This window comes from Chrysemys picta, chromosome 17 (genome assembly GCF_011386835.1).
Source record: "Chrysemys picta bellii isolate R12L10 chromosome 17, ASM1138683v2, whole genome shotgun sequence".
Lineage (NCBI taxonomy): Eukaryota > Metazoa > Chordata > Testudines > Emydidae > Chrysemys > Chrysemys picta.
This window is the reverse complement of record NC_088807.1, coordinates 5,545,223-5,827,927: the sequence shown is the minus strand read 5'-3', so window position 1 is coordinate 5,827,927 and position 282,705 is coordinate 5,545,223. Positions and strand designations below refer to the sequence as shown.

General features: G+C 53.9%; 5 protein-coding genes and 2 long non-coding RNA genes across 11 annotated transcripts; 5 read left to right on the top strand and 2 right to left on the bottom strand.

Annotated features, from left to right (window-relative positions):
• Nucleotides 1-637: 637 nt before the first annotated feature.
• On the bottom strand, nucleotides 638-27,036 carry MEIOSIN (meiosis initiator). Its single transcript, XM_065571474.1, has 14 exons — nucleotides 26,926-27,036; nucleotides 25,833-25,915; nucleotides 22,502-22,592; nucleotides 21,292-21,391; nucleotides 19,532-19,684; nucleotides 16,623-16,862; nucleotides 16,080-16,203; nucleotides 15,238-15,338; nucleotides 14,366-14,518; nucleotides 12,109-12,185; nucleotides 10,973-11,134; nucleotides 10,352-10,587; nucleotides 2,765-2,854; nucleotides 638-1,415 (listed from the first exon to the last, which is right to left on the bottom strand). Exons 2-14 carry the CDS (start codon nucleotides 25,913-25,915, stop codon nucleotides 1,217-1,219), a joined length of 1,809 nt encoding a protein of 602 aa, XP_065427546.1. The 5' UTR covers nucleotides 26,926-27,036; the 3' UTR covers nucleotides 638-1,216.
• A 5,254-nt stretch (nucleotides 27,037-32,290) lies between these two features.
• On the top strand, nucleotides 32,291-39,201 carry LOC101950165 (adenosine receptor A1-like). Its single transcript, XM_005283773.4, has 2 exons — nucleotides 32,291-32,556; nucleotides 37,354-39,201. The coding sequence occupies exons 1-2, from the start codon at nucleotides 32,517-32,519 to the stop codon at nucleotides 38,502-38,504; spliced, it is 1,191 nt and encodes a 396-aa protein (XP_005283830.2). The 5' UTR covers nucleotides 32,291-32,516; the 3' UTR covers nucleotides 38,505-39,201.
• A 5,447-nt stretch (nucleotides 39,202-44,648) lies between these two features.
• Nucleotides 44,649-48,255, bottom strand: SNRPD2 (small nuclear ribonucleoprotein D2 polypeptide). Of its 2 annotated transcripts, none has more exons than XM_005283751.5 (3): nucleotides 48,097-48,255; nucleotides 46,573-46,752; nucleotides 44,649-46,067 (listed from the first exon to the last, which is right to left on the bottom strand). In XM_005283751.5, coding segments are annotated over exons 1-3 (357 nt in total). In that variant the 5' UTR covers nucleotides 48,099-48,255; the 3' UTR covers nucleotides 44,649-45,892. The 2 variants fall into 2 exon arrangements, with proteins under 2 accessions (XP_005283808.1, XP_042715199.1); XM_042859265.2 differs by lacking the exon at nucleotides 48,097-48,255 and adding an exon at nucleotides 47,355-47,583.
• A 31,932-nt stretch (nucleotides 48,256-80,187) lies between these two features.
• HIF3A (hypoxia inducible factor 3 subunit alpha) lies at nucleotides 80,188-102,391 on the top strand. Of its 3 annotated transcripts, none has more exons than XM_065571021.1 (15): nucleotides 80,188-80,326; nucleotides 89,595-89,788; nucleotides 90,249-90,385; nucleotides 90,725-90,809; nucleotides 91,204-91,313; nucleotides 92,008-92,219; nucleotides 92,719-92,825; nucleotides 93,398-93,545; nucleotides 94,187-94,347; nucleotides 95,237-95,469; nucleotides 95,999-96,076; nucleotides 96,354-96,736; nucleotides 97,056-97,167; nucleotides 97,434-97,530; nucleotides 98,075-102,391. In XM_065571021.1, exons 1-15 carry the CDS (start codon nucleotides 80,298-80,300, stop codon nucleotides 98,224-98,226), a joined length of 2,238 nt encoding a protein of 745 aa, XP_065427093.1. In that variant the 5' UTR covers nucleotides 80,188-80,297; the 3' UTR covers nucleotides 98,227-102,391. The 3 variants fall into 3 exon arrangements, with proteins under 3 accessions (XP_065427093.1, XP_065427092.1, XP_065427094.1); XM_065571020.1 differs by lacking the exon at nucleotides 80,188-80,326 and adding an exon at nucleotides 81,858-82,075; XM_065571022.1 differs by lacking the exon at nucleotides 80,188-80,326 and adding an exon at nucleotides 82,945-83,095.
• A 9,404-nt stretch (nucleotides 102,392-111,795) lies between these two features.
• PPP5C (protein phosphatase 5 catalytic subunit) lies at nucleotides 111,796-156,598 on the top strand. The gene is made up of 13 exons (XM_008174010.4): nucleotides 111,796-112,024; nucleotides 126,395-126,636; nucleotides 127,402-127,549; nucleotides 131,527-131,648; nucleotides 132,069-132,134; nucleotides 134,667-134,765; nucleotides 136,017-136,122; nucleotides 138,404-138,546; nucleotides 139,516-139,603; nucleotides 148,879-148,919; nucleotides 149,640-149,818; nucleotides 151,021-151,102; nucleotides 154,334-156,598. Exons 1-13 carry the CDS (start codon nucleotides 111,904-111,906, stop codon nucleotides 154,394-154,396), a joined length of 1,500 nt encoding a protein of 499 aa, XP_008172232.1. The 5' UTR covers nucleotides 111,796-111,903; the 3' UTR covers nucleotides 154,397-156,598.
• Nucleotides 156,599-175,934: 19,336 nt separating this feature from the next.
• LOC103306540 (uncharacterized) lies at nucleotides 175,935-188,827 on the top strand. Its single transcript, XR_010593413.1, has 3 exons — nucleotides 175,935-176,903; nucleotides 177,734-177,804; nucleotides 182,606-188,827. It is a non-coding gene; the product is annotated as an uncharacterized LOC103306540 (long non-coding RNA).
• Nucleotides 188,828-188,976: 149 nt separating this feature from the next.
• On the top strand, nucleotides 188,977-193,757 carry LOC135976244 (uncharacterized). 2 transcript variants are annotated; one of them, XR_010593412.1, is made up of 4 exons: nucleotides 188,977-189,304; nucleotides 189,972-190,231; nucleotides 191,781-191,903; nucleotides 192,643-193,757. It is a non-coding gene; the product is annotated as an uncharacterized LOC135976244 (long non-coding RNA). The 2 variants fall into 2 exon arrangements; XR_010593411.1 differs by lacking the exon at nucleotides 188,977-189,304 and having other exon boundaries at nucleotides 189,311-190,231.
• The last annotated feature ends 88,948 nt before the right edge of the window (nucleotides 193,758-282,705 follow it).

Genomic DNA, 282,705 nt, shown 5'->3' with positions numbered 1-282,705 from the left:
GCCGCCATGGCATTAGCTGCTCAGTGCTCGGATGGGAGCCGGCCAAGGCAGACCCAGGCTGGAGCGGTGATCCAGTCGATGCTGCTAGGGAGCGCTGAGGTGCGAGCGAGAGCCGGAGCCCTCCTGGTCACTGGCAGATCCCGCAGGCAGGAGCGTGAGCCCCGTTCTAGCGGCCGAGGCCCCAAGGTTCAAAGGACTGATTTCAATAGGAGTCAGGCATCAGGAACCGGGGCATGGGGCGGTCAGGCCTAGCGGTCACAGCAGGAGCTGTGAAATGGACCCAAGGCTCAGAGCCAGAAGCCGGAGCCAAGAATCCAAAGCAGGGTTCCCGGAGCGGGTTTTCCAGGTTTCCTTCACAGCCATAAGAGCTAGAGACTCACGGGAGATTCTGGAAGGCAACTAAGCAGCGTGAGTGCACCCTCCAACCAGTCCATCACGTGTCCCCAGAGCGCCCCACACTCTGGGAAACCCTTATCTAAAATATCCCCTCCTGATAGCTCATCTTCCGGAGGCAGAGATCTACCCCTGAGCAGCCCAACCACCACCCCTGCTGCTCTTCCTGCTTTGAATAAACCGCGAGGAGAGGCGAATGGGGCTGCCCCGGGGGGGGTCTGTGAACTCGGACCGGAGCCAGAAAACCCACAAAGGAGCTTTATTCTAAAACCAATAAATAAATAAATACATACATACAACAGCTGTCAATCAAACTATTCCAGCAACGAACAGAATCCAATACAAGTCTGGCCTGAATCGGTGGAGGATGGTTTTCTTTTTTTTTAGGGGGGGGGGGGGGTTCCTCCAATCCTTCACTTAACCATGGCTACCCCTGTGCCCAAGCAACCCTCCCTTAGCTGATTGGACAGGGCAGTTTGGAACTGATCTACGGCCAGCCCGGGGTCGGTGCTCTCTGACTGGCACAGCGGCGTGTAGTTATGGCGGAAAACTATCAGAATAAATAGGGTTTTAATTAAAAACATGAGCTGCCCCTCCACACCCGCACACAATTTCTCCTTGCCAGAGCTAAACAAGAGGCCGGTCTACAAACCCCACAGCCTGGTCTCCCAATGGCAACACGCACGGTGTAGCCCGTGCCCATTCCAAGCACCCTTGTTCATTTCGATGGAACAACAGGCGTCTCCAAAGGAAAGGAGAGATGCCACATGAGGGGATGGGGGCCCCAGCACGCCGGGTGGGAGGGGCCCTGTGTTGCCGTCCGTCACACCGATTCCAGGGCTGGGTGTTGGAGCGAGCGGGGCGCGGCTGGCGGTCCCAGGTCCCGGGAGCCGAGGGATTTCTCGGCCAGCAGCAGATGAAACGGTTTAGGGGCCTCCATCTCCTCCTCCTCCTCTCCCCCGCTGGAGAAGTCCTGCTTCACGATGCGGTTGTTCAGCCTGCTGAACCGCCGGGCCTTGACGCTGGAAGAAAGAGGTGAAATCCAACCGGACGGCTCTCTGCGCCCGTTCCCTCTATGGGCTCGTCACCGTCCGTCCCATGGGCAGTTGGCAAATGAACCGCCCGGCCTGATCAATTGCCCTGAGCCTAGAGAGGTTGATAAAACTCTTCCTGTATAGCCCCGGCTACCCCAGGATGGGACAGCCACGCGCCTCGGACAGTCAGCAGGTGTAATTCAGTGGATAATAAAGGGCATTTGTGGTTGGGAGCCAGGACTCCTGGGTTCTAAACCCACCTATGGGGTGGGTGACGTAGCAAGGGGGGGTTGGGAGCCAGGACTCCTGGGTTCTAATCCCACCTACGGGGTGGGTGACGTAGCAAGGGGGGGTTGGGAGCCAGGACTCCTGGGTTCTAACCCCACCTATGGGGTGGGTGATGTAGCAAGCGGGGTTGGGAGTCAGGACTCCTGGGTTCTATCGCCAGCTCTAGGAGGGGAGTGGTGTCCGGTTAGAGCAGGGGGGCTGGGATTCCCCACCAGCTGAGAGGGGATTATAGTACTTATCTACGTCCCACTTAGACTTAGCTGGTGCTATGGAATCCAATTCTAACCATTGTAGGCTCTCTGCTCATCAACATCGCCTTGGGGACTGGGGATGGAATCAGAAGCTTTTCACGTCTAGGTCCCTGGTGTGAACCCACCAGGCCAGCGGTGGCTGGATCTCACTCTATTGGCTCCTATGTGTAACGAGTTAGGGGGATCTCAACTTCTAGTGGACAACTGTCCAAGTGGCAAAATCTGCTCCCCTAGGAGCCCCTGAGGTGACCCCTGTGTGGCAGGACTAAGGCAGACTTTAGGGGCAATGGGGTCCACTGGAAGGTCCCTGGACTGGGACCCAGGTAACCTGGGTTCTAAGCTTGGCTCTGCCATTGGCTTGCTGGGTGACTGGAGGCAAATCACTGCCCCTCCCTGAGACGCTGTCTCCCCTCTCATTGCTGTCCGGTCAGGCTGCAAGCTCTTCAGGGCAGGGGATGCTTAACTCTGTGAAGTGCCCGGTGCGACGGGACCCCAATCTCGGTCACTGTGTGTCTGGGCAGCGCCCGGCCCGACGGGGCCCTGATCTCGGTCACTGTGCATCTGGGCAGTACCCGGCGCCATGGGGCCCCAATCTCAGTTATTGTGTCTGGGCAGCGCCCGGTGCGACAGGGCCCTGATCTCGGTTGAGGCCTATAGATGCTGGTGTAATACAAAGAGCAGCTGCAACATTGGGCCGGAACAGCACGTGGTGGAAGTTGGCACCTTCCCCGGCAGATCTCCCCCCACACCAGACCGACTCCCACGGCTCTGATGGGGTTCTCCGAATGCCAGCCTTACCAGTACGGCCTCCGCTCCTGCTTCGTCATGGTGCGCCACAGCTGTGCCAGCTCCCTGGTGGCTGCGGTGGATGCCATCCCCGGGCAGGCGCTGAGGGGAGAGAGCACCAGGAACTGAGTTCTCCCAGAACCGGCGTGAAGCAGCACACGTCTGCCTGGCCTACCAGAGCAGGTTGCCGAGGCAATGCCCAGCAGCTGTATACACATGCCACCCGCCTTGCCTTCTCCATGGACACAGAATTTAACAAACATCCAGGGGAGCGAAACCCAAACACCTGCTCTTTCCAGCTGGTTGCTATGGACCACGGCTGCGTGCCGAGCTCTGGCAGGTCAGTCCCGCCACACCGGCACTAAAAACTCCAGCCTGGGATTGTGCCAAGGGGAAAGGAGTGGCTGAAAGGGCGTAAGGCCTGAAGGGACCGTTCTGACCATTCCAGCCGGCGCTTTGCGCTCTGAGTTGGCTCGAGTTAGAGCAGATCTTTTAGAAAGATGTCCCACCTGATGTAAAGACTCCGACCCTGGGCCGGTTGGTGCAGCGGTTAATTCTGAATTTCTCTCACTTCAGCGCCTATCTGTTAGATCTCGCTCTGCCTTTGTCCACTGGGTTAAGCAGCCCCTTGCTTGTAGCCATCTCCTCCCCACAGAGGGGCTGACAGACCGGGATCAAGGTCAACGGGGTAAACTAAACCGATCGAGCTCCTCTCGCTCTGAGGCAGGTTTCCTAGACCGTGGCTCATTCCCGCAGCTCTTCGCTCAACCCTCCCCAATCTGTCAGCATCCTGGTGGACGTGGGAACGCCAGAACTGGCCCCAGCATCCCTCTAACAGTCTCCCTGCCCTATACAGAGGTAACTGCCCTCCGCCCCTGTTTCTAGGCTATATTCCCCTGCTTGTATAGCGAAGGACTGCGTTAGCTGCTGCATTGCACTAGTACTCTGTGGTCTGTCTGTCTCCATCAGGTGTCTCTGGTCTGATACTTGGCGTGTCAGCTCTTTGGGGCAGGGACTGTCTTTGTGTTCTGTGTTTGTACAGCGCCTGGCACAACAAGGGCCTGGTTTGTCACTCGGATGCCTAGGTGCTACCGTAATACACCTAATAGCAACAAACAATGTACAGCGCTGGGCATAATGGGGTTCTGGCCCATGACTGGGGCCCCTAGGCGTTACCGTAATAGAAATAAGAAGTAGCAGTAAGAACCCGTAGCTTACCTTCCCTGAGTCCTGTTGAAGCCAGTGAAACCTAGAGCACACGCTCAAAAAAGACGGTTACTCACCGTTGTAACTGTTGTTCTTCGAGATGTGTTGCTCATATCCATTCCATTAGGTGTGTGCGCGCCGCGTGCACGATCGTCGGAAGATTTTTACCCTAGCAACACCGGCGGGTCGGCTGTGGAGCCCCCTAGAGTGGCGCCTTCATGGCGCTGAATATATACCCCAGCCGACCCGGCGCCCCCTCAGTTCCTTCTTGCCGGCTACTCCGACAGTGGGGACGGAGGGCGGGTTTGGAATGGATATGAGCAACACATCTCGAAGAACAACAGTTACAACGGTGAGTAACCGTCTTTTCTTCTTCGAGTGCTTGCTCATATCCATTCCATTAGGTGACTCCCAAGCCCAACTTAGGTGGTGGGGTCGGAGTGAGACATTGCTGTGTGCAAAACCGCTGATCCGAAGGCAGCATCGTCCCTGGACTGCTGCACTAGTGCATAGTGTTCTGTAAACGTGTGGACTGACGACCAAACCGCAGCTCTACAAATGTCCTGGATCGGAACTTGCGCCAGGAAAGCCGTCGAGGAAGCTTGGGCCCTCGTGGAGTGAGCGGTGAGGTGTGGTGCTGAGACACCTGCCAGGTCGTAGCAAGTCCGGATGCAAGACGTAATCCAGGAGGATAGGCGTTGTGATGAGACCGGTGAGCCTTTCATTCGGTCGGCCACTGCAACGAAGAGTTGCGTCGTCTTTCTAAAGTGCCTTGTGCGGTCAATATAGAAGGCCAGGGCCCTGCGTACGTCCAGAGAATGCAAACGTTGATCCTGGTGAGTAGCATGTGGTTTAGGGTGAAAGACCGGGAGAAATATATCCTGGTTGATATGAAATGGAGAAACCACCTTAGGGAGAAAGGCAGGATGTGGGCGGAGCTGCACTTTATCCTTATGGAAAACTGTGTAAGGGGGCTCGGATGTAAGCGCCCTGAGTTCAGAAACGCGCCTTGCTGAGGTGATGGCTACGAGGAAGGCTGTCTTCCAGGATAGGTACAAAAGTGAACAGGTGGCCAGTGGCTCGAATGGATGACCTGTGAGCTTGGAAAGAACCAGGTTGAGGTCCCACGTCGGAACGGGCTGACGTTGTTGTGGGTACATCCGGTCTAAGCCCTTGAGGAATCTAACGACCATCGGGTTAGAGAATACCGAGGATGCGAGTTCCCCTGGATGAAAGGCCGATATAGCGGCCAGGTGAACTCTAATTGAAGATATCGCCAACCCTTGCTGTTTTAGGGAGAGGAGATATTCCAAAATGAGAGGAATAGGTGCGTGCAACGGGGACGTGGCTCGCTGTTCGCACCAACAGGAGAATCGCTTCCACTTGGCCAAGTAAGTGGTCCGTGTTGAGGGCTTCCTACTGCTCAGCAGAATCTGTTGGACAGAGTGCGAGCATTGCTGCTCTGCCTGGGTGAACCATGGAGCAGCCACGCCGTGAGGTGGAGTGATTGCAGGTCGGGGTGACGCAGCCGGCCGTGGTTCTGCGTGATGAGATCCGGATACAACGGAAGCGGGATCGGTGTCTGAACCGAGAGTTCCAACAGCGTGGTGTACCAATGTTGTCTCGGCCATGCTGGAGCGACCAGAATTACCTGTGCCTGGTCTCTGCGCAATTTGAGCAGTACCTTGTGGACCAGAGGAAACGGAGGGAAGGCGTAAAACAGGTGGTCTTTCCAGGGAAGGAGAAACGCATCCGAGAGGGAGCCCGGAGCTCGACCTTGCAGGGAGCAGAACAGGTGGCACTTCCTGTTGTCTCGGGATGCAAACAGGTCTATCTGGGGAAACCCCCACCTCTGGAAGATGGAATGTATGATGTCCGGACGGATAGACCACTCGTGCGTCTGGAAGGACCTGCTGAGTCGATCCGCTAGAGTGTTCTGGACTCCAGGGAGGAACGATGCCGTGAGATGGATTGAGTGGGCGATGCAGAAGTCCCACAGGCGAATGGCCTCTTGGCATAGAATTGACGAGTGTGCCCCTCCTTGCTTGTTGATGTAGAACATGGCCGTGGTGTTGTCGATGAGAACTAACACACAGCGACCACGTAGGAGGTTGAGAAATGCCTGACACGCCAGGCGCACCGCCATCAGTTCCCGAACATTGATGTGTAGGGCTAGCTGGGGTGCAGTCCACAGGCCCTGGGTATGGTGTTCGTTGAGATGGGCGCCCCAACCCAGGGATGAAGCGTCTGTGACCAGGTGCAGAGAGGGTTGTGGGGCGTGAAACGGCATCCCTTCGCAAACCACATTGTGATCTAGCCACCATGTGAGGGAGGTCAGGACCGAATTCGGGATTGTGACCACCATATTCAGGCTGTCCCGATGTGGGCGGTATATTGATGACACCCAGGTCTGTAGTGGGCGAAGCCGAAGTCTGGCATGCCTGGTTACGTACGTGCAGGAAGCCATGTGACCCAGCAGGGTAAGGCACGACCTCACCGTGGTAGTTGGGAAGGCCTTGAGTCCTTGAATGAGGCTCGTGATGGTGCCAAAGCGGTTGTCTGGCAGGATGGCTTGTGCACGTCTGGAGTCTAGAACCGCACCGATGAATTCTATTCTCTGGGTAGGTTCTAGAGTGGATTTGTCCTTGTTGAGTAGGATACCCAACCTGTTGAATGTGTGCACTATTATGTGGACGTGATCGCGAACTTGTTCTTTGGTGCGACCGCGTACCAGCCAGTCGTCTAGGTACGGGAACACCTGTATCCCTTGCCGACGAAGGTACGCTGCCACGACAGCCATACATTTCGTGAACACCCGTGGGGCCGAGGATAGGCCGAAGGGAAGGACTGCAAATTGGTAGTGCACCCTGTTTACCACGAATCGCAGGAAGCGTCTGTGAGGCGTGTAAATAGCAATGTGAAAGTATGCGTCTTTCATGTCGAGGGCGGCGAACCAGTCTCCAGGATCGAGGGAAGGGATAATGGCCCCCAGAGAGACCATGCGGAACTTCAACTTTACTACGAATTTGTTGAGTCCGCGCAAGTCCAAGATGGGTCGCAGACCTCCTTTGGACTTGGGAATGAGGAAGTAACGGGAATAGAATCCCCTGCCCCTTAATTCCACTGGAACCTCCTCTATGGCCCCCATAGCGAGGAGCGTAGAAACTTCCTGTATAAGAAGTTGCTCGTGAGAAGGGTCCCTGAAGAGGGACGGGGAAGGGGGGGAGGAGGGGGGAAATGAAGAAAACTGGATAGCGTATCCCCTCTCCACCGTGCGGAGGACCCAACGGTCCGAAGTTATAAGGGACCAAGCACGGTGGAAGTGGGAGAGGCGATCCCGAAAGGAGGGGGCTGGATCCTGGGGGATGACTGGGGCGCCGTCCTCGACCGCACCTTCAAAAGTTCTGCCTGGGGCCTGAAGGTGGTCTAGGTGGCCCCTGGTTCTGGCCGGGTTGAGGGCCGGTCCACCTTCTTCTACCACCTCGCCCTCGCCTCCGGGCCGAGTCCTGTCTCTGACGAGGCGGGGGGGGGGTAGAAGCGCTGAGGCTGTGGCCTAAATGGCCTGCGCTGGGGGCCCACAACATGCATCCCCAGGGAGCGCATGATTGTTCTCGAGTCCTTGAGGCTCTGCAGGCGAGAGTCCGTCTTATCTGAGAACAATCCATGACCCTCAAAAGGCAGATCTTGTAGGGTTTGCTGCAGCTCCGGAGGCAAACCCGAAACCTGAAGCCAGGAGATCCTGCGCATAGCGATACCCGAAGCCAGGGTCCTCGCCGCTGAGTCTGCAATGTCCAAGGAGGCCTGCAAGGAGGTCCGAGCCACCTTCTTGCCCTCCTCTACCATGGCTCCAAACTCTTCCCTGGACTCTTGGGGAATCAACTCCTTAAACTTCCCCATAGAGTTCCAGGAGTTGAAATTGTAGCGGCTCAGTAGCGCCTGTTGGTTCGCCGCTCTAAGTTGTAGCCCTCCGGCTGAGTAAACCTTACGGCCAAACAGATCGAGCCGCTTAGCCTCTTTTGATTTAGGCGCTGCAGCCTGCTGGCCGTGGCGCTCTCGTGCATTCACTGATTCCACCACCAGTGAACACGGTTGGGGGTGGGTATACAAGTACCCATAGTCCTTAGACGGGACAAAGTATTTTCTTTCCACCCCTCTCGCTGTGGGTGGAATGGAGGCAGGAGTTTGCCATATCGTATCCGCATTCGTTTGGATCGTGCGGATCAGAGGTAACGCCACCCTCGATGGGGCATCTGCTCCAAGGATATTCACGATCGGGTCGTGCACCTCCACTATCTCCTCCGCCTGCAGGTCCATATTACGGGCCATCCTACGCAGGAGATCCTGGTGAGCCCGAAGATCTATCGGAGGGGGACCCGTACATGAAGTGCCCGCCACTGCCTCATCCGGAGAGGAGGAAGAGGATGCCTCCGGTGGCACTGGATCCAAGGGGGGGTCCTGATCCCCCTGCTCTTGGGCCGGGGCATCACCTGCACTTGGGTCCATGGTGTCAGGTGGCGTGGACACGGAAGCCTCCATGCCTCCTGGCGGAGGCCGAGAGATGGTGGATTCTGGGGCCCTTCTGACCGAGTGACCCGAGCGAGAGGTCGATGGTATTGGAGCCCCTTGCTCCTGGTGGTACGCCCACGGGGTCCAAAACGACCAGTGAGATGGTCCATGAGAGTGGTCCTCTGCCATCTCCTGCCAATGGCCCAAGTTTCGTTCCTCGGCTTGCCCTTGAGGGGGGTATGCCGATCTCGACAGGTCCTCCGAGGAGCGAGACACCGATCTTGACGGCCATGGCGGTGCCGAGAGCGTCGAGACGATCCCCGTGGGCTGCGGTGCCGCACGGTGCCGGTCCGGAGATGATCTATCTCTGTGCGGTGCCGGCGATCGGTGCCGGGACCGCGACCGGTGCCGATGACCTCGTCGGTGCCGGGAGTCGGATCTGGACCTCGACGAGGACCTGGAGTATGCCCGGTGCCGGGAGCGGCCCCTCGACGTCGAGCGTCGACCGTAGCGGTGCCGAGAACTACGTCTGGATGTCGAACGGTGCCGACGATCATATCGGTGCCGAGACGTAGAGCGGCGCCGCGAAGAAGATCTTGGCCGCGAGTACGACCGGTGCCGAGACGATATTCGGTGCCGGGACTGCGAGCGGCGTGGGGACCTGCTTCGGGACCTGGATCGGTGCCGAGGTTCCAGCCCTTGTGATGGAGGGCGCATCAAGGCAGGTTTCCCTCTCGACTGGACCGGGCGAGTCAACGGTGCAGTCGGTGCCGGTTGTTGAGGCGGTGCCGGCTCCGTGAGAGCTATTAAGTCTCTCGCCGCCGCGAAGGTCTCTGGCGTCGACGGGAGACACTGTATCACCGCCGGCCTCGGTGGAGATGCTATTTGCACCGGACTCAACGGCCTCGGCGCCGGAGTCGACGGTGCTGGAGGCACCTGTTTTCGTTGCTCCACCGGCGGACGCGGCTCTACCCCCGGCACTGGGGGAGCCGGCGTCTTCGGCACGGACGTCCCCGTCTTATGGGCTTTTTTATGCCCTGGGGATAATGACCGGCGCCGAGGCACTTGCTGTGCTTGCGGTGCCGACGAGGTCCGGTGCCGGGGAGGCTTGTCTGACGCCACTCGCGTGGTCGTCATAGCCGGTGCCGCCGGGGCACTGCGCACCGAGGTGCTAGGCGCCGGAGCCTGGCCCGTAGAAGGAGTGTCCGGGCTAAGTGCCGCCTCCATCAGGAGTTGCCTGAGCCGAAAGTCCCGCTCCTTCTTGGTCCTTGGTTTGAAGGCCTTACAGATCTTGCAATTATCTGTTTGGTGGGACTCTCCCAGGCACTTCAAACAGGAGTCGTGCGGGTCGCTCGTGGGCATAGGCTTAGCGCAGGAGGCGCACTGCTTGAAGCCGGGAGCGTTGGGCATGAGCCCGGCCCCGCGGCCGGGGGAGAAAGGGGGAGACGACCCCCTTAATCCCCTGAACTACAATAACAACTAGAACAACTTTAAAACTATTTAACTATTTAACTAGAACTACAACTATAACTATAACTGCGAATGACTAACTAAGCTAGGGAGAGTGGAGAACAGCTAAGCAGCGCTCCACAGTTCCAACGACCATCAGGGGCGGTAAGAAGGAACTGAGGGGGCGCCGGGTCGGCTGGGGTATATATTCAGCGCCATGAAGGCGCCACTCTAGGGGGCTCCACAGCCGACCCGCCGGTGTTGCTAGGGTAAAAATCTTCCGACGATCGTGCACGCGGCGCGCACACACCTAATGGAATGGATATGAGCAAGCACTCGAAGAAGAATTAATGGTCATGCTTTGTGGGGCCTGGACACACGGCCAGCCGGGCCAAGCGCCTCTCTCCATCCCGTGACATAGCGCCCCCTCCTGCTTACCGGATGTACTGCTTGCGGTTCAGCCGGCAGAACATGATGAAACCATTGACGCATTTCTTCTTCAGCTGCAAGGGGGACCGGGACCTGCTGGAGGCCTCCGGCTGCCGCCCGCCTTCCTCCTTCTTCCTCTTCCGGCCGGCAGCAGGCAGCGGCTTCGTCCGCTTGTAAGGGATCCAGGTGCTGTCGCTGTTCTCGTCGCTGGAGGACACGGAGCGAGCCGGTCCGGGGCTGGAACCCTGGGGGGCAGAGAGAGGGGTGGTGGTGGTGGGCAAACACGCAGGCAGGCCCCTGAGATTGGGACACGGTGGAAAGGAAGTGGCATGAGCCCCACTGGGGGATGTGTGCCGAAATCTCCTAAGCAACTGTGGAAGGCTCAGCCTTGGAGTGGAAGAGAGAAAACACCCAAGCGGGCTCCGCTTCCAGCCAGATCAGAGGCTCGGTGTCTCATCCAGTCCTTATACAGCCACTATGTACATCTGCCCTTTCCCATTCTGTTACCCTAAGATTGCAAGATTTCAACTCCTGCCCCCACAAACCCACCTTCTCCCCACTTTCACAGTCTACAGGGCAGCACCATGACCCCGGCTTCCTTCCCTCCCACCCCCCACTGCATCCTCTCACCTCCTGGAGGAGCTGCCCGCTCCACACCCCCATGAACTCCGTCACTCCCGAGCTGGGGCTGGAGTCGGTTTTACTCGCCTCGCTGTAGGAGAGGTAGCAATGGTCCAGCGAGAAGGCGGACTGGAAGAGATTGCGGGCGTTCAGCGGAGTGTCCGGAAGCGTCTGATGAGGGTCGAGGTGTGAAGGATGAGGGGGCGGGGGGAGGGGAGAAGAACACGGCAAACGAAAAGTTAAGGCTGAAATGTTCAAAAGGGATCCGGGAGCCTGATTCCCATTACAATGCCCGGGCTGTCCACAGGCATGTGGGAAAAGGTCGGCCTGCGTCCATAAGCCTTGACTGGCCCGTCTAATCCTCCCAGGCCTGGGCTGTTCAATCTTCAGCGAGGAATACAGCAGGCTTCACCCGCCCCGCCCCGGACGCATCCCATTCTACGGGCAAGCCCTTCTCCAATGCTCCCCCGCAGTCTCTGCTTACAGGGCTGGATTGCAAACGCCTTGGGGCAGCAAGTCTGGCTTTAGTATGGGTACGGAGAGGGCCCAGCCCAAGCGGGGTCTCCAGTGCAAATAACGAAGGGGGATGAGAACCTCGCAGTTCCAGACCCCAGCGGCAGGGCAAAGCTCCCCGCAATCACCTCCACCAGCACGCCCCATGGAGGGAGTCACACGACTCATTCGACCCTTGGCCTCTCTCTCTACAACTGCCCCCATGGAGGCCCAAGTAACCCCAGCTGCGATGGTGGTGGTGGGGATAGCGCCCGTGCCACTGTGTGGCCACTACACAAAGGCCACCCACAGCCAGCAGGTAAGAGCAACCTAGTGGACAGAGCCTTGGACAGGGGCTCGGGAGAGCTGGGCTCTATTTCCGGCCCTGCTGGGTGACCTGGGACAAGTCATTTCCCTGCTCTGTGCCTCAGTTTCCCCATCTGGAACACGGGGATAATGGTTCCAGCCCTCCTTTGTGCAGCACTTTGAGACCTACTGCCGCTAAGGGCCGTTATTATTATCATCCACATCCGAGCCTGACTTTATAGCACCAGAGGAGGCTGTGTGACAATATGCAGCCGGGAGGCGGGTTCTGCCTGCTAACAAGGAGAGGGACCAACGGGGGACTCAGGAAGGGGCTCCCCCCTGCCTACCTTTCTCAGCAGGGTCCCAGCCAGGCTGTCAGAGGAACCAGCCGAGTCTGGGCTCAGACACATGTCCTCAAACAAACCTGCCGAAGAACGAGACGTACCCCTTCTAAACAAGTAACATCAGAGCAGACCTCCCATGGCCTTCCCCGGCAAGGACCCCGGCCAGGAAAGAGGGGAGCCCCCCCGCCAAAGGCCACGTTGCAGGGTAGCAATGGTTTTAATGATTTCCTCTTGCCACATGCCCTTCTCAGCACACACACCAGCCAGTCGCTAAGGGTCCGTCTACACGGCAAGCGGAGGTGGGAGTGCCGCACATATAGACGTCCCTGGGGCTAGCTCTGAACTTGCTGGCTCCAATAAAGGCAGCGGTGAAGCCGTGCCTGGGAGGCTGGGTATGTACTTGAGCGACTAGTCTGAGCTGCTGTGGGATTCCCGGCTATCGCCGTCCGAGCCAGCTAGAGCAAAGCGAGCGCAGGGATGTCTGCATGGGCTGCAGCCCGCCCCATGACTGCACTGCAGATAGACCCTCTGTAGCTCATTAGCCTAGGGATGAAACACTTAGGGTGTGAGAGGGCCAGCGTTCAAATTTTGGTGGAGGATGGGACAACGGGGGGAGAGGAGAGAGAAATCTCTGGCCCAGGTCAGACTGGATGCTAAAAAGGGTCCTTTTCCCCTTGCCACTGTCTCCAGGATCCCACACGGCCCACCGCAGAGAGGATCAGACACTTGGGATGGAAGCTACCACAACCTGCCCTTGGCTGCAGCGGGACTCCACCTGCAGGGGCTGTCTCTCTCTTTCTGACCCAGCCCGGGGGGCAACCAAAACCAAAGCAGGGAACGAGCCAGGAGCCAAAATCTGAACCGACTAGCTGTGCAGTCTCGAGTTTGGGACCTGATTTCCAGCATCTCGGGTGCCGGCCAGCTCTGCAGGGATGCTCAGCTCAAGGGACAACAAAAGGCCAGTTAAGTTCGTGGAGAAGAATTTCTGTCAGTCTCCGATAAACCCACACCAGCACCAGCAGCAGAGCCCGCTGCACAGAACAGCCTGGGTGCTCGGTGCAGCGTCCCCGGGGCTCAGGGGATAAGGCAGCAGCATCTCTCTAAAGCAGTGGCTCTCAAACTTACCTGTTCAGGCCCCCGTTCTCTGTATCGATAGTCGTTTACATGTCCCCCACCCCCACACAACTACATATGCCGTCACCCAGCTCTGAAGGCAGAGGGGAGAGCAGGGGCTGCTGGCCGGGCACCCAGCTCCGAAGGCAGAGCGGAGAGCAGCGGCTGCTGGCCGGGAACCCAGCTCCGAAGGCAGAGCGGAGAGCAGCGGCTGCTGGCCGGGAACCCAGCTCTGAAGGCAGCACCACACCAGCAGCAGCACACAAGGGTGGCAATGTGAAAAGTGATATTCATCAATATCACTTTCCACAGCAGACTTAGTGCCCTATTGCCACCCTTACTTCTGTTGTGCTGCTGCCACCCTGGGGCTGACAGCCAGAGCCTCGCCACCTGCAGATGAGGGATTTGGTGGAGGGAAAGGAGAGAGCCTCAGCGGCAGGGCTCCCGCCGTCACCTTTATCCCCACCTCCCCAGTGTGCATGGCACAAGCCCCAGCCACCCAGGGCTGACCGCCAGAGCTCTTCCAAAAAAAGCACACAGCTCGCACATCCCTTGACACATTCCCACGCCTCCCTTCGGAGGCTTGCCCCACAGTTTGAGAACCATTGCTCTAGGGGCATCTTCCCACTGGAAAGTGCAGTCTGGGACTTCCCTTGCACTGTAGCGCTGTCCACTCAGGGCATAACTGCGCAGTAAGCGGGTGCACTGCAGACTCACACCCTAGCTTGCGACACAGTAACTCGCCACGTAGACGTGGCCAACCAGCTCCTTCGGCTGAAATCGTACAGGGCCAGTCCCTGCAGCCGAACCTCTGCTGAAGCCTGTGGCAGCTGGAAGGACTGCGTAGGGCGTCTGACCCAAGGGGGCCCCGATCTCGCTTTTGGCACTTCTCAGGGAGAGCGTGACTGGCGGTGCGGGAATCCAACCCCCCACGCGGTCCCCACTTGGCATCCCAACGACACCCCCACACACTGCAATGACAGCTGTCCTTTCCAAGGCACGCTGCGCAGCTCTCACTCGCTCCCCGCCTCTCTTCCGCGCCACGGTTCGTCGCTCGCCTGCCGGGAATCACCACGGTACCGCGACCGATCCTGGCAAGCCCCTCAGACCCCTCCGGCCGCAAGGAGGGACGCGGACACCCCTTTACCTTGGGACAGCTCCTCTGGCCCCCCCTGCAGAACGTGCCCGGGAAGCAGCCGTCCAGGAGAGGAGAATAGCGAGGGGCTCAAGCCCAGATCCTTGCTGGCCCAACAAGCCCCAATTTGGCCTCCGCTCCCGGGAGAGCACAAGAGCAAGCTCTCTGCGAACCAAAACATAATTTACATAGAAATCTCACTGGTTCCGTTTCCGCTACCCACTGTCCCCATTCCCCATAATCTGCCAGGAGAACCTGGACTGCTCCACAGCAGCACAGCTGGAGACTTCCGGGAAATGGACTAACTTGGACCACTAAGATGCTGCTGGATTTATTATTTAAAGGACGCTTGTTAACTTCCTCTACCACTTGTCAGCTGGGACCTACAATCTCTGCCCCCACTCCCCCGCCCCGATAATCAGAGGTTATGTTCTCACTTATTTAGCCCCTTTAATAACTGATGCCCTGCATGACCTCTGCAGGTTCAGGGTTTTCTCCCCAGGTTATGCAAATAACGAATGTCGAATTTTGTTATGTGCTACTTCCATCTTGTGCCTGTGTTTCCATGCGTTGTGTTTCCTTGTGTGTTTGTATTTGATATAAAAACAAAAAAGTTTTAAAAGGACGCATGCAGCTGATATGTCCATATCCCGTCTCCCAGCTGTCTGTAAATGAACACACTGTGCTGTTAGACCGGGGGACCGTTCAAGTCTGAAAGAGCTGATGAGGGCGGTCTCCCGGAGCCTGGACACACAGATGCTTGGTGCCCAACACAACCGCCTTGGCGGGTGCTACTTAGCTACATGAAGAGCAGCGATCCGGGGCAGCCTAAGGGGCCTTTGCCATCTCTGCATGCTACGGCCCTAGACTACAGCAGTACTCACCATGGGAACTACACACAGGGGACTGGGTTGAGAGCCAAGGACCAGCATCCAGCCCATCTTCCTCTTCCTCCCCGCAGGAATAATACTGCACCAGCTCCTGCCTGGAAGAGCAGTTTAGAGATGGCCTTGGATTGCAGCTCTGTCTCCCCTCTCCCAGAGTCCCCGACAGAACTGCTCTGCGCTGCTGGCCACAAGGGGCTGGACCAAACACGTGCTGCTTTAAGAGCAACTCCTAGTGTCCTAGGGGGCAGCTGTGCAGTGGGGTAGGGCGTACCCCAGCTTCCTGGAGATTTTCAGCTGCAGCCTCCCGCCCAAGGAGGGTCGGAACTAGGGAGACCTGCTCTGGGCACTATGGCTGAACCTCTTTGAGAAGTGCCGGCCAGGAGCAAGCCTCTCCTTCTGGCTGTCGGCCGGCTAGAGCCGAGCCAGCAGGCAGGCGGCAGAGAACCCACCTGTCCGCGAGACCCAGCCTCGCCTTCCGCCAGGTACGGCCACGGGAACCTTTGCCAAGCACGCTGGGGACGCTGTAGGGAGTGGGGCAGCATCAGGCTAGTCCAGGCTAAGTCTCTCCCAGCACGGGGCACTGTGGGGAGCAGGGGAGGGCCACTGGCTGGGGGCGGAGCTCCCAGCTACTCCAGTCCCAGCCTCCCCCAGCAGGGGGCACTGTGGGGAGCGGGGCAGAAGAGCTGGCTGTGGAGGGAGCCCCCAGCAGTAATCTGGAGTCAGGGTTTGAAAACGCTGCACACTGGCTGGATAGCGGCTCCAGGTGCAAATTGGCAGAGCCGCGTTGAAGTCACCAGAGCCGCAAGTTTCCATGGTCAAGCTCCCCCACCAGCTCTTACCCCAGCAACGCAAGGTCCGGCCCATCGTACCGACGCTGCTCCCGGTAACTCAGCTGAGCCTCGCAGGTAGAGCAGATGTCCTCCTCCTCCTGGCTCTCCTCTCGGTCACACCCTACACACCAATCTGCAAACGCACATGCACGCTTTGGTCCTGCTCCACCCAGACGCCGCGTCCCCCAGCAGTGGAGACTCAAGGTTACAACGGATCCAGCCCTGGTGATGGACGCTACGGCCGTGGCTTCTTATAGGAACGGGGCCAGATGCTCCATGGGTGGAAATGGGCAGTGGGGAAACATCAGCTCACAGCAGCTGGGGATCTGGTGCATCATCTCTGCTAACGAGGGCCTAGATTTCACCCGCACCCTGTGTTGCCACGGACGCCGGTGCACAGTGAGGGCTGACGCTCCCCAGAGCCCCGTGCACATTGAGCGTGGCAGGGGTGAGACACTCCCTTGCCCCGAGTGACGGGCGAGCTCCCATCGGCTCCCGTCTCACACCCACTCCCGCAGGAGGCGCCCGGCAAAGGATGGAGAGGGACCGCACCTGCTGCACAGCTGGGAACGCCGCCTTCAGCCCTGTCCAGGAAGGCGCTGCCTGTGGGCCGGCGAGACCCCAGTGCTGGGTCCCTTCGGCTGAACTGAAACGGAAGCTGCTTCGTACCAGGAGAAAGCACGGCCCCTTCGCCTGCCGCGTGCAGATCCACCTCCGTGCGCCGCCCAGGCTGCCAGGGTGATTCCGCCAGGCTCAGGCTCCGACGCATCTCCTTGTTCGCCCCCCGCCGCTCTGTGAAGGCAAAGGGCACAGTAATCTAGGCGGGGCCGTGTGTTGCCTAGGACACGGGGCCAGGTGAACCCTGAGCTGCATCGCCACACGGTACAGCTCCGGCACGAGGGACATTTCATCTGCCCTGGGCACCCGTCAGCTCCAAGCTCAGCTTGTGAGCACCCCCCTTCCCTGAGAGCGCCAAGGTAACACCACTGCGCCGCACGCCACCCCAGGCTCACGGACATCAGCTCAGCAAGCTTCATAGATTACCGGGAGCGAGGGAAATGCTAACAGGCCAGCTGGAGAAACTGACACACGGAGAGATTAAGGGACATGCCCACAGTCACAGAGCAAGTTAGTGGCAGAACTTGGACCAGAACCCAAGAGTCCTGCCTTCCACTACCATGCTCCAACCACTAGACCCCACTCCCCTCCCAGAGCTTGGGGGGTGGCGGGGTCCTGGCTCCCAGCCCCCTGCTCTAACCACTAGACCCCACTCTCCTCCCAGAGCTTGGGGGGTGGCAGGGTCCTGGCTCCCAGCCCCCTGCTCTAACCACTGGACCCCACTCTCCTCCCAGAGCTTGGGGGATGGTGGGGTCTGGCTCCCAGCCCCCTGCTCTAACCACTAGACCCCACTCTCCTCCCAGAGCTGGGGAGATAACCCTGGAGCCCTGGTCCCAGCCCCCTTGCTCTAACCACTAGACCCCACTCTCCTCCCAGAGCTTGGGGGTGGTGGGGTCCTGGCTCCCAGCCCCCTGCTCTAACCACTAGACCCCACTCTCCTCCCAGAGCTGGGGAGAGAACCCCGGAGTCCTGGCTCCCAGCCCCCTTGCTCCAACCACTAGATCCCCTCTCTTCCCAGAGCTGGGGGGAGAACCCCAGAGCCCTGGTCCCAGCCCCCTGCTCTAACCACTAGACCCCACTCTCCTTTCAGAGCTGGGGAGAGAACCCCAGAGTCTGGGCTCCCAGCCCTCCCCCTACTCTAAGCCACACTAATTATTTCCCTACATCAGCCCTTTGCTGGGTCAAGCAACCCAAAGACCCAGCGACACCATTCCATGGCAAGAAACCCAGGAGGTGAGCTGGGATCCTGACCCTTACGGGGGTGACACATGCAGGGGACGGGGGGAGGATGGGGCGGGAGAGTTTTGCACAACTGTAACAGCAGCCCCGGATAGCCACACTCACCGATTGACGCTCTGGAGGTAACCTCAGATCTGTGACACCGAGGCTGTGTCTACAACGCAGCTGGGGGGCGTTCTTCCCACCTCACGCAGACGTACACATGCTAGCTCCGCTCGAGGCAGCGTGCTAAAAACAGCCATCTGGCTACCAGGGCACAGGCGTGGGCTAGCTGCCTGAGGACCACCTGGTCCAAGATCCTAGGGGAGCACACCGGCTTGAGCAGAGCTAGCATGTGTGTCATGGAATCAGAGAAATGTCCAATTGAGAGCTCATCGAGCCCAGACCAAGGAAACCTAGACCAGCCCTGACAGGGGTTTGTCCAGCCTCTTCTTAAAATCCTCTCTGGACGGGGATCCCACAGCCTCCCTGGGAAGCCTGTTCCAGGGCTGAACTCCCCTGAGAGTTGGAAAGCTTCCCCTCATCTCTCATCTAAATCTCCCTCGCTGCAGATTAAGCCTGCTGCTTCTTGTCCAACCTTCAGTGGACACGGAGAACAATCGATCCCTGTCCTCTGTATACCAGCCCTTAACGAATTTGACCACTGTTCTCAGGGCCCCCTCAGGCTTCTTTTCTCAAGACTAAACGTGCCCAGTTTTTTTTAACCTTTCCTCCTAGGTCAGGTTTTCGAAATCTTGGATCGTTTTAGTCTCTCTCCTTTGGACTCTCTCCAATCTGTCCACATCTTTCCTACAGTGCAGCCCCCAGAACTGGACCCAGCGCTCCAGCGGAGGCCTCACAGTGGCGGAGCAGGACAGTTACCTCCTGTGACGTACATCCGACACGCCTGTTAATACGCCCAGAACGGTATTAGCCTGGTTAGCCGCCGGACCACATCGCTGACTCAGATTCCATTGGTGATCCATTATGACCACGGATCCTTTACCACAGTCCGACCGCCTAGCCAGTTGGTCCCCGTTTGGTAGCTGTGTGCTTCCTAAGTGCAGCACGTTGCACTTGTTTTTATTGAATCTCATCTTGTCGCATTCCGAGTGATGCTCTAATTTGTCAAGCTCGTTTTGAATTCTAATCCTGTCCCCCAAACTGCTTGCGACCCCGCCCGCCCGCGCCAGCTTGGTGTCGTCCGCAAATTTTATAAGCATCCTCTCCTCTCCGTTACCCAAGTCCATAATGAAAATACTGAATAGCAGCGTGCTGTGTACATCTACCCGGGCTGCGAATGACACCTCCCAGCTGCAGTGTGGATGTACCCCGAGTGCTGTAGGGCCTTCCTAGGGGGAAATGGCCAGTGACTTTCCAGCTGGGGGTCTGGTGCGCCGCCCTGCCCAAGGCAAGGGGTCAGGATGTTCAAAATGAAGGCAAAAGCCAGGGTTGGCCAAAGCAAAGCAAAGAGGGGGGTCCAGCCACTGGAGAAGAGCTGCCCCTCCTAAGAAATTTCCCCTTGGTTGTCCCAATGCAGCAGAGATGGGCTGTCCCACAGGAAAGAGGGGGAAGGAGCGATTGCTCTGCAGAGCGAGACTAGGGGGAATGGCTGTTGTCCCAACCTGATCTGCGGGATCGCTTTCCTTTGCGGGGTTTCTTGCCAACGTTCAGGAGCTTGGCTCTCCTCCTCCGCGGGGTGACGGGCGGAGTGCCGTCTCCGCACCCTCGCTGACAGGCGGACATCTCCGCACATGTGGATGCGCCCGCTCCAAATTCTGTAGGATGAGGGGAGAGCAGAGCAGGTCAGAACTCCCCCAATCCAGCAACCACTTCAGCTCACAAGGATCCCGGGACAAATGCAGCTTCCGACGATCCCTCATCTTGTGTAGATGTACACGTTAGTCCTGCTCAAGCTAGGGCAGGGGCTCTCAACCTTTCCAACCTACTGTCCCCCTTTCAGGAGTCTGATGTGTCTTGCATATCTCCAAGTTTCACCTCACTTAAAAACAACTCGCTTACGAAATCAGACATCAAAATACAAGTGCCCCAGCCACACTGTTACTGAACATTTGCTGACATTGTACTTACTTTTCAGTGTATACTGCGGCATTTCTCAAACTGGGGTCGGCGGGCCCTGCTGATCAACTCCTCCCCCTCCCTCCCAGCGCCTGCTGCATGCCGGGGAACAGCTGTTCAGCGTCGTGCTGGAGGCGCTGGGAGGGAGGGCGAGGAGCGGGGACGGGGTGCGCTCGGGGCAGGGGGCAGAAAGAGGCGGGGAAGAGGTGGAGCGGGGGCAGGAAGAGGTGGGGTGGGGACCTTGGGGGAAGGGATGGAGTGGGGGCGGGGCCTGGTCTTGGGAGTCCGCGAAAATCTTTTACATGAAAATGGGTGTCTTTGGGTTGCTAAAGTTTGAGAACGGCTGGTGTACAGTATACAGAGCAATATAAACAAGCCATCGTCTGTATAAAATTGTAGTTGGTACTGACGTTGCTAGCGTTTTTATGTAGCCTGTTGTAAAACTAGGCAAATATCTAGATAAGTTGATGTTCCACCTGGAAGACGTCTGTGTACCCCCAGGGGTTCGTGTGCCCCTGATTGAGAACCACTGAGCTACTTCACTAAGAGCAGCAGTGTGGCCGGACGGCACGGCATAGGTTGCCACCCGAGTACAGACCTTGAGATTCGGACGGGGCCGAGCGAGCGGCCAGCCCGTCCCAGCACCCACAATGCCGTGGCCACGCTGCTATTTTTGGGCTGTTAGCTGGAGCGGCACTAGCCCGTACGTCTCTCTGAGCTGGGAATTACACCTCCCAGCTGAAGCGCGGATGAACCCAGAGTCAGGGGAGCCTGTCACAGCCACAGTGCCCTCGGAGAGCGGGTCTGGAGACGGAACCGATCCCTCCTGGGGCAGCCGCGCGAATGCGACACCAGTACAGCAGCATTCAAAAGTCACCACCCTGTGCAGCCGTTTGGTGGCTCAGGTGAACCGAGTGGCGAGGTGGCCCATTCCAGATCTCGCCTCACAAACGGCCCCTTGGATCACCGTTTCAGTGGAAAGGCCAAGGACTGAATGGGTCACAGAGACCCAGGGCAAGGTCAAGAGTGGTGGCTCCCTGTCCAGGGGAATTCTTATCACCTTCCAATGGGCTTCTCAAAGCTCCAGTTGGTTTGCGTTACAATATTTTCTGTGTTTATCTCCTACTCGGAAGCCCCCCATCGTCCCTCTGGCTGAGCAATGCACGTACGGCAGATCTCCTCTCTGGGTTATCCCACATCCCTGCTGCGACCCGTGTCCCTACACCGTCCCTTGGCTTCCCTCCACGCAACAGCTCACGTCCCTTGCTCTCTCCCCCGTCTCCCTTCACTGCCCGCAATCCCTTACCTTCTTTCTCCCCATGCCGGAGCTGGAGTAAGGTCCTGGCAGTGCTGATGCTCGCCTGCAGATGCTCAATGTAGCGGAGGACGCGCAACAGGATTTCCTTCTGTTTCAAAGGGAACACACACTCAGGGAAAGGTGTTGTACTCGCAAGGAGCGTTGGTGGATGCAACACCTGTGGCACAATTCTGCGGCAAGACGTAAATTCTACCAACAAAATCCACAGCCATTAACGTCTCTGGCCCTCCACAGCCGGAGAATGGCTGGGAACCTTCTCCGATGCTTACTCGGTAATTATGAGTTACACCTTCTAGTGTGTGTGTGTGTGTGCACCTGCGTAAGACACCCCCGTCTGCAAAACAAGACCATGAGGGGGGCTGGTTGGCTCACGGGATGGGACATGGAGCCGTTTGCCTCTAGACTGCCCAGTTCCCACTCAACTCAATTCACTGGTGACCCAAACAAGGTGCCACGGGACGGCTGCTGTGTGAATTAAGTTGCTCTTCTGCCCAGTTCAATGAGGGTAAGTATCCACATCACAAAGGGTTGGAACGAGCTGGAAGACTCAGCAGAGAAACCAAGGACTGTCATCAAGCTCCCGTTTCGTCCTTAATGGTGGGTCCCCCCAGAACAGAACTGAGGCAGGTAAGCAAGGCGTGAGTGTGGGGCCAAGTGTCCCCTGCAAATGTCTGGGCCGCAGATGTTGGGCGGATACAGAACGTCAGCCTCCAAGGCTGCAAATCCAACAGACCCATCCACAAAACGTTTGCTTTTTAAAAACCCCACAAGGACGACTTCAGTGAGGAAATTCTTCTCCTTGGTTTATTCTGGGATGGGGTTGGCAGCCTGCATCTAAGACCCAGCGTCTAAAGGCTCATCTGCAGGGGAAATTCACCGGAATAGCAATTCCAGAATAGTTCCCCCTGTGGACATTGTATTCCAGAATAATTAGCGTGCTTCTTCTGGAATAAGATCGCATAAGATCACCCAGCGGTTTGTTCCCTTCAAGAAGCCTAGAGGTTTAGCAGCAGCCAGGCTCAAAGCCTCTCTTCCTCCAATAGACCGAAGATCTCAGAGCGGGGCTGGCTTCCATCCCGCCTCACCTACGCTTTCCCTGCGTCACATTATTTCTTTAACATGCTCCCTTGCCTCCCTCTGGAACGTTACACTTGGGGAAGCAGCCGACGGGGCAGCAGCCCGCTCCGGCCGGCAGTACCTTGGTCAGCTTTTTGTAGCTGGTATGCAGAGGAACGGGTAGCATCTGAGTCAGCTCTCGGAGCGTGTTGGTGTAGTTACCACGTCTCTTTCTGTTCAGGGACAAAAGAAGGTCAAACAGTCGCTTCCGAGCCCGCTGGCAAAAAAGCCCTTTCTGGTAATGCTCCCCTCTGACGAACTGCAAAGCTCGCTTAGCTACATAGCCGAGTGACACAGGCGTAGCTCAGGGATGAGGCAGGAAACTGCAGCCGAATGGCCTGCTCACACCAGCACGTTTTCACACACTGTAGTAACAGCTGCCCCAGCCCAGATCCTCAAAGGTATATAGAGTTAGGCCCCTACATATTTTTGTGGAACTGGGCCTGGGTACTATCATTCAACTGGCAGATATAAACTTATGCAGGCAACTTTGACCATGGCATTTCCTGACTGCTGAGCACTTACTACTTTCAGGCTTCACACCAACTGGGTAGCCGTCAATAGAGGTCGCACAGGCAGTCGAACAAGCACTGGACTGGCACTCAGAAGTCCCGGGTTCTAGTCCTGGCTTGGCCACGGACCTGCTGTGTGAACGTGCGCCACACCCGTCACTTCCCTATGCCTCAGTTTCCTCCTCTGTAAAATGGGGATAATGAGACTGGCCTCCTTTGTAAAGCGCTTTGAGACCTACTGCCGGAAAGAGTCCCGTACACCCATACAGCTTATTCCCCTTCTCTCACAGGAATCAGTAGAAACACATTTATACCGAAATCACTGCATTCATGCTAGGAGCGTCCCGATTTAACTAGTCCAGCACAGTTCAAGCAACACAACTTTTGTGTGGAGACGAGGCCTCACGGACTGGCCCTCTCACTGAAACACGCGAGTTCTGGTGAGGATGCACAAGAAGGAACTGTATCCATCTAGCTCCCTCCTGGCTATGCCTTCACTGTGAAAAGAGGGGAGTTTTTTCATGGAGTCCGCTATCTTTGTAAACTCCTAGTGGAGACAAGGCACGGGGAGTCTTTACCTTGATGTAGCTAGTTGAGATCAACCCTATGTCCCCCACCTGAAGTTGACCTCAACTGGCTACCCCCAGGTAAAAACTACATGAGGTCAGACTAGTTGATCACAATGGTCCCGTCTAAACTAGGAGTTTATAAAGAGATTCCTAGATTCCAAGGCCAGAAGGGACCACTGTGACCCCCTGTATAACACAGGTCAGAGAATGTCTCCAAAGTAATTCCTATAGCAGATCTTGCCAAAAAAAAACAACCCATCCAATTGCCAGTTATGGAGAATCCACCACGGCCCTTGGTAAATTATTCACATGATTAATTGCGCTCACTGTTAAAAATTTAAACCTTATTTCCAGGCTGAATGTGTCTAGCTTCAACTCCCAGCCATTGGATCAGGATAGACCTTTGTCTGCTAGACTGAAGAGCCCATTATTAAATATTCGTTCACCACGTAGGTATTTATAGACTCTAATCAAGTCATCCCTTCACCTTCTCTTTGTTAAGCTAAATAGGCTGGAAACCTGCCTTATAGTGATAGACTCAAAGAGCTCAGCTTTTCTTCATTCTTGCAGCCTGACCCCTCTCCAATTTATCCACATCCTTCTTGAATTGTGGGCACCAGAACTGGACAGAATATTCCAGCAGCTGGTGCCAAATATAGAGGTAAAAATAATCTCTTTGCTCCTACTCGAGAGTCCCCTGTTTATACACCCCAGGATCGTATTAGCCCTTTTGGCCACAGCATTGCACTGAGAGCTCATGTCCAGCTGATTATCCATCACAACCCGCAAATCTTTTTCACAGTCACTGCTTCCCTGTGACTTTCGGGGTCCCCAGACGCTTCCCAGGACAGAGCCCCACGTCTTGTAAGTATGGGCTGCATTCTTTGTTCAAGTTAGACAGCTAAGTTGATGGAAGAACATCCTTCTTTTTGCTGGTTTCAGAGTAGCAGCCGTGTTAGTCTGTATCCGCAAAAAGAACAGGAGTACTTGTGGCACCTTAGAGACTAACAAATTTATTAGAGCATAAGCTTTCGTGGACTACAGCCCACTTCTTGGGCTGTAGTCCACGAAAGCTTATGCTCTAATAAATTTGTTAGTCTCTAAGGTGCCACAAATGCTTCTTTTTGCTGTGACAACACGGCTGGGTTGGGTCTGCAGGGCTATCTGTAGTAAAAACCTATTTCCGCCACGAAACCTGCATTGCTTTGTCTATATTCAGAGTTCCACCTGCTTAACAAAAGGTGCAAGTTTTAATAGATTTTTGTTAAATCAGTTCAAAACCCTGTGCGGACACTCTAAATTGGATTTAGATTTAGCTTGATTCCTTACCAAGGTAAGCGAAATTGGTATAAGCCTGGTTATAATTGAATGTAGAGCATCCACACAGGGTGCAACAGTGGTTGAAGCCATTTTTTTTTTAAGCAATTGAAAGTGAACTCAGTGCAACTATGACTATATTATTATTAATTATTTGTAGTACCACCGCACCCCGGAGCTGTACAGAAAAAGACAGTCCCTGCCCCAAGCCAAGGGTCAACAGATGGAGCCAGACAGACGGACGGGAAGTATAAGGAAACGAGACAATGCCGGTCAGCACGACAGGCAGTGGGCTCGGCACACCAGCAGCACTTTCAGATAGGAATCACAGAAAGGAGCGTTTTGAGGTGGGTTTTGAAGGAGGCGGCTTTGCAGATGTTTACAGGGAGCTCCTCCCAAGTGTGAAGGGCAGCAAAGGAGGAAGCACAAATATGCTTGTTGAAAAGTTTCCCTGGTAGGTGACGGAGGCTGGCGCCATGGGCCCGCTGGAGGAGGAAGTTAACAACTCGATAGCAAAGAAGAGATGTTAGGTCAGGTGGGGATGGGCCACGAAGGGCATGGAAGGTGAAGACCTGCTATAATGCCCATCACTGTACTCCAGCCAGCTGACGGGGAGCAGGGGCCTTTTTTTGTAGGCTAGCCCCTTTCCCTGGCGCACTGATCTCCTGATACATATTGACAATCTGGACAATCCATCCTAACAACGCTTTGTCTCTAGGAATGATAGAGCTGCTCAGAGAAATCACGCTGCATGTATCCCGGGGGGAGCGCGAAAGCTATTTAACGCCACACAGCACAATAACACAGCACTTTAGGACAGGAAGTGAAGGCAACCCCCTGAACTTTGTTCCCAGTTGCCAAGGGCAAAGCAGCTACAAAACGCTCTATTCTGGGACCGCTCTGCACCGGCATAAGTGACTTGGCATGTCAAGAAGGTGTTTTGAATAGGGGCAGGGGAAATCTGGTCTCTGGCCTGAAAGGGATAAGCCCTAACTGCCCTGCCCCACGTCCTCACCCGTCTCCGATGGTTCGTGGCTGGCAGCTGCTGCGGCCAGGACGCGGCTCCCAAGGGCCAGCACGCCCGACCTGACCCCACATCTGCAATGGAGAATAAAGGGAAAAAGAAGGGGAATTCCAATCGATCCCGGACCAGGAACGAGATGGGGAAACGGGGAGCCCACGTGTCGTCCCCTACCCCACTGGACAGAGGGTGGGATGAGACGGGGGTGCAGTAAAAGGGGGTATGTCATCAGCTGCAAGAATCAGGGACAGATACACAGGAGAGGGGAAGAGAACTGAGCTGAGAGCAGGGGTGGAGAAGATATGACCAATACCAGCCTGCGAGGCTCAGGAACATAGAGGGGGGCAAATATCACCTGCTCCTTTCGGGGAGGAGCAAATATTGCCCACCATGCAATAGGGAGGGGGGCTGTAATGCTGACATTAGCATGGAGGAGGGAGGCAGCTGTTATTAGACCCAGTGCCGGGGGGGGGGGGGAGAGACAGGCCCAATCCCCTGCGATGGGGGGGAGCTCTGAGAGGCAAATGGGGGAAGATCTCAGGGGAGTGGTAAGCCTGGGACACATGATTGGGTGCCAGGAGGGGGCTGTGGGCAGTCAAGAGGCTATGGGGGGGTGCTCCCAGGAATGGGGGAGCCAAAGGCAATGGAGGGGGGGCCCTGGGAGTGATGGGGAGGAGTCAGGGGGAGGCACCCTGGGGGGTGATGGGAGACCAATGGGGGAGAGCGGGCTCCTTGGCGGGGTAACAGGGGCAATGGAGAAGAGGGGCTCCCTGGTGGGCTGATAGGGGAGGAGGTGCAGGGGGGGGGGAGCTGTGGGCGGGGGGGAGGGAGAACCAGAGGCAATGTCAGAAGGGGGGGGCTCTCTGAGGGGGAGCGCTGGGGCAGGGGGAGGAGGGGGGCTCCCTGGGGCTGAAGTGGGAGGGGGGCACAGCAGGGGGGAGGGTCTGGGGGTGCCGGGGGAGGGGGCAGTGGGGGGGCGATAGAGGAGGAGGACCCTGGAGCAGTGGGGGGCGATGGGGAGGGGGTGATGAGGGAGGGGGGACCCCGGGGCGGGGAAGCCGTGGGGGCGGGGGAATTGGCTCCCTACCCCACCCCCCCAGCACCTTTCCCGGGCGGGCCGCGAGCTCCCGGGGGCGGGGCGGGGCGCGAGGACGAGCCGGGCCCGGGTTCCAAGGCGGGAGGGAAGCGCGGAGGGGGCGGGGCCCGCGCGGACAGAGGGGGCGGGGCTAGTGCGGAGTGGGCGGGGCGTGGGTTAGGTCAATGCTGAGGTTGGGGCAAAACCTGGGGGGAGGAGAGGGGGTTGGGACAGAGGCTGGGGGGCAGGAGAGGGGCCTGGGGGGTAGGAGAGAGGGCTGGGACAGAGGCTGGGGGGCAGGAGAGGGGCCTGGGGCCTGGATTGGGGGGCAGGAGAGGGGGCTGGGGCAGAGGCTGAGGGGCAGGAGAGGGGACTAGGGCCTGGATTGGGGGGCAGGAGAGGGGGTTGGGGCAGAGTCTGGGGGGCAGGAGAGGGGGCTGGGGTGAGGACTGGGTGGCAGGAGATGGGGTTGGGCTGAGGGCCAGGAGAGGGAGCTGGAACTGTTGCATGAGGCAGGCATAGCTCTTCTCTTCCCCCCACAAGGAGCTAAGAGGGGTTTTGGGGTGTGAGGGCAGGAAGAATCCAGCTGCTCAGGGCAGTTCTGTTCCCCTCTTCTTCCTTGCAACACCAGGATGCAACACTAGGGTGCGGGTTGACTAACCCCGTGACCTGCAGGAAAAGCAGCTGTGGGGGGAGAATTGATGTGGGGCTTTGGGGGGATGTAATTAATTGCTGGGCTGGGGGAAGGGCAGATGTGGGGCTGGGGGGACAATGACACAGAACTCATTCATTGGAATTTGGGGCTGTGGGGAGAAGCTGGAAGCTCCCTGCCGTCAGGCAGCTGGCCCAGACTGGCATCACTCGCGGCCTTTCTGGGAGTTGGCCGCACCGAGGTGGGGAGGGGGTCCAGCGATGGACTGGCAGGCCGAAGCACCACAGTCTAGTCTTTGAAAAAAAATCTCTTGACTCCTGATCTTTGAAGTTGTAGGGCTGGTGGTAGCGTGAGTAAAGTAGGGGCCAAACCAAAACATCTGGGGAAAAAAGCAGTTTATGTTGCACTGAAACTGATCCCCCCCCCCCCACACACACACACATCTTTTGTCACTGAAACAAACAAAAAAACCCATTTTTGTTCAACCTGAAACTAATTTTTTCAGGTTTTCGTTTTGGGTGTTTCCCCCTCTACCTCCCCCCCTCTTATCTGTAAGTTAGCTAAAATTTCTAAACGAAATACTTTCCAAACAAAAAGGTTTCCATTTCATTTTTAAAAGCCATTTCATTTCAAACGGCCAAAACAAACCTTTATTATTCTCTCTGTATCCGTTTGTTTTTCATCAAGCCCCCATGTGCGTTCAAACTGTGCTCAACTTGGTCCAGCCTCAGCGCAGGTACCTGGACTAGATTCCTTCCGGCCTGCCATTTCTCCGATTCTCTGCCTTCGACAGTCTGTGTTTGTGTGAGTTTTTTTACCATTTCAGTGAGCTCACTACAACATAAAGATTTAAAGCTCCTGTGAAACTAGACATTTCTGAAAGCTCAGCCTGAACTATGGAGTCTCTGTGATACGGATCTATCTAAAAGAGGGAGGCGGGGAAAGAGATTGCAGATTCCTTCTTTTATTCATCTCTGTTGCTGTGGTTGTGGGAAAACACCCAGCTGTGGGAGCCGCGGCTTATCTGGTTTGCTTTTCGTGGGGAGGAAAATACATGCAGGGGTAAGTCCTGGCAGTGGGATATGGGGCACTTCAACCAATGCCCTGAACAGCCACAAGCGTTTGGGATGTCCAGACCAGCGGTTCTCAAACTGGGGGTCCCGACCCAAAAGAGGATCACGAGACTATTATAGGGGGGGGTCGCAAGAGAGGTGGCCTCTGGCTCTGAAGGCAGCGCAGAAGAAAGGGTAGCATGGTATGGAGAGGGGGTCATCACAGCCTGAAATATTTTCAAAGGGGGTTCCAGCAAAAAAAGTTTGAGAACCCCTGTCCTAGACCTCCTTTCTGGGGGTGTTACATTACAAGCCAGATGCGCAGGAGTTGAAAATGGGGTCAGATCCCCAGCGGGTGTAAACAAGCGTTGTTCCATCAAAATTGGATCATCTTTTCATTATGTGTTTGTACAGGGCCTAGCACAATGGGGGCCTCGACCCCCAATCTGGCACCCCTAGGGGCTAGCGCAGTACAAACAGCAACCACAACAGTTATCTTTAAACACCCTTTGGAAATGTCCCCTACTCCAGTGTATATTAGTTTTATTAAGTACATATTTATTTAGTAACGGGAGGCATTAAGAACTCAATCGCTGGAGGTTTTTCAGAACTGAAAAGAGCTGGCAGGAGGAAAGGAACAACGGCCGGAGCTCATCCAGGCCGGTGTAAATCCGGATTAACTCCACTGAAGCCACAGGGGCTACAAGCAGCGTGAGGATCGGATCAGGAGCCGGGCCCGAATCTCTGGTTCACCCCCACACCACGCACTTGCTCTCAAGCCCGTTCATTTACCCTGTGTACTCAGGGCCGGAGTTTTCAGTTGACGCCGCTTAAATGTTTTAGAGCTTATGAGGTTTAATGAGGCATCTCCTTGATAAAAGCGGCTAACAATGGCCTTGATCAGAGAGAGATTGGAAAATTGTTCACCAGCCGTGCACCCAGATAAGAGGGCTATGGGCGGCTTTGCCAGAGTAAACAGTTGGCTCTATCTTGAAAAAAAAGCGATTTGCTGATTTTTCCTTTCTGCGGCTCAACAGGGGATTCGTGCCATTCAGAGCCCTCCTTTCTGCCCGAGAAATAGGCACCGGTCTAATTGGTATTTTAAAACCAGTTTAGTGAACTGGTGCAAACTCTTATATCAGCTGTGGGGACAGAAGCTCTAACCATCTGGATACCTTAGGCTCTCGCCTGGTTCTCCAGGGTATCTTAGCACCTTACAATCTGTGGTGTGTTTCTCCTCACCGATACGCTTGTGAGGTAGGGTCCTGCTATTATCCCCCTTGTGCAGATGGGGAAACTGAGGCACAGAGGGGCTAAGTGACTCACCCAGGAAATCTGCGGCATGGCAGGGAACTGACCCATGCTAGCACCCCACACCCCATCCTCCTGCTCTGGTGAGGCCAGTTTAGCTCAAGTTGGGAGGTTGCATCGGGTGAGCTAAACGGGTGGCTTCACCTGGCAAAAAGGTGTGTGCTTCTGGTGACATCATAGTGGCTAACGTGGCGTACCTTCCTAATGTGTAAGCATGAGTCAGCAAGTCCAGAAAAACCCCGTTCCCCTCGTTACCCTGCCCTGCTAACCCGTGTATAAATGGTCACAGTTCAGGGCGACTGCACCTGTACTCCCCCTCCAGCAAGCGCACACCCCACTCTAGACCCCCAGCTTCCCAACTGTCACCTCTCCTGGGCGGAGACCCGTGTTTCTCTCCCTCTTCACCGGGGTCTTTCCCAGCTGCACAGCGCCCTGCCTAACCTGTGAGTTCCCCAGGCCCGCCTGCTTAATGCTGCCTGCTTTACTGGTCTGCTCAGAGCGTAACCAGTGCAACTGCCCCAGTGATGCTACGGCCCCGCCTTTTCTAAGCAAGCACATTGATTCCTAAGGTAAAAGCGTTACATATTAAAACCCATCAATGGACCTACACACACGCTAATAGGCTTACCAGAGATTTCCCTCCACCCCTCCTGCCCTGATACCACCAATGGCTCTGGCCGGTGATCATGGCTTCCACTCCAAATAAGTCCCTTCATCAGTTACTCCTTTCCACTGTTTGGCTTTGAACTATCCTCACATCACAGGGGATCAGCAGACAAAAGATGTCCCACCCCACCCCGGGTGATGCTTCATGGGCTGAGTCCTTAGATAGGGATTTGCAATCCCCTCCTGCCACCAATTTCCCCTTCACAGGTATTGTCCCAGAAGAGCATTCCTCTCTTCTGCATCGTCACTTGAAGCTCACAATGCTTCCCAGAGACTGCGCGAATCCCATGTTCCTCCAAGACATTCCATTCACCGTACACATTTGCATTTTTAATCTAACGAACCCCTAAAATACGTTACTCGGTAAGAACGTAACATAAGACCAAAGACCATCAGACCAAAAGTCCATCTAGCCCAGCATCCTGTCTTCCAACAGTGGCCAATACCAGGTGCCTCAGAGGGAATGAACAGAACAGGTCACCATCAAGTGATTCCTCCCCTGCCGCCCAATCCTAGCTTCTGGTAAACAGAAGTAGGGACACCATCTCTGTCCATCTTGACTAACAGCCATTGATGGACCTATCTTCCATGAACTTATCTAGTTCTTTTTTGAACCCTGTTATGGTCTTGGCCTTCACAACATCCTCTGGCAAAGAGTTCCACAGGTTGACTGTGCGTTTTGTGAAGTACTTCCTTCTGTTGATTTTAAATCTGCTGCCTATTAATTTAATTTGGTGACCCCTAGTTCTTGTGTTATGAGAAGGAGTAAATAACACTTCCTTATTTATTTTCTCCACATCAGTCATGATTTTATAGACCCCCCTTAACGTCATTCAATATGGTTTGTCCAGGAAGTTGCCCTAATGGTCCCAAACCCACAAAGTGCGGGGTCCACATTAGGAAATTACCTCATGTTAATTTCCTCAGCGGTAAGATCCCACACTTTTTCTCCTAGGGTGGACACACCCTTTGTGTGTAGACGCTCTCCATCGGTTTCAATCTGGTTTTCATCAGTTTTGCCTGGTAAGTGAAGTTGAGTCTACCCAGGGAAATTGTCCTGGTTTAATTTAAGGTGTGACCTAGCTAAACCAGAGCACAAGCCAACGCAGAGGGCCTTATTTCAGTACAAGGCCCGGTCTACACTAGTTTGACCAGCCAAATCTTCCTTCTCTTGCATCCGTCCACATTTGATTTTGAGTCTTGCAGATAAAAGTGGCCCTAGCATAGCTGGGAATCAAGCCCACCTTCCTGAGCCCTGGTTCAGTTGCATGCTCAGCCGCCCTCCCCCTGGAGGGGAGTTCTGCCCCCTCCCCAAATTGCAGCCAGATCTTCTCAGGGTCCAGCCCCTCATGGAGGACAGCGGCCCTGGGAGATGGAGAAGTGACAAAGGGGAGGAAGCGATGGTGGAAACCGTGGGGTGGTGGGGAGAATGCCCCATCGCCCCCGGTAACCCCCTGCCCCTAAAATCCATGGTTGGAGGGGGGCTGTAGCCACACTTCCTGTGTGTCACACCTTTATTCAGGGGGTCACCTGCCCCAAGGACTTTGCTCCCCCGTATGACCCTGATGAAGAGCATCTTTGAACCCTCTTGGATGCTGCATCAGTAGGAATCAAGGGGGAGGGGTAACGGCCTTGGCCCCCCCGGCCCCGCCCAGCAGCCTCTCTGTCTGTTTCCTTTCAGCGCCACCAACAAACATCCCCTCCCCCTTTGTCCACCCAGTTCCTTCTCCCGCTGGGGAAAGCACCTGCCTTGATAGGCCCGGCTGCTTATCAGATCCAATCCTTGCAAACACCTGGTGTGGGAGGCTGCGGAGGACCGAGCTGCGCCGGGCTCTGATGGGCCAGGGACGGCTGGCTGCTGGCGAGACGGGGCTTGGGGACATGCCGGCCACCAGCTGACCCCACGAGAGCCCTCTGGACCGATGCCCTGCGGGAGCAGAGATGGGCATGCAGCCTCCACAGGTGAGTCCTTCGCCTTTGCCACAGCGACTCGTGGCTGTAACATAGATCCATAGAGTTTGTGGCGAGACAGGGCCAGCAGATCACCCCGGTTGGTCTTCTGTGTATCCCAGGCTATTAAATTCACCCAGCTACCCCTGTACTCAGCCCAGTAACTTGGGTTAGGCAAAAACATCCCAGCAGGCAAAACCGTGGTGTATCACAGGCAAAGTGCGGGAGAGACCGGGGTTCTCCCCGATGTCCTTGCCCTGGGAGGGGACTGATGAGGAGAGATCTGCCCAGATGCCCCATGCTGCAGAGGAAATCAGAACAAACTTCCCGCTCCTTGGCTGTGATCAACAACCCGCTTGTCACTTTCCTGTCCTGCTCCGGAAACAGCCCCTCGCCTCTCCAAAGCACTCCGGCCGCAGAGCCAGATTCTGAGTCCCATTCCCGCGGGCTCTGGTGGAGTTCCTCCTCTAAGTGACGAGAGGGGTGGGGGGAAGGAGCCAGGCCAAATTCACACAGCGGGGCAGGCACAGAACCCAGGCGTCCTGAGTCTCCAGCCAGTGCCTCACCCACTAGTGTGCCAACCCCTCTTTTAAAGGGATTTTATACCGAGCTAGAGCGATTCACGCTGCCATTAAAAAAAATCACCCAGGAGCCGAAGCATTTGTGGATGGCATTTCAGCTCTCTGAAAAGCCGGGGGCCTATTCTGATCTGTTGCAGGGGAGTAACAACAAGACTGCCACCTCAAATGACACACAAATATGAGTTGGGTCCTCAAAAGCCTGACGGCATCTTAAAAACCACGATATTATTTTAAAATGGATTTGGGGGCTTTGCACCACAAACACGGTGGCTGGACCCAGTCATTATTTTTACAATTGAAGCTGAGAGCCTCCGGCCGCCCCTGGATTCCAGCAGCCGGGGCTTTCAGAGAAACCCCGACTATCACAAGACTCGCGCTGACTTTGTCACAGCTGGCAACACAAAGTCAATGGAATCACTCCGGGTTTACACCAAGATTGGCAGCAGAATCTGGCTCTCTCTAGAGCTCTGCTTGTCCACTAGATGGCCTCCCACCTTGTGTCCTGGTTGACACCCCTCTCCGTGATCTAGCAGGCTTTGCACAGGTGAAAATGATCGTAGAAATGGCAAGACAGCAGAGGACTGGGCCCACTAGACACAATAAATATCGTTGCCCCTTTCTGTCCCGAGCGGCTAGCCAAAGTCCAGGGCCCTGGGGACGTTCCAGAGAGAAGTAGACACTGATGGAGTCTGGTATTTTCTTTGACGCACCCTTGTTCATTGTCCAGGAATGTACAAAGCCCTGTGGCTCTGAACACAGACGGCACCAAGACCAAAAGGAGCAGTCTCTTAGCTTACAGCCCCCCCCCCCGGCCGCCTCCCCCGAGCCTCTTTAGCCAACCCCAGGCCCAGAGTTCTCTCTGTGTCTTTTTCCAGGGCCACGCGGCGCTTACGGTCTCCTGCTTGGCTTTCTTGCCTCTCCCTCTCCGTCCTTGTCTGCTCTCCGTTTCTCTGCGATCTTGCTTCACCCACCCTCACCGGGTCACAATGCCTGGTTGAACCCTCTGCCCACATGGGGCTAGTTTTTATGAGGCTTTGTTTTGGGCGTGGGCCCCTTGACTGTCTCTGACATAGAGGATTCATTCAGGCATCGGTTTGCATTTAACCCATGGTGAGGTCTCACCCGGCTCATAGCAGTAATAACTCCCAGTTCTTATCCTCGCTGGATCTCAGCGTGCTTAACAAATGGGGAAACTGAGGCACAGAGCGGGGGAAGACCAAAGTCACCTGTCAGGCCAGCAGCAGAGCCAGAAATAAAAGTCACGTCTCCTGAGCCCCAGTCCAGTGCTCTATCCGCTAGGCCTAGGTAACTTCATCACAGAGGTGAAAGAAAAACGGGGAAAGCATATAGCAATGTTGAAATTTACCTGACTGGGAGGGACACCTGCTTCCTTAGGCTCCATGCTGGCCCTGTGCTGTTGATAACTAGAGGGGTGGAAATTGCGGGAGCTGCCAGTCCCCTTCACTGGGCCTAAATCCACCCTCAAATGTAAAAGGCACGTCTGCTTCTGCCCCATACAATCCCAGCCTCCTTGGGCCACATGTGGCCCTGGGAAATGTTCAGAACAGAACCCCAGAGGTCTTGGATTCCAAGGGGGTGGTGGTGGTGGTGGTGGTGGTGGTGGGGGGGGGGTTAGGTGTCTTATCTGCAAGGATCTGGGCCTGGGTTCTAGACTCTAAAGCCAGCAGGGCCCTTCATGATCACCCACCCTCGTCTCCTGCATATCCCAGGCCAGAAACACCACTCTGCCCAGACCTGGTGGCTGAGCCAGGGCCAGAGCTGTCCCTTGGGTATGGCAAATCGGGGCGACCGCTCCAGGCCCCGCGCTTTGGGGGGACCCCAGGCTGGTGCGATTGGCCAGTGCCCGAGACCCCGGGCGTGTGGGGCAGCAGCCGGGACACTGGGCGTGGGGCAGCAGCCAAGACCCCCGGTGCGTGGGGCCGGCAGCCAACACTCCGGGCATGGGGCTGGCAGCTGGGAGCTTCGGGCGGGGCACCCCCCGCACCCTGTGCCTATGGCGGGGCTGATTTGCCCCGGGCCCCGCCTAGGGACGGCCCTGGCCAGAGCAGAGCTTAGAGGGAACACTCTGAGGTCTGGTCTGCACACAAATGTTCTGTTCCTGCTTGCTTGCTGCGTGCTTAAAGCAAGTATCCGCCTGCTTAAAGATTAGGTCTGTTTGGGGGACTGGGGCTGTGCCAAGCGGCCTGCTAGGCTAGGCTGAGAGCTGCCGACCGAGGCTGTAGCCTGCCTCCCTAACGCTTGGCACGGGGCTGTGACATACGAGGTAGAATCCAGACTAGGGAGTAGCTGGGTCACTCCTGTCCTCTAACTTGGGTGCCCTTTAAAGCCCCTGTCCTCTAAGCCCCTTGGGTGCTTCGTTGCTGTATCCTCCAGCCTGGATTGCTCACAAAGAACCTCCCAGCTATGTGCGCTTTTGCTGGGTGACCCCAACACACTCCCAGCCTTAGATTTCCCCGCAGAAATATCTGTCCTGTACTGCCCAGCCCTCCCCTGGACAATGCAAATTATACAAAGTCTGTTGTTGCTTTAATAGAAATAATACGCACGCAACTTGCCACCCCAAATGAAGTTGCCCAGATACTTTCGTTCAAACACACGGGATTAGATCAAACAGTGAAATGAGTTTATTAACTACAGAGAGAGAGGTTTGAAGTGAGAACCAGTAATGAGCCAGAAATGGTTACAAGAAAAGTAAAGATAAAATGCAACCAATGCTTAATTTAACAAACTCTGCTAAATTCAAAGGAAAGATTTCTCACCACATGCTTTCAATAGTTTTACTGACTAAACTTCTTAGGTCAGGACCCCTTCTCCCCAGAATCCAAAGAATGCTTCTTATTGCTTCAGATGCCATGAACGCGAAGGGCAGAGAGAGGGGGGTAGGGGGTGTCTTGGGGTGTCAGTCACTCTCAAAAAACCTTTCCAGCGGAGATTCAGGAGAGACAGCGTCTATTAGGAAGGATGTTCCCTGCTGCTTTTTCCTCACTTGTTTAAGCACCCTTTGCTTCCCTTCCTGCTTGATGACTTTGTTTACTGCTTAAATGCAAACTAAGCAGAGCCCATATTCCTTTGATCAGGAAAAAGGGGTAAACACAGACGATATAAAAATTACTCAAGATAGTTAAGTTCAAAAGCAGACCACAAAGAGTTACAAAAGGACCTCACAAAACTGGGTGACTGGGCAACAAAATGGCAGATGCATCGCTCAATTCAAGGTGTCTTTCAGGGCAGCCCTGGGGATCTCTGGCTTCCTTAGGATCTCTGGCCCTTTGGAGTTCAAAATATTCCTGTGGCTTTGTTTGATTTCCTTCCTTCAGCTTCCAAGCTCACAGATGGAGCTTCCTGGCACATAGCATTTCTCAGGTGCCGGAAAGGGCCATTAACCAATCATTTGTATTGCAGTAATCTTTGATGGCCCATCTGCTTTCGATAGTCCCTCTGGAAAGGAAGGCGGGGGGTGGGGTGGGGGACGATTCCTGTGGCTGGGTTCACAAGTTCAGAGCGAACCTTTTCAAAGTGATAAAGCAAAACGGGCATTCCACGTGGGATTAATGCCTTACGCTCCGACCCCTGTCTGCCTTGCACACCAGGAATCTGCCCCCCCCCCCACCACTTGCCCTGTGCTTTCACCTGGGTCCAACCTCTCCCTGGGTCAGAGATTCCAAGGCCAGGAGAGGCCATTGTGACCATCTAGGCTGACCCGCTGGATGACCCAGGCCGTAGGGTGGCGCTAGATTCATTCCCGGTTGAGCCCGAGCAGATCTTATTGAAAAACAGCCCGTCTTGATTGAGAAAACTGCCAGGGACGGAGAATCCACCCCAGCCCTCGGTGAGCTGCTCCCCTCCCTGCTATTGGAATTAGTGGCCGTATGAGCTATGACGCTGGGCATATGGAAATACCTAGCGTGCGCGGGCACGCGGCCCCTCGATAGCCACTGAACGCTGGGAGGATTCCTCCCGTGTCCCTCTGATTCCAACAGAACAGGGCCAGGTCCCAGTGTCTTAGCCCTCAGGAGCAGGGGAACTGGGCATTCTCGGGGTCTCTCCCCCAGATCACAGGGGCCCACCAGATCCTCCGGTCTGACCTGCAGATCACAGGCCACTGACCCCCTCCCAGCTGCCCCCTCACCAAACAGATGAGCAGACCGTAGTTCAACCCCCTGGAGCGGGTTGGCCGTACGCTGAGCTCTGGTTTCCCTCCGTGCAGCGGTGCCGACGGAGCGTGGAGATGCGGGAGCGCTGACAGCCCAGCGAGGCGCCTGGATTAACATGGCCAGCATCCCACCTGCCACGAACGCCTTCCCCAACTCGTCCTTCCCGCCCATCCCCTCCACACCCTGCCCGGGGGCGTCGAACGGGAGCTCACCCAGCCTGGACGTGCCCTACTTCCTGACGGAGACCGCCACGGCGGTGCTGTCCGTCGCGGGCAACCTCTTCATCTGCACGGTCATCCTGCGCGACAGGAAACTGCGCGCCGTGGTGACCAACTACTTCCTGGTCTCGCTGGCGGCGGCCGACGTCCTGGTGGGGGCCGTGGCCATCCCCTGCGCCCAGATGGCGGACGCGGGGCTGCCGCGGGGCCACCCGACTCTGTGCTTGCTAATGCTTTGCACACTGCTGATCTTCACGCAGGCCTCGGTCCTCGGCCTGTTGGCCATCGCGGTGGAGCGGTATATCTCCATCCTCAAGCCCTTCCAGTATCCGTCCCTCATGAGCCCCCAGAACTCGCTCCTGGTCATCCTGGGCAGCTGGGTGCTGGCCACCTTCACTGGGGCGCTACCCCTCATGGGCTGGCATAAACCCTTCCCGCCCGACGGCCAGTGCAGCTTCAATGCCTTCATCGAGGACACCTACGAGGTCTATTTCAACTTCGTGGCCTGCATGCTGGTGCCGCTGGCCGCCATGCTGGTCCTCTACGGCCGCATCTTCCTGGAGGCCAAGCGGCAGATCCGCAAGGTGGCCGAGCGGGAGGTGGACGTGAGCCGGCACGCCCGGCGCCGCCGCGTCCTGCACCAGGAGCTGAGGCTGGCCACCTCGCTCTTTATCGTCCTCTTCTGCTTCGCCCTCTGCTGGCTACCCCTCCACGTCATCAACACCCTCCGGCTCGTCTGCCCCGGCTGCCCCGTCCCCAGCCCGTTGGTGCTGGCGACCATCGTCCTGTCCCACGCCAACTCCGCCATCAACCCCGTGGTGTACGTCTTCCGCATGCGCTCCTTCCGCCAGGCCTTCACGGCCGCCTTCTCCTGCGCCTGGCACCCCCTGCCCGCCTCCGCCCCGGGCAAGTTCTCCGCCTCCGGTCTCATGCCGTCCAATAGGCTAGAGCTGGCCAGCCGCAACAGCCCTCTGCCAGGGAAGTGACGTGGGTTGATGGCCCACGGAATTGCCCCCCCCCCCGGGACCCTCTTTTATACCTAGAGGGTCTAGTAAGACTGTCACCGCTCCCTAGGGGGAGTATGACACCCAGCCTTGCGGCCCACCCCGGGCTAGGGACAGGGCAGATGGAAGAAGAACCCAGGAGTCCTGGCTCCCAGCCCCCTCCCTTTAACCCACTAGACCAGCGGTTCTCAAACTGTGGGTTGCGACCCTCTTTGAATGGGGTCGCCAGGGCTGGCTTAGACTTGCTGGGGCCCGGAGCCGAAGCCGAAGCTCGAGGGCTTCAGCCCTGGGCTGCAGGGTTCAGGTCGCAGGCCCCCTGCCTGGGGCTAAAGCCCTTGAGCTTCAACTTTGGCCCCCCTTCCCAGAGCGGTGGGGCTTGGGCTTTGGCCCCCCCAACCCGGAGCAGTGGGGCTCGGGCAGGCTCAGGCTTCGGTCCCCCCATCCTGGGGTCGTGAAGTAATTTTTGTTGTCAGAAGGGGGTCACGGTGCAGTGAAGTTTGAGAACCCCCGCACTAGACCATGGGTGGCGGGTATAAGAGGCCTGAGGGGTGGGGGCTAAGCTTCCCCCAAAGAGGACGCGGTGCGCCTCCCTCTGGAGGCACGCCAGCCCGCCCCCTATGGAGTGCCGCCGCTGAAAAGGCTCCCATGCTCCACTCTGAGGCCCCGCCCCCACTGGGCCTCTTCTCCCCTGGGCCCCGCCCACACTGCTCCTCTTCCCCCTGAGGTTCCGCCCTCACTCCGTCTCTTCCCCATGGCCCCGCCCACGCTGCTCCTCTTCCCGCCCCCACTCCGCCTCTTCCCCCATGGCCCCGCCCATGCTGCTCCTCTTCCCGCCCCCGCTCCGCCTCTTCCCCCCGAGGTCCCGCCCTCACTCTGTCTCTTCCCCTAAGGACCCCCAGGGCCATGCCTCTTTGCCCCATCCCCCGAGGGTGGAGGGTCCTCAGGGGAGGGGGCCAAGCGGGAGCAGAACTTGCAGTGGAGCCTCAGGGGGAGGAGGCCAAGCCGGGCTGAGCCTCGGAGCAGAGCTGGGTCATGGTCCAGTCGCCAGTGCCCCCCCACCCCACTTTTAGGGAGTATCCCATGCTTATGCCCCGCCTCCCCAATGTGGGAGTCACATGCCAATCATGCACTAGACCCCACACCCCATACAGAGCCAGGGCTAGAACCCAGGAGTCCTGGCTCCCAGCCCCCTGCTCTAACCACTAGATCCCACTCCCCTCCCAGAGCCAGGGATAGAACCCAGGAGTCCTGGCTCCCATCCCCCCCTGCTCTAACCACTAGATCCCACTCCCCTCCCAGAGCCAGGGATAGAACCCAGGAGTCCTGGCTCCCATCCCCCCTGCTCTAACCACTAGATACCACTCCCCTCCCAGAGCCAGGGATAGAACCCAGGAGTCCTGGCTCCCATCCCCCCTGCTCTAACCACTAGATCCCACTCCCCTCCCAGAGCCAGGGATAGAACCCAGGAGTCCTGGCTCCCATCCCCCCCTGCTCTAACCACTAGATCCCACTCCCCTCCCAGAGCCAGGGATAGAACCCAGGAGTCCTGGCTCCCATCCCCCCTGCTCTAACCACTAGATACCACTCCCCTCCCAGAGCCAGGGATAGAACCCAGGAGTCCTGGCTCCCATCCTCCCTGCTCTAACCACTAGATCCCACTCTCCTCCCAGTGCCAGTGGTAGAACCCAGGAGTCCTGGCTCCTAGCCCCCCCTGCTCTAACCACTGAGCCACTCCAGGAGAGAGCCACATATGTTTTGAAAAGTCCACATCCAGTAGCAACACGCCCCGCTCCCCCCCCCCCGGTTTCTTCTTTCAGTCTGGGTTTGGACAGGGTTGGTTTGACGGCCATTCCCTGAGGCGGGGGCCACCCCCACCCCACGCCCTCGGGCCAGCGCAGGAGAACCCAAGAGGGAACTGGCCCAGCCTGTGACCTCAGCCCCAGGCAGGAGAAGAGCAGCGAGGGAAGCAGCAGCAACAGGCCCGCTGGGTTTGCCGGGTGATGCAGGCGAGGTCAAGGAGCCAGGGGTGGGATTTCTCCTCTCAGGGCTCCGGCTAGTTGCGGCTAGATCAGTTCAGACTTTCAGCTCTCCTTTCAATCAGCCCTGCGGGACCCTCGGCCCAGGCCGGTTCGGGCAGCGTCACCAGCCGTTCCTGGATCATCTCATTAAAGGCATCTCCCTGCTGAATTCAATGCTGTGCCATCCTTCAGGAGGGGGGCGGGTATTGGGATGGGCATGCAGGCAGGAGTCCTGGGAATGGTTCAGAGCGGGGAAGGGGTGTGTGTGAATGCGCCCGTCCGTGGGGCAGTGCCGGGCAGTGTATTCATTTTGGTGCACCAGGGACTCCCCCCGCACCCCACCCCATAGCATGCCTGCAGTGCTGCTCTTTTCCCAGCAGTGGGCGCTGTGACACCACAGCTGTATTAGGCACAGCTGACCCCAGCCGGCAGAGACCCCTGGGCCCACAGACCCCCATCCGCACAACTCCGGGGGGGGCCAGGCCGTGGGGACCCAGTTGCCTCGCATCCCAGATCTGGGTGGACACCAGAGCTCGGGGAGGGGACGGAGTGAGCCTGGTCCCAGATCCCAGCCTGGCAGCCCTATCCGTGCCAGCGCTGTGCCCCCAGCCTCTCTGGCATGGGCTCCCCACAGGCGTTGGGCTGGATCCTGCTAGGGGCAGCCTAGAGCCTTGCAGACGGAGCACACAGGGTCCCGGCTTCCACCCACACCAGGCCTTGCTCCGCAGCCTTTCCTAGCGAGGGCACTTCGCGGGGCGGCCCGGGCCCCCTCCTGTGGCCGTGGGAGGGGCTGGATTGTGGGGGAGAGGGCTGAGATAGATGGGCAGAGGGAGGAATGGGGTGTGGAGGGGAACACCGAGGGCTGGGGGGAAGGAAGAGATGGGGGCAGTAGAGGGGATGGGGGGAGAGCTGAAGGAAGGTGCAGCGCTGCCGTTGCAGGGGTGGGCACATTCACACACGTGCTGTCCTCCATGAAATGGGTGGTTTCCTGGGTCATACACCCTGGCAGAGGCCAAGCTTGGAGGGGCTGTTGGCAGCCAGCGCGGGCCAGTCTCCCCAAACCAGGCAGGGGACGTACATCCCCGACGGTGCCCAGATCACACCCGGGGCTCCCCGCTCAGCCGGTTCCCCAGCTCCCAGCAGGAGTGCGCAAGGGGCACCCACGGAGCCTAGCACAACACCAGCCAGCGGCCAGGTTTGCATCTCACGGGCTTGTGCATGGGGGGCGGGGAATGGGGGGGGGCAGCAGGGGGGACGGGCAGCGGGGAACCCAGCCCCTCTGACAAACCCTGCAGCTCCCTGGGATTGCAGCAGGTGAGTGATCTGGGCAATGAGTTTAGCCCACCTCGGAAACCCCCTCCCTCCTCACTCCCAGCCATTCCCCAGGCAGCACATCTGTGCAGGGGTGGAGAGCCAGGCCGCTGCAAATCAGCAGGGGGCGCTCTCCCCTCGCAGTCAGTGCTGGCCCCAGCGCAGTGTTAGGGGGTGCTGTGCTCCAGGGAGTGGGGCGGGGTGCCCCTCCCTTGAATGGTGGCATTTCACTGCTAGGTGAGTCATTCCTATGTTTGCACCTGGCACACGGGCCCTGCTCTGGGACTGGTGCCCCCAGGCCATCCTACCACGCAAATAACCCGCTGCCACACCCCACCCTAGAGGTGGCTGCATTGTAGTGCTGGGTGCAGGTCCATTGAAAGACATTTAGGGCCCTGGTACATCATGTTCGCTGGGGCCCCACCCCACCTCCTCCCGTGTCACCCCAGTTACAGACATTTTGGGACCCCCATGCTCAGGAAGGCCGGTACAATAGGCCCCCTTTCATCTCATCAGCCTTGATTGGGCGAGGGATCCTGTATAAACAGCTCTGCACCCCCACCCCAGAGGTGGCCGCATCTCAGCCCCCCTGGGACAATCCTGTCTGTGCTGCAGTTCCCAGGACCTAGCTCTGCCTCTCTGCCACGTGCCGGGGTGAGAGGAACCGGCTCGATACGGCGGCTCGGGTTCGGCGCAGGCGGCGGCTTGGATTTCGCCTCGTCAGGTGCTTTTCCTTCACCTCCCCCAGAGGCAGCGCCAGGAGGGAAGGGGATGATTTGGTCCGGAGGAGGCGCAGCAGCGAAGGGCCGGGGTGGCTGAGCCAACATGGCCTTATCACAATGAGATTCCGACACCGGAGCCGGGCCAGAGCTCGGGATCAAACCCTCTCCCCCAGGGATCCTGGCCAGGCCGAGCTGCCGCCTGATGGCCCTGCAATGCGGGCCGGTGACCCCCCTCCATCCATCTCGCCACTGCAGCATTGCATCCCTTCCCCGCTCTGGGTCCCCCCCACTGCTGCCTCTTGTGCCAGGATCTGGGGAGAGGCAGGCCTGAGGGGGTTGGTCTGTCCAGGCCACCAGGCAGGAATCCAGTCCCCCATTCCCTAGGCGTTAACAGCCCAGAATCTTTCAGCGGGGCTGGGAAGTGACCCCACACCCCCAGGGGCAGGAAGGCTCCAGCTCTGACCCACCCCAGCTCCCAGGGAGGCGCTGGTGCCCAGCTAGCACCGGACAAGTCCCCAAGGGTGCCACAAGCCAGGGTGCTGGCAGAAGAGTGGGCCTGGCTGTTTCCCTGCCCGGGCTGGGTCAGACCTGCCAGGCAAGGAGGTGTCGGGTACAATGTGGAGCCAGCGTCGGCCAGCACCGGGTGTGGTGTGTCGGGTCTGACGTAGATAGATGCTCCCTCTGCCCCATGCCCACGTTGTTGCCCCTTCCTACCAGCCCAGGCCCCCCGGTACCATCTCTCCTCCTGAGCCCCTCGCCCCAGCTGAGCAGCTGTCCTGCCGAACGGCCCATCCGTCCCTTGATCAATAATTCATCCCCCCCCCCCCGGCAGTAACCGATCCGGCCCGGCGGCTGCGCGGCGGGAAAGGGGCTGTCCTGTGAGAGAGCAACACAAAGTCACTTTGAGAGCGGAGCAGAGCGCGGGGGCCCCGGGGGGGTCGGGTTTCACTGGCTGAGGAGCAGCTGGGCCCAGGGGTGAGCTCATGCTGAGACAGCGCCGAGGAAGAGATGCCCACAGATCCAGCAGCGCTGCCGGCACCGACCCACGGCGGCTCCGTGCACAAAGGAATAGCGCGGGGCTGGCTGGCTCAGGGGGGCAGGGAACGGGACCTTCCCCCTCTAGCCCAGAGGGTCTCAACCTCTTTCTGAGGCCCCCCGAACAGGCGATAACAGCACCGCAGCCCGCCTGGGCCCAGCAAGGGTTTTCAGCACAACTAGTAGCCGAAGAGCTGTATTCAATGGCTAGCTAGTTACACCCCCTGCCTAGAACACACAAAAGGAGAATACAGGGACAAAAATAAACCCCAAGCCAGGGCTTATGCCTGGTTTATTTCGGGGGGCCCTCTGAAACCTGCTTGCGGCCCAGCCCCCCAGCTGAGAACCGCTGCTCTGGTGCCCATCCTGCCCTAGGGGTGGGGAATGGGGCCTTTCCCCTCTGGGGACGCTGGCTGCGATCTGGCCCCAGGGGGGGTGGTCTGGCTGGCACTGGGGGTGGGGGGGGAAGAGGGGGATTTGGACCTTTCCAGATTATTCTCCCATTCAAAGTCCCCCCCACCCCACCGGCAGGGCCCATCAGTTGCTCCCCCAGCTGCCATGCGGTGGCCCCCGTAAAGGAATTGGGAGGTCTCCCTCCCCCCTCCGAGAGTCAGCTGTTCCCGTCCCAACAGACTCTCAGTGGCTGCCCCCTCCTCCCAACCCTGGCTGGAGCAGGGGGTGTTGACAGCGCAGGGCGAATCGGCCCAGCCTGACGCTGCTGCTCGGTTGACAGACAGAGGCCATCAGGCCGCAGGGCCCTCGAGCCAGTGCCTGGGCCCAGCCCCGCATCCAGCCACAGCTTTGTAAAGTCCCCGCAGCCTGCCTTGCCCACGGATCGCCCATCCTTGTGGCATCTGGCCCCCTTCGGCTCCTCCCACAGAGACCAGCTCTGGGGAGGGGAAGAGCCAGAGCCGCAGGGCAGGGAAGAATGTAGCTCCCCGGGCTCCTGCTGACTCTCAACCCACGGGAGAAGCCAAGATCCACCCCACGTCACCGGCCGCGCCACCTCTCCGCCCCAAAGCAGGCAAGAGACAGCCGGAGAAATCGAGCTGGTTTATTACAAAAGACCCTGGTGTGACCCCTTTGCTGCAAGGAGAGGAGCTGCCCTCGAGGCTGGGGCTACAACTTACAAGACCCCACTAGCTTGGATGCCGCTGGAGGATCAGGACCAGGGGAGCTGTCGACACCAGGGATTTCTGCACCGATGAGCTGTGGGATTGTACCGGGTATGACTTACCCCCACAGCCCAGGCAACGTCTGGAGGTTCAAAGTGAGGGGGAAGAGGCTACTTGGTCCCTGTCTCACTTTATAGCTGAGCAGAGCAGTAAGGACTGACCCTTCGCGCCCCGCTGGACTCAAGCCAAGGCTGATGCTACGCTGAAGCTGTCTACACTAGGAGCTGAGCGGTGTTTCAAACCACATTCGCTACCTCGACTTCCCTGGCGCATCGCTCAGCTGGAGAGCGGGACCCGAACTCAAGTACAACTGCTGCGCATCTGGGGAAGTGGAGGTTCAAGAGGGGCAGTAGTCACACGCACCTGGTGCCTCTCTGCGGGGCGTTTGCAGTAGGGTAGCTCTGCAGTGTGGAAATCCCCAGGGTAGCCGGCCCCCCACCCAAATCAGACGACTACAGCAGAGAAGACACCTTTGAAGAGCCGTTCAGAGACAATTCTGCTGAGAGGTCCCCCCCTTCTGTTAGGCTGAGATTCCCGGTGCTTCTCTTTGTACCCAGCTCCTTTAGGAAACCTCAGTGCTCCCCATTCCTAGCAACCGAGCCCGAGAGCAGGCCCGTCGGGGGGCCTACAAGCTAAAGAGCCTCTCACCTCTATGCAGCCGAGTCTGCAGCACCCAGCAGCAAGGCTACGGGTGGGCACCGAGATCCTGGGTAAATCCAGAGAAGCAGCGACAGGGCACTGGCTCCTTTCAGCTTTGGGCAGGTGGGTGACGGGCGTGGGGAGCCACCAGCCGGGGATGGACTTGCAGCAGCTGGGGTCTCCTGACCAGTTCTGCTCCCAGAAACCCCCTTCCAATCCCATGGGAAGGTGGGAGGTGGAGGCAGCAACGGGGCGGGCGGGGGAGCTGTGCCCAGCCCTCGGCGCTCTAAGGGCTAATAAGGGAGGTACAGGCGACACCTGGGGAGAGCTCAGCAGAGCTGTTTCTGAACAGGACGGTCTTCACAAACGATGCAGCCAGCAGGCTTCATCCAGAAGGGCTGGAGGCAGGTTCCCCGCTCAGCCTGGCTCTGGGTCACGCCAGGGCGAGGCTGGGGCCTTGGGACAGTTCTCTATTTGCCGGCGATGAGGGGGTTCCTCAGCACCACAATGACCGAGTCCCCCCGCAGGAACATCTTGGAGATGTAGCGATCCTTGTTGACGGGCTTGGATTTCTTCTTGCCCTTGCCGCTCTTGGGCACCTCCGTCCACATCTCCTTGACGTTCTCCAGCACCATGTTACAGTGCCTGGAGGGGGAGAGGGGATCAGTGACTCAGGGACACAGCAGTGGAGCTGGGAGGAACCACTGACGACCTAGACCCCATGGCCGGAGAGGAAGCTGCTCATTCCAGCCTCTGACCTGGCATTCCCTCTGCTAAGCCGGTCCCGCTGAGCTCATTCTTGCTGGAATCAACGACTTAGTGCAGCAGTCGGGTTCTACCAAGGAGGTGGTGGAAAAACTGTAGGTCCTTCCACGTTCCCTCCCAGACCTGGAAATACATCCCGGCAGTCCTGCCACTCAGTGCCCCCGCCATGCCACTAACCACTCGGTCACCCTCCCACAGCAGGGAAAAGAACCCAGGAACTCTGGCTCCCAGCGCACTGGACAACATCCCACCCGCTCTGTACTGTGAAACGGGTGGGGGATCCTTCTACTCTTGCTGGGGAACGGGGCAGGCATAAACCGCAGCCCCCTGGGGCCCGGCTGTGAAGGAAGGGTATTTTAAGTGTATGGGGGGGAGGAAACCGCACCTGTCAAAGGCCTTGACACGTCCCAACAGCTTCTTGTTGTTGCGACAGTTGATCAGCACCTGGGTGTTGTTCTTGACCGACTGGGTGAGGACGGACAGGGGCCCCGTGTTGAACTCCTCCTCCTCCCGCTTCTGCAGCTCCTCAGGGGTCATCTCGCTCTTGGGTTTGTTTAAGAGGCTCCTGCAGGCGCAGAAGGGGAAGACACGGCATTCATGGAGCCTCTGCCACTCCCTCCTCCTCCTCCTGCCACCCCATCTGGGGTGTCCCAGCAGGGCAAAGGGCCCATCTCTCGGGCTGCCTTGTCCCTGACACCCCACGGCGACACGGCACTACCAGCTGGGTGATTCAGTCCTCGCTTCCCCATAAGCCCCCCACCTCTAGGTACCTCTACACAGCAGTAGTGGTGTGATTCCCAGCTCGCCTGGATGTACAGGCGCTAGGGTCTGCTTGAGCTAGTGTTTGTGGCGGATTGGGCCTGCTGTCCCAGTATCTGCCGAGGGTCTCTGACAGGCTCGTTCTCGGTGCAGCTAGGCATTTCGGGCCGAGCTAGCGGGGGTATGGCTAGACGAGTGGGACTCACACTCCCAGCTGCAGTGGAGAGGTACGCTAAGGCTCGCTCTAGAGCCTGTAAAGCTACCCGGCGGGAACGTGTCCATTTCGACGACATTTCATTTCGAGCAAAACGTACCAGAGCGTTTCCGTCAGGCCCAGGGCTCTATTTCAACCTGCCCGGAGTGTTTGGCGTTTTCCTTTCAAAACCCCAGCTTAGAAAGGATACAAACCAAACAAAGTCCTAGTCCAACGCCTCGATTTCACGTCACCGGAAAATGTCAGAAGCTCAGTTTGGCGGCAGCTGGGAACGGGACCATTTCAAAGGGTCGCTATTTCCCGCAGCACAGAGATGCCTGGAGGGGATCCGCTCTACCGCTGCCCTGGGGTCTGGTCTGCGGGGGCCACGCTGCCCTTCGGCAGGGACCCCTCAACTGTCTCAGCGAGAGCGGGCGGCATGTGCTGAAGGGGGGAGGGAAGAGACGATATGGGGGGGGGGGACTAGCCCCCTCCCCCAGGCTCTCTCATCTTCCAGTCAGGAGTGGGGTGAATCAAACCTCCCCTTTCTGCTGAGAGTCCCCCCACGCTCCCTTCCCCAGATCCCCAGCAGCCTCTCTTCTCAGGACGGGGCATCTCCCACCCCAGAGCCCGGGCAGGGAGCCCCCTGGGTCAATGCCCTGCTACGGAGGGGAGATGAACACGCGATCCCCAGGCCAGGGGGCTCCCCCCATAGACGGGGGGGGGCGGTTAGGGGGCAGGGGGCCCAGGCGCTCCATGCCTCTGCCCGTCGCGTCCGGGGGGCGCTGGTGAATGGATGGAGGAAAACGGAGCAGACGCCATCTGCCCCCCCAGCTCTGCCCCCCCGCCCCTCCCCCACCGCAGTTCTGCCCCCCGCCCCTCCCCCCCCGCAGCTGCCCCCCAGCTCTGCCCCCCCGCCCCTCCCCCCCAGCTCTGCCCCCCCCCGTCCCTCCTCACATGCCGCCGCCGCTCCCGCTCTCACACACGCGCCGCCAAGAATCTCGCGCCGCTGCCGCTGCTGCTGCCGGGACTTTCCGCTTCCGGGTGACGGGGGAGGACGCGTGCGTCCTGCCCCGCCGAGGCCGCACTTCCGGCTTCCGAGCGACCGCGCGCCTCCGGCTACGGGGCGGCCGGAGGGACCAGAGAGCGCGGAGCGCGAAGCTGGCCGCTGCTGCCCTGGGGCTCCGCCCGGCGGCAAGCAGGAGAGGGCGGGGCCAGAGTCAATGGGGCGGGGCCAGACCCAAAGGGGGCGGGGCCTCAGCCCATGGGCAGAACCAGGCGGTGGCCCCCTACGGGGGCGGAGTTTTCCGCTGGGACAAAGTGACCCAGGCTGGTCCCAGCAAAGGGGGCAGGGGGAGCCCCATGACCTCGTAACACAAGAACTAGGGGGTCTCCCAATGACATCAATAGGCAGCAGGTTGAAACCAAACAGAAGGAAGTATTTCTTCACCCAGCGCACAGTCAACCTGTGGAACTCACTGCCAGGGGATACCGTGAAAGCCAAAAGTATGACTGGGCTCAAAAAAGAACTCGATAAGTTCCTGAAGAATAGGTCCATCGATGGCTAATAGCCAGGATGCTCAGGGACACAATCCCATGCTCTGGGTGTCCCTAAACCTCTGACTGCCAGAAGTTGGGAATGGGCAGCAGGGGATGGATCACTCAATAATTGCCCTGCTCTGGTCATTCCCTCTGGGGCACCTGGCACCAGCCACTGTGGGAAGACAGGATACTGGGCTAGATGGACCTTTGGTCTGACCTAATATGGCCATTCTTGTGTAACCAGTGACTTGAAAATAAATTAAGCAGTGGGAAAATTGAGTAGCCAGTGTCAGGCGATGGGTACCGCGGGGGACGATCTGAGGGGACTTGGCCGCACCTAGTGCTAACCTGCAAGGCAAAGCCAGGGCTGGCCTAGGGGAAGACTGAATAGCAGGCTATACTGATGCAAGCCATGTGGATACCAGTGCAGGATCAGGGACTGGTTAAGCCACGTGGATCCCATGCAGGATAGGGGACAGGATCAAGCCCCAGCGATCTAACTCCATAGCCCTGCTGTGGATAGTCCAGCCCCATAGCATTGCGGCGGGCAGATAGCCTGGGGATGGGGGACAGGATCAGGCCGTAGCAGCCCAGCCCCATAGATTTGGGATTCGGGCTGCTGTCCGTCTCATCTTTTCTGTCTCCTCCTATGGGATCCCCTGTCCCACTGTGGTGTGTCGGGGGGCAAGGACATGGGGTCTCCCTGGCCTGGCAGAGCCAGGAGCTTCACGGAACACATTTAAGCTCCTAAATGTCAACAGGCAACTCTGCAGACAGCTGCCCGGGCCTATGTTTAATCAACAGCGGCCTCTGGTTACAGCCAGCTGCCTGCCCGTCTCGCCTGGTCATCTGGCTCCCTGCGCGCCCCAAGCGGCTCCAGGGCGGTTTGGATTGGCGCCCTGGGCACTGGGCGGGTGCAGGGAGTGGGGTGGGCGCCAGGGCCAAGTGTGCTTAGATTTCCCACTCGCTTCTCCTATCCTGCCACTGCCCAGTTGGGACACGGACAAGAACCAGATAGATAGATAGATGATTAGATTAGATAGATGGGGGTGTGTATGGGGATAGATAGATAGATAGATAGATAGATAGATAGATAGATAGATAGATAGATAGATAGATAGATAGATAGAGGGGGTGTATGGGGATAGATAGATAGATAGAGGGGGTGTACGGTGATAGATTAGATAGATAGATAGATAGATAGATAGATAGATAGATAGATAGATAGATAGATAGATAGAAGGGGTGTATGGAGATAGATAGATAGATAGATAGATAGATAGATAGATAGATAGATAGATAGATGGGGTGTATGGGGATAGATAGATAGATAGATAGATAGATAGATAGATAGATAGATAGATAGATAGATAGAGGGGGTGTACGGTGATAGATAGATAGAGGGGGTGTATGGGGATAGATAGATAGATTAGATAGATGGGTGTGTATGGGGATAGATAGATAGATAGATAGATAGATAGATAGATAGATAGATAGATTAGATGGGGTGTATGGGGATAGATAGATATATAGATTAGATAGATGGGTGTGTATGGAGATAGATTAGATTAGATTCAATATTAACAAACCTAGTAAAACTCCCTGTAAATGTCCGACTTCTCTTTCCAAGTTTCTCCTTTGTGAAAATGCCCCTTTTGTGCCCCCAAAGCCGGTGACGAGCCATGTCCTGATCCGGTGCCCGACCCTGCGAGGGTCTTGCGCCCTCGGTACCTGGCTGGGTCGAGCACCATACGGCTCTTCGCTTGTTCGCAGTCAGCTGCTCCCACACGGCGAGGGGCCAGCCCCTCCAGTGTTGCCAATTTCCCCCGCTGTGTCCCAGCTGTTGGATTGGGGGTGATTTGCACCAGCGGAGAATTGGGCCCCAAGAGGGTTCAGGCCTGGGGAGAGCTCTCTGTTAGCTGCCCTCTGAGAGTCTGTCTGTCCCTCCATACATGAGAAGGGAGAGTATGGCTGAAGATTGGGCACCAGCCCTAGCCGGATGGAGGGAGGAAGAGGCAGAGGACGAGGAAGCACTTAGCCCCAGTTAGAAAGTTGTGAGTTCAATCCTTGAGGGGGCCACTTAGGGATCTGTGGCAAAAATCAGTACTTGGTCCTGCTAGGGAAGGCAGGGGGCTGGACTCAATGATCTTTCAGGGTCCCTTCCAGTTCCATGAGATAGGTATATCTCCATATATAGAGCGGGGGCTGATTTTTCTGACATGGCCTGCTGGAACTGGGCTGGGACCACCAAACTCTTCACGCCCAGGGGACGCCCGGCAGCCTGTCCGTTCTAGGGCCGATTTTCGCTCTGAAATCCACACTTGGCCTCAGATTGTCTTGAAAATTGCTGTGTGTCACGGGGAGCCCTGGGGAAGATGACTGGTCCAAATTTGAGGTCACTTGAGCAAAAGGTTCCTGAGATACAGCCCCCCCTCTTAAAAAAAATCATGACAGCAAAACTGTACAATTCTCATAATGTTATTTTGCCTCGGATCCTCCCCAAACTCATCTCAGCCAGTGGGCTTGATCTCAGTGTCTCACACCCATGGCCCCTTTGGGGAAGCAATACTGAAAATATTAGGGTAAATGGGTCTCACTTGTGGCTGGAGTCTGAGATACATGGGGGGGGGCAGCAGGCTTTGGTCTGTGCTGGGCTCGGGGGATGGGGGTGGAGATACAATCTGTAGGCGACATTCCTGGCTTTCTTCTGCCTGGAGCCATGCCCCCTCCTGGCCCCGCTTGCACATTTATAGTGGGTTATGTATACATGGTTAATAGCTAATAATAAAATAACAGCGGTTGTGAAAATCCCTCCAGTCCCTTTGTGACATGCACCTGGCAACAGGCCTGTTTGCTGAAGGCAAGAAGAGGTCAGCAAGGTAAACAGCTGCTGTGCCCCACCCCAGAGGTGGCTGCATCTCAGTGTTGGGTGAGTGATCCTTGCATAAACTGACACGCCATGCCCAGATGTGGCTGGTCTCGGCACTGGGTGAGTGATCCCTGTCTAAACAGTTGACACATCCCATCACAGAGGCAGCTGCATCTCAGCCCTAGGTGAGTGATCCCTGTCTAAACAGCTGTCGTGTCCACCCCAGATGTGGCTGCATCTCAGCGATTCCCACACGCACGGTGTGTCAAGTGCTTTGGAGTTAAACGCGCCGGTGAAACGTGAGAAATTATTATTTATTAACAAGCTCAGGATCTCACTTTGACAGGTCCCACCCGGCCTGTCATTCCATTCACAGCTCTGGCAGACAGCTCACATGCTAACGCCGCGGCTCAGGTTCCCGTCTCCTGGCGGGACCGGATATCAGAGACCCTTAAAGAGGCAGCAAAGAGCAATTAATCTTGGTAAATGGAGAGCAGCCCCCCGGGGGATCATTGTTAACAAATGATTTGTCAGGTTGGTCCTGCACTGCTCAGATACTGTGAAATAATCAAGGATAATAAATAACACAATAAAAAATCACCGCTCCTAGGCCAAATCAGGAGCTCTGGTTTGTATTCAAGTTAAAGATGGGTTTATTCCCACATGGGGTAGAGGGCCCTAAGAATTAGATCCTGAATCAAGGGGAAAGGTCCTGTGTCCCATTCCCCGTTCCCCTGAGCCAGCCAGTCCCACCACGCTGGGGCCAGATTGCAACCCAAAAAATAACAGTTGGGAACAAAAAACAAAAGGCCAGATTCTGAGATAGTGGAAATCAGGATAATCCCATTCACTCCAATGGCGCTACACCAATTTTCATCAACTGGGGATCTACTGATTTCGGTTGAGCTGGGTATATTTAAACCCGCTTGGGATCTGGCCCACACGGACTCCAACTGAGTGGCGGATGATTTACCCCAGCTGGGGAGGCGGCTGTGTGTTTAGAACCTGACCTAAGAAAGAAGCAACGTCTTTAAAAACATTTTCATCGTCCGATGGTTTTCCCTCGACCCAGGCTGTGGCTGATTGCCACAAGAAAGAGAAGCGGAAAGGTTTGCTCTGGTTTTATTGTTGTAAACATTCACAAAAGGGACGTCGGTATTCAGGGGACACTGCAAAACATTTTCAGAAAGTGGTTGAAATCTTAAAAATATATATTTTAAAACACCATTTCAAACTCAACACCAAGGATATAGGCGCCTCAAGCCTTTTTTTTTTTTCTTTTTTTGCCCTGTAACATTGAGACCAAAAATGTATAGTTTTAAAAGGATGCCATCAACGTATTAAAAAAAATCACGCTTTTTTTTTTTCTTTTCGGAGCAGGTTTAGTTACTAATGTCACAACCAAAAGCCAAGATCTCTGATTGATTAGAGAAGGGGGGGAAACGTTCTGTTTTTCAGTTTGTTTGCTCCACGCCTTGTCTGGCTTATCAATTCATGGCCGTACCTTGCATAGTTAGTCAATTTCACCCATGTGCGTCTTGTACAGCAACAAAACATAAAACAAAACAAACCCAGGAAAACGTTATTTTAAACCCGCAAAAATGGGCAGGGGGCAGAAATAGGACCTGGAATGACATTTAAGTCATTGCCTGAGAATGATCAGCAGCCTGGAAAAAAAAACAAAAAACCCTCTGCTATGAGGACAGTTAAAAAAGATTGTGATTGTTACCTTAGAAAGGAGACACGTGAGAAGGGATATGATAAGCCTATAAGATAATGAAAGCTCTCAAAAAGGGAGAAATGAAGCTTCTGTTCTTACAACAACACAAGGATAAGAGGGACATTCCACTTAATTAAAAGGTTGAAAATTCAGATCAGAGCAACAGGGCTGCCCAGAGGATTCAGGGGGCCCGGGGCAAAGCAATTTTGGGGGCCCCTTCCTTTAAAAAATACTATAGAATACTATATTCTCGTGAGGGCCCCTATGGGGCCCGGGACTTGGGGAAAATTGCCCCACTTGTCCCCCCCCCGGGCAGCCCTGCAGAGCAAAGGAAAGACTTGTGCACACAGCGTGCGATTAGACTGGGGAACTCACTGTCACTAGAAGCTGCGGAAGCCAAGCATTTTGCAAGATTCATAGAGGGACTGGACATTTCTACGGATAACAAGGACACCCGGCGTTAGAACAGTCAGCACTAAGAAGGGAGATAAAACCTCCTGCTTCGGGGTTTAAGCCAATCTCTAACCATTAGGAATCAGGAGGAGACGTTCACTGGAGACAGATTACTCCAGGTCTGCTGCTGCAGGGTGCTTATGCCTTCTTCTGAAGCAGCCGCTGTGGGAGATGTGATATCGGGCTAGATGGACCCTGGCTCTGATCCTGTCTGGCAATCCCGACCTTTCTGTGTCCGAAACTGACTAGATTCCCAAGCTCATGGTCTTCCCTTTAAACCGCCTGTCCTGTCCTGTGGAACCCCTGGAAGGGGGAAGTCATGCACAGCTCTTGCAACTGCAGAGGGAGGAGATGAATGCGTTTTAACAGATTTCACCTTGTGGGCAATGTTTTTGGAGCTCCCATGCTGCGACTGGACCCCTGGGGGAGCAGGGTCCCGATCCTGCAATGGGTTTGACCCCTGGGTGGGTGCAGGGATCCTCCTGCAGAGAACTTGCTCTATGACTGGGGCCCTAAGGGGCCGTAAGTTGTGCTGGCTATAGCGCCGAGGGATAGATCCTGCTCCACTGACGGCAATGGGAAAGCTCCCACAGACCTCAGTGGCACAGGATTGGGCCCATAATCCTTATTCATGTCGTTGATTTCAGTGGGCGAGGGACTGGGCCCAAATATGGGGCTAACATTTATTAGATTTAAAAACAAAAAACTCCCGCAATACACCCAATTCTGCCGCTTGAACAAGTGTGTAAACGGGCCAGGTTGTGTGAATGTATGTCGCTTCATTGTCTCTGAGGGAGGAAACTGATTTGCACCATCTGGGGATCTGTCCCTAGAGATACAACACACAAACACGACCCTATTCTCACAGAGCTCAATGGGAGTTTTGTCACCTACTTCAGGAAAGCAAGACTGGACCCTATATTATGATCTTATGCCGGTAGGACACTAAGACGACACATTTTTCAAACCTCCCAGGTAAGAAACAACAATCTGATCTTCCCCTGAGAAATTATTCTCGAGATTTTCTTCGGTGCATTCTCAAAAATAGAACCTTAGCATTTAAAAACAATGCATGACTCAAGCCCTCATCCTCCAGTGCTTAAAGGATCGGGGCTTTACATGATATATTTAAAATAAAAACAACCCTGAAGTTTAATGGATCTGAACTTTTCCAGATCTGGCTGGATTCTGCCTCCAAATCTCCCTTCTAACAAGAAAGGGCTTTGATGTTGTTATTTTGCAAAGCACCTTTCTAAGTTTGGAGCAAAACGTTAAGCGACTGTTGCAAAATATGTACAATTTCTTTCCCCCCGTGACACACATATTTTGGATGCACCGCAGAAAAAATTAACAAAATGCTTTTTTCGCTCCACGGGGACGGTATTTTGGTTGAGGAAAAAGTCTCTTTTTAAACAAAAGATACAACATTTTGGTTTAGGTTTGCAACATCTGCAAAATCAAGAAGCAGAGGGCTCGATCCTGAAAACAAACTATGCATGTGAGTAACTCTCCTAAACCCCAAGAGGCTCTTCATGGTAACAAATGTACTCACACAAGTAAGATTTTAGCAGGGGGGGTCGCTTGTCCTTTCCATGAATCTCAATCTAATTTCTTTTCCAAATCAGTAAAACCTTTTAAAGTCTCTGGAGCGGATTCTCAGCTGTTTTCGATAGGCCCAGTTCCTTCAGTGACCCTACACCGACTGACACTAGCTGGGAGTCTGGTCCTTTTGTTATTTTTTTTTAAGCTATAAACACGTTTCCTGAAAGTTGGAAAAAAATGTGTTTGAGTAAAAAAAAAATCTTGTTGTTTAAAGTGAATTCTTTTTAAAGCTTGGATACCACATTCTGGGAATCACATTAGCTATTCGGTTCTATTGAGAGTCTCATGCCATTTTGCTCCGTTGCTTTGCCTTCTTTGTTTGCAGATCAATCTGATATTCTTTAACGATTACAAATAAGCCCCCAAAACCTCAACCGCCAACTGGTTCAAAACTAGCCTGCCCTGTTAATTTCCGATCCCTTGTCACTAAGACCCCCCCCAAAACGTGGTCGTTTCTCCAAAAAAGAAGGCTCGTCTAGGACTTGATTCTGCTCTCAGCCGCAGACCGACCACTGCTTTTAATACTGGATCAATCCCTTCACCGAAGAATAGTTGGGATATGTAAAAGCAGTGGGACTGATTCCCTGGTTACTCACAAATCAGGACTACCTGTGTGGGCAGACAGTGGAGTCACACTAAGCACCAACGAGATGAGAATCTGGTTTTATTAGCTAGATAGTCTGCATAGATGTGATGTCTTTAAACAACCATGACACCAGATAGAAATAAGGCTGATCATTAATATGTAATAATAATTCAGGTGATCATTAAATAATAAGAATAATAAATACTAATGTGATTGTTCATAAATAGTAATAATTTAGGCGAGTGACCCTGAAAGTCTTATTCTGTCCAAACTCCCCTTGAGAAAGGCAGAATGAAGCAAAATGGACTTTTCTAGTCCTGCAGGGGTAACTCGATTTCACTGAGATCTGTGGGACACGCGTAAACTTTCTCATGTGTGTTAAGTGTCTGCAAGACTGGGGCTTTCTGTGGTTTTCTCTTTAATACTGAACACTTTTAAATAAATACTTTTACCAAAAGGGTCCTAAAAAAAGTGCATGCATATCCCCCGTTGCAACCCCCCCCCCCCACCTCAGGATTTCCTCTTAAAACACAATCCAATAATGCAAAGAATTGTATTCCCTTTAAACAATATCACGGGCAATTATTTCTGCAGTCCTTAGATATGAAAGAGACAAGATGATATCAGGCCAGATGCCCACCTTGTGAAAACTGCCGTCGCTTCACTGAAGTCTAATCTGCACCAGGTTCAGGATTCTGGCCCCGAGGCAGTCTGGCGGGGTTTTTTTTGGAAAATTCAAAGCGTAATATAGAAATGAAAGCAACTGAACCGCTACAAGAGTCAGGAAGGAACATGCAAAACTTAGCCAACTGCTGCTGATTAAAAACATTCCTAGCAACAAGACCAGGGGGGAAATCAGGAGCTGGGGGAGAATTTTCCAACGGCTCCGAAGTGCTTTAGGGGCTTTTGACAATTTTACCCCGATCCTCAGCTGGTGTAGATCAGCATTGCTCTGTTGAAGTCACTGGTGATTTACATGGAGGGGGCTCGGGTCATTCAAAATATTAGCAAGCAGTAGGAAGATCTAGGGGCCAGATCTTCAGCTGGTGGAAATCAGTTCACGACGGGAGTCGCACCAACGGAAGATCTGTCCCTGTTTTGCACTGTTGTCTCAGACGGTTCCTAAGTGCCCAGGAGAGCAGGTGGAAATTGACCCAGCGCGGGATAGAAACGAATCCACCAGAACTGACCCTTGGTGGCCGGACGCCATTGGGTGCTCTAAACGCAAACCAGGGCCAAATGCCTCCTGCGCGGGCTTGGATCTAGCAGAGGGCGGGCGCGTTCAGGGCAGAGCCGGGTTAAAGGGAGAGCCCTGATTCAGAGAGGCCAAGTAGCCTGGGAACAGAGAGGCCCCGGCTGGGGCAGGCTGCGGTCTCTGGGCCAAGATGTAGCTGGCCTGTCCCGCCAGGAGATTGAAGGAGTTGAGGGTGCTGGGTGCCGAGAAGCCGCAGGACATGGAGGAGGCCACGGCGACTTGCTGGCGATGTCCCCCGTATGGGACGTCCCCTCCCCCAAAGAGCCCGTCGGCCCCGGGGCAGAAGGCCGAGGAGTAGGAGCCGGGGTAGGAAGCGTAGCCGGCGGTCGGGGCGGGCTGCTGGGGCAGGGCCAGGAAGGGAGGCAGTGGCCAGTAGAGCGAGCCGGTGAAGGCCACCCCGGCCCCTCGGCGAAAGGCCACCTTGGCCCGCCCGGCGGGCGCCCTCCTCCGCAGCTTGCCTGTGGTGCCGCCGATGAAGACGTCCTCGCTGGACGGGTGGAGCGTCCAGTAGCTGCCCTTGCCCGGGTCGTCGTAGTGCCGCGGCACCTTCACGAAGCACTTGTTGAGGCTCAGGTTGTGGCGGATGGAGTTCTGCCAGCCCTGCCGGTTCTCCCGGTAGTAGGGGAAGTTGCGCATGATGAACTCATAGATGCCGTTGAGGGTCAGCCGCCGGCCGGGGCTCTGCCGGATGGCCATCATGATCAGGGCGTTGTAGCTGAAGGGGGGCTTGTCGTGCCGCTTCCCCGGCGCCTCCCCCCTTCCCTTCTCCGGCTCGCCTCCTTCTGCTGCTGCTGCGCTCCCGTCTTCCCCGGCCCCCCCATGGCTGCTGGCCACAGCAGGATCCGTCTCGGCGGCCCCTCCGGGAGGCTGCCCTGGCCTGTCACTCAGCGCCACGTCTTGGAGGAGGCTCGTGATGCTGAAGGAAGACTTCAGGGTGAAGCTGGCTCCGGTTAACCCTTCCATCACCGCGGGATGGCTTCCTAGGTCCCCGGCAGCACCCCGTGGCCAAGGGGCCCATCCAGCCAGCCCAGCCTTCAGCCAGAGACTTTCCCTTGACGCTTGGTCATTATAACCCCGGGCTCCCTCTCCGCCCGGCCAACCGGGGGCTTGCTGGCTTGCCGCTGAGCCAATCGCGCTCGGCAGATTATACTAGCCCTGCCCCCCATCTCTTGTCCCCTGAACCATCCTCACCAGCAGAATGGGCCTGATTCTCACATCGCTGGCACCGGCCTGACTGGTGACTGCTGGGGTGGATCCGGAGTTTGCTCGGTGCAATAGGGTTACACCTGATTTGCACCGAGAGGCGAATCGGCCCCACTGATTCCAATGGAGTCCCCCTGGATTTACACCATCTGGGGAATCAGGCACCGTCGGCCTACGGCGAAATCTCACCCCGACCCAAGGAACGGAGCCGCGGTCAGAAAAAACAGAGCTGACTTTCCCCTTCTGATCCATGTCAAATATTAAATATATTCCCCCTTCCAGCAGACTTTTCTGGCTAGGTCACATGGGAGAGATTGGTTCAACAATCCACTCTGCTTAAAACAGAATGAATAATTAATTGGCCGTAATTTGACTCAGATCTCGTATGGATTTGAGACGTGGCTGCGAAATAGAACTTCGGCCTCAGAAATCGCTGTGTGTTTGGATTGAATTGTCCGATGATCGGAGGGGCAGGGGCAGGGCGTTTCTGGGAGGAATATGCTTCAAAAGGAAATCAAATCAAATCGTTCCTTCCCCCTGCCCCGCGAAGTGAGGCCCGTGTGCCTTTCGATATGGATAATTGCTGATTTTTGACCATTTGAAAATAATTCCCTTTCATTCGAGATCTGACTTTCCACGTGAAATTTTTCGAACTAGGTGAAGGAGGCTTTTAAATATATAATAATCATAAAAAAGTTTCCATCTACTACCCAGCTCTGCTCATATTACAGGTCGCTTTACAAACAAACAGGACTGTCATGGCACTGAAAAATACGCAAATCACCAGTTATTTCTAGGGATTCATTTAAATTCCCGGACTTTATTAGCTGCACTAAGGTCAGAGTCCGTGATGACAGCTGCAATTGATTTCAATAAAGCAGGATTGATCCCAGCCCCAAACAAACGGTTTTTATATTTTAGGGAAATCTTTGCCCATATGAAGTTATTGGCATTTTGCCATTGATTTTAGCGGGGTCCGAATTTCACTCTATTTACAGCCCTATCCTGCTATTAATGGGTATGTTGACTTAATAACAAACCGACACGATGGAGCCCTGTAAAATGGTTTCATATCAGTAAGCCTCTTGCGTTGCAAATTGCATTTAAAAGTAAAATATCGGGTCCTTTTACAATCTCTGACGTGTCGTTTTTTGAAACTCACAGTTTTTGTAGAATGACACCTTCTTTTTTCGGAGAGGAAACTAAAACAGAAACGAAACCAAACCTGCCACCCGAGAAGCAGGCTGAAAGCAGAGAGAAATTCTGAAGTTCTCTCTTTTTCGAGATTTTTTTCATTGAGAAGGAAATACCTTTGGCATCAAAAAGCGTACACGGGAAACAAGACCTGGGAACAGTTTGTTTGGCGTGGATGATTTGAAAGTTTGATTTTGGTGGGCAACAAGATCAGATCATTTGGGGGGGGAAGAATACACGGAAAGGAAGAAAGAACGGGTAGATTGTTGGAAAGAAATTCAGAATTAATTTTGCACTGACTTTCCCTTTGGTAATAACAATAATGAAGATGCATACTTAGCTCTTATACGGAAAGCAACACAGAAGAAATGCAAACTGGTCGCTCAAGATAAAGCGGACTGATTTTTCAGACCCACATGATAAGTGACCAAGCCCTACTGATGTTCAGACGGGTGCGTTCTAAGCTACTCTCGTGGGGCGTTCTCTCTCCGAGGGAAACTTGTTTCTGTTTTCATGTGGTTGCTCCGTTTGACTTGTAAAAGCAACTTCCGGCAATTCGTTAGCGGCTGTATATTTACAAGGCTGGCCCTTGCTGTTTAAGGGGGCACCGAACTGGGGCTTGACGGCACCAGATAACAGGCCTTTGAGGTACCTTTGAAATAACGTCCTCTTAGTCCCATGCTAGTGCTTTGAGTGTGTTGCTGTTTATAGCAGAGTGTGGACAGCGCGGGGAGATTATACGGCTTGTGTGTCACATACACAAATAGATATTGTTGCTCGCTCCTTGTACGTACGTCCCTGTGTGTACACATTTGTGTAGGGCGCAGAGACACACACGCACATACTCTTTACGGGCCTTCGAAATATACACAATGTACACACAATTTACCCAGACACACAAATACGCCAATTATATGTACACACACTTACGACGGGGGGCACTCTATGCCAAAAAATTAAAAATTCTGCGCAAACAAATTGAAAATTCTGCGCACGGTAATTTACAATTCTGAAAATTTTGTCAAAATAACACTATATCATCATGCCACTTTCAATTATTTTGGTAATTTATTTCAAAATACCTGTCAGCAAGTATGTCTGTAACAATACAGACACACAAAAATTCACCCAGGAGTAGAGAGTTAAAGAAACCCCATACGACAAACCAATTCCTGTTTCTCTGCTCCCTTACCCTCCCCAGAGGCCAGCCGGGGGGGGCCAGACACTCACAAGCCCTCTCCCTGGAGCCCACCTGCGGGGGCCCTCCCCAGCCAATACACCCGAACCCCCTCCCTCCCAGAGCCCAGCCAGGGGCTACCCCAGCCCAAATACCCGCACCCCCGCAGAGACCAGATGCAGGGACCCCCCTTGCCCAGTCACTCGCGCCTAGGGTGACCAGATGCCACAGATTAAATATCGGGCCGCGGGGGAGGGGGGCAGAGAAGAAAAAAGCCGGCGGCGGAGAGGGAAAAAAAAAACAAAAACGGCCGGAGCACCCCCCAGCCGAGCCGCGCTCCGGGCCCTTCCTGCAGCTCCCTGCCCAGCCGTTCCCGGGCTCCGTCGCCCCGGCCCCGCAGCAGGGGCTGCTCCGCTCCACCCCGCCAGGGCTGGGACACTCGCCCCCGCAGCCCCGGACAGCCCCTCTCCAGCCGCGGGGAGCTCGGGGACCTGGGCAGGGGGCGAACCAGGTAGCCGGGCCCGGCCCCTCCCGGCAGGAGCGTGTCCGCCTCCGACCCACCGCACTGCCCCGCGGGCTGCAGGGCTGGAGCAGCCTCCGCACTGCACTCCCGGCCCCGGGCCCTGAAGGCGGCGGTGAAGCCAAGCGGCTTGCCCTGGTGACCCTAAGTGAGCCTAGGGGGCGAGAGTCCCTCCAGGACGTCAAAATTGCTTGTTTGTCCAGTGTCCCGACCGCACATCGGTCGGGACGCGGGACAAACAAGCCAATATCGGGACAGTCCCGATAAAATCGGGACATCTGGTCACCCTACTCGCGCCCCCCCCCCTCCGCTCAGGGATCCAGAGGGAGAAACAGCCTAATGCTCCGTCCCAGGCTTGCATGGAGTTCCCTGCCTGCCTCCCTCTCCTTCCCTCAGGGCATGCTGGGAACTGCAGCTGCCAGAAACCCTCTAGCTCCCTCTCCGCCCCCCACCCTCCCCACGCTAGCAGCGTCTTCTATGTGCGAGCTGGGCTCTGCTGGGTCCAGTGACTCCTAGTGGCGGCTAGCAGCACTGCAGCCTATTTCTGTAGGGGAAAGGAAATTCTGTGCAGACAATGTTAATTTCTGCAAAATTCTGCATTGCGCAGTGGCGCAGAATTCCCCCAGGAGTAACACACAATAACGCTCTTTATAGCTCTGCATTTGTTGCTACCTAGTGTGTTGTTTGTGGGTATTGTGGTCAGTGTATGGTTTGTGTTTTGTGCACTTATCAAGAACAATTTATGTGTGTACTGTGTGTGGGTGTGTATTGCACACAGCATGTGTGTATTGTGTACAGTGTGAATTGTGTATTTGTGACTTACAGTGTATTGTGTGTGCTGTGAACAGTGGGTGTTGTGTTGTTTATATAGTGTATGCATTGTGCTTTGTATAGAGTATGTTCTGTATGGTGTCTTGATTTGTATATAGTGTGGATTGTGTGTGTGCGTTGCACACAGCATGTGTATTGTGTCTGTGTACTGCACACAGTGTGTGCATTGTGCGTATATTGTATTGCACACTGCATGTGTGTATTTTGTGTGTGTGGACTGCACGCAGCATGTGTGCATATTGTGAGTTACTGTATATAGTGTATGCTGTGTGTTGTGTACACAGCGTGTGCAGTGTGTGTGTTGTATAGTGTCAGGTTGGTGGGCAGAGTGTGTTGCACGCAGAGCGTGTGCAGCTTGTGGGTGCAGGGACACAGGGGTACCCAGGGGCAGTACAGGGAGCGGTTCCCCCATGTGGGGACGGGGACAGACAGCTCCCCCGGGCCAGTGCCTGGATCCCACCTCCCTGCGCCCGCGCTGGCGACGGCACCCATCTGACTGCAGGGGCTGAAGCCGGATACGCTTGTGTGTAGACAAGGGCTGAGCCCTGCCCCTCATTGCCCTCATAATCCCCTCCCCCTTCCCCTATCCCTGCCCCCAGAGCCCTCCCCCTATCCCCCATCCCTGCCCCCAGAACCCCCAACCACTCCCCCATCCCTGATCCCAGAGCCCCCAGAGCCCCCTAACCCCATCCCTGCCCCCAGAACCCCCAACCACTCCCCCATCCCTGATCCCAGAGCCCCCAGAGCCCCCTAACCCCATCCCTGATCCCAGAGCCCCCTAGCCCCTCCCTTATCCCTTCCCCCAAAGCCTCCAACCCTATCCCCATCCCTGCCCCCCATAGCCTCCTAACCCCTCCCCATCTCTGCCCCTATAGACCCCCCTTCACGCTCCCCCTCCCAGAGCCCCTGCTCCTCACCAATCCTTCCCATCCTTTCCCACCATCCCTGCCCCTCCCTCTCCACTCCCCTCCCTCCTACCTCCTACCTCCATCTCTGCTCCCCCATAATCCCCCGGCCTGCCCCCCCAATCCATCCCATCTCCTCCTTTCCCTATCCCTACCCCCATAGCCACCTGCCCCTCCCCAATCGTTCTGATCCCTGCCTACCCCTGTCCCTGCCCCCCCCCCAACCTCCCAACTCCCCTCCCTCCCCGGAGCCCGCTTGGTACATCCCCTGCTGCTGACACTCCTGCCCTGCCCCCTGGCACCTCCGTGCCTGCCGCTGCCTCCTGCCCCCCCCTCGCCCTGTCTCTCAGCAGCCTCACAGCTGATCCCTCCAGCCTGCCCACCCCAGCCCCTCCCCAGGCCGGCTTCATTTCCCTCCAGCATTTTTTGTTGCAGCTACAAGCCCTTGTGCCCCCACATACACACACACCGGGTGCACTGCCACCTCCCTTCCCTTCACACTGGGCCCAGGCCCCCCCAAGCCGTCAGGGCTGGACAGAGGCCGGCTGTCGGGAGCCAACCCTGACTACAGAGTTTTCCAGAGAGGGGCTGTCCCGGTGCTGCAGGGAGGGGCCCCCCAGCCAGAAACGCCCCCCCCATCTCTGGGGTGCTGAGCCAGGATCCTACCAACCCAACTCACTGCTCAGCTCCCCCCGGCTTCTCTTTAACCCCTAGGATTGAGCCCTCGACTGCATCTGGTTCTGTCTGTCCCCTTCCTGCAAACACGGCGCGTGCTGGTTGTGGAGGGCCACCTTGTAAAGAAAGGGGTGTGCTTAATGTGGGGTCAGACACGGGGGGGGGGCAGGCTTGAGTTCCACCCCCACCTGCCCTATAGGCTCCCGCTGCTAAGAGGCGTTTAGAACACCCCCGTTTTGCAGTGTAGACGTCCTACGAATCCCGCGTTTCATGGCACCGTCCCTCTTTGACTCCCCAGAACTCCTTGGGGCTGGCTGGGTTGGGCTCCCCGCTCCGGACATTGCAATTAGGACTGCTGGCGGAGGGGGGATGTATGGCTGCCCAGGTTTGGCCCCGGCACCCCCACCCGGGGGACAGCAAGGCCAAAAGTGAGCGGGCAGTGGGCAGCCAGCGGTTCCCCTCCTGCCCACTGCAGTGGGGCTGGCTCCAGCACCAGTGCCCAGGTGCTGGCTGGGGAGTTGCGGTCAGGGCCCGCACGGGGGAGCTGGCTGGGAGAGGGGGGCGGAGAGCCTTGGAGGAGTGCCCACTTAAGCCACTGGAAGTGTTGGGAGGGATGTGTTGGGGAGGAGGGGTTAGAAGTTGCTCCCTAAGATTCTGAATCCTTCTTCCGCCATGACTGATTGGGACTGATGAGCCGTGACGGCGTAAGGGGCCCAATCAGCTAGATACTCAATTTTTAAAAAATGAAAATGGAGATTCTCGGGTAATCCCGTGACTCCAAGAGCTGGGGCTTTACGAGAAGACCGAGTTAGGAAACCCTCATGATTTTTAAGCCAACCTCAAGGTTTGAAGGGGATGCGAGTCATGGTTTTTGACCTCGTTGGGTTGGTAAGACTGCAAATGTGTTAAGTTGGCCCAGCTTCATTGGTACATAGATTTTAGGGCCAGAAGGGACCACTGGATCAGCTAGTTGACTCCCTTCTAGCCTCCGCTCGCACCATCACCCAAACACCCCTCTGTTGAGCCCCATCATGAGCTTGCAAAGGCCTTAAAAGCAACTCAATGGCAATGCGAGAACGTTTGAATGCCGCATCCGAACTTGCGGGGGAGTGTTCTAGACAGCAGCGGGCCACACACAGAGGTGGCTAATGGGAGTTTTGGAGGGAGTTGGGAACAGGAGGCTGGGAGCTTTTTCTTCTAGGGGCAGCACTATGTGTGATATCAAGATGGTCAGCAATGGAACAATGGTGGGGACCTGCAGCAGATGTACCGTGTTCTCTCTCCTCCATGCCCAGGAAATCTCTTTCCTCTTCAGGAAGTGCAAGTGGGGGGCTGTTCTGGAGGCAGAGATTCTTGGATTGGAGAGGCAAGTTGAGACGCTACTGTGAATGCGAGAAGCTGAGGAGTTCCTAGACAGCCAGGCTCAGGCAATCCCAGTGCCCCAGGTTCAAGGAAGAACCACCAAGGAATTGGAGCGAGAGGGAGTCGCCAAAGAGGCCTGGGAACTTGTGACCCCCCAGAGGCAGGAGATCACAGTGCCACCCGACATGGCTGAATATAGATGTGGATGGGCAGAGAAGAGGACCAGGAGGAATTCCATAGAGCTAGAAGTTTCAAAATCGATACCAAATCCTCAACAGGGAAACTATGGACAATTCCTCTCAAGATCCAGCAGGGCCAAGGGAATGGAGAGAGGTACGGGACACATGTGTGGATGGCAGCTCGGCCCAACCTGTAAGAAAATCAAGCTCACCTTCCAAGAGTTCTCCAACCGTCCAAGGTAGTCGGACGGCCCTCGTTGGAGATTCTGCACTCAGAAGAACATTCTGCAAGGGACAGGCTGACAACAGGGGAATGTGCTGCCCGCCCAGAGCGGAGACACGAAACGTCGCTCTAAGATTGGATAGGCTCTGAAGTTGATGGGCAAGGATCCCTTGGTGCTGGGTCATATCGGCATTAGTAACGCTCCATCACGGGATCTCTCACAGAGAGTGGGTGACTTCTGGGAACTCGGAAGTGTGCTGAAGGAGAACGTCCCAGCGATCCTCTCTGAGAAACTTCCGGTCCTTCAAGCAAAGGAAGAGAGACGGCAGAAGATTCTGGAAGGGAGCCGTGGGCTAAGGGAGTGGGGTAGGATGGAGGATTTGGGTTTTGTGGAACGTTGGTTCTATGGGGAGAGGGGGCTGGAGAGTTGCGATAGCAGAAGCAGAACCAATCTCCTTGGGGACAGGCTGGCTAGAATAGTGCGGAGGGGGTTAAACTAGTAACAAGAGGGTAGAAAGGGGGACGATCTGGGCACTCAGATGGCACAAAATCGAGATGTTGAGAACAAAATTATTCCAGGAAGCAAAGGACACCGAGAGAAGAAATTCTTGAATGGCTGATACACGAACGGGAGGAGCCTGGAATTGCTCATTGAGGAGCATACGTTTGCTCTAGTTGGTATTACTAGATGGGATGATTCGCAGGGGCTGAAATGTTCAAATCAATGGTTATAGCCCATTTAGGAAGGATCAAGAGGGCACAGGGGAGGGACACTGTCAAAAATGGCCTTCCCTGTTTCCGAGTCACTGGTAACTCGGAAGACAATGATGTTGAATGCTCAATGTCCTAACAGAGAAAGCACAAGATGGGGTATTAGTTGGTGTCTGCTACAGACCACTACAGTACGCTAGGAGACCAGATGACCGGCTCCTTATGCGCCTCACTCTAACGTCCGGGGGGGAGAGGGGGGAATCTGTGTGATCATAGGGGACTTCAATCTGAGTGACACATGCTGGAGGTCTCCTGCTTTTAGACTGACAGCAAGTGTGAAAAATCAGGACAGAGGTTGTGTGTGGGGGGTGGGGGTGGGGTAATAGGAGCCTTTATAAGAAAAAGGCCCAAATATCGGGACTGTCCCTATAAAATCAGGACATCTGGTCACCCTACCTGCTGCCCGTACTAACCCCCCTTGGAATTTCTAAATGTTAGAGATGGCAATTTCCTAACTCAAGGAGCTCCCACCTGGGTGGTTCACAAACCGTCGTCCAGCATGCAAGCCCCACCCGGAGGGTCTGTGTGGAATTGCAGCCTGCCAGCCACGTGCTGGCTCTCACCAGCCTGGGTTATACTGCAGGGTGACCCCAACGCACCCCTAGTCTCAGATTCCCACCCAGAAACGTGTGTCCTGCACTGCTCAGCCCTCTCCTGGACCGTACCAAATATTTGAAATGCATTATTCCTTAAAAGGAATATACCAGTTTATCTCAAATACTTATCCAGATGTTTCAATGTGAACACACAGGATTAGATCAAACAAGTTGATTAACTACAAAGAGATTGATTGTAAGTGAGTACAAGTAACGAGGCAAAAAAAAATCAGAAATGGTTACAAGAAAAATAAAGATAAAAAGTGCCTAAGTTAAACTGTATCAGAATCAAGCAAAGTTTCTCACCACATGCTTTCAGACGTCTTACTGTCCAGACTCCATAGGTCAGGACCCCTCGCTCAGAGTCCAACGAATGCTTCCTTTGTCTTCTTCAGGTGCAGTGAATGCACTGGACAAGGAGAGAGAGAGGGGTCCCTGGGGCTGTTTGTCCCTTTTTTAACATTTCAGAGCCCCTCTTGAAAAACATTTCCAGCGGGGCACTAGGAGACAAAGTTCTCCTAGTGCCCCGCTGGAAATGTGGAAGGAGGTTCCCTGCCGGCTTTTTCTCACCTGTTTGAACTTCCTTTGATTCCCTCCCTGCTTGATGGCTCTGTTTACTGCTTAAACGCTAATTAAGCAGAGCACACGTTCCTTTGTTTAGGACCTGACAAGAAGCCTGGGAAACAAGCAGGAAGTCCTGGCACAATCAAGGAACTATGATGTGATTGGAATAACAGAAACTTGGTAGAGCAGTTCACGTGACTGGAGCACTGTCATAGATGGGTATAAATTGTTCAGGAAGGACAGGTACGGGAGGAAAGGTGCAGTAGCGTAGCTAGCGGGGTGCAGGGGAAGCAGCCGCTTCCGCTCAGCACATTTTCCAAATGTGGTGCCTGCCAGGCCGGCGCTGGGGGCAGCACGGCCGGAAGAGCCATGGGGGGGGGGTGGCGAGGGGGCTGGCTCCTCGGCCATCGCGCCCCACGCTCAGCGCGGCCCCAACATCACCGCAGCCACCTCCTGCGGCGGCTCAGGGCTTGGCGGCCAAGCGCTCCCCGCCCCTTGCTAATGCGGCAGCAGCACCATCTCCCGGCAGCGGCTCATGGCCCAGTGAAATATTCCATGGCCCCCGCATCCCATCTCGGTGGGCGGGGGGAGGCGAAAGGGCCCCTGCGCCTTTAAGGCCGCCTGGCTGGCGAGCCCCGCGTGGAGCGCACCGAGCACCGGGAGCGGGGCGAGCTTGTGGATCTGGGCTGGCGTTTACCCTGAACAGTGACGGGAGGGTCAGGGCCCAGCCCGGCCCGGCCCAGCAGCGCCATGGAGTGAGGCTCGGCCAGCGACTCACGAGCCGGAGCCGGGATCCGCCCGCGGCGGGGGCCGGGATCGGCCGGGGACACAGCTCGGCCCGTCCTACCCCCCCAGCAGGGACACGCACACACACACACACAGAGCTGGGCTCACACACCCACGCGGGATCCTCCACAGCCATGCTCCTGGTTTTCTCATGTGCACAATGCTCCTGCCTGGCCCGGCGGCGCAGGACGGAAGGTGAGCGGCGGGGGTCTGGGGCCTTGCACTGGGGGGGTCCGGGTGAGGGGCTCCCCGGGGCCGGGCCCGCAGGGCAGGGGCGCAGACCGCACTGTCTGGATGGGGGGCCCTGGTGCGGTGCAGGAGCCTGGAGCCCGGGGCGGGGGGGACGGGACCCCGCGGGTGGGACCGGGCGGTGCAGAGCGGGCTGGGCAGGAGAGACTCTCCCGGGACCACGGGGGAATGGGGGGTATCCCCACCCCCGGGAAGCCCGCAGGAGTCCTGAGCCGGGCCCCAGGGTTAATCTGGGGGAGCCAAAGGGGTGTGGCCAGAGGAGGAGCCAAAGGGGGGTGTGGCCAGAGGAGGAGCCAAAGGGGGCGCCTTTTTTATGTTTGCTCCCCCTACACTTAGAAGCTGGCTACGCCACTGGAAAGGTGGAGGAGTTGCATTGTGGGTAAGAGAGTGGTACGATTGCTCAGAGCTCCAGTATGAAACTGGAAAAAAGCCTGTTGAGAGTCTTTGGGTTAAGTTTAGAGGCGAGAGCAACAAGGGTGATGTCGTGGTGGGCGTGTTCTATAGACCATCGGATCAAGACGATGAGGTAGACGAGGCTTTCTTCGGACAACTAACTGCAGTTTCCAGATCACAGGCCCTGGTTCTCATGGGGGACCATGGACTTCAGAAAAGCAGACTTAGATTCCCTTAGGGAACTGATGGGCGGGATCCCCAGCGAAGCTAATATGAGGGGGCAAGGAGTCCAGGAGAGCTGGCTGGATTTTAAAGAAGCCTTATTGAGGTTGCAGGAACAAACCATCCCGATGTGCAGAAAAAATAGCGAATATGGCAGGCGACCAGCTTGGCTTAACAGCGAAATCTTCTGTGAGCTTAAACTCAAAAAGGAAGCTTACAAGAAGTGGAAACTTGGACAGATGACTGGGGAGGAGTATAAAAATATTGCTAGAGCATACAGGGGTGTAATCAGAAAGGCCAAGGCACAACTGGAGTTTCAGCTAGCAAGGGATGTTAAGATAACAAGAAGGGTTTCTACAGGTACGTTAGCAACAAGAAGGTGGCCAGGGAAAGTGTGGGCCCCTTACTGAATGGGGGAGGCAGCCTAGTGACAGATGAAGTGGAAAAAGCTGAAGTATTCAATGCTTTTTTGCCTCTGTCTTCACAGACAAGGTCAGCTCCCAGACTGCTGCACTGGGCAACACAGCATGGGGAGGAGGTGAGCAGCCTTCAGTGATGAAAGAACAGGTTAAGGACCATTTAGAAAAGCTGGACATACACAAGTCCATAGGTCCAGATCGAATGCATCCAAGGATGCTGAGGGAGTTGGCTAATGTGATTGCAGAGCCATTGGCCATTATCTTTGAAAATTTGTGGCAATCAGGGGAGGTCCTGGACGATTGGAAAAAGGCTAATGTAGTGCCCATCTTTAAAAAAGGGAAGAAGAAGAATCCGGGGAACTACAGACCGGTCAGCCTCACTTCAGTCCCCGGCAAAATCACGGAGCAGGTTCTCAAGGAATCCATTTTGAAGAACCTGGAGGAGAGGAAGGTGATCAGGAACAGTCAGCATGGATTCACCAAGGGCAAGTCATACCTGACCAACCTGATTGCCATCTATGATGAGATAACTGGCACTGTGGATGAGGGGAAAGCAGTGGACGTGTTATTCCTTGACTTTAGCAAAGCTTTTGATACGGTCTCCCACAGTATTCTTGCCAGCAAGTTAAAGAAGTATGGGCTGGATGAATGGACTATATGGTGGATAGAAAGCTGGCTAGATTGTCGGGCTTAACAGGTAGTGATCAACGCTTGATGTCTAGTTGGCAGACGGTATCAAGCAGAGTGCCCCAGGGGTCAGTCCTGGGGCCAGTTTTGTTCAACATCTTCATTAATGATCTGGATGATGGGATGGATTGCACCCTCAGCAAGTTCGCAGATGACACTAAACTGGGGGGAGAGGTAGATACGCTGGAGGGCAGGGATATGGTCCAGAGTGACCTAGTGTTGTACTTAAAGTACTGCACAGGATCTTTTCAGGGGGAATAAGACAAAACGCCACATTTATTAGTAATACATGTATTCATTAACACTGTATTATATGCATATAATATATTACACTTACACTCACACACACACACACAAACACACTCCGTCTTGTTGTTACCAATTAGTTGCTCCCCTTAACTTCACTGGCCAGGTGAGTTAGATGGGGGAGGGGGTGGAGCCGGGCTTCTGTCGATCCAGATCGATGCTCCCATGTTGACAAGACGAGACCCGGGGTCCACCTCACTTTTATAGCAGCTTTCCTCTTATGCAAATCTATACCAGATTCAAACTCTGTGTCTGTGTCCATTGGTCCTTTGTGCTGCTTTCTTTTGAGTGTTGTCCCAATGCTGCAAAGAGGGTGTTTCCAAAAGAAGGTGCTCGCTTCTAACCCCCGAGGCCGTCGGTATGTCTGCTTGTCTTTAATGAGCCCACTTGACACGTTTTATTGTCCTTGGGTCTGGCTCCCAGCCCCTCTCCAACAGTTGAGGCTGTCTGGAAGTGCTGCCTTCCATGCCTTCCTCATTCACACCTCATTCATTCAACAGGGCAATTGATTAAGAGGGGGGGGGGGAGAGCTCTTGTTCTACTGCTAGCAAAAAGAAATTTTTCTTCTATCTTATTCTATCCTTAGGGGCTATAATATTATACCAAGGGCAATGCAAAGTTTCTAAATGAGGCTTTGATACAAAGTTCCATGAAAACAGAGGTCACACGTGGGTAGACCCACCACAAGGTTATATGAAGAGGCACAATGTAAAGTCATATGAAAATTATCAGAGATTTATCCACACTAGACAAATTGGAGGATTGGGCCAAAAGAAACCTGATGAGGTTCAACAAGGACAAGTGCAGAGTCCTGCACTTAGGACAGAAGAATCCCATGAACCGCTACAGGCTGGGGACCGATTGGCTAAGCAGCAGTTCTGCAGAAAAGGACCTGGGGATTACAGTGGACGAGAAGCTGGATATGAGTCAGCAGTGTGCCCTTGTTGCCAAGACGGCCAACGGCATATTGGGCTGTATTACTAGGAGCATTGCCAGCCGATCGAGGGAAGTGATTATTCCCCTCTATTCGGCACTGGTGAGGCGACACCTGAGTATTGCATCCAGTTTTGGTCCCCCCCACTACAGAAGGGATGTGGACAAATTGGAGAGAGTCCAGCGGCGGGCAACGAAAATGATCAAGGGCCTGGGGCACATGACTTACGCAGAGAGGCTGAGAGAACTGGGCTTGTTTAGTCTGCAGAAGAGAAGAGTGAAGGGGGATTTGATAGCTGCTTTCAACTACCTGAAGGGGGGTTCCAAAGAGGATGGAGCTCGGCTGTTCTCAGTGGTGGCAGATGACAGAACAAGGAGCAATGGTCTCAAGTTGCCGTGGGGGAGGTCTAGTTTGGATATTAGGAAACACTATTTCACTATGAGGGTGGTGAAGCACTGGAATGGGTTCCCTAGGAAGGTGGTGGAATCTCCATCCTTAGAGGTCCAGCTTGACAAAGTCCTGGCTGGGATGATTTAGTTGGTGTTGGTCCTGCTTTGAGCAGGGGATTGGACTAGATGACCTCCTGAGGTCTCTTCCAACCCTAATATTCTATGATTCTATGATTCTATGACCTGTCTGGCCAGGGCTGTGGGGTTTGGAACATATGTTAATAGCACCATTCAGGGGAATCTTATAACTTCACATACAATATTGCCACACATATTTTACCAGGACAACATTGTTCAGCAGATTATGGGTTTTCAGATGGTACCTTACAAGGCATACTTTGCACAAAGATTATTACAATAGTGTGTAGGGTGTGAATACAGGGATGTGTTCTGTCATACTATTGTCTGAACTGATCAAGAGGAACTGACCCCTGAACTAAAAATTAGTTTTAACTTAGGTACAAGTGATCATGACTTGATTGCATTTATAATATGCATGCACAATAAAGTCCAGATCAGTATTATATACTTTTGGTGCTTTCATAGGGCCAGTTTCACAAAGCTGAAAACGATCATGAGCCAAATTAGCTGGGAGGAAGAATTTAATCAGAAAAATTTGAATGATAATTGGGAATCATTTCAGAAGACCTTACTAAATGGCCAAAAAGCCACACTCTAGGAAGAAGGCTGTGATGGTTACAAAACCAACCTGGTTTAGAGGGGAAGTGAAGGCAACTGTAAAAAATATAAATATAAATAACAAATGGAATAAAAGGGAAGTTGATAATAGTGCATATAAATCAGAAGTTTGAAATTGTAAAAAATTGATAAGGGAAGCCAAGGGACATAAGGCGAACTCTATGGCCAGCAGAGTTAAGGACAATAAGAAGGAGGTTTTTTTAATACATTAGGAACAAAAAGAATCCTGACAATGGTATTGGTCCATTACTAGATCGAAACGGTAGAATTATCAATAATAATGCAGAAAAGGCAGAAGTGTTCAATAAATGTCTTCATTCGGGGAAAAACAGATATAGTCTCATCATATGGCAACGATACCACTCTTTCCATTCCATTAGTATCTCTTCAGGATGTTAAACAGAAACTACTAAAGTTGGACATGTTAAAATAAACAGGCCCAGATAACTTGCATCCAAGAGTTTTAAAAGAGCTGCCTCACGAGTTCGCTGGACCGTTACTGGTGATTTTCAATAAGTCTTGCAGCACCAGGGAAATTCCAGAAGACTGGAAGAAAGCTAGTGTTGTGCGAAGTGTACATGGGATGACCCGGGGAATTATAGGTCTATCATCCTGACAAACATTGATCCTGAGCAAGATAATGGAGCGGCTGAGGCGGGACTTGATTACGCAAGAATTAAAGGAGGGTGATGTAATTAATGCCAATCATCTTGGGTTTATGGAAAACAGCTCCTGTCAAACTAACTTGATATCTTTTTTTGATGCGATTACAAGTTTGGTGGAGAAAGGTAACAGCGTCGATGTAATATACTCAGGCTTCTGTAAGGCGTTTGATGTGGTACCGCATGGTATTTTGATTTAAAAACCAGAACGATTTAAAGTGACCATGGCAAACATTAAATAGATTACGAACGGGCTATCCGACAGGTCTCGGAATGTACCGGTACGCGGAAAATCAACATCGAGCGGGTCTGTCTCTGTCTTTGCAGAGGACACAGAAATTGGGGGAGTGGTAAATAAGGAAGAGGACGATCTGGATCGCTGGGGAAGCCGGGCACAAGCAAACACGTAAACGGGCACCTCTAGGAACAGAGAATGTCGGCTGCACTTACAGGCCGGGACCGTCTCCTGGGAAGCAGAGACTCTGAAAAAGATTTGGTGGGGGAGGGAGGCGGCTAATCAGCTAAGCATGAGCTCCCACTGCCACTCTGTGGCCACAAGGGCTAATGCCATCCTGGGATGTTGTAACCAGATTAGCTGCCACCCTGCGTTCCCCCCCGCATGGCAGGGTTGCCCCAGCCCTGCGCTTTCTTCTCCCTTTTCCAGGCCCTTTGGCAGAGACTTGCCCCCTCACTTGGCTCATCCCATCACAACCCCCTTCTCGGGGTCTGGGTTGATTCAGAGAAATTAACGTCAGAAGTAAAACTCAAAGCTCCCCGCCCCCTCCATCTCCCCAGGGCAGGTCTCTTAGACGTCTTTTGAGCTGTTTTTTATGAGGTGACCCGCTCTGGGGTTGGGCTTGCGGTTGCCCTGTTTGGTGCCGACACCCTTGCAGACGTCCCAGAATCAGCTCCCCCATCGGGGCTCCCTTATATCAAGAATTGGCTGGTTAAGGGCCCAAACCTGTCCCTGGGCCAAGTGCCTCTAGTTGGCTCCTGTAGGACTCCTGAACCAGGGTTCAAGACTCCTGCAGGCGGCTCCCTCGCTCCTTTGCTCTCTCACCGATGTATAAACGGGGAGCAGGAGCAGAGAGGTGATTTTCTCTCTGTATTTGGCCCGGCTGGGATCCTGTGTCCAGTTCTGGTGGCCACAATTCAAGAAGGATGTTGATCAATTGGGGAGGGGTCAGAGAAGAGCCACGAGAATGATTAAAGGATTGGAAAACCAGCCTTGTAGCGAGAGACTCAAGGAGCTCAGTCTAATTAGCCTAGCAAAGAGAAGGTGAAGGGGTGACTTGATCCCCGTCTATCAGTACACACACGAGGAACATTCAGTCTCGCAGCGACAGGTGTCACATGATCCAGTGGCTGGAAGTTGAAGCTAGACAAAATCAGGCAGGAACTAAGGCGTACGTATTTAACGGTGAGAGTCATTACCCATTAGAACAAGTTACACAGGGTTGTAGTGGATTCTCCATCACTGACATTGTTTAAATCAAGATGGGATGTTTTCATAAGAACATAAGAACGGCCATACTAGGTCAGACCAAGGGTCCATCTAGCCCGGTGTCCTGTCTCTGACAATGGCTGGTGCCAGCTGCTTCAGGGGGAATCAGCAGAAGAGGACAATTACTGAGTGATCCATCCCCTGTTGTCCAGTCTCAGCTTCTGGTAGTCAGAGGTTTAAGGACACCCAGAGCATGGGGTTGTGTCCCTGGACATCTTGGCTAACAGCCACTGATGGACCTATTCATCTTCACAACATCCCCTGGCAAGGAGTTCCACAGGTTGACTGTGCGTTGGGTGAAGAAATATTTCCTTATGTTTGCTTTAAACCAGCTGCCTCATTGGGTGACCCCTGGTTCTTGTGTTATGGAAAGGGGTAAATAACACTTCCCACTTTCACTTTCTCCACACCAGTCATGATTTTATAGACCTCTATCATATCCCCCTTAGTCATCTCTTTCCAAAACTGAAGAGTGCCGGTCTTTTTAATCTTTCCTCATACAGAAGCTGTTCGATATCACTCGTCATTTTTGTTGCCCTTCTCTGTACCTTTGCCAATTCTAATATATCTTTTTTGAGATGGGGTGACCAGAACTCCGGTTAGTATTCAAGATGTGGGTGTGCATGATTTATATAGTGGCATTATGATATTTACTGTCTTATTATCTATCCCTTTCCTAATGGTTCCTAACATTGTGTTCGTTTATTTGATTTTGTTGACTGCCGCTGCGTATCGAGAAGATGTTTTCAGAGAACTGTCCATGATGACGCCAAGATCTCTTTTTTGAGGGGTAACAGCTAATTTAGACCCCCTCATTTTATATGTAGGGTTGGGATTATGGTTTCCAATGTGCATCACTTTGCATTGATCAACAGTGAATTTCATCTGCCATTTTGTTGCCCAGTCACCCAGTTTTGTGAGCTCCCTTTGTAACTCTTCGCAGTCTGCCTAGGACTTAACTCTCTTGAGTAATTTTGTATCATTTACCAACTTTGCCACCTCACTGTTTACCCCCTTTTCCACATCATTTCTGAATATGTTGACCAGCCCTGGTCCCCCCTTGGGGAACCCACTATTTACCTCTCTCCACTGTGAAAACTGACCATTCATTCCTACCTTTTGTTTCCCATCTTTTAATCAGTTACTGATCCAGGAGAGGCCCTTCCCTCTTATCCCATGATTGCTTGCTTTGCTTAAGAGCCTTTGGTGAGGGACCTTGTCAAAAGTTTCTGAAAGTCCAAGTACAGTATATCCACTGGGTCACCTTTGCCCTCATGCGTGCCGACCCCCTCAAAGCATTCTAATAGATGGGTGATGCATGATTTTCCTTTACAAAACAGTCTTACCTAAGTGATCTGCTCTAGGGATTACGTTGGGGCAGGTCTCTGGCCTGGGCTATCTGGCAGGTCAGACTAGATGACCACACTGGTCCTGCTGGCCTTGGAATCTATGAGCCCTTTTGATTTAGGGGAAAATCAGGGAAGGGGGCAAAAGAGGGCCCCCCGGGGCCCCACCCTCTGGTAGCAGAGGTAGCAGCTTTGGCTCTGCAACTGTGTCGCCATCAACACCTTCCCGTACAACAATCCGACCCCTCAGCGCTGCTCTCCCTCCCAATGGAGCTTAACAATGTGGACATGCTGAAAGACAAAAGAAAGGAAAATGGGAGGGAATGGGGGGCACAGAGAGCCCCTGGCAGGGGGAGGGGGAATGGGGGGCACACAGAGCCCCTGGCAGATGGGAGGAGGAATGTGGGGCACACAGAGCCCCTGGCAGGAGGAAGGGGGAATGGGGGGCACACAGAGCCCCTGGCAAGGGGGAGGGGGAATGGGGGGCACACAGAGCCCCTGGCAGGGGGAGGGGGAAGGCACACAGAGCCCCTGACAGGGGAGAGGGAGAATGGGGGGCACACAGAGCCCCTGGCAGGGGGGAGGGAGAATGGGGGCACACAGAGCCCCTGGCAGGGGGGAGGAGGAATGGGGGGCACACAGAGCCCCTGGCAGGGGGGAGGAGGAATGGGGGGCACACAGAGCCCCTGGCAGGGGGAGGGGGAAGGCACACAGAGCCCCTGACAGGGGAGAGGGAGAATGGGGGGCACACAGAGCCCCTGGCAAGGGGGAGGGGGAATGGGGGCACACAGAACCCCTGGCAGGAGGGAGGGGGAATGGGAGGCACACAGAGCCCCTGGCATAGGGGAGGGGGAATGAGGGGCACACAGAGCCCCTGGCAAGGGGAATGGGGGGCACACAGAACCTCTGGCAGGGGGGAGGGAGAATGGGGGCACACCGAGCCCCTGGCAGGGGGGAGGAGGAATGGGGGGCACACAGAGCCCCTGGCAAGGGGAATGGGGGGCACACAGAGCCCCTGGCATAGGAGAGGGGGAATGAGGGGGGCTCTGTGTGCGGGTGGGCTGACTCTTTAGCTCAAGCAGAACAGCTTGTGTTGTCAGCGCTGGAGGCACTGGTTCGATCCCCGGGACTGGGGTGAAGGCCTGGGGCCCCTCTCGCATAGACCCAGCTGGAGAGATGAGCTTTAAGGGCTTTGCAGACAGCTTGGCCGCTCCAGCAAAGACTCCACCCCCCCGGGCCGGACTCCCCCCACCCTGAAGTCGGGGTCTGGTTCTCCAGTCTCAGGGTGTGCCCGTCTCCTGCTGGTCAGGCCCTGCTCTGGAGCAAAGGCCGGTAGCTGCTGCAGGGCTGGCATGAGCCAGCCCCAAGGCCTCGGGCAGGGGGAGGAGGGGAAATGCCCTGTCCCCCTGCCCCCCTCTGGGGTCCCCCAGAAAAGAGGGGGAGCAGTGTGGACATGCTGCTGGTGTGCACCTGGGGTGCTTGCCTCACCCCGGTATCTCCAGGGGGACGATGGCTCAACCCCCCCTCCAGTCCCTGGCAGCTTGGTCCACTCCCTGCTCAATGGGGGCTTCTTTCGACCACCCCCTTCCCTCAGAGTAAAGGGGTGTGTGGCAATGTGGCGCTGCCCCCTGCTGGGCACAGCGGGATGATCGGTCTCCCAGTTAATGCCGTAGTCATAGGAGTAGGACTGGGTCCCTTGAGGACCTGAACAGCCACGGGAGGGGGGAGGCCTCAGAGAGGGAAACTGAGGCACGAGACAGGGAAGTGGCTTATCCTAAAGTCATCTAGCGAGTTAGTGGCTTAGGTGTCAACGGCTCTGTGCCTTGGTCCTACTGCCCTCTGCGAGCTGGAGAGAGAACCCAGGAGTCCTGACTCCCAGCCCCACCCTGCTCTCATCACTAGATCCCAAAATCGTCTTTAATGGGGCCAAGATTTCACCCTCTGTGTCACTTTCCCAATGCAACTCCTCTAGGTCATGCACAGAGCTGACGCTGCGAACTGGGGGGCGGCGGATTCCTGGGGGTTCCGGGTGCAACCCAGAGAGTTTGGTAGCTGCAGCGCTCTGTGACTTAGCACCTGCCCGGCTCAGCATCCGGTGCTGCCGCTGACTTGGGAGATATAGGCTCCATCCCTTCCCCGTCATGAGCCTCATAGCCCCCCTGGCTGTGACTGACCCATGGGGGGGTTATTCCCAGCTGCAAGAGGGCTGGGAGCCAGGACTCCCGGGTTCTATCCCCTGCTCTGGGAGGGGAGTTTGGCTCTCGTGTCCACATGCAATGACGAGAGGGGAACAGGGTTAGACCCCGGCTCCATCGCTGTCCCCACTGCAGGGCCGCGCCATGCACCATGTGTGCACACGTCATGGGAACATGGTTACAACATGTGTCAGTCTCCTCTGCGTTGCATGATTCAACCATGTTGGGGATGACACACACACTTGTCATGGTGCTCTGGTTTTCGGGTTCCCGTGTGTTAGCTTGGGGGACACGGCCCTGACACCTCTCTGTCTCGTGGGTAGGACGACGTTGAAGTGCATGGGGACCGTGTCAGGGGCCACGTGCCCACACATACTTCCAGGGATGTGGTTAGCCTTGGCTGTGCGGATCACATTTTAAAGGGGGATTTTGCTTGACCCAGCTCCCCCGACCCTGAAAGGATTCTACTGTAGCCAGGAACTTCCTGGGTCAATCTGGTCTCAATTGACACTGGTGTAACTCCAGAGTGATCCCCACTAGAGTCACTCCAGATTTACGCCTGGGTCACCGCAAGAAGGATCAGGCTCCAGCTCCACTGATGTTAATGGGATCAGAGTGTATTTCCCAATCGGGTCAGAACTGGTTCTGAATTGCACTGGAGCCAGTCTGGATTGACACCAGGAAACAGATCAGGATTCAGCCCTAAACCTACTGCAGTGAGGCCATGACTCCCTCCTCTTTGCGGAAGTCACTCCAGATTTAACTCAATGTAACGGATCAGAATCTGGTTCTGACTGTTTGGGGCCCCGATCTTGGCGGGTCCCATGATACTGCTAGAATAAACATGATTAATAATAATAACGAAGGGTTGTCTACCCGGGGAGCTAATCCAGAACCACTCTGTGTGTACAATCTTGTTCCTGCCTTGTTCTGGTTTAGCATAATTGACTTTGGCTACATCTACACTACAGGGGGGAGTCGATTTAAGATACGCAAATTCAGCTACGTGAATAGCGTAGCTGAATTCGACGTATCGCAGCCGACTTACCCCGCTGTGAGGACGGCGGCAAAATCGACCTCTGCGGCTTCCCGTCAACGGCGCTTACTCCCACCTCCGCTGGTGGAGTAAGAGCGTCGATTCGGGGATTGATTGTCGCCTCCCGACGGGACGCGATAAATCGATCCCCGAGAGGTCGATTTCTACCCGCCGATTCAGGCGGGTAGTGTAGACCCAGCCTTTGGAAGTGGATTCAGATAAACCAGAAAAGGGCACCCCTAATCTGGAATAAGAGCATCCACATATGGAGTTATTCAGGAATAGCTATTCCCCTTTAAATACACACCCTACCTTAATCCGAATTAACTTTTAAGTGTAGACAAACCCTAACTGCAGCCAGGGGAGGACTCCAGATTGGGAGAGCTGAGATCAGAGTCTGGCCTGACCCTGTTGCAGTCAGGGGGTAATTCCGGATTGACCCCGGGGTGAGCTGAGATCAGAATCTGACCCTGTTAAACCCCATTGCAGTCAGGGGGTAACTCCAGATTGAGTTCTCCCAGTTTCCCAGGGGAGCTGAGATCAGAATCTGGCCCTGCTCCCATTGTAGTTGGGGGTGACTCTGGATTAACCAGGGGTGGGGAGGGGGCCGAGATCAGAATCTGGCCCTGCCCCCATTGCAGTTGGGGGTGACTCCGGATTGACTCCAGGAGAGCTGAGAGCAGGATCTGGCCCTGCCCCCATTGCAGTCGGGGGTCACTCCGGATTGGCTCGGGGCCGATTCGTGGCCCGCAGCTCCCGGCGGCGGCCGCGGAGGGGCTCTCGTGGCCAGCCATCTGCCAGCCGCGGGGGGGAGCGGGTGGCCCCGGAGTGACACCCCCGCCGCCCAATCCCCTCGCGCAGCAGCACAAAGGCCCTGCGAGTGTGCAAGGGCTGCACGGCGGGGAGGGGGCCCCGAGCTGGGGGGGGGAGCCAATGGCACGGCTGGGGGAGGGGCGGCGGAGGGGGTGTAGCTTGCAGGGGAGTGGGTTTCGCTGGAGTTGGTGGGGGAGGACGGAGCAGTGCAAAGGGACGCGCCGCGGAGCCATGGAGAGCAGCAGCCTCCAGTGTGCAAGGTACCGGGGGGCGGCGCGGGGGGGGCACCCGCTGCCCAGGCACGCCGGGGTTAACCCATGAGGCGCCTGCGGCGGGGCGATCTGGGGGCCCGGGGCCTAGTGGGGGGGGGGTGCACGGGCTGCAGCCGGGCTGCGCTGGCTCGATACAGCCCCTGCCGCCCCCCCCCCCCCCCCAGCCCGGGGGTCTTGGGAACTGCCGAGTCAGCAAGATCCCAAGCAGGGGCGTATTTAGTATGGGGCACGGGGGGGCAGTCCCCCCTGGATTTTTCATAGGTCTCTATGCCCCCCCCCCAGGTATGCAGAGATAAGATAATCACCTGTAATGTTCAGGAGGCTGCACACAACTCCCTCCCCTCCCCCAGGAATTTGTCTGAAATGACCCCCCGCTTTGCAATGTCCCCCCCCCGCCCCCTCCCCAGTTTTGTTTGGAGTGGGGCAGTAGTCACAAGCGCCCCCTTCCCCGGCTTGCATTGAGTTCTCTGGCTGCTTTCGGGAGGGGGGGGGGGAGGGAAGGTTGGGGGGGGCGAGTCTTTGCAGACATGGTCGATTGCGGGTGGGGGAGGGGCGATGACTTGATAATGCCAAAGTTTGGCTCCTTGTGACGTCAGCGGGTGAATTTCCCCCGGGGGAGTGTATGGGGAGGGGAGGGGTTTAGGGGGGTTATAGTTGTTTGTGTGTGTGTGGGGGGGGGAGGCGGCAGGGATGCACCCAGCTACAGCTGTGACAGGGCTGATCTGCTAATATGGGGAGGGGGGGGGAGAATGGGCTGGAAGACCTCCCCCCCCATCTCATCTCCAGGGCTAAGCTCACCAGTTTCTGTAGCCAGGGCATGAGGAGGGAGTGGGTGTGAACAGATTCCCCCCAACATACACACTCTCCTTCTTTGCAATCTTGCCCTGAGCGTCTCCCTGAGCTGCCCCCACTGGAGTAATGGGGATTTGGGGTGCTGTGCGCGGAGGGGTGGGGGGGGGGGAAAGAGCAATGCAGCCCGCTCCGCCCTCCCCGAGAGCCACGGGGACAGGTGTCTGATCACAGCAGGGACCTCTCTGGTGCCAGGCGGGGGCTGGGTCTAGACAGGACCTGGGGCTGAGTTTTGCTAGTTTTTTAAACCCTGCTGGTTTCCAGGCAGCGCCCTGTGGGTTGGGGCTGAAATCTACCTGAGCTGTGCTGGACGTCCGAGTCCGATTCCTTCATAGACGGGGGAGTTTGGACCCAGATCAGAGCTTTCCCTAGAGCTGGGGGTGGTGGTGGTGGGGGAAGCTGGTGCTGGAAGGCGTTAGGTGGGGAGTTTGGCCTTGAATGGACACTCCCTTGAGCAAAGGTGCGGCTAACCTCCCTGAGGTTGATCCCAACCAGGCAATGGCTCTGGGAGCTTTACTGTCCCCGGGTTCTTGCACCCCGCCCATCACCGTCCCGTCCGAGTACTTGGATCAGAACCGCCGGGGGTGGGGCAGGTGGGTTGGGTCTCGGGGGCTGGGTGTCTGGTTTCCTCTCTGTTATAGGAACGGGGCCAGAGGGTGTGAGGTTGGTGTGAGGATCGGAGCTTTCCCTGGACCTCTGGTGCGGGGATCGCGTCCCGGGACTGTCTCCGCTGCTTACGGAGATGAGAGCGGGTCTGGGGCTCGAGTGGGGGGCGGCCAGCCCCGAAGTTTGCCTTCCAGCCGCCCCGCCGTTTAACGAGCAAAGTTATCCAAGGGCGGCTGTCGGGCCGGAGGTGCTGGGCTGTGCTGGGAGCGGGCTGAGTGCCAGGTGGGTGTGTCAGGCTGTTGTTTCTTTGGGATCGGAGGCCGCCGTCAAAGTTTTTCCTGGCCCGTTGGGGTAAAGGGGGCCTTGATGCCAATGGAGCAGGGCCGGTCTACACCAGCTGGGGGTCTGGCCCCTGCTGGTGGCTCTGTAACCCTTGCCAGTGTTCGGGGCACACAAGAAACCCCTGCCCCGCCTGGTGTGGGGGATGACTGTAGCTGTAGCAGTAATCCAGAAGCCCTGCATGCCGATCTCCTCCGTGCTGCCCCCTCTTGGCCGGGGTGGGGATCGCTGCCTCCCCAGCCCCTCGCCGGTCCCTGCAGCCTGCGGGCCTGCGACAGAGATTTCCCAGCCCTGGGACTGAAGGTCGGGGTGGCACGCTTTGCCCAAACTGCACTTGGGTATCCCACCCCCTGCTCCTGCGGCTGGCACACTTGTCTGCCCCCAGGATGCTCCTCCGTCCGTCTCTGCACAGCGCCCCCTCGTGGCTGGGAGATATTTCCTTGGTGCCCTCTTCTCCCCCCCCCCCCCCCCCCCCCGGCCGTATGGTTGGCACAGGGGGCGCTCCTTGCCCGCAGTGCTCTCCTGGGTCGCTGTGGCACTCCCAGAACTGGGCATGTATCCCTGGGGCATGGCTCCCTCCTCCCCTCGAGGGTGCCCCTGCCTGGCACCAAGCCTGGTCCAGCCCAGACAGCTAATTCTTTCACTCCTGGGTTCCTCCCCAGCGTAACGCGGCCGTCCGGCTGCCCGCGGGTGCTTCATAGGGGGGAGGGGGGGGCGCGCAGGGGGAGCGCGCCACGTGTGTGTGTGTACATCACATGTTCCAGCCCGGTGCCAAGCCGTGACGTTGGGGGGGGGAGGAGCTGCGCCCTCTGGTGCCATACGGAGCAGCCAAGTCCTGTTGATCGGGGCGGCGCTGATCCGAGGCTGGTGGCGGAGGTTGGCGGGAGGTGCTGGCATTCGGGGCCGGCGGGGCGACTCGGTGGGATGTTGGCATGGCAGCCAGGCGGAAGCGGCACCTGTGGGGTGAGTCAGCACCCCTCGCGTATCTCACCAGCATCTTCCTTCCTTCTCCTCCCTCCTGTCTTCCTTTTCCCACCCATCCTCTGCCTTTTCTCCTCTGTCCTCTCTGTCTCACTCACGCGCTCTCTCCTGTCCCCGCTACCCCACTCACGGCCCTCTGGAGGCCCCCCGCGTCGCTGTTTAGCTGCGTCCCACCCCGGCGTCGGCGGGCATCTTTCTGCCACCTGAGCTGGGCTTGTGCTGCTGCCCCGGCTGGACTGAAGCAGGTGGCGTTCTCTGAGCCCAGCTCGGTCGGGGGGTGGCTGGGAGGGGGCAGGGCACGATCCGGCGGGAAGCTGGGAGCCGCGTAGCAAGGATGATCAAGAAGCAAGTTCAGAGGGGTGATCTCCCGCTGCCCCCGGCACACATCTGGGCTGCTGCGGACTGAGCTACGGGCACCGTGCGTGAGGTCCTGCTCCCCTCACCTATTGCTGTGCCCAATTCCAGCCTGGGAAGCCATCCAGATGGCGTGTCACTCGAGAGGCACCTTATTCTTCTGGGCCTTTTCTCTGCTTGGCAGCGTAGGTGGGTGAGTGAAGTCTAGTGGTTAGAGCAGGGGGAACTGGGTGTCAGGATTCCTGGGTTCTCTCCCCAGCTCTGGGAGGGGAGTGGGGTCTAGTGGTTAGAGCAGGGGGGATCTGGGTTCTATTCCCGACTCTGGGACTTTGGGCCAGTTCCCATCCCCTGTCTGTGCCGCTGTTCCCACCTTTGCAGAACCTCCGGCTTCCTAGCGGAAAGGTTAACGGGATCGTGTTGCTGTGGGCGCGCAGGCCTCTGTCTGCGGGAGTGACCAGCAGGGGGCAGGATTGGGGGTGGAGGTATTGCCGCTCGGACCAGCTGCTCAGCTTGCAGGTGTCTGCTTCTGTCCTTAAAATAGAAGAGGAAATTGCAGGGAGTCGCCCCAGCATGGGCTGGTGTCCATCTGCTGGGGTGTGTGTGTGTATCTTGTTCATCCAGCTCTTTGTGACCTTCTGATGGAAGGTGCTTTTCCTGATTCAGTGTCATCTTACAGCTGGGGAATCAGAAGTGGGAGGGAACACCCCCGAGATCACCCAGTGAGGGATAGAACCCCTGAGTCCTGACTCCCAGCCTCCTCTACTCTAACCACTAGACCCTACTCTCTTATCTGGGGATAGAGCCCAGGAGTCCAGCCTCCTAGCCCTGTATTTATCGCCAAGGCCATCTCTACAGTCCTGAGCCCAGAGAGCTGGAGATCTGGGTGTAACGGGCACTAAGACGTGCCCATGGTTGTTTTGGGTCCCTTTTCCGCATGAATCCCCGAGTCCTGTCCTCTCTTGACCCCCTCTCTGATCCCACAGCTGGAGGGCGGGCGACGTTTCCATGAACTGACGCCTCCAACTTCCAGCATGGCGCCCGGGGCTTGGCATCTAAGCCAGCCGGCCGGGCACAGCTCCCAGCTGGACCTGGGGGCAGGGAGTTCGGTGGGGGCCAGTGAGGTTGGCAGGTGGGAGCCACGGAGGAAGGTGGGGAGGTCACTTGTGGGTGGGGCGCTGGGTCAGCAGCCCGGATTCCTGCTTCCCTTGCCGCCCTGCCCAGTTCTGTCCCTGGAGCCCAGCAGGGGTGCGGGGGAAGTCACTTGGGGTGAGGAGGGGGGGGTCTCTGGGAGGTTACATGGCTCCTGCTCCCCCCCCAGTTCTGTCCCTGGTTACCCTGGGTTACTCTCCTGCCAGTTTGTCTCCCCTCCCCCCACTTCTGTCCCATGTCTGAGCCCAGCCCCCCTCCACACCCTGTCCTCTATGTCCCACACCGGGTCCCCTCCCCCTGCTCAATGTGTGCCCCATAACCCAGCAGGGAGGAGGTGCGGGGGCTCCCTCCAGCTCAGCAACGGGGCATGACCCCCCCCCCCCCCCATCCCCGGACGGGCAAACTCCCTCGCCCTGTCTGGTCCCTGCCCCCAAATCCCCCTGTCGCTGCCTTCGCCCACCCTCCTCCTTGGAGCGGGGCCGTGGTTCAGGGAGAGCTGGTGGGGGAGGGCAAAGGGGGGCTCGGGCCCAGCCGTGACGCCCTACGGCAGCACCCTGTTCCCGGCCAAAATTAGCCGGGCCCTGGGAGCAGCAGACAGGAAAAGGCCTGGCCTGGCCGCTGCCTCCCCCTCCCCTCGCCCGGCTCACGTAGGCCCAGCCCGGAGAGGGGCCTCTGGGCCGCCTGCCAAGGGCAGTGCGGGGGGGGGCAAGCGGGGGCTAGCACTCCTCCAGCCCCCCCTCCCGCATCGGTGCACTCTGGATGGCCGGAGCCCTGCCCCTCCAGGGAAGGGGTTAACGACCCCCCCGGAGTACGACACCTCCCCCCCCCCCTCACTCAGGCAACCCCCCCCCCCTTCCCAGGATTAGCTCAGCTCTGCCCAGCCACATTTCCCTAGCGGAGGGCTTCCCATGGGTACAGGGCACCCCCCGACTATGGGGGGAGCTGTGACATGGGCGGGGCTTGCCCAAGGTCACAGAGCGGAAAGAACCCAGGAGTCCTGACTCCCAGCCCCCTCCCTGCTGTAATCACTAGATCTCACTCCCGCCTTATCTGAGATCGAGGTGGGGCAGCCCTGCGCTGAACAGTGAATGTCTGGGTGGCAAATTCCAAGTTGAGTTGCTTTTAAATGAAAACAACAGCTAGAGAGCCAGCGATGGGGAGGGGAAAGGAAAAGGTATCCAGGGGGCCGTGAGCTGGGTTTGGGATCCAGAAGGCGCCGACTCTGGTTCTGTTCAGGATGCGGCTCAGTTCTGGTTAGTTTGGCTTTGATCTGGTTTTGATCTGGATCTGTTTCTGGGTCTGGTTTGGCTCCGATCTTGTTTTGAGCTGGGTCTGGTTCTGTCCCGGCTCAGTTCGTTCATTCCCACGCAGTGTTCTTGGCTCCGTCTGCTGGGCCGTGGAATCGTGCCGAGGAAAGGTTGTGTTGCCTGCCAGTGTCGGCCGGCCGGCCCTCCCGCTCCCGGCAGCGCCAGGATGCAGCAACGTGGCCCGTGGCCATCCAGACCCGTGCTGTTGGCTCGGCACCCGTGCACGGGCTGCGCGGGGCTGGGCGTGGCACGGGATCGGATGGGAAACCCAGGACAGATGCTCTGTCGGCTGTGTGACGTGGGATTGGTCATTCAGTAGGGGGTGCTCTCCCAATGCAGCCAGTGCAGTGCTAGGGGGCGCTGTGCTGCAGGGAGTGGGGAGGGAGCTCGGTAGGGGGGCGCTTTCCCCTCACTGTCAGTGCTGGCCTCAGTGCCCCAGCACGGGCTCTTCCTCTCCTGAGCACGTTGTTGCGAAGTTACAGCTACCAAGCCCCAGCCCAGAGCTGGCTGCATTTCAGTGTTGGGTGAGGGATCCCTGTACCAACCAGTCCTTAAAACGCTGGGTGTACCACTGCACAGTTGTGTGTCATAAGTCCCGTACTGCTCCCAGCTGATAGGGATTCTCCATTCTCATTTGGAGCAGGGGAAAAGGGTCTGTCCCTTGCTGTGGCTGCAGTTGATGTGCCCTTTGCCAGGGCGGGCGGGGGCTTCTTCCTCCCCCTCCCACTGGCTCTCTCACTACCTAGGGCACCACCTCCCTCCTTCCACCCGTGCCGGTGGGGGGGGGTCTCCCCACCCTTCCCTGCTGCCCCCAACCCTTTTTGGTGCAGGGGAGGGGGCTGGGCAGGTGCGGAGGGCGATTGAGGGCAGGGAAGGGGGTGGTACCAGTCCCTTGCTGGATGAGGGGGGCAGTGGGGCTTCACGCACCTTAGCCCTTGGGAGGCCTCAGGTACAGGGCCCCCTCCCCGCCCCCACTGCACTGCACCCCCTCAGGTGGGGCAGCGGGGACAGAACATTCCCAGCCCTGAGGGGCTGGGAGCTTCAGACTTTTTGCCCACTCAGGGGTAGATGTAGGGGGGTAGGGGGTAGGTGAAAGGGGGTCCTGGAGACCCCCACTCCCAGGCATTTCTAAGAGGCCAAGCAGGCTCGGCGAGGGGACCCCTGCCCAGGGGTATATTGTTTGGAGGGGAGGTGGGCTAGGGAATAGGCTGGAGGGGCCAATCCCACCCCAGGGGGTGGCTGTAGACTGTAAGGGGAGGGGAGGATGTTGCCCCGGAGGGGGGGTGATCCTGCCTGGGAGGGTGGGGCTGGTTGGAAGGGACCTGCTGGGGTTGGAGGGAGGGTTGGTTAGCAGAGTGGCTGGGCTGGAGGCTGACAGCTTCCCCCCTCCCTCCCCCCCAGCCCTTCCCGCTGCTCCAGGCAGCCAGGCCTGGCACCCAGCCCGGTGTGCAGAACACGGTGTCCTGGACAGGCTGCCAAGTGCACGTGCGGACACGGCGCGCGGGGAGGGGGGGGGGAGGAGTGGACTAGAGGGGAGGGGAGGGGAGCTCTCCTATGGGGGATGGGGAACTGTGATTTAGGGAGTCTGTGCTGTGGGGGGGGAGGGAGGAGGCGTGATTTGAAGGGGTCTGTGCTGTGGGGGGGAGGGAAGCATGATTTTGAGATCTGGGTGCCCTCGGGGGCAGGTGTGCTCTTATTGGGAGTGAAGGACCTATGGAGGGAGGCGTGGGGCCGAGGTGCTGTATTTCATGGGCAGATGGTGGAGAAGTGGGTTAACTCACCCAAGGAAGATTCCCACACTGGGTGCCGGGCAGGGCACTGCTCTGGGGAAGCTCACCGCTCCGGGTCCCACACTGGGTGCCAAGCAGGGCACTGCTCCGGGGAAGCTCACCACTCCAGCCCATGCTGAGAAGCAAAGCTGCTAGCTGAGCCCTGGCCTGCAGTGAGGGTGTGAAATCAAGGGGTGCACACGTTTTGGGGGGGGGGGGTAATCCTGGCCTCTGAGCTGTCTGTTCCCTGGGGCTGGGCCACCTGCTGTCACGTGCTTGGTGAGGTAACTCACAGCTGTCAGAATATAACATGGAGCGGGGGAGGGAATGTTCCCTCCCCCACACAAGCTTCATCTGGGGCAGGTGTCGGGGCACTGCTGTGAAGTAGCTCTCAGCCACACATCTCAATTCCCCCCCCCTCCCCTTGCATACACTTGCTCTGGGACAGGCATCAGGGCACTGCTGTGAGGAAACTCGCAGCCACGCTTTCCTCCCCACCCCCTCTCCTGCAACACGCCCCGCAGTACCTGTCGGACAGAGAACTCTGCAACTCGGGGCATGAGTAAGTGGCTCCCCCCGATGGCACTGGAGCATCCCCAGCTGGGGGCTAGCTTTTGCCCCCCGCCTCCGGTGCCAGGTTCCCATCTCCGCCCACAGCTGGCCCCGAGCCCCACTCCCGCGGTACGTCGCTGGCGGCTAAGACGTGGATACCTCTGGCAAAGCCCCACGTTCTCCCCGGGCGCCCGGCTCCCAGGGTGGGGTGGGAAGTGGGCAAAGGGCCAAGGACAGAGGCAGAACAGGCTGTTCTCTCACGGCTGAGGGGGAGGGGGCGGGCTCGGCAGCTGGGCCTGGCGGATGGTGGGAGGGTCTGGCCGGAGGAGGGCGAGCCAGGCTGGAGGGGGGTGCCAGGCTGGAGTTGCGCCTGTGACGCCGGGGGCGCAGAGACGGGGGATGGTTTGGGTAGGAGCTGGGGATATTGGGGGGTGCTGGGGTGGGGAACGGGCAGGGGGCACTGGGATATTGGGGGGCTGCTGGGGTGGGGAGCAGGCAGGGGGCACTGGGATATTGTATGTGTGAGGGGGTGGGGGGGAATGGTCCTAGTCTCTTTCCTATGCATAGTTGGCTTAGACTCCCCTCCCCTCATCACACACTGCCCCCCTCCCCTCGAGGTTCCCCCACATCCCCCTTTGCCCCCTCCCCCGGTCCCCACCCCTAATATTAACGGTCTGTTGGGACCCCATGCGGGACCTGGCTCTGAGCAACCCTGCAGCTGCTGGGGGGTGGTGTCTGTTGGGGGTTTTCTGGTTGCGGGGGGCTCTGGGGGGTGTCCCTGTGCAGGGGGCTGCCCTGGCCCCCTGCTCTGTCCCCCCTCCCCCACAGGGATATCCCGAGGGGCCCTGGGAGAAGCTGGTGAACGGGGCTTGGGGTGACCCTGTTTGGCTGAGTACAATCAGGGGAGGCCATGTCTGGCGTGGGTGGGTCGGGGGGCTAGTGGGGTCAGACCATGGAGCCTTCCTGCCCCTCCCAAAATCAAACCAGTCAGCAGTACAGCTGGAAATAGAACCCAGGAGTCCTGCGCCCAGCCCTCTGCTCTAACCACTAGACTCCCCTCCCAGAGCTGGGGATAGAACCCAGGAGTTCTGGGTGCTAGCCCCTCTGCTCTAACCACTGGACCCCACTCCCCTCCCAGAGCCAGGGAGAGAGCCCAGGAGTCCTGGTGCTCAGCCCCCTGCTTTAACCACTAGACCCCACTCCCCTCCCAGAGCCGGGGATAGAACTCGGGTGTCAGGCTTCGCTCTGGGGCCTGTTCTGTGTGTGCCAGAGGGGGGAACGAGCGTCCCCCCGGAGCAGGTGCCCTGACCTGGCGCTGTGTCTCGTCCCCCCCCCCCCCCCCCCCGGCAGCCGGTCTACAACAGAGCTCCGCAAAGAGAAGTCGCGGGACGCGGCGCGATGCCGGCGGAGCAAGGAGACGGAAGTGTTCTACCAGCTGGCCCACACCCTGCCCTTCGCCCGGGGGGTCAGCGCCCACCTGGACAAGGCCTCCATCATGCGCCTCACCATCAGCTACCTCCGGATGCACAAACTCATCACCTCGGGTGAGGCCCCCTCCCCACCTTTGGGTGCCAGGACATTCCCGGCTCCCCGCCGGCGCTCGGACGCGGGCGAGGGGCGGCACCAGCTCTGCCTGCTCCCAGCAGCTGGGTGGGCCCAATGGGATGGCAGGCTTCAGGGTGCCGGTGGGGTTGGGGTCAGGAAGGGGATCTGGCCCCCTCCAGGCATTGTAGGGGAGACTCGGCTGGCGCGGAGGCATCTGGGATTGACCATTGCTGGGCACGGGCTGGAGGGACCCATGGGTTTGAGCTGGTGGGGGGGAAGTGAGAGAGATACCAGGCTGGATGGGCCCCTGATGGAGGGCACCAGGGGTCTCATCACTGGGGGAGGGTTGTGGGGCAGACTGGAACCGGCCCCTCCCCCCGTTAGAGCCCTGCGCTCCCCCCCCCCCCGGCTGCCCCGGGGCGGGGGGCCCGCCCTGACCCCTGTGCTTGTGGCCGGCAGAGGAGTGGCGCGGGCAGCCGGAGCAGGTGGACGCCTGTTACCTGAAGGCGCTGGACGGTTTTGTCATGGTGCTGACGGAGGAGGGCGACATGGCGTATCTGTCGGAGAATGTCAGCAAGCACTTGGGGCTGACCCAGGTGAGTGGGGTGTGTGTGTGTGTGGGGGGGGGTGTGTGGGTACACCCCCTGCTGGCAGGGAGCAGGGCTGGGGGCTCCATCCCCGGCCCCACTCTGGGATCCCCTCCACGGCCGCCACTGGGAATGGGAAAGGAGTGTGTGTATGTGTGTGGGGGGTTGCTTTGCGGGGGGGGAGTGTTAATCCATCAGCTGGTCGCCCTGCTCGGGTAGGCAGGGACCAGGGGCCTGAGGGGGAAGCACTGAGTGTGTAGCCGGGATGGGGTGGGGGGGGGCGCAGGTCTGGCATAGGGTGACCCCCCCCCCCCAACACTGGTTGTGATTTCCCCTCCCCCCACCCAGTTGGAGCTGATTGGACACAGCATCTTCGATTTCATCCACCCCTGTGACCAGGAGGAGCTGCAGGATGTGCTGAGCCCCCGGCAGGGTGAGTGCCCCCCCCCCCCCGGCAGGGTGAGTGCCCCCCCAGGCTTCCCCGCCTCTCTTCAGGATCCCCCCCACAGGGTGAGAGCTCCCCTCAATCCCCTGTGCAAGGTGAGTGTCCCCATGTCAGTGACCTCCCCCCATTATCCCATACGCACCCTGTCCAATCAGCCCCCCCCATCCTGGAGCCCCAGTCACCAAGATCTGACTTCTCACCCCCACTGCCACACGCAGCCCCTGTAACCGCCCCCCCACTCACCCCACTCTTGTGATTACCCTCCCCCCAACTCCACAGCCTCCACTGCTCCCCCCTGCCCCCCAATCGCCCCCCCCCCCCATGGGCACCAGCCTCCCCTCCTGCCACCACCTGATGCTGCCCTGCCCTCTCCCCGCCGCAGGCTTCTCTAAGAAGAAGGAGGTGAAGACCGAGCGCAGCTTCTCCCTGCGCATGAAGAGCACATTGACCAGCAGGGGGCGCACTGTCAACCTCAAGTCAGCCACCTGGAAGGTGAGGGGTGCGGGGAAGGTGGCTGGAACCGGGAGGGGTCTAGAACAGCTGCAGGAGGGGTCTAGAACAGCTGCAGGAGGGGGAGATGGAACTGGGTTCTGGAGCAGTCCCCATAGAATTCTGCTCTAGAACGGGAGTGGAAGGGTTGCTATGGAAACAGTATTGGAGTGGCCGTGAAAACAGGGTTCTAGGGCAGTACCAGGGTGTTACGGAAATGGGGTTCTAGAACAAGGTGGGCGGTCGGCATGGATATGTGGTTCTGGGTCAGTGGTCGGTCACTATGGAAACAGGGTTCCAGAACAACTGTAGGTAGGTTGCTGTAGAAATGGGGTTCTAGAGCCGCACTAGGGTGAGATGAGAATGGGGGCTGAGGAGGTTGGCCTGGATACAGGCTTCTGGAACATTGGGGGATGGGCCACTATGGAAACAGGGTTCTGGAACAGCTGCGGGTGGGTTGCCGTGGAAAGGGTTTTAGAAGAGAAACCGGGGTTGCTATGACAACAGGGTTCTAGAGCAGCAGCGGAGGAGTTGCTGGGGAACGATGGTTTTGGAACAGTGGTGGGCGGGTTCCCATGGAGACGGGATTCTAGACCCCCTCCAGCGTGGTGTCCCAAGGCGGAGCCTTGTGAGAGCTGTGGGTGGAGTCTGGAGCAAGAGGGCTCTGATTGGTCACCCCTCCCCCCCCCCCCCCCAGGTGCTGCATTGTGCCGGCCACATGCGGTCCTACACGCCTGCGCGGGAGGGCCTGGAGGAGGCGGAGGGGGGGTATGCGGAGCCCCCCCTGCGCTGCCTGGTGCTGATCTGCGAGGCCATCCCCCACCCCGCCAACATCGAGACCCCCCTGGACAGCAGCACTTTCCTCAGCCAGCACAGCATGGACATGAAATTCACCTACTGTGATGAGAGGTGAGGGGGCGTGGCCGCTGGGGGCCCCGCCCCCACCACTTCCCCTGCCCCACCCCCACGAGGGCACAGTTCCGCCCCTGAGCCACCCCCACTGCTTCCCCCTCCCCCACCTTGCTCTCCTGGGGGGAGGGAGTTCTTCCCTGGGGTCCCCTCTCTTCACCCCATGCTGCTCTTTGGCCCTCCCAAGGGTCCCCTCTGCTCCTCTCTGTCCGTTCTCTCCCCCACAGGGCCCCCTCCTTTCTCCCCCTCGCAGCCCCCCACTCCGAGTTCCCCTTCCCCCAGTACTCTGATGCTGCAATGGCTCTGGGGGTGACGGCTGTTCCAGGGTACTGGGGCACCACCCCTGTGTTGGGGGAACCCCTGGCGTGATGTTGCGGGCGGGGGATTACTCAGAGCTGCGTGGGATCCAGCTGGGGTGGCGGGAGGAGGTTGATACGAGAGTGGGGGAGGAGTGTCTCCCTGACTGGACTCCCCCCTGCCCCCCCGGTCTCCCGGGTAGGATCGCGGAGGTGGCGGGGTACACGCCCGACGAGCTGCTGGGCTGCTCCATCTACGAGTACATCCACGCCCTGGACTCCGACGCTGTCAGCAAGAGCGTCCACACCCGTAAGTGACTCCCAGCCTCCCCCTCCCCTGCAGTGGAAGAGAGAGCCCCGGATCCCCCTGCTCGAAAAGTCCCCCTCCCCCGCTGCAGCTAAAGGAGACTCCCCATTAGCGACGAGCAGTACTGGGGCTATGACACATGGCGGAGCAGTTCCCATTGCATCCAGCAGGGGGCGAAAGCGCACCTCCTAGCCAGCGCGTTGCAGTATATGGGAGAAGATGTGCCAGATCCGACCAGTGGCCCTCTAGCTTGGGGCACACCCCCCTCAGTCAGACCACGGCCCATCCAGCCTGGTATCCCCCGCCCAGTCAGTGCGAGAGCCTCCTTCCCTACAGCCCCCGCCTCTCGCCATCCATCTGACCATGCCGTCTCTCTCAGTCCGTCTGTCCATCCTCTCTCTCTTTTTCTGTGTTCGTCCTATCCCGCCTGTACTCTCCGTCTCTCCTGTCCCGTCTCTTCCGTCCCGTCCCATCCTGTCTCATCCCTTTTCTCTCTGTCCCGTCTCTCTCTCCGTCTGTGTCTCTGTCCAGTCTCTCCCCGCGGGCGGCTCTGACCCCTCCGCTCCTCCCCGCAGTGCTGAGCAAAGGGCAGGCAGTGACGGGCCAGTACCGTTTCCTGGCCAAGAGCGGGGGCTACCTGTGGGCCCAGACCCAGGCCACCGTTATCTCCAACAGCAAGAACTCCCAGCCCGAGAGCGTCGTCTGCGTCCACTTCGTCCTCAGGTGGGAGGGGCCGGGATGTCGGGGAGGAGGAGGGGCCCGTCTGTTGGGTGGGGTTGTGTCCCGGGGCCCCCCAGAGACGTGCAGCAGCTCCGAGGAGAGCAGGGTCATGGCCCACCCGGCACCTGGCCACTCTTGCTCTGTGTGGCCCCCGCTGGCTCGGCCCAGGGTCAGGGGGGAGGAACTGACCCTGGGATGGAGGGGCTTAGGGGCTGACCCCAGGGACCAGCTGGGCTCAGCTCAGCTGGGGAGGTTGATTCAGGAACCAGCTCGGGAGTGGGGGGGCGCTCGACTCAGCTGGGATGGGGGTGACCCTGACCCTGCTCTGTCCGTATCCCCTGGTTGTGCTGGTAGGAGCTGAGCTGTAACAAACCTGCGGTTACCAGGGGCTTCCTGGCCATCCTGTGGCTGGTGCTTTGTGACCACTCGGCCTCCCCCAGACAGAACCCAGATTGCCTTGCACAGCAGAGCTGAAGGAGAATCCCCATCAGCTGCCGGCAGTATAGGGGCTATGACACACAGCAGCGTGCCCCTGACTGCGTCCTGCAGCACTGGAACTGGTGTGAGCTGCTGGACCCTGATACCTTTGCCTTCCCCTCCTCACTTCTCCTCCCCCCCCCCCCCGCACCTCTTTTCCTTTACAGCCAGGTGGAGGAGACGGGTGTGGTTCTGTCGCTGGAGCAGACCGAACGCCAGGGTGAGGGGCGGCGCCTGCCCCCGGAGCCTGACCCTGCCCGCCAGGCCAACGGGAGCCCTGAGGAACTGGAGCCAGACACCGGGGAGACCATCCTCAACCTCAGCTTCGGTACGGAGCATGGGGAACGGGAGTCGTGGACACTGGGAAGGGGAGCAGTCTGGCTCCAGTTAGTGCCTGAGGGGAGTGGGGTATGGGGTGGGTGTGCTGGGTCTCTGGGATGCCGGGGGAGTGAGCCATGTGGAGTGGTGGGGGTTGGGGGGTTGGTCAGGTATGGGACAAGGTCAGTGGGGTTTCTGGCAGTAGAGATAGGGTGCAGGGCGAGGTGTTGGGGGGTGTGTGTGGGGGTGGCAGAGGTGGGGCATGAGGCAGGGCGTTGGGGGCCAGTGGGGGCAAGGCGGCAGAGATGGGCAGGGGGGTATGGGGCAGGGTGTCGGGATTTAGTGGGGGTGGGGCAGGGCGTCAAGCGGCGGTGGGGTGCGAGGTGGGAGTCCGGTAAGGAGCCTGCTGTGGGGCATGGTGCGTGGTGTTTGGGGGTCTCCGGGTGCCGGTGCAGGGTGGAGGGGGCTGGGGAGCATGAGGGCCGGTGGAGGTGGGGCGCGGGGCAGGGTGTTGGGAGCGGTGAGGATGGGGTGACAGATATGGGGCATGGTGCAGGGTTTTTAGGGGTCTCCGGGTGTCAGGGGGAGTGAGGGCCGGCAGATGTGGGGCCCGGGGCAGGGTGTTGGGGGCCGTGAGGGCGGAGTGACAGAGGTGGGGTGCAGGGCAGGGTATCTGGGAGGTGAGGGTGGGATGACAGATGTGGGGCGGTGAGGGTGGGGTGACAGATATGGGGCACGGTGCAGGGTTTTTAGGAGTCTCCGGGTGCTGGGGGAGTGAGGGCCGGCAGATGTGGGGTGCGGTGCAGGGTGTTTGGGGGAGGCCGGGCCGGGAGCCGGGAGGGGCACCGCTCAGAGAGCGGGCTGTCCCGGTCGCCCGGCTGACCCTCCGCTCCCCCCAGAGCGGCGTGGCCCCCGGCTCCTGGCCTTCCTGCGCCCGGCCCACGTGAGCGAGGTGGAGCTGCAGCGTGACCCGCGCCGGTTCTGCAGCCCCGACCTGCAGCGGCTGCTGGGGCCCATCTTCGACCCGCCCGGAGCCCGCGCCAACGGGGAGGGGGCCCCGCGGACACGGTCCTCCCCCCGCCCCCCCGAGGCCGGCCTGCCACCCCAGGACTCTGCCAAGAGCGCCGCCCCGGTAAGGAGCCTGCTGTGGGGCAACAAGGGGGCTGGGCTAGTGTGGGGGAAAATGGGGGGCTCACGAATGGGGGGAGGGGCTGCTTCACATCGGGGGGCAGAGGATGTGTCTGGGGCCAGTGAGGGGAAATGGGGGGCAGTGGCTGTGCTTCTAGGGGGCAGCGGGGGTGATGGGGGTGGGGTTTGCAGGGATGGGGGGTGACGGGGACAACAAGGGGCAAAGGGGACAGTAGGGGGACTGTGTCAGTGGGGGACTAGGAGGGGAAGTGGGGAGCAGGGCTGCATCATGGGAGATTGGGGGGCAGCCTGCTGTGTCCATGGGGGCTGCATCACTGGGGTGCAGTGAGCTGTGTCCATAGGGGGAGGGGTGGAAAGGGGGCAGAGGCCGGAATGGGGGTGGGGGGAGGGGCTGGGGGAGTGCAGGATGGGAACCGGGGTTGCACTATCGGGGGCCAGGTGCCGTGAAGCGGGGGGGCTCCCAGTTGGCCCGTGCTCCCAGCCCTCCAGCCCTGTTCCCCTTCTCTCCCCAGGCCGAGCTGCTCTTTGACATGGAGAACGTGCAGAAGCTCTTCGCCTCCACCCAGGAGGCCGTGGAGACGGCGCTGCAGGTACTGGGGGGGGAGGCAGTGACCCCTATTGCCGGGGACTTTGTCCCCCTGGGGCTCCCAGCCCCTGCTCCCGCACCCCCCAGGCAGACAGTTCCCCAGCTGGACACAGCCAGGCAGTCGCCGCTGAGATTCAAACCCAGTTACTGACTCCTGGATCCACGCGTGATCCCACCCCAGTCCTTATATAAGCAGCCCCTGGGCCTTGCCCCAGAGGTGGCTGCATCTTGGTGCTGGGTAAGGGTTCCATGCCGCTGCTAATACCGCGCTCCCGCTGCAGGATTACGAAGCGCTCGACCTGGAGATGCTGGCTCCGTACATCTCGATGGATGACGATTTTCAGCTCAGCAGCACCGACCAGCCCCCCTGGCTGGCCGAGAAGCGAGGTGATCCTGCTGCGGCCAGGGGAACAGGCCCCCCGCCACCGCCTGCCTCGCCCCCACCGCGTCCTCGCTCCAGCAGCTTCCATGGGGTGTCTGCCCGCGAACCCGACCTGCCCTGCCTGCCCCGCTGGGGCAGTGAGACCAGCCTGAGCCAGCCCCGGTCCCTCCAGCCCCCAGAGGAGGAGCCCATGGAGCTGGAAGGGCCTGGGTCACCACCGACAGCGCCCCCAGGAGGCAACCGCAGGGATCACCCAGCCTCACACCTGGGGGCTAGGAAGAGGTGAGAGGGTGGGGAAAAGGGGACAGGGTGGGGCAGGAACCACAGGGGCCATGAACCTGGTATCCCCCTGTCTCTGCCACCCCAGATTATATCCATGTTGCCTGGCACGCCCCCATCCAAATTTTAACTGTAGTAAATTCCTGCAGCAGGGAGTCCCACAGGTAAATTCGTTGCGGCCGTTGGTCCCTGTGAGGTTTGTCTGCCTTGTAGCTGCCCTGCCCTGGGTCCCCCTTGTTCCTGCGCCAGGAGTGAGGTGGGCAGGGAGGGCCTGTCTGGCCAGCTCCTTACGTGCCCCACTTCCCCCCCCCATACCCTCCAGGGCCTTGGAGCTGAACCTGGAGGAGGAAGGGGCCGACTTCCTGGAGGCGGCGCCCCTGAAGCGTGCCCATGGCTCCGAGCCTGATGGCTTCCTGCTGCCCTCCCTCAACCTGGTACGTCTGGCGCCCTGGCACCGACAACTGGTCTGAGAGATTCAGGGATGTGGGGGGCAGGCCAGGGGTATCAAGGAAAGGGTGGGGGAAGGGGTCAGGTTGGGGTGCTTGGAAGGGGGCCTGGTGGGGGAATGGGAAGGGAGGGGGTAGATTGGGGTTAGGCTGGGTGGGGGGAAGCCTGAGGGAATTGGGGAGATGGGGCTTGGTGATTCCCCCATCCTCTCAGCTGCACTACTCTTTTTTCCCCCCCCCCTCCGCCCCGCCAGGGTTTCCTGCTGAGTGTGGAGGAGGGGCTGGACGCCGGGGTTCCCCGGGGCGGCATGGTGCTAGGGCGGAAGCTGCTGGCCCTGGAGGAACCAATGGGTGAGTGCTGCACGGCGTGGGGGCGGGGCTCAGTCTGCGTCACGGTGGGGGAGGCTGGGGCATCCCTGGGGGGCAGGGCAGTGGATCTGACCATCCACAGCCCATCTTGTCCCCCCAGGAGGCACCTCGCTGCAGATTCTGCCCCGGGATGGGTTTCCTTCCTGAGCCCCCACCGGGGAGCCACTCCTGCCCCGATGTGGGAGGGGAGGGACCTGCTGCCCTAGCTAAGGTCGCAGCAGACACTGCTCTCAGCGGGGACCAGCCTGGCCCCCTGCCTCTGGGGCTATGGGAGAATCAACCGTAACAATACAGGGCATACACAGGCGAGCAATTCTGGTTGCATCCAGCAGAGGGCAGCAGCACACTTACTGGCTCGCTCCTTGCACTCCTTGGCTGGCACGCTTTGTTTCGCCTGCCTTGTTAACCAGTGGAACTCCCTGCCACATGAGATTAATTCCCCGCTCTTTTTTTTTTTTTTTTTTCTGTCCTCTCCTAACCACCCCCATCCCCTTATCTTTCACACCCTGCACCTCGCCCCCTCCAGCCCTACTGGGTGACATGCTGCCCTTCATGGTAGATGGTCCAGCGCTCTCCCAGCTGGCCCTATACGACGGTGAGGATGAGGCCTTGGAGCAGAGTGGCGGGCACTTCCAGCTGGGCGAGGAGCTCCTGGGGGAGCTGGACCAGGCCACCTGATGGGTCGGGCTCCCGCCCGACGCTCCCACTCCGCAGATGGGACAAACGGAACCAAACCTGACCCCAGTCCGTTCCGGGGGGAGGCACCTGCCTCTCCCCGCCATCCCCCCACCAGCAACACTCACCTGCTCGCCTTCCCCTCCGGGGCCCAGAGAATGCTACCTACCTCAGCCCTGCCCCCCCAACCGGGCATTCTGTTCCTTAGGCCTCCCCCGCCCCCTGAAATATTGGGGTGCGTCAGGGAGGGGAGCTCACCAGCCCTGCCCTGGGGGGTGGGGAGGGGCGAGGCGAATCTCCCTTTAATGCTGGCCGCCCCTTAATGGTGCTGGGGGAAATCTGCCCCCTAGGGGTGACGCTGGGGATTGCAATAGAAGCCAACCAAATGGGGGAGGGAGCAGTCCGTCCCCCCCGCTTCCCCCGGGCTCTGGAGCCGTGTCTGGATCAGAGAGCCAGGCTGTTGTGCTGGCTGGATCTTGGCCCCAATTGGGGTGGATCCCGATAGCCAGGGGATGTTGACGGGGCTGGTGATGGGGTACGGACAGTCCCCCTCGTCTTTCCTGCTCAGGGCAGGGTGCAGGGTGGGGTCCCTTCCCCCAGTGCGGTTGGGGGGAGTCGAGATTGGCTCTCCCTATGTTCTGCTCACCTCACCGGACCAGCCGTCTTTCCCTGCCCTAACTGGGACCACCCTGGGGGATTGGGGCTGCTTATATTCCCCCTCCCCTCCTTCCCCCCCGGTCCTTACCCAGAATCCTCCTGGTGCCTCTTGCCGCATTTACCTCAGCAATGCCGTCTCCTGTTGCCCCCCGTGGGGGGAGGGAGCACAATGGGGGGCCCAAGGGACAACACCCCATCAATCGCCAACTGGCAGCTATTTTCCCCCTGGCACAATTTGGCCCTAGGACCCCAAATCTCTCAATTTTTTTTTTTTTTTTTTTTTTTTTTGTGGCCAAAACGGTGGCTTTGGTAGCCGCAGTGCAAATGCTGCAGAGGCCAATTAAGCAGGGACACGCTCTCTTTTTCCCCCCGCCCCCGGTCTTTCGGCCACTCGGGATTGTGTTTTCCAAACCAGTTGCCCCGTCTGAGCCTCATGGCCCCGAATGGTCCTTTTCCAGCTGGCGGCTCCCACAGTCTAGCCACAGCCCCCTCGCTCTGCCTAAGAGGGGACCCCCTTTTCCGGGGGGATCCTGGAATGGGGGCAATCCATCCTGCACCCGGTGCGTTCCTTTGGCTGTCCAGGATGTTCTGGCAAAGGGGAGGGGGTGTTATTTCATAGGGGGGACAGAGAATTCTCTTTTCAAATGGGTTATTTTTAAGCTTTGTTTCTGGTTGATTTGGGAGCAAGGGAATCTCCAGCCACCCTTTAGGGTCAGAGTCCAGCCTCGGGTCCAATTCTGCTCACGCTGACGCCAGAAGGGAGAGCAGCGCCAGCCGAGCGCCTCCACCCTGCGGATACCACGTGCCCCGGAGCGGTGCCAGCTCCCCGTCCCCCTGCACCGCACGCTGCCAGCTCACGATGGCTCGTGCTCACTGCCGCTCGGCACCGGGTTCCGCACGAGCGGGGTGGGTGATGGTGAACCGGGCGTGGCGGGGGGAGGGGCTGCAGGATCGGGACAGAATCGGGTCTGCAAAGTCGAGTACGTTGAGAGATGAAGGACGTAGGCAGGGGAAATTTTCTTGTTCCGCTCCCGGTGAAATCCCACAGCAGGGTTTCAAACCCGCTCTGGACCCCCTTCCCACCGCGTTTCTTTCCTTCCCCTACCCCCATCTTTCCTTCCACTCGGCCGGGGCAAGACCTGACTCCCCTGCCCGCTTTGGACAATTTTTTCAGTCACAATGGGATGTTTTCCTAAAAGCTCTGCTCTCGTTCAAACAGGTCCGAATTGATCAGACTAGACCAGTGGTTTTCAACCCGTGGTCCGCACGCCCCTGGGGGTCCGCAGCCTGAGTCCCAGAGGGGTCTGCACCTCCATTTGAAATGGTTTAAGAGTCCATCACAGGTTGGAAATCACGGGGCCAGCCCCGTCCAGCCTTACGAATATGTCAGGGTTGTGTTTTTACTGGTAGCGTTCTACTAGTCCAATCTCGAATGTGGATGCAATTACACCTGGATTAAGTTAAATCCGTGAAGCGTGTTCCCCTTCCTATACAGGAATAAGCTATCCTGGGTCTACTGAGCCCACCCTAGGGGGCATTGTAATGTGTTAATTACCCCGGTACTGTTAAGGCAGGGTAATTATTGTGTGACATAACCCTCTGTTTTCCCACCTAATCACTTCTCCAGCCCTTGGGTCACCAGGGGGGAAAAATTGAACTAGATGGATATTTAAAATCCGTTTTCACTGTCCCCTTTTCAAAGCCACTTAGCGGGAAAGTTTCACCATGATTTGAATTCTTTGAACAAAAGTTGGGGGGAACGAAAGTTTGGGGGGGGGTTATTGTTTTTTTTTTTTTTTTTTCCCCTTTACCAAACCAAGATGTGGGGACTTGCTTCTTGTTTGGTATTAAATTGGATTTACAGGAATGGTGGCAGCGGTGGGACAGGGGATGACGCTTCCACCCTGGTTCCTTGTGCCATCGCTTGTGTTAGTGCAGAGCCTACGCGCCTCGCTGGGCACCGGGGTTGATGGTTGCACAAGGCGCGATTCAAGCCCCGTTTTTTTTCCTTAATGGCAGTGGGTTTTGTTTTTCTTTCCCCCCAGATGTTCCCTTTAAGCAATCATGGCCATGCCTCCTCTACCTCCCCCTTCCTACCGTATTTCCCTGCGGGGCTGCCCCCCCGCCGTTATCTTTCCCGATGCCAGTTGCCGGGAAGTAGGGTTGCCAGTTTTGATCGGATGTGTTCCTGGAGGTTTGATCACTTGACATAATCTTTAATTAAAGATTCATCTTGAATTCCTGGAGACCCCAGGCCAATCCCAGACAGTTGGCAACCTTAGCGGGAAGTGGGGTGAGGAAGGGGAAAGAGGGGGGCTGAGCCGAGCCCCGCATGGGGCGCCATGTTTCAACGCCGACTGTTAATTGCGTTGCGAACGCAACACACCCACCCACACACGCGCACAATCTGTAGACGGGCTCCGCCCACCCAGGCAGCTGTTCAGAGCCGCACATGGCCACACGCACAGACCGACGGCCTTCTCCGAGCCCGGAGAAGGACGCGCCCAGGGCTGGGGGTGGGGGCAGGGCCATGCGCCCCTTTCTCCGGCCGCGGCCCTGCCCCGCCCTCCCGGCGCCGGCGTTTTTGGTTTTGTTTCGTTGATTTCATTTTCCGAGACTGTGGTGCTCTCTTTTTCTTCTTGTCGTTCGTTATTATTGTAGGGTTAGCGTTTTCCTTGTTGTCGGGTTGTTACGCGCACACGCCCTCCCCCAAGCCTGGCGCCCCCCCCAGCCAGCCCCACCGTTGGGGGGTGTCTGATGCCCCCGTCCCACCCACCTCTCTTCCGATGGGGTGTGAACCCTCTGATGGCTCCCCCATTAGCAACCTGCCTGGTACATGGCAATGGGGTTCCAAGTTAGCCCCCCATATCCCTGGGGTGTTTACCTTACCCCATGGCAGCTACTCCACACTGGGGCAACCCTCTTTTAGGAGCACCCCATTTTTAATTAGGGGGGGATTAGAAATACTGTGACTTGGATCCCCTCTTTCCCTCCTGTAATATGGGGGGGGAATCTGGGGGAGATGGTGGAGTAGGGGGATACCCCAGTAGAACTTGGAGCCCCCCCACATCGTTTTGCCTTAGAGCTGAGCAATTTCTTCAGGGGGGGGGCGGCTCTTGACCTTGTGTATCTTGGCTCCTCGCAGCCCCACCCCAACCTTTGCCTCCCCCCTCTGAGCCAGGAAGCCCAGGGTCTGACACCCTGGAGCTGGGGTCAGGTCTGATTCGGATCTTGCTGACACCTTGGGACACTGAAGTCTATGGGTGTTAATCAGGAGTGACTCCAGTTGGGTGCTGGCCGATCAGGATCGGGTCGCTCAGAGGAGGGATTTCTGGCGAAGGAGGTGAGGGGGGCAGCCCCGTGGGGGTTGGCGGGCGCCAGGCTTTGGGGCGTGGGTATTTTTTCTATCGTCTCCTCTCCCCGTGTGCGTCCGGTTTCTTTTGGGGCCGGACTCCTCCGGCTCCCTCTGGACCTATCACTGTTGTGAGACATAAACACGTCTGGTAACAAACCTCGGCTCGCCTTGTCATTGGCTGCAGGGACCAAGCCAGACGGGGACTCTGACCTGGGGGTGAGGAGAACCCCTCTGTGCCAAGCCCACCAGGAAAGGGGAGCTCTAGGAGCCTACAGGCTGAGGCTGCTAGACACTTCGGTGTTCTGGGTTGGCTTTCTTACAAAATCAGTCCAGTGAGAACTTGGCACCTGGAGGTAGTTCGTTTCTCTGGCTCTAACCACTAGATACCACTCCCCTCCCAGAGCTGGGGAGAGAACCCAGGCGTCCTGGCTCCCAGCATCCACTGCTCTAACCACTCGATCCCAGTCCCAGAGCTGGGGATAGAACCCAGGAGTCCTGGCCTCCAGCCACCCCCCCCACCCCCACTCTAACCACTAGACCCCACTCCCCTCCCAGAGCTGGGGAGAGAACCCAGGAGTCCTGGCCTCCAGCCACCCCCCGCCCCCGCTCTAACCACTAGACCCCACTCCCCTCCCAGAGCTGGGGAGAGAACCCAGGAGTCCTGGCTCCCAGCCCCCTGCTCTAACTCACCAACAGTCTGACAGAAGCCCTAGTCTGGACAAAGCCCCTCAGAGGTGGGGGGGAAGATGAGCAGGGTGGGGGGAGGGGGCATGTGCGGGGTGGGAGTCAGCTGTGCGGTCTCTGGGTCAATGCACCCCCTGAGCAGCTGGTGCAGTGCGGGCGCGTAGCCAGGGGGCACGGGGGGAACCTGGAACTGGCTGCCTATGCCTGCCAAAGTGGTGCCGGCAGGGGCCACCCCGCTCCTTCTCCCAAAGGGCCAGAGGGTGGGGCCGCAGCCCTGCCCCCTTAACATAGAGCCCCCTGGTATCCCATGGGCTCCGTGGCCCAGCTGGCCAGAGATGAGAAGCTGGCTGGAGCTGCATGGGTGCAGTCTTACCCCAGGGGCGAGGGACACGGTACTAATAGGGGGCACTGGGGGGAGGTATGGTGAAGGGCCAGCAAAGCTCAGACCCCCCCCCCCCCCTAGCTAGGGCTCTGCCTTCCCGGCGGGGCAGCCTTCAGCGCCCCTTAGAGCATGGCATGGTGAGGAATGGGACATTGCGGCCCCGTCGGGCACACGGTGACCGAGATCAGGACCCCCTCGGGCCGGGCGCTGCCCAGACACACAGTGACCGAGATCAGGACCCCCTCGGGCCGGGCGCTGCCCAGACACAGTGACCGAGATCAGGACCCCCTCGGGCCGGGCACTGCCCAGACACAGCGACCGAGATCAGGGCCCCGTCGCGGCGGGCGCTGCCCAGACACAGTGACCGAGATCAGGGCCCCATCGGGCCGGGCGCTGCCCAGACACACAGTGACCGAGATCAGGGCCCCGTCAGGCCGGGCGCTGCCCAGACGCACAGTGACCGAGATCAGGGCCCCGTCGGGCCGGGCGCTGCCCAGACACACAGTGACCGAGATCAGGGCCCCGTCACGCCAGGCGCTGCCCAGACACACAGTGACCGAGATCAGGGCCCCGTCGGGCCGGGCGCTGCCCAGACGCACAGTGACCGAGATCAGGGCTCCGTCGCGCCGGGCACTGCCCAGACACACAGTGACCGAGATCAGGGCCCCGTCACACCAGGCGCTGCCCAGACACACAGTGACCGAGATCAGGGCCCCGTCACGCCAGGCGCTGCCCAGACACACAGTGACCGAGATCAGGGCCCCGTCGGGCCGGGCGCTGCCCAGACACACAGCGACCGAGATCAGGGTCCCGTCGGGCCGGGCGCTGCCCAGACACACAGCGACCGAGATCAGGGCCCCGTCGGGCCGGGCGCTGCCCAGACACACAGCGACCGAGATCAGGGTCCCGTCGGGCCGGGCGCTGCCCAGACACACAGCGACCGAGATCAGGGCCCCGTCGGGCCGGGCGCTGCCCAGACACACAGCGACCGAGATCAGGGCCCCGTCGGGCCGGGCGCTGCCCAGACACACAGTGACCGAGATCAGGGCCCCGTCGGGCCGGGCGCTGCCCAGACACACAGTGACCGAGATCAGGGCCCCGTCGGGCCGGGCGCTGCCCAGACACACAGTGACCGAGATCAGGGTCCCGTCGGGCCGGGCGCTGCCCAGACACACAGTGACCGAGATCGGGGCCCCGTCAGGCCGGGCGCTGCCCAGACACACAGTGACAGAGATCAGGGCCCCGGCCTGCCAGAGCTACAAGAGCCAGCTGGAGCTGGAGCCATCCCATCAACTTCCCGGCCACCAGAGGCATCAGCGCACTGCACAGGGGGGTCCCGGTCCCGGCAGCTGCTCAGCGTGTCCCTATGGGGTAGAGCGGTGTTAGCCCGGGGATGGGGCAGAGTCCAGGTGCTAAACAGAGTGACGGGCACCCCCAGCACTGCATTGGGCGAGTGAGGGGAGAGCGCCCCCTACTGAACCCCAGCCCCGCTCGTTGCAGCACAGTGCCCCCTAGTGCTGCATTGGGGTCAGTGCTGACAGCAAGAGAGCGCCCCCCACCCCACTCCTTGCAGTACAGTGCCCCCTAGTGCTGCACGGGGGCATTGGAGCCAGCCCTGAGTGCAAGGGGAGAGCGCCCCCTGCTGGTTCAGTGCAAAGCATTCCTTGGGCTTTTCCATAACACTGGCCTAGTTGCCAGCCCAAAGCTCAAGGCTGAACCACCTGGCATCCCTGAGCTACCCGCCTCCACCTGTCTCTGGACAGACAGACAGATAGACTGGCCCTCTAGTGGACGGTCCTTTTGCCATGGGGCTGACTTCTGTCCCTGTTCTCCCCTCCCGCGCATAGGCTGCTCCATCCAACGCAGGTGGGGTGGGAAGGGCAGCAGGCAGGTGGAAGTGACCCTGCTCCCAAGGGCACCCGGGGCGGGGGACGACAGGGACCAGGGGGGGTGAGTTCTTTGCTGCTCTCCCCGCTGGGGCTGGGCCCAGCCCTCGTTGCTCTTCCCACGCCCCACAGGAGCTCTCAGCCGCTGGCTGCACAGGCCAGGGGGAATAGCTGGGTCAGCAGCAGACGTCAGAGCAGCGGGCAGAGATGGGAGCGGTTCTGCCTCCAGCATCACTCTGGAATGTACACACAGGGCTACACACACACCCAGATACACACAGACCCTAGATACATACACACACAAACAGAGCTACCCAGATATCTAGTGACACACCCAGAGAGAAACACAGACACAGCGATACAGACAGAGCTACACAGATATCTAGACACAAATACAGAGATACACAAACACAGCAATACACAGAGCTACACAGATATCTAGACACAAATACAGAGATACACAAACACAGCAATACACAGAGCTACACACAGACAGATATCTAGACACACATGGATACTCAGACACATACACACTGATTCACAGATATCTAAACACACAGAGATACACACAGATGGATACACACATAGCTACAAAAATATCTAGATTTACACACTAAGATACACACAGACACAGATATCTAGACACTCATGGATACGCAGACATACACGCGGACACAGCTATACAGCTGTTTAGAGACGCACACCCAGATACACACAAAAAGGACACACACACACACACACAATGGAGGAGCAGTAGAAGCTCCACACTTCCAAGACTGCAACTGACTTTCCCTTACAAGCCTGATAATTTCCCCTCGCTAAAATGCACAAAGCCCCCAAACCAACACCCTCCCCGCCCCACTCCGGTCGGCAGGTTCACTGCAGGGATAAGGGAGGACGTGCAATGGCTCCGACAGGGGCCTCCCGACCCGGGTCCCCAGCTGTCGCTGCGGTAGAAGCCGGCTAACTTGGCCTTTTTTGCCCCTCTGTTGCAAACTAATAACAGAAAGAAGGGGTCAAACCCGCGTCCTCGGCCCCCTCCCAGCTGGGAGCCAGCACCCAAGAGCTGCTCTAGGAGGGTACAAGTGAAGCTACAAGCCAGTCGCCTTTTCTTTAGCCACTTCACTACGGACATCTGGCGTGGTCTGTTGTAGACATGTACCCATGGTCACAGGCATGTGCTCTGCCACACACGCTCACACACACATGCTCTATCACACAACTCTCTCAGCGTACATGATCACACCCACACGTGCTCAATCACGCACCTGTTGTATCTCACACACAGACATGAGCACACTCCATCACACAGACACACAAACTGTCACACACAATCAGACCCCATCACAGACACGCAAGCTGTCACTCAGAATCAGACCCCATCACACAGACACACAAGCTGTCACACACAATCAGACCCACGCTCTTTCGTGCACAATCGCACATGCACACGCTCGATCACGCACCTGCTGTAACTCACACACATACACGAGCACACTCCATCACACAGACGCACAAGCTGTCACACACAATCAGACCCCATCACAGACACGCAAGCTGTCACTCAGAATCAGACCCCATCACACAGACACACAAGCTGTCTCACACAATCAGACCCACGCTCTTTCGTGCACAATCGCACATGCACACGCTCGATCACGCACCTGTTGTATCTCACACACATACACGAGCACACTCCATCACACAGACACACAAACTGTCACACACAATCAGACCCACGCTCTTTCGTGCACAATCGCACATGCACACGCTCGATCACGCACCTGTTGTATCTCACACACATACACGAGCACACTCCATCACACAGACACACAAGCTGTCACACACAATCAGACCCCATCACAGACACACACGCTGTCACACACAATCAGACCCCATCACAGACACACAAGCTGTCACACACAATCAGACCCACGCTCTTTCATGCACAATCGCACATGCACACGCTCGATCACGCACCCGTTGTATCTCACACACATACACGAGTACACTCCATCACACAGACACACAAGCTGTCACACACAATCACACCCACGCTCTTTCACGCACAATCACATGCATACTTTCTCACACGCACATACACACAAACCGCCTCCCATGATCACACTCACACTCCATCACACCCATGCTCACACTCTGCCCTGCATGCATCAGGCACAGACGCCCTCTGGTGGAAGTGGCTTCTACTGGACCCTACAGAAGGGCTGAGCCCTGGCTGGCGGACACTTAGCAGCACCTGGTGTTCAAATCCAGCAACAGCCACTGAAAACGCCTCTCCTCCCGCCCCCCATCTCTCTCCCTGTACCAATTCTTTCCTTTCACCCCCTAGCGCTGGCTTTTCCAAGTGGGTTCGTACAAACGCACCCGTCTCCAGGCCCTGGTTCTGGCCCGGGACGGAACGCTGTGGGGCCAGGACAGGTGGGATGCTGCGCTGACATCCCGTCACAGGGCAGAGGTGCTCGCGTGGCTGGGGGTAGGGGAGCAGGGAGGGGTTGTGTTGAGGACACCGGGAACAACGGGGGGCCCAGGGCAGAGTAGAGCCCGCCTAGCCTGCAGGGGAGTCTGTGCGCAGCATCAGGAAAGCGCGGTGCAGTGGTGCAAGCACCCGGACTCCTGGGTTCCAATCACAGCTCTGAGACAGACTCATGCTAGGTCCCACCCCCCTGCCAAGCCCTAGTGCCCCATTCCCTGTTTCCCAGAATCCCCCAGGGCCCTGCCTGTTCCCAGCGCCCCATTCCCTGTTACCCAGAATCCCCCAGAGCCCTGTCCGTCCCCAGCACCCCATTCCGTTACCCAGAATCCCCCAGGGCCCTGCCCATCCCCAGTGCCCCATTCACTGTTTCCCAGAATCCCCCAGGGCCCTGTCCATCCCCAGCGCCCCATTCCCTGTTACCCAGAATCCTCCAGGGCCCTATTCCCGGTTACCCAGAATCCCCCAGGGCCCTGCCCGTCCCCAGCGCTGAATTCTCTTTCTCTGGGGTTGAGGTCAGAGTCAGAGTCACTATCCAGGATCCAGATCTAAGGGTCGAACCGGAGGGCAAGAACTGGAGCGAGCAGGGTAGCCGGCAACCAGGGGTTCAAGGCAGGGGCAGGACAGAGGCCAGGCTGGGTGCAAGGCCGGGGCAGCAGCAACCCGGTCACACAGGAGTGGGCACAGGGGTGGACAGGAGCATTAAGAAGCCACCAAGAGGCTGCTGGCTTAAGAGCCAGCCTGCTGGCTGCTTGTGGCCAATCTGGTGGCGTGGCCAATCAGGCAGCCTGCTGCTGGCCAGCTGCGCTGATGAGGCTACCTGGGGACTAGCTCTGCGGCGGGCCCTGATGCCCGACAAACACCAACACAACTCAAGCGAATGATCTTCAACAGAGACCACACCCTGCGTTTGCTGATAGCGCAGCATTCCAACTGGGGATCTTATTCCACACGGAGTACTTCCCCTTTACTGGCTGTTTATTTTCCAAGCGGTAGCCAATTTGCGGTTTCCATTCAACGTGGCACGCATCGTTTTCAGATTCGGCACGTTCGCATTACGAAAGAAACCGTGCTTACCAGCTCCTCCCCAGAACTGCTTTCTGTTCCCTGAACAGCAGTGCCGCTGGGAATCTGGCCCCGTCTACACTAGAAACGTATATTGGGATAGCTATGTCCCTCAGGGGGATGAAAAATCCACACTCGAGAGATGCAGCTATACCGACCGAACCCCGGGAGCAGACAGCACTAACCTAGCTACCGCCTCTCGGGGAGGTGGATTACTTACGCTGATTGGGAGAACCCCTCCCATTGGCACAGGGGCTACCACGACACAGCTGTACTAGGAGTGGTGGAAGCTTCCTAAAAGTGGGGGGCCACTGGTGCCCGAACCGAGGCCCAGCCCATAGGCGCTGACTCTGTGGGTGCTCCAGGGGTGGAGCACCCACAGGGAAAAATTGGTGGGTGCTCTGCACCCACCGGCAGCTCCCCGCCCCGCCCCAGCTCACCTCCGCCTCCACCTCCTCCCCTGAGCGTGCCGCCACGTTCTGCTTCTCTCCCCTCCCTCCCAGCGCTTGCGCCGCGAAACAGCTGTTTCTCGCAGCAAGCGCTGGGAGGGATAGCTCAGTGGTTTGAGCATTGGCCTGCTAAACCCAGGGTTGTGAATTCAATCCTTGAGGGGGCCACTTAGGGATCTGGGGCAAAATCAGTACTTGGTCCTGCTAGTGAAGGCAGGGGGCTGGACTCAATGACCTTTCAAGGTCCCTTCCAGTTCTAGGAGGTAGGATATCTCCATATTTTTCTTTTCTTTTCTTTTCAAGAGGCAGTGATTTGGGGAGGGGTCCAATAGGGGCAGAGTCAGGGCAGGGCAGGGCAGGGCAGGGGGTGGGGGGGCACAAGCTCCCACCGGCACCAAGGAAAGTTGGCGCCCGTGGCCCTGCCCCATGCACCGCCCCTTCTCCCAAGGCCCTGCTCTTCTCCCCGAGCCCCCGCCCTCATGCTGCCCATTCCCCCAATGCCCCGCCACCCTTTCTCTCCAAGGCCCCGCCCTCACGCTGCCTCTTCCCCCAAAGACCCGCCCCCGTTCCGCCTCTCCCCCCCAAACCCCACCCTCTGCTTGCTCCTCTCCACTCCGTCCCCCTTGTTGCTTGCCCTTTACACTGACACTGCATCGACCTTTTATTACGTTGCCCCTGGAGGTGGAGTTATTAAGTCAGTGTGGCGGGGTAGTTACATCGGCGGGAGCAAAATTTTAGTGTAGACACTTCCCTAGTTAGGTCAACTAAAGCTGCCTTGCGTCGACCTAATTCTGTAGCGTAGACCAGACCTCTACCCTCAAACGAGCATAAAGGCCCCTAGCTCTGTGCACGGTTTTCAGGATGCATGAGCCACAGAGAAGTTAATGAGGAGCAGCTGCCAGACCCACTGGCCCTGCACCCCTCTCTTGGGCCCTCGCACAGCATGACCATGGCTAACCACCAGTTCTGGGTTCTCAGCTCCCTAGATGGTTCCCAAATGACCCATGCTGTTGAAAACGCTCCCCTTGGAGAACTTCCTGGGGAGGTGGGTCAAGATGCAGGTTTACCCTGAGCACCTAATGATTGGGTGGGTCTAGATCAGGGGTCAGCAACCTTTCAGAAGTGGTGTGCCGAGTCTTCATTTATTCACTCTAATTTAAGGTTTCCCGTGCCAGTAATACATTTTAAGGTTTTTAGAAAGTCTCTTTCTATAAATCTATAATATAGAACTAAACTATTGTTGTATATAAAGTAAACAAGTTTTTAAAATGTTTAAGAAGCTTCATTTAAAATTAAATTAAAATGCAGAGCCCCCCGACCGGTAGCCAGGACCCAGGCAGTGTCAGTGCCACTGAAAATCAGCTCGCGTGCCGCCTTTGGCACGTGTGCCATAGGTTGCCTACCCCTGGTCTAGATGATCATGGAAATAGCCTAACGTCTGTGTTCAGAGCCCCAGGGGCAGCTCCAGTGATATTTGGCAGTGTGGCCTAGCACGTTGAGCACTGGACTGAGACTCAGGGCACTTGGATTCTGTCCCTGGCTCCACTGATGGGTGATCCTGGGTGAATCACTTCCTCGCTCTGTGCCTCAGTTTCCCCATATGTAAAATAGGGATGATGATACTGACCTCCTCTGCAAAGTGCTTTGAGATGTACCCGTGAAAAGCACTAGATAAGAGCTGGGGATGATATTATTATTACTCCACAATAGATGCTGTGGGGGAATCATCCCGTGCATCAGATGGGGGCTTGCAGTATTCAGCACGGCCACACGTCCTCAGCAGAGCTCTCAGGTTGGGAGGCTCATTCAGGGGACGACAGCCCCAAGCCCCACTCTGCATCAGCTCAGAGCCCATGGCACTCATCAAAGCCAGGTGCTTTGGGATGGGGCCGCACGCTGGATCTCTCTGCACCTGCTGAGGTCCTGTGGCCCATGCGTCCCATGATGGGACTCGGTGAGAGCGGACACCTCCCATGTTGGCTCAGAGATTTTCCTTTGGTGCCGCCCAGTCATAACCATGCCATGTCTTGGCCTAAGCCCTCAATGCCGCCCAATCACACCTCCTCCCCCGGGTGCTGCCCAATCATGCCCCCTTGGTGCCATCCAATCATGTGCCCCCATGATGCCGCCCAATCACGCCTCCTCCCCCGGGTGCTACCCAATCATGCCCACCCCAGAGCCATCCAATCATGTGCCCCCATGATGCCACGCATTCATGCCTCCTCCCCTGGATGCTGCCCAATCATGCCCACCCCAGTGCCATCCAATCATGTGCCCCCATGATGCCACCCATTCATGCCTCCTCCCCCGGGTGCCACCCAATCATGCCCCCCCTGGTGCCATCCAATCATATTCCCCCATGATGCCGCCCAATCACGCCTCCTCCCCCGGATGCTGCCCAATTATGCCCCTCCCCCGGCCCAGGTGATGCCCAATCACGTCCCACCGGGCGCTGCCCAATGGAGCCTTGGGGCATGGCCACTCTAGCCCCCCTTCCCTGGACTCTATGGTGCGGAGTCGCCCTTCCCTCGCTCCCCCGCCTCTCTATGGCCGAGCTCCGAGCCCCGCCCCCTCGCCGTCAGAGGGTCCCGGCGCCTCAGCGCGCGTGCGCGCGTTTGCGACACCCCCTTCCCCTCGCGTTGCTGTTTGCGGCAGCGCTCGGCGGGGCGGTTGGGTGCGCGCGGTTGCCAGGGTCGCTTTACGGCCCGGCGATGGCGGAGGGAGAGCGGGCGGAGCAGAACGGCGGCCTCGGGCGGCCCCCCCGGGAGGGGGAGGCGGGGGCGCTGGAGCGGGCGGAGGCCCTCAAGAGCCAGGCCAACGAGTACTTCAAAGGTAGCGGAGCTGCCAGATAAGGAGCTATTGGGGGAGCCGGGAGGGGCTGCCAGATATGGAGCCAATGGCGGGGGAAAGCCGGCGGGGGGGCTGCCAGATGTGGAGCCATTGGTGGGAGCCGGGGGGGAGGGGCTGCCAGATATGGAGCCATTGGCGGGAAGCGGGGGCTGCCAGATGGGGAGCCATTGGCGGGAGCCGGTGGGGGGGGGGGGGAAGGGCTGCCAGATATGGAGCCATAAAGCAGAGTCATAGCGGGGAGGGGCTGTCTGATATGGAACCATTGGGGGAGGGGCTGCCAGATGTGGAGCCAATGGGGGAAGCGGAGGGGGGAAGGGGCTGCCAGATATGGAGCCAATGGAGACGAAAGCCGGCGGGGGGGGGGGGGGGCTGCCAGATGGGGAGCCATTGGGGCAGTCGGGCTGCCAGATGGGGAGCCATTGGGGCAGTCGGGCTGCCAGATGGGGAGCCATAGGGGAGAGTCCTAGCGGGGAGGGGGCTGGCACCCAGGGAGCCATTGTAGGGCGGGGTTAGGGAAGGGGCAGCTAAATGGGGAACCAAGGGGCGAGTGGGAGGGATGACGGTGGGCAGGGCCTGCCAGCTGTGGGGGAGGGGCTACCAGAGAGAGAGTCCTCTGTGGGGAGCAGAGAAGATGGTAGGTCGCCTGAGGCAGCCTAGTTTAGTGGCTAGAGAAGGGGAGTGGGACTCGGGGCTCCTGCGTTCAAGTCATGGATTTCAAGGCCAGCAGGGACCAGATCATCTAGTCTGACCCCTCGTACAGCAGAGGCCAGAGAACTGCCCCAGATAATTCCCAGAGCGGGTCTCCTAGAAACCTGGCATTGGCCACCGTCGGACGACAGGATACGGGCCTAGATGGACCTTTGGTCTGACCCAGTGTGGCTGTTCTTATGTAAACCCATCCCGTCTTGATTTAAACATGGTTGGTGATGGAGAATCCACCATGACCCGTGGTAACTTGTTCCAAAGGTGGTTTACCCTCACCGTTAAAAATGCATGCCTTATGTGGGATGGATGGAAGTGGGAGGCTTGTGGGGTCTAGTCATTAGAGCAGGGGATTGACTCCTGGTTTGTGTTCCTGGCTCTGCCAATGGTGTGTGGGGTGACCATGAGCAGGATGCATCCTGCTCAGCGTTTCAGTTTCCCTATGTGTAAAATGGGGATAATGATACTGCTCTGCTCTGTACAGTGTTCTGAGATCTGCTGGAGAAGAGCTCAGGATTATCACCATGGCTATTATTTGTAGTTACGTGCAGGGCAGAGGCCTCATGCCAGCGGTGGAAGCACACTGCCCTACACGCTCCGCTCCGTTCGCAGGGGTGCCAACAGAAAGGGCATTATGGTTTCAGAGCGAATGCTTTCCCCTTCTCTTGCTCTTTATCCAGGATCTCCAAGCAGTTTGCAAGGATTTGTTAATTCGCCGCTACATCCCCCTGGGCCTCCTAATTTCACAGCTGGGGAAACTGAGCCATGGGGCGGGGGAGGTGACTTGTTCAGGGTCACCCAGGCAGTCTGTAGCAGAGTTGAGAGTAGAACCCAGGAGTTCTGGCTCCAAGTTCCCTCTTCTAACTGCTGATGTCTGCTCTACACGGGAAAGCTTTATGGGTATAATTATTGTGACTCGGGAAGTGATTTTTATTTTCTAACTGAAATAGTTACACCAGTGCAAGCCCTAATGTAGAAGCAGTTACACCAGGATCACTTAGGAGAATAAACTATACTGGTCTACGCACATTTATACTGATGTAAGTGTGTCCACCCAATAGGGTTGTGCTGTTGTAACTGTGCTGGCACACTTAAAGTGATTCAACTTTGATGTGTAGATGTTCCCTGATACCCATCACTGGGGTATTAAATCAGAGTAAGAGAGGCTGAGCTAGCAAAGGGCCTCAGGATGTGTGGGTGGGGTGGGGGGGAAGGTGTTCAGCTGAAGTGACTAGCATAACGATCTGATCTGTTGATGGGGTTAGTGTTAGAGGAGACGTTGGTGTGTCAGAGGGTTTGTTTACATATGGCGCTATTCTGGAATAACTCCATGGTTGAATCAGTTTAAAATAAAACCAGTGAAAACCTTGTGTGTGGACACTCTTATTTCCATTTAAACCAGGCTTATTTCAGTTGATCTTAAATTGGTTAAGAATCAGTTTAAATTAACCAAAAGTAAGCCCCTCTTAAATCAAACATCCACATGGCAGATTAAAACTTATATCTGGTTTAAAATCAGATATAAGTTAAAGCAGTGCAACATTTTTGTGTAGACAAATCCTTATTCCAGAATAAGACCATCCATATGCACAGTTATTCTTTTAAATTCACATCCTACCTTATTCCAAAGTATCTTATGTAGGCAAGTTTTTATTCTGGAATAAGAGTGCCTTTTTCCAAATTAGCTTAGTCTGTTTTGGAAATGGATTAAGCCAAACCGGAGCAAGGCCCTCTTGTTCTTGGATAAGAGCGTGCACACGTGGAGTTATTCCTGAATGGCTGTTCTGCTTTAAATTCACACCCTACCTAATTCCAGAGTGACTTTCATGTGTAGACAAGTCCTGAGGTGAGGTGAGGGCAGTACCATCTGATGCATCAGAGGGCATATTCTCTCAGGGGAGGATTTGTGGAGCTGAGCTTAATAGTGAGTGAGATGAAATAAATTATTGGAGGAAGCGACTGGCGGGAGAGGGAAGACATTGCGGATGGGCGTCACAAATAGGGCACTGGTTCCTATAGGTTCCCACCTTGTGGCTTGGTTCTGAATGCTTCAGAAGCCGCCTGTCCTGTTTCTTTGGCATAAACAGGAAGAGACTGGCTGTGCCCTGCCAGCTGGGAGCCGCCTGAAGAAATACTTTAACTCGATTGTTGCTTTGCTTAACTTCCCTCTTTCTGTATTTGGAGGGGTTAATGTCCAGTCTGAGAGCAAACACGGCCCTCTTGGAATAGGCCATGTGTGTGAGCTCTTTAAGGCCACTTGTCCTTAGCCCTGAATTTCTGTCCATGGGAGTGTGTGGCTGGCCTTGTGCTAAAGAGACCCCATCTCCTCAGCTTTGAGAGCTTTTCAGCAGGAGATAGCCTCCTTTCTTCCTTGCTCTTCGTCAGCCATTTCTCTATCACTGTAACCCTCCTCTCTGCAGGCAGCCCTTCAGGGGGAGACTGGAAGTCATTTCCCCAACCCCAGGTACCGCTCTTACCTCTAGATATGATCTCTCCGGGGCAGGATGGAGGACTATGAGGAAGTCTGTGCTTCCCATCCTGGAACTTAAACAAACCCTGTCACCGCCACTGACTCTAGGAACAGTGGATATGCCAAACGGGATCAGACCTAATGGGGGGTAGTTCCAGTTTCCCATCTCTCCCCAGTGCTCAGTACCAGCTGCTTCAGAGGAAGATGCAATGGTGGAATTAACTGATCAGAGCAGAAGGTTCTTCCCCATCAGTCAGCGATTTGGCTCTTGCTGATAACATTTCTAAAAAATGCTTTGACTTGTGTCTAACCAACGTATGGAGAGCAGCAATAGAGAAGTATATCTATCTAGAAGCGATCACCTGGCTTAGCGTCTGGTGAGATCACGTGATCAGGTATGTCTTTACTAGAAGTGAAGCCCCTAAACTGCACACACAAAGTTCCACGCGTTGTGACTGGTCCCCTTGAGTTCCGTGGAGTTGCTCTAATGGTCGAAGTTAAACGTGTGTAGAGGAAGGATGGCCCAGTGATCGTGGCACTCTAGTTTAGGACTGTAGAGACGCAGGCCTAGTTCTCTGTGCTGCCACAGTCTCCCTGTGTAACCTTGGAAAGTCACTTTGCCTCTCCGGGCTTTGCCGCATTGGGGTGTTGTGGGAGTATGTACACTAAGTATTGGGAAACGCTTTGAGATCTAGGGATAAAAAGTGCTGTACAAGAGAGAGGTATTATAGAATCATAGAATATTAGGATTGGAAGAGACCTCAGGAGGTCATCTAGTCCAATCCCCTGCTCAAAGTAGGACCAACACCAACTAAATCATCCCAGCCAGGGCTTTGTCAAGCCGGGCCTTAAAAACCTCTAAGGTTGGAGATTCCACCACCTCCCTGGGTAACCCATTCCAGTGCTTCACCACCCTCCTAGTGGAATAGTGTTTCCTAATATCCAACCTAGACCTCCCCCACTGCAACTTGAGACCATTGCTCCTTGTTCTGTCATCTGCCACCACTGAGAACAGACAAGCTCTATCCTCTTTGGAACCCCCCCTTCAGGTAGTTGAAGTCTGCTATCAAATCCCCCCTCATTCTTCTCTTCTGCAGACTTAATAACCCCAGTTCCCTCAGCTTCTCCTCATAAGTCATGTGCCCCAGCCCCCTAATCATTTTCGTTGCCCTCCGCTTGTCTCTCTCCAGTTTGTCCACATCCCTTCTGTAGTGGGGGAACCAAAACTGGACACAATACTCCAAGTGTGGCCTCACCAGTGCCAAATAGAGGGGAATAATCACTTCCCTCAATCTGCTGGCAATGCTCCTAGTAATACAGCCCAATGTGCTGTTGGCCTTCTTGGCAACAAGGGCACACTGCTGACTCATATCCAGCTTCTTGTCCACTGTAATCCCCAGGACCTTTTCTGCAGAACTGCTGCTTAGCCAGTCGGTCCCCAGCCTGTAGTGGTTCATGGGATTCTTCCTTCCTAAGTACAGGACTCTGCACATGTCCTTGTTGAACCTCATCCAATTTCTTTTGGCCCAATCCTCCAATTTGTCATTCTGGACCCTATCCCTACCCTCCAGTATATCTACCTCTCCCCCCAGCTTAGTGTCATCTGCGAACTTGCTGAGGGTGCAATTCATCCCATCATCCAGATCACTAATAAAGATGTTGAACAAAACCGGCCCCAGGACCGACCCCTGGGGCACTCCACTTGATACCGGCTGCCAACTAGACATCGAGCCATTGATCACTACCCGTTGAGCCCGACAATCTAGCCAGCTTTCTATCCACCTTATAGTCCATTCATCCAAGCCATGCTTCTTTAATTTGCTGGCAAGAACACTGTGGGAGACCGTATCAAAAGCTTTGCTAAAGTCATCTTATCCAAGTTCCTATTTTTGGTTTGATAAAACTTCTGGTTTGTGACTTGCAATGAATCGGCCACTAGGGGGCTTCCTTCACAGCCCTTTAAAATATACGGTATTAATGTCTGGAGGCGTCAGTGCTAAGAGGGTGTCAATAAGATTGCAGTGATTTCAGAGAAAAGCAAACAAACGGTCAAGGGGCTGGACGGGAACGGATTTATAGGGAAAGGCCGAGAGAGGGAAACTTGCCTAGTTTGGCCAAATGACCACAGGTGGGGGGACGTGGTACATAATGACCTAGTCGCATTCATGGCAGAGAACGTTACTGCGATACAAGGGGATGAAGCAAAGCAAGGGGTGAGTATCAGGGAGAAGTTTCCTGGATAACAGGATCTCAACCCCAGGAAAGGATGGAAATTGTATCGGAACGGGACAAAGCCCTGGAGGAATCGCCATAGTGAAGGGACGGTCTGGGCCGGAGTGCCATGCTGGATTTAGTGCGATGTGGTAGCTTGTGCCCTTCCCTGATTTCAGTGACCTCTGTGTTGACCAGTGACCTCATTTAAAAGGTGATGGGTGGGGAGGCGGGGGTGCCCAGGCTGGGCATCTGTCCATGCCAGCTTGCTCCATGTAGAATGGGGTGCCAGCCAGCAAGCGAGTGTTCCAAATACAGCAGCTGCTGTGTCCTGTGGGAAAGCAGCAGTCAGCCAGGGCTCTGCTGGGAGAGGAGGAGCTGGGTGCCTAGTCCTCAGCAAGGGACACAACCTCCAGACTTTGTGTCCAAGGCCTGGTCTACACCGGGGTGGATTGATCTAAGATACGCAACTTCAGCTACGAGAATAGCGTAGCTGAAGTCAACGTATCTTAGATCGACTTAGACTGACTGACTTCGCGTCCTCGCGGCGCAGGATCGACGGCTGCCGCTCCCCCGTCGACTCCGCTTCCGCCTCTCGCAGCGGTGGAGTTCCAGATTCGATGGGGAGCGCGTGCGGGGATCGATTTATCGTGTCTAGACGAGACGCGATAAATCAATCCCCGATAGATTGATCACTACCCGCCAATCCGGCGGGTAGTGTAGACGTACCCCAACTCTGGGGTGTCCAGGCTCTGCAGGGTATTTTGGGGGGCTGTTTGGTGACTTCAGCCTGATCTCTCTGGGAGGAAGCGCTCAGCGTGCGAGGGGCTCTGTGTGTTGTCAGTTGGCGAACGTGTGAGTTTTCTTCGTAGGCTGTCCCAGCGATAGTCGGTTCAGCAGACCTCAACAGTGCTATCCAGAAAGCCCACAGGCTCGGGTTGGTGGCAGAAAGGCTCGGCTAAGTTTATTGTCTCCAAAGCACGTGATCAGCGTCCCATATGCTGCACAGGTGCACTGCATGTATGCTTGTGACAAGGTACCAGCAAGTTCAACGTCAAGTCATCCCTTAAGCCAGTACAAAGAATCAAGGGGTGGTACCTCGATATTTATGGGATGAAACAAACAGCTTCTTCCATACCACCTTCCGTGCTTCCTGACATCTGCTTATTACCTCCCCTTGTACCTTGCTGCTGATGTCTCCCAATGCACAAACCAAATCCTTGACCAATTCTTTCTGTACCAGTCAAGGCCAGCCATTTTTTGTACTGTTAATGTCAATAGTCGCGTAGCATTCACACAGCTACCACCCATTATTCTTTGTGCAGCCAGACTGGTTGATTTCAGAACCTATTTCTGACACCAGGTGGATAAAAATCAATGATTTTTTAAAAAGTAAACAATCAGATTTTTTAATTTAAATAGAATTTTTTCATAAAATGCTTTTTGAGGAAAGAACCTATCTAAAGATAGTTTTAATTAAGATACATTATAGCTCAAAGATATCTCATCATGGAATAGGGATTATAAAATCTAATTCTATAGTATGAGACAATATATTCATGTCATGTTTAAGAAAAGTTTTGTAAATGAGTTCCAATAGTTCATGGATTAGGGAACCAATTTTATGGAGTTCCAGGGGCTTCTGTATAGGTTATTTAGGTTAATCTTTCTATCTACCCAATGGGACGCAGTGCTCAGTCTAGAAGATACCCTCAGAGATGCTTAGTTTTGCAGTTCTCAAACTGTGGATTTGTGTTTCCAGAGATAACATGATTGTTAACCGCAAAAATGTTTTTAAATAAATAAATAATATGGAGATGAGAAATAAGAGACCTCAACCCTATTGTCCCTCTGCAGATTTATGTACACAGAGTCAATCCCTTACCCCTCTCTAAAAGTGTAAAGTTTCAAAAAGTTCAATGAACAGAAGATTGTTGGGGGCGGAATAGATCTGGACAAGGAGAAGAAGTCTGGAGATAAATGTGAGAAGGGAGGGACAGGCAATAGAAACAAAAGTGAAACTGAGCAGCATATTCCAGAAGTCTTGAGGGCTTTCTGAGTGTAGTCTTCATTGATTTGAGATCTACCATACCATTCTCTCACTAGAAGGGAAAACCTATAATGGCAGCAGGCCATATAAAAGAGACCCAGTTTGGGAATATTTTAATGAAGTTCCTCTACCGGTTAAGAATATGTATTAAGGTTACAACACCCAACAAGAATGCACTTTTATGTAGAAATCCATGATTAAATCGAGTTCTCCTGACTAGTGATTTAAATCATAATTTAAATCAATTTGATTTAAATCAAATCCACCCTGGCACACTACAATAGGGTTGCACATAAGTGTTGTTTACTAAGGTTCCTACACTGTTGGCGTAAGATACCTTTACTGGAGCTTGGGTCCACCTTGGGACAGCCATCATAATTTGAATATTTTTACTCTTCTTACTACTGTCTAGAAAACAAATTGTAAGAAATCTAGGGTAATATTCTTTATTTCCTGCTCCTGTATCTGTTTTATAAAAGCGGTGCCATTTAATACGCGGGGCCATTTTTGTAGCCTTATATGTAACAACCCTTGTTTGATTATTTCAGTTACCCTATCTCCATAGGTTACCCAAGCCACTGCCAATAAAACATCATTATTTTCCAAACTATTGATTATTTACTTCTGGGGAAATTTTGCGTCACTGCACGCGTGCAGAATTCATGGTCCCCGCATATTTCTTTGCTTCCCCGCAGAAAAATGACTTCTGACGGGGAAGCAAAGGGAAGCTGCAAGAGTGGTCATGCGCTCCCTGCCCAGCAGTGCAGGCAGGTTGGTTTGGGCACTCAGAGCAGCCGGCAGAAATGTAAATCACCACTAGGCGAGGAGGGGAGGCTGGGCAGTCGTGTGTGAGAGAGAGACACTGTCCCTCTCGCTTGCTATTGCGGCATGGGCATGCTCGGCATGGAAGGGCAGGGCTTTGGGGATGGTTCTGAAGAGGTATGCGTGGGGTGGGCAGGCTCTGTTCCCTCAGGCAGAGCAGAATGTAGCAGCCTGCCCGCTTAGTGAATTGTTCCCATTGTTCTTAGTGAATTCCCCCAGGAGTATAAAACGGGTGTAAAAATTTCAAGAGTCCTTTACATTGCCAGAGTATGGCCTTTTAAATGCTTGTGGTGCTTTAGTGATTAGAACTGGTCTACATTTTTGGGCTGAAAAAAATTCCTATCAAAATGTGCTCCATGAACTGTTTGCTGCTGATCTTTTTGGAGATGGCCAATAGCCAATATAAAGGGTGAGTTTGAGTCACCAGCCCACACTTGCTCTTCAGTTTCCTGTGATGTAACACTGAGCATACGGCTGCATTTATTTGTTGGCTAATAACTAGAAGTAAAGGGTCAATACTAGCTACATTACTATTAGACAGAGGGGGGTTGGAAATTTCTGCCAATGCTCCCCACTCCCATTCTCCATGTATTGTACTATAGTTTAAGTAAATTACCATAATAATTGAAACCAGCTTGATTATATTGCGTTCCTTTGACAAAAAAATTGCAGAATTTTAAAATGTGTGCAGAATTTTTATTTTTTTGGTGCAGAATTTTTAATTTTTGGCACAGAATTCATCCAGGCGTAAGTCATTGAAAGGATAGTGGCGTTGAGGTATTCAAACCCGGGAGCAATGAAATGTATGTTATCGATGGTTATTGCGTGTTGATAAAGCAACAGGTGAATACGTCGCCCAGTTTTCACTGCCTTTCCTACCCCATTGATGATGCTGTTCATTTTTAGATGTAGGTTTTCAATATCTCCTGTCTTCCATACAGACAGGCTGAGGCTTGAACCTCCCCACATTGCGTCTGTGACACGTCTTTTTTCCCATCCTTGTCGCTTCATGAAAGGATTTTGAAAACCTTTCCAATGTTGTATCTGTACCCTAATCTCTGTATTAAACCAGTCGTATTGGTGGATGTGCATAGCCATACCGGTGAAATTATAATTTGAGTGGCACATCCATCCATCCATCCCACATTTTCCACCAGGAACTCAGTGGTAGGATGTAGGAAGATGCCCAATTCCGGCCACGGTTGCAAATGTGGGCATTTCATTGATGGAGCAGGGATAGTGGTAGACTAAGTTGCGGGGATAAGATCGGTACCACGGTCGGACAGGTCCGTAATACCCTCACATGGTAAATATATTTGCTAATACCTGGAGACGTTACTCAAATTCCTGTGTATAAAGCCTCATCTTCCAACTGGAGATAATACAAATGGATGCACTGCACTTATCCTCTACGTTGATAAAAGTTACTCTGTCTGTCAAGGCCCTGTATGTTTTAATGATTCTTTCCACATGGTTCGTGACTGGGTTGACGGCTTTAAAATAAAATTAACTGCTACATCAGCATTCTCACGTGGGTATGATTTAATATTAGACGGCAAAGTAAGGTTATCCCGTACTATTGCTGTAATTGGACGTTCCACTCTTTGATGTGTTGTGAGACTTGTTCCCTCTCCTGAATTCCGGTTTCCTTTTCCTTAGCTTGTGGGAATTCCTGTACAATGGGGCTGTTAATTGCAGGTGTGTCAGTGTTTTCTGTAACAGCTGAGTCAGTGTTGGGAGCTAAAGTACGGGTAACTGCTAGGGATGTAAATAGGGTTTAAAAATAGTAACAGTTTAACCTGTTAAAATTCTATCGGTTAAACATTAACTGTTAAGGAGTTCACATAGGCAGGAAACTAGGGGTGCGGAGGGGTGTGCTGCAGCACCCCCACGGCTTACGCGGGGCTCCACTGCTGCCCACACCCGGCATCTCAGCTTCCGCCCCGGGCCCAGGCTCCCCGCTAACGCCCCGCGCCCGGAACTCTGCTGCCGGCAGGGGCACGGGGCTCTGCTGCCGGCCCCTCAGCCACTCTTTGATGATGTAGCCTGACTACAGCCTTCCTTCTGTTTCACATATTACATTTAGAACCGTTCCTGCAGGATTATTTGAAATTTCTACCCAAATTCTCTGGTCACGGAACGTGTCTGGTTTAGTCTTTGGGTGTTAGCCAGTCCCTCTGCATGTTGGATCACTACCATTACACTCAGAAGTCCTCGTATCCAGATTAATTTCATGACCTGTGAAAACAAAAACAATCACTTCTTGTTTTTTTTTTTTTTTTTAAAGCAGCTTAATTGTATGTATTGTAAACCTTATTTGATTGAGGTACATTTGAAAGCGCAAAAGCCATTTTCCTGCCAGCACTCCACATCCAATTCAAACAAAATTTCATCTTCTGTCATGGGATTTCCAAAAACAAACAAACTAGGATTTGGTTGGATATAGGCCCGGCACTTGTCCATCCAACCTTTGGACCCAGCATCTAGAGTGTTTTCTTTCCTTCCTGTTCCATTTTCCATATTGTTGTGTATCTATTATTTCACCAAATAGTTAGTACCTTGTCTATTTTCCACCATATTCATGCTTTTCCAGTTAACTTGTCTGACAGGATAAGGCCTACTTAATTCAACGGTTGCCATTTGATTCCAAGCTACTTGTGTTAATGCCTGGGGTGCCGATACGGCCCATAGGCCCAAATTTAATAAAACATACAGTTTAAGCCCTGAACTCTTTGAACTGCATGGCGTGTTTCCACTGAGGTTGGTTCTCTCTTTTGACCAGGTACAGTGATGGTCCCAGTTTATTTATAGTCTGATGTGGACTGGGCCATTCCATTTCTTTTTGGGTGGTGGGACAGTTTTAACCATTAGTTAGTCCCTAATTGCCACTATTTTCAGGAAAGGCTTGATTCACTTTTTGCTGGTGCTGCGGCTGACCCCTGGACCGGGCCCAGTCAATATTTAAAACTATTCGTCCAGGTTTTTGTGGCCGATGCTGCTATGGCTTCCCAATCTGGGGGATATAATAGATTTTCTGATGCAGGCATAGGCCTTCCAAACAGTATTTTATGTGGCCTAAGCCCAGTCGTATGGTTTGGACGACTACGGATTCTCATGGGCACCCATGGGAGATCCAGATCCCAATTTGTGCCTACTTCATCACGTACCGTAGATAACTCAATTTTAAGAGATTTATTTATTCTTTCTACTTGTCCTCTGGCCTGAGGGTGTTATGGGATATGCAATGGTAAGGGAATACCAGTCCGAGCTCCCATGCTTTGGTACACGTCCAATAAATGCTGGCCCATTATTGGAATCGACACTGTGAGGTAAACCCCATCTAGGAAATACTTCTCTCATTAAGGCTTTGCGGTGAGATTGCTACCTTCCTTTCTTGTGGGGAATGCCTCCACCCACTTACTGAAATGATCCACAATGACAAACAAAAATCAGTTCTTCCTAGATGTTATAGGCAGTGGCCCTACAAAATCCACCCGCAGGCTTCAGAACAGCCCTTTCGAAGCCTGATGCATTAGCTCACCTCTTCTTTTTCGTTGTGCAGGATCTTGTTTTGCACATGTTAAGCAGCGGTGTGTATGCATTTCCATGTCTTCCCTTATCCTTGGCCACCAGCCTATAGCCTCTTCTAACTTGGGGTGTCCCCCTCCAAGAGAGTCACATATCCAGATCACCGATAAATGTCGTCGTTGCTGTGGAATTACTAAAACCCAGTCATTCGCTCTCTGGATTGGCCAAGAGTAAATTCTTTTTTATTTATTGTAACCCCGTGCCGCTTTGAAGGGCATTCTGAAATCCATTGCTTGATAAGTCATCTTGCATTTTCTGCAGCGTCCATGTTCCTTCCTGATTTTCTCTACTTCTCTTTTGTTCTTCCCTTGCCCGAGCAGGGGTGGTTACAGCTACAGGGGTGGTTTCACACAAAGTATCCTCAATTGCTGCTGCTTTGGCTAATCTATCTGCTTGTTCGTTTTCCCCACTGCAGTGGCCCCCTTTTTTTTAATGTGACTTTATTTTAACTCTTCTGACTTTCCTTTTTTAATAGCTAATTGCCAGGTTCTCTAATCTTTGCCATAGTGGCTTGTGTTTAATCTCAGGCCCGTCCGTTCCTGTACAGTTTGTAGAACTCTACCAGGGAAGGTAGATTGTCACACCTTTGTACACGTACTCCGAATTGGTCCCAATAATGACTTTACAGATGCTCCCCGACGTATGCAAGCGTTCCGTTCCGGAACGCCTTGCGTAACTCGAATTTTGCATAAGTCGGAAACGTATACCTGACCATTACGCCAAAACAAACAAACAAACAAAACCTTCCTATTTCTAGGTTATGGAACATTTTCCGTAAGTGCGGATTTGCGTAAGTCGGGTTTGCGTAACCTGGGGGGCATCTGTAGTTTGTTTTCCTTTCATTAGTTTTCACACTTCTCTGAGTGCAGCTTACGTTGAAAGGTGCAATTCCCCGTGATGTTCCTACATCACAGGATGGTTTTGAGTTACCTGAGTAATCATTTGAGTAATGTTATTCTCAAACCCAAATGTATGGGTACTTAAAGAGCCCAGTAGTGTTCGAAAAAGCAACGGCTCCTCCTCCAAATGGATTCCCACCTCTTGCAGCAACTGGGAACGTTTGTGTCTCCGCAACAGAAATTCATTACAATTTTGGAATGGTTCCCACTAAAGCAGTTGGCTCATTAATCTTTAATGCATCAAGTTGAAGTGTGAGTCCACTGGACAGACTCCAGGCCACGTTTCCCCACTGTCCTTTTTGAACGCGTGTTCGCTTTGCACATCTACGTACGTGTGAGTTTTCACTGCATGCTGTCCCATCTCTGCACAGATGGTTGGTTCAGCAGACCTCAGTAGTACTACCCAGAAAGCCCACTGGCTCGGTTCGGTGGCAGAAAGGCTCGGCCAAGTTTATTGTCTCCAAAGCACGTGATCAGCGTCCCATACGCTGCACGGGTGCACTCGTGACAAGGTACCAGCACGTTCAACGTCAAGTTGTCCCCTAAGCCAGCACGAAGAATCGGGGGTGGTATGTTGATATTGGTACGGTGAACAAACATCTTACGTACCACCTTCTGTGCTTCCTGACATCGGTTACCTCCCCTTGTACCTTGCTGCTGATGTCTCGGACAAAACATCCCGGTTCATCACTTCTGTCAAACCATCTTATATTGTGCTCGATTAGGGTGGACCTGGGTGAGTCTTCTCTTCTGGGATGTGTTTACATGAACACCCAGTGCCTAGTCCTTAGGAGCACCTGGGTCTCAGCCCCACTAGCCGGGCCTTTGCCAAGTTCGTGTGCCGCATGGTGAACTTGTAAGCAAGTGTCTGTTCGATGACAGGGCCTGACGTTGGCTCCTAGCATGGCCTGGCTTTGCTGACAGTGGTTCAGGCGTCAGGTTTTGCCCCAGACCCCATGCTCCAGGCTCTCTCGCTCTACTCCACTGTACTTCAGAACGCCTCTCTGAGGGGGCTGGGGGTGGACGAAGGCTTTATAGGCTCTGCCTTCCTCTCTGGGCCTGAGATGTAGCACTGTGGGGCTGGGCCAATCCCAACATGCTCTGCTTCAGGGTGGGGAGGGGCCCCCGGCCACGTTCTGGCAAAATCGCCGGGGGACGGCTTGAGTTCTGGAGAGGTGCAGGGGAGCCCTGGGTGCCCGAGGGCTGTTGTGAACGCTGGATGGACCCGTAGGTGCCACCTTTACAGTGGGGAGGCACTGCAGGAGTGGAAAAGGGGCCCTGTAGGCTTGCCAGGGCTGGGGCAGGCAGGCTCACCCCCTCTGGAAGTCCTGGCTGGCACCGCTGGGGAGGTAGCTGGCAGTGCCCTGGGGAGAGTGCCCTGCACTGTCACTGCTGAGGTGGGGGAACTTCAGTTCTGCTGACTCGTGCCCTCGATCCTGTCTGGCGCGTCAGAGAGAGCTCGGGGACAGCCCAGGGCTGTAGGCCGCCTCCTGCTGCTGTTGCTGCCCCTGAATGGATCTGTTACCCCCGCGAAATGCTCCTGGGTCCCCCGGTGCTGCTCGGTCCCGGTCATCCCGCTGACGCCCCGTCTCTGCTCTGCTCCCCCCCAGGCAAGGACTACGAGAACGCTGTGAAGTATTACAGCGAGGCCATCGACCTGAACCCCTCCAATGCCATCTACTACGGCAACCGCAGCCTGGCCTACCTGCGGACAGAGTGCTATGGCTACGCGCTCTCCGACGCCACCAAGGCCATCGAGCTGGACAAGAAGTACATCAAAGGCTACTATCGGCGGGCGACCAGCAACATGGCCCTGGGCAAGTTCAAGGCCGCCCTGCGTGACTATGAGACGGTGAGTGCGAGCCGGGGAGCTCTGCTGGGAACCCAGCGTCAGCGCCGCGGTCCCCTCCGGCATTGCAACGCTCTGCCTCGAGTTCTGCCTTTGCCAACACCTGGTCGGTAACGTCACTTGGGTGTAGCTGAGAGCAGAGCTAGCCGTGGAGGGCGTCTGCACCCAGGAGGGTGATGGGTCGAAACGGGGTGGGGGACAGGTAGGACTGGGATGAACTGAACAAAGGGATCTTTAGCCCCTGTCCTGGGGAATGTTTCCCATCAGTCAGGCAGGCTAGACTGAACTGTCTCTCCGGGGAAAGGGAGAGGTCCCATCGTTTGGGACACACAGGTGTGGTGATGTCCAGAAAAATAGCCCCCTAACTTCTGCCCCATGTGTGTCCAGGTCCCGCCTGCTCATGGTTCCCCCAGCAGCGTTATAGTGCCACTAGGTGGGGTGCAGGCCCACCTCCCTCAAACAATAATGACGGTGCCTTTTAAGGGGGTCACCATGTTTTCAGTGGGTGAGACTAAGCGGTGTGCCCAGCACTACAGAGCTAGGGGAACCCAGGAGTCCTGACTCCCAGCCTGCCCTGCTCTAAGCACTAGGCCCCAATCCCCGCCCAGAGCTGGGGATAGGACCCAGGAGTCCTGCCTCCCAGCCTAATGCCAAGTCTCACACTTCCCCGGGCCTCTACTTGTCATACCCTTTTGTCTGCCTTTCCCTCCATTTCTACCTCCTACCTGACGCTGACCTGTAATGGACTCTGTGCTTTCCCCCTTCCAGGTGGTGAAGGTGAAGCCAAACGACAAAGACGCCAAGATGAAGTATCAGGAGTGCAACAAGATCGTGAAGCAGAAGGCATTTGAGCGCGCCATTGCCAGCGACGAGCACAAGCGATCTGTGGTCGACTCCCTGGACATAGAGAGCATGAGTGAGTTGGGCTGTGGGGCTCCGGGCCTGGCTTCTCTGGTCACGTGGATTCCAGGGGTGCTGGGGGAGAACTGGCTAAGTTGGGGGAGGGGCAGTTACCACGATCTCCCGGAGCAGCGCTGGGGCACAGCGGGCTAATGGAACCCTTGGATGTTGAAACGGGGATAGTGAGTAGGGGCCGGGAGGGGCTTTTCCCTCTGTACCCGGCCTTGGCGAGCCGACGCTGGATCCTGCGTCCAAGCTCTGGTGCCTGCATTTTAAAAAAGGATGTCGCAGAATTGTCGAGGGTGCAGAAAAGAGCCAGGAAATGAAGGGCTCTGATGTCTGCGAAGAAAGGCAGAAAAGGGACCAATGGCTGGCAGGTGAAGCCGGAGAAATTCCAGCTGGAAATCAGAGCCAAATGCTTACCAGTGCGGGTGACTAACCACTGGAACAAACAGCTCAGAGAAGTGGTGGGTTCTCCAGGCCTTGATGTCTCCCAGTCCAGCCCGTCTGCCTTGCTGAAAGACACCTCAGTCCCACACAAGTGATTAGGCTCGGTACAGGGGAAATACTCCAGCATGCGCTGTACAGGAAGTCAGAGGAGACTATGATCTGGTCTTGCTTCCTATTGCATGGATATCTTGCCATAAGTGCCTCGTGAATGATGCATGTCTCATGAACGCAGCTACCAAAAGGTGTGGCTCTGGGCCTAATATAATAGCTAGTTGGCCTCTGTGTCGCCTCTGCTCTGTGTAGTTTTAATCTGGGCTCTCACGCCGCGATCACCCGCACCACACCTTGTGTGTGTGATCGGCTTGAGACTGCAAGGACGTTGCTGGAGAGGAATATGTGTGTATGATTCCGAGAAAGCCGGATCCCATGTGCCTCTGGCATCCTTACAGAGAATTGGGGCAGGTTCAGGGTGGTGTTACCCTGACCACAAAGGCTGCTGATTCATGACTAAAACCCAGGATTGGAAGCTGGAAAATCCTGGTTGCTTTTGAATCTATCTATACAGTAACATGTGCTAGGGATCAGCGCCCCCGTTCTGCCAGGCAGTGCACGTACACAGTGAGTCAGTCCTTGCCTATGATAGTTTGCAGTCTGAACAGATGAGGCGAGGGAAAAAGGAACAATCGCTATCCCTGTTTTACAGATGAAGAGCTGAGACCCAGAAAGATTAGGGATAAATCTTTCAAAAGTGCCTTAATTCCATTTGTAAAACATCCAAAGTCATGGAGACTTGGGTGCCTCAGAGCCTTAGGACAGGTTTTCAAGGGATTTAGGCACCTAAAGAGGCAGATTGGCACCTAGTGGGATTTTCAGAGGCACCTAAGCAGGTGAAATCAATGGGGGTTTTGGCACCTCACCTGCCCAGGCACCATGGAAAATCCCACCTTAGTTAAGCACCTAGCTGCATCTTTAGGCTCCTAAACATCTTTGAAAACCCAGCCCTGAGGGACTGAGCCACCCAACTCCTGTTGATTTAATGAAAACCTGCGTAGTCACTTCTGAAAACTCTTGCCCCAGACCACACAGCGAGTTCATGGCGGAGGCAGGAATTAAACTCAGCTCTGCCAAGTCCCAATCAGGGGCTGTAACCCTCTCCCCCGTTCTCCTGCGAGTATCAGAAGGGCCCGTGGCAGGGACGCAGGCTTCCCGACTCTGGAAACCAGACTCAACTGGTAGCCCCTCGGAGTGAGTGCCGTGCCGAGCTTGTAAAAAGGGGTTCTGCCAGAAGAGCATTGTGGGCTGTTTTCTGTCAGCGACTTCGATCAAATTTGCTTCATTTATAAGAGCAAAAGGCTCCCTCTTCCCCTTGATGTTTCAGATGTCTCAGGAAGAGGCCCAGGTAGTCTGGTGGCTCGGGGAACCAGGCTCTAGGATCAAAGCCATCTATTTCACACACCACGCAGGTGAGGTGGCTTGGCTTTGCTCTCTCTCCCCCCCCCCCCCTTTTTTTTTTTTTTTTGGATGAATCACCCAAATCATTTTTCCTCGTAACCTCCTGGCTTCTGGGCTATTTACAGACATTCTGGGGTCTTAGATTTGTCAGCCTGGTCCTGTGTCAACCCAATCAGTCGGCATGGCAAGAGAGGAATGTGTGTCCTTTTCCAACCAGAGAGCGCCAGATTTATACAATCCGTGACTTGACAGTGTCCTTCATAGGGTGTGTTTGGGGGAACTGCGAAGGCTGTGGTGTATTGGCTGTGGAGGGGGGTGTCCGGCTGGAGGAGTAGAAGATACAAACTCCGGGTGCCTTTGGGGGGTCTACTGAGAGCTAGGGTACAGCTGAGAGTAGGGGGACGCTAAGGTGGCTTTAAGCCACTTTTATGCCCTCCCAATATTGGGGTGCTTCAGGGGCTGGAAAGGCCCCACCGGCATATCTTAGATAGTCCTGGGGGCCTGTCTAAGTCACAGCACTATAGGTTGTGTCCTGACCCCAACACCCCCTTATGCCAGCGCTTCCGAAAGGGTCCTCTGCTGACAGCTGTCTTCCACAGTGCCTGCACCGGGGAGAATCCTGGCCTGGCTGGATCTGGTGGGGTTTAGGCCCCTTTACACCACTTTGGCTCTTCTGCGTAAAGGGGCTGGAGCCCCGCTGATGGTTTCACCCCTTTTCACTTCTTTGCTTTCAAGGGTGTGTCTGCGGTAGATAGTAGATGTGTTGTCATGTATTGCAGGGCAGACGGCTGGCCGGGAGCCACTGGATTAGCTCTGGTTGATTGGGGCTCTTCACTTCCAATTTTTTGGTTCTCTGAGTCAGACCTGACTCCACAAACTGCGGTTAACTTCCCTCACCCATAAGTGAACTTTGTCGTGCAGGACGATAAAAGTCACTGCTCGTGTAAATCGAACACACGCTGTTGGGAATTGGACCAGCATTCCTGTCTTGCTGAGCTGAGGGAATGGGGTGGGTTCCAAGGTGCTACAGTCATACAAATAATAATATGGGGAAAGGCCAATAAGTAACTAGGCAGCAGCGGTTGGGAAAAGCTGAGCCGTTTAAGCAGTGATCCCAGAGTGTCTATAAATAGCCCTCCAGCTGGAAAAATTACAAGGAAACATGATTTTCTGACTCCAGCATCAGAGCAAAACATCACCTAGGCCAGATTTTTCTGAAGAGCTCATGCGATTGGGTGCTGAGATCTCTTGAAATTCTGACCCTTTGGGGGCACAGATTCCTCAACTTTGTTGCCGGGAGGGATTGTTAGGTCTGATCTACTGTATAACACCCATCCCACTACCCCTGTGCCGAGTCCCTTAACATATGATGGGCTTAGTGTCTCTTCCGGAAAGGTCTTGACCTCAAGCCGTCGAGAGATGGAGAATCCACCCCTTCTCTCTGGAGTTGGTTCCAGTGGTTAACTGCCCTTGTTGTTCAACGTTCGGGAAGAGGAGCACTTACAAATTCCGAGTGCCGGCCCCTTTACCGAGCAAATGGCTACAGGACCATCCGCCCCCGTGTTGATTTCAGCTCAGCAGAGCTTTGTGCTTGTGGTAGGAATCAGTTCTTCCTACCTGAGAGCAGCTCCTGTGTCCAAAACATGCACCTAATCCGCTTCTCTGCCTGTCCCAGCTCAGTCTCCTCTACCAGGCTCCCCTGGACAATTCATGGAGGGTTTTTGATCAGTGGCTTGTCCCTCTGTCAGGTGAATGTCTTTGGTTCCAGGGCCTGTTTGAGCCGATGGGGCTTCATCCCATGATGTGTCGAGCGCCCTCTGGAGTGGGAATCAAGGGGACTCCGCCTCTGGCAGGATCAGTCCCCTGACGACATTGCCTTTGGCAGCTTCGGCTCTTAAGCACTTGGAGCTGATGCACGAAGGAGTGGATTCCTGTGCAGCTGGGGATGTGTAGGGTGCAGCTGGGTGGAAGCGGGCAGCCCGTGGAAGCAGCGGAGGCGGGTGGGGCAGTGCCCGCAGGGCTCTGGATTATTGGGTGCCATCCTGTCGCTAACGAGTGATTCTGCTCTCCTCCCGTCTCCGCGTCTGCCAGCCATCGAGGACGAGTACAGTGGCCCCAAGTTGGACAACGGGAAGGTGACGCTAGCGTTCATGAAGGAGTTAATGCAGTGGTACAAGGATCAAAAGAAACTCCACAGAAAATGTGCCTATCAGGTAATTGCCCGCCCGCCCTGCCATAGGGCGGGAGGCTCATGCGTGGAATCCTTCGCCTCCTCTTCAGGAGGAGCTGGCATCCTCTTTCCCGGCTGTGGGTGACAAAGACTGCCGCGGCAGGCCGACAGGAGTCCAGGGTGTAAAATGGAGCCAGCCAGTGTCACCCTGTAACATAGAGGGAGCCACAAAGACTACACGTCCCAGCATGCAGTGCTTCCGAGTCATCGAGATGGCACATTGCATGCTGGGAGCTGAACTGTCCATCCTGCGTGTCAGGCCCCTTGTTTACAAGGCCAGGGACTCGCCCAGCAAGACGCTGGGAAAGGGCGGGAGACAGGGCTATCTCCTGTGTATCTGGAGATAGGGCTGTGTCTGTTCATTTCCTGCCCTTGCTAACTCTTCCCTTTTCCCCTTGGGCAGATCTTGGTGCAGGTGAAGGAGGTGCTTGTCAAACTTCCCACACTAGTAGAAACCACGTTGAAAGAGGTGGGTATCCTTCTCTGCAGCCTGGGGGTGGCAGGTCCTGGGATGTGCATTGTATAACCGGGGGGTGGGTTCGGATCCCAAACCCGCAGTGCTGAGTGAGCAGAAGCTCCGGTGGCTTCATACCCCACCCCCACAGGCTGCTTGGGGGCCAAAACACCTGTGGTGTAACTTGAGCCACGGCCTGCCTGCACTGCCTATGAGCAGCTCTTCAATCCATGCCATGTCTCCTCCCACATCTGACCTCACCTCCCTTGGCGCTTGCCCGGCTAACCTGTATGGGGCCCTGGAGCAGTGGAGATCCATCCCTGGCCGGCTAAGCCGCTTCTTGCTGCAGCATGGGGCAGTGGAGTGGGAGGGGGAAAGGTGTCCAACCCTGATCTGAGAGCATTTGCAGCTGGCTGAACAGCTGTTTAACAGCTTTCGGGATTGCAGTGGGAGGCTCTGACCTGTCTGTCCTTTGATCCACCCATTGCTGTTGTAACCAGGGTCAGAGCCCACAAAGGGGCGGGGTTGTTTGAAATAGGCCATGGTCTTCCCCTTGAGTTGCATACTTCCTGCCTTGCCCCAGCAGGGTGATGCCGTTATCGTTGATTCAGATGCATGTGATTCCAACCTCCCTCCCTAAATTCCTGGATGCAGTATAGTTGTAGCTGTGTTGGTCCCAGGATATTAGAGAGATGAGGTGGTCCAATAAAAGCTATTACCTCACCCGCCTTGTCTCCCTAAATTCCTGCTGGTCAAACTGGACCCAGTCTTCTCCTTGTGTCTTCAATGCGTGCAGTGTTATTGTGCCCTGTTAATCAGCTGCCATGTCCAACCCCAGAGGTGGTTGCATTTCACCACTGATGTATTAATTTAGATGGAGCATATGGGCCCAACGAGTCAAAAGCGTTAACCTGGCCCTGCAACTGTCCAACATTAAACAGAATTAAACAAGGTGTGGGGACTGCAGTCTGCTTAGCATCACGGCAAGCGCATTATTAAACGTCATTTTAATCTTTTATTCAAGATACAGAAAAACAGGTTGAAATGTAAAATAGTAAGTCGAGCTTTCATTTTAACAGCATCCCTTGTTCCCCTTCCCTTTAGCTGGACATATTTTAGAAAGAAACTCCCCGTCTCTGCCAGTCTTTTAGACGGCATTACAGATGGTAGTTACTGTACCTTTTGGGGAAAAGAGACAAAGTTAGTTGAGATGCGCTTGAGCGGCCGCTGTTAAAGTCTGAAAGAGGAGAGGAGACCAGAAAGCAGCTTCTGTCTGCGGTTAACTTTCACTTGCAGCCTCGCTGCTGGAAAAACTCAAGCCCAGCCCCTGGTCTGATCAGCCACTCTGAGACCTTGCAAACTCGTACCAGCATCGGGCTGTTTAGGGCCTTACTCTGGGCTGCCTCTTTCTGGTCCCAGGCTTACAGCAGTGTTGGCCGGCTAAGCCAGACTCATTAGACAGAAGGAAAATGGAGAGAGACAGGAAAGAGAAGAAATAAGGTAGGGAAGGGAAAGGGCACATTGGAAGAAGGAGACAAAGTCCCAGGTAGTATTCAGGATTTAGCCGGAACTGCTGGAGGTGACATCTGGCTTCCTCTCTCTGACCCGGTCTGGTCTCGGGATTGGGATGACGACGTTCCAGGGTCCCAGGAGATGGTGGGCGTAGCAGTCATGATAGTGAAGCATCTGTCTGAGTCAGCCAGCCTCACGGTTTCATAGATTCCAAGGCCAGAAGGGACCATTGCGGTCATCTAGTCCGACCTCCTGCATAACCCCGGCCAGCGAGCTTCCCCACAGTCATTCTTAGAGCAGATCCTTTGGGAAACCAGCCGTTCTGGATTTAAAACTTATCGGTGATGGAGAATCCACCATGAGTCTTGGTAAATTGTTCCCATGGCTGCTAGCTTTCTCCTCCCCTGAAGTCTGTTTTGGAGGACCCCGGAAGGGTGTGATGGCTGGAATAGCCCATCCTCTCATTATTTTGTCCGCCGTTCAGCCTGTTTTCCGACACGCCAATTTTGGTTCGTTGATTTCCAGTCCCACGCTTGTTTCCCAGGCATGATCTTAACACAGTCGTTGAATTATATCAGTAGGCCTTTGGGTTTAGACTGATTCAGTCTTTTTGTCTCCCTTTGGCACCTTTTCCCATCAACAGTCATCGTTATAGGTTATTAAACATATACTCACTTTTTAGAATTGAGCTTGCAATTAGGGTAAATTTATAGGCCTAATGATTAGAACAGTGAGCAATCCCTGTTTAAACACCTGCCACACCCCCTCCAGAGGTGGATGGGGAAGCGATCACTGGATGAACAGCTGCCACGCTCCACCCCAGACGTGATTGAGTTTCTGTGCTGGGTGAGGGATCCCAGTATAAACAGCTGCCGCGTCCCACCTCAGAGGTGGCTGTGTCTCCACGGTGGGCTGAAGCCACTTTTGCAAAGTGCTTTGGGATCCTGCAGGGCGAGAGGAGCTCTGTCTGGCTTGAGTTTTACTTTTCTTCTGTCTCCTTTTCCTCTTCTCCTCTCTCGGCCTCTCTTCTTCCAGACAGAGAAGGTCACCGTGTGTGGAGACACCCACGGGCAGTATTACGACTTGCTGAATATATTTGAACTGAATGGGCTGCCGTCTGAAACGAACCCATATGTATCCTTGGCTGGTTCCCCCTTTGATCCAGCATGTGACGTGTGCGGATGGAGGCGCTCTCTAAGAACAGGAGGTGACAGGGCTAGGAGACAGACCTGGGTTCTGTTCCAGCGTTGGGATGTATTGCTTCCCCTTCCTGTGCCTCGGTTTCCCCATTTGTACTGTGCGGGAAACGGTCCTGATCGGCATAGAGGTCATACTCCCATAGTGACCCATTCCTGACTGCCGTGCTGGGGCGGGTGGCTCCTTTGTCGAGCTTGACAACCGAGCACGAGTCCTGAGTCGGAGGGCTTCGGGAATGAGTTCAAACTACATCTTGGTGGTGCTGGGCTAAATTCTTTCTAAGCTGCGCAGTCGCTCAGCAGCCTATTAAGTGCCACGCAGGTGCCCAGGGCTGCGGCAGGGAGAGATGCCTCTCCCCCAGCCCCGGACCTGCTGTGGTGGGGAGAGACACCTCTTCCCGCTGGCCCCAGCCCAGCCCCGGATCCCCCACGGCCGGGGGAGAGGCGCCCTGACCCCAGCTCAGCCCCGGACCTGCTGCAGAAGAGGCACCTCTCCCCGCCAGCCCAGGTGCTGCTGTGGGGAGAGAGAGCTGGGGGAGTCCTCTCTCCCCACTGTAGCCCCGGGGCAGCCTGCACCCCAAACTCCTCATTCCCAGGCCCACCCCAGAGTCCACACCCCCCAGCCGGAGGCCCCAGTGCCCCAGCCTTGAGGCCCCTCCCACACTCCGAACCCCTTGGCCCCACCCCCACCACATGTATTGTGACGTGTCACACACCACCTCCATATTGGTGCACTTAACAAAATTCATTCCGCATACGCGTGGGAAAAATTAGAGGGAATGCTGGTGCTGGGGTGTGCTGGGATGCCTCTGAGATGCTTTCCGGGGAGAGAAGCTGCGGGGGGGGGTCACCCACCATCTGTCAGGCCTTTGGGTGGGACTGGGAAAGAGGCTTCAGAAAAACATCACTGGGGAGAGGAAAGGCGCAGAAAGGGTGGGAAGGAAGGCCGGCCCAGTGGCTAGGGCTTGGAGACCAGTGTTTAAGTGCCTGTGTGATCTTGAGCCAATCCGTTAGCCTCTCCTTGCTTTGGTTCTGTAAAATGGCAATTCCCAGGGTTGCTTGCTCCAGTACCGTGTGTGTGTGCGTGGTTGTGTTGTGGGGGGCACACGAGTACCTAAGGTGGATCGCAGTGTTCTTCATCCCAGAGTGACGCCTGGGCCCTTTTTCCTGAGCGCAGCCCCCTTGGCAGATATTCAATGGGGATTTCGTTGACCGCGGCTCCTTCTCCGTGGAAGTGATATTAACACTGTTCGGTTTTAAGCTGCTGTATCCGGATCATTTCCACTTACTCCGTGGTAAGTGCAGTCCCATCCCACCTTGGGGGGGAGGGGGTGGGGGGGTGGGAGAGGGGGAATAAGCCACTGGAGAGCTCTGCTTTGTACTCAAGTCGGGGCAAGAACTCCCCAAACTGTCCCCTCCGCTGACTGTTTTCCTGGTGCTTCCCCAGCCTGCAGCTGAGACCCAGAGTTGGAGTTCCCTTTCTTAGCAAAACTGGCTTCTCCAAATCCCCCTGCTGTCTCTGGGATTCCCCAGCTGGAGAGGATCATAGGGATCATCATGGAAATGCAGAATTTCCTGGATGCTCTGGCTTTCGCTCCTTTCCTCTCCTTTCCCAGCTATCTCGCGCCCTTTCAGTTGGTCTCTGGCTCGGAGACTGTGACCCACCCATTGATATTATTTCATGGCTGTATCTAAGCCTGCGTATCTGAAAAGACCTGGGTGAATCCCTCCCCTAAAGCTAACTCAGCCAAACCAGAAAATTCACCAGCCCAATCGCAAAGTCTGCTTTGAGTTAAACCCACCCAAATTGACGCCCCCGTCCACAAGAGAACCAAGTTCCTCAGGGCGATCACGCCTGTCTAGCAGCTATCACCACTCCCGCTGGGCAGCAATATTAACCTCTTCCGTGCCAGGAACGAGAGAAAGGTGTCGCCACTCACACCCTTCCGCGTGCTTGAGAAGTTGAGCTTTGCCAACCAGCCCAGGCGCTGGGTGACTTTTGCGAGGGGAGCGGTTACCCCAGCTAGAGGCCCTCCACTGAGCAGCAGCTGCGAGAGCCCCATTTAAGGCCTGCCAGTCCCAGAGTGCTTTGTTTTCATGGATCACTTCCTGCAAGGCCAGAGGGGCCCACTGTGATCATCCTGTCGAGCTACGCTACGCAACTCCAGCTGCGTGAATAACGTACCTTAGGTCGAGTTACCGCGGGGGTCTAACTGCGGGGGGAGAGGGGAGTCGACGGGAGAAAACTTCCCGTCAACTTACCTTACTCTTCTCGTCGGGGGTAGAGCACAGGGATCGACTGGAGAGTGATCTGCAGTCGATTTGGCGGGTCTTTACTAGACCCGCTAAATCGACCGCCGGTGGATCAATCTCAGAGTGGATCCCTGCCGTAGTGTAGACCTGCCCTTGGAAAAGCCATCAGTCTTGATTTTAAAATGGCCACTGATGGAGAATCCAGACCAGCCCTTGATAAACTGGTGCAATTGGCTGATTCTCTTCACTGTGAAAAATTAAAAATCCTTATTTCTAGTCGGAATTTGTCTCGCTTCAACTCCCAGCCGTTGGCTCTTCTTAGACCTTTGTCTGTTAGATCGAAGAGCCCGTGATCCCATATGTGTTCCCGATGTGGGTACTTACAGATTGTGATCAAGTCACCCCTTCACCTTCTCTTTCAGCTAAACAGATGAAGGTGTGGGAGTTGCTTTCCAATCCTGGTTGATCACTGTACGAACACAGGAAAGCATCCCAGCTCACAAGCCAGTTGGGGCTCAGTAGAGCCTCCAGAGAGGAAGGAAGGATGGCCCAGTGGTTAGGGCACAAGCCTAGCTGTTGGCAGAGTTGGGTTCAAGTCCCCAGCTCTGCCACAGACTCCCTGTGTGACCTGGGGCAAGTCCCCTAGTCTTTCTGCGCCTCCATTTCCCCATCTCTCAAATGGGGATATTCGTCCTGCCTGGCCTCACCGCAGAGCTGGGAGGATAAATGCATTAAGGATTAAGAGGTGCTCGGATACTGGAATGTGGGAGGCCAGGTTAAAAGCCACTGCTTGAATTTCACTCAGAAATGCATGAGGGAGCCAGGTAGCGCAGGGTTAACGAGGTGACCCCCCACATCCCGCTCCAGTGGGCGCAGCTCGAATAGCTAAGCTGTCCTAGAAATTGTTCGGGGGCAATTCTCTGGCTTGTGCTATGCAGGAGTCAGACTAGATGCTCTTGCCTGGCCTTGGCATCAGTAAACCTCTAAAGCAGTAAAACTCGCCCTCTCCCGCTTGTTACTGCTGGCTGTAAGCAGCCCATTTGCGAAGCCTGGGAACGGCAGAGCTGTCAGATCAGCCCAGTGACCCGGGGGCTTCCTGGGGGATCAGCCACGCTGACCTTTACTAATGCATTAAACCTTTCACTGCTGTTCTGGCGGCTCCGTGCTGCAGTGAACTGCTCAGACTCCCTGGGGAGGGGGCGACAGCCAGTCTTGGCTGTCTGTCGGCCGGAGCTGGGCGGCTCTCCTCTCTCCAGCTGGTCCCCCATTGGTTGGTTGATTTTTGTTTTTTTTTCCTCCTTCCCCCATCTCTTTGGCCCCCAGGGAATCACGAGACGGACAACATGAACCAGATCTACGGGTTTGAGGGGGAGGTGAAAGCCAAATACACAGCCCAGATGTTTGCGCTTTTCAGCGAGGTCTTTGAGTGGCTGCCCCTGGCGCAATGCATCAATGGCAAAGTGTTGGTGAGAGCAGAACGCAGCACCTCGGGGGGGCACGTGTCCGGACCGGCAGTGGGCATGGAGAGTAGCCCAAGGCCCTGTGTGTAATCCTGGGCACCTCCATGGCTTGGATGTACCTGTAGCCCAGGGGTGGGCAAACTATGGCTTGGGGGTCGAATCCGTCCCTCCAGATTGAATTTGGCCCTCGAGCTCCCGCCGGGGAGTGGGGTCCAGGGCTTGTCCCGCTCCATGCAGCTTCCGGGAGCAGCGGCATGTCCCCCCTCCGGTTCCTATGCGTAGGGGCAGCCAGAGGGCCCTGCATGCTGCCCCCGTCCTAAGCGCTGCCCCCACAGCTCCCATTGGCTGGGAACTGTGGCCAATGGGAGCTGCAGGGGTGGCGCCTGCAGACAGGGCAGCGCGCAGAGCCGCCTGGCCACGCCTCTGCATAGGAGCCAGAGGGGGTACATGCCGCTGCTTCTGGGAGCTGCTTGATGTAAGCACTGCCCGGAGCCTGCACCCCTGACACCCTCCCATGCCCCTACCCGAGCCCTGATCCCCTTCTCGCCCTCTCAACCCCTCAGTCCCAGCCCGGAGTACCCTCCTGCACCCTGAACTCCTCATTTTTGGCCCCACCCCAGAGCCCACACCCCCAGACGGAGCTCTCACCCCCTCCCAACCCCCAGTTTTGTGGGCATTCATGGCCCACCATGCAATTTCCATACCTAGATGTGTCCCTCGGGCCAAAAAGTTTGCCCACCCCTGCTGTAGCCCCTCCGTTACCTCTCTCGGAGCTGGTCTGGGAGGACACTGAGCGTGTTAAACCCCGGTCAGAGCAGGGTTCCGACGTGCCCCGTTGCCATGTACTCCCCTTCCCAGCTGTTCGTGCCCCCCTCCCATTGGGGCGTGTGGAAGCTTAAGGCCAGTTCGTCGCTAGGGCCTGACCTATCTGAGTGCCCTCTCCCCGCCCCTGACCTGTGCTCTGCTCCCTGCCAGATAATGCACGGCGGGCTCTTCAGCGAAGATGGGGTCACGTTGGACGACATCCGGAAGATCGAGAGGAATCGTCAGCCTCCGGATTCAGGTCAGGACAGGAAGGCGCGCCATGCGCGGGGTGGGGTGTTGTCTCTGGCCGGGCCTTTCCCACTGCTAGAGGTTGCACTGGTGGGGTGGGACGGTCCCTTGGGTGCACAGATCCTGGCCCATGGGGAGAGACGGGGAGACCTCTTGGCTGTACAGCAGAGTCGTCAGCAGCCGCCTGCCTTTGTGAAGCACCCGTCCCTGTAGTACGTGGGCACCTCCGCTGGTGCTAATCCGTGTCGCCTCAGTGACTACAATGGCTCTGTGCTGGTTTACATCAGTGGGGAGCTGGCCCGCATAACGCTCTGGGGCTGGGCATGACCTTACCCCTGTTCCCAGCTCGGCCATCTCGCACCAGATCCTCCTCCCTTGCTGCTTTTGACACCCCATGGGACCGGGCTTCAAGAATTCCAGGCTTATCCGAGGCGTGCTGGTGTCAGGTGATGCAGCGAAGTGTGGAAACCACTGAGGGATCCCCTGGATCGGTTACCTTGGTAAATCTGGAGGCAGTAACATGGGCCGTTTAAAGAGGCAGGACTGAGGAATGTAAAGGAATTACGTTTTGGCCAGATAACATGGCCCCCTTCCAAGGGAGCTGAGGGAAACCTGGCAGCTGGGGTCTTTGAAACAAGGCTAAATAAGATGACTCTGCACTGAATGGAAAGTGATCACATGTGTTGCGGACTTTGCATTGCTCATTTCCACGAGGGACTGCTTGGCTTGCAGAGTGGAGCATTTTCCTTTGGAAACTGGAGGGAGTTAATGTTCAGCTCTGTAGTCGTGCGCTGGGCCAAACTGATCGCTGCTGTCAACCCACCAGCTTGGGTAAAGTCACCCGGGGCTGCCTCCAGGCCACGGTGCTTGTGACGTGCCCTGCGTGGGAGTCCAGAGGGCGATACGGTTTCAGCTGGATAGAAACGTCAGAGAAAAGTGTCAGGGAGCCGGTATCGTAGATTTATGCCGCATGTAGGGTGACCAGATCACAGGGATGAAATATCGGGACGCGGGGGGGGGGGGGGGGGGAGCAAAAAAAAATGGCGGCGGAGCAAAAAAAAAAAACAGTTTCGCAGGGGCGGGGGGCATTAGCGTGCTGCCCGCCCCAGGGCAAAAGCTGGCCCCGATGCAGAAGGGGCTAGGGATAAAGAGGGCAGGGGCCAGGGGGGGGACAAGAAGCAAAGTCCGGGGCTGGCCGCGGCGCGGGCGTGCAAGGGGCCAGGGCTGGCACAGCCGAGCCACAGCAGCGGCCGGTCACCTGAGGGGCTCCAGACTGGGCAACGGGCAGGAGCCAGGGCTTTTCCCAGCCCTGCAGAGCCTCCTGCCCCCCAGCCCGCCGTGGGCACATGCGGCGCGTCCCGCCGCCGGCAGGGAGCCCCGCGCCTCTCCCGCTCGGCTGCGCTCCAGCGGCTCCTTCCAGGCGGGGCGAGCCGCTGGAGCGCAGCCAAGCAAGAGAGGCGCGGGGCTCCCTGGCAGCGGCGGGGAAGTTTATGGGGACTCCGGCTGGCCCCTCGCCCCTGTCCGCCGGCCTCCCTGCCTGGGACAAGTCTCGCCCCCGCAGCCTCTCTTCGCCGCGTGTCTCCGGCGGCCCACGCTGCCCACCCGGGCCAGAGCCAGCCCCGGCTGCTGCCTCCACAGCAGCGGCCGGTCTCCTGAGGGGCTCCCCGGGGCTCCAGGCTGGGCAACGGGCAGGAGCCAGGGCTTTTCCCAGCCCTGCAGAGCCTCCCGCTCCCCAGCCCGCCGTGGGCACATGCGGCGCGTCCCGCCGCCGGCAGGGAGCCCCGCGCCTCTCCCGCTCGGCTGCGCTCCAGCGGCTCCTTCCCGGCGGGGCCGCGGCAACTTTCCTTTCCCCTCCCAGGCTCCTAGTAGTTGCCCGACCCTCCTCCTAACCTCCTCCCTCCATGGAGAGATCCAATGGGGGAAGGAGGGGGCGGAGTCGGGGTTGGGGGGGCGTGAGCGCCGGAGCGGAGGGCAAATTTGCTTTTTTGTCTAGTGTCCCGACCGAACATCGGTCGGGACGCGGGACAAAGAAGGAAATATCGGGACTGTCCCGATAAAATCGGGATGTCTGGTCACCCTAGCCGCATGCTGTAATATGTTTCATCCCACCCCCAGCTAAGGAGAGCCAGGCCCTGTCAGTGCTTGGATGGGAGACCAAGGGAAAGGGAGTCCTGCCATGCTGCAGGAAGTGGGGCTGGTGGTAGGTAACCTTGCCTGTAAGTCAATACAGGAGCAGTGCTCCAGGAGGCGCCGTATTGCAGGAAGTGGGGCTGGGTGCTAGGTAACTTCCCCTGTAAGTCAAAACAGGAGCAATGCTCTAGGGGGCGCCATGCTGCAGGAAGTGGGGCTGGCTGCTTGGTAACTTCCCCTGTAAATCAATACAGGAGCAGTGCTCTGGGGGCGTCATGCTGCAGGAAGTGGGGCTGGTACATAGCTGCCCTGAGTCAATACAGCACCAGCGCTCTAGGGGGCACTGTACTGCAGGAAATGCTGTTTTAAGGACAAAACAAACCAGTTACTGCTTTCCCCAAACTTTGTTAACTTTTCCTTCGAGTGTGAGGCCCACTTTAAAAGCACGTTCGGGGTCCCACTTGGCTCCTTCACCCCCCTGTAGTTTCACCGCCTGCCACATCTTACGTTTAGCCTGAAAAGGCCTCAATGCCCAGCCTGTCTCTAAAGCACTACAACTCTCTGTGATCCTAAGTACCGGGGAGTCACTCCGCCTCGTTCAGGTTTTTGTCTCGCCCTCATCACCCCACAATATTTACCATATTTATCCTCATAACCCTCCAAAGAGGCAGGGCAGTGCTGTAATCCCGTTTTACAGATGGCAATAAGGTGCGTAGACCAGTCTGTGGCAGAGCAGTGAATTGGCCACGTAGCCCAAGTACTTACAAGGTTAGTGCTCTAACCGCTGGGCCCTGTTCTGTGTACACCCCCGAAGCATCTGGCATCGGCCACTGTCAGAAGACTGGGCTAAATGGACCATTGGTCTGACCCACTATGGCCGTTCTTATGTACCAGGAGAGGTGAAGTGACTTGGGAAATCTTCTGTTCTTCATTGGGAAACCAAAAAGCTTTTGTTTTTTTGATGAAATCCCAATATTTTTTGGGGGGGGAATGAACATGAGTGGCCATATTGGGGCACACCAGTGGTCTGTCTAGCCCAGTACCCTCTCTTCCGACAGTAGCTGGTGCTAGATGAACACAACCAGGGCAATTATATTGCATTCCATCCCCTGTCATCCAGTCCTAGCTTCTGGCAGTCAGAAGTTTAGGGACAGCTGGAGCATGGGGTTGCGTCCCTGGACATCTTGGCTAATAGCCATTGATAGACCAATCCTCCAGGAACTTACCTCTCTTTTTTTTTTTTTTTTGAACCCAGTTATACATTTGGCCCTCACAACATCCCCTGGCAATGAGTTCCACATGTTGACTGTGATTTATGTAAAGTATTTCCTTATGTTTGTTTTAAACCAGCTGCCTATTAATTTCATTGAGTGACCCTGATTGTTATGTTATGTGAAGGGATAAGTAACACTTCCTTATTCATTTTCTCCACACTAGTCATGATTTTATAGACCTCTCCCTATTCCCCCCCTTAGTTGTCTCTTTTCCAAGCTGAACAATCCCAGGCTTTTTAATCTCTCCTCATTTGGAAGCTGTTCCATCCCCCTCATCATTTTGCCAATTCTAATAAAGCTTTTTCGAGATGGGGTGACCAGAACTGCGGGCAGTATTCTCGGTGTGATCGTACCATGGATTTATAGAGTGGTATTATAATATTTACTGTCTTACTATCTACCCCTTTCCTGGTGGTTCTCAACATTCTGTTTGCTTTTTTGACTGCTACTGCATGTTGAGCAGATGTTTTCCGGGAACTAATCACAGTGATTCCAAGATCTCTTTTCTTGCATGATAACAGTTAATACATCATTTTGTATGAATAGTTGGGATTATTATTTTTTTCAATGTGCATTACTTTGCATTTATCAACATTGCATTTCATCTGCCATTTTTTCCCGGTCACCCAGTTTGGTGAGATCCCTTTTGTAACTCTTCATGGCCTGCTTTGGACTTGACTATCTTGAATACCTTAGTATCCTCTGCAAACTTTCCCCACCTCAATATTTACCCCCTTTTCCAGATTATGTATGAATATGTTGAACAGCACTGGTCCCATACAGATCTTTGGGAGACATTGCTGTTTACCTCTCTTTATTCCTACTCTTTGGTTCCTGTCTTTTAACCAGTTACTGATCAATGAAAGGCCCTTCCCTCTTCTCCCAAGACTGCTTACTTTGCTTAAGAACCTCTGAGGAGGGACCTTGTCAAAGGCTTTCTAAAAGTCCAAGTACATTATATCCACTCTATCAGCCTTGTCCATATGCTTGTTGCCACCCTCAAAGAATTCTCATAGATTGAGGCGTGATTTCCCTTTGCAAAAGTCATGCTGACACTTCCTCAACATATTGTGTTCATTTGTGTGTCTCATAATTCTGCTCTTTACTATAGTTTCAACCAATTTGCCTGAAAATTAGGAAATTTGTCTTGAAGTCAGGCTTACTGGCCTGTAATTGCCAGGATTGCTTCTGGAGCCTTGTTAAAAAATGGGCATTACATTAGCTCCCCTTCAGTCACCTGGTACAGAGGCTGATGTAAGCAATAGGTTACATACCACACTTAGTAATTCTGCCATTTCATAGTTGAGTTCCTTCAGAAGTTGGTGAATACCACCTGGTCCTGGTGACGTATTACTGATTAATTTATCAATTTGTTCCAAAACCTCCTCTATCGACACCTCCATCTAGGACAGTTGCTCAGATTTGTCACCTAAAAAGCATGTCTCAGTTGTGGGAAACTCCCTCAAATCCTCTGTGGTGAAGACCAATGCAAAGGATCCATCTAGCGTCTCTGCAGTGGCCTTGTCTTCCATGAGTGCTCCTTGAGCATCGTAATTGTCCAGTGGCCCCACTCATTGTTCGGCCCACTTCTTTGCTTCTGATGTACTTAAAAAACAAACAAAAAAACCCTTCCTGCTAGTTTTTGTGCCTTTTGCTAGTTGCTCTTCAAATTCTGTCTTGGCCGGCCTAATTATACGTTTGTACTTGACTTGCCGGAGTTTATGCTCCTTTCTATTTTTCTCACTAGGATTTGACTTCCAAAAAGAATGCCCTTTTGCTTCTAATGGCCATTTTACTCTGCTGTTTAGCCATAATGGCCTTTGGTTTTTTGCTCCTTTTACAGTTCGTATGTATGGATGGATGGATTGATTGTTTACATTTAGTTAGAGCCTCTGTTAGGATGTTTTTAAATAGTTTCGTTGCAGCTTGCAGGCATTTTTCTCTCTCAATGTCCATTTAACTAACTTTCCCATTTTTGTTTAGTTCCCCTTTTTGAAGTTAAATGCTACGCGAGATGTGGGGTTTTTGGTATTTCCCCCCTAGAAGGATGTTCATGTAATAATTTTATGGTTGCTGATACTGGATGGTTCCGCTAACTTTTTGGATTTTGTGCTCTGTTTAGGACTAAATCAGGAATTGCCTCTCCCCTTGTGGGTTCTGGGACTAGCTGCTCCAAGAAGCCGTCATTAACGGCATCTAGATATTTTAACGCAGCATCTTGTCCTGAATTTACATGTACCCAGTCCGTATGGGGATTATTGGAATCCCCCCTTATTTGTTGGTTTTGGACCTTCTCTAATCTTCCCCGAGCATTTCCCCATCACCATCCTGGTCAGGTGGTTGGTGTATATTCCTGAAGCGATGCTCTTATTGTTCAAGCGTGGAACTTCTGTCTGTAGAGATTCCGTGCCACAGTCTGATTCACTGAAGATTTTTACTATGTTGGACTCTGCTTCCTTTCACATACAGTGCCACTCTCCCACCAGCGCGACTTACTTCATTATTCCTATGTATTTTGTACCCAGGTATGACTGTGTCCCATTGGTTATCATTGTTCCACCAAGTCTAGATGACCTCCTGAGGTCCCTTCTAACCCTGATTTTCTAAGTTTCTGTGGTTCCTATTCTAGCAATATCCTCATTTAATGCCACCCCTTAGTTCACCCATCTTAGGGCTAGTCTACAATACCTGCCCGGATCGGTGGGTAGAAATTGATCTCTCGGGGATCGATTTATCGCGTCTCAGCTAGACGGATAAATCGATCCCCGAATCGACGCGCATATGCCCACCTCGTCAGGAGGAGTAAGCGCCGTCGACGGGGGAGCCGGGGCGGTCGATTTGCCGCCGTCCTCACAGCGGGGTAAGTCGAATAGGATACGTCGCATTCAGCTACGCTATTCGCGTAGCTGAATTTGCGTATCTTAAATCGACCCCCCCCCCCCCCCCCCCCCCAGTGTAGACCTAGCCTTAGTGTTTAGACTTCTAGCACAGGTATACAATTACTTATAAAATTTGTTAGTATATAATTGTCTGCCTTCCTCTGATGTAATTGAATGGGACTCTCTTTCGTTTGATTGTTTCTCTTCAGCTCCTACCTGTACTTTACCAACTTCCACCCTCTCCTCTTTACTAGGACGCAGAGCAATGCTTCTCAACTGGGGGTACATAGGGGTCTTCCAGGGGTTACGTCAACTCATGTAGATATTTGCCTAGTTTTACAACAGGCTACATTAAAAGCACTAGCGAAGTCAATGCAAACTAAAGTTTCGTACAGACAATGACTTGTTTAGACTGCTTTATATACTATTATGCGGTAATGTAACGTGCGTATCCGCACTGTATTAGACGTGCGTTTTATGTCACTGAGGCATTCAAGCACGTTAACGAGGCTGCAGTTGTCATGGTGTGGATGTAAAAGTGCCTAGATTTTTTTAAAATGAGGAGCTGGAAGTGGCGACGGTGAAAACTGTAGGAAATTGAAAATGACGGGAAAAACCCCATGTTTCGTCTGCGGAGAAACTATCCAATAACAGTCTGAAGCCGGTGCATTTGCAGTGACATTTGAAGATCCGCCCTGTGCATGCGGGTAAGCCAGTAGAATTTTTTCAAAGAAAGCTTTCTGAGGTCCAGACTTGCCAGCTTAAAATGAAAAAAGCTTCAACTGCTTTTACAGATGCACTCAAAGCTTCATCTGCGGTCTCCCTTCTTGTCGCAAAATCAAAGAAGATGTACACAATTGCAGGAAATCTGATTCTGCTTGCCGCCGTGGCGCCATGCTTGATTTTAAAAAAAGCAGCCGATACGCTCCAGGAAGCACCCTGATGAAATGACACCATGTGCTGTAGAAGTGAAGAAATGGCTGGGGATATCGTCTCTCAGCTTATAGGGAAACTTAAAATGGCAAAAACATTTGCTCTTCAGCTTGATGAGTCCACGGATATCAGTGGAGAAGCTTACGTTCGATACCGGAAACCACTGATATCAATGAGCACATACTGTTTTGCGAAAGGATAAAGGACAACTCCATGGGCGGCAGCAAGTATCAGAGGCCAGGGGAGGCTACGCCTCCTCTAACCCAGGCTGTGGCCCCACCCATGCTCTGCCCCGAGGTCCCACCCACGCTCCCCCTCTCCCCTGAAGCCGGTAGGGGCTCAGCTCCAGCTGGCAGCCGGGAGCTCGGGGCTCAAACCAGGTGGTGGCCCAGAGCCACCAGGGGCTGCTTAGGCTGGCCGGGGGTCGGGCCAGTGCTTGGGCGGGTCGGCCGGGGCTACTCCTGCCATGGGGGGGAGGGACTTGGGGCTTCAGCGGGCCAGGGGGAGCAGGGCCTCAGGCAAAAGGGGCAAGGCTGGGGGGGCTAGCTTCCCCAAAAGGAGGCAGGGGTGTTCACACACCATCCAGGGCCCGCTCAACTGGAGAGGACATGTTTAACTGACTTTTTTTTTTTCTGAACACGATTTGAGTTGGAATTTGTTCAGATTCATCTGCCCTAACGGGGCTGCTGCATTGACCCGGAGAGTGAACGGACTTAATAGCTGGGATCAGAACAGAAAACCCTTCCTTGCAGCGCCTGCACTGTGCCATCTACTTGCTTCAAAAGAGATGAGTTCTGAGCTGCATGAAGTTTTAAATGAGTCTGCCAAAACTGTCAACTTTCTCCGGTCCAGGCCGCTCCGTGCTCGCCTGTTTCCCGTTCTTTGCGAAGAGGTGGAGTCCGAACATCAGCAACTGGCTTTCAAGAGGGAAAGTACTGAACAGAGTGTTTGAATTACGCACGGAAGCTCTCGTGTTTCTTTCTGATCGTTCATCCCCTCTTGCTTCTGTCTTTGACAACACGTGTGGTTAGCTCAACTTGCCCGCCTCACAGATATATTTAGCAAGCGGAATGGTCTAAATTTGTCCACGCTAGGCCGTTCAACACAACTCCGCTCAGGTCGGTAAAAAACCCATTCATTTTGTCAGATGTTCGCTCTCTGCCAGCCTGCAAGAATATCTTCTTGAGCTATCGTCAGACCGGGGTCTGCGAATGATGTTAATGACTCCACACTCGCCCAGTTCTGGTGTTTAGTGCAGAGGGAGAACACTGACCTCGGGAGCCAGGCGTTGGATGGTCTGTTACCTTCCGGGTTAACATATCAGTGAAGTCTCGTGTTCTGCTCTGACTGCCAGCAAGCTGAAGAGCAGGAGGACACTCAGGGTGGAGAAAAACCTAATTGCTGGTGTTGCTCCGCCACCTCCCGGAGTGACCAGGCTCACGAGTGGAAACCAGGCTCAGGTAGCGCGTTGGAAATGAAAGTACCGTATTCGTAGTCCAGTCGCCTTCGTTTATCACTCGATAGTAAAAATGAGAACGTCGGCAGTTGTTCAGTAACTGTGCGCTGGGACACCTGTGTATTTCGGTGTCGGATTTTGTAAGCGAGTAGTTTGTAAGTGAGGGGAAACTTGGGGTACGCGAGACAAACCAGACTCCTGAACAGGGTTCGAAAATGTGGAAAGGTTGAGAACCATTGATACAGAGTGTCCACTTTAATAAATCCTTCCCTAAAGGTGGGGGAGGTCTGGGCTGGAGGGGCCCAGGGGGCTGAGCTGGGGAGGGTGGGGGGAGAGGGTCTGGGCTGGAGGGGCCCAGGGGGCTGAGCCGGGGGTGGGTCTGGGCTGGAGGGGCCCAGGGGGCTGAGCCGGGGGTGGGTCTGGGCTGGAGGGGCCCAGGGGGCTGAGCTGGGGAGGGCGGGGGGAGGGTCTGGGCTGGAGGGACCCAGGGGACAGGGCGGGGGGAGGAAGGCTCACTCAATCATAGACGCTAGCTGGTGTAGGATTGGCGCGAGGGTGGCGCTCCCCCAGCACGCCCTGCGTGGAGTGACATGTGCTCTCTCCTCGTTGGCAGGTCCCATGTGCGACTTGCTCTGGTCCGACCCGCAGCCTCAGGTGAGTGCCAGTGAAATGCCCCGCACCACGGGCGTGCGGCTAGTTCAGCTCCCGGTGCGGGCTCTGCGCCGAGCCACTGTCCTCTGCCCCCCCCCATCTGCCGATCACAGGCCGAGCGGGTCACTGCTCAGGGTGGAGGGTCCGGTGGGCTAACTCAGAGCGGCCTCTGCTGGCCCTCACCAGCATGGGGCATCCAGGGAGCTGTGTGGGGCCTGGCAGCTGATGCTGGTTCTCCACCCCAGCTGACCGCTCACTGCAGGGGGAGGGAGGGACCATCTGCTTCTCTGCTTGTTGCTTGCCCAGGGTCAGTCCCACCCTCTGACAGTGGCTGGGGTGGGTAAGTTTAGTGGGCTCAGAGGCGTGGCAGGGGCTTGCCCGTCTCCACTAGCACAAGCTCGTTTGCTGTGAGGCTGAGGGCCGTGGACACTGACTCCCCTTCGCCCCCTAGAGGTTTATCAGTGCGGGGATGACTAGGAGATTGCCCAGGGCTGTCTGTAGCACCTAGCGCCAGCCCAAACCTCTGGCAGGTAGGAGGGAGTTAAGCGGCATCTGGGAGGTCGGAAAGGAGGCTGAGAGCCGGTGGGGGCGCCCACACTGCATTGTGAGCCTGCGTCTGTGGGATCTCTGCTCCCCACCCCACGTGCAGACCCCTCCCCCCGCTCAGCCGCGTCTGGACATGTTCAGTGACTCCGACGGGATCCCCTCCCCCCGCCTTTCCAGAACGGCCGGTCGGTCAGCAAGCGCGGCGTGAGCTGTCAGTTCGGGCCCGACGTCACCAAAAGCTTCCTGGAGCGGAACCAGCTCGATTACATCATCCGGAGCCACGAGGTCAAGCCCGAGGGCTACGAGGTGACGCACGAGGGCAAGTGCATCACCGTCTTCTCGGCACCCAACTACTGGTGAGTGCTCCGGGCCGTGCCCTGCGGACCCCTGGGTGGCCACGTCATGAAGTGAGCAGGGAGCGTCTCTGTTTCCTCCAGGGCCTGGCCTGTATGGGCCCCTGCTGCTTGTCCAGCCTGCTGCATTCAGCTCGTGAAGTCTCAACCCCAGGGATCATTGCTCCCACCCTCCCTCTCCCCGTCCGCTGAGATGCAGCCACCTCTGAGGTGGAACATGGCCACTGCTTGTACAGGGATGGCTCACCTGCTGCTGAGATGCAGCCACCTCTGGGGCGTGGCAGTTGTTTATCAGCAATAACACAACACTCTACAAGGTTAGGGCAGGACGTAAAGAAGCCTATGGCTGGGGGAATTTGCTAGATTTTCCCACGAAGCCGAGTTTTGTGCTCCAGTGAGAAGTGCTGTCGATTCTTAACGACCCCCAGGAGGTCAGGATCTCATGCGTCAATCTTGTCCACGCTTCCTACACCCCCTAGCACCACTGGCCAGCACTGAGCATGAGGGGAGAGCTGAGTCCCTGCCCCCTGCAGTACAGCGCCCTCTAACACCGCACTGGGGCATTGCGGCCAGCAGGGAGCGCACCCCTTGCTGAGCCTTCTGCCCCACTCCCTCCCGGCAGTTTCTGGCTTTCTCCGGGAGGTCTCAAGTCATGGAACGGTACTGACCTAGCCCAGCTTCCAGGGTGAAATTCAGTGGGCTCTTTTCTGGGCAGGAGCAAAGCCAGCTTAATTAGCGTCTGCATTTCCCACCTCCCCCCCCCCGGGGAGGGCGGATTGCCTGGGAAAGGGGAGCAGTGCAGCCAGCAAGCAACCAACAGACTGTGCGCACATGTTGTAAATGGCAGCGTTACCTAGTAGTTAGAGCTGGGAGGGAAGTGTGGTCTAGGGGTTAGAGCAGGGGAGGCAGACTCAAGGGTGCTATCCCCGACTCAGCAAGTGCTTGGGCACGGTACTGCTCTGTGCCTCGGTTTCCCCATCTGTCGAATGGGGGTCCTAGCCCTGAGGGTTCAATGGAAATGCTGAGCACTGCTCGCCCTACTCCTGAAGCAGATGCAGCAGCCAGTTGTTTTCTCCCACACAGCAGCATAATCAGGGGTGGTCCGGGCCCGCTGGGTAAAGGTCAGGGAGGTCTCTGTGGGCGGGGGGTGGGATTCCCCTTTCCTTTGCTGGATGTGACCAGCCCTCTGTGCGTTCTCTCCCCAGCGACCAGATGGGGAATAAAGGTTCATACATCCACCTGCGGGGGTCGGACCTGCGCCCCGAATTCCACCAGTTCACAGCCGTGGTGAGTGATTGGCTTGTCCGCTCGGGGCCTCCGGGCACTGACTGCACCCGCCCCTGTGGGCCTGCCCACCTGGGGCAACCCCCTCCGGCCGTCGCGCTGCCCAGGGGCGCGGTTCGTTGGCACTGCCTGGTTCCGTGGCTAGGCCGACAATCTCAGTCCTTCCCCTGCTCCTGCCGCCTGCCTCTTGGGGTTCCCTGCCCGTCCAGACCCAGCTCCGAGCAACCAGACCTATTGTGAACTCTCTGAGCTTGTTCTGGCCTCTAGGATGTGCTTGTTCTGTCCCGCACCACCCAGCGGGGAGGCCCCTTGTGCCGGGCACGTGGGGGATGTTTCTGCCCCCCTCAAAGGCCTATAGGGAAGATCAGGCTTGTGCTCAGAGCACATGGCGCCGTTGCTGTTTTCTGCCCCCCAGGGCCCATAGGGGGCAGAGAGCGTGAGTTAATTACAGCAGCTTCAGGGGCCCAGAATATGGCCGCCCCCTGTCCCTCTCCCCATTGACAGGGGAGCTGGGAATGGGGCCCAATGTCACTGGAACGAGGCCGGATCCTGGAAAAACGTGCCCACCATGTGCCCCTCCGAATCTCCCAGCCGATGGAGTCCGCCTCCGGTGGATGCTTTGGACACAGGCCGATCAGCAGCCAGGCACCAGCTGCTCGGGAGCTGCAGTGTTAACCCTCCGCCCTGGGAGGAGGAATTGCGCTGAAGTTTCATCAGCCCTTGGCTGTGAGGGGATGTTTACCCTTCTCCCATCTCTGCTCCTCGCTGCCTAGATACCACGAAGTCATCTGCACTGGGGTGGGGTCCCCTCATCCCAGACAGAGGATCTCTGGGCTTGAGGGAGTTTTCCAGCCCCGCTGGCGAGAGGCCAGCAATCATGTGCTATGGGGGGAGTCAGCCATTGGCAACAAGGCTCCTGAGGGGAATGAACCATGGGAGACAAAGGCTGGGAAGCTATTTAACCCCTCCTGTGGGGCAGGGGGGTCTGAGGGGTCTTAAAGGGACAGGGCCCGATTCTCAGAATAGCTGGGCAGCCTCTGCCCCAGCAAAGGGAAGGGGAGAGACAAGTGTCCCGTAACTTGGGGGGGGGGAACAGGCCCTCCGGGGTTATGTTTGCCAAGGTGCCTAGTGCTTCAAGGCCCAATTTGAGACTCCGAAAGGGTCTGATTTCGAGAAGGGGCAGGAGCCCTGGCTAAAGGAGATGGGCAGTTCTGGGTGAAAAACGCAGTTTCAGGTGGAGCGAAACTGTCTGTGAATTGAGGTCAAATGTGGTTAATAGTTTCAGCTGAAAAGAATAACAGGTAAAAAACATTCCAGAAAAATTGAATAGATTAGGCCTGGTCTACACGGGGTGGGGTGGGGGGTGGTGGTGTGTGTGTGTGTGTGTGTGTGTGTGGATCTAAGTTACGCGACTTCAGCTACGTGGATAACTGCCTGCATCAACTCTGCCTGCCCCTCTGGGGGCGGCTGAGTACAGGAGTCGACGGGAGAGCACTTGGGGCTCGATTTATCGTGTCTAAACTAGATGCGATAAATCGACCCCCGCTGGATCGTTCGCTGCCCGCCGATCCGGGGGGTAGTGTAGACTTAGAGTGAAAACATCCATTAACCCACCAGAAAACGGACCCTTTAGTTCTACCCAAAATGGAATCCCCTCCTCCCCCGTTTTTCGTTTTGGTCAACCTGAACGGAAGTGGTTTTGGATTTTTTTGGTTCAGCCGCTGAACGGGAAAATCAATTTGTCACCAGCTCTAATCCCCAGTCGAGGGTCGTGATCCACATGTCTGTGGTGGCGCCCCATGTTACGTTTTTACCAGCTGCGTGGACAATTCTTTTCCCCCCAGTGCCTCCTGACACCCTGCCTGGGCATTGGGATCTGCCCCACGCCCCCTGGCTCTGCACTGGGGCCTTGGTGAGCCCCTGTAATAATTAATTTACCACCCACCTGGAGCATCTGAGCAGGGCCGGCTCTAGGCACCAGCCCTCCAAGCATGTGCTTGGGCGGCACTCCGGCTCTTTTTTTTTTTTTCCTTCGGGCGCTGGGAGCCGGCCCTGAGTGGAGGTGAGCTGCAGCGGTGGGGGGCGTGGGGAGGGCCGCAGGAAGTAACCCCGGGGGGGGGGGGGGGGCGCAGAGGAACTACTCCCCCTCAGCTCACCTCTGCTCCACTGCCGCCTGCTCCCCTGAGCGTGCCACCACTCCGCTTCTCCCCCCACCCCAGCTTGCGCGAATCAGCTGTTTTGTGGCAAGCCTGGGAGGGAGGGGGGAGAAGCGGAGCGGCGGCGGCGCGCACAGGGGAGCAGGCAGAGCGGTGGGGGGGGCGCGGGGAGGGTTGCAGGAAGTAACCCGGGGGGGGGGGGGGGGCAGAGGAACCACTCCTCCCCCCCCCCCAGCTCACCTCCACCTCCTCCTCCCCCGAGCGCGCCGCCGCTCCGCTTCTCCCCTCTCCCTCCTGGAGGGAGGGGTAGGAGGGGAAATGCGGCGTGCCAGGGGGAGGAGGCGGGGCCGGGGATTTGGGGAAGGAGTTGGAATGGGGTGGGGAAGGGGCAGAGTTGGGGCGGGACCAGGGAGCACAGGAAATTTTTTTTCTTGGGGTGGCAAAAAACTTGGAGCGGGCCCTGCGTCTGAGATCCCAAAGTGCTTAATGGCTCAGCGTGTGTGCGTCACAGTCACTTCCCCCCGCGCAGAAGCACAGCTGTGAAGCACAGAAGTTTGCCAACAGCTGTCAGCAAAACCACCCCCGTTCAGGGCTGAAAGTGAACAGAAACCCTGGGCCTGACATAGGGACACTGAACATATTTCTCCAATTAGAATTTATCTGGGAAGAGGCAAATGCCCCAGCTCGGGTGTGGAGGGGAGATCCCATTTCACCTCTGACAACCACAAGCAATCAAGACCTTGATATTATCTATTACCCCCAAAAACACGCCCTGCAGCACAGCGCCCCCTACTGCTGCTCCAGGAGATTGGGGCCAGCATTGACTGCCAGGGGAGAGCGCCCCCCACCCTGCTCCCTGGAGCATGGCGCCCCTTAGTGCCACACTGGGACATTGCTTGAGAGAGGACAGCGCCCCCTAGCCAGCACCTTGATTACCATCGCAGTCTCCCCACAGCCTGTTGGTTTGTGCTCCTGCTCCCCGGAGTGGGCGGGGGGCTCTGCAGATACCACGGGAGGGGGGACAGTGCTGCCCCCAGAGCCCCGCCGGGCCCTAACCTGGCTGCCTCTTCTCTTTCAGCCTCACCCGAACGTCAAACCGATGGCCTACGCCAACACTCTCCTCCAGCTGGGGATGATGTAACCTCCCCGGTCACCACCGCCCCCGCCTGGAGGCCCCCCATGCTAGGCAGAGACGGCCCCTCGGCCTTTTTACTTTCTTCTGCCATCAGCCCAGGCTGCCCAGGCGCCGGAGCGTCCATCACGAGGGCGGGGCGGGGGGGTTGCCGTGGTTCTCTTCCCCCCACGCCGAGCCCATTTGTAGTGTTGCCGTGAGCTGGCGCCGCACAGCCGAGAGGCAGGAGTATTTTTTTTTAATATATTGGAAAGATTGTATTTATTCCCAGGGCTCGCTCAGACTCCGGCCTGGAGCAGAGAGGCCGCTGGACCTAAGCCGGCTCTGTCTGCGGCCCGATCTCTCCCGGCAGACGGTATTGGCTTGCAGGGTGGAGCACGGAGGCCTCCCCTCCCTTCCCCAAGTGCTCTGGCTTTGAGGCGTGTCTCTGACGGGTGGTCTTTGGGCTTGGGGGTTTCAGGAGAGGCGAGGGGGCTAGGTGGGCTCAGAGGTTAGGATCAGGGGACGAGCAGCAGCAAGGTGTCGGCGTGGGGGGGTCCCATCCATAGTCATCCTCTCCCTCTGCATCAGAAACCCAGGGTGGACAGGCAGGGCTCTACTTTCACCAGCTTCGGAGGCACTCACTGGCTCAGCTCGGGGGGGGGGGGTGAGAGCTCGGCCCAGTAGGGATCAAAGATCACATCCTTGGAGGCAGTCTGTGCTCGGTGGATCTGGGCCCGGGATCCCCAGCTGCCAGTCTGACAAGAGCTCTCTAATACTAAGACCTGGGCCCTGGGACCCCTGGTTGCTGGGATCTGGGTCCCGGGACCCCTGGCTATCAGTCTCACAGGACCTCTCTAATACTGATATCTGGGGCTGGAACCCCTGGCTGCTGGGATCTGAGTCCCAGGACCCCCAGCTGCCAGTCTGACGAGGTCTCTAATACCGAGACCTGGGCTCCGGGACCCCTGGTTGCTGGGATCTGGGCCCCGGGACCCCTGGCTGCTGATTGCTGTTATCTGGGGCCGGAACCCCTGGCTGCTGTGATCTGGGTCCCAGGACCCCCGGCTGCCAGGATGAGTCCCAGGACCCACAGCTGCTAGTCTGACGAGGTCTCTAATACCGAGACCTGAGCCCCGGGACCTCTGGCTGCTGGGATCTGGGCCCCAGGACCCCTGGCTGCCAGTCTTTCAGGAGCTCTCAAATACCGGGATCTGGCTCCCAGGCCCCCTAGTTGCTGGGATCTGGGCCTGGGATCCCTGGCTACCAGTCTTACAGGACTTCTCTAATACTGGGTTCTGGGTCCCAGGACCCCCAGCTGCTGGGATCTGGATCCAGGACCCCCAGCTGCCAGTCTCCCAGGAGCGCTCTCACCCCAGAGTGCCCCTCTTCTAGGTCCCGTGTGAGCTCTCTGATCTGAGGCATGTAGCTCCCTGCTCCAGAGGACAGGGGCAGCATACGCCCCTCCCTCCCCGTGAGACATTCCTCCTCCCCAGGCGTCTGCCTCCAGCCCGCCACAACAAAGAAGTAAGGTTAAGACTGTCAGTTTGTTTAGGAAAAGCCGGGGACGGGTCACAAGCAATAAACAAAAATTCTCAGAAGCCTGTGACCTGTCCCTGGCTTTCGCTCAACAGAGCTGTGACAAAATGCGGCTGACGGGTGGGATGAGAACCCGAGCCCTGCTGCAGGGGAGGTAAGGGCGGGAGGTCTGTGGCGGGCTGCCTCCCCCCACCATGGTGGCTCAGAGCTCCAGGGGGCCCCCTGCTGGCTGACAGCTGAAGTCCCACCGCCCAAGGGCTGAAGCAGAAAATGTCACGGAGGTCTCAGGAAGTCCTGGAACCCGTGCCCTAATCTTAGCCTTACAAATAAGCAATAGGTGTGTGGGTGTTGGGCTGGCAGAGGCCCAGCCTCCAACTCAGGCCGGGAGTGTGTGGGTGTGTGTGTGTGTAGCAGGGGCAGTGGGGGCAGCAGACTGGATTTCTCGGGGTGCTTTACCTCACTTGCCCACCCCCACCTTTGCCCCCTTCTCTGAGCCTGGGGAGCGTTGGGCATCTCCTCGAGGAAGAGCGACCGGCCTATTGTGCCACATGCAGATGCGACCAAAGCACTTGGGTGTCGTCGTGCGCACCACCGGATCCAGGAGCCCGCCCCCCACCGCCACCTCTCGAGCTATTTTACTGTCTGTAATTAAAGATGTTAAAATAAAGTAATTATTATAAGCCTTGCGGGCTAGCTGGCCACTCCCGTGTCCTGGCCTGCCCGTGCCGTGAGAGGCTGTAGCGCCCCCTCCTGGTCTGCCAGCTCTGCGGCGGGAGAGCGAGGGAAGCTGCACCCCTGGGGGCTTACGCAATCAGCCGCCAGTGCTAGCGGCTGGCGGGGACAAAGAAAATGTATGGCAGGCTTGAGCTCCGGGTGGGATCTCCCACTGGGCAGATGGTGGGAGCAGCGTCGTCCCGAACCACACATGGAGCTGAAGCATCAACTCAACCTTTAGCCTGTGCTGGCCCTGAGCCTTGCGAACTGTGCTTTGTGTTTTCTGGCCGGAGATTTCGGGGCAGCCTCCTCTCTGTTTTACAGCTAGAGAAACTGAGGCACGGAGACGGGAAAGGAGTGCGCCTGCGGCCTCCCACGCAGAGACAGAGCTGGGAAGGGAACGCAGTCAGTCCCAGTGCTGTGCTCTAACCATTGCACGATGCTGCTTCCATCTGCTCCTTGAACTAACGCTTTGTCCCATTCCCGAGGGCCTCTCGAGTGCTCCTCAGACCTTGCCAAGTCCTCCCCCCCGAGTGGGACTGGCCTGGGCTGCCAAAGGCCCCCATCTACCCAGGGAAATTGACCCGCTACTGATCACACACCTGCTGCTGGCATTCGTGTTGGTGGAGGGGCTTGGAGACAATAGAACAGGATGCATAAGGGCCTCTGAAGAGACTCTAGCTGGGCTCTCGGTCGGCGTTGGCAAAAAAATTTGGCTAAAACTACTTTTTAGTGAAAAATTTAAATTTTGTCCACGTGAAATGTGGCGTTTGCCCCAACCCTCATTTTTTCCCCAACTTTTCAATTGGTCGAAAAATTTCATTTTTGGTTTGACTCCAAATGATTCCCCCCCCCCCCACTCCCCTTGAGTTTTTGAAATTGCCAGTGGACTGGAAAAAAAATCTGTTGTTTGCCCAGCTCTAGACTTACTGGCCTGATCGCCCAGATCCATACTCGGGTGCTGCCCTGAAAATGGCCTTTGCATTTAGTTCCTCAGCATATCTGCTTCAGAAAACAGCTTCAGAACCCCTCGTCCACAACAAACATGGCCACCTCACCCTCTAACCTTGTCCCCACCTAGCTCCTGGCTTCAGAACCCCATGCCCACAACAAACATGGCTGCCTCACCCTCTAACCTTCTCCCCACCTTGCTCCTGGCTTCAGAACCCCATGCCCACAACAAACATGGCCACCTCACCCTCTAACCTGCCTCTTGGGTATCTCCTGCTGGGCAGGTGGGGGAGTCTTAGTTCCTCCTCTCCACCCCCCGCCCCCGACTCTTTCCTTTGGTTGTAGTTAATCACATCCACCAAAAGTGACACTAAAAGAACTGTATCAAGCTTGCAAAGACAAGCACACAGCTGTTACCAAGCACTAGGTTTAAGGATGTCCCCATAACCTTAATGCTGCCCCACCTTGTGTGCATCACTGGGAGCAGTCTTTAAATTTATGGAGATATCCCATCTCCTAGAACTGGAAGGGACCTTGAAAGGTCATCAAGTCCAGCCCCCTGCCTTCACTAGCAGGACCAAGTACTGATTTTGTCCCAGGTCCCTAAGTGGCCCCCTTAAGGATTGAACTCACAACCCTGGGTTTAGCAGGCCAATGCTCAAACCACTGAGCTATCCCCCTCCCTTTATCACATGCTGTTTTAAAGGCAGCGTGGCCTAGTGGCCTGAGACTCAAGAACTCAGGGTTCTATTCCAGAGTCTGCCATTGGCTGACTTTGGGCAAGCCACTCCCCCTCAGTTTCCTCATAGTGTTATTTTTTTCCATTGAAAATAGCTGAGTTTGCGGTATCTGTTTTAAATTGAAAAACATGTTGGTTTTTGGCTGCTGCAAAAGAACATTTTGGGGGTTTGAGAAGCTTGTTCAAAAAATAATATTTGTTTCTCTTGACCTTTTTCAGGGTGGGTGGATGGGGATAAGTGCCGCTGCCTCTTAACCCCATAGCAGCCACGGTCCAGTCTAACGAGCGATTCGAGGTTTGTTTCCTGTAAATTTCCTTGGCTTTTAGCCATTTGTCCGGGCTTTGATTAGGCTCTTGTTAAGCTAGGAAGTCCCCCGAGCTTATCAAAGTCCCCATGGTCTATGAATGAGGTTGGCTGAACCAATTTGACTCTGCCTACGCGAGTGACGCACATACAGAGATACCGCCCCGGGTCTGTTGGCACGCGTCAGGGTTGAGATCACAGTCAAGCTACGAACCAGGCTCTGCTGGTCACGCTTTTCCACTCGCTCTGTCCCTGGGGCGCGTGAAGCCATCAAGAAACACAGTGCGGCCTGGTCACTCTGCGCAATGTGCAGCCAGGAGAGAACGAGCCGTGAGAGGAGGCGGCTGGTGCGCAGGATGCCTGGGTTCCCATCCTGGGGCTGGACGGGAATGGAGACTAGTGGTTAGAGGAGAGGACCGGTGTTCAGGACATCTGGGATCTATTCCTTTCCCTGATGCTGTAGTCCGTTATTTATTCTTAATTTTGTGTTAGAACCGAGGAGCCAGCCCCCATTGTGCCAGGTGATGTACAAAGACAGCAGAAAGATGGCCCGAGAGTGGACTAGCTAAGTTATAGTAGCACTATATAAGTTATAGTATGAAGGGTTATTTTTTGCAGATGGGTATGGGACAGCCTCCATCTGCGGAGAGATTTAAAAGCCTGGGACCGTTCAGCTTGGAAAAAAAGCCGACAAAGAGGGGATAGGCCAGAGGTCTATAGAATCATGATCGGTGTAGAGAAAGTAACTAGGGAAGGGTTATTTACCCCTTCACATCACACAAGAACCAGGGGCCACCCAATGACATCAATTGGCAGCAGGTTTAAACCGAACAGAAGGAAGTATTTCTTCACCCAGCGCACATCCAACCTGTGGAACTCGCTGCCAGGGGATACTGTGAAAGCCAAAAGTATAACTGGGTTCAAAAAAGAACTGGATAAGTTCCTGGAGGACGGGTCCATCAATGGCTATTAGCCAAGATGCTCAGGGATGCAGCCCCTTGCTCTGGGTGTCCCTAAACTGCTGACTGCCAGAAGCTCGGATGGGATGACAGGGGATGGATCACTTGATAATTTCTGTGCTCTGTTCATTCCCTCTGAAGTATCTGGCAGTGGCCCTTGTCGGAAGACAGGACACTGGGCTAGATGGACCATTGGTCTGACTCCAGTGTCATGGGGTGCTCTATTCATCACTGGCTAGCGCCTCTCCCTGGCTGTCCTGGGGATTAGCTCTGCCAGGTGCTACGCCCCTTCCCACAGTTCGCCCGTCATCGCGTCGTCTCTCTGCAGCCCCTCGCTCAGTCCAGGAACCACAGCTGCCTCTTTATGACTCAGCCCTCCGGCTCGATCACGGCCGTGGTTTCCCCTTCCGGGGTCCTTCACGTTCTCTGTCGCTCCCACAGTAACCCAGGCAGTCTTCCCGTTCGCTAGCCCGCCAGTGCCACTTCCCCGGAGGCGGGTAGGGGAACCCGGACCCCTCAACACAGCAGTTCTGGGCTGTAGTCTCTCTGCCCTCCCTGCTCCTTCCCCAGACTGCTTCCCGCCACTCCTTAATCCCCCCGCTTTCTCTGGGTGTACCCCCTCCAACTTCCAATGCCCAGGGAGTGGCTTCCCATTCCCAGCACTGCAGCCCCTGTCTGTTGCCAGCTTCCTTTCTTTATAGGCCCTGCCTGTTCCTGCCCAGGTGGTCCTGTTTGCAATCTACTCCCTGGCTTTTCCCTGCAGCCTGTGGAGTTAATAGGCCTACCTGGCCACCTTCCTGTCCTGTGTGGGGTGAACACCCCCTCACAAACCCTCCCGCTCAAGACTGCAACTCTTGAGTGGGAAGGTACCTTCTCCCCCAGAACTGTCGTAGCTGGGCCCACAAAGTCGTCCTGTTCGTGCTCCAGGTCTCCTACCATGAGAACCAACTTGCCCTTCTCCTCCACAGCATCTCTGAATTTCTCCCTCTTTGAGATCAACCGATTCTGAGGGCTAGGGGTTACTCCGAATATCTAAAAATCAGGCCCCTTTAGGGGGTTTTCGGTTGGGCCTCCGAAATCATCAGCCCTTTTAGAAAAATATAACCCTAAATGTGTCCGCGGCACCGTCAGCGCATGAAAGTGAAAGGACGTCATGACTGACAGAAGCCAGTTCCTGAGAACTGAAGAGGGCTTTACATGCGGTCGCAGCACATGGGCTATTGCATCCACGTGCCTTGATAAGCAGCCCCAGATGCATATGGGAGCTGGGAATTTGGTTAGTCGTGGCTCAGGAGAAGGGCTTCCCCCAGGTGCGTACCAGACCTGGCAAAGCGCGTTCAACACATTCCCGGATTGCTGCTGACCCAAGAGGGTGTGACACACTTCCAAACAAAGGGGCAAGACCATGAGCGCTGCTTTACAGGTGGGGAAAGGATTCGGCCATGGCCACAAACCAAGCCAGGAATAGAACCCAGGAGTCCTGATTCACCCTCCCCTCGCTCTACACCACTTGACCCCACTCCCCTTCTAGCCCAAAACTGGGATCTGGAAAAACCCATATGTCTGAAAACCAATTCTTTGCTCTAACCCAGGGGTGGGCAAACTACAGCCAAGGGGCCACATCTGGTCCTCCAGACATTTGAATTCGGCCTCGAGCTCCCGCCGGGGAGTGGGGTCCGGTGCTTGTCCCGCTCCGTGCGGCTTCCGGAAGCAGCGGCATGTCCCCCCTCCGGCTCCTATGCGTAGGGGCAGCCTGGGGGCACTGCATGCTGCCCCTGTCCCAAGTGCTGCCCCCGCAGCTCCCATTGGCTGGGAACTGTGGCCAATGGGAGCTGCAGGGGTGGTGCCTGCGGACAGGGCAGCGCGCAGAGCCGCTTGGCCGCACCTCTGCATAGGATCTGGAGGGGGGACATGCTGCTGCTTCTGGGAGCTGCTTGAGGTAAGCACCGCCCGAAGCACCCTGACACCCTGACACCCTCCTGTGCCCCAACCCCCTGCCCCAGCCCTGATCCTCTCCTGCCCTCTAAACCCCTCAGTCCCAGCCTGGAGCCCCCTCCTGCACCCTGAACTCCTCATTTCTGGCCCCACCCCAGATCCCACAGCCACAGATGGAGCCCTCACCCCCTCCCGCACCCCAACCCCCAATTTTGTGGGCATTCATGGCCTGCCATACAATTTCCATACCCAGATGTGGCCCTCGGGCCAAAAAGTTTGGCCACCCCTGTTCGAACCGCTAGACCCCACAGCATTGCTGCTCTGCCCCGTGGTTGTTTGATAAAATACACACGTACAAACTGGTAGGAACCCATGGAAGGCATCGGCGTGACTTCCTGGAAATCACTAGAGATGCACAAGCTGTGCCCGCTGCGAAGCGGATCGTCTGGCTCGGTCTGTCTGCTCCCGGGTGGGGCCGGGCCCGCCAAACCCAGACCGTTCCCTGCGGCTGGAGTGACGCAGCCCTGGTGTCGGAGATGCTGGGAGTAAATCCAGAGGCAGCGTCTGGCTGCAGGAGGCAGAGCGCCCGGTGGCTTGGAGCGGCGTTGCTGGCACAGACCCTGGCCTTAACGGGACCCAGCTGGGATCCTGTGTTAAAGCAGAAGCCGTAAGGCCAGCAGCTGAAAGGAGGGAGAGGACCCTGCCCGCTCCTGAGCAGAGTGGGTTCTTTTGACATGTCCCTCTTTACTCCTGGCATCACCAGCCCCCCCCCCGGTGCCAAAGGCAGGGGCGTTAGAATCAGAAGTGGGCCCCCCTGAGCGGTCACGTGTCCCACACGCGCTGACCCCCTCTGTGGAGCAGCTGCTCCAGGTGGAAGGAGCGACGAGAGGCAGTGCCGTCCTGCGGCTGGCGCTCAGGAGCTGTCGGTTCAAGGCTGAGCTCTACCACGGACGCCTTGTGCGGCCCAGGCACGTCCCTCCCCTTCTCCGAGCTTCATTCACCCAGCGGGGAAATGGGGAGAGGGTTTCTGTCTTGCCTGTTGACTTGGACTGGAAGCTCTTTGGGCCGGGACTGGCTCACATCCTGGGTCAGCGGGGCCCTGGCCTCGGGCGGGAGCCCCGTGCCCAGTCCAGTGCCCTGGCCTCAGGGTGCACTCACTGCTAGTGGCGCCTCCTACTGGCCATCCCGGGGATTAGCTCTGGCCAGCCATTGTGCCCCCCGCCCCTCCGGCAGGATCTGTCCCACTCTCACTCCAGGAACCGCAGCCTCCTCTTCAGGACTCAGCCCTCCGGCCAGGTCACCCTACGTCCTCCCCCTTGCCAGGGAAGCCGTAACAAAGGTTGTCCAGGCCTCCCAGGCAGTCTGCTGTCCTCTGCCTGGCTTGTGCCACGTCCCAGGTGGCTGGGAGGGGCACCCAGGCCCGTCCTCCACTCCGGGTTCCAGCTCAGGGTCTGCACTGCTAGTCCCCTGAGCCTTCTCCTACCTGCCTGGGTTTGCCAGCCTCCCAACTCCCTCCTCCCAGGGACGTCCCTGCAGCCCACCTCCCTGCAGCTGCCTTCTGTTGCCAGCTACCTGGCTTTATACAGGCCCCACCTGTTCCTGCCCAGCTGAGCCTGCTTCCAATTGGCTCCTCCTCCAGGTGCAGCCCGTGGAGCTAATTGGTTGGCCTGAATCTTAACCCCTTCCAGTCCTGTGTGGGGTGCACACCCCACCACAGGGCCTTGATCTCGGACAGGGTCCCTGGCACAATGGGGGCCCTGAGCAGGGCCTCGGAATAGGGCGGGAGGGGGCCCTGCCCCTCCCAGTTTTTGAAAGTGGATGAGCCTGTCATGTCCACTTTTCACCATGGGCCCCACCCCGCTCCTGCTCCTCCTCTCCACCCCAAAATCCCCCCCCCCCGGGTCCCCCACGGCTAGGCCGGCAGCAGGAGCCAGGCTTGGGAGCCCAGGCAGCTGTGGGGAGCCGCAGACCCTCCACCTGCCCAGGGCGGGGGTCCGTAGGGCAGGGACACGGGCCGGGGGCTGCTCTCGGGCCCCCCCACCCTGAGCAGGTAGAGGATCCGCCGCTCCTGGCCTGCTCCGGCTTCCGGCTTGGCAGGGCTTGGGCGGAAGAGGAGCGGGCACCCCCACTTTAGGGAAGGCTCCACCTCCCCTGGCCTTGATCTTGGTTGGGGTCTGTGCAGCGCCGGGAACAATAATATGGATTTCCTCCTCAGCTGAAGTGGTGCCGAAATCCACTGCGCTGGAGAGGAAGATCCGCTCCTCCCTTGGGGGGATGATGAAAACCGGCCGCTTGGCACCCCTTTCGTTCGCCACTTTCCCGAGCCGGCCAGATGTTTGCTATTCCAGCTGCAGCAAGGAGGGAAGTGACTTCCCATAAAGGAGGAAGGGAGGGGGAAAAACCCCAACCTGTTCTGAGTGGGGGGAAAGCAAAGCAAAGCGAGAAAGCAACAAAACCCTGGGAACATTCCTGCTTTTGCCGCCGCCCTAAATTTAACCCACCAGCCGCCCCTTACAATGACAGCATAGTCTTCCCCTTCAGCCTGTCATCAGCCCCTCAGCACCCAGCGCTCGCGTGAGAGTATTTGGTGCTCTTTTGATTTCCAGAGGATTGTCTCGGGCTCCCCATGGCCTATGTCCCTGCCCGCCCCCCCCCGCCTCCTCCCACTGTTCCCTGCCTGCCTTCCCGGAGGTATTCTCAAGCAAGAAGTCAGCTGCTATTGTTATGGTATATTAGCCTGTGGGAATCCACCATGTGCTGCACAGACAGACAGAGCGAGGGCACCAAAGGGCAGGAGGGGGAAATGAAAGGGACTCATGGCGGGTCACTTTACGGGCTGAGCCAGAACCATTCTCCGTATCAAGTGCCTGCTGCGGGATGCTGCCTCTGGGGTGAGGCCCAGCGGCGCTTTATCACCCAGGTTCACTAGCCCCTGCGTGGGATTTCGGCAGCCGTTGAACTCCCAGCATAGCAGGTCTGCTGCCGAAGCTAAAGGAGCGGCTCCCATCGCCGGTGGCAGCAGTAGGCTGTTATCCTCTAGCGGGCCAGCTACGAGATGGGGCGGTGGATACAACCGCACCCTGTGCTCCACACGGGGCATGGAGAGACATCAGTCTGGGCACCAGGCATGGCCCAATACGAAAGCCTACCATGATGATGTTCTAAGATGTTCAGGGTAAGAGATCACAGGCGGTGGGGATAATAGGCCAGGGAAGGTGCAGCCACCGGCGGACACCAGGACCGTGGTGGCCCCGCCTCTTCCCCTCCCTGCTCCGCCCCTTCCCCGAGGCCCCCACCGCCTGCTGCTGCCTGGCAAGTCTTCTTCTACTCCACCCCGACCTCCCAAGGTCCCCACCGCTCGCAGCATCCCTCCTCACTCTCCACCCCCCACGGGAGGGTGGGGGATGTCTCGCAGCGAGAGGAGGGTCTGGCGGGGGAGCGAGGAGGGATGCAGTGAGCCAGTGGCGAACGGCAGGCTGGGGGGGGTCTCGCCACGGGCTAGGTGGGGAGGAGGAACACTGCAACCGGGCAGGGGGGCTGAGCAGGGAGGAGGCCAGGCGGGGGTGCATGGAGTGTGGCTGGGGCTGAGGGCGGAAGAGGCGGGACAGGGAGCTTACCTCCCCCATGGGAAAGCTTCACCCACTGCCCATGTAAGAGATTGAAGTCCAGAACCTCCATGGTAGCATTCGCTCAAATGCTCCCAGTTCCACACGCAGGGCCAGTTAGACAGGCAGAGATGCAGGGTCTCGATGCGTGGATGAGACCATGGTGTAGGGAGGAGGGGTTTAGATTTATTAGGAACTGGGGGAACCTTTTAAGAAAGGAGGAGCCTATACAGGAAGGATGGGCTCCACCTCAACCAAAATGGAACCAGATTGTTGGCACATAAAATTAAAAAGGTCGTAGAACAGTTTTTAAACTAAGGGCGGGGGAAAGCCAACAGCGACATCCCTTAGGGGAGGATCTATTAATGGAGATTCTCTATGTCCTAGTAAGAAGGAGAGGATGGAAGATGATAAAATATGGGTAGGATCTGATGAGAAACAGTCAAATGAAAAAGAGGTCCATTTAATTACATCACGTAATGGGAGACAGCTAAAAAGCAGGGTGGATTTGATTTAAATCACTAGTCAGGAAGACTCGATTTAATCATGGATTTCTACATAAAAGTGCATTCTTGTTGGTTGTTATAACCTTAATACATATTCTTCACAACTCAGAGATAGATGTAGGTTTCATTTTTAGAAGGTACACACTATAGATTTTTAGAACAGTGATTTATTTCGAAAACTTTTCAGATTAGTTTTACAGCTATATCAGAAAATGAATGATGGTTTGGTTATTTCATTTACCAAAGGTAATTGGAGCAGATATTTATGAAGTCATTGGGAGGTGAACTATCTCCAATTCAACAGGTTAATCATTAATATTTGGAGGATTTTCTTGCCATGCTGGATTAGGAGGAGAACATCACCAGACAGACATTTAAATTGTTTTATTTAACTAAAACAACAACATTAAGTATTCTGGCTTTTTTTTCAACAGCAAACAGACAATATTTTAACAAACCAAGCATATGTCCCTCGCTTCTCACATTTATCTCCAGACTTCTTCTCCTAATCCAGATCTATTCCGCCCCCAACACTCTTCGATTCATTGAACTTTTTGAAACTTTGCACTTTTAGAGAGAGGAAAGGGATTGACTCTGTGTACGCAAATTTGCAGAGGAACAATAGGTCTGTTATTTCTCATCTCTCTATATTATTTATTTAAAAACATTTTTGCGGTTAACAAGCATGTTATCTCTGGAAACACAAATCCACCATTTGAGAACTGCAAAACTAAGCATCTCTGATGGTATCTTCTAGACTGAGCACTGCGTCCCATTGGGTAGATAGAAAGATTAACCTAAATAATCTATACAGAAGCCCCTGGAACCCCATAAGTTTGGGTCCCTAATCCATGAACTATTGGAACTCATGTACAAAACTTTTCTTAAACATGACATGAATATATTGTCTCATACTATAGAATTAGAATTTATAATCCCTATTCCTATATCTTTGAGCTATAATGGATCTTAATTACGGAACCACACTTCTGAAGGACAACGAAGCCATCAATTCTCGTTGGAAAGAACGTTTTGACGATCTCCTTAACCGTAATTCTATGGTTGTAGATGAAGTTCTTGAGCAAATCCCTCAACGACCATTTAGGGATGAGCTCGGAGACCCTCCCAGTTTGTATGAGGTACACGATGCCACCATGCAGATGAAGAACAACAAGGCAGCAGGTCTAGATGGGATCCCCGCTGAAATCTTCAAAAACGGTGGACCAGAGCTAATTCACCAGCTTTACCTGCTTATCCTTAAAATCTGGATAAAGGAGGAGATACCTGGTGAAATGAGGGATGCCTTGATGGTCACCCTCTTCAAGAAAGGGGATAAAGTGGATTGTGGAAATTATCATGGTATCTCCCTCCTAGCCACTGCAGGCAAAGTTCTAGCACGGATCCTTGCAACTCGCCTTCTGCCCCATCAGAAGAAATTTTACCGGAGTCACAGAGTGGTTTCTGACCATGTCGTTGAACTGCAGATATGATCTTCACAGCACAGCAGCTGCAAGAAAAGTGTCAGGAGCAAAACCGACCGCTGTACATGGCTTTTATTGATCTAACTAAAGATTTTGACTCAGTGAATCGCCGTGCCCTCTGGACTGTACTCTCTAAGATTGGATGTCCTGATAAATACATCAATGTCCTAAAATTGCTTCATGCTAACATGAAAGTGACTGTTCTGAGCAGCACTGGCTCCCAGAGCGAACCTTTCAAAGTACAAACAGGAGTCAAACACAGCTGTATCATCGCTCCAACCATGTTTGCGGTTTTTATTGCTGTCATTCGTTACCTAGTTGCTGGGAAGTTTACAGCTGGCGTTGAAATCACTCACAGAATGGATGGACAGTTTTTCAGGCTGAAAGCCAAGAGTAACATTTTCACAACCTCTATTGTGGAACTTCAGTACGCTGAGGACAACGCAATCTTTGCCCACTCTGGGAAAGAGCTTCACACTATCTTGAATGCGTTTGCCAATGCTTACGCAGGGCCTGGTCTCACTCTTAATATCGAGAAGACTAAAGTGCTCTATCAGCCCTCTTCAAATGAGGTATTACATGCCCCAGCTATCAAAATCAATGGAGTGGCACTGAAGAATGTTGATCATTTCCTCTACCTTGGAGGGGGGAGGGTTAGCTCAGTGGTTTGAGCATTAGCCTGCTAAACCCAGGGTTGTGAGTTCAATCCTTAAGGGGGCCATTTAGGGATCTGGGGCAAAAATCCATCTGGGGGCTGGTCCTGCTTTGAGCAGGGGGTTGGACTAGATGACCTCTTGAGGTCCCTTCCAACCCTGATATTCTCTGAAGTCATCTTTCATCCATTCTGCATTGATGCAGAAATTCAACATCACCTGAGCTGTGCCAGTGAAGCCTTTTCTCATTTACAGCACAGGGTCTTTGAAGATCACGACATTTAAACAGACACCAAGCTTCTTGTTTATCAAGCCGTTATTCTCCCAACACTGTTGTATGGGTCTGAAACTTGGACAACCCATAGACACCACTTGAAAGTCCTTGAGAGGTACCATCAACGCTGCCTTCGTAAGATTCTGAAGATCAAAGGGGAAGACAGGCACACCAATATTAGTGTTCTGGAAGAGGCAAAGACCACCAGTATCGAGGCAATGATTCCATTGGACTGGGTCACATTGTCCAGATGCCAGATCATCGCCTCCCAAAACAGGTCCTGTTCTCTCAGCTGAAAGAGGGGTACCATCACATGGGTGGACAACGGAAGCGTTATAAGGACTTGCTTAAGGACAACCTAAAAAAATGTAATATTGACGTTGATCCTTGGGAGACACTTGCCCAGGATTGCTTAAAATGGAGTGAAGTCCTACGTGATGGTCCCCTGCATTTTGAACTTGCTCGCTGACAAGACAAAGAGGACAGGAGGAAGGAGAGACTGGTCTCCAGTCATGGTCAACAGCTTCCCGCTGAGCCTGAAAACATCTGCTCTCGTTGTAATAGAACTTGTGGTTCAAGGATTGGTCTTATTAGCCACCTGAGGACCCATAACTCCCATGGAAGATGATCATACTTGATAACGAGTGATCGCCCATCATCATCATAATTAAAACTATCTTTAGATAGGTTTTTTCCTCAAAAAGCATTTTATCAAAAAAAAAATCCGATTTCAATAAAAAAAATCAGATTTTTTTTATTTTTATTTTTTTTAAATCATTGATTTTTATCCACCCTGCGAAAAAGTGACAAGTGCTTCTAGACCAATGCTAGAAGTCTAAATAATAAGATGGGCAAACTAGAGTGCCCCGTATTAAATGAGGACAGTGCTTAATAGGCGTCACAGAAACTTGGTGGAATGAGGATAATCAATGGGACACAGTAATACCAGGGTACAAAATATATCGGAAGGACAGACCAGGTCGTGCTGGTGGGGGAGTGGCACTGTATGTGAAAGAAAGCGTAGAATCAAAGGAAGCGAAAATCTTAAATGACCCAAACTGTACCAAAGAATCTCTATGCATAGTACATAAGAACATAAGAACATAAGAAAGGTCGTACCAGGTCAGACCAAAGGTCCATCTAGCCCAGTATCCTGTCTACTGACAGTGGCCAATGCCAGGTGCCCCAGAGGGAGTGAACCTAACAGGCAATGATCAAGTGGTCTCTCTCCTGCCATCCATCTCCACCCTCTGACAGACAGAGGCTAGGGACACCATTCCTTACCCGTCCTGGCTAATAGCCATTAATGGACTTAACCACCATGAATTTATCCAGTTCTCTTTTAAACTCTGTTATAGTCCTAGCCTTCACAACCTCCTCAGGCAAGGAGTTCCACAAGTTGACTGTGCCCTGCGTGAAGAAGAACTTCCTTTTATTTGTTTTAAACCTGCTGCCTATTAATTTCATTTGATGACCCCTAGTTCTTGTATTATGGGAATAAGTAAATAACTTTTCCTTATCCACTTTCTCCACATCACTCATGATGTAATAGTAATTCCATCATGTAATTCCATTCTCTAACAATAAGAATATAGCAGTAGGGATATATTACTGACCACCTGACCAGGATGGTGATAGTGACTGTGAAATGCTCAGGGAGATTAGAGAGGCTATAAAAATAAAAAACTTATTAATAATGGTGGATTTCAACTATCCCCATATTAACTGGGCACATGTCACCCCAGGACAGGATGCTAGACACCATTAATGACGGCTTCTTGGAGCAGCTGGTCCTGGAGCCCACAAGAGGAGAAGCAATTCCTGATGTAGTCCTAAGTGGAGCACAGGATCTGGTCCAAGAGGTGAATATAGCTAGTAATAGTAACCATAACATAATAAAATCTAACATTCCTGTGGTGGGGAAAACACCACAGCGGCCCAACACAGTAGCATTTAATTTCAGAAAGGGGAACTGCACAAAAACGAGGACGTTACTTAAACAGAAATTAAAGGTACACTGCCAAAAGTGAAATCCCTGCAAGCTGCGTCGAAACTTTCTAAAGACATCATCATAAAGGCGAATACCCCAACTGTATTTATACCCCAAATTAAAAAAAAAAAACATCGTAAGAGAACCAAAAAAGTGCCACCGTGCTCAAACAGCAGAGTAAAGGAAGCAGTTAGAGGCAAAAAGGCATCCTTTAATAAGTGGAAGTTAAATCCTAGGGTACGTCTTCACTTACCGGAGGGTCCGGCGGCAGGCAATCGATGTTCTGGGATCGATTTATCGCGTCTGGTTAAGACGCGATAAATCGATCCCAGATCGATCCCGGAAGTGCTCGCCGTCGACGCCGGTACTCCAGCTCGCCGAGAGGAGTACGCGGCATCGACGGGGGAGCCTCCCTGCCGCGTCTGGACCCGCGGTAAGTTCGGACTAAGGTACTTCGAATTCAGCTACGTTATTAACGTACCTTAGTCCGAAGTGGGGGCTTAGTGGGGACCAGGCCTAAGTGAGGAAAATAGAAAGGAGCATAAACTCTGGCAAGCGAAATGTAAAAATATAATTAGGAAGGCCAGAAACGAATGTGAAGAACAGCTAGCCAAAGACTCCAAAAGTAACGGCGAAACAGTTTGAAGTACATCAGAAGCAGGAAGGCTGCTAAACAACCAGTGGGGCCACTGGACGATCGAGATGGTTAAGAAGCACTCAGGGAAGACAAGGCCATTGCTGAAAACCCGAATTCTGTGCATCAGTCTTCACGGCCGAGGATGTGAGGGAGATTCCCACATCTGAGCCCGTTCTTTTCAGGTGACAAATCTGAGGAACTGTCCCAGATTGAGGAGGTTTGGGAACAAATTGGTAAACTAAACAGTAATAAGTCACCAGGACTGGGTGGGATTCACCCAAGAGTTCTGAGGGAACTCAGATATGAAATTGCAGAACTACTAACTGTAGTCTGTAACCTATCATTTACATCAGCTTCTGTACCAGATGACTGGAGGGTAGCTAATGTGATGCCAATTTTTAAAAAGGGCTCCAGAGGTGATTCCGGCAATTACAGGCCATTAAGCCTGACTTCAGTACCAGGCAAACTGGTTGAAACTATAGTATAAAGAAAAGAATTATTAGACACATAGATGAACAGAATTTGTTAGGGAAGAGTCAACATGGCTTTTTATAAAGGGAAATCATGCCTCACCAATCTACTAGAATTCTCTGAGGGGGTCAACAAGCATTTGGACAAGGGGGCTCCAGTGGATATAGTGTACTTAGATTTTCAGAAAGCCTGTGACAAGGTTGCTCCCCAAAGGCTCGTAAGCAGTCATGGGATAAGAGGGAAGGTTCTCTCATGGATTGGTAACTGGTTAAAAGATAGGAAACAAAGGGTGGGTATAAATGGTCAGTTTTCAGAATGGAGAGAGGTAAATAGTGGTGTCCCCCTGGGTCTGTCCTGGGACCAGTCCTATTCAACATATTCATAAATGAGCTGGAAAAATGGGTAAACAATGAGGTGGCAAAATTTGCAGATGATACAAAACTACTCAAGATAGTTAAGTCCCAGGCAGACTGCGAAGAGCTACAAAAGGATCTCACAAACCTGGGTGACTGGGCAACAAAATGGCCCATGAAATTCAATCTTGATAAATGCGAAGTAATGCACATTGGAAAACACAATCCCAACTCTACATATAAAATGATGGGGTCTAAATTAGCTGTCACCACTCCAGAAAGAGATCTTGGCGTCATTGTGGAGAGTTCTCTGAAAACTTCCACTCAATGTGCAGTGACAGTCAAAAAAGTGAAGAGAATGTTGGGAATCATTAGGAAAGGGATAAATAATAAGACAGAAAATATCATATTGCTTCTATATAAATCCATGGTATGCCCCCATCTTGAATACTACATGCAGTTCTGGTCGCCCCATCTTAAAAAATATATATCGGAATTGGAAAAGTTACAGAAAAGGGCAACAAAAATGATGAAGGGTATGGAATAGCTTCCATATGAGGATTGATTAATAAGACTGGTACCTTTCAGCTTGGAAAAGAGACGGCTAAGGGAAGATATGATTGAGGTCTATAAAATCATGACTGGTGTGGAGAACATAAACAAGGAAATGTTATTTACTCCTTCTCATAACACAGGAACTAGGGGTCACCAGATGAAATTAATTAAAACAAACAAAAGGAAGTATTTATTTACACAACATGGAGTCAACCTGTGGAACTCCTTGACAGAGGATGTTGTGAAGGCCAAGACTATAACAGGGTTCCATAAAGAACTAGATAAGTTCATGGAGGTTAGGTCCATCAGTAGCTATTAGCTAGGATGGGCAGGGATGCAAAACCTTGCTCTGAAGTGTCTCTAGCCCAGGGGTGGGCAAACTATGGCCCGCGGCCCGCATCCAGCCCGTCAGACCTTTTAGTCCAGCCCTTGAGCTCCCGCCAGGGAGCAGGGTCAGGGGCTTGACCTACTCCACAAGTGCTGTGGCTCTGCGTGGCTCCTGGAAGCAGTGGCATGTCCCCCCTCTGGTTCATACACATGGGGCAGCAAGGGGGCTCCACACGCTGCCCCTGCCCCAAGCACCGGCTCTGCAGCTCCCATTGGCCAGGAACCATGGCCAATGGGAGCTGCAGCGGTGATGCCTGTGGACGGGGCAGCACGCAGAGCTGCCTGGCCACACCTCTGCATAGGAGAGCTATGCCGCTGCTTCTGGGAGCTGCTCGAGGTAAGTGCCGCCTGGAGCATGCACCCCTGACCTCCTCCTGCACCCTAACCCCCTGTCCCAGCCCTGATCCCCCTCCCATCCTCCAAACCCCTCGATCCCAACCTGGAGCACCCTCCTGCAACCCAAACCCCTCATCCCTGGCCCCACCCCAGAGCCTGCACCCCCAGCCGCAGCCCTCACCCCCTCTCTCATCCCAACCCCCAATTTTGTGAGCATTCATGGCCCGCCATACAATTTCCGTACCCAGATGTGGCCCTCGGGCCAAAAAGTTTGCCCATCCCTGCCCTATCCTCTCTTTGCCAGAAGCTGGGAATGGGTGACAGGCAGCAGTGTAGGTAGGGCAGTCCCCTCCAGTATGCAGTACCGGCAAGAAATGTTTAGCAGGTACGGAGTACCGGAAAGACTTGGGGCTAGCCTGCCCCTCCCTCTGGAGGGCGTGGGTCTGCGCTCTGCTCCTTAAAGGAGCAGAACACGGCTAGGAAGGACATTCATTTTTTAAATGTCTTTAGCAGCACAATATATATGCTAACAAACTTAAACAAAGGCTTTGGTCGGGAGTCCTCGAGAGGGGAACGGTGGGGGGGTGGAAGCTGTTTAAAGAGTGTTTTTGATTCTGTTTCTCCCCATTGGTCTGAATTATCCATGATATCCATCTTGCATCACATCAAGTCCAGCTCAGTAGAGGAATGCCTCTGCTTGCACTGACCAGAGGATGTTTGGATTCTGATGTCAGCCCAGTTCTGCAGCCTGATGGGAATTCTGTGTTGTCCCCAGTGTACATAGAATTCATCTTTGCAGCCAAACTAATCTAACATACATTTTGTTAACTGGAACTGGAGCAGCAAAACAAAGAAAAGAAATGCCTCGTTTTCCAGCATTGTGGGTGAGAGAACTATAAGTGAAGGTTATAATGCCACACACACTGACGGCCTTAAACCTCAGGCATCTGCCAAGAACTTTGCTGAAAATATGTTCCTCATCTTAACAACGGAGCTAAGACTTATCACACAGCTGCCCACCTTTATTCGAATGACGCTCCTTCTGAGCTGACAGCTGAGGCATGGTCAGTTTCATCGAGAACAATTTCCAGACTTGGAACCTAATCCCATAAACCCGTAATGATTTGATCAATCCCGTTGAAGACAATGGGACTATTTGCATGAGTATGTACTACTTTTGCGGATTGGTAAGAGTTTCAGGGATCTGTTCCGGTCTTATAAAGGAAGTGGAATCTCCCATTGAAATGCAATGTTTGGGTGCAATATCATAATGCAGTTTAGGATACAGTTCTACTTAAAATTTGTCTTTGAATAAGTCAGACATATGCTGAAATGACTCCTCGCCCAACTCCCATATTCCATATAAACAGACTGAATACTACTTACATGGAGGGAAAGTGAGTAGTTAAGCATGTTGATGTTTGTATATGCAAAGGGGGGTGTAAGGAGGGGACAGGGAGGGTCACGTGGGGAGGTCACGTGCTGCCCCTTGTGTCCCTCCCATGAGTGCAGTACCAGCAAGAAATGATTTCCACTTGCACCACTGGCAACAGGGGATGGATCACTTGATGGTCACCTGTTCTGGTCATTCTCTCTGGGGCACCTGGCATTGGCCACTGTCGGAAGACAGGACACTGGGCTGGATGGACTTTTGGTCTGATCTAGTACGGCCGTTCTTATTTTCTCACGAGGCATTTTAAGGATACCGATCAATGTAGCACCCTTGCCCATCCCCGGAGGAGGGCGCTGAGGCCTTGTCTAGAGTAGCTATTCCGAAATAGTCACCCCACCCCGCCCTGGACACCTTTATCTCAGAATAGCTCCAGCATTTTAAATTCCCTCCCTCCCTCATGCCAGGACACCTCCCCCCTGCAGATGAGCTTTTCCACCCAAACCGGGCCAGGTGGGGGAAAGGGCGTGTGAGAATCTCACCTTTCACAGCAGGGGAGCTGAGCTGCAGAAACGATGATTTCCCGAGCTGGGGTCAATATCCCCTCGTGAGCTGTGAAAGCAATAGAAATGTACAGTGCCTGGCACAGTGGGGTCCTGGTCTTCCTGGGAAATACAGATACAAATAATAATAATGAAGAGCCAGGTTCTGGGATCTGGGCTGAAGGGACATGCCCAAAGGTTATGTGGTGGGTGGCAGAGACACAAAGGGAAAACGAGTCATCGGCATTCCAGGCCGGGGCCTTAATCGCAAGACCCACCCCCGCTCTGCTAGCAAGCTCCTTTGATCTGAGTGTGGCGCCGTCCGGTTCCAAGAGACCCAGATGTCCTTCAGAGCAGGCTCCCCTCTGCTGGCAAAGCCCCGAGTGCAGCGGGATGTAATCCCACTCACCTCTTCCCGGAGGGGGGCAGAGCCTGGGATGCTCTTCCCAGACCCGACGGAAGGAAGGGCAGGCTTGTGGTTAAGGCACCGGCTGCAGACTTGAGGAGCCTGAGTTCATTTCCCAGCTCCGCAACTTACTCATTGACTGCCTTTGGGCAAGTGGTTAATTTAATGGAAGTGATGTAATCTAGAACATAACTCTCCTGGCTCAGAGTAGTGGTCCATCTAGCCCAGTATCCTGTCTTCCAGCAGTGGTTGGTGCCAAATGTGTCAAAGGAAATTAACAGAAGAGGGTGATTATCAAGTGATCCACCCCCTGTTGTCCACTCCCAGGTTCGGCCAGTTTGAGGTTTAGGGACACCCAGAGCAGGGGTTGTGTCCCTGACCATCTTGGCTAATAGCCACTGATGGACTTGTCCTCCAGAAACTGATCCAGTTCTTTTTTGAATCCAGTTATACTTTTGGCCTTCACAGCATCCCTTGGCAATGAGTTTCACAGGTTTACAATTCGTTGAGTGAAGAAGTATTTCCTTCTGTTTGTTTCAAACCAGCTGCCTGTTAATTTCATTGAGTAACCCCTGATTCTTATGTTATGTGAAGGGGTAAATAACACTTCCTTATTCGTTTTCTCCACCCCAGTCATGATTTTATAGACCTCTCTCATATCCCCCCTTAGTCGTCTCTTTTCCAAGCTGAACAGTCCCCATCTTTTTAAGGTCTCTGCATGTGGAAGCTGTTTCATCATTTTTGGTGCCCATCTCTGTACCTTTTCCAATTCTAATATAGCCTTTTCCAGATGGGGTGACCAGAACTGCCTGAAGTATTCAAAGTGCGGGCATGCCATGGATTTATCTAGTGGCAATATGATATTTACTGTCTTATTATCTGTCCCTTTCCATTTGTTCGCTTTTGTGACTGCTGCGGCATGTTGAGTGGATGTTTTCAGAGAACTATCCACAGTGACTCCAAGATCTTTCTTGGGTGGTAGCAGCTAATTTAGACCCCATCATTTCGTATGCAGAGCTGGGATTATGGTTTCCCCTGTGTGCATTACTTTGCATTTATCGGCACTGAATTTCATCTCAAGCAGGCACCTGGCAAGCAAACAAGCACCCAGCAACACCCCCACGGCCATGTAACAGCTCCTCCTTCACCAGGTGGGCTCCCTGGCAACCCCCCCATTTGCTGCTCCCGGGCCGTAACGGCGTGCCTTCTGGCCGTAGAAACTTATGCTATGTCTATAGCAGTGAAATTAGTACCCAGGGGCAACATAAGAGAAAAGGATCTCAAAAGAACAAGAGGCTTAAACACACGTCTGTATTTAGGAGCACCTAATTTCAGGAGACACGCTAGCAGGCATCTGTGTCTGTCTGTCTTGTCTGTGTCCCCGAGGACAGATTTCCCACCCTCGCTCTAACTAGAGCCAGGAGACTAACGGACCGATCGGTTCATTGGCTGCTAGTCTGAAAAATCCGGGGGAAAAAATTCATTTGAGGCTCAACTGCAGAACGGAATTTTTCAGCTCATAGACTCCTCGTGCATGGCTGGGTTGTGGGCGGCCAGCCATCACCGTCAGAGCCAGAGACCACAGTCGCAAATCAGGACACTGGCACGTCAGAAGCAGGAGGCAAACTGAATATCGGGAGCTACAATCAGAAGCCAGGCGTCCAACCAGTCTTGGATGCCAGGAAATCAAGGAGCAGGGTGGAGCCCAGTTTATTCGTACAGCTTCCAGCACATCTGCTGGCATCAGTCAGGCGGGATTCCACCAACCGAGGGTGCCAGCGGCTAGGGGCAGCAGGCTGGTGGCTGGCAGGTGGGTGCTCCTATGAACGTTGTGGGGCTGGGTTTGTGCCCCGGGAGTCATGACACATGGGCTTTAAGGTCCCACGGGACCATCCCGATTAAGGCTGCGGGTTTGTTATGCAGGGTTGCTGAAGTCACGGATTCTGTGACACTTCCGCAGCTGCAGCGGCCGGCGCAGCTGACCCCAGGCCCCCCCCAGCAGCTAAGTTTTAGTCAGGGGGATTTATAGTACAAATCATGGACAGGTTCCGGGCCGTGAATTTTCGTGTATTGCCCATGACCTCTCCGTGACTTTTCCTAAAAATACCCGTGACTAAATCATGACCTCGTGCAGCGCTTCCCAAATGTGGTCACTGGGGCGGGCCACTGGCCAGGGGTATTTCTTGCTGCTTTTTGCAACTCTCGGTCTTGTACGGAGATGTAAGAAGGGACTGTTGGCCACTCTAGAAAGAGCAATCAGAGGGGGGGGCACCTTGGTCCAGTCGAGGGGGCAGCAGAGGGTCGCCCCTTCTCCCTGAGACCCCGCCCTCATACCGCCCCCTTCTCCCTGAGACCCCAACTCCGCCCCGCCTCTTCCCCTCAAGACCCCCACCCCTCGCTCCTCTCCACTCCTTCCCTCCATCGCTCGCCCTTACCGCCTGTAAAAAGTGGGAGGGGCCATGTCACCCCCCCCCCCCCCGTTCCAGCGCCCCTGGTTTGGGGGGAGGGGTTTATTTACATTTTTGATTAAAAAAAAAAACAAATAAAGCAGAAGGAAATTTCTAACCAAAAAAATGAAAACATTTTGATTGTTTCGGATTCTTCCCCCTCTCCTCTCCCCCCCCCCCCCCCCCCCCCCAGAACAAGCTGGCAAAACTGACCTGAAATTGGCATCTCGGGATCTGCATTTTATCATCACAACCACATTTCAGGTGACATTTTTTTTCTCGCAGCTCTAAACCTCTGGCCAGAGGTGCTTGGGGCGGCCAAGGGAGAGGGGCGGCAGAAATGCTGGAGCCGGCCCTGTCCTTAAGACACAAAGAAAGGGGCCCCTGGCTGAAGATGGCAAAGAGGGGGGGAGGGGTTCTCCCTGAGCCCCCAAACTCCCTGGCCGATGTTGCATTCCGGCCGGAATGCAACTGCATTATCGGAACCATCTGGCCCTTGTCCTGCGTCATCTCTGGCTCTGTTGCTCACGGCGCTTGCGAAGGGAATGGGGTTACACAAGAAGCGGTTGGGGTTGGCTGGTGGTAGCCGTGGTTGTTTACTAGAATGCAGCTCTTTTCGTCTGGAAGTGGCCTGGTTTCCTATCAGTGACTCGCGGGGAGGGTGGGGTGCTCTTAAAAGAGGCCAGATGAAGCTGAGAACAGCTGTTGGGTCCCGTCCGCTGGCGAGCGACCTAGGAGCTGCTGCTGGAATCTGGATCCCACCTCAGGGTCAGAATGGTGAGATATAGCACGTATGTGGTCCGAGGCAGGAGGAATGGCCCATGCTGACCACAGAGCCTCAGTTGGTAGCTGGGGAAACTGAGTCATGCACAGTTGACAAGGTCACCCATCAGGGCCAGGAATAGAGCCCAGAGCTCCTGATTCCCAGCCCCTCCACTCTAACCCGTTAGACCCCACTCCTCTCCCAGAGGTGGGCATACCAGAGGAGCCTGGCTTCGATCGCCCCTGTTCTAACCACTAGACCCCACTCCCCTCCCAGAGCTGGAGACAGAACCCAGGAGGGGGTGGGCCTGACTGACACCAACACAAGTTAAGAAACCTAACGGCATTTTCTACACCAAACCGACCCCAGTGCTCCCTGCTAGCTCGCCCCCCATTGCCCCGCTGCCACCCAGTGCCAACCTCACTGCACTACCCGAGCCCCGAGGTGCTGTGCCCACGGGGCACCGGAGAGCCCCCGAGGGCCCCGTTAGTGGCTGGCAGTGATCCTGGATGCCGAGCAGCGGGCTGACTCGGCAAAACTGTCCAGCTGTGCGTCACATGGCCAGGCTGCACCGCACAACGTTCACACACACGTCAACACACTCCTCCTGCAGTGCGACCCACGTGCCCAACACACACCAGTCCTGCTTCTACACACACACACACACACAGCCCCGATTCTCACTTGGTCTCTCTCTCTCTCTCTCTCACACACACACACACACACACACACACACACACACACACACACAGCCCCGATTCTCACCTGGTCTCTCTCTCTCTCTCACACACACACAGCCCCGATTCTCCCTATCTCTCTCTCTTTCTCTCTCTCTCTCTCTCACACACACACACTTTTCCTCTGCTTTCACACACACATGCACAAACAACCCTAATTCTCCGTGTCTCTCTCATTCACACACACACACACACAGCCCCGATTCTCCACTGCTCTCTCTCGCTCTCTTTCTTTCTCGCTCTCTCTCTCTCTCTCTCACACACACACACACACACACACACAAGCCCTGATTCTCCCCTGGTCACACACACACACACACACACACACACACACACACACACAAGCCCCGATTCTCCCCTGGTCACACACACAAACACATACACACACACACAGCCCAGATTCTCCTTTGTGCTCTCTCTCGCTCTCTCTCTCTCTCTCTCTCTCACACACGCACACACACGATTTTCCTCTGCTTTCACACACACACATGCACACAGAACCCTAATTCTCCGTGTCTCTCTCTCTCTTATTCACACACACACACACACACACACACACACACACACACACACACACAAGCCCCGATTCTCCCCTGGTCACACACACAAACACACACAACCCAGATTCTCCCTTGCGCTCTCTCTCTCTCTCTCACACACACACACAATTGTCCTCTGCTTTCACACACACACATGCACACAGAACCCTAATTCTCTGTGTCTCTCTCTCTCTCTCTCTCATTCACACACACACACACACACACACACACACACACACACACACACACACACACACAGCCCCATTCTCCCCTGGTCTCTCTCTCTCTCTCTCTCTCTCTCTCTCACACACACACACACACATAAGCCCCGATTCTTCCCTGGTCACACACACACACACACACACACAATTTTCCTCTGCTTTCACACACACACATGCACCCAGAACCCCAATTCTCTGTGTGTGTCTCTCTCTCTCATTCACACACACACACACACACACACACACACACACACACACACACACACAGCCCCATTCTCCCCTGGTCTCTCTCTCTCTCTCTCTCTCTCTCACACACACACACAAGCCATGATTCTCCCCTGGTCTCTCTCTCTCTCTCTCTCTCTCTCTCTCTCTCTCTCTCTCACACACACACACACAATTTTCCTCTGCTTTCACACACACATGTGCACACACAACCCTAATTCTCCATGTCTCTTTCTGTCTCTCATTCACACACAAAAACACACACACACACAGCCCCGAATCTCCACTGCTCGCTCTCTCTCTCTCTCTCTCTCTCTCTCTCTCATACACACATACACACACACACAGCCCCGATTCTCCCCTGGTCTCACACACACACATACAGCCAGGAGTCTCCCCAGTCTCACACACACACACACTCCTGCCCACTCATGCCTCTCACCTTGGTATGGAAATGCCATGAGCGGGCAGGATTGTGTGTGGGGAGAGACCAGGAGAATCAGGGCTCTGTGTGTGTGTTTGTGTGTGTGACCGGGGAGACTCCTGGCTGTGTGTGTGTTCCCTCCCAATTGCTCCTCTCCACAGAACCCGTCCCCGCACCCGTCTCCCGCCCACGCCCTGCGCACGGGCTCCATCGAGGGCTGCACGATTCAGGCCAGATCTCACTTTCAAGCCCCCAGCCCTAGAGCTGGAGGCTGTGTGTGTGTGGGGGGGGGCGGTGCAAGCCCTGAACTGGACAGCCCGGCCCCTCGCTGACACGAGAACCAGGAGTTGCTGTCGCCGGTTTGCACGCTCAGCGCCTGGTCTGTGCCCAGTCTCTGGGGGTTAGCCCCCTCCGCATGCTGGACCCGAGGCAGCCACGTTGTCCCACCAGGGCAGGCCACGTGGGCTCCACGACTTGGAGATGGGGCCTTTGGGCTGCATCCGCCCTTGTTTCTCTCTACAGCTCTCTGCAGCTAGCGGAGTCAGTCCCCGGAGGGGATGTCCACACCCAGCCGCAGCAAGTCTCCGAGCCTGGTTCTCCAGACTTGGGCTTGTGGGGCACATGCTCTGGGGCTGTATAATTGCAGTGGAGCCGGGGCTCTGAGATCCCACGAGGCAGGAGGGTCCCAGAGCCCAGGCTCCAGCCCAGGCCCGAAAGTCCACCCTGCAATTTCATAGCCCCGCAGCCCAAGCCCGAGTCAGCTGATTCGGGCCAGCTGTGGGTGTGTGATCGCTTTGTAAACGTACCCACAGTGGCTACATGCCCTAAACACCTAGTCCTGATCTCCCATGTCCCAGGGAGTAAATCCATTGCCCCCCGCCCCAAGGGATAGCGATACCAAGGGGTCAGGCACAGAGTCAGACAGACAGTTCATAAAAATAGTACAGCAAACGTCTCCTTTTTGTTACAGGTAGTGCACCCACTAGGTCTGATACTCAGGACTGCTGGCTTGGCCACGGGGTGACCTTGGGCAAGTCACGTCCTGCCTCAGTTTCCCCATGTATCAAATGGGGGGTGATGGTACCAATCTCCTTTGTACAGCACGTTGAGATCTGTGGCTGAAAAGCACTAGATAAGAGCGTGTTATTATTAAGATGTTCTCCGTAGAGACTCACCCTCTCCCCATCCCTTTGGTGGGTAACAATCCGGATTGGCTGTGGTTTTGGGCTTGCCTGTGAGACGTTACCACTCCCAGCCTGTGGCACAAGCCCGCCCCCCACACGCGCTGTAGGTGGCCCACTCCTTGGGGTGGCTTCCTTAACCCTGCAAGCAGCACAGCAGCGTGGCCCCAGCCTTCTCCCCTCAACCTACGGCCCTGGATCTGGGCAGTCCAACAATCCCAGCGGGAGTCTGGCTACTGAATGTCCTAGGGGCTGGGAAAGGCACAGACGAAGCCCTGGCCTGTTAGCAAGTTCCCAGATGTCCAAAGCTTTCGTAGCCACCCCTATTTCCTGGATAACTTTTTGACCCCCCCACAACCGTCCAGCCGGAATCTTGCAGCTGGGGTTTCCAGTCTAGCCAGAATCTTTGTAGCTTCTGTCACACTGAAGATTTTATGTCTGCCGGCGAGTCGCCGTATGGGAAGCCACCTGATGTCTCTTGAGAAGTCTCGAGCTCATGATTTCATTTCTCTTGGCCAGCTCTTCTTGCTTTCAGCCGGCACCTCCACTATCTGCTCCTCTCATTGTCCACCTTGGCCCTGGGGTCCTTTCCCGAGTCATGGAGCTCCAGGATAGAGTCCCCCGTTTTATCAGGGGGACTGCGATGGGGTGTCCACCTCACACACACACACAGGACTGGAAGGGGTTAAGATGGCCAGACGGGCCAATTAACACCACAGGCTGCATCTGGAGAAGGAGACAGCCAGGAATTGACTGGAAACAGACTCCACTGGAGGAGCCTAGGGGAAGCTGGCAACAGAAGAGTCTGGAGGGATGCGTGGGGTGTCTGGGCCTGGAGGCAAGTAGCCTACAGTTACTCCCTGGGAAGAGGGATTGGGGCTTGGCAGGCCCGGAGAAAGGGGAGAGCCAGAGAGGTAGACAAGGCATGGGGCCCTCTCCCTGGCAGCCAAGGTTTGACCTACTCTACGTTGTCAGTTGTCTCCGGGTGCCGGCCCAGCAGACCTCAATAGCCTCGGTTGGGCGGTGAAGGTGCTTGGCCGACGAAGCACAGTTCGAGGACTCAGGTACGCCAACGCATCTGTGCCCATGACTATGGTACCAGCTCCGTCCGCAGCTGCCCCCTCGCCGCTGGACAAAGGTGTCCCTCCCATGACTTCTCCTTGTACCCGTTGCTACAAACACGTCCCGTATTACACTCCTGAGGTTAGTTTCCAACCCGAGGCCTTGTCCCAAACCTCCCAGTGCACCGTCCTGTCCTCCCATCCTGGTCTGACTTGGGGTCCTGTGTCCCGGTGCCATCTCCCAGGAGTGTTTGTACTGCACCTCTGTGCCGGGAGGAACACCCAGGGTCTAGTCCTTAGGAGCTCCTGGCTCTCAGCCCCGCTAGCCGGGCCTTTGCCAAGTTCATGTGCCAGACGGTGAACTTCTAAGCAAGCGTCTGCTCTAGACAGCGCCTGATGTTGGCTCCTAGCATGGCCTGGCTTTGCTGTCTTGCCCCAGGCCCCGTGCTCCAGGCTCTCTCTCCACTACCTCTACACCTCACTGCTTTTCCCCTGAGCCTTGCCCACCTCTCTGGCGCTTCCCGCAGTGAGTCCGCCCAGGCGGGGCTCCTGGGGAAGCCAGAAGGCCCTGCACCCCAGTTCTGCAATCAGATGTGACTCTCAGCCAGCCGGTAAAATGGAAGGTTTATTATCAGAGGGGTAGCCATGTTAGTCTGTATCCGCAAAAACAACGAGGAGTCCGGTGGCACCTTAAAGACGAACAGATTTATTTGGGCATCAGCTTTCTTGGGGAAAAGACCCACTTCAGATGCATGGAGTGAAAATTACAGCTGCAGGCATTATATACTGACACATGAAGAGAAGGGAGTTACCTCACAAGTGGAGAACCAGGGTTGACAAGGCCAATTCAGTCAGGGCGGACGTGGTCTACTGCCAATAATTGATGAGGAGGTGTCAATCCCAAGAGAGGGAAAATTGCTTTTGTAGTGAGCCAGCCACTCCCAGCCCCTATTCAAGCCCAAATTGATGGTGTTAAGTTTGCAAATGAATTGTAGCTCTGCAGTTTCTCTTTGCAGTCTGTTTTTGAAGTTTTTTGTTGTTGAAGACTGGCTACTTTTAAATCTGTTATAGAATGTCCAGGGAGATTGAACTGTTCTCCTACTGGCTTTTGTATGTTACCATTCCTGATGTCTGATTTGTGTCCATTTATTCTTTTATGTAGAGACTGTCCGGTTTGGCCAATGTACATGGCAGGGGGGCATTGTTGGCACATGATGGCATATATAACAGTAGTAGATGTGCAGGTGAATGAGCCTCTGATGGTGTGGCTGATGTGGTTGGATCCTCTGATGCTGTTGCTAGAGTAGATATGGGGACTGAGTAGACAACAGGGTTTGTTACAGGGATAGGTTCCTGGGTTAGTGTTTCTGTGGTGTGGTGTGTAGTTGCTGGTGAGTATTTGCTTCAGATTTGGGGGATGTATGTAAGCGAGGACTGGCCTGCCTCCCAAGGTCTGTGAGAGTGAGGGATCATTTTCCAGGATAGGTTGTAGATCGTGGATAATGCGCTGGAGAGATTTTAGCTGGGCGGTAAAACTGATGGCCAGTGGTGTTCTGTTATTTTCCTTGTTGGGCCTGTCCTGTAGTAGATGACTTCTGGGTACCTGTCTCGCTCTGTCAATCTGTTTCCTCACTTCCCCAGGTGGCTATTGTAGTTTTAAGAATGCTTGATAAAGATCTTGTAGGTGTTTGTCTCTGTCTGAGGGATTGGAGCAAATGCGGTTATATCTTAGGGCTTGGTGGTAGACAATGGATCGTGTGATGTGTCCTGGATGGAAGCTGGAGGCATGTAGGTAAGTATAGCGGTCAGTAGGTTTCCAGTATAGGGTGGTGTTATGTGAGCATCACTTATTTGCACTTTAGTGTCCAGGAAGTGGGTCTCTTGTGTGGACTGGTCCAAGCTGAGGTTGATGGTGGGGTGGAAATTGTTGAAATCCAGGTGGAATTCTTCAAGGACCTCCTTCCCGTGGGTCTATACAATGAAGATGTCCTCAAAGTAGCGCAAGTAGAGGAGGGGCACTAGGGGACGAGAGCTGAGGAAGGGTTGTTCTAAGTCAGCCATAAAAATGTTGGCACACTGTGGGGCCATGCGGGTACCCATAGCAGTGCCGCTGACTTGAAGGTATAAGTTGTCCCCAAATCTGAAGTGGTTGTGGGTGACGACAAAGTCACAAAGCTCAGCCACCAGGTGTGCCGTGGCCTCATCAGGGATACTGTTCCTGACAGCTTGTAGTCCATCTTCGTGTGGAACATTGGTGTGAAGAGCTTCTACATCCATGGTGGCCAGGCTGGTGTTTTCAGGAAGATCACCAATGCATTGTAGTTTCCTCAGGAAGTCGGTGGTGTTTCGAAGATAGCTGGGAGTGCTGGTAGCGTAGGGTCTGAGGAGAGAGTCCAAATAGCCAGATAATCCTGCTGTCAGAGTGCCAATGCCTGAGACGATGGGGCATCCAGGGTTTCCAGGTTTGTGGATCTTGGGTAGCAGATAGAATACCCCTGGTCGGGGCTCTAGGGATGTGTCTGTGTCGATTTGTTCCTGTGCTATAGCAGAGTTTCTTGAGCAGATGGTGTAGTTTCTTTTGGTACCCCTCAGAAGGTTTATTAGTTGACAGGAACACGCCGTAGAACAGAACTTGATAGCACAGAAATCAGTGACTTTCAGCCAAGTCCATCTTGGGAAGTCCTGGGCCAGGCGGCATGGACTCCCCCTCTTCCAGTCCCCCCAAGCAGACTGCCAGCGACCCGACCTCAGACACCCCCGTTGCTCCTCCCCCTTGTCTTTGTCTCGTTTCCTGGGCAAAGAGGTACCCGGTCATCACCTGGTTGCGTCCCCCTCCTGGGTCTCAGGTTACAAAGGGCCCCAGTCATACCATCCATGCAGACAGTTGGAGCAGCCTCACCCGCCCCAGAGGTCTCAGCCAAAATCACACCCCCCCTCTTCCCACCACCGGGGTATTGGTGCAGCACACAGGGAAACTGAGGCACCCACATGATTCATGCAAAACAGTAAAACTCAAACAGTAAGACTCACATACAACATAGCAAGGGAAAATCCCCACTTTCTCACAACTGGGGAGGGGGGGGAACAGAGTGTAGAGGAATCCGGTGTGGTATTTTGGGGAGGTGATGGAAATTCATCTGCAAATTCCAGGAAGAATCATGGGTGGTTCAGAGCTAGTGGGAGCCGAAGAATGCACTGCAGAATTGGGAGAATGTCAGCTGAGTGCCAGAGGAACGTTCCCCACATTGGCTCCAGATTTTCCCAGGGGAAGGCCGCCCCCACTGTAAACAGCGTCTCATGCACTGCCTTCCCCCGGGAAAATCTGGAGCAAATGTACAGTACTGCAGAGAGCAATCCCAGACAGGGGCAGGAGCAAGATGGCTTAACAGGACTTTTCCACTGCTGCATCACAGGGCTTTGTAATGCTAAGAGCAGCCAAGCTTTTCAACAGGCAGCTTGTGAGGTTGGGTGTATCCAGTCTACACAGGTCTCCCTGCTTGGGCTGCCTGAAAAGGGCCTGATTCCCAGAGTGGCGGGTGCTCAGCGCTTCTGGAACATCAGGTGTCTTCAGCTGGGGGCCCCAAACACAACCAGGCGCTGGCTGGTGTTCCTCTGAGATGGTCACCCAGAGGGGAAACAGTCTCAGATGTTTCTGCCGCGACAGTAGGACACCAGCAGCCATGAGCTAAAAAGCAGAAAGTCCCATCCTCACATTCTTCCTAAATTCCATTAAAACAATGAGGAATCGGCCTGTTTAGAAGGCGCCTGTCCTAACAGGGCCCACCATCACCAGACAAAGAAGCAGACGCAGGTGCCAACTCTGTGGGTGCACCGGCAGCCCTGCAGATCAACTCCTCCCCCAGTGCCATCTGCCCGCCAGTGGTCAGCTGTTCAGCGGTGGGCAGGAGGCGCTGGGGCAGGGCCTGGGGCGGAGCAGAGCGGGGGGTCGAGCCTCCCCCCCGGTGAACTGGGGAAGTTGACGCCTCTGGAAACAGATGCTTAAAGAAAACATTGTTTGACGGCATTCCGTCTGGCAAGGAATCACTTATCAACAGTGTGAATGTGAAATCTCTCCTTCTTTATGGTCCCTACTTCGCTGTTGTTGATCTGTATGGTTTCCGTCTGGTTTTTTTCCATTGTTTGTCGGTTGCATAAATCATTTTGCCAGATTTAAATAAACTAAGGGAGTGAGGTAGGATTGGTTAAAGAATTGTTTCACAAGATGTTAGGATTGGTCAAAGAATGATTTCGTAATATTTTAGGGAAATGATTGGTTCAGGGAGAGCTGAGCGGGACTCGAGTTTCACTATATAAACTGGGGTCCAAGAAGGAGACCAGCTGGGAAAGAAAGGAAAAGAAAAAAAAAAAGAAGAAGAAGGAAAGACCTGGAAGATGATGAAGAGAAAAACTCATCTCCAAGACACAGCCCAAGATCAGAACAGCTAGAATCCTCTGCATGACCATGACCAGAAACCAGATGAGCCCAACCTTGCCTGGCCAACAAGGAAAGTCCACCTGTGTGCTGGAGTTGGGTGAGCATTGTATGCTTAGCGTGTGGTGATTGTTAATAAATAGAGGTTAAGGAAATTACTGTGTAAGGTTCTTTCACTGGGAAAAGGCCCTGCCAACCCACAGAAGAGTATGCCCTGAGCCCTAGGAACTGGGTACACCTCGAGGTGCCTAAATTAATCGGGGTACGCCTTGAGCCCACGGAAGGGTAAAGGTGGGGTGTCCCAGCGTGTGCGGGTAACAGCAGGTGTCCACGCCCAAGTCTTGCAGGTGGGTTGATCCTGGCTCTAATGTTGACTTTGGGCCATAGGTCATTAGGCAAACGTCTGGAGAAGTGTTACCGGTGAGGAGCAAAGACCGGGGAGGTTGTAAGTGCCCAGTGAGCCACCAGTTCTTCCCCCCGGCTTTGAAGGAGCTCCCGTGATGATGTCTCCAAGGCTGGTTTGGTGGGGCTGGAAATGGCTGGGGAAGTCCTGGCTTCATGCCCTCCATGTGTCCTGTGGGGCTCAATCGCTCCCTCTCTCTTGGCTTTGGTTGCCCTGTCTCTGACGTGGTGATGATGGCCTCTTCTCTGCTTAGATTCCTTTTCCACGCCTGTCATGGGTTATGTGAGGCAGCCACCCCACAGTCAGGGAACAGGTTCCGTCAGGGAACAGGTGCTATTCACCCTCACGCTAGCCTTGGAGGGGTTAATATAGGCAAGAGAGGCCAATTAGCCAAAGGCTGCACCTGGTGGGGAGCTAGGACGCACGACAAGGTCAGCAACTGCAGGACGAGGCATCAGACCATGTGGCGAACTAATTCCCAGGTGGGTCAGTAGGAGGCGCCGGAGCGGGACGAGGCCACGCCTCTGTGACAAGGTGGGAATGCCCCTGGGAAGAGAAGGTGAAGACAGCCCAGCCAAGAGGTCAGATCACAGCATTGGCGTGTCCCACCCTGGAGGGAGGCTGGCAGCTCCCCAGCCAGACCAGATAAGGTGTAGCGCTCACCTCCCCATCCCACGAGTCAAGACAGAAGCCAGGAAAACAGCCCGAAGCGGAACAGCTCACCGGCTTGCCTAGCATTCTTGTCGTGGTTTGTCGGGCTCCCAGCGGAGCGGTAGCTAAGCACCTCGCAAGCACTAATGGTTTATTCTTGTGACGCCCACGTGAGTGGGGAGAATACCCTGTCTGTCCCCCACCCTCTGTCATCAGATCTGTTTGTGCGTGTTTTGGGGCAGGGACTGTCTCCGACTGTGGGTCTGGGCAGCGCCCGGCACGACAGTGCCCTGATCCCGGTTGGAGTCTGGGTAGCCCCTGGCACGGTCAGGACCTGGGCAGTGCTCAGCACAGTTGGACCCCAATCTCAGTTGGGTCTGGACAGTGCTTGGCACAATGGGGCCTTGATCTCAGCCAGGGTCTGTGCAGCACCCCCATGGTGGGGGCCCTGATTCAGCCAGGGTCTGGGCACCGCCAGGCAAGACAGGGCCCTGATGTTGGTCGGGGTCTGGGCAGCGCCTGGCACAAATGCAGCCCCGGTTTCGGTTGGGGTCTGGGCAGCGCCCGGCTCTGTGGGGCCCCGATCTCGGTCGGGGTCTGGGCAGCGCCCGGCTCTGTGGGACCCTGATCTCGGTTGGGGTCTGGGCAGCGCCCGGCTCTGTGGGGCCCTGATCTCGGTCGGGGTTCGGGCAGTGCCCGGCTCTGTGGGACCCTGATCTCGGTCGGGGTCTGGGCAGCACCCGGCTCTGTGGGACCCTGATCTCGGTCGGGGTCTGGGCAGCGCCCAGCTCTGTGGGACCCTGATCTCAGCTGAGCCCTCTGGCTGTCATCACGCTATGGAAAAGGAACGGCCCCTATCCCCGGCTTGTTCCGTATGGCACTGCGGTTCTTGGCTGGGCTCCAGCGCATTCCAGAGGCGGCTGGAGCAGATGGAGTCAGCTTCGTGCGTGCTGCAGGAAACCGTAGAAACCAGCCAGCTTGCCGGCCCACGCGGCAGTCTAGAGACACCCAGCCTGTGGCAGGATGAGAGGCCAGACGGTGTTAACCGGGGACATGCTGCAGACAACGTTCGGACTTGGAGCCGCCTGCGAGCGACGTGGCCGGCCTGGGCTGTACCTGCTCCATGGGTAAATAGAGGCTTCTGGGCTAGCAGCTCTCTGCCGTTTGGGGTGAAAGCTAAGGTGGTAGTTTGGACCTGCAAAGCCCCAAGTGACTTGGGCTCTCCCTGAGAGACAGCCTCTCCCTCTGGGCCATCCTGCCAGGCTGGGGTCAGGGGGTTAATGAGCCGGGGTCCCGTGGCGGGAGATGCTGCCGGCCGGGTGTTCTCCATGCAGAACAGCTTGATTTTACTGCCCTTTGTGATGAAGTGGGACTGTTCTTAATGTTTCCTCTGAATACTGTGTGGGTGCCTCAGTTTCCCCTATGCATTTCTTAAGTCTCTAGGTGGTGGGGAAAGGCCAGTGTGCATAAATCACTGACACTCTGTCTCCCTGGCAACAAATGGCCAGGGCCCCTTCCCCCCCTGCAAGGAAATAGCTAAAGGTGAACAAAGAGATCAGGTGACCTCCTGGCCCAGGAAAGAGACAAAGCCGGGAGAAGGAGGGGCTGGAGGGGGTTTGAGAGTTGGAGCTACCTGGGGACGAGGAGTGAGGGCAGACGTGGGTGTCTGGCTCTCTGAACCCTATAATGGACCCAGCCGAGGGAGGGGTCCCGTTCACCGCGGTACCTACAAGCTCTGTTTTGGACCGTGTTCCTGTCATCTAATAAACCTCTGTTTTACTGGCTGGCTGAGAGTCACGTCTGACTGCGAAGTGGGGGGTGCAGAACCCTTTGGCTTCCCCAGGACCCCGCCGGGGCGGACTCGCTGTTGGAAACGCACGGAGGGGCATATGCTGAATGTTCCCAGGAGAGACCCAGGAGATGAAGCCGTGTGAGCTTCTTGCCCTGAAGACAGTCTGCTCCGAGGGAGAGGAGGCTCCCCAAAGTCCTGACTGGCTTTGTGGGGAGCAGTTCCAGAGCATCGCCCGGGGACTCCGTGACACCCTCCAAAACAGGTTTTAAGGCCCTTTGTCTCCCTAATCTACCCCTCACCCTTGCCCCTAAGCCCCAGGCCCTGACCCCCCTCATCCACCCACCCACCAGCCCCAGGGCCTCTCACACCCCAGCACTCCTCTGGCGGCTCTCCATCCCAGCAGCCGTGCTGGGTCAACCCGGGGCTGGCGACAGACAGGATGTCCTGCAGCCCCCAGGGCTTGCGGGAGGGAAGGCAGGATGCCCCGTGGGGTCCTGTGTGGTGGGCAGGGGGTCTCCCCGGGCTGGGATGGACGGGGGGAGTGTATCCCCAGGCTGGAGGGTGGGAGATGAGTGGCCCAGGATACCTGCCTGAGTACCAGCAGCCCCACTCGGTGCATGAGCCCCTCATCCCCTTCTCCGCTGCTCCCTGTGCACAGCTGGAGCGGGCAGACCCACTCCAGACCGGAGCTGGGGGGGGGGGGGGCGGGGGGAACACTGGGGGCTGGGAGCAGCAGCAGCCGCTGGCTAAGCTGGGGACTCAAATCTCCCAGCCGGGTAGGAAAGGAGGAGGAGCTGGGGGCAGACTGAGCCTTGGCTCCTGGTGTGGGCGGGAGCGCGTCCCCTGGCGGGTGAGGACAGCGCGGGTGGGGGAGGCGGGTATATCACCGGCTGACCGGCCCTTTAAGGGGAGAGGGTCCCAGCTCCTCCCATGACTGTTCGGCTGCCTCCCAGCTGTGGTCATGGGTAGGGTTACCATATTTTGAGTGTCCAAAAAGAGGACACTCCATGGGGCCCCGGCCCCGCCCTGCCTCGCCCATGCCCCCGCCCCAACTCCACCCCTTTCCCAAAGTCCCCGCCCCAACTCCGCCCCCTCCCCTGCTTCCCGCGAACATTTGATTCATTTGGGGGGAGGAGGCGCGGCCCAGTCTGGACCCCACAACTGAGTGGCTCCCTCCGGTGGCCGGCCCCGGCCCCAGTGTCTCCAGCCTGGCTCGGCTCCTGGGGTGCCGGCCCCGGGCCAGCCCCCGGGCCAGCACCCCCGGCCCCCGGCCCAGCACCCCCGGCCCTGCACTCCTGGGGCCAGCCCCCGGCCGAGCATCCCCAGCCCAGCACTGCTGTCCCCGGCCCGGCCCCCGGCCCAGCACCCCCGGCCCCGGCCTGGGCCCCGGCCCAGCACTGCCGGCCCCGCCCCGGCCCAGCACCCCCAGCTCCGCACCGCCTGGCCCGGCCCCCGGCCCCGCACCCCCGGGCCAGCCCCCGGCCGAGCACCCCCGGCCCGGCCCCCAGCCCAGCACCCAGCGGCGCCATCCCCTCCCTATTTTCTCGGACATGTTCGGCTTTTTGGGATTTCCCCCCGGATGGGGATTTGAGGCCCAAAAAGCCGGACATGTCCGGGAAAATCCGGACGTATGGTAACCCTAGTCGTGGGGCTAGGGCTCGGGGATGGCTTGAAAGCACCCGGCCCTTATGCAAGCCAAAGAGAACTCAGCTGAGCTGCGAGGGGCTTGCAGGAGTCCCGGACGGGCGGGAAGTGCCTCTGGGAACTGCAGACGAAATTGCTGATTTTGACTTTTTTTGCTCACTGTTCAGTTCCCCCGGCGCATCGTGCTCGGCGGCAAGGGCATGGCAGCAGACTGGCCCGGCCCGGCTTCTCCCGGGCTGGAGAGGCAGCTGGCGGCAGCCAACTTACACTCCTTTTCCCGTGCCGATGTGGTGAGGATTGCTTATTAGGTGTATTACGGTAGCGCCTAGGAACCCAGGCCATGGCCCAGCAACCCATTGTGCTAGGCCCTGTACATTTTTATTGCTCTTAGGTGTATTACAGTAGCGCCCCAGGACCTAGGGTGACCAGATGTCCCGATTTTATAGGAACGGTCCCGATATTTGGGGCTTTTTTAAATATGGGCTCCTGTTACCCCCCACTCCCGTCCCGATTTTTCACACTTGCTGTCTGATCACCCTACCAGCATCCCAGGCCACAGGCGTCGACTTCTGCTCGCGCCGGCGGGTGCTCGAGCCCCCCTTGCCCCAACTCCACCCCTGCCCTGCCCTGTCCCGCCCCTTCCCCAAAGTCCCCACCCTAACTCCGCCCCCTCCGCGCCCCTATTCCGACTCCTTCCCTAAATCCCCGTCCCAGCCCCGCCTCTTCCCCGCCTCCTCCCCTGAGCGTGCCACGTTCCCTCTCCTCCCCCTCCCTCCTGGAGTTTGCTATGCGGCCAAACAGCTGTTTGGTGTTGGCAAGCGCTGGGAGGTAGGTGGAGGAGCAGGGACGCAGCGCGCTCACAGGTGGAGGCGGAGGAGGTGGGGCACGGGGGAGTGTGGCTGCCAGTGGGCGCAGAGCACTCACTAATTTTCCCCCATGGGTGCTCCAGCCCCAGAGCACCCACGGGGTCGGCGCCGATGCCCCAGGCGTGGGCCCCACTGGATAACTGAGCCTGCGTATTTATTCCAGTTGTGAGCTCAGCTGTAAAAAGCATGAGGACATTCCTAAGAAGTCCCAATAATTTACAATCACAAAAGCTGGTGGGAAGAGGCACGCCAAGGAGACAGCAAACCGGAAATAGCCGGCACAAAACAGCTTCCGATAGAACTCCGGGACTGGGTTAAGTCCGTGCCCGACGACCAAGAAAATGTAAATTCGGAAGCCAATGAACCAAAATTGGTGGATCAGAAATTCTGCCAGTTGCCTCTCCACTCCCAGCCGAAGCCATGCCGTGCCAGTCTGCTGCGGTGCCCTTGCCTGATTGGTGGACAAAATAATGAGGGGAGGGGCTATTAAACAAAAAGACTTTGTGGGCACAATACGGAAGCACAGACGGATGCTACTGGAGTGAGCGTCACCATGGAGTTCGAAGGGACTGCCAAGGTCATCTAGTCTAAGATGCAGGATTTGTTGTGTCTAAACCATCCAAGACAGCCTCTTTTGAAAGTCTCCAGTGAAGGAGCTTCCGCTGCCTCCCTAGGCATCTATTCCATTCTCCTACTGCTCTTACAGCGAGGGAGTTTTTCCCTGAGATTTCATCTACATCGGCTGGGCTGTCGTTTGAACCCACTGCCCCTTGTCCTGCCCTCGGTGGCAGGGGAGAACAACTTTTCTCCATCTTTTTTATGGCAGCCTTTCAAATATTTGAAGACCATCACAGCGGCCGCCCCCCTACTGTTTCCTGGGATGCTGGACTTTCGTCACCCTAAATCTATGTTCCGAGCAGACTGGGCCAGAGAGAGGGACCCAGCTGACACCGTGACCTCTGCTGGCGCCAGCTGAATCCTCAACCCCGTCCAAGTGACTCACAAGGTGGGTGAAGTAATATCTTTTATTGGACCAACAGAAGATATGACCTCACCCACTCTGTTTCTCTCTCATCCTGGAACCAACAAGGTATATATAACAAGACTCCAAACCATCTAAGAAACTGTCAAAGAAGGGAGTTTTTCCTTCTAAAACTCTCTCCTGCTAAGGGGAACTAGGGATGTTGTTAAAACGAAAGCCTTATTTAATACCTGACATTGCAAATGCTGTCTCTGGTTTTCCTTCTTTTCTTTATCTTTAATAAAAGGTTACAAGAATTTTGAATGGTGTGTTTGCCATGGGACGAAGCAGGCTGACGTCTCTGTATACCAAACGCCAAACCTTGTTGGACACTGTTTAATGTTGGACAGTGACTGGGTTGTGTTGATACCTTTGGCCCATATATTCCCTCTAAATTAATAGAACGGTGCTGTACGTTTTCGTTGCTGATAGGTAGGGCCCAGGGTTTTTGCAGCAATGAAAACAAAGTCATTTCAGATTTTCAAAGCTGTATATTTTGGAAATATCAGATATGCATTATATTAATACAGAAAATACACAGATCGACAAACCCGAGCAAGATGTAACCCTTTACAGCACCAGACTGCAGTAGCCTGCATTACAATGTTTACCGACACTTTTGAAATGGTTTTTGACATCCGAAACGGTCAGTTTTAGAACATAACAAATGTATTAAGTGATCATCTTCATCGCTATCAACACAAAACAACATTCTTGCCGCGCAAGACTATGCAATTAAAATAATCTAACAGCACAGGGAAATTTGGCATAATTACATTTCTGCTTAAAGTAAACCAACGTTCTATTGTATATCGCCTGCATCAGCATACAAATATTCATTGACACGCTTAGGGAACATTACAAGTACATCGTCACGCTTTCCAATGACATGGCGGGGTTAGCCCTTGTCCAAATTTGGAGAAACCACGTTCAGCGTCAACCGAATTGCATGGGATTGCCAAAAGACCACGAGCAGTCTGGCTAGGTTTTGGCAAATGTTTGTCCGTGCTTTTACCAAAACCTGGAGAGAGAAATGTCATTGGGACGAGGAAGTTCATTTACAATGCTCCACTCACCCACAGGTACAAAGCGCAGCAGTGAAATACTCCATTCCCAGTCACTGCAGTTGTGGGAGAATACACAAACTTGCTTGAGATCGCGGATTCTCACGTCGTGGGCAACCTATGCTGGCCGTTTGTCTGTATTTATGTACCCGGCATTTTCTCTGCACGGCTTTGAAAATCTTGAGCCTTGGGATTGTGCAGTGCATGCCGTCCTTTGAACGGAAGCATTGCCGGCAAATCAGATGCAAGGTTGTACACTGCTCTTGATAATGCCGACTGTGATTCAAACGTAAGTAGTGTCTGAACAAGTGGAGTTGGATAAATTAAATTTGCCACAAGCGATTAGCTCTGCAATAAAACATGTAGCGCCTCTAAAACGGCGGTCGTGTCCTCCACGTCGATTTCCTGAGCAACGAACCCCTTGTCGTACTCCACACAATGGTTGTGATAGTCTACGGCTTTCAACCAAGTATTCCACCTTGTTGCAGCTGGTTCCCGAGGTAGTGTCGAGCTTTCAACTCTTTGGTCCATAAGGTAGTCTCTAAAGCGAGCAGGTCTGAGTGGAGGGTTTATTAGAGCACACAGACCATCCACTTCTGTATAGAAACGGTGCCTGGTAAAGCTGTAACACGTGCCCAGAAGGTCACAGAAATGCATTGGTTAAAATGCCACTTTGAACGACGTCCACAGGGATTTTGCATTACCTGCCACATAAGCCCCTGCATTTGACAAGTCAATGTCATCTTGTACCAGGGTCTTTGTAACAGCTCGTGCAACTAGGGAGCAGTTAACACGTCCTAACTCCACTGTTTCGACGAGCTTGGCAGCAGCTGGGCAACCGTCTGAAACCTGCATGCGCTGTGTTCGAATATTTGCAACGTGCCCGTGTAGGCTGTCTGTGTAGTCATCCAGAATTACGGCTACTGTCTGATCCTTCTGTTCGGCGCTGGTTTTGTTCAAAGATGGGCGGGGGCGGGCAGGGAAGATGGACTCGCTTGTGGGATACAGCCCCCGTTTCATTTAGGAATTCTCGCATTTGGGGATGGTCCGTTTTTTTCTAATGGGATGTTTGCACGGCCACCGGCCTCCACCCGATCTCGTGCTATCTTTTCCCTGTATGTCTGGTTTTCCTTTTGCCGTGTATGCACACCAGTCATTGTGAGCTGGGGCTTTGCTGCTGTCACGGCGCCTTTCCTGTGGTTGCCTGTGCGGTCCTTTTTCACACCGTCAAGCCCTTGGTTGCAAAACGGTACAAAATAACATCCCTCCGCCCACATGGAGCACATCTTTGCTGAATTCTTTAACTCTCCCCTCGGGCTGAACCATTCTAGGCATTGCTAGGAAGCGGCTTTGAAGAGCCGAAGCACGAGGTGAAAAACAGGAAGGAATCGGTTTGCAGGAGGGTTGGGGAGAGGCTCTAGCTGTGGGGGAACTTCACTGAGCCTGCAAGCAGCTGGGCCAAGGTCCAGCTGTGTGTGGGAGCGAGATGTGAGGCGGGCGCCTCGAGCCAGTGGTGTACTAGTGGGAAGGCCAAGAGACAGCTGTGTGCAGGGGAAGGGAGACAGATGTGTGGAAGTAAAGCAAAAATTCTATTTTTCTCCAACAGATGCTAGGCATAGGGTTACCAACTCTCCCGGTTTGGCCAGGAGTCTCCCAGAATCAGGCTCGATCTCCCACTACTGAAGCCAATCTGGGAGATTTTAGGCCACTAAAAGTCCGGTGGCGCAGCGGGGCTAAGGCAGGCTCCCTACCTGCCCTGGCTCTGTGCCTGTCTGGCAGCAGCTCCTAAGCGGAGGCGCGGCTACTCCGTGTCACCCCTTTCCACTAGTGTACCTGGAAGGGGGAGCAGGCGCCGCACGCGCTCTCTACTCCGTCTCGACCCTTTCCACTAGTGTACCCTATCGGTGGTTCCCCGGCATCTCCACCACTAATGTTACCTCTGTTCCCCTAAACACCAACCCAGGGTCACACACTTGTATTAGTTTTATTACGATGCCGCTGTTGGGTCAGATCGAAAAGAGATGGCGCTTATTCATACACGCACACATTCACCGCATTCATACCCTCATGCACCCACACACTTACGCAGGCGGAGAGTTACCGGAGACAGCATGGAGGTCGAGAAGCCGAAGCGTGGTGGATCTGGTGTGTCCGCCTGCGGTCACGAATCCAGGCTGCTGAGCAGGTCCCGGGCCAATGGGGGCGGCGAGATGCGGCGTGGATGAGCGATGTGCTGGCCGTGGCTTCTCGCCGCCCCCATTGGCCCGGGACGGCCAACCGCGGCCAGTGGGGGCTGCGATCGGCCGAACCTGCCGTGTCAGCAGGTAAATAAAACTGGCCCGGCCTGCCAGGGTGCTTACCCTGGCGAGCCCTGTGCCGAATGTTGCCTACCCCTCGGCTATGCTAACAATCACTGAAGTTACAAAGCCATATTTGGGGTCGGGAAGGAATTTCCCCCCAGGGCAGATTGGCAGAGGCCCTGGGTTTTTTTTTTGCCTTCCTCTGTAGCATGAGGTCACTTGCTGGAGGATTCTCTGCACCTTGAGGTCTTTAAACCACAATTTGAGGACTTCAATAACTCAGGGATAGGTCAGGGGTTTGATACGGGAGTGGGTGGGTGAGATTCTGTGGCCTGCGTTGTGCAGAAGGTCAGACTGGATGATCACAATGGTCCCTTCTGACCTTAAAGTCTATGAGTCTGCAAAAAGTTTGCAGAACTTAATGATACACGTTACAGATCTTACAATTACATTTGAGCGGAGGCTTTACATAACACCTCCCATACTCCGAACCCCTTGGCCCCAGCCCAGAGCTCACTCCCCCTCCCGAACCCCAACTCCCTGCCCCAGCCCGGTGAAAGTGAGTGAGGGTGGGGGAGAGCGAGCGACGAAGGAAGGGAGCTGGAGTGAGTGGGAAGGTGGAGCATCGGAGAATGGGCGGGACAGGGGTGTGGCCTTGGGGCAGGGGCGGGGCAGGGCAAGGGTGTTTGGGTTTGTGTAGTTAGACAGGTGGTAACCTTAGCCGGGCCCTGAGGGCTAGAGCAGTGGAGTAGATTAACACACAGGCCCGCGGGGCCGTGCCCAAGGTCCCCAGCCAATTTGGGGGCCCCTGGAAAAATCTCACGATGCTAGGGCAGCAGGGGCACTGGAACAGGGGGGCCAGGACCCCATCATTTTTTACTGGCCATAAGGGCGAGCGACGGGGGGGAGGGGACAAAGAGGAGCAAGTGGGAGGGCGGGGTGTCAGGGGGGGAAGAGGTAGCACGAGGGCGAGGCTTCGGGGGCGAAGGGCACCACATGGGGGGGTAGGACATGAGGGGAAGGGGAAGCATGGGGGAGGGTCCTCGGGGAGGGGAAGGGGTAGTGCAAGCAGGGCCGGCTCCAGGCACCAGCCCACCAAGCGGGCGGTGTGACGTTATTGATATAATCTGGGACCATATAGATCATTGTTGCAACCAAGGTCCTGTAGTGGCACGCAAATCTTGTATAAAGGGGGTCAAATGGGGTGTCTAAGACAAGGTTATGGTTTGCGGGTTATGATTATGCTGTCTATATGTGTGTATCAATTTTGTAGTTGAAGTTATGAATATTGGCTCTATACTGTCTGTATTTCAAACTTATGCTATGCTTCTGGGTGACATCCCAGACAAACTGGTGTTAGCTCTGCCTAGCCTGCTTGATGGCCCATTAAGGACCATCAGCTATACAATGGACCCATTGAGAGAAGGCAAATATGCCTTGAGACTCAGCAAAGTATGCAGGGACTGGCCCATGTGACTCCAGACTCCATTTTGCTGTAATTTTCCACAGTAAGAACAAAGAGATGTTCTTACACCTGGAAAAGACTATATAAGGCTGATTCCTCATCTCCATCTTGTCTTCAATCCTGCTTCATACCTCTGGAGGGACTTTGCTACAAGCTGAAGCTTTGAACAAAGGACTGAATGACCCATCCCAGCTGGGATGTATTCCAGTGACTTGATTTGAACCTGCAGTTTATTCCATCGCTGCTGCAAGCCTGAACCAAGAACTTTGCCATTTCTGTATGTAATTGATTCCATTGAACCAATTCTAACTCTCATCTCTATCTTTTTCCTTTTATGAATAAACCTTTAGGTTTTAGATTCTAAAGGATTGGCAACAGCGTGATTTGTGGGTAAGATCTGATTTGTATATTGACCTGGGTCTGGGGCTTGGTCCTTTGGGATCAGGAGAACCTTTTTCTTTTACTGGGGTCTTGGTTTTCATAACCATTTGTCTCCATAACAAGTGGCACTGGTGGTGATACTGGAAACTGGAGTGTCTAAAGGAGATTGCTTGTGAGACTTGAGGTTAGCCAGTGGGGTGAGACCGAAGTCCTCTTAGTCTGGCTGGTTTGGTTTGCCTTAGACTAGGGTTACCATTCGTCCGGATTTACCCGGACATGTCCTCCTTTTTGTACTAAAAATAGCGTCCGGGGGGAATTTGTAAAGCACTCACAATGTCCGGGATTTCCCTCCTCCCCGGCACAGCAGAGCGAGCGGCTGGGAGGGCTGCAGGAAAGTCCCGGGCTGGACTCCGGAGCAGCTGGAGAGGAGCGGATCCGCCCCTGCATTCTGAGCAAGTGTATCAGCACAAAGTGCAGCCCTCCCCTTTTGCAACTGGGAGCGGTTTCTGCCATGCAGCGTAGCAAAACGGGAGCGAGAGCACTTTGTGCTGATACAAGGGCAGCTCTCCCCTGCAGTCCGGTCCGGGCCAGGGACCGGGTTTTGTTGTTGCAGGGCCAGGGACCCGGTTTTGTTGTGCTGGGGAGCTTAGCCACGTGTCCGGCTCGCACAGAGCCCAACACCCTGTTCTGAGGCAGCAGGGTAAGGGGGCCAGGGGGCAGGAAGGTTCTGGAGGTGGCAGTCAAGAAACGGGGGGGGGGCTTTTTGGGGGGAGTGGAGAAAGTTTTGGGCAGTCAGGGTACAGGTAGGGGGTAGGGTCCTGGGGGGCAGTTGGGGGGGGGTCTTAGGAGGGGGCAGTTAGGGGACAAGGAACAGGGAATCTTAGGTTAGGGGGTGGGGTTCTGGAGGGCAGTTAGGAGCAGGGGTCCCAGGAGGGGGCAGTCAGGGGACAAGGAGCGGGGGGGTGGGGGGCTGAGAGTTCTGGGGGGGAGCTGTCAGGGGGCAGGAGTGGGGAGAGGATCGGAGCAGTCAGGGGACAGGGAGCAGAGGGGTTTAGATGGGTTGGGAGTTCTGGGGGGAGCTGTCAGGGGGCAGGAGTGGGGAGAGGGATCGGAGCAGTCAGGGGACAGGGAGCAGAGGGGTTTAGATGGGTTGGGAGTTCTGGGGGGAGCTGTCAGGGGGCAGGAGTGGGGAGAGGGATCGGAGCAGTCAGGGGACAGGGAGCAGAGGGGTTTAGATGGGTTGGGAGTTCTGGGGGGGGCTGTCAGGGGGCAGGAGTGCGGAGAGGGATCGGAGCAGTCAGGGGACAGGGAGCAGAGGGGTTTAGATGGGTTGGGAGTTCTGGGGGGGCTGTCAGGGGGCAGGAGTGGGGAGAGGGATCGGAGCAGTCAGGGGACAGGGAGCAGAGGGGTTTAGATGGGTTGGGAGTTCTGGGGGGGGGGCTGTCAGGGGGTGGGGAGTGGTTGGATGGGGCGTGGGAGTCCCAGGGGTCTGTCTGGGGGTGGGGGTGTGGATAAGGGTTGGGGCAGTGGATAAGGGAGGCTTAGATAGGGAGTGGAGTCCTGGGGGGCAGTTAGGGGCAGGGGTCCCAGGAGGGGGCAGTCAGGGGACAAGGAACGGGGGGAGGGTTGGGGGTTCTGGGGGGGCGGGAAGTGGGAGGGGCAGGGGCGGGGCTAGGGCGGGGCTCCTCCCGTCCTCTTTTTTGCTTGCTGAAATATGGTAACCCTACCTTAGAGGTGGAAAAACCCCAGCCTTGGGCTGTAACTGCCCTATTTGAGCAATTTGTCCTGAGTTGGCACTCTCAGTTGGGTTCCGCCAGAACCGCATTGTCACAGGCGGCACCTGGAGGGGGGCGGCGCGGTGCGGTGCTCCGGCTCCGGCCGCCGGGGAGAGCGGAGCCCCGGCCGGGCACTCCGCCCTCCCCCCAGGGCTCCGTCCGCCAGGGAGAGCGGAGCCCCGACCGGGACTCGCCGCCCTCCCCCTGGCGCTCTGGCCGTCGGGGAGAGCGGAGCCCCGGCCGGGCACTCCGCCCTCCCCCCGGGGCTCCGGCCGCCCTCCCCTGCCACGCGGGGGCCAGCCGGAGGCTTTTTTGCCTGGGGCGGCAAAAAAGCCAGAGCCGGCCCTGGGTCCAAGGGCAGGGACTTGTGGAGAAGGGGGCGGAGAGAGGGCAGAGGCTTGGAAGGAGGGGCAACGGGGCCACGGTTTGGGCGCTGGTGGCCCCCCCACTTGTAGGGAGCCTGTAGGGCAGGATGATTTAGCTGCTGCGCCCTCTGCTCCGCTGCCCCTTCCTCTCCTGCTTGTTGTTTTCTTCTCGCCGCCACCGTGACGGGCTCCCCCTGCATCGTGCCGGGCGGCCGGAGGTAGGTGGCGAAGGAAGAGTGGAAACAACGCCTCCTGCTGCCCGCGTCTCCTCCAGCCCCGAGCTGCACGGAACATGCCCCCTCTTGGCTGCAGTCCTACCGCCCCGAGCCGAGCTGCCAGGGCACAGGCTGAAACCTGCTGCATGTCAGCGACAGGGAGAACATAAGTAAGTGGGGCGGGGGGGCAGCCAAGGGAGCCGGGAAAATCCCCCCCAGCCCCTACCGTCCAGGCTGGGGAAATCCCCATGACCTCAACCCATAGGGTCAGCCTCCAGGGAAATGCAACCCCCACATACATATGAGGAGCCAAATGAGACGACTCGCTGTTGTCCTGCTAAAGGCAGGAAACTTGGAAACCCCCAACCCTCCCTCCCCCCCGTGCCCATCCCCATCGCTTCTTCCTTGCCTCTCAGTGTTCAATCACTTCTCTCCCCCAGGGCGTGACCTGGTCTCCCCCCTCCTCTTCCAGTTCCCCCGCCCCCGCCCCGTGTCTTTTGGTTTGTTTCAGTTTTTTATGCCTCCATGTGTGGTTTCGAGACCTTTGGCTGCCCCTATCCCTGCATCCCTCAAGGCAGCATTATTTACCCGATCCTAATACACCACCGATGAGGCATTGGTAGAATGGAGTGATGAATATTCTCCCCCTGCAGTATTATTGGAAAAACTGTATCCTCCTTGGTTTAGTAATGACTGAACATGCTGTCGTGTGCGCTGGCTAATCCGTACCTGGCCTCTTAAAAAGTGGGATTTAATGTATTGGTATAAGCTACTTTCTGATTAACTGAAATAGTTCTAAAACTGAACTGGTAAAATGTCAACTTTCTTATGGTTTGATGTGAATAACCTTTGGCAGAAAGCCAGAAGGGTCGATTTGGCACCCGTCAGGGTCTTTCGACACTTTTTCAGAGCTTATGTGATCAGTTGCAAACTTTGTTTTAAACCAGTTCTCACCGTGATCTGAAACGTAAAGTTCTTAATAATGGAGTCGTTTTACCTCAGGTTAGGATTATTTCTTTTAATGACGTTACTTTCTGGAATTGCGACCGTTGTCTTTCAAACATCTTCGCTTCCACAGTAGAACAACTGGACTGTAACAGGATCGATGGGGGGGGGGGGGAATGTGTAATGGTCCCCCCGGGGTACAACCTAGCCTGTGGGACCTCTGCGTCCCCTTAAACTTTCCATCCTGGGCTATCACAATTCTATGCAAGTGACAAGCCGCAAACCCCTCCAGATGCTGTGATCACTCAGCCGTCACCATGTGAAGACACACACCCAGGTGAGTTGCATGAATGCCCTCTAAGCCACTCATGAATTATAAACAGGGAAACGCTAGTCAATGCCCTCCAGCCTCAGCCTTGCACCCCAGTGATGTACTGTCTGACACGGCTCGAGACCTTCTCTTGAACAAGGCAAACTCAGTAATGAGGATGGTGGACATGCACCGGTCTTTGTAATCGGAGCAGATTCCCCAAACCCTTTAGGGAAATTTACTGGTAAAGATAAAGCACTCAAATCCATTTATTGACTGCTACGTGGTTACAAGTGTTTGGCGTAAAGGTCAAAGTTGGTTACATACAAAATAAAAATAAAATCGCAGTCTATACCCTAAACACTAGCAGACTACGCAAGGCATGAATCAAGCACCTTTACTCACCCCCACTGGATGTTCCAGGCTGAATTCTCTTCTCAGCTTGGGACCAATCTCCCCAGTTCAAAGTCTTTGTCTTCCCAGTGATCTTCCAGGTGTTGAGATGGGGGAGGAGAGGGGCCAAGAGATGTGTCACTGTCCCTCTTTTATACTTTCTTCCAGCTGCTAGAAAGATCCTTGCGGTGTCAGAGGGGTTCGGCCACCTCCATCGTGTACCATTTGGGAGAGTGGATTCTCCTTAATGGGACATCAATGGCTGTCAGGCTAATCTTGATGTAAATTTGTCTTGTCAGTGTCCTTTGTTGCCACTGAAAGGCTGGCTGTGGGCTGTAGTAGATAGAAAGCCCGAGACATAAGGCCTTGTAGAGGCCCGGTGTGAGGCCTGAAGCCTGAACTAAAGTAAGTTTTTGACTAACCACATATTTCAGGTACAGACATAACAATACTTCATAATTTCCTATACAATGATAGTACACACAATCCAACAGGATATTAATGTTCAATCGATCAAGACTTTTCAAGTGATACCTCTCAAGGCATGCATTGTACAAAACACATTGCCCTCATATCACAGTGGTGAATATGGGGATTCCGGGGTGCTATTTTGAGGTACAGAGTGTCACCGCCAGGTTTAAGACAATTGGAGGAGACGAAAGAACCACTTGTTGGCCTGGGAACGACTGATTCTAGTCACACCGGTGTTGTCCAGATTAGCAGCGAAGGCCCTTGTGTAAGGGTATGGATAATAGCGAGCCAGATTCATTTTCTATGTTGAAAACTTTTAATGTGGCGGTGGGGGCTGGGGAGGGGGAAATATTCTTCATGCCCAGGGCCCCAATAAATCTTAACCTTCTACTGGGCCAGGGCCAGGCCGGCGGTGTGCAGGGAAGGTGAGGAGGAGGGAGAGGTGCTGGAGATGCTGCCGAGAGCAGGTGTGAGCGCCGTCCGCTCTGCAGCATGGCGAGGGAGCCCTGGCACCCCGCTGCCAAGCGCCCTGCCAGCCCCAGGGAAGCTCCGTGGCAGTTTTGCTGAGCCCAGGCCTGTGTGGGAGAAGTGGGCGGCGAATCTGAATATCAGCCAGCCCCTAGCCTCTGCCCTGCGTCCTGGGGAGGAGTTGGGTAACTCCTGGAAGAAATCTCGGGGGCTCCACTCACACGTCGCCGCTGGTTGGCGATTCCAGAAATGGAGGGTGATTTCGGGGGGTAGGGGGGAGCGGCAATCGCAGCAATTTCCAGACAACACTGGCCCTACTGATAGGTGTATTACGGTAGCACCTAGGAGCCCCACTCATGGCCCACAATCCCATGGCGTTAGGTGCTGTACATTTTTATGGCTATTAGGAGTATTATGATAGACTGCATTGGGCCAGGCGCTGTGCAAACACAGCACAAAGAGACAGTCCTTGCCCTGGAGAGCTGACAACCTCAACATGAGGCAAGAGGCAGATACACACAGAATGGGGGAACACAGGGGAAGAAAAAAACAGTTCTGCTCAGCCAGGCCAGCCCAGTGGGGGACCACAGAGGGTCCAGTTTTGTGTCAGTGTCACAGCAGAGGGGAGGGGGGGTGGTGGTACCGTGGCTTTGCAAATATTGCAAAGGGCAGATCTCAGAGGGAGTCTGCAGGGACATTCCTACCCATCTGCCCAGGGCCTGGGAGCGTGGTAGGACCCGTGCTTCGAATTCAGAGCAGGATCAGGCAGCGAAACAGTAGAGTTTGCATGGTGCCAGGGCAACATGCTTACATTGTCCTGAGCCGTTTGCAGAGGGCTGGCTTCGGTGCTGACTCATGTGTTATGGGCTGTGTTAAACCTCATTGCAACGCACAAGAATATGTCACCACCCAAAACGCAGGCACAAGTGAGGCTGCCCAGGAAACAAACACCGCAGAAGGAAACAAAGAAGGAAGCACCAGACACAACCACAGAAGCTCTGGTAGCGTGGCCCTGAGAAAAAGCTAAGAGAAAGAGAGAGCTCTTGGGGCAAAGTTCTGGCTGAAAAGAGGCGTGGGGCTCTGAGCAAAGAAACTTTCTCCTGTTGTCTGATTTCTTCTGTGTTCAGGGAAACAGGACTTTGTAAAATAAACGGGATTGCACCAGAGAAACCCCTGACTCCACCACCAATTTCTCCGCCTAGTGGAAATAACCCGCAAGGTCCTGAATTGTGCCTAGCCACTGAGGTTAAAAAAGTGGTAACACTGGGATCCCGTTTTCAAGGAAAGAAATTGGGAGCTGGTGTTTCTGTTGCCCCTAATGGAACAAATAATGGAGGTGCCCTCAGAAATCACCGATGGCCACAGGGGATTTACACACGACCTAAAAGGGGAGCTTGGGAGTTCACAAAAAACATCTGGACATTTCTTGGCAGGGGCCGAGAGTGACTTTGGTCAGAGATAAAATCTTTTGTCCAGGCAGCAGCTGAAAAGAGTCCAGGCAGGTTGGAAAGCCCAGCCACAAAACTCCCAGTCTGGACTGACGTTCATACCAGACTGTTGGGTTACAAATCACGGAAGTATTAAATGTGGGGGTCATGAACTGTTCTTCTCCTTATTGTGTGAGTAAAGGGCAGCAGAACTGTACTTAGCCTGCCTGAATGAGGGGGTCTCCCTCAGTGCTTAATTTGTGCTAGGGCTTGTCAGGGCCGAGCCCCAGAACCTCTAGGCTGGGCAGTTCAGAGCCCTGGGACCTCTGGGCTGGACACATCAGCTATGAAAGTAACCAACTTGCTTGAGCCCCGGCACCTCTTTCGTTACAAATTAAGCACTGGTCACCCTCAGCTGAACTGCACTCGCTAAGTAGGAGGTTTGGATGCCAGATCCTAGTGAAGGGGGCGGGGGGGGATGGGGTGTTTTGCTTGGTGGGTTGGGCTCTGCCTAAGAGTCACAGGCCCTATTGACCTGCTCCTCTCTGCTGTTTAGAGAGAGAGTTGATTAGACACTAGAGCTGAAATCACTGATAATCAAGTGTAAGTGCTTAGACCAGTGTTTCTGTGGAAGAGACAGTCCAGCCTGCACTAGCAGCGAGGTTCCCCCACTGAGAGCTGAAATCTCTGAGAGCCAGTGGAACCTCAAGAGACCGACTCGCAGAGGTCACAGTGGCAGGTGGCAGCAGAAGGTGACAGTTCAGGGCCATTGGGGATGGAGCGGTGGAGTGAACAAACAGCGGCCAGAGCATTGGACTGTTTTAGTGACTTCGCTCCAGAATGCTAGATTTGCGACTGGGAAACTTATATAAATACATTTCCTAGTAGGCCAAGATTTTTAAAATGCATTATTTGCCAAGGTCATTATCTCACATCATCGCTATCTCAAGAGGTCGTTATCTTGGGGAGTTTCTGTACTAAACGTTTTGATTCTTATAATTATTTATTATGTAAGACGTAAGAGCGGCCATATTGGGTCAGACCAATGGTCCATCTCTCCCAGTATCCTGTCTTCCGACAGTGACTATTCCAGGTGCTTCAGCGGGAATGAACAGAACAGGGAATGATCGAGTGATCCATCCCCTGTCAGACGCAGGGAATGAGCGACAAACAGGCTAGGGCCACTCAGAGCATGGTTTTGCATCCCTGCCCATCCTGGCTAATAGCCATTGATGGACCTAACCTCCATGAACTTATCTAGTTCTGTTTTGAACCCTATTATAATTTTGGCCTTCACAACATCCCTGGCAAAAAGTTCCACAGGTGACTGTGCACTGTGTGAAGAAATACTTCCTTTTGTTTTAAACCTGCTGCCTATTAATTTCATTGGGTGACCCCTGGTTCTTGTGTTAAGCGAAGGGGTAAATAACACTTCCTTATTCATTTTCTCCACACCAGTCAAGATTTTATAAGGCTCTATCATATTCCCTCTTAGTCATCTCTTTTCCAAGATGACAAGTCCCAGGCCTGGTCTACACTAGGAGGTTATGTTGAATTTAGCAGCGTTAATTCGAATTAACCCTGCACCCGTCCACTCAACGAAGCTATTTATTTCGATATAGAGGTCTCTTTAAATCGATTTCTGTACTGATTCCCGACGAGGAGAGTAGCGCTAAATTCGACATGGCTATGTCGAATTAGGGTTCGTGTGGACGGAATTCGACGCGAATAGCTCCGGGAGCTATCCCACAGTGCACCACTCTGTTGACGCTCTGGACAGCAGTCCGAGCTCGGATGCTCTGACCAGCCACACAGGAAATGCCCCGGGAAAATTTGAATTCCTTTTCCTGTCTGGGCAGTTTGAATCTCATTTCCTGTTTGTACATCATGGTGAGCTCAGCAGCACTGGCAACGATGCAGAGCTCTCCAGCAGAGGTGACCGTGCAATCGCAGAATAGAAAGAGGGCCCCAGCACGGACTGATCGGGAAGTCTTGGATCTGATCGCTGTGTGGGGCGATGAGTCTGTGCTTTTGGAGCTGCGATCGAAAAGACGGAATGTGAAGATCTATGAGAAGATCTCAAAGCCATGACGGAGAGAGGATACAGCCGGGATGCAACGCAGTGCCGCGTGAAAATCAAGGAGCTGAGACAAGGGTACCAGAAGACCAAAGAGTCAAACGGACGCTCCGGATCCCTGACCCAGACATGTCGTTTCTACGAGGCACTGCATTCCATTCTAGGTGCAGCCGCCACCACTACCCCGCCACTGACCGTGGACTCTGACGATGGGGTATTGTCCACGGCCGCTTCCTCGGAGATGTTCGCGGACGGGGAAGATGAGGAAGGAGATGAGGAGGACGAGGCAGTCGACAGCGCTTTCAACGCTGATTTCCCCAACAGCCAGGATCTCTTCATCACCCTCACGGAGATCCCCTACCAACCCTCCCAAGGCGGTAACCCAGACGGTGAATCAGGGGAAGGATCAGTAGGTAAGTGTTTTAAACATTTATTTTGAATAGAATAGGCCTGGTATGTTAGCAATGGGTTTTTAATGATTAGTTTGCCCTAGGCGCTTAACTTTTTAGTCCTTGCCAGTGCAGATACTGGAAAAGTCTGTTAACATGTCTGGGGATAGAGTAGAAATCCTCCTGGGACATCTCCACGAAGCTCTCCTGGAGGTAATGTGAAAGCCTTTGCATCAGGTTCCGGCGGAGAGCGGCCTTATTGCCTCCTCCATGGTAGGAAACTTTTCCGTGCCAGGCTAGCAGCAGGTACTCCGGTATCATTGCCTGGCAAAGCATGGCAGCATACGGCCCCTGGTGGCATTCAGAGTGATATCACGCATGGTGACCTGCTTTGAATTAGGGGAATTTTAGTATGGGGACTGATTGCCTGTTCCTTTAAATAACTGTAACCGGCGGTTTATAGCCACGTGGTGGGGGCGGGGAGGCGAACTGTTCATGCTGAGCGGTTCGCCGGCAGCGTGCAGGGATCTTTCCCAAGCCCAGCCACGTGGTGGTGGCGGGGAGGTGAACCGTTCCTGCTGAGCGGTTCGCCGGCAGCATGCAGGGATCTTTCCCGGGGACAGCCGCGATAGGGGTGGGACAGGGGCAGAGTTCATGCTGTCCGGATCACCGGCAGCAGGAACTGGCCAACGCTAGGAGCATTGCTTGGAACGTGAAAGGAGGGCACTGCTGTAAATTAAGCTTTAAACAGCCAAAAGTCTATGGCTTACCATGGCCGCCTGCTAGCAGAATTCCATTGTCTGGCCCCGCTTGTGTGATCTGTACAGCAAGACCCCAGGCACTCAATGTGAAGACAGAAAATTCGACCTTGTACTGAGTGCACATGTGATAGGTACTGTGCATGGTCTTGTTCACAGAGAAAGACTATATTCATTGTTTGCAAAAAGGTATCTTTTTGAGGAATTCACTCCCTTTTTCCCAATCCCACAGCTGTGAGTGTCTCCCGAGCTACCCTGGCATCCCCCTCCCAGAGGCTGGCGCAGATCAGGCGGCAAAAGAAAAGGACATGGGACGAGATGTTCTCAGAACTTCTGGTCTGTTCCCGAGCCGAGGTGGCACAGCAGACCCAGTGGAGGGAGAACATGTCGCAATACCAGCAATCACACAGCGAATGGGAGGACAGGTGGCGGCAGGAAGACCAGCAGGCGACTCAAGTGCTGCCTGGACTAATAAGGGAGCAAACGGACACGCTCCGGCGCCTTGTAGATGTTCTGCAGGAACGGAGGCAGGAGGAGAGAGCCCCTCTGCATTCTATCGCTAACCGCCCTCCCCCGCCACAAAGTCCCATCCCCCCCTCACCCAAAGTCCCAAGAAGGGGGGGCGGCAGGGGCCGTGAAAACAGTCACTCCACCCCTGCAGACTGGAGGTTTTTAAGACCCGGCTTGACAAAGCCCTGGATGGGATGATTTAGTTGGGGTTGGTCCTGCGTTGAGCAGGGGTTGGACTAGATACCTCCTGAGGTCCCTTCCAACCCTGATACTCTATGATTCTATGTGAGCATATCATGGATTTATATAGTAAAAAGGGAGGAGCTTGATTTGCCAGACTGATCAGCTCAGAGCCAATGCCGACAACCTATATGAAAAGGCTGCAAAACACCAGGCCTCTAGCCCAGTGGTTCTCAAACTATTGTACTGGTGACCCCTTTCACACAGCAAGCCTCTGAGTGCGACCCCCCCCTTATAAATTAAAAACACTTTTTAAAATATTTAACACCATTATAAATGCTGGAGGCAAAGCAGGGTTTGGGGTGGAGGCTGACAGCTCACGACCCCCTGAGGGGTCCTGTGGTGGGGTGACGACTCACTGCTGCGGTGCCTCCTGCTGGTTGTCCTGGGAATTAGCTCTTTTCTAGCTCCGGAGCGCCCTCTGCTGGCTGGTGTCTTGCCTGCCGCTGGCCCCCCATATCCTTCCCAGATCCCGGTGCCCTTTGCCCAGGGGTTCTGCCCATCGCAGTACCCCCTCAGTCTGGGTCCCTCCACCCAGGGGAACCCCCAACCCCCTATCCCTCCCTTGCCTCAGTGGCTACTGCCAGTCACTATCTAGCTCCCGTTCACTGGGGCGGACTGCAGTCTATAAACCACTCATCATCGCAACAGAAAACAGAGATGTCGGTGATCCTGAGCAAGAGAAGAGACAGGTCTCGTTACAATGGCTTTGTTCACCTGACCCATCAATCTCCTGTCATTGCCCTTTGCCTGTGAGCTGGGCAGATGGGGAATCTATTTTCGTATGTCTAGGGCAGGCTAGGTTCACACCCGGCCTCCCAAACACATTTTAAGAACATATTTCCAGCACACATATATAACTCTTTGTACACAACCCGCACATACATCCCGCAATGACATAGAATCATAGAATATCAGGGTTGGAGGGACCTCAGGAGGTTCATCTAGTCCAACCCCCTGCTTAAAGCAGGGCCAACCCCAACTAAATCATCCCAGCCAGGGCTTTGTCAAGCCGGGCCTTAAAAACCTCTAAGGAAGGAGATTCCACCACATGCATAGCCAGTGTGTCACGAGTTTTTATATGGCACCTTACTCAATACACTTTTACTGTACAGGAATATTGTATATTACCATTTGATTCAATTGCTTATTTTAGAGGTTTCAGACTCCCTGTTCTCCCACTGGGGCATCTGGACTCTGATTGTCACAGGCTCACAATCAGTGAGGAGGGAATTTCCACAGATGGAAAGGAAGCTAACTGGGCAGAGCAGGCCAATTCCAACAGACTCTTACAGACGTGCCGGGTTTTGTAGGACTCTGCTCCCATAATAGAAGGTTTATTTGTGGATGTGCCAGTAGTGCAAAACCCTTGCATAGGTCGGGTGAGACGGGGTCACCATTTCAGTGGTCAGCAGAGTGTGACGTAGCATTTTCAGAGTTAAAAATAGCCCTGGTGACTGCTTCTGTCATGCCATGTCCATGTGTCAAGCCCCTTCCATATTGGGAACAGATCCTACTGTTTATGATTTGGAGGTGGCACTGGCCCAAGGTCATGGACTGGAAAAAAAAGTGGTTAATTATAGCAAAAGTCTAAGTTCTCAGGAGAGAATTTATTGCACCATCCGATCTGGCAGTGGCCGACAGGAAATCAGGCAGGGAGCGTTTTTGTTGTGTTGATATAAAAAAACCTCGTGAGAGACGTTATTAGGTAGCTGACTGTATCATCTGCAACTAGTTAAGCTCTTTGTTTCTTTCTGTCTCTGTTGTTTAGACAGTTACCATTGTAGGCGGTATGGGGATGATGGGCTAAGCTCAGATGGGGGTTTTACGAGTTGGCGTGAATCCCTTTGAAACTGGAGTTGTCACCCCACTGCCCTACAGTTAAGATAGTTGCATGAAGCCATTAATGCTCCTTTCTGAAGCCCGGTGGCTGAAATAAAAGCAACCACCACCCAAAACCCAGGCACACGTCATGACCCAAAACAAGGCTCATAGAAGGAGCTGAGGACCTTTTTTCAGAGGGGTCGCCGTGTTAGTCTGTATCAGCAAAAACAACGAGGAGTCCTTGTGGCACCTTAGAGACTAACAAGTTTATTTGGGCATAAGCTTTCATGGGCTAAAACCCACTTCATCAGATGCATGGAATGGAAAATACAGTAGGCAGGTATAAATACACAGCACATGAATAGATGGGAGTTGCCTTACCGAATGGGGGGGGGGGGTCAGTGCTAATGAGCCAATTCAATTAAGGTGGACGTGGGCTATTCTCAACAGCGGACAAGAAGGGAGGAAAATCACTTTTGTAGTGCTAATGAGTTCAATGCAACCAAGGTGGCCCATTTCAAACAGTTGACAAGAAGGGGTGAGTATCAGCAGGGGGAAAATTAGTTTTTGTAGTGACCCAGCCACTCCCAGTCTTTATTCAGGCCTAATTTGATGGTGTCCAGTTTGCAAATTAATTCCAGTTCTGCAGTTTCTCGTTTGAGTCTGTTTTTGAAGTTTTTGTTGTTGAAGAATTGCCACTTTTAAGTCTGTTATTGAGTGTCCAGGAAGATTGAAGTGCTCTCTTACTGGTTTTTGAATGTTATAATTCTTGATATCAGGTTTGTGTCCATTTATTCTTTTGCATAGAGATTGTTCGGTTTGGCCAATGTACATGGCAGAGGGGCATTGCTGGCACATGATGGCATATATCACATTGGTAGATGTGCAGGTGAATGAGCCCCTGATGGTGTGGCTGATGTGATTAGGTCCTATGATGGTGTCCCTTGAATAGATATGCGGACAGAGTTGGCACCGGGGTTCGTTGCAGGGTTTGGTTCCTGGGTTAGTATTTTTGTTGTGTGGTGTTTGTTGCTGGTGAGTATTTGCTTCAGGTTGGGGGGCTGTCTGTAAGTGAGGACTGGCCTGAAGGTCTGTGAGAGTGAGGGATCATTTTCCAGGATAGATTGTAGATCCTTAATGATGCGCTGGAGAGGTTTTAGTTGGGGGCTGTAGTTGATGGCAAGTGGCGTTCTGTTACTTTCTTTGTTGGGCCTGTCCTGTAGTAGGTGACTTCTGGGTACCCTTCTGGCTCTGTCAATCTGTTTCTTCACTTCACCAGGTGGGTATTGTGGTTTTAAGAACTCTTGATAGAGATCCTGTAGGTGTTTGTCTCTGTCTGAGGGATTGGACCAAATGCGGTTGTATCTTAGAGCTTGGTTATAGACAATGGATCGTGTGATGTGGTCTGGATGAAAGCTGGAGACATGTAGGTAAGTATAGTGGTTGGTGGGTTTCCAGTATATTATGTGACCATCGCTTATTTGCACTGTGGTGTGTAGGAAGTGGATTTCTTGTGTGGACTGGTCCAGACTGAGGTTGATGGAAATTCTTGAAATCCTGGTGGAATTCCTCAAGGGCCTCCTTCCTGTGGGTCCAGATGATGAAGTCATCAATGTAGTGCAAGTAGAGTAGGGGCATTAGGGGACGAGAGCTGAGGAAGCGTTGTTTTAAGTCAGCCATAAAATGGAAAAATACCACAGAAAGAGACAAAGAAGGAAGCACCAGCCACAGATGCACTGGTAGCATGACCCTGAGAAAAAGCTGAGAGAGAGATCTTGCTGGGCAGAGGGCTGGCCAAAAAGAGGCTAGGAATTATAAGCAAAGAAACTCTCTCCTGCTGTTTGATTCCTCCTGGATTCAGGGGAACCAGACTTCGTACATTCTTTGCAATCCTGTTTATTTACAGAGAAATGCCTGGCTCCATTATCACTTTCTCCTCCTAATGGAGACAACCTGCAGGGCTCTGAATCTTGACTCACTGCTCAGGTCAAAAAGGGGTAACAGCTGCTAACCCAGCACCTGTCGGCCTTGCCGAAGCACTAGGCATAGCTAACAGCGTGAACCGAAGTAAGGTGAGAATAGTACCACTAACCAAGTAAGCACTTTCTTGGCCTGAAAGGATGGTACAGGAACACCCAGAGTTCTCCGGTAACTATGAAAATAAGTTCCTAAAAGGGTGGTACAGGAACACACAAACCGTGTAAACATAAGGAGGGGATGCCAGTATAACGGATGAGGATGTTTTGTTCGAGGTACAAGGGTGGTGTAGCAAGGGGGCATGGTCTCCCTCCCAGACTGATGGGGAGATGGGGTGAAGCCAGGCAATCCACGCTCACCCCATCAGAAGCGGAGGGGCGGGACAGGAAGTGTAAAAGGCAGACCCTGCAGGTCAGGTGTGCAAGGGTCAGAGAAGGAGACAGATGCCACTTGCCTGCTGCTAAGCCCTATGCCCAAGACTGAACTCTGCAGTGCCGAGGACTCAGAGGAGATGCCGAATCTGCCGACCAGTAAGGACACAGAGGAGCTGCTGGGACTGCCGCTGGCCGGGTACCCTGGGGAGACAGAGGAACCCATGAGACAGAGGTACATTGCGAAGGGGTAGTAGGAAGTAGCCCGTGGACACCAGACCATAGTCTGGTCGTGTTGCCAGAATTCAGATCACCGTGTTTGGGTGGGATCCCTGCTGACCCAGTGGCAGGACCATCCTCCACTGTTAGGGCCCTGGGCTGGGACCCGGTGGAGTAGGGAGGGCCCGGGTCCCCCTACCCCCTGTGGCTGCCCCGCCTCTGGGGTGGCTGCCTACCCACCTTAGACCAACAGGCCAGCATTTGTCCACTGTCTGCCTGAGCCAGGAGATCAGGCGAAAGACTGCTCTCTGCTCTGCCCTGCCCAGAAGGCCAGAGCCCTATAGACTGCATGTTGCTCTGCCCTGCCATGGGGCCAGAGCCCTAGAGATTGCTTATTGCCCTGCCCAGAGGATCAGATGCTGAGACTACTAATTCCCCATTAAGGATTGCCTTTATAGATACGTGGTAGCAAGGGGGCGTAGCCTCCCTCCAAGACTGACAGGGAGGGACGGCGACAGACCCCTACAGGTGGTGCAACAGTAACCACCTCACGTGGCTTTGAGCGCGGACGGCAGCCGGGTCCTGCTTTGTCTCCCTCTCGGCGCTGGGGACGGGTGGGAAGCAGCGAGCCAGCCGGGAGGGGTAAGGAGCAGAGCAGGGGTAGGGGAGGCGGGGCTGGGACGGAGCCGGACAACACCTGGTACCGCTCCACCTGTTGGGCCTAGGGTGACCACCTGTCCCAAATTGGGTGGGACAGAGTTCAAATCCCGGCCCCAGGCTGGAGACTTCAGGACAGCATTTGTCCTGGATTCCCTGTGGTGCTGCTCCATCTAAGGTAGGCCTTCAATCTAAGGTAGGTCTTAGCCCTTCCTCTCCATAAGGCGCCACCCCCTGGTCCTCCTCTTCCCTGAGGCCCCAACCCCTGGCCAGGCCAGAAGCCAGAGCCAGGCTGTGGTAAGAGCCACTCAGGGAGCCTGGGCCGCTGTGGGGAGCCCCGGACCCTCCACCTGCCCTGGACAGCGCGCCCTAGGCAGCGCACCCCGGGCAGGCAGAGACAAGGCCTTCAGGCTGCTCTCGGGCTCCCGGCCCCCCACCCAGGAAATTGGCTGCTGGGGAAGGCTGCGGATGCTCCCTGGGAGAAGGGAGTAGGGTTTGGAGGCTGCAGAGACAGGTAGCCCACAGTTACTCCCAGCAAGGGGAGGTGCCAGGTGGCAAGGAAAGGGCTCGGGGGAAAGTCAGAACATTCTAGAAGGGACTAATCCTTGACTGCAAGTTAGGGGATCCCTGAGTTGGGACCCGGAATCGAGGGCGTTCCCAGGTTCCCCTGCCAGCCGCTGAAGGGGTGGAGGGGACGACTGGCGGGCACTGCTGAAGGAAGACATTGGCACCCCGGCAGGGGAAGACGCGTGTAGAGACCTGGCCGGGGAGCTGAGTCACGAAGAGGCAGCAGCAGCGTGTGGAGCAAGAGAAGGGGGCTGCAGACCCAGAAAGGCGGAGAGACGGCGTGTGCAGCCGTGGGACACAGTGTCGACCTGGTGAGCTGTTACCCCCCGAACGGCCAGGAGGAGGCGCCAGCCGAGCGGTGAGTGGAGCACCCCGTCACCCTGGGGAACAAATATTTAATAATGGGGTCTTTAATCTGGCAGAGACAGGTCTAACACTGGTTCTCTATGCAGCTCCCTATGTGTTACGGGGGCTGCATCCACACGATACACAACCTGTAGGGCCCTGAGGATGTCACATGGGCCACAGCTGTGTGCTGATTGGGCCTCAGGTTGAGAACCACTGGTCTAACACAATCCAATGGCTGGGAGTTGAAGCTGGACAAATTCACACTAGAAATAAGGTGTAAATTAACATGGGAACAATTTACCGAGGGTGGTGGCGGATTCTCCATCGGTGACAATGCTTAAATCGAGGTGGGCTTGGTTCCTAAAGGCTCTGCTCTAGGAATTATTGTGGGGCAGGTCTTCAGCCAGGGTTCTCCAGGGGGTTCACGCAATCACAAGGGTCCCTTCTGGCCTTAGAATTTACAAATCCTTTTTCCATCCTGGCCTTGGATGCGGTCAAGGCTGAATCCCCACTCTGGCACTTCGAGTGCAGAAGGTGGGGGCCCTCAAGGATTTAAAAAATTAATACTGGCCACTCCAGGCTTGTATTAAACTCCCAAGGTTACAGTTTTTCTCTGACCTTGGCTTGGTAAATGCTGCCACCACTCAAATGCAACCCAACTCCCCCTTTGAACCCAGGAAGGAGCACTTGGGAATTCCTCCCTGTGGGGTACACTCAAGCTCTTTCACCCCACTCCGGGGAAGAGCTAAGAAAGAAAACAAAGGAAATCAGCTGTGGCTACCAGCTAATCAAACCACAAGCACAAACCTCTTCGGACACCAAAAATCCAATCCTGTTCTTAAAAAAGGTCAATTTTATTAAAAATAAAAAGGGAAAAAATACATCTGGAACTTAGGCTTTTTGCTAGATCTTAAAATAAAGAAATTACAAAAATCAAGCACCCAAAACAGCTTTCTTGGGGGTTCAGCTTAAAGGTGACAAGCAAACAAAAGCATTAGGGGGTAGCACAGAAGAGATCCACAAGCCAAAATAAAGAAAATAAACCTGATTGCGGCTAGCTAAACATTCTGATCTACTTACACATTTGGCGTTTTGATAAGTCGTTTTAGGCATGATCTGATGATTTATGATCAACTTGGCTTATCGCATGGCTGCTCTGTCCCTCCAGCCCAGAGAACAACAGACAAAGGGAAAGTTTCTTTCCCCATTTTAAAAAGTTCTAGCCTTCCTATTGGCTCTTTTGGTCAGGTGCCCGCTTTTTTTTTTCTTTACCTGGGGGACTTTTTAACCCTTTACAGGTAAAGCAAGTAAAGAACAGCTACCAAGAGGGATTTTACAGCTAGTTGGCTGGCTGGGTGTCCATCACAGGGGGCTATCCCCCCACTTTATTTATCACAGATGTGCTGATTCTTATTAAAATATACAAAGAACTAGAGTTGTCTGAACGCCTTTGGCTTTTTCAGGATGCTGTAATTGGAGCAAGGATGATTTAGTCCTAGGTTGAAGAAAAGTTTTCAAACTTACAACTCTTGAGTTAGTCACATTCATTTCCTGGAGCACGGGAGACTCAAATACCTGAGGGTGAGTTATATTGTGAGGGAGGACGGGTGCAGTACGGCTATTGGGAAGGGAAAGTCTGACATCCCAGCTGGGCATTCCCAGGAACCTGCCTAGCTGAGGTCTTTCCAACAGATGTTGTGAATGAAATCAGCTCCCAGGCAACTTGACCTGGGCTTTTCCCATCTGGCCCTTCCCACTCGTGAACTGCATTAGCTGAATTCAGACGCCTCTGTGGAATTGCGGGTCAATTCGTGCCAATCTTCCCCTACCCCTGGAGTCCAGACTGGTTATAGAGGCCGGCTGTGGTGGACCGTAGAGGTTGGAGTCAGCCCATCATGGTTTGGAAAAATGTCAGAGATGCAGAAAGCACATTTGGACACCCACATTTGTGGGTGTAACTTGGTTTATTACACTTACCAAAACATATGGAAAAGCTGACTGACTGAAGTGTCCACCTGCCCATGTGCACCAGCATATGCGGTATTTTGCAAGCATTTGAATACATTTTCTGTAATTAGCCTTAGCAGTTTTTAAGCACTGAAAAGAAAAACACCAGACAGCCCAAGCAAAAGAAACAGTTACCAGATAAAAACAGAATCAGCTGCGATAAAGCCGTATTTTAGGACCATTTCTAACATACAGCCCAGAACCCTTGAAACAGCATAGCGGTGCGATGTCAGGTCAGTGTCGCCTTGGTAGATCTGCTGCAGATATAATGAATTTCAGCTGCTGGACCTGTGACTTTTGGCAAGCAAGAGAAGCCGTTTTCTGTTCAAACCAGGACCCAGGAAGAGGAAATGGAGCTATGCAGTGCGCATTTGGACTGGGATGAGAGAAGTCATGAGGGAAGCCTGGTTCTGATTTGTCTATACCGCCGATTAAATAAAATACTTTGTTCGTTTTCAATAACAATGTGTCCCGTAAGTCTCAACTGAACACCGCCCACCCTTCAGCTAAGATCACAGGAAACGGTTTCCTCACATGTCTGGCAGCTTTGTTGGGTACTCCAGGCTTCTTTAATGGTCTGAGAAATCATTTTTTAATATTTCTTAACGAGCCAAAGCTTTTGAAAATTGTACCAGCCGTTCCCGGAGCTTTCCGTTTGATCTCAATGAAACCTCACCGTGACACTCTGTCCCTCAGCGTAGCATCCTGGTTCCCTCATAGTCACCACTTTCATATAGGATAGGCTTTATACAATGCATGCCTTGTGGGGTATCCTTTTCAAAATCTTGATCTGTGGAGAACTAATATCCTGTTGGATTGTGTGCAGGGCCAGATTAACTCTTCTGTGGGCCCAGGGCTATTAGATTTTGTGCCCCCCCCCATACAATCTTTTTCCGAATTTAAAAGAAAATGGTCACAATTATGGCATCGAGGCTACTAACGTTATACTAAACTTGCCTTTTAATTACCATGAAGCGGTTCTGTGGTTCCATTTCAGTCTTAAAACATGTAGAATATTAGTTAATTCAAAATAGCCTACTTCTTACCTAAAACAGCTGTTATATTAGTTTCTTTCTGGTCTTCAGGGCTGAGAAATCCTTGTTGATGTAAGCAAGTCATGCTCTATTGACATTAGAGCCAAATTATTCAGGCTCATCTGATTCATGCTCGACCTCCTCTTGTTTTTTATTAGCACCGATTTTGAAAACAATCGTTCCCTTCCAGCGTTAGTTACTGGCAGTGTCAAAAAAATCCGTAAGGCAATGTCGACACTGGGAAACAGACTGCAGACTCCGTTGTCTTAAAACCTGAAGTAGTGTCTTTGCCATTTTGTTTTCCTCGTTTTTTGTGAACTCCCTAAATGGAACCAGTTCATCTGCAAAATCCTCTTGTAAGTCGGTACTATATTTGTTTTGTAGTTTAACAGCTCAATCATGTAGTTCGGAGGCAGAAAGTAGATGAAGATTGTTCATAAATCCGAAGTAGCCACATACCTCTTTGTATGCTTCATACCTGCAATGCAATTCTGCAACAAGGGTTAAACATCCTGCAAAATAAAGAACCCTCAAAAGACATGTGGGGAGATAATGTTTGTGTTTTTGTGTAGTTACGTATGTATGAGTAGGGTCAGCTATGTAATCAACAGTCCCTGTCTATGCTGTATTCTGATCATTCAGAGGTCAAAAGAACAGCCTAGCATTTAAATGAATTGTAAACATGGGATATCTCAGTATTCATCTCTCTTTGAAATGTACTCTGAATGATGGAGGAACAAGCAAATGGCTTTATGTTAATGTGTATAGCTAAGTACCGGTGATGGACCTCCTTCAAAGTCATCCCAATTATCTATTTTTTTCCGTAAGGAAATCCCAACTTGTCAAAAGACATGAAATTGTATATAAGATCCTTGGATCCTGATTCTGTCATCTCAGATCTGTTTAGGCTTCATCAGGGGAAGTCTGAGTCGCAAGTCTGAGGTCCCAGTTATGCTGAATATGCGATTTGGATGTTGGACTATGACCCATGAACTGAATTCTAAAGGAACTCTTTGCAACGACAAAGCTCACCAGCTCTGCTATGAATCTGAACCTCAGTGGATTGAGCTCATGTCTGTATGTTGATCTTTTGACTGTCTCTCTCTTTTGTTTTTTAATACATTTTGGTTTAGTTAATAAGAATCGGCTGTAGCGTGTATTTGGGTAAGATCTGAAACATTCATTAACCTCGGAGGTAATGTGTCCGGTCCTTTGCGATTGGTAGAACCTTTTCTTTTATATGATGAAATAAGATTTTCAGCAATCCTCATATTTGACGTGGGTCCCTGGATGGAGGCTCGAGGCTGGATCACTTTAAGAGAACTGTGTTATTTGGACTTCTCAGTAACCAGTAAGGTAATAAAGAAGCTGTTTTATGCTGGCTTGGTAAATCTAAGTATTGGAATATCCACCAGCTTTTGTGGGTTTGACTGCTGCATTCTTTGCAGTTCACCCTAATTGAGTGACCACAGCTGGCCCCCACTCGGTCCCCGGTCACAGTGGCGTAGTCGTGCTTGGATGCACATTACCACAGGTTAATTGGGTTTTGGGATCCGAACCACACGCTTGTCAATTTAATTTTGATATTGGAGAGTTCAAGCGTTGAAAATCAGTTACAGCGAGCGACCCAGGATCAAGTTCCTGACAGAAAAAGCCTGGGAGAATTGCGCGTACAGGGAGCGTGGTCTTTTAAGAAAAAGGCCCCAGAGCAGGAACTGAGAAATCTGTTAATTGCCAGTGACAAGGAAGCAGCCCCAGTGAAAACGCTTGCAGTGAGAAACCAGCAGTTAGAACTTGAACAAAGGTAAAAACTAGCTGCTATGGAAGGAGATGCTGTTGAAAGAGAACGCCTGTGCTTTGAACAGGGACAAAGAATGGCGTAGATTCGATTGCAGGAACTAGAAGCTAAGGCAGAAGTGGACAGACTTAAGCTCCAACTCAAGAGAATAAAGGAACAACAGGAACTGTATCGTCCTGGAAAGCCAGCTCCTCTCAACAGCAAAGATGGGGATAGAATCTATCCAGTTTGTATGAATGTTGGTAGGTTGTTTGACTCTAAGCAGTTGTCTGTGTGTAACCAAATTTACCCCAACACTGCCACCTTTTATGTAAATGCTTTTACAGGAACTCCTCACTTAAAGACGTCCCGGTTAATGTTGTTTTGCTGTTACGTTGCTGATCAGTTAGGGAACAGGCTCGTTTAAAGTTGCGCAATGCTCCCTTATAACATCGTTTGGTAGTCGCCTGCTTTGTCCACTGCTTGCAGAAAAAGCAGCCCATTGCAGCTAGCGGGTGGGGGCTTGGAACCAGGGTGGACCAGCAGCCCCCCATCAGCTCCCCGCTCCCCTAAATTCCCTGCAGCAGGCAACCAATTGCCAAGCAGTTCAGCTGCCCCTCCGCCCACTGCCATGTGCTGCTCCTGCCCTCTGCCTTGGAGCTGCTCCCGGGAGCCTCCTGTTTGCTGTGCAGGGGAGGAAAGGGGGACTAATGTCAGGATGTCCCCTTCCCCCTGCTCCTGCACCCTGCTTACCCCATCTCCATAGAGCGGGCGGTGGGGAGACACACGACAGGGCTCAGGATGGAGGGAGCTTGTAGGCAGCAGCTGCTGTCTCAACTTCCTGATCTACTTAAAAAGGCAATGTACTTAAAGGGGCAATGCGCATCTCTCTCACACACACAGGGTGTGTGTCTCTGTCTCTGTCTGTCTGCCATGCTGTCTCCCCTCCCTCCATTTGTGCTGCCTTGTAGAGTGTGAGGCTACCTTAACAACAACGTGTTAACCCTTGAGGACTCAACCGACTAGTTCATCCTTTAGCAGGAAGGCATTCCTTGGGAAATATCCCACCCTCTGACTTCACCACCTCAACCAAGCTTCACAATCATCATTGCTGTGTACAGTATTAAATTGTTTGTTTAAAGCTTATACTGTGTATACATATATATAATATAGTCTTTTGTCTGTGAAAAAAATTTCCCTGGAACCTAACCCCAGGGGCGGCTCCAGGCACCAGTGCAGCAAGTGCGTGCCTGGGGCAGCAAGCCGCGGGGGGCGGCGTGCTGGTCGCCGTGAGGGCGGCAGTGAGGCAGCCTTCGGCGGCATGCCTGCAGGAGGTCCGCCAGTCCCGCGGCTTTGGCGGCAATTCAGCGGCAGGTACTGTGAAGGCGCGGGACCAGCAGATCACCCGCAGAAACGCCGCCGAATCCGCGTGAGCAGCGGACCGCCCGCAGGCATACCGCCGAAGGCAGCCTGACTGCCATGCTTGGGGCGGCAAAAAACATAGACCCGCCCCTGCCTAACCCCCCTGTAGCGGGGCGGCCTGGCTTCCAGGCGCCCCAGGAAGCGATGAGCCAGAAAAGCCGCCAGAGTGGGCGGAGCCACCGCGGCCTGTCCCCGCCCCCCAGAAGTCAAGGGGCGGGACAGGAAGTATAAAGGCCAGGCCCCAGCGCTCAGTAGCTGGCCGGCAGCGGGAGAGGACAGACGCTGGTGCCCGCGCTCCCATGGACCTGAGCCTGCCGAGAGCCCGGTATCCTGAGGAGCGGTCTGAGCTTCCCCCCGCCGAGGGCCCAGAGGGAGCGACAGACCTACCTGGTGCTCGGGGCCCGGAGGAGCCCATGATCTGCGACCCAGCAGACGAAACTCAGGAGGAGCAGGTACCCATGGAGGAGGAGATGGGAAGTGGCCCGGGGATAGCAGACCCCGAACCCATGTCAGTGTGTTGCGGTCAGGATCCCCACTGACTGCGCGGCAGACGGACTGCTGTGGATAGGGCCCCGGGCTGGAACACAGTGGAGTGGGTGGGCCTGTGTTCCCCCCCCTGCCACCCCACGCCGGGTGGCAGTCTCTCCTCCTCCTCCTTGTCCAAGGGGCCTGGGCCCCTGACAGACTATCTGTTGGCTGCCCCGCCCTGACCTAGGGCCTGGGCTAACCCAAACTGACCCAGCCCCTGCTACAAGGCCTGGGCCACTGACTGACTATTGGTGTGCTGCCCCGCCCTGACCCAGGGCCGGAGCTGTTAATTGTGTGCTCAGTCCCTGCATAAGGGCCTGAGCTCTGAACTGCTAATTGTGTGCTCAGTCCCTGCATAAGGGCCTGAGCTCTGAACTGCTAATTGTGTGCTCAGTCCCTGCATAAGGGTCTGAACTGTTAATTGTGTGCTCAGTCCCTGCATAGGGGCCTGAGCTCTGAACTGTTAATTGTGTGCTTAGCCCCTACCCAAAGGTCAGGGCCCTAACTGTTATTCGCTTTGTAGCGGGGCGGCCTGACTTTCAGGCGCCCCAGGAAGGGACGAGCCCCACCCCGGAACTACTACACCCCCCTATTTACATTAATTCTTATGGGCAAATTGGATTCGCTTAACATCGTTTCACTTAAAGTCGCACTTTTCAGGAACATAATTACAACGTTGAGCGAGGAGTGAAGGTAAGCCCATAACTTGTGCAGAGAACGTAAAAGTCAATGGTAAAAGCTGTTTAGGGCAAATTACAGCTTCTAACATCACGCTTGTTAAAGCAGATCTTGTCAAAGAGGAAGATTATTTACCAGATGTTGTAATCCCCTATGAGTTTGCTGTAAGTGTGCCTTTAGCCAGAATCCATCTTGAACGGAATGGTGTTAAACATGAAGTTATAGCTGGTGTGAGGAAGTTATTGCCTAAGGATCTTTTGACTGGGGTTGATATTAAAGCTTTGTTTTTCAAGTTGACATAAATCACTCACCGGAAAGAAATAATCCTGAACTTGTGTCTACTACGGGCATGGGCTGCTCCAGGCACCAGCGCACCAAGCGCATGCCTGGGGCGGCAAGCCATGGGGGGGGTGGCCTGCCAGTCGCCGTGAGCGCGGCAGTCAGGCTGCCTTTGGTGGCATGCCTGCGGGAGGTCCGCCGGTCTCACGGTTTCAGTGACAATTCGGCGGCAGGTACGCTGAAAGCGCGGGACCGGCAGACCTCCCGCAGGCATGCCGCTGAAAGCCGCCTGACTGCCATGCTTGGGGCGGCAAAATACATAGAGCCGCCCCTGACTAGGGGCAAGGATTTGCCTATGGAGGGTTTCTCCAGATGTTTGTCTGAGGAAGATGGCAGTTTATCGGTGCAAAGAAGCAGGGCATATGTGGAAGAAATTTCTGAGGGTCTGCCTGGTATCTCAGAAGTGAATCTGGCATTAGCTAACGCACAGGAAGAACTCACTGATCAGGAAAATGTTTATCTAGAGCAGATTAAAGCTGATGGTCAAGTTGATGCCCTACTTGAGGAAGAAAAGGGTAGATTTTTTTATGAGTAATGGATTGTTGGCTAGTGAAGTTTGTGAAAGTGAGCCTGACCCAGGTAAAAGTGATGTGCTTCAAGTAGCTCAGTGTGACTAGCCACTGTTCGTGGAAAGCAACCGTTTATCTGTTGATGGAAAAACTGGTTCCAGTTGTTTGTCTGTTGCAAATAGCAGTGTGCCTAATGAAGGAGAATGTACCTTCAGTCCTTTGTCTGTGGGGCAGACTGAAAATGCTTCTCAGTTTATGCTACTTGAAAATGTATCCGTTTTCCCAGAGTTGGAGCTGGATTTAACTAAAGCCCAGGAAGGGAATGTTCCTAAATTTGTGTCTGTTAGGGATGATGACATTGTAACTAGGTTGCATCCAGTTAATGTCATAAATAGCCCCCAGGGACCAGGTGATTCTGGTGCTTCTATTTTGCCTGTTGCTGGTGTGACGCTGGGTAAAGATATGACAACCGTGTCTGATCAGGGTGATATCCTAGCCAGGGCACAAGGAAAACATGAAGGTAATTTGACTATGTTACTCACCGACAGCGTGGAAACTTGTAACAAGCAAGAGAATGCTTCTAATCTTGTGATTATGAAGTCTAGCAGTTTACCTGAAAGGGAGTTGTGTGAAAATCCTCCGGATGGGCCAGAGGTGATTCTGGATGTATGTGAAACTCAGAAAAAGTTTGGTGATTTGTCTGTTGTGCCAAAGTTGGTTCTGGACATAAATAAAGCTCAGAACCTGTTGCAGTGCAGAATATTGCAGAAGGAAAGGAATTTCTTGGTGAAGTCTTTGAAGTCTGTGAAAAGGAATTGTTTCCATTGACTCTTAATAGGCCAGCGTTGATAGTAAACAGTCTCTCTTCTGAGGAAAGTGTGTTGGTGCCTAAAGTCTAGCCTCCAAAACCCCTGCATTAATCTGCATTAATCTGACCCTGATTGTGTGTGCTCACATTGTATGTGAGGTTATGAAGTATTGCTGTATATGTTATTGAAATACGTTGTGAGGTTGGGAACACCCACAACCAGCCTTTCAGGTACAACAATGGAGTAACCAGACACTGTTAATGGCTCAACAACATCTGCGGTGCCCCCGGAGCACGCCACCCCCGGACACCCGTGGCCCCCCAGCCCAAGTTTGAATTAGGGGTATATAGTACAAGTCATGGACAGATCACCATGAATTTTTGTTTACTGCCTGTGACCTGTCCATGACTTTTACTAAAAATACTTTTGATTAAAACATAGCCTTAGTCACGAGTGACTGGGAAATCATTCATGTAACTCAGCTTGGGGAGTCCCTCCACATAGATGTCTGTGTAATTGCAGTGCCTATCAGAGGTTTGTAACTTGACATCAGTGTCAGGGTCAGCCCAGGGTGATGGGTCAGAAGGCTCCGTGGTCTCACAGTCCAGTTTGCACCCCAGGGACGCCGTCACACTCACTCTCTGGTGTATTAAACTAATTCCTAGTAATAAAGCAATTTAGAAAGCCATGTTCTGAAAGTCATATATTCTGCGGCTAAATTGTGTCTGCTATAACTCACAGTGCCGGTCTCATAATATTTTCACTGATATTATTGCCATCAGGATATAAAACACTTGTTAAAAAAGTCAACACTTCCGAATATTCACCACATAAGGCTAGCTAAGAATCACATTTATTCCCTAGTCTATGAAGAAGTAGCTATCCAGCATTCTGAGCTACGAAGGGTATTGCTAAAATGCTCTGATAATTCTACATGATCTCTCTTTCAGGTACCGATTTCTGTTGGCAAATATTTACACCTTAATGGAGACCACTGCAGCATTGTAAATAAATAATGGATGGCCACCAGCTATACTTAAATAGTTTCATTGAACGGATATGAGAATTTCTCACTTTAGGAATATGGATCGAGTTTAAAAGAGCCTTTAAATCTAAATCACCCCCGCTGATATCAAGTAAAATTGAAAACTGGATGAGACCACATTTCTAAACTGACACAGGCCCACAGGGCAAATTTTATCACGGTGCTATGGATACGAGATGTGTTTGTTAAAACTGTGAAGTCTCATAACTGCTGTTGCACAACTTCTCAGATAAAACTGACAGGTAAGATATTAGCTTGGTTTTGAATGGGAGTGCTTTATCTTCTGGGGACATCACACACAAGATGGATTTTGGAGACTCGCTCACGTGACAGAATTACGCACTTGAGATAATTTCTGCAGGGCTCCTGCGCTATAAAATTTAGCACTACGTGACTGGGAAGGAGCCTATTACAGCCCCAGCTAGGGAGCTTAAAAGCTTTCAGTTCTAGGGGTCCTTAATTCAATCCCCAATATGGCAGCGGCCATGGTTGCTTAGAGCTGTTTTCCTTCTGAGATGGCTAGTGGGCAGGTGGCTAGACTGGAATTCAGGAGACCTGGGTTCTAGCCCCAGCTCTGCTGAATGATCTTGACCACTAGGTGCCTCAGTTTCCCCTCTCACTGTCTGTTGAGACAGGAAACGCTTTGAGGCAGGGATTGTCTCTCGTAATGGGTGTGATTTCCACAGGAGCTCAGTGTTGATGTCAGTACTGAAACCCCCGGCAGCAGGGTCCAGTCAACCTGTCCAAAGCTCCCACCGCATGTGTCTGTTCAGCACACGGCTCACAGCACGGCAGGGCCCTGAGATCAGCGGGGGGCTTCCAGTCTCTCTTGTAACACGTGTGAGAGCTCTAGTATCAACGTTGAGACAGGCTGATGCCAGGCTAAGGAGACAGGGGGATGCCACAAAGAGGGATGTTTTTATGAAGTCATTGGAGTCTGAAAAGGAATTGTTTCCATTGACTCTTAACAGGCCATTGTTGATAGTAAACAGTCTCTCTTCTGAGGAAAGTGCCAAGTGGCCAAAGTCTTTGGCTACGTCTTCACTACCCGCCTGAATCGGCGGGTAGAAATCGATCTCTCGGGGATCGAATTATCGCGTCTCGTCGGGATGCGACAATCGATCCCCGAATCGATGCTTGTACTCCACCAGCGCAGGTAGGAGTAAGCACCGTCGACGGGGGAGCCGCGGAGGTCGATTTGCCGCCGTCCTCACAGCGGGCTAAGTCGGCTCGGATACCTCGAATTCAGCTACGCTATTCATGTAGCTGAATTTGCGTATCTTAAATCGACACCCCACCCCCCCCCGTAGTGAAGACGTATCCCTTCAAATGAAAATGAATCCACTGAATTTGCTTTGAAAAAATCCAGTGTAGATAGCTTTGAGGAGCTTTCAGAAGGAATAAAAATGGTTAGGGAGTTTAAACAGCCCTATAAGCTTAACCAACTTGTCAGGGAGACAATGGTGTTGGGACAGGACTGTCTCCATTTTGATTCTTTAAGTAAGCAGTCTGTGACACAGGGACCGAGGGAAGATCGGGTTCCTGGTTTGTCAGAGCAGAACAGCCTTATAACTGAACTCACAAGGATGCGGGGCAGAGCAGGCAAACTCTCATCTCTAGATATTTTGGATATGACTTGTAGTCTCTTAGTGGACTTGACATCTGATTCCTGGTGGAAGCAGAGGTTGGTAATGGAAGGACAAAAGAACTTTGAGTCTAACATGGTAGTGAAAATGGACGGTATCTCTTTACGACAGAGTCCCGCCTTGGAATTAGTAAAGCTTGAGGGTTTGAAAACTGTTGTTTGGACTTCTGAGTAACCAGTAAGGTAATAAAGAAGCTGTTTTATGCTGGTTTGGTAAATCTAAGTTTTGGAATATCCACCAGCTTTTGGGGGTTTGACTGCCCCATTCTTTGCAGTGCACCCAAATTGAGTGACCATAGCTGGCCCCGCACTGGGACCCCCGGTCACAAAGTCAAGGTCAACAGCCTGAAGTGCAGTGCTTGTTGCTTGAACTCTCTGCAGAACTGTCTTCCAGAGGTGGCAAAGAAAACAATTACCAGCTTGTCCATTTTCACGACCAGCGATGAGGCATCATTGCACGTAGTTGGGTTCTGATTTGGCTCGTCGGCTAGTTTTCGGAGAGATTCCTGAATATTTTCATAATTCAGCCGTAGTGCTTTTGTAGCCTGGGCATGGGCAGACCTCCTTGTATCTGAAAGACCTTTGAGTGTCTCCATTCGCTTGTCATTTGGCTCTAATCCTGCCGTAACAATTTGCCGGTGAGTGGTTGATTTTGAGCAGAAATTAAAAAGTGACTGAACAAAAAAAACATGTTTGCCTCCAAGCAGCAGTTGACGCTCCTAACCCCAACTAAATTGAGAGTCTGAGCTGCGCAAGGTACCCACTATACTAAAGGGTTTATCTCCCGAATGCATGATTGCAGATCTTTGTATGCCCGACATGTTACTAGCATTGTCATAACACTGACCTCTACAATTTGCTATGCCAATATCCATCTTCTGCAAAACTGTCAAAACTAAATTACAAAGCGATTTTCCAGTATGACTTGTTATTGCGAGAAATTAAAGAAAACGTTGGTGTTGGTCCTGCTTTGAGCAGGGGTTTGGACTAGATGACCTCCTGAGGTCCCTTTCAACCCTGATATTCTATGAATCTGCCCCTCTTGCGACACAATGAACGTAAGTTGATCTACGTGGGATATGTCAGGAGTGGTATCTACAATAATTGAAAAATACCTTGCAATCTGCAACTGACTGTTTATTTCTGAAAGCACTCTTTGTCCCATTAAAGTTATAAATTCCCTACAAATCGTTGAAAAAAGTGATGAAGGCCTTCCTTTACCAGCGTTCCCGTATTTTTTTATATGTTCGTTTAGAAAAGGATCAAAGTGACTCGATCATTCCGAGGTGCCCAAGTAATTCCCGTTATTGGGCGATCCAACAGTTTCCTTGTCTCCTCTGAAAGAAAGCCCATGAAACTTAACAACTGAAATAACCCATCTGAGGACCTCTTTCCAAGAAGCAAGGTCAGTTTCAAACTGTTTTTTCAGTTCCGAGTTAATTTGCCATTTGGCTTGTTTCTAAGAAATCCAGGTAAGCATTGCGTTTCTGTGACAAATGTTGCTCTCGTGCTCAACAACACAAACTGCAGCGTGTTTCCAGTCATTAAAGCCACAACCACTAAATGCGGTTGTACGAGAGGACGAATCTCCAAACAATCGACGCGCAAAACAAAAACCCGACCCTGTCGATGGAGAATAAAGAAGCCAATCCCGAGGTTCAGATTCCCCATTTTGAAGCGCACGCGTGAAAAGGTTTTTCAATAAACATCTTTTTCTGACGTTTGTATTGTTTTTCAGACGCTGAAAAATCACAATTTTTGTTTTGACATAGTGTTGGCCCTTTTGTGATCCAATAAGATCGCACCGTTTCATTTATTGGGCCCCAGCGTGGTGCATCAGTGCTGTAGGAGTCAAAGTTAGCTGCATTTTTACCTTCATCACTTGCAGCTATTTCACTCTCATCCCAAACTGGCTGGCTGACTGTGTCTGGACTGTCAGTTGGGCTACTGTCGTTCCCGCGCGCGGATTTGTGACGCTTGCTGACCTATTTTCCAGCTCACTAATATCTGGGACAGGCTGAGGCCAGGCTAAGGAGACAGGGGCCTGCCACAAAGGGGGATGTTTTTATGAACTCTCTGGAGTCTGTGAAAAGGAATTGTTTCCATTGACTCTTAACAGGCCATTGTTGATAGTAAACAGTCTCTCTTCTGAGGAAAGTGCCCTGACCCCTGAACCCCCCCTCACTCAGCCTTCTGCCCTGTACCCCCACACACCCCCAGCCCTCTGCCCTGACCCCTGAACCCCCCACACACCTCCACTGCCCTCTGCCCTGACCCCTGAACCCCTCCACACACCCAGCCTTCTGCCCTGTACCCCCCACACACCCCAGCCCTCTCCCCTGACCCCTGAACCTCCCACACCTCCACTGCCCTCTGCCCTGACCCCTGAACCCCTCCACACACCCAGCCTTCTGCCCTGTACCCCCCACACACCCCAGCCCTCTGCCCTGACCCCTGAACCCCCCCACACCTCCACAGCCCTCTGCTCTGACCCCTGAACCCCTCCACACACCCAGCCTTCTGCCCTGTACTCCCCACACACCCCAGCCCTCTGCCCTGACCCCTGAACCCCCCACACCTCCACTGCCCTCTGCCCTGACCCCTGAACCCCTCCACACACCCAGCCTTCTGCCCTGCACCCCCACACACCCCAGCCCTCTGCCCTGACCCCTGAACCCCCCACACCTCCACAGCCCTCTGCTCTGACCCCTGAACCCCTCCACACACCCAGCCTTCTGCCCTGTACCCCCCACACACCCCAGCCCTCTGCCCTGACCCCTGAACCCCCCACACCTCCACTGCCCTCTGCCCTGACCCCTGAACCCCTCCACACACCCAGCCTTCTGCCCTGTACTCCCCACACACCCCAGCCCTCTGCCCTGACCCCTGAACCCCCCACACCTCCACTGCCCTCTGCCCTGACCCCTGAACCCCTCCACACACCCAGCCTTCTGCCCTGCACCCCCACACACCCCAGCCCTCTGCCCTGACCCCTGAACCCCCCACACCTCCACTGCCCTGTGTCCTGACCCCTTAACCCCCCCACACCCTCAGCCTTCTGCCCTGCACCCCCACACCCCTTAGCCCTCTGCCGTGACCTCTGAACCCCCCCCCACACAGCCCTCTGCCCCGCACCCCCACACCCCCAGCGCTCTGCCCTGACCCCTGAACCCCCCCACATCCTCATTGCCCTCTGCCCTGAACCCCCCCAAACCCAGTCTTCTGCCCTGCACCCCCCCCCACACACACCCAGCCCTCTGTCCTGACCCCTGAACATCCCCCAAGTCTGGGGTCCCGGCTGCCAGCCCCTTGCCAGCCGGCATCCCGGCCGCAGGCCCCACTCAGCCCGCTGCCAGCCTAGGTGAACGGAACCCCAGGCTGGCAGCGGGCTGAGCAGGCTGGCGGCGTAAGATCAGCATTTTAATTTAATTTTAAATGAAGCTTCTTAAGCATTTTGAAAACCTTATTTACTTTACATAGAACAATAGTTTAGTTACATAATATAGACTTATAGAAAGAGACTTTCTAAAAAAACATTAAAATGTATGACTGGCACGCGAAACCTTAAATTAGAGTGAATAAATGAAGACTCGGCACACCACTTCTGAAAGGTTGCCGACCCCTGGGCTAGGAGAGCTCAACAGACAGCCAAAAAAAAAAAAAAAATCCTACAGCAGGCAGACCCATTCCTTCCTCTTCTGAGTTACTGATCAACATCAATAACAGCTACTGGCTCCAGTCCAGATGGGAAGACAACTCAGAGCTACTGTTCTGACTCCAAAGAGGCTGGACACGAAGAGTAGCCAAATCAGATTTAAAAAAGGCTAAAGAATTTATGAATTATTTTACAACAGATGTCACTTGGTTAGAGAACAGCTGGCTCCAGAGGCAGATTACCGTTTTGTGGGGCCATGGGCCAGAGCAAGTGGGGGCCCCTCCCCACCGCTTCCGCCTGCAGTCGCCCCACGCCTCTCCTGTTGGGGAAAAGGAGTCAGGGCACGGGGGGCTTCTCCCGCCCGCCTGGTGCTCCTGCCAGGGAGCGGAGTCAGGGCACGGGGCAGGGATTTCCCCAGCCTCCCTCCTCCCCGCAACACAGTTACATGAAACATTAATACACACTTTGAAAGCATACCCAGTACATGAGAAAATACTTGGACCCGAGAAAGCAGGATGGGTTTGAAAAGTATGAACCAAGACTGGCTTCCTCATACAGCTGTTGTTTATGACAATGTTGGCACATTCGTTTTGGCAATATTGGCCTACCTAATCGTTTCAAGTGATGATTTGTAAGCAAGGTGTGAATGCGCTCTCCCCTGACAGCTAGTGATGAGCCGGGGGTGGGTGGAAAGGCTTCAGGACCAGATTGTATTTCCATGAACACATTTACTCTGCCTACGTATCCAACACACAGAGCTGTGCTGCCCAAGTGATCAGTTTTGGCTGGTGTTGGGTTACAAATCACGGAAGTATTAAATGTGCGGGTCATGAACTGTTCTTCTCCTTATTGGGTGAGTAAAGGGCAGCAGAACTGTACTTAGCCTGCCTGAATGAGGGGGTCTCCCTCAGTGCTTAATTTGTGCTAGGGCTTGTCAGGGCCGAGCCCCGGCACCTCTAGGCTGGGCAGTTCAGAGCCCTGGGACCTCTGGGCTGGACACATCAGCTATGAAAGTAAGAAACTTGCTTGAGCCCCGGCACCTCCTTCGTTACAAATTAAGCACTGGTCACCCTCAGCTGAACTGCACTCGCTAAGCAGGAGGCTTGGATGCCAGATCCTAGTGAAGAGAGAGAGGGTGGGGATCAGGTGTTTTGCTTGGTGGGCTGGGCTCTGCCTAAGAGTCACAGGCCCTATTGACCTGCTCCACTCTCCTGTTTAGAGAGAGAGCTGATTAGACACTAAAGCTGGAATCACTGATAATCAGGTGTAAGTGCTTAGACCAGTGTTTCTGTGGAAGAGACAGCCCAGCCTGCACTAGCAGCGAGGTTCCCCCCCTGAGAGCTGAAATCACTGAGAGCCGGTGGAACCTCGAGAGACCGACTCGCAGAGGTCACAGTGACAGGTGGCAGCAGAAGGTGACAGTTCAGGGCCATTGGGGACGGAGCGGTGGAGTGAACGGTGGCACAACAAACAACAGCGGCCAGAGCAGTGGACTATGTTTTAGTGACTTTGCTCCAGAATGCTAGATTTGTGACTGGGAAACTTATATAAATATGTTTCCTAGTAGGCCAAGATTTTTAAAATGCATTTATTTGCCAAGGTCATTATCTCACATAGATTCATAGATTCTAGGACTGGAAGGGACCTCGAGAGGTCATTGAGTCCAGTCCCCTGCCCGCATGGCAGGACCAAATACTGTCTAGATCATCCGTGATAGACATTTATCTAACCTACTCTTAAATATCTCCAGAGACGGAGATTCCACAACCTCCCTAGGCAATTTGTTCCAGTGTTTAACCACCCTGACAGTTAGGAACTTTTTCCTAATGTCCAACCTAGACCTCCCTTGCTGCAGTTTAAACCCATTGTTTCTGGTTCTATCCTTAGAGGCTAAGGTGAACAAGTTCTCTCCCTCCTCCTTATGACACCCTTTTAGATCCCTGAAAACTGCTATCATGTCCCCTCTCAGTCTTCTCTTTTCCAAACTAAACAAACCCAATTCTTTCAGCCTTCCTTCATAGGTCATGTTCTCAAGACCTGTAATCATTCCTGTTGCTTTTCTCTGGACCCTTTCCAATTTCTCCACATCTTTCTTGAAATGTGGTGCCCAGAACTGGACACAATACTCCAGCTGAGGCCTAACCAGCGCAGAGTAGACCGGAAGAATGACTTCTCGTGTCTTGCTCACAACACACCTGTTAATACATCCCAGAATCACGTTTGCTTTTTTTGCAACAGCATCACACTGTTGACTCATATTTAGCTTGTGGTCCACTATAACCCCTAGATCCCTTTCTGCCGTACTCCTTCCTAGACAGTCTCTTCCTGTTCTGTATGTGTGAAACTGATTTTTTCTTCCTAAGTGGAGCACTTTGCATTTGTCTTTGTTAAACTTCATCCTGTTTAACTCAGACCATTTCTCCACATCATCGCTATCTCAAGAGGTCGTTATCTTGGGGAGTGTAACAGAGCAATGACTCATCATCACGGCACCTCTTGCTGGTCGTTTGGGAAGCCTCAGAACACCCCCTGCTGGCCGGTGTCTCACCGGCCTCAGGCCCCATGTCCCTCCCAGACCCCAGTGCCCCTTTCCTCAGGGTTCTGCCCCCAGCAGTACCCCCAAACTCTGGGTCTCCCCTCCCCAGGGAACCCCCTCCTCCTATGCCCACCTTGCCTCAGTGGCTACTGCCAGTCATCATCTAGCCCCTGCTCCCTGGGGCAGACTGCAGTCTGTAACGGCCACTCATCATTGGCAAGAGGGTAAGACCAGCTGTCTCTGCCTATCCCCAAACTACACCTCTGTAGCTTCAGTACCTGCTTTGGCCTTACCTAAGGCCTCAGCCTGGAGAGTTGCCAGGCTGGAGCTCCCCAACTTCCTCTTGCCTTTTCCCAGCCCTGCTCTGCTCTGCTCTGCTCTGCTTCCGGTACCCTGTGCTCTCAGGCAGCCAGGGCCTTCTCCCTCCAAGGCTGGAGAGAGACTGACTCAGCGCTTGGCTCACAGCCCCTTTATAGGACCAGCTGTGGCCTGATTGGGCGTGGTTCCAGGTGTGGCTGCTTCCCCAATCAGCCCAGCCTTTTTCCACCGGAGCGGGGTAACTGCTCCGCTACAGAGAGTTTCTGTACTAAACCTTTTTATTATTATAATTATTTTTATGTAAGAACGGCATTATTGGGTCAGACCGATGGTCCATCTCTCCCAGTATCCTGTCTTCCGACAGTGACTATTCCAGGTACTTCAGCGGGAATGAACAGAACAGGAAATCATCGAGTGATCCATCCCCTGTTGCTCATTCCCTGCTTCTGACGAACAGAGGCTAGGGACACTCAGAGCAGGGTGTTGCATCCCTGCCCATCCTGGCTAATAGCCATTGATGGACCTAACCTCCATGAACTTATCTAGTTCTGTTTTGACCCCTGTTCTAATTTTGGCCTTCACAACATCCCTGGCAAAAAGTTCCATGGTGACTGTGTGTTGTGTGAAGAAATACTTCCTTTGTTTGTTTTAAACTTGCTGCCTATTAATTTCATTGGGTGACCCCTGGTTCTTGTGTTAAGTGAAGGAGGTAAATAACACTTCCTTATTCATTTTCTCCACCCCAATCAAGATGTTATAAGCCTCTGTCATATCCCCTCTTAGTCACCTCTTTTCCAAGCTGAAAAGTCCCAGACTTTTAAATCTCTCCTCTTATGAAATCTGTTTTATACCCTTGTCATTTTGTTGCCCTTCTCTGTACCTTTTCCAATTCCAATCTATCTTTTTTGAGATGGGGTGACCAGAACTGCACGCAGTATTCAAGATGTGAGTATATTTATATGGTAAAAGTGGAGGCATTTGGCTTGCCAGACTGATCCGCTAAGCCAATACTGATAACCTATATGAAAAAGCTACACGACACCATGTCTCTGGACTGCATCAACATGCAGAAAGCCTTATAAGCCAATCACTGTCAAAGCCAATTTTAGAAGAACTTAATGTCGCTGTTAAGAATGCAGGAGACACAACTCAGTTTATGTGAGCCAACATGGCTGTTGCATCATACTTTCTAATCAAGCAAGAGATACCACACATTGCAAACCAGAGGCCAATGTTAAGTCCATTGCCACTTGTTAATCCTGAAGTTGGACACTGGTTTTGAACAAGACTGGCAAATGCTCGCTATCTTTCTGAAAAAACCCAGCAGACTCGCTTAGAAGCATGTGGTGCAGCAGTGAAAGACTCAGCAGTTGAAAAAGTGAAGAACTCTCTCCCCATTGTGACGGGTTGGATCACAGAAACCCCCTTGGGAGCTGCCATCCGATGTGCAAAGACTACCCCTGCTCCTGTCTTCCCTGCCAGCTCAGGACTCCAGCACCCTGTCTTGCTGAGCCAGACACTCCCGTCTGGCTCCAGACACAGATCCAGGGTCTGAATCTCCTGTCCCAAAGCTGCAAGTTACCTGAAAACAGCGCACAGAAGTGCGCTTGTCTTTAGCACTCAGATGCTCAACTCCCAATGGGGTCTAAACCCAAATAAATCTGTTTTACCCTGTATAAAGCTTATGCAGGGCAAACTCATAAATTGTTCGCCCTCTATAACACTGATAGAGAGATATGCACAGTTGTTTGCTCCCCCAAGTATTAATACATACTCTGGGTGAATTACTAAATAGAAAGTGATTTTATTAAATACAGACAGTAGGATTTAAGTGGTTCAAAGTAGTAACAGACAGAACAAAGTAAGTCACCAAGCAAAATAAAATAAAATGCGCAAATCTATGCCTAATCAAACTGAATACAGATAATCTCACCCTCAGAGATGCTTCAGTAAGTTTTTTCTCAGACTGGACACCTTCCAGGCCTGGGCACAATTCGTTCCCCTGGTACAGCTCTTGTTGCAGCTCAGGTGGTAGCTAGGGGATTCTTCATGATAGCTCCTTCCTCCCTCTGTTCTCTTCCCCCCCTTTATATATCTTTTGCATAAGGCGGGAACTCTTTGTCTCTCTGGGTTTCCACCCCCCCTCACTGGAAAAGCACCAGGTTAAAGATGGATTCCAGTTCAGGTGACATGATCACATGTCACTGCAAGACTTCATTACTCACTTGCCAGCACACACATATACAGGAAGACTCACAGGTAAATACAGCCATCTGCAGACAATGGGAGTCATCAAGATTCCAAACCATCATTAATGGTCCACACTTTACACAATTACAATAGGCCCTCAGAGTTACATTTTATATTTCTAGTTTTAGATACAAGAGTGGTACATTTATACAAATCAGATGATCACACTCAGTAGATTATAAGCTTTGTAATGATACCTTACAAGAGACCTTTTGCATGAGGCATATCCCAGTTACTTACATTCACTTATTACCGTATTTTCTCTAAAACTATCTCAGTTACATTATATTGACTTATTATCAAGTTTTTATAAAACCATATAGACTGCACAACGTCACACCCATATTCAAAATACGTGCATACATGATTCATAGATTCATAGATTCTAGGACGGGAAGGGACCTCGAGAGGTCATCGAGTCCAGTCCCCTGCCCGCATGGCAGGACCAAATACTGTCTAGACCATCCCTGATAGACATGGCTGATGAATGCACCAATGCAAATAGGTATCACATAGTAAGTCATTGCGTATGTTATCTTGATGTCCGTGGTAGGCCAGTAGATGCATTCTAGATGTTCAGCTTATAGAAGACACATCAGTTGCAGCTGTGACATCTTAAAAGAGTTAAATACTTGTAACTTGAACCCCAAACAGATGGCTCCTTGTGCATTTGCTGGACCTACAAACTTCTCTGGAAGACATAGTGGAGTACAAGCTTTGCTCAGAGAAAAGTGTAACTCTAATCTCTCTTATACACACTTTTTATTCAGCAAGAGTCCAAAAGGACTGAACGTCTTGGAAACAAATAGAAGATACAGTGGGACTGAAGTTCAGATTAGTCCAACCTGGGAAAACCTGCTGGCTTTCTCATGAGCAATTCTTGGCTGTTGTCTTAAAATTACTGCAACCGTTATTACCGGCTTTGGAAAGTATCCACCAAGATAGGACAGATCTAAGTAGTGAGGCTGGTGAACTACTTTTGTTACTAAGTTCAGAGAAGACTATCGCCGTTCTCTCTCTTGTAAGTCTACTGTTGAAACCACTTGGGTCATTGTGATGGGTTGGATCACAGAGATCCCCTTGGGACTGTCACCTGATGTGCTGAGACTACCTCCGAGCCGGTTTTTTCTGCCAGTTTGGGCCTCCAGAACCCTGTCTTGTTGAGCCAGATACGCTAATCTACTGCAACACAGACCCAGGGTCTGAACCACGGGCCCCAAAGTTGCAGATTTAACTGAAAACGGCTTAGCAAGTGCTCCTGTCTCTAGCACCCAGACACCCAACTCCCAGTGGGCTCCAAACCCCAAATAAATCCGTTTTACCCTGTGTAAAGCTTATAAAGGGTAAACTCATAATTGTCCGCCCTCTATAACACTGATAGAGAGATATGCACAGCTGTTTGCCTCCCCAAGTATTAATTACTTACTCTGGGTCAATTAATAAGCAAAAGTGATTTTATTAAGTATAAAAAGTAGGATTTAAGTGGTTCCAAGTAATAACTGACAGAACAAAGTAAATTACCAAGCAAAATAAAGCAAAATGCGCAAGACTAAGCCTAATACATTAAGAAACTGATTTTTGATAAAATCTCACCCCCAGAGAAGTTCCAATAAGCTTCTTTCACAGACTAGACTCCTTTCTAGTCTGGGCCCAATCCTTTCCCCTGGTACAGTCCTTGTTTCAGCTCTGGTGGTAGCTAGGGGATTTCTCATGACTGCAGCCCCCTTTGTTCTGGTCCACCCCCTTATATAGCTTTGGCACAAGGCGGGAATCTTATGTTTCTCTGGGTCCCCACCCCTCCTTCTAAATGGAAAAGCCCCAGGTTTAAGATGGATTCCAGTACCAGATGACATGGTCACGTGTCCTGTGAGACCCCCCAGCCTTCATTCTCCCTGGCCTGACTCACAGGAAGGCTTACAAGTAAACAGAGCCATTTACAATCAATTGTCCAAACCACCATTAATGGCCCACACTTGGCATAATTACAATAGGACCTCAGAGTTATATTTTATATTTCTAGTTTCAGATACAAGCATGATACATTTATACAAATAGGATGAACCTTGGAGAAGACCCTCCCTTGATTCCCTGCTCACCCTCAGCAGCGAGATATCTTCCCTAATGATCACCTCCTGTGGAAAATGTGGGGACAGGAATGATTATCAAGCCCCGCCTACAGTGCTGGCTCTTCCCAAGAGCCACGTGCCCTGTGAACAGCAGGGTCCAGGAAGAGTGATTTCCCCTGCTCTTGCGGCTACTCACCATTTTGGGGGTCTTGTGGCTCATGCGTGCTTGCCTGAAGTCAGCCAGTCAGTGATAGGTGTGTGAGTACTGGCTGTGTTTTAAAGCACTGAAACAGTGTTGTCTGTGTTGCAAACAATACTGCTTCTGTAAAATGTTGCATTTCAACTTCACAGGGATGACCTTGGGAGGCCAGCCTCCCTTATCGGTGGCGAAATGGCTGCGCAGAATTAGAAAGCAGCCATGAAGAACTAAGGAGGACTTTCTCCGTGAGGTTATGATGCACTCCGCTGCTGAGAAACAGCAATTGAAGGAGTTTCGGGACAGTGAGAAGAGGGACCAAAAGAAGAATGCAGCACACCAGAAAGACGCCACGGAGCGGCTCTTAAATGTTATGGAGCGCCAAGTGGACACGCTCCAGGCAATACTAGCTCTTCAAACCGAGCAGCTCCACGCCCGCCCTCCTTTGCAGACGCTGTCACAAAACTCTTCCCCATGCGCCCCCCACACGCGATCATCAACCTCCTGGCTCCACTGTCTACCCACAGCATTCCACTCCTCCCTCCTCACAGTCCAGCACTGTGGACTCCCACTACCTCCTGCACTCAACACTCATCCCTCTGCAGTTTGGCCCTGCTGAAGTACAGCACCCGCTGCATCGTACTCCAAAGGAGAAGATTGGGTATGATCCCTGGACATAGAATCATAGAATCAAAGAATATCAGGGTTGGAAGGGACCTCAAGAGGTCATCTAGTCCAACCCCCTGCTCAAAGCAGGACCAATTCCCAACTAAATCATCCCAGCCAGGGCATACACAAATCTGTAGCCATCTTGGGACCCCTCCTCCTCTTGAGACCTTCCCTTCCCCCATCCTCCTACCTGCTGATGAATTTTTTCATTTGACTGTCTCCTCCGGTTGTTGTCTTTTAATAAAAGAATTGTGTTTGTTTGAAAGCAATCTTTATTCTATTAAGTGAAAGCAAAAAGAACACTGCAAAGCAACATACAATTATGTTAAGGCTCCTTCTTTCATCATGTGCACCAATCACCTCCTAGCATTACAAGCACTGCACTCCCGAGCATAACAACAAATATTAGTGGCTTTCAGCTTCAAATTGCTACCTCAAGGCATCCCTGATCCTTATGGCCCCACGCTATGCCCCTCTAATAGCCCTGGTCTCCGGCTGTTCAAACTCAGCCTCCAGGCGCTGAGCCTCTGTGATCTAGTCCTGAGTGAAGCTTTCCCCCTTCCCGTCACAAATATTATGGAGTGTACAGCACGCGGCTATAAGCATAGGAATATTGTCATTGGCCAACTTCCCATACAGGCATCGCCAGCGGGCTTTTCAATGGCCAAATGCACACTCCACAGTCATTCTGCACTTGCTCAGCCTGTTGTTGAACCGCTCCTTGTGGCTGTCAAGTTGCCCCATGTACGGCTTCATAAGACACGGCATTAAGGGTAGGAGAGGTCTCCCAGGATCACAATGGGCATTTCGACTTCCCCTACAGTGATCTTCTGGTCTGGGAAGAAATTCCCTGCTTGCAGCTTCTTGAACAGGTCAGTTTTCCGAAAGATGCATGCGCCATGCACCTTTCCGGACCAGCCTGCGTTAATGTCTGTGAAACGCCCACGGTGATCCACAAGTGCCTAGAGAATGATTGAGAAATACCCCTTGCGATTAATGTATTTGGTGGCTAGGTGGTCTGGTGCCAGAATTGGAATGTGCGTGCCATCTATCGCCCCTCCACAGTTAGGGAAGCCTATTTGTGCAAAGCCATTCACAATGTCATAGAATCATAGAATATCAGGATTGGAAGGGACCTCAGGAGATATCTAGTCCAACCCCCTGCTCAAAGCAGGACCAATCCCCAACTAAATCATCCCAGCCAGGGCTTTGTCAAGCCTGACCTTAAAAACCTCTAAGGAAGGAGATTCCACCACCTCCCTAGGTAACCCATTCCAGTGCTTCACCACCCTCCTAGTGAAATTGTTTTTCCTAATATCCAACCTAGACCTCTCCTACTGCAACTTGAGACCATTGCTCCTTGTTCTGTCATCTGCTACCACTGAGAACAGCCGAGCTCCATCCTCTTTGGAACCCCCCTTCAGGTAGTTGAAAGCAGCTATCAAATTCCCCCTCATTCTTCTCTTCTACAGACTAAACAATCCCAGTTCCCTCAGCCTCTCCTCATAAGTCATGTGCTCCAGACCCCTTATCATTTTTGTTGCCCTCCACTGGACTCTTTCCAATTTTTCCATATCCTTCTTGTAGTGTGGGGCCCAAAACTGGACACAGTACTCCACATGAGGCCTCACCAATGTCGAATAGAGGGGAATGATCACGTCCCTCGATCTGCTGGCAATGCTCCTACTTATACAGCCCAAAATGCTATTAGCCTTCTTGGCAACAAGGGCACACTGTCAACTCATATCCAGCTTCTCGTCCACGGTAACCGCTAGGTCCTTTTCTGCATAACTGCTGCCTAGCCATTTGGTCCCTAGTCTGTAGCAATGCATGGGATTCTTCCATCCTAGGTGCAGGACTCTGCACTTGTCCTTGTTAAACTTTATCAGATTTCTTTTGGCCCAGTCCTCTAATTTGTCTAGGTCCCTCTGTATCCTATCCCTACCCTCCAGCATATCTACCACTCCTCCCAGTTTAGTGTCATCTGCAAACTTGCTGAGGATGCATCCACGCCATCCTCCAGATCATTAATGAAGATATTGAACAAAACTGGCCCCAGAATCTACCCTTGGGGCACTCCGCTTGAAACTGGCTGCCAACTAGACATGGAGCCATTGATCACTACCCGTTGAGCCTGATGATCTAGCCAGCTTTCTATCCACCTTATAGTCCATTCATCCATCCCATACTTCTTTAACTTGCTGGCAAGAATACTGTGGGAGACCGTATCAAAAACTTTGCTAGTCAAGGAATAACATGTCCACTGCTTTCCCCTTATCCACAGAGCCAGTTATCTCCTCATAGAAGGCAATTAGGTTAGTCAGGCATGACTTGTCCTTGGTGAATCCATGCTGACTGTTCCTGATCACTTTCCTCTCCTCGAAGTGTTTCATAATTGATTCCTTGAGGACCTGCTCCATGATCTTTCCAGGGACTGATGTGAGGCTGACTGGCCTGTAGTTCCCCGGATCCTCCTCCTTCCCTTTTTTAAAGATGGGCACTACATTAGCCTTTTCCCAGTCATCCGGGACCTCCCCCGATCACCATGAGTTTTCAAAGATAATGGCCAATGGCTCTGCAATCTCACCCGCCAACTCCTTTAGCACTCTCGGATGCAGCGCATCTGGCCCCATGGACTTGTGCTCGTCCAGCTTTTCTAAATAGTCCTGAACCACTTCTTTCTCCACAGAGGGCTGGTCACCTCCTCCCCATACTGTGCTGCCCAGTGCAGTGGTCTGGGAGTTGACCTTGTTCGTGAAGACAGAGGCAAAAAAATCATTGAGTACATTAGCTTTTTCCACATCCTCTGTCACTAGGTTGCCTCCCTAAGGGACCCACACTTCCCTTGACTTTCTTCTTGTTGCTAACATACCAGAAGAAACCCTTCTTGTTACTCTTAACATCTCTTGCTAGCTGCAGCTCCAAGTGTGATTTGGCCTTCCTGATTTCACTCCTGCATGCCTGAGCAATATTTTTATACTCCCCCCATGTCATTTGTCCAACCTTCCACTTCTTGTAAGCTTCTTTTTTGCGTTTAAGATCAGCAAGGATTTCACTGTTAAGCCAAGCTGGTCGCCTGCCATATTTACTATTCTTTCTACACATCGGGATGGTTTGTTCCTGCAACCGCAATAAGGATTCTTTAAAATACAGCCAGCTCTCCTGGACTCCTTTCCCCCTCATGTTATTCTCCCAGGGGATCCATCCCATCTGTTCCCTGAGGGAGTCAAAGTCTGCTTTTCTGAAGTCCAGGGTCCGTATTCTGCTGCTCTCCTTTCTTCCTTGTGTCAGGATCCTGAACTCGACCATCTCATGGTCACTGCCTCCCAGGTTCCCATCCATTTTTGCTTCCCCTACTAATTCTTCCCTGTTTGTGAGCAGCAGGTCAAGAAGAGCTCTGCCCCTAGTTGGTTCCTCCAGCACTTGCACCAGGAAATTGTCCCCTAGACTTTCCAAAAACTTCCTGGATTGTCTGTGCACTGCTGTATTTGTAAGAGGGGGAATGGTCCCGCTATTGTGGGGAACTTTCCTGGCTTCTGCACTACCCCGGTGAAGTGGGCTAGCGAAAGGATCTGAGTCCTCGCTCCCACTTCCTTTACCCAGAGGCCTCCCTGCCCTTGAGGGCTCCCCTTCCACTCTCCTGTCTGGCAGAGTCCTCGTAAACCCCGACAAGGCTGGGCCCAGGATTCCTGGGGGGCTCGACCCCCAACCCTGCTGTGGTCACCTAGGACAGGGGCTAGGGTGTCCCCACTCCAGGGTACCCTCTCTGCACTGGCACCTCCCTGACCCACTGATCATTTCATACAATTTAAAGCAAATACAAGTTGTTTAATTAACAATTAATCTAAAGAAAAGAATAAGGAAAAATGGGAAAGGTAAAAGGAAAACACATCACCCCGCTCTGTGGCAGGGAACATCAGAAACAGTGTCTCTGGAACGTCAGGGCACTTCGCGGTCTGTTCCTTGTAGGTCCCAGGTCTCCTTCTCAGGCCCTGGCCATGCTGCAGGGATGCTGCAGGTTGGACACTTGCAATGGTGGTGGCCACATATCTCCGGGCTTTGAGTGGTGGGACTCTTCTTCCCAGCGTCAGCCCCCCGTCAGGTTATGGTCCCCCTCCTGGTCTGGTCTGCAAGGGCCCTTGGCTAGGGGTGTCTTTCTGCGCTGGGCCCTTTGCCCAAGGTCCCCCCTTGGCTGGCCCCACTTGCTCACCACACCTGGCTCTGTGGCTGCAGCTCTGCTCCCAGCAGTTTAGCTCGGGCCCCTGCTCTCTCCTTAGCTTGGCCCCACTCTGTCTGACTCAGGCCATTCCAGTTCACAGGGAGGACGGGACCCCTCTGGCCTCCTGACTCCCTGATTAGCCTGCCCGCCCTGTCAATCAGGCTGATCTGGAGCATTGGCCTCTCCCCATTGTTCCTGGGGACTGTCAGTCTCAGGGTCCTGATTTCCCATCGACCCTTCCCCTTTTAGTGCTGGGAGCTAGCAACCAAAACACCCCCACTGAATGTTAGTAAGGGGGCAACAGTCCCCTTACATATTGCTCTCCCAGCAGATATCAGGGTGATTGAAGTCCCCCATGAGAACCAGGGCCTGTGATCTAGTAACTTCCGTTAGTTGCCAGAAGAAAGCCTTGTCCACCTCATCCCCCGATCTGGTGGTCTATAGCAGACTCCCACCACAAGATCCCCCTTGTTGCTCCCACTTCTCAACTTAATCCGGAGACTCTCAAGTTTTTCTGCAGTTTCATACCGTAGCTCTTAGCAGACATACTGCTCTCTTACATACAATGCAACTCCCTCACCTTTTCTGCCCTGCCTGTCCTTCCTGAACAGTTTATATCCATCCATGACAGTACTCCAGTCATGCGAGTTATCCCACCAAGTCTCTGTTATTCCAATGACATCATAATTCCTTGACTGTGCCAGGACTTCCAGTTGCTTGTTTCCCAGGCTTCTTGCATTTGTGTATAGGCACTTAAGATAACTCGCTGATCGTCCTGCTTTCTCAGTATGAGGCAGGAGTCCTCCCCTCTTGTGTTCTCCTGCTCGTGCTTCCTCACTTACCTCAGGGCTTTGGTCTCCTTCCCCCGGTGAACCTAGTTTAAAGCCCTCCTCACTAGGTTAGCCAGCCTGTTTGTGAAGATGCTCTTCCCTCTCTTCGTTAGGTGGAGCCCGTCTCTGCCTAGCACTCCTCCTTCTTGGAACACCATCCCATGGTCAAAGAATCCAAAGCCTTCTCTCCGACACCACCTGCATAGCCATTCGTTGACTTCCACGATTCGATGGTCTCTACTCGGGCCTTTTCCCTGCACAGGGAGGATGGACGAGAACACCACTTGTGCATCAAACTCCTTTATCCTTCTTCCCAGAGCCACGTAGTCTGCAGTGATCCGCTCAAGGTCATTCTTGGCAGTATCACTGATGCCCACGTGGAGAAGCAGGAAGGGGTAGCGATCCGAGGGCTTGATGAATCTTGGCAGTCTGTCTGTCACATCGTGAATCCTAGCTCCTGGCAAGCAGCACACTTCTCAGTTTTCCTGGTCGGGACGGCAGATAGATGACTCAGTCCCTGTGAGGAGGGAGTCCCCGACCACCACCACCCGCCTCCTTCTCTTGGGAGCGGTGGTCGTGGAACCCCCATCCCTAGGACAGTGCATCTCATGCCTTCCAATCGGTGGAGTCTCCTTCTGCTCCCTTCCCTCAGATTGACATCTAGTCCACTCTCCACATTAGTACTTGTGGAGAGAACATGAAAACAGTTGACCACCTGTATCTGCATTGCTGGTACATGGGCGCTCCTCTTTCTTCTTCTGGAGGTCACATGCTGCCAAATTTCTTCACCGCACTTCTGTCCCCGCCGCGCAGCCTGCTCTGAATCTTCAGAATGTTGTGCCCGTAGAAGCATATCCTGACATCTGTCCAGAAAATCTTCATTTCTCCAGACCTTGAACTTTCTCTTCCAATATGGAGACCAGCTTGCACTTTGTACAGACAAAGTTGCTTCTGTCCTGTGGAAGAAAGACAAACATGGCACAGCCTGTGCAGGTCACCAGGGCCGGCTTTAGGCCGATTCAACCGATTCAGCTCAATCGGGCCCCGCGCCTAAAAGGGCCCCGCAGCTGTCCACCCCGCCCCCAGCTCACTTCCCCCTTCTCCCCTCCCCTGAACGCTCCGCCCCCCTGCTCCTCCCCCTCCCCTGCTTCCCGCGAATCAGATGTTCACGGGAAGTCTGAAAACAAGCAGGGGCAGGCAGGCAGCAGCAGGTAAGCTGGAGCAGAGGGGAACGCGAGGAAGAGGGCTCCGGGGAGGCGCGGCGTGGCCCAGTCTAGCCCTGGCCGAGCGGCTCCCTCTGGCTCCGGCCCGGCCGAGCGGCTCCAGCCCCGGCCCCAGCGGCTCCGGCCCAGCCCGGCTCGGGCCCCAGGGCACCGGCACTGGTTCCGGCCGAGCGCGCCGGCCCCAGTTCTGGCCAAGCGCGCCGGCCAAGCACCCCCGGCCCCGGTGGCTCCGGCCCCGGCCCCTCTGGCCTGGCTCAGCTCGGGCCCCGGGGCCGAGCAGCGCCGGCTGAGCACCCCCAGCCCCGGTGGCTCCAGCGGCTCCGGCCCAGCTTGGGCCCCACGGCGCCGGCCCTGGTTCCGGCCGAGTGTGCCAGCCCCGGCCCCAGCGGCTCTTGCCCGGCTCAGTCCCCGGTTCTGGCTGAGCGCGCCTGCGTCGGCCCCGGCCCCAGCAGCTCCGGTCCAGCTTGGGCCCCGGAGCTCCGGCCCTGGCCGAGCAGCGCCGGCCGAGCACCCCCGGCGGCTCTGGCCTGGCTCAGGTGCCGGCCCCAGCGGCTCTGCGCAGCCCGATTCCTGGGGGAGGGGCTTGTCGGCAGCAAGCCCCGCCCCCAGGAATCAGGCCCCGCTCTTGCTAAAGCCGGCCCTGCAGGTCACAACAGCTGATCACTCACCATCCATATTACCTTCCTTCTAAGATCTTCCTCAGCTGTTGCAGTAGCTACTCAGAGAAGCCTACAAGATGTCACGCACGTTGCCCAGAGTCACGGTCTTTCAGAGCAGGATGTGATTAATGGCCCTGCACATTTCCATCAACACAAGTCCAACGGTCGACTTTCCCACTCCGAACTGGTTAGCGACCAATCGGTAGCAGTCTGGAGTAGCCAGCTTCCGCAGTGCAGTTGCCACGCGCTTCTCCAATGGCCGGGCAGCTCTCATTCTCGTGCCCTTGCACCGCGGGGCTGGTGCGAGCTCATCACACAATTCCATGAATGTGGCTTTCCTCGTGCGAAAGTTCTGCAGCCACTGCTCGTCATCCCAGACGTGTATGACGATGTGATGCCACCACTCAGTGCTTGTTTCCTGAGCCCAAAAATGGTGTTCCACTGTGATCAGCACCTCCGTGAAAGCCACAAGCAATCTCATGCTGTAGCTACTATGCGTGGCGAGATCAATGTCGCACTCCTCTTGACTTTGTAGTTTAAAGAATAACTCCACCGCCACTCGTGACGTGTTGGTCAGAGTGAGCAGCATACTGGTCAGCAGTTCGGGATCCATTCCTGCAGCCTGAAAGAGGAAGGACGCGCATACACAAACCATTGAAAGATGGTGCCAAATGCAGATGGAAGCACAGGGATTTCTGGGATGCGAAGCAAAGCATCACGGGGCATTGGGACTGGACCCAGGATGCCCCGCAACCTCTTCCGCCTTCCCACAAGTCTTAGCGGCAGAAGAGGAAGAGAAGCTCTGTGGGATAGCTGCCCAGAGTGCACCGCTCCAAATAGCGCTGCAAGTGCCGCACGTGTGAACACGCTATTGTGCAGGCAGCCATCAGTGTGAACACACAACAGCGCTCTCTGAGCGGCGCTGGAACTGCCGTCGCTGTAACTTTGCCAGTGTAGATGTGCCCTAAGTTTGTAAGGACATTGAAAGTGTTAAGAACAGCTTAGAATGTGTTTTGCTTTTATTTCATTTGACCAAATCTGACATGTTGTGCTTTGACTTATAATCACTTAAAATCTGTCTTTCATAGTTAATAAATTTGTTTGAAGCAGGGCGTTTGGTTTGAGGCGTGTCAGAGGCTCCCCTTGGGATAACAAGCCTGCTACTTATACATTTCTTTGTTAAATTGAGAAACTCATATAAGCTTGCAGCGTCCAGCAGGTATAACTGCACACTGCAAAATGGCGGTTCCTAGGGTTGTGTCTGGGACTGGAGTTATTGGCTAGTGTCATTTGGTTGCACAATCCAAGGAGCTGTTACATGCCAGAGGCTGTGCGTGAACAGCCCAGGAGTGGGGGTTCTCACAGCAGAGCAGGGGAAGGCTGGCTCCCAGAGTCAAAGATTGGAGTGACCTAGCAGATCACCAGCCCAGATAACACCAGAGGGGAACATCACAAGCGATAAGCAGGGAGAGATTGTGGGATGCCTGCCCAATGGGGACAGAAATGATAAATTACTGGCCCCCTTCCTTGGCTGCCTCCTCCAAGAAGGTTCGTGAGTCAAACCCAATTCCCTGAAAATTGGCTGTGTAATCTCATTTCCTCTCCAGGTTGCCAGGCCGTCATGGCTTCTAGCCAACTGGATGGGACTGATCTGGGGAACGGTTCAAAGGGACCTTATTGCTGAAGTTTGCATTGACACCTGAGGCTTATAGGACAAGGTTTCGGGGTGTGCAAAAGAGCTAGGGTGTGACGCCCTTGTCGGCTGCTACACTGATGGAGAGCTCCCCACACCAGCGGAGGTGAAGGGGCTGGAATCTTTGTAGAACCTGGTTGGGTTGGATCAGTTCTACCAAATACAAATCCGGAGCTTCAGATGTACTTAGTGGATTGAGCCCAAGGCTCTGTGCAGCACGGGACGATTGGCAGGGCAGTTTGTGGACAGTAGGTCCAGCTAGAAAAGAAAGCCCAAATTGGACTGGCCTGAGCATGGGGAGGGGAACCAATGGAGGAGCCCACCCCCAGTGGGATTTGGGCACACCCAAAGTTGGGGTGCAGCGACCCCAAGTGGGATCCCGGCAAGAGACCCTAAATACCTGAGATGCAACAGCTGGAGGAAGACTGGGTACTGCCCAAGGCTCGAGGGCTGGGATTTGTCCGGGATCGAGCATCTCCCCCATCCCCTGTCCAGCCAGGTTGCCAGTCCGTGTCTCAGCCTCATAGAATGAACTATGTGACTGAACGTTGGGAGGAAAGCGGTGATGCAGCCAATTCCTCTGGGGAGTGGGGCCCGCTGGCTACTGTGCGCCCATCCCCGATGCCATGTACAGGTTACTCTCACGGTCTCAGATTCCTCTGGTCCCCGGGTGGCGGGAGGTGATCGTTACTGGGGAGACGTTCATGGGCTCGAGAGATGCGATAAAACCCCATCAAAGGTGGATAGGATGTGTGACTTGGGGTGAGCGCCCACATGCGAAGCCATTGTCCCTGCCTATGGCTCTGATCCCTGTGCGGACACAAAGAGCAGGTCGGTTGGCAGGGGGGATTCTCCAGAGCCTCCCATCTTGCTTGGAAACGGCTGCGTCACTCGAACACAGAGCCTGGTGCTACTCCCTGCAAAAACCACGGGCCTGGCTCACGCCCTGACAAGGAACCAGAAAGCTGGGACTGGAAATAGTAACGGAGCGGTTGGGAGGGAGGAGGGGGAAAACTGCAAAGAACAGGACATCTTCCCGCTTGTAAACGGGCCCCTGAAGCTAAGGGGGTGGTGGGGAGGAAGGACCCCCCCACCCCTTTCCACACAGGAGACACAAATCACACTGGCTCTGGTGTAGACGTGCCATGAAGGCCAGTTCTCGGACTAAGCTTCCTACCTTCCCTTAGTAGAGAAGCGAAGGCAAAACTGGGCCCGGTCGAAGCGGAGACCCCCGCTGAGCATGGGAAGACGCAGGAAGGGATGGAGCACTGCCAGACATATTTACCCTATCTTAGATTCATAAGTTCCCAGATCAGAAGGCACGGACCACTGCGGGTTATACATGGATCATCCGCCCCCCCCCTTCACCGCCCATACAACCCAGGCCAGAGAACTTCCCCTCAGTCATTCCTTTTCAACTAGATCATTTCTCGCTCTCAAAAAAAAATTAAATAAATAAATAAATATATGCCAATGTTTGATTTATACATTTCCAGTGACGGAGAGTCTGCCCCAAGGCCTTGGTGAATTGTTCCAATACTTCAGCCCCTCTCTGCTTAAAAATGGACACCTGATTTCCAATCCGAATTAGTCTCGGAGTGGGAAAAGTCCCAGGGAAGGGGAAGGCAGCAGGGGAGGCTGTTGCTGGTAGCAAAGACTCCTTGGGTGGCCACGGACCCAGTGAGTTCTCTTAAGCAAGAGACCCTGAATCACAGTCTACTGATCGGGCTCTGTCCTGGGCGGTAAGAGCAATGGGGTGCCACCAAGAGGGGAAAGGGGTTCCTTGTAAACGTACAGCCCCAGGGGGAAACAACCCCAGAGGAGGCCTGCCAATGTGGGGGAGCACCCTGCATCCCTACCTTCTCAGAGCCCCAGAGATATGGCAGGGTCAAAATTACCTCTCCAGGGGGACACACCCAAGGGGCGCTCCCAGAGGACTGGTTAAGGGCAGAGCATAGTCCAGAGCAGGGGTTCTCAAACACACGGCCTGGGGGCCGCATGCGGCCAACGGGGTTATTTTCTGCGGCCCGCGAGCTCCTTGCGCCTCCCCTAACCCTGTGGTTACCTAGAGCGGCTCGGGCCTGACGCGCAGCGGGGGCAGGGCAGGCTCCCTGCCTGCCTGCCTGCCCTGAGCCCCATGCTGCATCTTGCACTCTGACCCCCTGCCCTGAACCCCCTGCTCCACCCCGCACAGCTCCCCACACTGCCCTGAGCCCCCTGCCACACCCCTCCTGCACCCTGACCCCCTGCCGCACCCCTCACCCCTCCTGCATCCCAGACCCCAACTCCCTGCTCTGAGGTCCTGCCACACCCCACACCCCTCTTGTATCCCCTGGGAGCAGTGAGGGGGCGGAGTTGGGGTAGGGATTTTGGGGAAGGGGTTGGAATGTGGCCAGGGAATGGGCGGGGCCTCATGGAAGGGGTAGAGTGGGGGCGGGGCCGAGGGCGGCACGGGGGAGGTATCAGTAATGCGGCCCTTGGGCCAATGTACTAGTTCTCATGTGGCCCTCGTTGTCATTTGAGTTTGAGACCCCTGGTCCAGAGCCTGTGAATCCGTGTTCCACTTTATGTGGACTGTTCATTCACTCCCCATCTGCTCTTGGTTGCAGGACATGTCGTGGTAGAGAAGACCCAGAGAGCATCAAGGGGGGGAGTGTTCTTTAACCAGGCTGCTGGGCACAGATGGACCCTGTGGCCTGGTCTACACTACGAGTTTAGGTCGAATTTAGCAGCGTTAAATCGAATTAAGCCTGGACACGTCCACACGACGAAGCCCTTTTTTTCAACTTAAAGGGCCCTTTAAACCGGTTTCTTTACTCCACCTCCGACGAGGGGATTAGCGCTGAAATCGGCCTTTCTGGGTCGGAATTGGGGTAGTGTGGATGCAATTCGACATTATTGGCCTCTGGGAGCTATCCCAGAGTGCTTCATTGTGACCGCTCTGGACAGCACTCTCAACTCAGATGCACTGACCAGGTAGACAGGAAAAGCCCCGCAAACTTTTGAATTTCATTTCCTGTTTGCCCAGCCTGGATAGCACAGGTGACCATGCAGAGCTCATCAGCACAGGTAACCATGATGGAGTCCCAGGATCGCAAAAGAGCTCCAGCATGGACCGAACGGGAGGTACGGGATCTGCTCGCCATATGGGGAGACGAATCAGTGCTAGCTGAACTCCCTTGCAGTAAACGAAATGGCAAAATATTAGAAAAAGTCTCAAAGGGCATGAAGGACAGAGGCCATAACAGGGGCACACAGCAGTGCTGCGTGAAAATTAAGGAGCTAAGGCAAGCCTACCACAAAGCCAGAGAGGCAAACGGAAGGTCTGGGGCAGAGCCGCAGACATGCCGCTTCTACGCGGAGCTGCATGCCATGCTAGGGGGTGCAGCCACCACTACCCCAACCCTGTGCTTTGACTCCATCAATGGAGAATCACGCAACAGGGAAGCGGGTTTGGGGTACGAGGAAGATGATGATGAGACAATGAAGATAGCTCACAGCAAGGAAGCGGAGAAACCGGTTTCCCCAACAGCCAGGATATGTTTATCACCCTGGACCTGGAACCAGTAATCCCCGAACTCACCCAAGGCGTGCTCCCAAACCCTGAGGGTGCACAAGGGACCTCTGGTGAGTGTACCTTTGTAAATATTACACATGGTTTAAAAGCAAGTGTGTTTAATGATTAATTTGCCCTGGCAATCGCGGCCAGTACAGCTACTGGAAAAGTCTGTTAACGTGTATGGGGATGGAGCGGAAATCCTCCAGGGATATCTCCAGAAAGCTCTCCTTCATGTACTCCCAAAGCCTTTGTAAAAGGTTTCTGGGGTGGGCTGCCTCATCCCGTCCGCCATGGTAGGACACTTTACCACGCCAGGCCAGTAGCATGTACTCTGGAATCATTGCATAACAAAGCATGGCAGCTTATGGTCCCGGTGTTTGCTGGCATGCAGACAACATCCATTCCTTATCTCTCTTTGTTATCCTCAGGAGAGTGATATCATTCATGGTCACCTGGTTGAAATGGAGTGATTTTATTAAGGGGACATTCAGAGGTGCTCGTTCCTGCTCAGCTGAACAGAAATGTTCCCCGATGTTAGCCACGTGGTGGGGGGGAGGGGTGAAGTGATCATCCCAGAGAATTGGGTGTGGGGGGGGGAAGGGGGGTTAGTTGAGTTTGTGCTGCATGTTAACCCGGAAACCGCAGCCCCTCCTTTTACATTGCAAACCCATTTTAAATGGCCAACCCAATGAGTCCTTGGTATGGGAAATGAGGGCACTGCTGTTTGAAACCATTCCCACAGGTTACGAAGGTTAAAAAAGCCAAAAGACTGTGGCTTACCATGGCTGCCTGCAAGTCGAATTCTGTTGCCTGGCACTGCGTGAGTGATCTCTCACACCAAACCGGCAGGCCCTCAATATAAGAGGAAAAATGTGACCTTGTAACGAAAGCACATGTGCTGTGTAATGTGAACAGCAAAATTTAACGTGAAAGAGTGTACCCATTGTTCTCTAAAATGTGTCTTTTTAACCATCTCTCCCTTGTCCTCCACCAGATGCAAATGTTTCTCCTTTGCAGAGGCTAGTGAAGATTAGAAGGAGAAAACGGCGGACTCGGGATGATATGTTCTTGGAGCTCCAGATGTCCTCCCATGCTGACAGAGCACAGCAGAATGCGTGGAGGCAGTCAATGTCAGAGTGCAAAAAAAGCACAATATGAACGAGAGGAGAGGTGGTGGGCTAAATCGCGGGCTGAAGAGAGCAAGTGGTGGGCTGAAGAGGATAGGTGGCATCAGATTGCTGACAGAAGGCAAGAGTCGATGCTCCGGCTGCTGGAGCATCAAACTGACATGCTCCAGCGTATGGTTGAGCTGCAGGAAAGGCAGCAGGAGCAGAGACCGCCGCTACAGCCCCTGTGTAACCAACAGCCCTCCTCCCCAAGTTCCATAGCCTCCTCACCCAGACGCCCAAGAACGTGGTGGGGGGGCCTCCGGCCACCCAGCCACTCCACCCCAGATGATTGCCCAAGCATCAGAAGGCTGAACTTCAATAAGAGTTAAAGTTTTAAAGTTTTAAACTGCAGTGTGTCCTTGTCCTTCCCTCCTCCCCCACCCTTCCCGGGCTACCTTGGCAGTTATCCCCCTAGTTGTGTGATGAATTAATAAAGAATGCATGAATGTGAAGTAACAATGACTTTATTGCCTCCACAAGCGGTGCTCGAAGGGGGGGAGGGGAGGGTGGTTAGCTTACAGGGAAGTAGAGTGAACGGGGGGGGAGGGTTCATCAAGGAGAAACAAACAGAAGTTTCACACTGTAGCCTGGCCAGTCACAAAACTGGTTTTCAAAGCTTCTCTGATGTGCACCGCACCCTGCTGTACTCTTCTAACCGCCCTGGTCTCTGGCTGCGCATAATCAGCAGCCAGGCAATTTGCCTCAACCTCCCACCCCACCATAAATGTCTCCCCCTTACTCTCACAGATATTGTGGAGCACACAGCAAGCAGCAATAACAATTGGAATATTGGTTTCGCTGATGTCTATCCGAGTCAGTAAACTGCGCCAGCGCGCTTTTAAACGTCCAAATGCACATTCTACCACCATTCTGCACTTGCTCAGCCTATAGTTGAACAGGTCCTGACTACTGTCCAGGCTGCCTGTGTACGGCTTCATGAGCCATGGCATTAAGAGGTGGGCTGGGTCCCCAAGGATAACTATAAGCATTTCAACATCCCCACGGTTATTTTCTGGTCCGGGAAGAAAGTCCCTTCCTCCAGCTTTTGAAACAGACCAGAGTTCCTGAAGACGCAAGCATCATGTACCTTTCCTGGCCATCCCACGTTGATGTTAGTGAAACGTCCCTTGTGATCCACCAGGACTTGCAGTAGCACTGAAAAGTACCCTTTTTGGTTTATATACTCGGTGGCTTGGTGCTCCGGTGACCAGATAGGGATATGGGTTCCGTCTATCGCTCCACCACAGTTTGGGAATCCCATTGCAGCAAAGCCATCCACTATGACCTGCACGTTTCCCAGAGTCACTACCCTTGATATCAGCAGGTCTTTGATTGCATTGACTACTTGGATCACAGAAGCCCCCACAGTAGATTTGCCCACTCCAAATTGATTCCCGACTGACCGGTAGCTGTCTGGCGTTGCAAGCTTCCACAGGGCTATCTCCACTCACTTCTCAACTGTGAGGGCTGCTCTCATCCTGGTATTCTGGAGCTTCAGGGCAGGGGAAAGCAAGTCACAAAGTTCCATGGAAGTGCCCTTACGCATGCGAAAGTTTTGCAGCCACTGGCAATCCTCCCACACCTGCAACACGATGCGGTCCCACCAGTTTGTGCTTGTTTCCCAGGCCCAGAATCGGCGTTCCATGGCATGAACCTGCCCCAGTAACACCATGATTTGCACATTGCTGGGGTCCGTACTTAGTGAGAGGTCTATGTCCATGTCAATTTCCTCATCACTCTCATCGCCGCGCTGCAATCGCCTCCTCGTCTGGTTTTGCTTTGACATGTTCTGGTTCTGCATATACTCCAGGACAATGCGCGTGGTGTTCATAGTGCTCATAATTGCCACGGTGATCTGAGCGGGCTCCATGATCCCAGTGCTATGGCGTCTGGGCTGAAAAAAGGCACGAAACTATTGTCTGATGGAGGGAGGGAGGGGCGAGTGATGACATGGCTTACAGGGAATTAAAATCAACAAAAGTGGCTGTGCATCAGGGAGAAACACAAACAACTGTCACACAGAATGGCCCCCCCAAAGATTGAACTAAAAACCCTGGGTTTAGCAGGCCGTTGATTTCACGGAGGGAGGGGGAAGCAAATGAATACAGAACAAATCTGGTCCATCTATCTTTTACATCTTAGGCTGGCAGCAGACGGTGCAGCATGACTGATAGCCATTGGCAGCTTCTGGGTGCTTGGCAGAAGATGTTGCATTACGACTGCTAGCCATCATCATCAAGACGGTGCAATAGGACTGCCGGTGGGACTGAGTCTCCAGGAAACAAAACATGTCTGCCCAGGCACCTCTGACCGAACTCACTGAGGTGTACGACGACGATGGATACCAGTCGTAATACACCATCTACTGCCAAAAGGCAATTAGCTGCTGCTGTGTAGCAATGCAGTACCATGACTGCCGGCAGCCAGATGACATATGGTGACGGTGAGCTGAGCTGAGCGGGCTCCATGCTTGCCATGGTATGTCGTCTGCACAGGTAACCCAGGAAAAAAGGCGCGAAACGATTGTCTGCCGTTGCTCTCATGGGGGGAGTGGGGCTGACAACATGTACCCAGAATCCCCCGCGACACTGTTTTTGCCTCATCAGGCATTGGGATCTCAACCCAGCATTCCAATGGGCAGCGGAGACTGCGGGAACTGTGGGATAGCTACCCACAGTGCAACGCTCCGGAAGTCGACACTAGCCTCGGTACTGTGGACACGGTCCGCCGACTTAATGCACTTAGAGCATTTTACATTGGGACACACACAATCAACTGTATAAAAACGATTTCTATAAAACCGGCTTCTATAAATTCGACCTAATTTCGTAGTGTAGACATATCCTTGTGGTTCTCCAGCACCAGTGCACGGACTGTCCTGTGGACTCAGCAGACCCAAGTAGGCCCAGGCCTGGGCCGCACCCACTGGTTGGAAAAACTTGTCCAGCAGAAATTGTCCTTGCGGGGGGGTAGGGGGGAGAGGAAAAGGAATTTCATCAACATCGCGACATTTGGTGTCAGTGTCAATTCTGATGCCATTTTAACACCCGGATTAAAGGCACGGAGGTTTGGAGGCACTTTGCCCAGGCCACCGCGAGAGGTTATGGGATACCATTCCAACACGGTCTCTGTGGAAACCAACCCATCCTGGGCCTTGGCCTACCCAGAGTGGGGAGCCCCCGGGGCCGTTGTGTTAATTTTCAAGCTAACAGTGTTAAGCAGAGATGGGGATTCTGAGAACAGAGATCTCAGCCCCGTGGCAAACAGCCCATTGAAATCTTTTTAACCATTTATTAAAGATGCAGAAAAGAAGGCAAAACAAGTCAAGCATTTGAAATGTAAAGTGTTAAGACAGGCTTGCATTTCCACAAGGGCCCTGTGACGGGGTGTTCTTACCCCGCATTGGAAACAAAGAGGTTAAACCCATACGCTGGGCAGAGGAACCTATGCCCCCCTCATCCCTGCCGGGCATGCTCCAATTAGAGCAGCAGTATAAAACTCAGTCTGGGGTGACTGCCCAGGAAGGAGGACGCGTGCCACAGGCTCCCACCCAAGAGCTGCTGGAGCCTGAGACCACAGAGGTCAAATCCACCAGAATCTGAACAGACACTTGGCGACCCGCAGACACCCCGAAGATGTTGGAACCGCTGGGAGCTTCACAGGCCAGAGACCCAGGAGATCCAGAGACCGTGCCACTGGAGGACATGGTAGGAAGTAGCCCAAGGGAACTAGACATTGGTCCAGTTATAGAACTGGGAACTAAGTCAGCATGTTTCGGTCGGATCCCTGAAGACCCAGTGATGAGTACACTTGTCGCTGACAGGGCTGAGACCTGGTGGAGTAGGGAGGGCCCGGATCCCCCTACCCTGGCCACCACCCCCTCCGGGTGGAGGTGGGCCATCTCCCTCCAGCCATCACACAATGCAGCCCTGCAAGGGAGGGCAGCCATATTGACTCTGGCCACTAGGCCACATAACCCTGCGAGGGAAGGCCACTATATTGACTCAGACATACTGACTGTATTTTAAAGAAGCAAAAAGAACAGGAGTACTTGTGGCCCCTTAGAGACTAACAAATTTATTAGAGCATAAGCTTTTAAAGAAGCCTTATTGAGGGCGCAGGAACAAACCATCCCTATGTTCAGAAAGAATAGCAAATATGGCAGGCGACCAGCTTGGCTTAACAGAGAAATCTTCAGTGAGCTTAAACACAAGAAGGAAGTTTACAAGAAGTGGAAACTTGGACAGATGACTAGGGAGGAGTATAAAAATATTGCTCGAGCATGCAGGGGTGTAATCAGGAAGGCCAAGGCACAATTGGAGTTGCAGCTAGCAAGGGATGTGAAAGGTAACAAGAAGGGTTTCTACAAGTATGTTAGCAACAAGAAGGTTAGGGAAAGTGTGGGACCCTTACTGAATGGGGGAGGCACCCTAGTGACACATGTTGTTGCAAAATCTGAAGTACTCAATGCTTTTTTTTTGTCTTGGTCTTCACGAACAAGGTCAGGTCTCAGACTGCTGCACCGGGCAGCACAGTATGGGGAGGAGGTGAGCAGCCCTCAGTGGTGAAAGAACAGGTTAAGGACTATGTGGTTACTGACATAACCTGTGACCATATAGATCATTGTTGCAACCACTGTTATGTATTTGCAGCAAATATTGTACAAAGGTTGTCATGTAAGTAAGGTGTCTATGGAAAGGTTGTGATTTGTTGATTCTGATTACGCTAGCTGTAGGTGTGTACCATTTTTGTATTTAAAGTTATAAGTATTGGCTCTGTACTGTCTGTATTTCAAACTTGTGCTATGCTTCTGGGTGACACCCCAGACAGTTTGGCATCAGCACTGCCTAGCCTGCTTGATGGCCCATTAAGGACCATCAGCTGTACAACTGCCCACTGAAAGAAGGCAGATACACCTTGTGACTGAGCAAGGCATGCAGGGACATCCCTATGGACAGAACTCAAAGGTTTTTTCATGCCATGTGCTGGATAGCTTGTCTTTGGAACAAAGAAAGTCAGTCCACATGACAAGAGATTATAAAAGGCTGCTGCAGCCCTCCATCTTGTCTTCAATCCTGCTTCTTACTTCTGGAGGGACTTTGCTACAAATTGAAGCTCCGAACAAAGGACTGAATGACCCATCCCAGCTGTGGAGGTACTCCAGAGACTTGATTTGAACCTGCAGTTTATTCCATCACTGCTACAAGCCTGAACCAAGAACTTTGCCATTACTGTATGTAATTGACTCCATTTAACCGATTCTAGCTCTCTTCTATATCTTTTTCCTTTTATTCATAGATTCATAGATTCTAGGACTGGAAGGGACTTTGAGAGGCCATCGAGTCCAGTCCCCTGCCCGCATGGCAGGACCAAATACTGTCTAGACCATCCCTGATAGACATTTATCTAACCTACTCTTAAATATCTCCAGAGATGGGGATTCCACAACCTCCCTAGGCAATTTATTCCAGTGTTTAACCACCCTGACAGTTAGGAACTTTTTCCTAATGTTCAACCTAGACCTCCCTTGCTGCAGTTTAAGCCCATTGCTTCTTGTTCTATCCTTAGAGACTAAGGTGAACAAGTTTTCTCCCTCCTCCTTATGACACCCTTTTAAATATCTGAAAACTGCTATCATGTCCCCTCTCAGGGTATGTCTACACTACGAAATTAGTTCGAATTTATAGAAGCCGGTTTTATTGAAATCGGTTGTATACAGCTGATTGTGTGTGTCCACACATAAAATGCTCTAGGTGCTCTAGTCGGCGGACCGCGTCCACAGTACGAGGCTAGCGTCGACTTCCGGAGCATTGCACTATGGGTAGCTATCCGACAGCTATTCCACAGTTCCCGCAGTCTCCGCCGCCCCTTGGAATTCTGGGTTGAGATCCCAATGCCCGGATGATGCAAAACAGTGTCGCGGGCGGTTCTGGGTACATGTCGTCAGGCCCCTCCCTCCCCTGTCACAGCAACGGCAGACAATAGATTCGCGCCTTTTTACCTGGGTTACCTGTGCAGACAACATGGAGCCCGCTCAGCTCAGCTGAGCTCACCGTCACCATATGTCATCTGGGTGCCGGCAGACGTGGGACTGCATTGCTACACAGCAGCAGCTGCTAACTGCCTTTTGGCGGTAGATGGTGCAGTAGACTGGTAGCCTTCATCGGCGATCTGGGTGCTGGCAGCCGTGGGGCTTGCCTTTTGGCAGTAGATGGTATATTACGACTGTTAACCGGCCTATTACAAGTCGGGTCATCGCACGTTAGCAGAGTCTTCCCCGAGCAGCCGATCGTGCAATAGGCCTGAAGACCATCGTCATACACCGCCCCGTATTTGCTGCCAAGCATCCAGAAAGATGCCGAGGGCTATCAGTCACGCTGCACCGTCGTCTTAAGATGTAAAAAATAGATTTGCTCTGTATTCATTTGCTTCCCCCTCCCTCCGTCAAATCAACGGCCTGCTAAACCCAGGGTTTTCAGTTTAATCTTTGGGGGGGACCATTCTGTGTGACAGTTGTTTGTGTTTCTCCCTGATGCACAGCCACCGTTCTTGATTTTAATTCCCTGTACCTGTACGCCATGTCGTCACTCGGTCCGCCCTCCCTCCTTCCCCTAGTCCGTCAGATACTACTTTCGCGCCTTTTCTTTGAATTCTGGGTTGAGATCCCAATGCCCGGATGATGCAAAACAGTGTCGCGGGCGGTTCTGGGTACATGTCGTCAGGCCCCTCCCCCCTCGTCACAGCAACGGCAGACAATAGATTCGCGCCTTTTTACCTGGGTTACCTGTGCAGACAACATACCACGGCAAGCATGGAGCCCGCTCAGCTCAGCTGAGCTCACCGTCACCATATGTCCTCTGGGTGCCGGCAGACGTGGGACTGCATTGCTACACAGCAGCAGCTGCTAACTGCCTTTTGGCGGTAGACGGTGTAGCATGAGTGATAGCCATGGGGCTGGCAGCCGTAGGGCTGCATTGCACCAGCCCCTTGCCCTTTGGTAGGCGATGGTATATTATGATTGGTACCCATCGTCGTCGTACTGGAGTGGCTGTCAATCATGGCCACCTGGGCAGACATGTTTCGATGATGATGGTTACCAATCGTAATATACTATTTTCTGCCAATTGCCCAGTATTGTCTGCTAAGCACCCAGATGAGGCCGAGGGCGCTGCTGGGTGCTGGCGGACGTGGGACTGGCAGACGTGGGGCTGCATTGCTACACAGCAGCAGCCCCTTGCCTTTTGGTAGACGATGGTATATTATGACTGGTATCCATCATCGTCATACTGGAGAGGCTATCACTCATGCTGCACCGTCTGCTGCCAGCTTAAGATGTAAAAAATAGATTTGTTCTGTATTCATTTGCTTCCCCTTCCTCCGTGAAATCAATTGCCTGCTAAGCCCAGGGTTTTCAGTTTAATCTTTGGGGGGACCATTCTGTGTGACAGTTGTTTGTGTTTCTCCCTGTTCCTGTACCTGTACGCCATGTCGTCACTCGACCCTCCCTCCCTCCCGCCCTCCCTCCTTCTCCTGGTCCATCAGATACTACTTTCGTGCCTTTTTTCTGACCAGGCGCCATAGCTAGCACTGGGATCATGGAGCCCGCTCAGATCACCGCGGCAATTATGAGCACTATGAACACCACGCGCATTGTCCTGGAGTATATGCAGAGCCAGGACATGCCAAGGCAAAACCCGGACCAGCCGAGGGGGCGATTGCAGCGCGGCGACGAGAGTGATGAGGAAATTGACATGGACATAGACCTCTCACAAGGCACAGGCCCCAGCAATGTGGAAATCATGGTGTCACTGGGGCAGGTTCATGCCGTGGAACGCCGATTCTGGGCCCGGGAAACAAGCACAGACTGGTGGGACCGCATCGTGCTGCAGGTATGGGACGATTCCCAGTGGCTGCGAAACTTTCGCATGCGTAAGGGCACTTTCATGGAACTTTGTGACTTGCTTTCCCCTGCCCTGAAACGCCAGGATACCAAGATGAGAGCAGCCCTCACAGTTGAGAAGCGAGTGGCGATAGCCCTGTGGAAGCTTGCAACGCCAGACAGCTACCGGTCAGTCGGGAATCAATTTGGAGTGGGCAAATCTACGGTGGGGGCTGCTGTGATCCAATTTGCCAGGGCAATGAAAGACCTGGTGATAGCAAGGGTAGTGACTCTGGGCAACGTGCAGTCAATAGTGGATGGTTTTGCTGAAATGGGATTCCCAAACTGTGGCGGGGCCATAGACGGAACCCATATCCCTATCTTGTCACCGGAGCACCAAGCCACCGACTACGTAAACCGCAAGGGGTACTTTTCAATGCTGCTGCAAGCCCTGGTGGATCACAAGGGACGTTTCACCAACATCAATGTGGGATGGCCGGGAAAGGTACATGATGCTCGCGTCTTCAGGAACTCTGCTCTGTTTCGAAAGCTGGAGGAAGGGACTTTCTTCCCGGACCAGAAAGTGACCGTTGGGGATGTTGAAATGCCTATCGTGATCCTTGGGGACCCAGCCTACCCCTTAATGCCATGGCTCATGAAGCCGTACACAGGCAGCCTGGACAGGAGTCAGGACCTGTTCAACTACAGGCTGAGCAAGTGCCGAATGATGATGGAATGTGCATTTGGACGTTTAAAAGCACGCTGGCGCAGCTTACTGACTCGCTCAGACCTCAGCGAAAAGAATATCCCCATTGTTATTGCTGCTTGCTGTGCGCTCCACAATATCTGTGAGAGTAAGGGGGAGACCTTTATGGCGGGGTGGGAGGTTGAGGCAACTCGCCTGGCTGCTGATTACGCGCAGCCAGACACCAGGGCGGTTAGAGGAGCACAGCAGGGCGCGGTGCGCATCAGAGAAGCTTTGAAAACGAGTTTTGTGACTGGCCAGGCTACTGTGTGAAACTTCTGTTTGTTTCTCCTTGATGAACCCTCCAAACCAACCCCCCCCCCCGACCCAGTTCACTCAACTTCCCTGTAAATTAACCACCCCACCCCACCCCACCCTCCCCTCCTGCTTGCAGAGGCAATAAAGTCATTGTTTTTTCACATTCATGCATTCTTTATTAGTTCCTCACAGAAGTAGGGGGATAATTGCCAAGGTAGCCTGGAATGGGTGGGGGAGGAGGGATGGAAAAGGACACACTGCATTTTAAAACTTTAACTCTTATTGAAGGCCAGCCTTCTGATGCTTGGGCGATCATCTGGGGTGGAGTGACTGGGTGGACGGAGGCCCCCCCACCGTGTTCTTGGGCGTCTTGGTGAGGAGGCTATGGAACTTGGGGAGGAGGGCTGTTGGTTACACAGGGGCTGTAGCGGCGGTCTCTGCTCCTGCTGCCTTTCCTGCAACTCAACCATACGCTCGAGCATATCAGTTTGATGCTCCAGCAGACGGAGCATTGCCTCTTGCCGTCTGTCTGCAAGCTGACGCCACCTATCGTCTTCAGCCCGCCACTTGCTCTGTTCATCCCGCGATTCAGCCCGCCACCTCTCCTCTCGTTCATATTGGGCTTTTCTCATCTCCGACATTGACTGCCTCCACGCATTCTGCTGTGCTCTATCAGCGTGGGAGGACATCTGGAGCTCCATGAACATATCGTCCCGCGTCCTCCGTTTTCTCTTTCTAATGTTCACGAGCCTCTGCGAAGGAGAAACATTTGCAGCTGGTGGAGGAGAAGGGAGAGGTGGTTAAAAAAGACACATTTTAGAGAACAATGGGTACACTCTTTCATTACAAGGTCGCATATTTCGGCTTGCAGGCAGCCATGGTAGGCCACAGTGTTTTGGCTTTTTTAACCTTCTTAACATGCGGGAAAGGTTGCAAACAGCAGCGCATTTCCCATATCAAGGATGAATTGGGTTGTCCATTTAAAATGGGTTTTCAATGTAAAAGGAGGGGCTGCGGTTTCCCGGTTAACATGCGGCACAAACACAAGTAAACCACCCCCCCCCGCACACACACACGATTCTCTGGGATGATCACTTCACCCCTCCCCCCACCGCGTGGTTAACAGCGGGGAACATTTCTGGTCAGAAGAGCAGGAACGGGCGCCTCTGAATGTCCCCTTAATAAAATCACCCCATTTCAACCAGGAGAGCTTTCTGGAGATGTCCCTGGAGGATTTCCGCTCCATCCTCATACACGTTAACAGACTTTTCCAGTAGATGTACTGGCCGCGATTGCCAGGGCAAATTAATCATTAAACACGCTTGCTTTTTTTTTTTGTAATGTTTACAAATATTTACAAAGTTACACTCACCAGAGGTCTCCTGTGTGCCCTGAGGGTCTTGGGTGAGTTCGGGGGTTACTGGTTCCAGGTCCAGGGTCACAAACAGATCCTGGCTGTTGGGGAAACCAGTTTCTCCGCTTCCTTGCTGCTGTGAGCTACCTACAGTACCTCCATCCTCATCTTCCTCATTCCCCGAACCGTCTTCCCTGTGTGTTTCTCCAGTGAGAGAGTCATAGCACACGGTTGGGGTAGTGGTGGCTGCACCCCCTAGGATCGCATGCAGCTCCGCGTAGTAGCGACAAGTTTGCGGCTCTGCCCCGGACCTTCCGTTTGCTTCTCTGGCTTTGTGGTAAGCTTGCCGTAGCTCCTTAATTTTCATGCGGCACTGCTGTGTGTCCCTGTTATGGCCTCGGTCCTTCATGGCCTTGGAGATCTTTTCTAAAACTTTTCCATTTCTTTTACTGCTACGGAGTTCAGCTATCACTGCTTCATCTCCCCATATGGCGAGCAGATCTCGTACCTCCCGTTCGGTCCATGCTGGAGCTCTTTTGCGATCCTGGGACTCCATCACGGTTACCTGTGCTGATGAGCGCTGCGTGGTCACCTGTGCTCTCCACGCTGAGCAAACAGGAAATGAAATTCAAACATTCGCGGATCTTTTCCTGTCTACCTGGTCAGTGCATCTGAGTTGAGAGTGCTGTCCAGAGCGGTCACAATGAAGCACTGTGGGATAGCTCCCGGAGGCCAATAACGTCGAATTCCGTCCACACTACCCCAATTCCGACCCGCAAAGGCCGGTTTTATCGCTAATCCCCTCGTCGGAGGTGGTGTAAAGAAACCGGTTTAAAGGACCCTTTAAGTCGAAAGAAAGGGCTTCGTTGTGTGGACATGTCCAGGCTTAATTCGGTTTAACGCTGCTAAAGTCGACCTAAACCCGTAGTGTAGACCAGGCCTCAGTCTTCTCTTTTCCAAACTAAACAAACCCAATTCTTTCAGCCTTCCTTCATAGGTCATGTTCTCAAGACTTTTAGTCATTCTTGTTGCACTTCTCTGGACCCTTTCCAATTTCTCCACATCTTTTTTAAAATGCGGTGCCCAGAACTGGACACAATACTCCAGCTGAGGCCTATGAATAAACCTTTAGATTTTAGATTCTAAAGGATTGGCAACAGCGTGATTTGTGGGTAAGATCTGATTGGTATATTGACCTGGGTCCGGGGTTTGGTCCTTTGGGATCGGGAGAACCTTTTTTCTTTTACTGGGGTATTGGTTTTCATAACCATTCGTTCTCATAACAAGTGGCACTGGTGGGGATACTGGGAAACTGGAGTGTCTAAAGGAATTGCTTGTGTGACTCGTGGTTAGCTAGTGGGGTAAAACTGAAGTCTTCTCCGTTTGGCTGGTTTGGTTTGCCTCGGTGTGCAAAGGAACCCCGGTCTTGGGCTGTAACTGCCCTGCTCTAAGCAATTTGTCCTGAACTGGGACTCTCAATTGGGGTCCCACCAAAGCCAGCATCGTTACAGTGGTGTAGTCGTGCTAGGATCCACGTCAATTAAGCTTTGGGTCAGAACCCCACGCTATCCCCATTTGAATTTTGGTATTGAGAGTTTGGTTGGTTAAAGAGAGGTTGTAATGGGTCAGCAGAGAGCATATGAGGGCCTTGACAAAAAAGCCCTGGAAGATTTGTGTCCAGAAAAGGGGCTTGTTTATATCTTTGGGGGCAACAGTTTTAGGAAGGAATCACTGGAGACACAGAGCTGTAAATCTTGAAAGCAGCCATTGACTGCCACACACTGAACTAACCAAACACCAGCCAAAACTGACTGGGCTAAGGACAAATAATCTAACTCAGTTGCCATAGCAACACAAGATTCTATTGCCACGACAACCCAATACACAACAGGGGTAAACTTTAGAAAGACGCTACAAATCAAGAACTGAGAGAGCTGTTAATGGCCAGTGATCCGGAGGCAGGAGCACAGCCCTTAGCTCAGGCTACAGAAGCTGAAGAAGCAATTAAAGGCAACGAATAAACTGCAACTTGAGCAGGAACAAAAACTAACAGACATCCGATGGCTGGAAAAGCAAAAAAATGCTGACTTCGAGGAAAGGGCTCGTAGGGGTCGTCTGGAGCTGCTGGCTGTCGAGGAGAAAGCTCAACAGATGCAACGGGAGACTCACAAGATGGAACAGGAGGCGGCCAAACTTCAGCTCCAAGTATTGGAAGAGCAGAGAAAGCCATCGCCACCGGGTACTCTGCTTCCCCACCATAACGAAAGAAACCGGGAAAGGATCTATCCCGTTTACAAAGATACTGAAGACATAGAGGAGCTTTTGTCTCCCTTCGAACGTCTACGCATGTGCTCTGCATGAAATCCCAGATGAGCAGCGAATGCCTGTCCTGCTGACCAAATTGACTGGAAAAGCCAGGGAAGTATTCAATGAAGTGAGGGAACAAGACGCCTTAGATTATGTGCGGTTTAAAAATTCTGTGTTAAGGCGATTCAGGGTCACTCCTGAGTCTTACAGGGTTAAGCTGAGAAGGTTTAAAATGTCTAAGGATTGTACTTTTGTAGAGTGTGCTCATAAGCTGATGGGTTTTGTTAAAAAGTGGCTTGTGGGAGCAAAGGCGCATGGGAGTTTTGAGAAACTGCTGGATTTAATAACTTTGGAACAGTTCTTGGACATTGTGCCTGACCATGTGAGAGCAGCTGTGTGCGATAGGGACCCTGAGTCAGTCCTACGGGCTGCAGAGATTGCGGATGCCCATACCCAAAACAGGGCTCGGGAAGGGTATAAACCCCCAGGGGAAATTAATCACCGTTCTCCCCAGTTCAAGAGGAGCGCAGGATTTAAAAGTAAACCTGGCCCTGACTCTTATAAAGGAGCTCATGGGGGCCCAGAGGGTAGGAACTCTCACCTCAGGAATAAACAGGTTACATGCTATCACTGCAGTGTGCCTGACCACAGGAGACCAGGTTGCCTGACCCTGAAGGGCAGCCCAAAACCAGCAACCCCAAATGCCACAGTAAATGCTAATCCTGTTGTTATAAACTCACAGGCAAGCCACACGGAGCCCAGCGCTGGTGCCCTGTGTGCAAACACTGCTTCTGTAGTCTCTGAAGAATTTGACCTTAAAACTCATATTAAAGCTAAATATGGGGAAAATAATACAGAGTTTATTAGCAGTGCAGAAGTGAATGGAGTCAGGTGTGTGGCATGGAGGGACACCGCAGCAGATATTACTTTGGTTAAACCAAGTCTTGACTGGGAGGAAGAGTATTTGCCAAGTGAAAGTGTAACTGTTGTAGCCCACGAAAGCTTATGCTCTAATAAATTTGTTAGTCTCTAAGGTGCCACAAGTACTCCTGTTCTTTTTGCGGATACAGACTAACACGGCTGCTACTCTGAAACCAGCCTTATCTGAGTATTTTGTCAGGGTGCCTTTGGCTAAAATCCACATTAAATGAGAGGGATTTGAGGGCATCATGACTGTGAGAGTGAAAAACACAATCCCTAAGGATCTTATGATTGGAAATGATATTAAAGCCATGTTCAGTCAAGTTAACACAAACCAGGCACAGGGAGGGTTAATCCTGAGGTTGTGTCTATGGAGGGTTTCTCCAAAAGTTTGGCTTTGGACAATAGCTGTTTGGCTGTGAATAAAGTTTCTGAATGTCTATCTAATGTCTCAGAAGTAAATCTGGAATTAAATCAAGCAAAGGGAGAGAAGAAATAAGGAAAGTCTGAATGAGTCTAGGCAGCCTTGTGAGCTGATGGCTTTGTCTAATCAGCAGTTTGGGAAGGCAAGGAGAGTGGAAGATGAATGTCCCTATACCTTACCTGTTACCCGTGTGAAGAATTGTGACCATGAAGGAAATGTACCTGTGTCTGTTAGGGGTAATGAGATCCCAAGCTGTGTGTCTGGTAAAGGGGAAGGTTTCTCCAGCTCTTCTTTGTCTGTGGAGCAGACGGAAGGTGCCTTTCAGCCTGTGATGGTTGAGGGTAGTGCAGTTGTCTCAGAGTTGATTCTGGATTCAACTAAAGCCCGGGAAGGGAATGGTCCTAAGTTTGTGTCTGCTGGGGAGAATGGCACTGTAACTAGGTTGCATCCAGTTAATGTCTTAGCAAAATCCCAGAGACCAGACAATTCTGGTGCTTGTATTTTGCCTGTTGCTAATGTGTGGTTGGAAAAGGATGTAGCAACTCGGTCTAATCAGAGTGATACCCTAGCCAGGGCACAAGAAGAGCATAAAGGTGATTTAATTGTGTTACGTACTGACAGTTTGACAATTTGTAGAAAGAAGGAAAAAACTCCTGAGCTTGTGTGTGGCAAAGGGAAGGAGAATGCTCCTGACCCTTTGGCTATGAAATCTAGCAGTTTGCCTGAAAGAGGATTGTGTAAAAATCTGCCTGATGAGCCAGAGGTGATCCTGGGTGTGAGTAAGACCCAGAAAGAGTCTGGTGTTGCTCAGGGAAGTGTTTATTTAGAGCAAGCCCTAGGTGAAGAGGGCAAGGGCACAATTTCTGTGAGGGGTGAGTTGTTGCTTAGAAAAGCTCCCAGGGAAAGGAACCCTCGTGTACTGCAACTGAAGGGTGTGAAAGCAGTGATGAGCTGCTAAAATCTTAACATCCGGTTCCCTCCTCACCCCATGAGGGGGTCGTGGCCCCATTCACCCCCCTTCCCTGTCCCCTGACTGCCCCCCGCCACCCCATCCAACCCCTCCTCTCATTCCTGATGGCCCCCCGGGACCCATGCCCCATCCAACCACCCCTTCTCTTTGTCCCCTGACTGCCCCTGAAACCCCTGCCCCTGACTGCCTCCCACCGCCCCATCCAACCCCTGCTCCTTCCTGACTGCCCCCCCGGGACCCTTGCCCCCATTCAATCTCCCTGTTCCCCGCCCTCAGACCGCCCCGACCCCTATCCACCTCCCCATCACCCCCCAAACTCCCCTGCCCTCTAGCCAACACCCCCGCCCGCTCCCTGCCCTCTTACCGTGCTGCCTGGAGGTGGCTGGTGGCACTACAGCCGCGTCGTTCAAATGGAGCCTGGAGCTGGGCCAGGCCGCCGCCACCGCACACCACGTGGAGCACTGATGGCACTACAGCTGCGCCGCTCGGCTGGAGCACTGGGTCAGGCCGAGCTCGCAACCCGCCGCCCAGAGCATGTGCCGGTGGCGGGGCGAGCTGAAGCTGCACAGGAGGGGGAACAGCTGGGGACTAGCCTCCCCGGCCGGGAGCTCAGGGGCCAGGCAGGAGTGTCTCGTGAGCCACCGTAGTGGGTGCCCACCCTGCCCCTAAGAGCCAGGGGGACCTGCCGGGGGGCGAGGTGGGGATTCCCGGCTGTGCTTACCTGGAGTGGCTCCCAGGAAGCATCCGGCAGGTCCCTCTGGCTTCTAGGAGCGGAGTAGCATAGCTAGGGGGGAGCAGGGGTTACCTGCCACAGCGCGGGCGGCCCTCCTTGTGCCCCCCTGCCCCAGCTCACCTCCACTCCGTCTCCACCTCACTGGGCCTGAGCGTGAAGCCACCGCTTGCTTCTCAGCCCTCCCAGGCTTCCCGTGCGAACAGCTGATTCACAGGAAGCAGGGGGTGGGGGCGGAGGCGAAGCAGAGGTGAGCTGAGGCTGGGGGCGGGGCGGGGAGTTGCCGGAGCTCCCGGAGTCGGCGCCTAAGGCGCCACTTTAAATTTAAAAGCCCTTTTAGAACCGGTTGGACAATTGGTTCTCAAAGGGCTTCTAAATTTAACAACCAGTTCCTGCGAACCGGCTCCAGCTCACCACTGCCTGAAAGTGATTTAATCAAGGAAGTTTCAGTTCCTAACAGCCAGAAAAGTTCTGTTGTAAACTGGATCCACTGACTTTCCTTTTGAAAGATCCAGCGTGGATAGCTTTGAGAAGGTCTCAGATGGAGTAAAAGCTGTTAAGAAAGTTGATCAGCCCCATAACCAAGTGGCTGTGCTTCACCAGCTTGTTGGGGAGACCAGGCTGCTGAGAGAGGACTGTCTCCGTGCTGATTCTGTGAGTGAACAGTCTGTGTCTCAGGTTCAGAGGGAAGACAGGGTAGCTGAGTCCGCAGAGCAGAACAGCTGGGCAGTTAATCTCTTGAGAATGCAGGGGAGGGCAGGTATACGCTCATCTCTAGACACTTTGGATAGGACTGAAGTGGGTTTTAGCCCATGAAAGCTTCTGCCCAAATAAATTTGATAGTCTCTAAGGTGTCACAAGGACACCTCGTTGTTTTTGCTGATTCAGACTAACACGGCTACCACTCTGAAACCTGGATATGACTTAGTGAACTTAACATCTGATTCCATGTGGAAGCAGAGGTTGGTAATGGAAGGACCAGAGAACTTTGAGCCTAGCTTGCGAGTGAAAATGGATGGTATCTCTTTAAGACAGAGTCCAGCCTTGGAATTGGTAGCAGTTAAGGATCTAAAAACGGATAAACAGGCTCTGTTTGTGTTAATGCAAATGACCTGAGAGACTGGGAGAAGAAAGACTTGCTAAGAGCTGTTAGCACAGGGAGCACACCCAATCAGCCAGTGAATTCTGTTAAGCAAGAAAAATCAGGGTTTGAGCCTTCAGGACAAGAAAGAACGAACTTACTTTTGCAAAGGGAAGCCACAGGTTGACCCTAAAAGGCCCAAACTCCAATGGTATTGAGCCAAAGGTGTGGCATGACAAACATGACTGTAAAAGGACACTTGCAATGGATTTGTTGTTATTGCTAATGGTAATTTTTGTAACTAATGTGTTGCTATTACCAAAAACTGTAAAAATGTACAATGTGCCTAATCTTTTGGAAAATCCCTTCAATATGTTAAAAGCGATACATAAGAACCCACTTTATGTTAAAAAGGCCTTGTAATGCTGATATTTCACAGTTAATGCCTGTAAACAGTATTGGAACTTTTCTTTTACCGGGGTATTGGTTTTCATAACCATTCGTCCCCGTAACGAGTGGCACTGGTGGTGATACTGGGAAACTGGAGTGTCTAAGGGAATTGCTTGTGTGACTCGTGGTTAGCCAGTGGGATAAAACTGAAGTCTTCTCGGTGTGGCTGGTTTGGTTTGCCTTGGTGTGCAAAGACAGCCCAAGGCTGGGGTTCATCTGCCCTGCTTTAAGCAATTTGTCCTGAATTGACACTTTCAGTTGGGTCCCACCAAAGCCAGCATCGTTACAAGGACTATTTAGAAAAGCTGGACATGCACAAGTCCATGGGGCCGGATGCACTGCATACAAGGGTGCTGAGGGACTTGGCTGATGTGATTGCAGAGCCATTGGCCATTCTCTTTGAAAACTCATGGTGATCGGGGGAGGTCCCGGACGATTGGAAAAAGGCAAATATAGTGCCCATCTTTAAAAAAGGGAAGGAGAATCCGGGGAACTACAGACCTCACCTCAGTCCCTAGAAAAATCATGGAGCAGGTACGCAAGGAATCCATTATGAAGCACTTGGAGGAGAGGAAGGTGATCAGGAACAGTCAACATGGATTCACCAAGGGCAAGTCATGCCTGACCAACCTGATTGCCTTCTATGATGAGATAACTGGCTCTGTGGATAGGGGGAAAGCAGCGGATGTGATATATCTTGACTTTAGCCAAGCTTTTGATACGGTCTCCCACAGTATTCTTGCCAGCAAGTTAAAGAAGTATGAATTGGATGAATGGACTAGAAGGTGAATAGAAAGCTGGTTAGTTCGTCGAGCTCAACAGGCAGTGATCAACGTCTTGATGTCTAGTTGGCCGCCGGTATCAAGCGAAGTGCCCCAGGGGTCGGTCCTGGGGCCAGTTTTGTTCAACATCCTCATTAATGATCCGGATGATGGGATGGATTGCACCTCTGCAAGTTTGCAGATGACACTAAGGTCGGGGGAGAGGTAGATACTCTGGAGGGTAGGGATAGAGTCCAGAGTGACCTAGACAAATTGGAGGATTGGGCCAAAAGAAATTGGATGAGGTTCAACAAGGACAAGTGCAGAGTCCTCTACTCAGGACGGAAGAATCCCATGCACCACTACAGGCTGGGGACTGACTGGCTAAACTACAGTTCTGCAGAAAAGGACCTGGGGATTACAGTGGATGAGAAGCTGGATATGAGTCAGCAGTGTGCCCTTGTTGCCAAGAAGGCCAACAGCATATTGGGCTGTATTAATAGGAGCATTGCCAGCTGATCGAGGGAAGTGATTATTCCCCTCTATTCGGCACTGGTGAGTATTGCATCCAGTTTTGGTCCCCCCATTACAGACAGGATGTGGACAAATTGGAGAGAATCCAGCGGAGGGCAAAGAAAATGATTAGGGGGCTGAGGCACATGTCTTATGAGGAGAGGCTGAGGGAACTGGGCTTATTTAGTCTGCAGAAGAGAAGAGTGGGCAGGAATGGTGTCCCTAGCCTCTGTTTGCCAGAAACTGGGATTGGGCAACAGGGCATGGATCACTTGATGATAACCTGTCTGTTCATTCCCTTTGGGGCACCTGCCATTGGCCACTGTCAGAGGACAGGATACTGGGCTTGATGGACCTTTGGTCTGACCCAGTATGGCCGTTCTTATGTTATGTTCCACTCCTGCTTGGAGTATGTGACCGAGCTGTCACAGCCATAAAGGACATCAGCCTGATAAACAGATGCCTTTGTGTTCAGGGCGAGCAACCTGTTGTTCCAAACACGTGAGGTAAGTTTGCCGAAGGTAGCAGAAGTTTGCCGATTCTGGCATCAAGCTGTTTGCTTGATACGGGTTGCCATGCCAAACTTGGTGCCCGCATCAGAAAACTTGTTCATCATGCACTGCGCTTCATCGGGTGAGTTAGAGACGAATGCAGCGTCGTCTGCGAAAAGCAGATCCCGAATCGTGAGCTGAGTGACCTGGCTTCTGCTCCAGAACCCTCTGATGTTAAACAAGCTGCCGTCCAGCCTCGATTCAGTTACTACGCCAGACTGATCATCTCCAAAGGTGTACGTAAGAAGAATAGAGACGATGCCAAAGCCAGCAGCCATCACTCTCCAGCTGTCCAGCTCTGAAGGCAGCGCTGCCACCAGCAGCAGCCAAAATCAGTGGGCGCTAAGACGCAGCCTTGCTTCATAGCAGTATCGACACTAAACTCAGAGGATGTTTCATTGTCACACTGGAGGGTGGCCTTCATTCCCTCGTGGAGCTCCTTGAATAAGGAGATCACCTTTTGTGCACAGCTAATTTTCAACAGCATCTTATAGATGCCATTCCTGCTAAACGTGTCGAAGGCCTTTTGTAGGTCAATGAATGCTACGCACAGAGGTGCCTGTCCACGGCTTTTTTCTCGCAACAAGCGCAATAGGAAGGGCGTCGGCTGTGAAGCGTCCGGCTCTAAGCCCGCACTGGCTCTCAGGGTAGAGTCTCTCAGCAAGGACTTGGAGTCTTTTAAACAGAACCCTTGCTGAGCAACGATATCCCTTGATAGTTGTTGCAGTCTGCTCTGTCCTCTTTATTTTTGTGTAACCCTTCTGGTGGAGCCAGCAGCAACCAGGGCTGGGTGCAATATCTAGGGGTTCCTTTCCATCGATCCAACACAGAACTGGCTTGAGCCCCCACCCAGAAACCTGGTGTAATGATGCTGCCCTTGGTGGGACACTTCTGAGAGTGCCAATTCAGGACAAATTGCTTAGAGCAGGGCAGTTATAGCCCAAGGCTGGGGTTCCTTTGCACACCGAGGCAAACCAAACTGGCCAGAGAAGACTTCAGTCTCACCCCACTGGCTAACCACGAGTCACCCAAGCAATTCCCTTAGACACTCCAGTTTCCCAGTATTACCACCAGTGCCACTCATTACGGGGACGAATGGTTATGAAAACCAATACCCCGGTAAAAAAAAAAAAAAGTTCTCTCGATCCCAAAGTACCAAGTCCCAGACCCAGGTCAATATACCAATCAGATCTTACCCACAAATCACGCTGTTGCCAATCCTTTAGAATCTAAAATCTAAAGGTTTATTCATAAAAGGAAAAAGATAGAGATGAGAGTTAGAATTGGTTAAATGGAATCAATTATATACAGTAATGGCAAAATTCTTGGTTCAGGTTCGTAGCAGTGATGGAATAAAGTGAAGGTTCAAATCAAGTCTCTGGAACATCCCCAGCTGGGATGGGTCATTCAGTCCTTTGTTCAAAGCTTCAGGTTGTAGCAAAGTCCCTCCAGAGGCAAGAGGCAAAATTGAAGACAAGATGGAGATGAGGCATCAGCCTTTTATAGTCTCTTGCCATGTGGTTTCTGCTTTCTTTGTCCCAAGGACACACCATCCAGCACATGGCATAGAAAAACCTTAGAGTTCTGTCCATAGGCAGGTTCCTGCATACCTTGCTGAATCACAGGGTGTGTCTGCCTTCTCTCAATGGGTCAGTTATATAGCTGATGGTCCTTAATGGGCCACCAAGCAGGCTAGGCAGAGCTAACACCAGTTTGTCTGGGGTGTCCCCCAGAAGCATAGCATAAGTTTGAAATACAGACAGTATAGAGCCAATATTCATAACTTCAATCACAAAAATGATACACATAAACAGATAGCATAATCATAACCAGCAAACCAAATCTTTGTCTTAGACACCTTATTTGACCCCCTTTATACAATATTTGGTGCCACTACAGGACCTTGGTTGCACCAATGATCTATATAGGCCCAGTTCATGTCAATAACGTCACACCTGGGAAATGTACACACCACCCCTGGGCGCCTCGGAGAGGCAATACTTCCCCACTCGCAAGCACAGAGTTTGAGTGTAGAAAAAGAACTTTTAATAAAAGGAGGAAAGTAACTCGGCGTTAATTTGGGAAAACACCGCAAACAGGGTTCATAAACATAAACCATGAGTAAAAGACCCACCCCCAAGTAGATTGGGAAGTGCCCTTTTCCCCTCAGGTTCTTAGGTTCAGCAACCCCAAAAGTCCCTTTCATGTGCCGGCCCTTCTCTGCACACCCACTCACAGTTGCTGTCCTTGGTCAGTGCAGACCCAGAGTTCAGAGGTGCAACTGCAGAGTTCACCTCCCACTCTGAGTTGGGTAAAGAAGTACCTTACTCTCTCTGCTGCTCGGGCACTTGCTCGCCGCCCCCTCTGCCAGCCACCCTGCTGGCCGCTCACCAACCGCTCCTGCCGGTCACCTGCTCACCTCTCTTGCTGCACCTCTCCACCAGCTGCTCATCCACACACCAGCCACTTATTCACCAGCTGTCAGTTGCCTTCTGCTGTCACCTGCCTCTCTGCTGTGACCGCTGCACATCAGTCTCTTAGTAATTTTCAGCTCTTTGCAGGCTGGGCGGAAACACTGCCCCATCTCAAGTGATTTCAGCTCTCAATGATTTTTAGCTCTTAGCAGGCAGGGCAGAAACACAGTCCTAACATAACAGATTTCAGCTCTGATTGGAAATTTAACATAACAAAGAGGCTCCTAATAAAGCCTATTTAGCGCTATTCTTTGGACAATGGGGGGGAATAGATTAAACCAGTCTAGGGAGAACCCTTGAGAATATGCAGCCTCCTGGCTAGAGATACCTGTCTCCACTTCTCTTACTTTCACAGGGCTCTGACATTCGAGCCCCTGGCTTAATGAGGTTCTTTCAACTGAGGGTGGCCCCCTCATTTGGGACAGGTTAAGCACAGAACTGCTTTCCCGTATTCCCACAATAATTACAACATTGGTAACCATATTTCACTACCCCTGCATTCAGCACTAAGGTGATTTGTACCCAACACCAGCTAAAGTTGATCACTTTGACACCGCTGTATCTGCTGAATATGTAAGCAGAACAGGAGCAAACGATATTTACATAAACACACCCAAAGTCTTTTCCCCTCCCAGCTAGCCATCAGGGAAGCATTCATTCAGACCCTGCTTACATTTATATAGAGTAATTATCTTGCACCTTTCAGATCATAGGTGCTCCAACCCTGGAGCACCTACGGAAAAAAATTGGTGGGTGCTTAGCACCCACCAGCAGCCAGCCTCCCTCTCCCCCAGTGCCTCCCGGGGGCCCTGCCAATCAACTCCTCCCCCTCCCTCCCAGCACCTCCCACCTGCTGCGGATCAGCTGTTCTGCTGTGTGCAGGAGACACTGGGAGGGAGGCGGAGGAGGGGGCTGGGGTGTGCTCAGGGAAGGGGAGGGGGAAGAGGTGGGGCAGGGTGGGGGTTTGAGGGAAGGGGTGGAGTGGGGGCAGTGTGAAGGGTTGGATCACAGAAACTCCCTTGGGAGCTGCCACCTCATGTGCCAAGACTACTTCTGCCCCTGCTTTCCTGCCCTGTCGGCTTAGGACTCCAGCACCCTGCCTTGTTGAGCCAGACACACCCGTCTGCTCCAACACAGACCCAGCGTCTGAATTACTTGCCCCACAGCTGCAGGCTTAACCTAAAAGCAGTTTACAGAAGTGTTCTTGTCTTTAACACTCAGATGCCCAACTTCCAATGGGGTCTAAACCCCAAATAAATCCGTTTTACCCTGTATAAAGCTCACATGTCACTCATAAATTGTTCACCCTCTATAACACTGATAGAGAGATATGCACAACTGTTCCCCCCCCCCCAGGTATTAATACATACTCTGGGTTAATTAATAAGTACAATGTGATTTTATTAAATACAGAAAGTAGGATTTAAGTGGTTTAAAGTAGTAACAGACAGAACAAAGTGAATTACCAAGCAAAATAAAATAAAACACGCAAGTCTATGTCTAATACAGTAAGAGACTGAATACAGATAAGATCTCACCCTCAGAGATGTTTCAATATGTTTCTTTCGCAGACGGGACGCCTTCCTAGCCTGGGCACAATCCTTTCCCCTGGTACAGCCCTTGTTCCAGCTCAGGTGGTAGCTAGGGGATTTCTCATGATGGCTCCTCCCTTCGTTCTGTTCCACCCCTTTATATATCTTTCGCATAAGGTGGGAATCCTTTGTCCCTCTGGGTCCCCTCTCCTGCCTTCTCAATGGAAAAGCACCAGGTTAAAGATGGATTCCAGTTCAGGTCACATGATCACATGTCACTGTAAGACTTCATTACCCACTTGCCAGCACACAGGTATACAGGGAGACTTACAAGTAAAACAGAGCCATCTACAGTCAATTGTCCTGGTTAATGGGAGTCATCAAGATTCCAGACCACCATTAATGGCCCACACTTTGCATAATTACAATAGGCCCTCAGAGTTATATTTCATATTTCTAGTTTCAGATACAAGAGTGATACATTTATACAAATAGGATGATCACACTCAGTAGATTATAAGCTTTGTACCGATACCTTACAAGAGACCTTTTGCATGAAGCATATTCCAGTTACATTAGCATATTTGCATACAATCACATAGAGTGCAACGTCACAGGCGGGACCTGGGGCTGAACAGAGGTGAGCACCCCCGGGGAAAATTGGAAGCCGGCACCTGTGTTTCAGATCCTGGGATATGTGGCTTTCTTCCCAACAGGCACAGAGAAGTCACTCATAATCTTTCTCCCCCATGTCTTCAGGAGCTCTGGAGGTAGCTGGTCATTGCCTGCTCCTGTCCCAGACACAATCTCTTTGATAGCCTTCTCTGCCTATTGCAAAATAACCCCTTCTTTTATAAGCCAGTTCCACATAGGATCAAACATTGATTCATACAATTATAATTACAAAAGAAAAACCTCATTTCATTTTAAGCATATAGGAAAAAGAAAACAGTACTTGCTTATTTTTGAAGGTTTGCAAATTTGGTATTTCCAAATTGGGATTTACAAATGGTGTTTCCATAGATCATCTTGTCGGGTTTCCAGCATCACTTATGCTACAGCATTTCCCCAAAATAATTCCTGTTCGAATTGGAGCAGCTCTGTTTGAAAAACATGCAATCTTGATTTAAAAATTGCAAGTGGTTAATTACCCTCACCAGTAACAAATTATGCCTTATTTCTATTGGATTAGATGTTACAGGTATCACATTTAAATCTTCCAGATAGTAACAAAGCTAAGAATTTACAACTTTATTTGTCATGCAAAACTGCTGTTCTAGAGTTGCAAGATGTTTTAAAACATACCAGTTTGCTATCATTTTTTGGCTGTACGCTCAGAAAAGGTCAATTTTGTTAGTGTTTGCACATTTAAAGTTGCCCTCTTAGACTAATCGTGAAAATTCTACCCACAAGTGGTTAAACGTGGAGAAATAGTTCACCTTTGAGGCATTTTTACTTAAGTGGACAAACCACTCTTAAAAGGAAGCAGCAAAAAACAGATGTTTACTGGAAGCATTTTTGCATTCGTGAGCCATTCTCCACAACCCACAGTGTTAAAAGTTCACATGCACTTTCAGTCTCTTCTCCCATAAAAAGGACAGTTATTACCTCTTTAATGCCAGCTAAAAGACTGTGAGACACAAGGGTGGGGTAGATCATATCTCGTATTGGATCAGCCTCTGGCAGCGAGAGAGACAAGCTGTGCAGTGGATATCACAAGCGTGTCTCTCTCCGTGACAGAAGTTGGTCCAATAAAAGATTTGACCTCCCGCATCTTGTCTCTCTCATATCCGGGGACGAACACGAACACTACAAAAGCTAAAAGACTGTCAAACCGCATTTTTTTCCCCCTTTACAAAAACTCTACAGCTGGGATACTCAGCCTCTGGCCCCGTGTCCCTCCCGGACCCCGGTGTCCCTTTATCTTGGGGTGCTGCCCCCCTATAGAATATGGCCATAAAAAAAAGAATACAAAAGGTCATTGATTTCTATTTGCAGTGAGGTCCTGATTCTCAGAGGGATGTAAGTGCCTAACTCCCCTGGCCATCAATGATATTCCTAAATACCTTTGAGCATCTGGTCCAAGCTGTGTATGTTACCAGGTCAAGCATATACATAGACACAGGGGAAGAGAAATCACTTTATCAGACATAGAATTGGATTTTCAAAACCCAAGCTGAAAACGTGGCCAGTATATTGAACTTGGGTAAGATAAACCCACCCAGGACTGTCTGGGGATCACCAACCATATGTCGCTCTATTGGTTGAATAGCATTTCTAAACGCGACTTCTACCCTATGCCCAGAATTGAAGAATTAATACATTGCTTAGGTAAGCCCACATTTATAACGGCCCAGGATTTAATTCAAAGCTATTGGCAAACCCCATTGGAGTACAGATCTAGAAAAAAAACAGTATTGGCTCCCCACAGGGGTTATACCAGTTATCACCACGCCTTTAGGTTTGCTTGAGGCACCAGCTACTTCTCCAGGTTGAATGGATCGACTATTGAGTCCCCGCATATGGTACCATGCAGCCTGCTTAGAGGACATTGTAATTTATCGCTCCTTCTTGAACTTTTGGAAAAGGGGGCTAGCCGAAGCAGGTTTACCCGTGAATCCTACCAAATGGGTCCTTGAAACTCAATATTTTGGCTAGGTGCAAGGGGGTTAATTTGCAAACCCAGAGGGGAGCAAAGCAGAGGCCCCCCTCCCCCCCCGTTCCTGCCGAAGGGGGACGTTCAGTCATTTTGGGTTATACCGAATTATTCCCCCCTCACTGATTTAGTGATAAGAGGAAGGAAGGAAAAACTCAAGGGGCTGAAGTGTTTAATAAAGGCTTTGAGGAGATAAAGGATAAAATCTGTACTGAAGCATCTTGATTAGGGATGTAAATATCCGTTTATAAACTTAACCATTTAAATGATTAAAATTGTCATTTAATTGATTAACCAATTAAAGGGAGAGGGGCTGGAGTCGGCAGGTGCGGCCCAGGGCTGGGGTCGGCGGGCTCTGTTTACTTGCAAGCCCTCCTGTAAATCAGGCCAGGGAGAATGAAGGTTTGGGGTCTCACAGGACATGTGACCATGTCACCTGGTACGGGAATCTATCTGAAACCTGGGGCTTTTCCATTTAGAAGGAGGGTGTTGTAGGAGCAGCAGTGATCTGTATGCTCTGTATGACTATGCTATGTATAACCTGTATGCTCAAAAGGTCTGTTACACTTTCCCCCTCCTTTTGTCTCCTCTCCCTCTTTGAATAACTGTGAAGTGGCTTTCCCCCTCCCGCTCCCTCCTGGAATGCTTGTGGGATGAATGGGCTGTTTGATCAGTTGGAAGATCAGAAGAGCTCCCAGATAGACAAATTGTCTGGCACTCTGATTAGGCAGCGCTCACACACCCAATGCGTGGACACTGCATGGAGTGTGACCAACCAGATGCGGCCAAGTCATCTCTAGTCGCAGGCCATGAGGAGCAGGTCCTTAAGGGGAAGGGGTCACATGCTCAGGAGTGCACTCACAAGCTTGTACCTCCCGTGAAGGCCCTTCGCCCAGGCCAGTGGCTCGCCGCGTTGCATTCCATCGTGCCTTGGGAAGACTTACCTTCATCGCACCATCCATTGCTGCACTGTGGGGCACTTACCTTGAAGGATCCTGACATCTCCGTTGCTGTGCCTGTCCTGGGAGCGTGAGTATGCGAATGTGAGTGTGACACCCCCCCCCCCGCCCTTCTTTTGAGTTTAGCTATCAATATAATAAACGTGCTGCTTTCTGCCAAACTCTGGTGGGTCATTAGTCCTCCCTAAGCTTACTAGCTGGCCCAATTTCTGGTAACAGAGGGGTGGGGACCCAGAGAGACAAAAGATTCCCACCTTGTGCCAAAGCTATATAAGGGGGTGGACCAGAACAAAGGAGGCTGCAGTCATGAGAAATCCCCTAGCTACCACCTGAGATGGAACAAGGACTGTACCGGGGAAAGGATTGGGCCCAGACTAGAAACGAGACTAGTCCAGGGATCAGCAACCTTTCAGAAGTGGTGTGCCGAGTCTTCATTTATTCATTCTAATTTAAGGTTTCGCGTGCCAGTAATACATTTTAATGTTTTTAGAAGGTCTCTTTCTACAAGTCTATAATATATAACTAAACTATTGTTGTATGTAAAGTAAATAAGGTTTTTAAAATGTTTAAGAAGCTTCATTTAAAATTAAATTAAAATGCAGAACCCCCAGGACCAGTGGCCAGGACCCAGGCAATGTGAGTGCCACTGAAAATTACCTCACGTGCCGCCTTCGGCACACGTGCCAGAGGTTGCCTACCCCTGGTCTAGTCTGTGAAAGAAGCTTATTGGAACAACTCCGGGGGTGAGTGTAGCGAGGCGGTGTGGCTCCCCGCCGCCCTGGAGGGGGACGAGCCCATCCAGAGGCTGGAGTGGGCGGAGCTAGGGAGCTCTGAGCCCGCCCCTCAGAGGATCAGGCGGCGACCCGGAAGTATAAAAGCTCGCCCTCACAGCTCAGTCAGGCCCCAGCCGCCGGAGGGACCAGAAGTGACTGGGAAGACCCCACGGCCCACGGCAGCCGCCAGGACTAGCCGGGCCTGCCCTGCGCCTGCTGTCTGGAGGAGCCGCCAGACCAGCCGATCAATCCCTGCCCTGACGAACCCATGGTCCTGGATCCCCCAGAGGCCGACACCAGGACCCAACTAGGCCCCCGAGGGGGAGTGTGGAAGTAGCCCGGGGTTAGCCGACCCCAGTCTGGCTGCAGCACTGCCAGAGCCGATGTCAGTGTGTTGCGGCCAGGATCCCCACTGACAGCAGCGGGCCGTCTGCCGCTGCTAGGGCCCTGGGTTGGGACGCAGTGGAGTGGGTGGGCCTGCGTCCCTCCTGCCACCCAACGTGTGGGTGGCAGTTTCCCCCTCTCCCAGGCCTTTTGAGGCTTTGGGCCTACTATTGTTGCTCAGCCCTGACTGAGGGCCTGAGCTCCTGACAGGCTTATCGCCCGCTCTGAGCAGGGCCAGGCTTACCGTGTTCTTCTAGCTACAGCAAGAGCTGCCGAGGGAGACCCATGGCTGGACAAGTGTCCCCAGCTCACCGGTGTGTAGTGAGCCGGTGTGGCTCCCCGCCGCCCTGGAGAGGGTCGAGCCCCGGCAAACTCTTCTACAGCGAGATTTTATCTAAAATCAGTTTCTTAGACTTGCGCATTTTGCTTTATTTTGCTTGGTAATTTACTTTGTTCGGTCAGTTATTACTTGGAACCACTTAAATCCAACTTTTTATACTTAATAAAATCACTTTTGCTTATTAATTGCCCCAGAGAAAGTGATTAATATCTGGGGGAGGAAACAGCTTTGCATATCTCTCTATCAGTGTTATAGAGGGTGGACAATTTAAGAGTTTACCCTGTATAAGCTCTATACAGAGTAAAACAGATTTATTTGGGGTTTGGAGCCCACTGGGAGTTGGGTGTCTGGGTGCTAGAGACAGGAGCACTTGCTAGCCGTTTTCAGTTAAATCTGCAGCTTTGGGGCCCGTGGTTCAGACCCTGGGTCTGTGTTGCAGTAGATTAGTGTATCTGGCTCAACAAGACAGGGTTCTGGAGGCCCAAACTGGCAGAAAAAACCGGCTCGGAGGTAGTCTCAGCACATCAGGTGACAGTCCCAAGGGGATCTCTGTGATCCAACCTGTCACAATGACCCAAGTGGTTTCAACAGTAGACTTACAAGAGAGAGAACGGCGATAGTCTTCTCTGAACTTAGTAACAAAAGTAGTTCACCAGCCTCACTACTTAGATCTGTCCTATCTTGGTGGATACTTTCCAAAGCCGGTAATAACGGTTGCAGTAATTTTAAGACAACAGCCAAGGATCACTCATGAGAAAGCCAGCAGGTTTTCCCAGGTTGGACTAATCTGAACTTCAATACCAGCAAATCTTCTATTTGTTTCCAAGACGTTCAGTCCTTTTGCATTCTTGCTGAATAAAAAAAGGGGATAAAAAGCCATTACATTTGTGGCTTTTTAATGTCTTTTGAAGATTCTGCAGCTTGTACTAGCTCTTGCTGGAGTACATGGCTTCTGCAGTGTGTATAGGAGAGATTAGGGTTACACTTTTCTCAGAGCAAAGCTTGTACTCCACTATGTCTTCCACATGCCCACATCTTGAACACCGCGTGCAGTTCTGGTCACCCCATCTCAAAAAAAAAATATTGAAATTGGAAAAGGTACAGAGAAGGGCAACAAAAATGATTAGGGGTATGCAACAGATTCCATAGGAGGAGAGATTAAAAAGATTGGGACTTTTCAGCTTGGAAAAGAGGTGACTAAGAGGGGATATGACAGAGGCTTACAACATCTTGATTGGGGTGGAGAAAATGAATAAGGAAGTGTTATTTATCTCCTTCACTTAACACAAGAACCAGGGGTCACGCAATGAAATTAATAGGCAGCAAGTTTAAAACAAACAAAGGAAGTATTTCTTCACACAACACACAGTCCCTCTTGGAAGTTTTTGCCAGGGATGTTGTGAAGGCCAAAATTAGAACAGGGGTCAAAACAGAACTAGGTAAATTCATGGAGATTAGGTCCATCAATGGCTATTAGCCAGGATGGGCAGGGATGCAACACCCTGCTCTGAGTGTCCCTAGCCTCTGTTCGCCAGAAGCAGGGAGTGGATGACAGGGGATAGATCACTCGATCATTCCCTGTTCTGTTCATTCCCGCTGAAGCACCTGGAATAGTCACTGTCGGAAGACAGGATACTGGGAGAGATGGACCATTGGTCTGACCCAATAATGCCTTTGTGACGTTGCACTCTATATGATTTTATGAAAATATGCTAATGAGTTTGAATATAATGTAACTGGAATATGCTTCATGCAAAAGGTCTCTTGTAAGGTATCAGTACAAAGCTTATCATCTACTGAGTGTGATCATCCTATTTGTATAAATGTATCACTCTTGTATCTGAAACTAGAAATATGAAATATAACTCTGTGGGCCTATTGTAATTATGCAAAGTGTGGGCCATTAATGGTGGTTTGGAATCTTGATGACTCCCATTAACCAGGGCAATTGTCTGCAGATGGCTCTGTTTACTTGTAAGTCTCCCTGGATATGTGTGTGCTGGCAAGTGGGTAATGAAGTCTGAACTGGAATCCATCTTTAACTTGGTGCTTTTCCACTGAGAAGGAGGGGGTGGGAAACCAGAGAGGGACAAAGGATTCCCGCCTTATGCAAAAGATATATAAATGGGTGGAACAGAACAAAGAAGAGGAGCCATCATGAAGAATCCCCTAGCTACCACCTGAGCTGGAACAAGGGCTGTACCAGGAGAACGGATTGTGCCCAGACTAGGAAGGCGTCTAGTCTGTGAAAGAGACTTATTGAAACATCTCTCAGGGTGAGATTTTATCTGTACTCAGTTGTATTATTGTATTAGGCTTAGATTTGCATGTTTTATCTTATTTCACTTTGTTCTGTCTGTTACTACTTGGAACCACTTAAATCCTACTTTCTGTATTTAATAAAATCACTTTTTACTTATTAATTAACCCAGAGTCTGTATTAATACCTGGGGATGTGGGGAGCAAACAGCTGTGCATATCTCTATCAGTGTTATAGAGGGCGAACACTTTATGAGTTTACCCTGTATAAGCTTTATACAGGGTAAAACGGATTTATTTGGGGGTTTAGACCCCATTGGGAGTTGGGCATCTGAGTGTTAAAGACAGGAACACTTCTGTAAGCTGTTTTCAGTTAAGCCTGCAGCTGTTAAGGGATGTGGTTCAGACATGGATCAGGCTAGAGGGTCTGGCTCAAACCAGGCAGGGCACTGACATCCTAAGCTACCAGGGCAGGAAAGCAGGAGCAGAAGTAGTCTTCCCACATCAGTTGGCAGTTGCCAAGGGGGTTTCTG

Coding starts and splice junctions, on each gene's coding strand:
- PPP5C (XM_008174010.4), top strand. CDS start 111,904: ATGGCGGAGGGAGAGCGGGCGGAGCAGAACGGCGGCCTCGGGCGGCCC. Junction 136,123..138,403: donor TCATTTCCACTTACTCCGTG/GTAAGTGCAGTC, acceptor TTTGGCCCCCAG/GGAATCACGAGACGGACAAC. Junction 149,819..151,020: donor TTCTCGGCACCCAACTACTG/GTGAGTGCTCCG, acceptor TTCTCTCCCCAG/CGACCAGATGGGGAATAAAG.
- LOC101950165 (XM_005283773.4), top strand. CDS start 32,517: ATGCCCTGCGGGAGCAGAGATGGGCATGCAGCCTCCACAG. Junction 32,557..37,353: donor TGGGCATGCAGCCTCCACAG/GTGAGTCCTTCG, acceptor CCCTCCGTGCAG/CGGTGCCGACGGAGCGTGGA.
- HIF3A (XM_065571020.1), top strand. CDS start 81,930: ATGAGAGCGGGTCTGGGGCTCGAGTGGGGGGCGGCCAGCCCCGAAGTT. Junction 91,314..92,007: donor TCAAGTCAGCCACCTGGAAG/GTGAGGGGTGCG, acceptor CCCCCCCCCCAG/GTGCTGCATTGTGCCGGCCA. Junction 92,826..93,397: donor CAGCAAGAGCGTCCACACCC/GTAAGTGACTCC, acceptor TCCTCCCCGCAG/TGCTGAGCAAAGGGCAGGCA.
- SNRPD2 (XM_005283751.5), bottom strand. Junction 46,068..46,572: donor CGTGTCAAGGCCTTTGACAG/GTGCGGTTTCCT, acceptor CTCCCCCTCCAG/GCACTGTAACATGGTGCTGG.
- MEIOSIN (XM_065571474.1), bottom strand. CDS start 25,915: ATGTGGGGTCAGGTCGGGCGTGCTGGCCCTTGGGAGCCGCGTCCTGGC. Junction 22,593..25,832: donor CCACGAACCATCGGAGACGG/GTGAGGACGTGG, acceptor GTCCCTGAACAG/AAAGAGACGTGGTAACTACA. Junction 10,588..10,972: donor GCGGGCAGCTCCTCCAGGAG/GTGAGAGGATGC, acceptor TCTGCCCCCCAG/GGTTCCAGCCCCGGACCGGC.